This window comes from Ceratotherium simum, chromosome 8 (assembly GCF_057802395.1).
Source record: "Ceratotherium simum simum isolate JZ-2026a chromosome 8, ASM5780239v1, whole genome shotgun sequence".
Classification (NCBI taxonomy): domain Eukaryota; kingdom Metazoa; phylum Chordata; class Mammalia; order Perissodactyla; family Rhinocerotidae; genus Ceratotherium; species Ceratotherium simum.
The window spans coordinates 70,968,808-71,257,165 of record NC_141907.1 but is presented as its reverse complement, the minus strand read 5'-3'; the positions used below and the strand labels follow the sequence as shown (position 1 = coordinate 71,257,165).

The 288,358-nt window shown below is 37.8% G+C and overlaps 3 protein-coding genes across 16 annotated transcripts; 2 read left to right on the top strand and 1 right to left on the bottom strand.

The window, feature by feature from the left end:
• The first annotated feature begins 12,586 nt into the window (after positions 1 to 12,586).
• Positions 12,587 to 16,717, top strand: C8H4orf36 (chromosome 8 C4orf36 homolog). The gene is made up of 3 exons (XM_004431020.3): positions 12,587 to 12,707; positions 15,962 to 16,116; positions 16,354 to 16,717. Exons 1-3 carry the CDS (start codon positions 12,643 to 12,645, stop codon positions 16,485 to 16,487), a joined length of 354 nt encoding a protein of 117 aa, XP_004431077.1. The 5' UTR covers positions 12,587 to 12,642; the 3' UTR covers positions 16,488 to 16,717.
• A 29,025-nt stretch (positions 16,718 to 45,742) lies between these two features.
• On the top strand, positions 45,743 to 68,321 carry SLC10A6 (solute carrier family 10 member 6). Its single transcript, XM_004430923.3, has 6 exons — positions 45,743 to 46,143; positions 58,429 to 58,547; positions 60,445 to 60,533; positions 63,182 to 63,357; positions 65,965 to 66,122; positions 67,373 to 68,321. Exons 1-6 carry the CDS (start codon positions 45,767 to 45,769, stop codon positions 67,582 to 67,584), a joined length of 1,131 nt encoding a protein of 376 aa, XP_004430980.1. The 5' UTR covers positions 45,743 to 45,766; the 3' UTR covers positions 67,585 to 68,321.
• A 6,071-nt stretch (positions 68,322 to 74,392) lies between these two features.
• Positions 74,393 to 284,788, bottom strand: PTPN13 (protein tyrosine phosphatase non-receptor type 13). Of its 14 annotated transcripts, none has more exons than XM_014787858.2 (48): positions 284,310 to 284,788; positions 229,159 to 229,278; positions 204,795 to 204,973; positions 191,883 to 191,948; positions 189,604 to 189,789; positions 185,296 to 185,383; positions 173,835 to 174,401; positions 158,969 to 159,064; positions 158,485 to 158,578; positions 152,734 to 152,956; positions 149,317 to 149,391; positions 149,019 to 149,193; positions 146,553 to 146,706; positions 146,173 to 146,311; positions 145,073 to 145,225; positions 141,928 to 142,110; positions 138,787 to 138,949; positions 133,694 to 134,111; positions 133,453 to 133,550; positions 131,604 to 131,660; positions 124,099 to 124,188; positions 123,659 to 123,766; positions 123,351 to 123,482; positions 119,053 to 119,516; positions 117,730 to 117,876; positions 116,387 to 116,480; positions 115,690 to 115,775; positions 114,833 to 114,995; positions 113,229 to 113,443; positions 113,013 to 113,111; positions 111,267 to 111,631; positions 110,180 to 110,363; positions 108,711 to 108,869; positions 108,003 to 108,174; positions 107,692 to 107,902; positions 104,049 to 104,119; positions 101,052 to 101,113; positions 98,648 to 98,792; positions 97,869 to 98,006; positions 97,682 to 97,770; positions 89,808 to 89,863; positions 86,722 to 86,822; positions 85,011 to 85,159; positions 83,003 to 83,093; positions 80,866 to 81,203; positions 78,899 to 79,114; positions 77,768 to 77,830; positions 74,393 to 75,094 (listed from the first exon to the last, which is right to left on the bottom strand). In XM_014787858.2, exons 2-48 carry the CDS (start codon positions 229,271 to 229,273, stop codon positions 74,999 to 75,001), a joined length of 7,533 nt encoding a protein of 2,510 aa, XP_014643344.1. In that variant the 5' UTR covers positions 229,274 to 229,278; positions 284,310 to 284,788; the 3' UTR covers positions 74,393 to 74,998. The 14 variants fall into 14 exon arrangements, with proteins under 14 accessions (XP_014643344.1, XP_087290673.1, XP_014643345.1 ...); XM_087434547.1 differs by having other exon boundaries at positions 97,869 to 98,003; XM_014787859.2 differs by having other exon boundaries at positions 117,745 to 117,876.
• Between the last annotated feature and the right edge of the window lie 3,570 nt (positions 284,789 to 288,358).

The following is a 288,358-nucleotide window of genomic DNA, read 5'->3' as shown; positions in this document are numbered from 1 at the left end:
CAGAATCCTCTTCCTTGTGTGATTTGTGTTAGAGCTGGAACAAAAGAAGCTGGCATGAGATTTGGGAGGTAGAAGTGAAACAGCAGCCATGCTCTGGGAGAAGCACGCAGAGAGGTTGGCACACCCCAGCTTGTCCCCACTCTTCACCAAACCGGCGGCAGGTTCTGTATGTCCTTGCTCTCCCCTGCTTTACACCCAGCTCTTCTCTCAAGACAGGCGCTGCTGGCCAACAGCAGCTCCAGGCTGGGCGGCTGCACTCTGACAGCCGAGCGTCTGGAGTCCCAGGTGACTTTGCGAGCTTCATCTTGCCCACCTGTGCCAGCACTACAGGAAGGCGAGTTAGTGACTTTTCTCTGATCCTTCAGCTTGTGCTTTAGGACACTTAATTCTCTAGCTGCTCCAACAACAGTGGGTAGTAACTATGTCTTGTTTGCTATCCCAGAAGTCTTCACAGCTTCTAGCATATAATGAATCCTCAATAAACACGAAAGGAACGACCTTTAGTTTATAGAAAGAAGGAAGCAGAGAGAAAAAAAGAAAATTCACTTCTTCCATTGAACTGGCCCAGATGGTGGAGATTCTCTTCCGCACAATTTTGGAGGAAAAGGTGCTTTCCAATCTCTTACTACTTACATCTTAAAATAATTCCACAAGGCATATTCCTTAAAGAAAGGAAAAAAAAAAAAAAAAAGGCCGTTTGAAATAGAGAAATGAAAGTAGCTTGCTTAAGATCCCAGGGCAAGAGAGGAAGTAAACCAAAACTAGAACTTGTAGTTATGTTTCGCCCGCTACAACTTAAGTCTGCCCAGCAACTCGCTGACTCTTCCCTCCCTTCCTTTATCAAACCCGGTTTTGTTCACCACCACCGCTTCTGCCGCTTGCCCATATATACACATATGCTTGTCCAAATACCATCAGCAAAAAATATATCAAAGTACTTTTTGAAAGTATGTCACTCCAAAGGGGAATACATTCAAGTCAATTTAACGGGTATTTATTGAGCATCTATATGTAAGAAAACTTGTGCTGCAGGCAAAGGAAGGATGGTAGAGGGTAAATGTGTTGTGGTGTTCCTACTGGAGAAACTTTATAAAAATTCTTCGATGTGGAACCACTGTTGGTTATTACTTAATTCCTATTCTCAGTACCCTGTCTTCTCATTTCTCACTTGAGTCTTGGGGTTGTGGTTTCCTCATGAACATACACCCAAAATAGCTTAATAAGATTCAGCAGAAATAGGTCCTCCAGGCCATGGCCCATCTAAGAGAACATTTTGCTATTCCCTAGGCAGGTGGTTCTTAAAATTTACTAGTAAACCTTCACCCGGTAAGCCTCTTTAAAATGCAGAATCCTGGGCTTCTTTCCTCATTTCCTCCCCTCCCCCAACTCCACCCCCGCAGATTAAAATTCAGGACATCCATGGAATTTGTATTTTTCACAAGACTCCAGGTGTTCATCTGATGCAATGGTCTTCTGGCCACTCTTGGAGAAATGTCCAAAAACACCTGAAAAAGAATCACCTGGGCACTTATTTTTTAAAAGCTGGTTCTTTTTTTTTTTTTTTTGAGGAAGATCAGCCCTGAGCTAACATCTGCCAATCCTCCTCTTTTTGCTGAGGAAGACTGGCCCTGGGCTAACATCCATGCCCATCTTCCTCCACTTTATATGGGACACCGCCACAGCATTGTTTGCCAAGTGGTGCATTGGTGCACGCCCGGGATCCGAACCGGCGAACCCCAGGCCACCACAGCAGAGCGCACACACTTAACCGCTTGCGCCACCAGGCCTGCCCCTAAAAGCTGATTCTTGATCTGACTCTCAGACTATTTGAATTAGAATTTGGTGGCAGGGCCTGGGAATATGCATTTTATTTATTTATTTATTTATATTTTTATTTTATTTTTTGTGAGGAAGATCAGCCCTGAGCTAACATCCATGCCAATCCTCCTCCTTTTTTTGCTGAGGAAGACTGGCCCTGGACTAACATCTGTGCCTATCGTCCTCCACTTTATATGGGACGCTGCCACAGCATGGCCTGACAAACTGCGCCTCGTGCGTGACCGGGGTCTGAACCCCCGCCGCCAGCAGCGGAGCACACGCACTTAACCGCTACGCCACAGGGCCTGCCCTAGGAATATGCATTTTAAACTCATTCTCCATTTGATTCTTATGAATCCACAGATCCCCCTTTGAGAAGTATTGTTAGAACTCCTACTCTACATTTAAAGCCCAGTTTAGAACCAAGACCTCTGGAGAGAGAAATGGAAAAAAGGGAAGGCCCTCCTCTCTAACGAGCATTGATTTTAGAATCATCCCCTCCTAACTCTTAGAATCTGTTCCCGGCTTATTGCTGATCTGAGCATTTCCTTGGAAATGGCTGGGTTCCCAAGGTCAGGCAACCCTCACCCCCTCTGAGTGGTCAGCACTGCTGAAGGGCCCGTCTGAGCCAGCCCCGATGGCAGACCAAACTTTATCTGCAGGCCCATCAAACAGTGAGGGGAACCTCAGAAGCCTAGCGGGTGTTGGGAACCGTCTTCCTTGGTAATGGTGGCCCTGATCTTTCTGGGGCCAATGTCAGGTCACCTGTCTGCTTCCCCACCCCACCCGCTAATACCCCCCATTCTCAAAGCCGTGTCTAACAGGTCAGACCAGATACTGGTTTTGTACAAAATAACTGTCATTCAGATCATTTGAAAAGGGCACGATGCAGCTATGTGGAAGGAAACAAGCATCCTGAGACAGTGTGGGTTGACTCTTGGCCTCGCCCCTTGCTAGGTCTGAGTTTGGACCAGCCGCTGAGCCCCAAGGCTACCTACGTGCAGAGCCTGGAGCGGCTGTGCCAAGTCAGGAGAGCGAGCGTGCGAGAGCACTGACGACGGGCGCAAGACGTGATACTTTTCTCCCGGACTCCACACTTCCTTTCAACCTCATTCCTTCCTCCTCACTCCGCGCCTCACCCTTCCTGCTCCCGACACCCCGACTCTTTGTAAATTTGAGGAGGCTTTCTTCAGGCACGCGCCCCCTGCCCCGCGCCCCCACTGTGTGGGGGACTCTGTCCCTGAGGCACTACTTTCTCTCACCAGCCTCCGCTAAGCAGGGCCGCCACTCCGTCATCTTTACGGCTGTAAAACCTGCTTCTGGGACTGAAAGGGAATCTTTGCTGAGCACCGGGTAAGCGCCAAGTGCCAAAGACTAAAGATACTGCGGGAGAAGTGCTTGCGGCAGTGCCGGCTCCTTTAGTAAATTACAGATATTACTCACCATTGTTTTGCTGTTTATTTCTCAAGATGACCCTGGAGAGTGGGTCCTGACTGCTGATCTGCTCCTCTTCGCAGGTGAAAAAACTGGGGCTTAGAAAAAGTAACCTGCTCCTGATCACATAGTGAGGAAGTGGTGAAACTGAAATTGCAACCCAGTCTATAGACGCCTCCCGAACCCATGCTTTTCAACTGCAATTTTTAAGACCTCAGTCTAAAGTCTTACATTCAGAATAAATATAGGAAATTTTTTTTAAAATTTACTAGTTCTGGAGATATACACACATATTTAAATTTTTTGGTGAAATTAAAGTGACTTACCTATGACTTCAAAAAAGTTACACACGGGGGCGGCAGGATGGTGTAGTGGTGAAGTTCGCAGGCTCCACTTAGGAAGCCCAGGGTTCACAGGGTCAGATCCCAGGCACGGACATACACACTGCTCATCAAGTCATGCTGTGGGGGCGTCCCACATACAAAATAGAGGAAGATGGGCACAGATATTAGCTCAGAGACTATCTTAGCGAAAAAGAGGAGGATCGGCAACAGATGTTAGCTCAGGGCCAATCTTCCTCACCAAAAAAAAAACAAAAAAAAAAAAAAGAAAAAAAAGTTAGTTACCCAGTGTTTATGGGGAAAGTGACAGATCAAACAAGATTGGAAACGTGTGGATAGTTGCTGACATTGGGTGACAGGTAGATAGAGATTCAGTATATAAATCTCTTTTGTATCTGTTTGAAATTTTCTTCACTGAAGAGTTAAAAACCAAATTCATTCCACATCTGTCCAATCTGTTAAGTAGCAATTTATCTGTGGGCCCTAAATTGCTAGTTGATAGACTTCACATTTTGTGAGCATTCTACTGTTTTTGAAGATTTTGAAGAAAAGTTTTTACTTTTTAAATTCTCAAAATAACAAGAATTTATATGTATGTTATAATACATGCAAGGCATTCTTTTAAGTACTTAATATGCGTTCTCAACTAATGGCCATGATAGCCTTATGATGAAAACATAATCATCTCCATCTTGCAGATGAAAAACCAAGGCATGGAGGTAACTCCCTGGCTGGGGGGCTCCTAGCTGGGGTGGAGGGGGAATCTGAATCAGGCAGTCTGTCTCAGGTCCACTCATACTATATTGCCCCACTTGAGGGTGTGACCTTTAAGCTAATATTCATCTTAAGTATCAGTTAGGAACAGTTTTACCACAAATAACAGAAAACTGTACTAATCGTAGCTTAAGTGGCTTAAGCAATAAAGAATGTTAATACCATTATTACCTAATGAGAAGATTGGAAGGAGGCAATCCAGGTTTGATGCATCTGCTCAGTCATGTCTGCAAGGTTCCAGGTGTTTCTATCCTTATGCTCAGCCACCCTCTGCTTGATACCTTTCCATCTTTCAGCTTGTCTTGTCATTGGCACAGGACGGTGGCCTCACGCAACCTTTCAAGACACTTTTAAGACACGAAGAAAGGACAGGGGCAGTGCTAGCGAATTCTTTTTTTTTTTTAATCTTTTTTCCCCAGTAACTTTATTGAGATCATAATGGTTTATAACATTGTGTAATTTTGAGTGTACATTATTGTTTATCAATTTCTGAGTAGGCTTCATCGTGATCACCCCAAGTAGTCTAATTATTGTCAGTCATCGTACATATGTGTCCTTTTACCCCTTTCACCCATCCTCCCACCCCCCTTCCCCTCTGGTAACCACTAATCTGTTCTCTTTATCCATGTATTTGTTATATTCCACATATGAGTGAAATCATGCAGTATTTGTCTTTCTCTGTCTGGCTTATTTCACTTAACATCATACCCTCCAGGTCCATCCATGTTGTTGCAAATGGGATGATTTTGTCTTTTTTTATGGCTGAGTAGTATTCCATTGTGTATATATACCACATCTTCTTTATCCAATCATCGGCTGATGGGCACTTGGGTTGCTTCCATGTCTTGGCTATTGTGAATAATGCTGCAATGAACATAGGGGTGTATGAATCTCTTTGGATCATTGATTTCAAGTTCTTTGGATAAATACCCAGTAGTGGGATAGCTGGATCGTATGGTATTTCTATTTTTAATTTTTTTTCTAATTGTTTTTGTGTGTGTGTGTGTGTGTGTGTGTGAGAAAGATCGGCCCTGAGCTAACATCTGCCAATCCTCCTCTTTTTTGCTGAAGAAGACTGGCCCTGGGCTAACATCCATGCCCATCTTCCTCTACTTTATATGGGACGCCACCACAGCATGGCTTGACAAGCAGTGCGTTGGTGCGCGCCCGGGATCCGAACCAGTGAACCCCGGGCCGCCACAGCCGAGCAAGAGCACTTAACGGCTTGCACTACCAGGCCCACCCCTCTATTTTTAAAAGAAATTATTGCCTCTCTTTCTGTCAGTTGTGAAAGTTGTCTTGAAAGAACTAAGATTCCTTTTTTAAGCCCAAATATAAAACTGGAATGCATCTGAGCCACCATAGGCAATTAATATCAATCTACTTAAATTCAAGATTTAAAAAAGAAAGGAATTATTTTTCATTTTCATTTCATGCAGTGCCTACTAATGAACTGCAGAGGGTGTCCTTTGATTTATTATTGGTACCTCGAAAAAAGAAATGGAAGCTGACAAACAATTAAGAATTCATCTTAGAGAATTGAGCAGACAAAAAAGAATTAAGGAGTAAAATCCATAGGTTTATCATTAGAAAGTCAGTGCTTGAGCAAGTACAAGAAGTTCTGCACTCAGAAAAGAGAGCTTTTCTTACATATGCAGGGGGGACGGGGGTGGGGACAAATGTTAGACTGCAGGGGCCGATCAGAGTCTTGCATACAGAAAGTGCTCAATAGATGTGTGTTAAATTGACTTGAATCTAATTGAATTAAAGCTTAAGATGAAATATGAATCACTGAAATGCATAAAAATTTAAAAGTATATGGACGCAGTAAACCTGGGATATAAGTCTGCAAGAGAGGAAGTTTTAGGATAAATAAAATTTATATCCTTTTATACCCTAAATTTAATGAATTCTTTACATAAATATAGCAAAATATAAAACAGGTAAAATTAAAAGTCATTTACTAACTTATTAAAGACAGCAATTTTATGTGAAAGATTTAGACAAATTCATGGAATCAATCATAAACATATTTTTGAGAGCTATCTATTAGGTTTCATAAATGATACAAAGGCTTAGAAGCTTTTCACATTTATGGAAAGAGCTTGCAGCCCAGGTGTTTTGGATTCCTAGTTAGACTCCTTGTGTTTGCGCACACTGCCTCTTCATCTGGTCTTATCTCCTCAGGAAAAGAATTCAGTTGATGTGATTTACAATATATTTGAAAATTCAATAAATGAGACTTATTTTAAAAATATTTACTAAGTAACTAGAGATCTAATCTTAATTTTCTAATTCCTCCTACTTTCCTAGTTACTCTTAAAGTAACATTATAAATTAGCATGAAATTGAAATGCTCATTGGATTGAAGCAGATAAATCCTTTGTTTTAATTAGTACTTTACAGGGTAACATTGTAACACCCCAAAGCTCTCACACATTAAGATGTGTAAAGAAGGACCTTTCTTCCTGTTCTTACGACGCATGCTTTTTGCTTGCACAACAGAGGAATTCACGTGTAGTTGTGCGGGGCTGAGCTCTCCTGATATAAACCGCTCCATAGCAGATGCAGCTTCGGTGGTTCTCACCTGAGAGCCAGCCAGGGATCCTCTCTGCTCCACATTTTGTCCTGGGGAGAACCCTAGGCTGTAAACGACATACCATAGTCTTGGATCAGGATAATGGATCCTGACCTGCTTTGCCTCCCAAAGATAGGAGTTTATCAACTGGGCACCCTCAAGATTGTAACTTCTGCCTCTCAGGAGAGCAGAGGAGCCCGGATGCTCGCTGTGGTTATCATTTTCTGTTCTGGTCCAGCAACAATGTGTTTAAGGTATAGAAACCTATTCTGTCGACCTCAAATAGAATGGGTGGGTAGGTGAATGTTATTGTGAGGATGCAATGGAAATCTCATGAACAGAGGGATATATAGTCCAGCCAGGGGATCCAGAGATCTCAAAGGAGGTAGGTCAGGAGTGAAACTGACCTGGGTTAAATTTGGCTCTGCAACTTACTAGTTGTGTAATTGTCAGCAAGTCATTTTTCAGCCCTATAAACTCTTTTTTTCCTTAACTGTACTAGGGAAACGATTATCTTCTTCCTTCCTAAGCTGAGAGTATCAGATGTCATGTGAGGTGACCAAGAATGATGGCTGGCATGGAGTAGGTGCCCAACAATATGCTTTAAAAATGGCTCAGTGCTCTAAGCCTGACTCATGGAAGACTCATGGGGTCATCCCCAGAAATAGGAACAGAAGAGATGGTTTGTTTAGGGAGTAGGTTATGAATTACATTTTGGATACGTCAAAATTTCCATCTGAACAGGATAGTCAGGTAGGAAGGTCCCCAAAACCGATGGAAGTGCAGGATATGTATTTGGGAAAGAAGGCAAGGCTGGCGAGAGAATCACATTTGGGGCCCATCCAAAGAGAAGTTGATATTACATTAGTGAGAGCAGAGGCGCTGAGAGGACTGGGTAGAACGAACAGTCCAAGAAAGGACACACACAACTACGGGCATACACAAACTCCACGGAGGGAAGAAAGAGGGAAACAGGCAGAGTGGCTTTTGAAGTGAGAGAATTAGGAAGGTGCTAGTACAGAAGGGTTAAGAATATTTAGGGCTTTCAGTGATATTCTTTGGTGGTTTTAAAGTTTTTGCAGATGAATTGTTCTATCATTATCTAGAATTGGTGTCATTACTAGAGCAGTTTTGGATGTAGCCATGAACAACTGTAAGCTGCATCTGTGATTTACATAATAAGTTAAAAGAAATGAAACATCGCTCTTTGAAATTAGAATGAATATATACGTGTGTGTATAGATATGTACGTATATAATGAGAAATTAACAGAATATTTGAAAAGGGCAGTTGCAAAAATATTTACAAGTATATACTCTAAAATCTTGCCCTAATTAGAATCCCGGGAGAATGTACAGTGTGGTGGAGAGAGCAAAAAATCAGAATCAGATAGTTTTGGGTTCAAATCCTGTGGCCTTGGAAAAGTTATTCACGCTTGAGGTGCCTCAGTTTTTTCTTCTCTAATATCCCGAAAATCACATCACTAAATTAATAATAGAATCTATTGTTGTGATAATTAAATGAGACAATGTATATTAAATACCTTGATCAATGCCCAAAACATAGTAAATGTCATTATACTAGTATTGTTTTTGTGTTATGAGTTATGATTATTATTATCATGTTAAGTCTTTTGCATTTTGTATTCCTCCTTGTACCTTAGTTTTAACACTAGGTGGCAGCAATACTCAACCAATTTAAATGAAAATTGCCAACTTTCTGCAATGGATGTGATCAGTGAAGGCTTACCCAATAGGTAGATGTGTGTAGGGCACCAGAAAGGCAGGTGGAGAGAGAGCACAGACAGAGATAGAGACAGAGAAAAGAGAGAGAGAGACAGGGAGAGAGAGAGAGAAATGTTGAGAATTTGATATTTCAACAGAAAATATTGAAATAGTCATTATGAGGGGGAAACTGAATCTTTATTGGATATCCGTCCACCTTCTATAGGATTCTATAGGATTTTTGTTTTTAAATACATGTAAGGGAGGGTGGTTACCATATATTTAGGTGGTTAAGATGTTAACTGGTCCTGGATGAGATTTAGCAAAATCAGCTGCCCAGTAGATGGTAAAGCATAACGTGTTTTACTCTTCATTTTTATCAAACTATTAATCTCAATTATAAAAACATGGCTATTTTCCTCTATATAAAATATTCCCTATACAATAAGACATTTAATGGTATATTAGTTATCAATTGCTATGTAATAATTACCCCAAAGGTTGGTAGCTTAAAATGACAAACATTATCTTGTACTGTCTCAGGCCCAGGAATCCTGGGGCAACTTAGCTAGGTGGTTTTGGCTCGGGTCTCCCATGAAGTTTCAGTCAAGATATCAGCTGGCGCTGTAGTCATCTGAAGGCTTGACTGAGCCTTGGAAGATCTGCTTCCAAGATGGCTCACTCACATGGTTGGTAGCAAGAGGCCACCTCACCAGTTGTTGGCTAGAGGCCTCAATTCCTTTGCATGTGAATTTCTCCATAAGGTGACTTAGGTGTCCTTCCAGCATGGCAGCTGGTCTCTTCTAGCGTGAGTGATCCAAGAGAGATGGCAAGAAGGAAGCCACAATACTTTTTATGACCTAGTCTCATAAGTTATACACCATAACTTCCACCATATTTGTTCAAAGTCAGTCACATAGGAAATAACTGAATACAATTGTCAGGAATTATCTACACATACAAGAAATGGAGTTCCCACATGGAGAAATCACAGGCTGTCTAATCTCTCTCAGTGCGGCGCTGGACCCATCACATCCTCTCCCTGGGTCTTGATTTCTTCTTCTGTATAAAAAGAACAGGCCACGGAGCTATGTGGCACTTCAACTCTAAGGTGGCCCCATCTGGGTGTGACCTCAGTTAACTCTTTGGTCTTTGTTTTTTCATCTCTAAAATGAAATGATCTTAGACAGTGGCTTTCGAACTTTCTAGACCCACTGTAAGAACTATATTTTATATTGAAACTGTACAGGGCCAGCCCCGTGGCTTAGCGGTTAAGTGCGCGTGCTCCGCTACTGGCGGCCCCGTTTGGATCCCGGGCGCGCACCGACGCGCCCCGCTTCTCCAGCCATGCTGAGGCAGAGTCCCACATACAGCAACTAGAAGAATGTGCAACTATGACATATAACTATCTACTGGGGCTTTGAGGGAAAAAAAAAGGAGGAGGATTGGCAATAGATGTTAGCTCAGAGCTGGTCTTCTTCAGCAAAAAAAAAAAGAGGAGGATTAGCATGGATGTTAGCTCAGGGTTGATCTTCCTCACAAAAAAAAAAAAGAAAAGAAACTGTACACACACAGGCATGTGTATGTGTGCATGTGTGTAACAGAAATGAAAGTTCCATAAAACAATACTTATTTGCGTGCTGTACTCTCATTATCCCCCATTCTATACTAATTCAATAAAAAAAATTCAGGTCAAAATCTACTAGGCTGATTTCACATTCCACTAAGGCTTCACCATTCTTGATGTTAAATCCTAACACCCACTTTTACTCCTCGCTGCTCCTTTTCCATCAGTACTAGAACAGAAACGTTAAAGAGCGAGTGAGTCCTCATCTTCCAGTTTCCGGGAGGCACAAAGCACCTTCGAAAGGTGGGTCAACCCTGCAATCCTATTCTAATTAGGCAGGAGCTAGAATCAGAGGTAGCTTGTCAGGATGGAAAGGGTACTTGTGTTTAGCTTCAAAAGTTGGCCCTGCAACTCACTAGCTATGTGACCTTGGGCAGTCCTTTAACCTCTCAGCTCATTCCTCCTCTCTACAATTGGAATTGCCTATCTCATAAAGTTGTCACTACGCTCAAAATTGGATAATTAGGCACTTACCTAAATGTGGCAGAGAATGTACAGACGTGATTGTTAATCTTCACAACAACTCTGTAGAATATAGAGTATTATAGTTGTTTTATAAAGAAATTAAGGCTTAGAGAAGTTATGTAGGCCAGATCTTAGTTAGCAAGAGGCAGAACTAGAATTCCAAACCAGTTCCGACTCCAAAACCCTCACGCAAAATGGAAAGGCAATCTATTTTCATCTGACGTTAAGTGGTGACCATCTGATGTCTTAAAATAACAGATTCATTCTGAATCACCACAGTGTAATGACTTCAGAAACTGGTCCATCAGGCCACGTCTTTTGATCCTGTCTTGCTCTTCACACGAACACATAACGTATCACATGGGTTTCGAGCTTTCGCGTTTAAAACCGCCTTGACCCCCTAGAGCGTGTGAACAGTAAATAACACTTCTGCTCACGCGCCACCAGTGAGACTCGCTCACAGCGGACACGTCAGAATGGAGCACATTTCTTTAAGTGGCGCCCCAAATGGTCCCCAAAACGAAGTCCCCAAGTCGCTTCAACACAACCCCTTTACGTTTAACAGTGTCGTTTTCAGGGAGAGGCCTAGCTTACAGCCCTCTCTTTGGCTCGTGGCCTGCGTTCTGCCAAGCGTGGGCCGGTCCTCGGCTGTGACACCCGGAGGCCTCTGCCCGAGGACCTCGCGGGGCCGGCCCCACAAAGCCCTTTATTGAGGCCGCGACGTGACGCGGGCGCGCCCGCAGCTCCGGCGCGAGCAGGCAGGAGGCGTGTGCCCGCGGTGCGGGCCCGCGGCGTGTGCGCGGCCTTGTGCGCCTAGTCGGGCGCGCGCTCTGCCCTTGGTCGGCGGGGTACCGCGACCCTCAGAGGCCTCCAGCGACGGTAATCAGCGCCGGCGCCCCCTCCGCGGGAGCTGTCTCCCGAGGCCCCGGCGGACCGGGCGGGCTGGGCGCGCGCTGCGTGCGGGTGCGGGGCCGTGGGGCGCCGGCGTGGGAAGGCGCGGACCGAGGGGAAGGCCCGCTCCTTGGTCCCCGGCTCTGCGGCTGCCCGAGGCCCCACCGCTTCCCGGGAGCCGCTGCGTGCCGGGAAGAGTACGTCTGCCGGGGAGGAGAGTCGCTGCGAAGAATGGTGCAGGGGAGGGGAGGTGGGAGTGGTGCTTCAAGTTGACCTTTTTTTTAAATATAATTTTATTTATTTATTTTTTCCCCCAAAGCCCCAGTGGATAGTTGTGTGCCATAGCTGTACATCCTTCTAGTTGCTGTATGTGGGACGCGGCCTCAGCATGGCCGGAGAAGCAGCGCATCGGAGCGTGCCCGGGATCCGAACCCCGGGCCCCCAGCAGCAGAGCGCGCGCACTTAGCCGCTAAGCCACGGGGCCGGCCCGAGTTGGCCATTTTTTAAGTTCAGATTTTTGAATAAGGGAAAATCTGGGAAGGTTGGTATCCTCTAAAAGGCTCAGCCGAGGGACTGGAAGTTCCTGTGCCCGCAGAGCCATTTGTCGCTTAACATTGCCACAGTCAGACACAGTTTGGGGATGAGTTGTTTGAGCCAGTTTGGCAGGTTTAGACAATGACAAAATTCCATGACAGCATACCCAGGCTGTTAACCTGGCATTTTCTCCTTACATGGCAAGGAATGACAGAATGAGTTCATGGAAAATAGAGAACACAGTTCTACATTAGTTCAGCTTCAATGAACACTTGTTAGGGATGTTTTGACATTCAGAAATGCTTTTTCTGAATCTTTTTATTATTTGAGTATTAAAAAATATTCAAGTGAAAGCCGTTGATTAGGTGTGTTGCAATCATTTCAGGCGAAGTGAACAGAGTATCAGAGTCATTCGTCAGGCACCTATGTTAGGAAATTGAACTGTAAAAATTCACCATGGCTTATGGCTTGCCAAGAAAGAACACAGTGAAAACCATTTTGCGGAGCGGTTGTTATACAGTGTAAGTATTTATATCATGGTAAGCATTGACTGGGGGTGGGGAGTGTCCTTGTTAAAATAAAAGCACCAGACACCCTTATGTTCCCCTGAGATGCTGGACTATATGAGCCATTTTCAGGTGTCTGGATAGTGATTTTTTTTTTTTTTAAAGAAAAACGTTTTTATAAGAATTTATAAATTATATTACTTGGTCCTTACAACAAAACCACGTTTTCAGATGTGAAAACAGAGGTTGGGAGAAGTGGTTTGATCAAAGTCACACAGTCGTGAAGTAAAGAAGCCACGGGGTTAGAAGTCTGAGCCTTCTTACTCCAAAGCAACACTTTCTACCACGGCCAGCTGTGTTGAAATACCTCTGTAGATAGCACAAGTCTACCTATACATGCCTTGGTGTCTGATATGTCTTAACAGAGTACTTAATTAGCTGGTACAGAGTTAGTTTTGCATTCTGTACGCTTTGGCAGGAGATGTAGGGACAACTTGGGCTTTGCAATGAAGAAGACCTGGGCTCAAAGCCTGGCCCTGCCCCTGGCTCACTATGTGACCTTGAGTAAATTACTTAATTTCTCTGCGTTTTGGCCTCCACATCTGTAAAATGGACATATCAGTTCCTATCTATATGGTGTGGAATACAAATGAAGTAATCTATGTAAAGTCCTTGCACGTTGCCTGCCATATAGGAAACCTATAATGAACGTGGACTGCTGCCACATGGTAGTTTTACTCTGTAGTATTGTAGTGCTACCTTGTTTTTAATTTTTGAACTTTTATTGTTTTAACCTTTCTGCCACAGAAATATGACATATTTAGAATTATGAGTCAATGAATTTTTCTTTTTAACAGTATTCTAAGAAGTAAATGGAGACAACCTATGGGGTTATAAAACCAAAGCTATAGGAAAACTAGAGAAAACTCACCATTGCATTTTATTGTTTTGTCAGTTCAGTATGTGTTTAGACTTTGAACTATAGGCAAGTACCATTATAGTCAATATTATTATGAACATTTTTTGTTGTTGTTGTTGAGGAAGATTCACCCTGCCCTAACATCTGTGCCAATCTTCCTCTATTTTGTGTGGGGTCACTGCCACAGCATGGCTGCTGATGAGTGGTATAGGTCTGCACCCAGGAACCGAACCCAGGCTGCTGAAGCGGAACGCAGCGAACTTAACCACCAGGCCATGGGGTTGGCCCCAAAAATAATTTTTATAATGAAGATATTCCTATATCTGGAGAATGATTTAAAGCACTGATTCTGCAGTTTTGGTTATGCAGAATTTTATATCATGAATAATCGCTGCAAAACCAGTGCCTTCTCTGTCATTCTCACAAGAAAGTGAGATCATACTATTTATAAGAGCAGCTAAATTAAGAGGAACAGAATGCTAGTAGCACGCTTTGGAGTTCATTTACTAAGGCAGCTCCTCACCTTGGGCTTTTTTTGGTTAAGTATTTTTGGAAGATTATTTAAAAAAAAAATAAAAACATTCAAACTGTATAGAGGCATTTGAAAGGAAGATAAAAATGCTATTTCTCATATCCCCATCTCTCCCTGCAGTCCCCTTCAGAGGTAAAATGTTTTCTGTTTTTCTAGAATTTCTGTCTGCTATACAAGATAGATGCACATACACATACACACATATGTATACACACACATACATGTTTTTACACATGGGATTATATTGAACTTTGCTCCTTCTACTATATCTTGTACAGCCTAGTGGTGAAAAGCACAGATTCTAGAGTCTGACTTTCTGGGTTCAAATTCTGAACCCGTGACCAACGGCCTTGTGACCTTGGGCAAGTTGTTCTCTGTTCTTGTTTCCTAATCTGTACAATGAGCATAATAATAGCACCTGCTTACTTCATGGGGTTAATGTGGCAATTAAATGTGTTCATATGTATAAATTGATTAAAACAGTGCCTAGCATATAGTAAATGCTAGATAAACATTAGCTGTTTTATTGCTCGTGTTTTGAAATCAACATATAAGGATGAACCTCATTCTTTCATTACATTTATGTTTGTTTAACCAAGCTCTTCATAAAAGACGTTAAGGCTATTTTGTGCATTTTTTTGGACAAACAGTGCTTCAGTGAACATTCTTATAAACACATCTTTTTTTTTTTTTTTTTGGTGAGGAGATCAGCCCTGTGCTAACATCTGCCAATCCTCCTCTTTTTTTTTTTTTTTTTTTTTTTTTTGCTGAGGAAGACTGGCCCTGGACTAACATCCATGCCCATCTTCTTCCACTTTATATGTGGGATGCCGCCACAGCATGGCCTGCCAAGCAGTGCGTCGTGCGTGCCCGGGATCCGAACCAGTGAACCCTGGGTCGCAGCAGCAGAGCACGCACACTTAACTGCCTGCGCCACCGGGCCGGCCCTAAACACATCTTTGTGTACTTGTTCAAGTACATCTATAATAATTACAGATTTCAAGTCACTCCTTAAAGTTAGATGCTAGAGTAGCAAGGAAGCTAGAAGAGGAAAACAAACAGGTGGCATGTGTGTGACACCCTCACTTCCCACACTCGTACCAGAGCAGGTCTCCCGTTCCTCGTGCATATGGACTCACAAGACTGTAGATGAGAAACATGTAGTTGATACTTTAAATTTCTGAATTAGGATACATAAAACAATTCATTTAAAGTCCGTAGTGATTATTTTTAATATTGTAGTTTGGGATTTCATCCCTTTCTCCAGTTTCCTAACGATTCTTTTGGTACTAGTGCTTCTAAATAAATATACTTGGACTGAGTATCAGCTTAAATAATTAACTTCTGAGTCTCAGTTTCTGTCCACCTACATAGTGGTTGTAATGATTAAAATAAGATCACACACTCAAAGCCTTAGAGGATGCCAAGTACCCTGCTCAATGCATGATTATTCCCTTTGTTCCTTCCCTAATGTGACCATATTTTTGATCAGCCGTAAAAGATTTAGAGCTTACAGTTCTTAACTACGTCCTCTTAAAGGATATGGAAAGATTGGATTGACTCCAGGGAGGCTGTATTGTGAACAACAGTTCCTGTCATTATAATTTATGGTAATTTCTCAATATATCTCTACATTAAGTAATATAAAGCTGCTTCTCCTGGCTAAATTTGCAACTCTGGAAAATCCTGAATACCCCCCTGTCAACCAAATGTCTAGTGGAAAATGGAATGGAGAAATTTAATAAGATGCCTTCTGTATATCCCACAGTAGATACTTAATAAATATTTATTGAATGAATTAATGTATTTTTGCCCCAGGCAGGAACCTTGGGATCTTGCGCTGCTTACGAAGACCTGGTATACGAACCTAGCCAACATCAAATTGCCTTTCTTGGAAGAAATTACATTTGGTAGTCCTTTACACCCCCAAAAATGTGAAACCATTAAGGATGGTCTGCTCCCTTCTGCAGAATGTAAGTTCCATAAAAACTACTTTAATAAATTGCAAATTGTGTGTGTGTTATTTTGCTTATTATCAGAGAAATGTTTAAATATGCTCATTCATACCCATACTCCCTATCTATGTAGCCCTGTCTTCTTGTTTAGTATTCAAGAATGTGAATTTCTCTGTGTGATAAATATTCAGTTCTGACTAAATTATGCCTGGTAAAAAATGTCAGTTGGATTGCTTTGTGTATGTTATTTTTCAGCCATCAAACTTGAAAGGGACTCTGAAATGAAGCGCCTGAATAACCTGAAACGTCAGGAAAATGCAGCTGAGGAAATTCAGATTTCCCTAAGAGAAAGGCCAGTTGGTTTGAGAAGACCTCTTCCACCTAAGTGACAGTCATCTCATAGTGGAATCTGAACTCTGTGCTTTCCACATCCGAAGGAATGAAGGGCTCCCACCTTCCACTGTGTCAAGTTCGGTGCAGACATCTGAATGCCCACTGGTGGATGAGCCAGCTCCCGTGAGTTAGTGGACAGCTCTGACGGATCTTCTGGGTCCCTGCCACAGGCTTGTTCCTTTGTATCACAAGCAACAGCTCTGTAAGTAGATGAAAATGCAGCTGGAATTGAGTCATTTGTGCTATTCATTTTTTTTAAAATAATTTTTATTTTTATTTATTTTTTTCCCCCCAAAGCCCCAGGAGATAGTTGTATGTCATAGCTGCACATCCTTCTAGTTGCTGCGTGTGGGACGCGGCCTCAGCATGGCCGGAGAAGCCGTGCCTCGGTGCGTGCCTGGGATCCGAACCCGGGCCGCCAGCAGCGGAGCGCACGCACTTAACCGCTAAGCCATGGGGCCAGCCCCTATTCATTTTGATTTTTGTAAAATTCACCAAGGGAAGAGGAAACTCCTTGTCAGAGACGTTATTTTGAAGAACATTTTGAATTTGCGTCTTTGAGATCCCAAGGAGACACCAAAAAGAAGGAGACAGAGAACTTCTTTAAGAAAATTTTTTTTAATTAAATTTAATTTTTTTATTGAGGTCATATTGATTCTAACATTATATAAATTTCAGGTGTATGTCATTATATTTTGACTTCTGTGTAGACTGCATCATGTTCACCCCCAAAAGTCTAGTTGCCATCTGAGAGAAATTCTTTTAAAAATGATAAACTGTGAAAATTTTTGTTAGGTTAAGAAAAATTGTAGTTTCATTTTAGTAACTCTCCAGTTTCCAATTTTCAGTGAAATATCATTTATTATTCTCATGTGGTACTTTAAAGTAGAAAGTAGAACTTATTTTGGTCTTGTTCTCCTAAAAAGTCATCTGTCTTTTTCCTTCTGCCTAATTTCATATTGTCTCTCTGGGATGCCTCTGGATCATGTGGAACACACATACATATGTGAAAGTGACGTGAAAACACGAAGACCTTATTATGAGGGAAACTCTTATTTGCACAGGATGGCTGGAGAATGGAGAATTGATTAACTGGAAAGTATTGGATTTGCAGGAACCAATTTTCCTAGAATTTGAATCCAATAAAGCACACTTGGATATGAAAGTTATATTTAAGCACAATTAAGTGTTTGTTAGAGGATTCAGTAGGCATTTCAGGATCTTCTGGTATCTTAGCCTCATTATGAAAGGCATTATGGCATAGTGTTTAAGAGTACATATTTTTGGGGGTTGGCCACATGGCGTAGTGATCAAGTTCAGTGCGCTCTGCTATGGTGGCCCGGTTCAAGGGTTTGGATCCCGGGCGCAGACCTACACCACTCGTCAGCCATGCTATGGCAGCCACCCACATACAAAATGGAGGAAGATTGGCACAGATGTTAGATCAGGGCAAATCTTCCTCAAGCAAAAAAGAGGAAGATTGACAGCAGATGTTAGCTCAGTGTGAATCTTCCTCAACAAAACAAAACAAAAGAGTACACACTTTAGACCTTGCTGGCTTCTTCAAATCTGAGCGTGGCTGCTTATAGTGGGAGGAACTGGGGTAGGTTACATTATGTCTCTGAGCTTCAGTTTTCTTAAACGTAAAATAGAGGTAATACTGATACCTCTTTTATAGAGGTGTCATGAGGATTAAATGAAAACTGCCTGGCATGCAGTGAGAACTACTCTAGTATTAGCTATTACTGTGAACATCACTACACTTATACCACTATAATATCAATTTAGAAGATGTATTATATTGGTCTGACTCTGTTGACTTTGTGTAGGCCAGAAGTTTTGAATTTGCAAAAATTTGGTTTTGTTCCTGTCAGTGTGTATGTCCTCACCAGACCATATGACCTGATGTTTCAGTGCAAAATCTGGCCACTTTACCTATGGCATATCCTGATAATTTCTGTTTAAAACAATAATCTCTGATAATCAGCCATCACTTATGTCTTTCTATTAAAAGAAGCATGGAAAATTTGTGTGTGAAAAAGCCATGTTCTAATGTTTCCATTGTGTAACCCAGGAACATAGATGTCACTTTATGGTCTGCTCTCAGGAACCACCAAGGAACCTTAGGCGTCTTACTCCTCACCTCAGAGCCTTACACGCATAGTTAGTGATGTTAATTGGAAGTTAATTGGAAGCCTTCTTCAGAGCTGTTGTGAAAATGAATGATATATGTATCTGTTTGCAGAAAGCTTTCCAGAATAAAACATTTAATATTCCTTGAGAAAAGGTGGGATTTGAGGAAGCTTTAGTTTCCCATCATTCTCTTGAGAGAAAAATGCCTGCTTGCGGCTTTAAGATTCTTTTTTTTTTTTTTAAGATTTTATTTATTTATTTATTTTTCCCCCAAAGCCCCAGTAGATAGTTGTACGTCATAGTTACACGTCCTTCTAGTTGCTGTATGTGGGATGCGGCCTCAGCATGGCCGGGCAAGCGGTGCGTTGGTGCGCGCCTGGGATCCGAACCCGGGCCGCCAGCAGCGGAGCGCGCACACTTAACCGCTAAGCCATGGGGCCGGCCCAAGATTCTTCTAATTATGCTATGTTTTTAGGCAGATATTTCTGAACCTGCTTAAAACTGCACATAGTGAAATAAAATTACATTGCAAAATAAATTTGAGTAATATGTGTTTATGTATCTCTTTCTTGAAATGACATAAGAGCAGGAATATTTTCTTACTTATGTTAGTACTGCCGGGCCTAGCTCAATGCCTAACTTATGTAGGCACTCATTATACATTTGTTGATTATTGACTGAAAATTTCCATGTGGTCAAATGTCCATAATAGAAAGTACTTCATAGTTGTACCCTTAACTTTTTGTGGTATGATAACTTTTAGGAGAGGTAGCCATGATGTGATTGAACATGGGGCTCAAACAGTTCAAGACAAAGATAAAATGAACAAATACACAATTTTTACGTAAAATGTCTTAAAGTTATAAAAACCTATTTTAAAGTGATACCAATTTTCTTTGCATACAAAAATTTTATTCCTTTACATCTCTGACCCCCTCCACTTTGTTATTGATGTCACAAATTACATCTTTTCATATTTGTATCCATTAATAGAGATTTATAGTTATATTTTATGCTTTTGTCTTTTAAATTCTATATCAGAATTAAAAGTGTGCCACCATTACAGTACTACAGTATTCTGTATTTGTGTGTATATTTACCTTTACCAGTGACATTTATACTTTTATATGCTTTTGTGTTACTGTCTAGTGTCATTTTGTTTCATCTTGAAAGACTCCTTTTAGCATTTCTTGTAGGACAAGTCTGGTCGTGATGAACTCCCTCAGTTTTTTTATCTAGGAAAGTCTTAATTTCTCCTTCATTTTTTAAGGTCAGTTTTGCTAGGTATAGTCTTCCTGGTTGGCAGTTTTTTCTTTTCAGCACTTTGAATATATCATCCTACTCCCTTCTGGCCTGCAAAGTTTCTGCTGAGAAATCTGCTGATAATCTAATAGTAGCTCCCTTGTACATGACAAGTTGCCTCTTTCTCTCTTCTCCTTCTGGGACTCCCGTAATGAATATGTTGCTGGTCTTGATGGTACCCCACAAGTCTCTTAGGCTCTTTTCACTTTTTTTTTTTTTTTTAGATTTTATTTATTCATTTTTTTTCCCCCAAAGCCCCAGTAGATAGTTGTATGTCATAGGTTCACATCCTTCTAGTTGCTGTACGTGGGACTCGGCCTCGGGTTGGACGGAGAAGTGGTGCCTTGGGGCGTGCCTGGGATCCGAACCCGGGCCGCCAGCATCAGAGCGCGCGCACTTAACCGCTAAGCCACGGAGCCGGCCCACTTTTCACTTTTCTTCATTCTTTTTTTTTGCTCTTATGACTCAGTAATTTCAAATGATCTGTCTTCAGATTCACTGATTCTTATGCTTGATCAAGTGTGCTGTTGAATCCTTCTAGTGAGTTTTTCAATTAAGTTATTGTATTCATCAGCTTCAGAATTTGTTTTTTTCTTTTTTATAATTTCTATCTCTTTGTTGATATTCTCATTTTCTTCATGATTGTTTTCCTAATTTTGTTTGTCTATCTGTTCTCTTTTAGTGTGTTGAGCATCTTTAAGATGGCTATTTTGGATTCTTTGTCAGGTAATTCATATATCTGCATTTTTTTTATTGATGTCTTAATAGTTTATAACATTGTGAAATTTTGGTTGTACATTATTGTGTGTCCGTCACCATATACATGCCTCCCTTCACCCCTTGTGTCCAGCCCCCAACCCCCTTGCCCCTGGTAACTACCATACAGTTCTCTCTGTCTGTGTGTTGGTTTATATTCCACATATGAGTGAAATCATACTGTGTTTGTCTTTCTCTTTCTGGCTTATTTCACTTAACATAATACTCTCTAGGTCCCTCCATGTTGTTGGAAGTGGGACGATTTTGTCTTTTTTTTAATGGCTGAGTAGTATTCCATTGTATATGTATACCACATCTTCTTGATCCAATCATCAGTCGAGGGACACTAGGGTTGCTTCCACTTCTTGGCTGTAGTGAATAATGCTGCAATGAACATAGGGGTGCATAAGCCTCTTTGGATTGTTGATTTCAGGTTTGTTGGATAGATTCCCAGTAGTGGGATAGCTGGATCATAGGGTATTTCTATTTTTAATTTTTTGAGGAATCTCCATACCGTTTTCCATAGAGGCCGCACCAGTTTGCATTCCCACCAGCTGTGTATGAGGGTTCCCGTTTCTTCACATCCTCTCCAACATTTGTTGTGTTTTGTCTTGATGATTATAGCCATTCTAACGGGCATGAGGTGATATGTTAGTGTTGTTTTGATTTGCATTTTCCTGATGATTAGTGATGTTGAACATCTTTTCATGTGCCTCTTGGCCATCTGTATATCTTCTTTGGAGAAGTGTCTGTTCATTTCCTCTGCCCATTTTTTGATCAGGTTGTTTGTTTTTTTATTGTTCAGTTGTGTGAGTTCTTTATATATTATGGAGATTAACCCCTTGTCAGATGTATGTTTTTTTGCTGAGGAAGACCAGCCCTGAGCTAACATCTATTGCCAATCCTCCTCCTTTTTTTTTTCCCCCCTTTTTCTCCCCAAAGCCCCAGTAGATAGTTGTATGTCATAGTTGCACATCCTGCTAGCTGCTGTATGTGGGACACCATCTCAGCATGGCCGGACAAGCGGTGCGTCAGTGCGCGCCCGGGATCCGAACTCGGGTCGCCAGTAGCAGAGCGTGCACACTTAACTGCTAAGCCACGGGGCTGGCCCCGTCAGATGTATGTTTTGCAGATATTTTCTCCCAGCTGGTCGGTTATCTATTCATTTTGATCCTGGTTGCATTTGCCGTGTAGAAGCTCTTTAATAGATCTGCATTTTTTTAGGGTTGGTTTTTGGAGATTCATTTTGTTCCTTTGATTGGGCCGTGTTTACTTGTTTCTTTGTAGGTCTTGTGATCTTTGGTGAGATTTGGGCATTTGAAAAAACAGCCCCCTTTCCCAGTTTTTATGGACTGGCTTTGTTCAGGGGAAGACCTTCACCAATCAGCCTGACTAGAGATTCTGGGGGCCTTTCAAGCCTTTCTTGAGATGCGTCTTCTCTGGGTTTGTATGTGCAATTTCCCAGTTGAAGGTTGGTCACTTCTTCACTGGAGCCCATGATATCTTGCAAGCACTGTTGTCTGTCTGTGATACTGCAGTGTCTCTGGTGCTGTAACAAGCTACAATGCTTGTGTTTGGTCTCAGCAGCCCCCAATCTGGCATCCCAACTGCTATTCTCATCAGTGTTCTGAGTCAGGCAAGACAGAAACCAGTCCCTTGAGCAGCCCCCAAAAAGAATGTTGGATGCACAGCTTACTATTCTCTTTCCTTCTTGAAGGAGGAGCTGGGAGTTGGAAATTTTTCTTTTGATTGAACCATGCTGTGCCAGGGAGAGGGAGTGGCTAGAATGGGTACATGTTACAAATTTTCCTGCCTGCTTTGATGCATCTCTTCTTGGCTTTGAACTCACCTGGATGCCGCGACCTCTTAACTGGTTTCTAAAGTTCTCACAAGGGCAATTTAGTCTGTATATTGTTAAGTCAGTGTCTTCCTAATGTAACAAGAGCCCGGGCCTTTCTGTTCCACCTGGGCCTTTCTGTTCCACCATCTTGCTGACATCACTCCACAAATATACAATTTCTTATATGTTGATATCACCCTGGGATTTTAGGGTTATGGATAAGGCTGAGGTAGCAAACCCATGCATCCCAATATCAAGTAGGCAGCATAAATGAACAGAATGGGCCAGTGAACCCATAAAGGGAATGCAGAGACGGGAGAAGTAGAGAGCACGTACTTCCTTCAAAGTGGCAACAGCTTCTTAGCTCAAGCCACTCCATGCTAGAGGGGCATCAGGGGGAAAAAATCTTTCAATTCAATTTTCCTCACAGGATAAATCTTCCAATTGTTCAAGAGAAGATGAAGATAAAGATGAAAAAGAACACAACTTGTTATTTTGGAAATTTCAAACATAGAAAAATAGTGAGAATAAGAAAATGAACTTCTGGGCTGGCCTGGTGGCTTAACGGTTAAGTGTGCACGCTCCGCTACTGGCGGCCTGGGTTTGGATCCCGGGCGCACACCGACGCATCGCTTCTCTGGCCATGCTGAGGCTGCGTCCCACATACAGCAACTATAAGGATGTGTAACTATGACATACAACTATCTACTGGGGCTTTGGGGAAGAAAAAAAGGAGGATTGGCAATAGATGTTAGCTCAGTGCCAGTCTTCCTCTGCAAAAAGAGGAGGATTAGCATGGATGTTAGCTCAGGGCTAATCTCCCTCACAAAAAGAAAAAAAAAAGAAAATGAACTTCTGTGTCTCTATCACCCAACAGCACTTATCAACTCATGGCCAATTTTATTTCACTTATGCTCACTCACTTTCCACACCCTCCAAGTCCCTGCCGCTGGATTATTTTGAAATAAATTCTAGATATCATATCAGTTCATCTGTAGTTACAGAAATGCAGATTTTATAAATATGAACATTTCCCATTTTGTAAAGGATGGATCCATCAAAACGTACCTAGGGGACCATAATCCACCTGTGGGCTCATAGTTGGACCTCTGATCAGGGAGTTGTGTCTGGTAGTTGCTGCTTTAAAATATTTAGAAGCTATTGTCTGAATTATTTTCAGTCACTTTCCTCTACCTGTGACATGATGGTTCATAGAGATTGTTTGCTCTTAGGAGTTTTCATGTGAGTGACCCATTTGATTTAGTGATCCTCAGACTTGAAAAACGTTGTCAGGAACCCGGGGTTTGTATGTAGCCCTGGTTGCAATACTTTGAGGAGGTGGAGCTTCCATATTCCTGATTCAAATTTGCTTCGTAAAATTCAAATGTGCTTTGTGTTAAGATGCTGATCTGCCGACCAGAGCTGCTCCCCAAGCTTCTTGACTGAAGGTCTGGGAGTTGGACTTTCACTGTGTTACCCAGTTCTACCACTTCTTTCCACTTCCTCCATATGTCTGTCCTCTCCAATTGCTCTTTCTTCTGTTTGACTAGTGTTTTCTTCTACCTAGGCTATTATCATAAATAAGACAGCTGGGTTGTTAACTGCTTAAAATGTAGAAAATACCGTTTTATGGTTATACAACCAGATATCAGTCTTCAGCAAAAATTCAATGTGTTGCTATTTCTTTAGAAATCAAAACCAATTCACTGTTTACTTTAAAAAAAAATAATCACATCTGGCTGTGTCAACATATGTTTTGGACAGTAATGGGATTAATTACGTGTTTATTTTTGTAGTTCACATCCCACTGAGTAGCTTGTACTCTTTCCTTTTGGGGTCATTGTCACTAATCCATCTAGTCCCAAGGATAACACTTGCAATAGTTTCTTTGAAAACTGTACATATTTCCTAATCTACAGTCTATGAATCTACTGCACAATGTATCTAACATTGATTTTATTAGTAAGTTTTAACTTCTTAAAAATCAAATTTGTGTAAGACAGTAGTAGGAAGAAAACTCTAGGTTTTAGTTAATGGTTCTGAGTTCTAGTCCCCTCCCACCCTTTCCCTGATTCATTGTGTATCCTTGAGAAAATCTCTTAATTTCAATGGAACTCAGTTTGTTTCTCTTTAAAAATATTATCAGTTACAAATGTATTTTAAAGGGTAAAATAAAGATTTGTTTTTAAAAATAGTAGTTCTGGAGGCAGCCCTGATGGCCTAGCGGTTCAAGTTCAGCACACTCCGCTTTGGCGGCCCGGGTTCGGTTCCCAGGCACAGAACCACACCACTCGTCTGTCAGTAGCCATGTTGTGGTGGCGGCTCACACAGAAGAACCAGAAGAACTCACAACTATACACAACTTTGTACTGGGGCTTTGGGAGGGGGAAAGAAGAAAGGAAGGAGGAAGATTGGCAACAGACGTTAGTTTAGGGCGAAACTTCCCCTTCAATAAAAGAAAAAAAAGTGCAAAAATAATAGTTTCGTGTACCCCCGCCACTCATTTCCACCTCTAGAGAGGCTATTAATTTCATCTCTTTCACCTATTTTGTTATTTACCTCCATGTCTCTAAATCACACTTTGGTATTGCTGCTTCTTGGTTTTTCCTTTTTAGGCATAAATCTATTGATGTCCAGTGTAGAAGTAGCATTTTGTTTCTTTTCTTTCCTCCATCCTCACCACTCATCATTTCCATCTCCTACTAAATGTAGATCATATTATAATTTTGCTTAGATCAATATTAAATGTTAACATTATTATGACTTTATTGTGTGTAAACACTTCACAGCTGAGCCATGAAGTGGCAAAGTGATTACTTTTCCTTTCTTGCCACTTTTTTTTGCAGTGTTTAGTAATTGGAGTTAGCAGTTGTGTAGTTTTCATTGTATTTATCACTAAGTTAACCCCAAGCTCTTTGCCAGTTGTCAGTCTTCTCAAAAAATTCTTATATCTTCTATCATTTCATCTTCCTGGGAGGTCCTCTGTCAGGTCTTGACTTGCTCTAACCTGAACCATTTATTTCCACACTCACAACTAGCTCGCCTGTGATCTCTACATTATATCCTGGGGATTCACTTCACACTATTCAGTGTAGGTACTCCTGTTTCCTGTGTGTCTGATCATCCTCTTTCTTGGTTTATTCCTTTATTTTAATGGAGCATATCCTCCAATAGTTACCTGAGAAAGGGTGCATGGGAGGAATTTTTTTTTTTTTTTTTTTTTAAGATTCGTCCTTTGCTAACATCTGTTGCCAAACTCCCACCTTTTTTCTTCCTCCCCCTGCCCCAAAGCCCCAGTACATAGTTGTGTATAGTTGTTAGTTCTTCTGGTTCTTCTGTGTGAGCCACCACCACAGCCTGGCTACTGACAAACATGTAGTCTGGTTCTGCACCCGGGAACTGAATCTGGGCCGCTGAAGTGGAGCGTGCCAAACTAACCGCTAGGCCATCAGGGATGGCTCAAGAGGAAAATTTTTTGGGATCATATTGTCCAAAGTCTTTATTTTACTCTCAGACTTCACTGATAGATTGGCTGGGTCTAGAATTCTAGGTTGCAAATAATGTTCCTCTAAAATTTTGAAGGTTTGTAGAATTTCCTTTTAGTTTGTAGTATTGTTAGTGAGCATTCCGAAGCCATTTTTACTCTGGATCCTTCCATTGGGACCTGCTTTTTTTCCTCTCTGGAAGCTATGGCATCTTCTCCTGCATCCCAGTATTCTGATAGGAACTATGGTATAAGATTATTTACACCCGCTATAGAATAGTGATTTGGAGCATTGGGTGTAGAGCATGGGCCACCTAGAATTGAATGCCCGTTCCATCACTTGTTAGCTGTGTCATCTCCGACAAGTTGTTTAACTTCTCTGTGCCTTAGTTTCTACTTCTGTAAAAAGTGGATAGTGATAATTGTGACAAGTAAATGAGTTATATATGTGAAGCACTTAGAATAGTGCCTGGCACAGAGTAAGCACTAACACTGACAGCGTTAGCCACTCTTGCCATTACCCATTGTGCTTGGTACTCCAGAGGCCCTGGCGGTCTGGAAATTTATGTCTCTCAGTTCTGGGAAATTAAATTATTTCATGGATATGTCCATCTTTTCATTTTCTTTATACTTTCTAGAAGTACTGTTATTCATATACTGCATCTTCTGTACTGGCCTTCTAATTTTTTATCTTTTCTCTCCTGTTTTCCATCCCTTTGTCTTTTGCTCCAATTTTTGGGAGAATCTTTCAGTTTTATCTTCTAACCATTATAAGTTTTTCATTTCTGCTATCATATTTTATTTTTTTCCTCAGAAGGCTTGCCCCTCTCCTTTTAGAAAGGTAACATTTTATTCATAATTGCGTACCTTCTCTTGTCTCTCTCAGGACGTGAAATAGATTTCTTCTCCCTGCATTGTGTTTCCTCAACACAGTTCTTCTGCTTATTTTTATTTCTATCTTTCATGTTAAAAGCTCTCACAGTAATCCAGGTGTGACAAAGTGCATAACTTAAGGAAGTAATGGTGGGATAGATGATACGGGTCCAACTCAGGAGTCATGGAAGAAGTAAAAACCGTAGGATAGCATCATTGATTGGATGCAGCTGAGTGAAAGGATGTGGGTGAGTGAAAGGGAGGAATTTAGGATGACTTCCAGATTGTGGACTTGGGAAAGGAAGAATTGTCTTGGCCGTGTAGGAGATACATTTAGTTTTAGATATGTTGGTGTCTGAAGTTCTTGAGTGGAGATCTGCAGGAGCAGTGGGCTTTCCAGGTGTGCTGCTCAGGAAGGAGAGAGTATAGAGATGAATGGTGAAATCACAAGTGTCTGTGAGCTCATCTGGGGGAATTCACAGAATGAAAGAGGAGAGACAGTGAACATTCTAAAGCTTTGGTTGGCAGTGTAGAAAAGGCAGACCTTTAGGAAAAGATGTACTAGATACCTAAATCCCAGGTGAATTGCACGCTGTATTTTATTTTATATTTTATTTTATTTATCTTATTTTATAATTTTTTTGTGAGCAAGACTAGCCCAGAGCTAACATCTGATGCCAATCCTCCTCTTTTTTGCTGAGGAAGATTGGCCCTGGGCTAACATCCGTGCCCATCTTCCTCTACTTTTTTAAATGGGACGGCACCACAGCATGGCTTAACAAGCGGTGCATCGATGCACACCTGGGATCCAAACCTGTGAACCCCGGGCCGCCACAGCGGAGCGTGCGTACTTAACCACTGTGCCACCGGGCTGGCCCCTGTATTTTATTTTATTATATTTTATTTTTGTGAGGAAGACCGGCCCTGAGCTAACATCTATTGCCAATCCCCCTACTTTTTTATTCCCCCCAAAGCCCCAATAGACAGTTGTATGTCATAGTTGCACATCCTTCTAGTTGCTGTATGTGGGACGCTGCCTCAGCGTGGCCAGAGAAGCGGTGAGTCGGTGCACACCCGGGATCCGAACCCAGGCCACCAGTAGCGGAGTGCGCACACTTAACCGCTAAGCCCCCTGTATTTTATTTTTAATGAAAAATATTTTGGCATAGAAATTTAGTAGTAAATAATTGAAATTTTTGGATAGAATCTTCGTTTTTTTCTGTTGGCAAAGTGTATCAAAAATTTCCTCAAGGCAAACATTTTATCAAGGGTCAGAGAAGGGAAGAGAAGAAATAAAAAAAAATTAATAAGAACTTAGATGCTAGAAACTCTTTTAGGTGCTCTATTTGTATCCTGTAGTCCTCACAATGACCTTGCAAGGAAGAAAGGGCAAGGGCAGAGTTCTAGCTTCAGGGTAAGAAAGTTTGGGGACAGGGCTGGGCCAGGGTCTTGATGTGGCAGAGCTTATGCCAACAGTTGACAGGGCAGCAAGCATGGAGGGGAGACAAAGTCTTCTCCCTTTGCTCACTGTCTCTAAGTACCTCAGGGTCTTGCTTTCACTTGGTTCCCTCACCTGTGTCTTAAGAACAGTTATCTTCTTTTCTGTTCCAGTAACTGGCATCATTTCCATTCTATAGTGTAGGCCAGAAAACTATGGGTCACCTATGATTCCTCTGTGTCCCTCATCTCCTCTTCCCTCCCAGTCCAATCCATCAGCAACTCTCGTTGGCTCTACCTTCAGAAACTGTATCAGTTTCTTTCTCTGCTTCTATCACCCTTGTCCAGGCCTCCATCATCTCTTGTTTGGAATATGGAGAAAGCCTCTTAACTGACCTCCTTGCTTCCATTCTTGCTTTCCTGTAGTCTATCCTCAGCAGCCAGAGAGATCTTATAAAAATAGCAATCATGTCATTGCTAAAAAGATCACGTCACTCCCCTGAATAACACCCTTTCCCACAGCCTATAAAGCCCTGCCTTCACTGACGCTGGCCTTCCTCTTTGAACTCATTCCTCCCACACATCACCCAGCCCTACGGGGCGCAAGCACATTACCTTACTTTCTATTCTCTGACATATCAGACTTGTCTCTGCCTTGGAAACTTTGCAATTCCTATTTGTTTTTCCCAAGATTCTCTTCCCTTAGATTTTCACAGGAACGTCTTGTAATTATTTAGGACTTGGCTTAAATGACATCTCCCGAGGGAGGCCTCCTGTGACCACCCTAGATAAATTGGCCTTTCCTTTTACCCAGTCACTTTCAGTGACAGCACTCTGTTTTAATTCCTTTACAGCAGTCATATCACTATCTGCAATTATTTATTTGCTTACTTGTTTATTTGTCTATATTATTTTTCTTTGGTGTCTCTACTGTCTAAAGTGGTACCTACCCACAGTAGCCACTCTATCAGTGTTGAATGAATGAACGTATTACCTAAAAATTGTTGAAAAGGTACCACTTTTGAAGAGAGTGATCAGGGGATTTGATTCCCACTGTATCCTCTCTCTATATGCTTTGAGACACATATTTTTTCAGCTTTATTGGGGAATAATTCGCTATACATGAACTGTGCATATTTAAAGTACAATTTGATGAGTTTTGACACCTGGGGGATCATCATCACAATCAAGATAATGGACATATCCATCTCCCCAAGAGTTTTCTTGTGCCCCTTGTATTCCATCCTTTCTCTTTGCTCTTCTCCCATCCCCAGCCTCCCCCAGACAACCACTGATCTAGCTGCTTTCTGGCACTATATAGATTAGTTTGTGTTTTTGAGAATTTTATATAAGTGGAATTTTTTTTCTTTTTAAAGATTTTATTTATTTTATTTTTTCCCCCCAAAGCCCCAGTAGATAGTTGTATGTCATAGCTGCACATCCTTCTAGTTGCTGTATGTGGGACTCGGCCTCAGGATGGACGGAGAAGTGGTGCCTCGATGCGCACCCGGGATTCGAACCCGGGCCACCAGCATTGCAGCGCGCGCACTTAACCACCAAGCCACAGGGCCGGCCCTATATAAGTGGAATTATATAGTATGTACTATTTTGTTGGTCTGGCTTCTTTTGCCCAGCATAATTATTTTGTGGTTCATCCATGTTGTTGTGTACATGTTCCTTTTTATTACTGAATAGTATTCTATTGTGTAAATATACCATACTTTGTTTATCCAGGAACTTGTTGCTAAACGTGTGGGTTGTTTCCAGTTCTGAGTGCTCACAAATAAAGCTGCCGTGAGCATTGTGTGGGCACGTGCTTTCATTTCTCTTGGTGAATACCTCAAGGAGAGGAATGGCTGGGTTATATGGTAGGTACATGTTTAAACTGTATCATTTTCAAACCTCTATTTTAGTTCTGAAGGAATTGGAGGGCTAGGTGAAGGATTTTTAACTTCCCCAAAGTGACACAGCTTTTAAAGGAGTGGAACTAAGATTCAATTCTAGATCTGTGTGAATTCAAAGTCCAACATTTTCTGGAGACCTATTTTGTTAAGCCACGTGCTTGGTCCACCTTTGGCCTGGTTGCCGTATGGCCTATTGCGAAGCTAATATTGGAGGATATGGCTGATATGGGCTAAGTAGGCCCTATACTAAAATTTGGAATGAGACAGATTTCCACATCCAATCACTGGCAGCCCCGGGCTGCAGCAGGCCTTTTGGGCAGCAGGGTGATTTCCAGTAAGTGTACTGTGTGATGAGTTAAGAGTACATGGTCTCTGTAGGAGCTGAAAAGCCACATTCTTGCTCTGCCTGATTCCAAAAGCCTGGGCACAAGCATGTTGCCAAAGTGTGCCATCTGGATGCTTCCTCTTAGGACTTTGAATGTGGAGTGAAAGAGACTCAGAAGGCAACTGGCTTGAAATTTATTCTGGTGATAGTGCCCATGGCATCCAGTGCCCAGTGGCAGAGGTGGAAGTAGCATTAACAGTGGTGTCAAGTGCATCTTAACAGACCCTTCCCATGCAAGATTTTAGCTGGGATTCCGGGTTTCCTGGAGTCCCTGGGCCTACCAGTTTTCTGAAACTTATTCACTAGTCTTCTGATTCATATAGTTCATACTGTGAGCTCTCCAGTAGCCTTCCAATGAATTCCAGTTCTCCTATTAGAATTCAGTATAGTGCACTGTTTTCATACTGTCAATCACAATACATTGGAGGATTGTGAAGTCCATTTAATGGATATGACCAACATTTAAAATGAAATAGTATAGAATAGAAATATCAAAGTTCATTGACTGTAGTAAGGGTAAGGATTGTTTCATGAACCATATGCAGGTATAAACATACACAGATAACATATGTGTGCTAGGTTGCTAGGTAAAATGCTTCTCTTATTTTAGGTTATGGTTCAAAGCATTTGAAAAGTAGCAATACGGTGTTTAAAAGCATGGGCTCTGGAATTAGACTGCTTACATTCCAGTCCCACCTCCCAGTCTACAATCTTGGGCAAGTTTCTTTAGCTCTTTCCTCATTTGTAACGTGGTGATATGTGGAGACTATTAGTTTTCTACCAAAATTTTTTCCCCTTCTTTCATAGCTATGATGTTTGTCTTAGTCAGTTCAGACTGCTATAATAGAATACCAAAGACTGAGTGGTTTAAACGACAAACATTTTTGTCACAGTCCTGGAGGCTAGATGTCCAAGATCAGGGTGCCAGCATGGTCAGGTTCTTGGTGAGTGCCCACTTCCTGGTTTATAGATGGCCACCTTCTTGCTGTATCCTCACAAGGCAGAGAGAGAGATCATCTCTCGTGTGTCTCTTCTTATAAGGGCACTAATCCCATTCATGAGGGCTCCACCCCCATGACCTAATTACCTCTCAAAGGTCCCACTTTCAAATACCATTAAATTGGGAATTAAGGCTTCAACATGAATTTTGGGGGAACACAACTATTCAGTCCACAGTAGAGTTGTAGCTGAGCACATAACTGTGCAGCTAGGCCACATTCACTGCTTGACTTGTAATTAAGTGTGGATATGTGGCTAAGTTCTTGCCAGTGGAATGTGTAGCAGTGATGTGCACCACTTCAAATCTGAACCTTAAAAGGCATTGTGTATACCTCTTCAATTACCTTTCCCCCTTCTTGGTGGTTGGAATCCTGATGTGGTGGTCATCCAGCTTTGACCACACCAACAATGATAATGTAGACATTGATGGTGGAATAAGATGGAAGGGGCCTGGGTCCTTGAATGACTGCATGGAGTCCCACCAACCTAGTCTACTCACATCAAGACTGTTGAATATGAGACAATTGTTTTTGTTCTCTAAGCCACTACATTTTGGGATCTCTTTGTTATATAAATCTCATCTTTAACTAATACACTACCTCATGGCGCTGTTGAGGATTTTCGGAGCAATTCCTGTTGTATAACAAGTACTAAATAAGGTATACCTGTTATTAGTTTTTTTGAAATGAAAAACCCTGACTAGTAAAATGAGGGGTGAATTTAGCTCAGTGGTTCTCTATAAGTGGTGATTTGCCTCCACTCCCCCTCTGGGGACATTTGGCAATGCCTGGAAACAATTTTGGTTATCTTAACTGTGGGGTATCATAAAGGCATCTAGTGGGTAGAGTCCAGGGCTGCTGTTAAATATTCTGCAATACACAGGACAGCCCCCCACAGCAAAGAGTTTTCCAGCCTCAAATGTTAATAGTACCAAGATTGAGAAACTCTGATTTAGCTGATTGGTTTAAGCTGCTCAGGACACATTGCTGAAACAGGAGTTTGGGTCAAAGTGCATGGCTGAGAATCATGAGGTGGGGTATTTCCTCAAAAGAAATGCAGACTATTTTTACCATGACAGGAGGAGAGTAAATTCTGGGCAGCAATCAACAGATGTCTCCAGTATCATTTTGGCTACTCACATTCACTCATACCTTTATATGTATATAAAACCCACTCACTTATTCTTCAAAATTGTATCCAGTTACTGCATCAGCTCCAAGTCCAAGATTTCAGGGTGATACACAGTCCTTGTCTTTAGTCTGGATCTTACAACCAATGGCTAAATAATATGCCATTACCCCTAACACAATTGATATACCATGATGGAGAGAGAACAGGACAGATACATACAACGGAAAGGTTGGGCTCTTTAGTCTTGCAGATGGTCTTGGGCGACAGAGTTGATATTTCTTCCTTGGTGTTTGGGGGCAGATAGCAGAGGGGTTGCTGAATCTGTTCAGACTTCACTGAGCCACCAATCCACCATTATAGAGCCCACGGTGAAATCCAATTACACTTTTCTTTTGCTTCATTTGGGAGACAAAGTGGGTGGGAACAAGGCAACAGTGGCATTCAGGGAGGTTTAGAAATGTTTTCATTGTCCTTCAGAACAGATATAACCTGTGAAAACCTATGAAAACTTTGGCTTACTTTATTTGTAATTATGGGCATAATATATTAGTCTTCATTGATCCCTAGAGAAGGAAAAAGTTGCCAATATACCAGGAGTCTCAAGCTGTATTTTGCAATTTTCTGCGAATAGGCTCCTTTCTTCCATTCATGTGCTCCTTTCAGTTTCAGTCTCTCTCCTTCTCTTCAACTCATCCAGCTCCACTCTAAAGACTTGTTTTGCACTCTGAAATGTTCATAGCATTGGAATGTAGGTATAGTATCGTTCATGGACTTCAATTGCAGGTGCCATTTTTTCCGACATCAAACCAACTCTCTATCAAAGCAACTTCTTTCAAGTGCCAGAAGCAAACTCCCTCTCCCATTGTTTTAGAAATTGCTCACCACACGGCTATTTCCTGTTGAAATTTAGTCTCCTGCTCTCACCAAGTATGTAGCGAGGGTAAGATAAGTATAACCTGAACCCAACAAACGACTAAACGTTTCCTGGGCTACATTACCAGCACCACCTCCTTCCCCAGGAGCTCTGTTGCATCAAAGCTCAGGTGTTCCCAGCAGAGTGACTGTCAGAATTCTAGCACTGCAGTTTAACAAGATTGAAATTACTTTACATAGGTAGTGGAAACAGCTGACGTAATTTCCTTCACGATAAGGAGAGGGTTATTTCCTTTTTTTTGAACAGGACGGGGAGATTTTAATATATATCTTAAGAGATCAGGTAGACAAAAAATAAGTACAGATAGTGAAAATTTAAATAAAAAATTAAACAGCTTAATTACATACATTATACAAAATATACTGTATAATAGTATAGTCTGGTATCATGATACATAATTATGTAATCTATTATATATGATAGATTATATGTATGTGTATCTTTTTTTTTTTTTTTTGTGAGGAAGATCAGCCCTGAGCTAATATCCATGCTAATCCTCCTCTTTTTGCTGAGGAAGACTGGCTCTGAGCTAACATCTATTGCCAATCCTCCTCCTTTTTTTTTTTTCCCCAAAGCCCCAGTGGATAGTTGTACGTTAGTTGTACATCCTTCTAGTTGCTATATGTGGGACTCGGCCTTAGCATGGCCGGAGAAGCGGTGCGTCAGTGCCCGCCCGGGATCCGAACCTGGGCCGCCAGCAGCAGAGTGTGTGCACTCAACTGCTAAGCCGCGGGGCCGGCCCTGTATGTGTATCTTTATATACAACTTTGTAGCCAGAAAAAACAATATTACACATTCTTTTCAAGCATATATCGAACATCACTAAAAATCATCAAGTATTAGGCCACAAGGAAATTTTCAACAAATTACAAAAAGCAGAAATCCCATTGTCTTAGTTTGTTTGAGTTGCTATAACAAAATACCATAGACTGGGAGGATTATAAACAACAAATTTATTTCTCGAAATTCTGGAGGCTAAGTCCAAGATCAAGGGCACGGGCAGATTTAGTGTCTGGTGAGAGCCCACTTCCTAATTCATAGAGGGTTGTCTTTTTACTGTGTCCTCATCTGACCAGGGTTATTTCCTAGCGGTGGTCTCCTTTCTTTATGGAATCACATGACAAGTATATACGTTTTTTGTTGTCTCATGACTCTTTTAGTATTTGAAAGAAATTTCTAAGTTTTACTAACAAAAGGCTTAGAAAAACAAATCAGAAAATTGAAAGCAGGAGCAAAGAAGAATTTATTTATTTATTATGATACTGACATTGGTATTTTTCTGGGTTAGATGCAACAGATGTTATTAATAATAACAACCAATAGTAGTTAGAAGTGGTCAGATCAGAAAGCTGGAATTTTGTATGGGATGCTTAGGGTTGATCCCTGGTTTTCCTATGAAATACTTGAGCTTAGCAGCACCCTTTTTTTTTTTTTTTTTAAAGATTTTTTATTTATTTTTTGCCCCCAAAGCCCCAGTAGATAGTTGTATGTCACAGCTGCACACCCTTCTAGTTGCTGTATGTGAGACTCGGCCTCAGGATGGACAGAGAAGTGGTGCCTCGATGCGCACCCGGGATCCAAACCCGGGCCGCCAGCATCGCAGCGCGCGCACTTAACCACCAAGCCACAGGGCCGGCCCAGCAGCACCCTTTATTTTGATTAACTTTGGCTGGAGTACTAGGTGCATGTCCTCCTGGCCTAGCAATTGAGGGTGGAGAGAAAACACTTCTGACTCTTTCTAGCCGTAGCTTTAGAGTTTAACCTCTGTTGAAAGTATATAAGGAAGGGATGAATGGCCACTTTCATCTTTACTGTAAAATGTCTGACTTGTCCTGGTTCCTCCCATTTTTGGTAGATGTGGTCAAGGATCTGTTTTGCTTATGTATTTTTGGGGGGAGGCCATTATAAAGTAGCTTACAACCTACAGTGAGTGTTAGGAAGTATTCTTTGTATTTAAGATCATGAATGTCTGAACAGTGATTACTTCAAAACAAGAGTTATTCAGATATGTAAATTAGGATATTACCCTTTTCAGCATGGCTATTATTCTTTCATAATGTGAGTTAACACATATTTGCTGTGCACCTGTATTCAGCACCTGGTAAAGCACATGAGTTCAAGGTTTAGCGTGTGATATTTAGTCTGAGTAGCAAGAATAGTATTTTATACAAGTGAAACTCGTAAACTTTTATTATTTTATTTATTTTTCATATGTAGTATAGAGTCTGGAGTTGACTCCCATCATCTTGCCTTGTCATTTACTAGCTTAGCCCATGGCAAATTGTTTAACCTCCATAACCCTCTCTTCACTCATGGGTAAATGAGGATAATAATGGTACCTGCATGATAGGGTTGTTGAGAGGATTAAATGAGATATGTATAGGGGAGGAAAAGAAAATCTTTTTCCTCTACTCATCTTGGGTTATCTACCTGGTGCCCTGTAAAGTAGACTAAAAACCAAATTAACAAGAGAAAAACAAACAGAAGTTTGTTAATATGTGCATTGCACATATACAGGGGAGCACTCAGAGATGAGTAACTCAAAGAGGTGGTTAGAACTTGGGCTTATATAGCATCCTAACAAAAGAACAACACAGTCGTGCACTGCATAACATCATTTTGGTCAATGATGGACTGCGTATACAACAGCGGTTCCATAATAGTATAGTAAAGCTGAAAAATTCCTATTGCCCTGTGATGTCGTAGCTGTGATAACGTCGTAGCACATCACATTACTCACGTGATTGTTGTGATGCTGGTGTAAGCAAGTCTACTGCACTGCCAGTCGTATAAAAGTATAGCACATACAATTATGTACAATCCGTAATATTTGATAATGATAATAAATGACTATGTTACCAGTTTATGTATTTACTATACTATACTTTTTATCATTATTTTCTACTTATAAAAATGAAGTTTACTGTAAAACAGTATGCCTTTTTATGCCAGGAGCAGCCTCATATATCTCGTGTTTACCACATCTCTTGATTGCATCAGTCTCTCTTGTGCTTGATTTAATCTCGTGTTGTTTTGTTCATCATGGCCCCTAAGTGCACAAAATCAATGGCTAATGCTGCCAGTAAGAGGCCATGTCAAGTGATTGCTCTGGAAACAAAATTAAAAGTGATTAAGGACTACGAAGGTGGAAAACCAGTGATGGTCATTGCTCGCCGGTTAGGCATGTCCCATTCCACTATACCTACGATCTTTATTTATTTATTTTTTTTGTGAGGGATATCAGCCCTGAGCTAACATCCATGCCAATCCTCCTCTTCTTTTTTTTTGCTGAGGAAGACTGGCCCTGAGCTAACATCCGTGCCCATCTTCCTCCACTTTATGTGGGACGCTGCCACAGCATGGCCCGACAAGCAGTGCATCGGTGCGCACCGGGGATCCAAACCCAGGCCGCCAGCAGCGGAGCACGTGCACTTAACCATTGTGCCATGGGGCCGGCCCCTATAGCTATGATCTTGAAGAACAAGAACAAAGTGACAGAAGCTGTTAAAGGATCTGCTTCATTGAAGGCAATGAGACTAACAAAAATTCAAGAAGGGCCTTTATCAGACATGGAAAAACTTCTAATGACCTGGACTGAAGACCAGACACAGAAGCATATCCCTCTCAGCACCATAATGATCACAGCCAAAGCAAAAAGTTTGTGATGTTGAAAGAAAAGGCTGGACCCCACTAGGTGTTGAATTGACTACTAGCTCTGGGTGGTGTAAGTGGTTCAATAAACATTATTCATTACGTAAGGTGGGAGTGAGTGGTGAGTCTGCAAGAGCTGATGTGAAGGCAGCTGGAGAATTTTTGAAAACTGTAGGTAAGCTGATTGTGGAGGAAAATTCCTGCCAGAGGAAATATTCAATATAGATGAAAACTTTCTATTCTGGAAACAGATGCCTGAAAGGACTTTCATCCATAAGGCAACCAAGTCAATGCCAGGTTTTAAGGCTCTTAAGGAGAGGATAACAGTCTTGCTTGGGGGTAACGTTGCAGGCTACAAGTCGAAACCCTTTATGATTTGGCACAGTCATGGATGACCCAGGTCCTCTTCTAAGATGCCCTCCTGAATTGTTATGCTAGCACAATGGAGAAGTTCTTTTTGGAGAATAACATACTTTTCAAGATTTTGCTTCCTGTTGATAATGCTCTGGACATCCTCCTTTCATTGGTGATCTTCATCCCAATGTCAAAGGGATGTTTCTCCCCCATCACCACCTCTTTAATCCAGCCAATGGATCAGGGAGTTATGGCAGCTTTTAAGTCCTCCTACCTGAGGAGGACCTTTGCCCAGGCTATTGCTGCAACCGAGGAAGACGCTGAGAAGACACTGATGCAATTCTGGAAGGATTACAACATCTATTATTGCATCAAGAACCTTGCTTGGGTTTAGGGTGATGTCACCAAGGAGTGTAGGAATGGCATCTGGAAGAAGACATTTAAGAGGTTCGTCTATGACTTCAAAGGATTTGCCAAGGATGAGGAGGCTGCAAAAATCAGCAAGGCTGTGGTTGAGATGCAAACAACTTTAACCTGGGTGTGGATGAGGATGACACTGAGGAGCTCCTGGAGGTGGTTCCTGAGGAATTGACTACTGAGGAGTTGTTGGAACTGGAACAGGAACGTATAGCCGAAGAAGAGGCAGGAGAAAAGGGAACTGCAGGAGAAGAAAAAGAAGAACCCCCAAGAAAATTCACAGTGAAGCATTTAGCAGAAGATTTTGCAAACCTCAATCAGCTCCTTAAAAAGTTGGAAAACATGGACCCCAACTGAAAGGCTTTTGTTAATAGACAGAAATGTTCATGGTGCATTATCTGCTTACAGGCAAATGTATGATGGAGAAAGGAACAAACCAAGCAACCCACCATGGACATGTTCCTGGAAAGAGTGATGCTTCCTCAAGAAGAGCCTCAGGCAGGTCCTTCAGGAGGTATTCCAGAAGAAGAAATTGTTATCATACGAAATGACAGCTCCATGCATGTTATTGCCCCTGAAGACCTTCCAGTGGGACAAGATGTGGAGGTGGAAGACAGTGATATTGAAGATCTTGATCCTGTGTAGGCCTAGGCTAATGTGTGTGTTTGTGTCTTAGTTTTTTTGTGTGTGTGTGTGAGGAAGATTAGCTCTGAGCTAACATCCAATGCCAGTCCTCCTCTTTTTTCCTGAGAAGATTGGCCCTGGGCTAACATCCGTGCCCATCTTCCTCTACTTTATACGGGACACCACCACAGCATGGCTTGACAAGCGGTGCTTTAGTGCACACCCGGGATCCGAACCTGCGAACCCTGGGCCACCGAAGCTGAGCGTGCGCACTTAACCACTGTGCACCAGGCCGGCCCCTGTGTCTTAGTTTTTCACAAAAAAGTTTAAAAAGTAAAAAAAAAATAAAAAATTTTAAAAATAGAAAAAAGCTTATAGAATAAGGGCATGAAGAAAAAATATTTTTGTACAGCTGTACAATGTGTTTGTGTTTTAAGCTAAGTGTTACTACAAAAGAGTCAAAAAGTTAAAAAAATTAAAAAACTTACAAAGTAAAAAAGTCACAGTAAGCTAAGGTTAATTTATTATTGAAGAAAGAAAAGTATTTTTTTTATAAATTTAATCTAACCTAAGTATACAGTGTCGATAAAGTCTACAGTAGTGTCTGATTATGTCCTAGGCCTTCACGTTCACTCACCACTCACTGACTCACCCAGAGCAACTTCCAGTCCTGCAAGCTCCATTCATGTAAGTGCCCTATGCAAGTGTACCATTTTTTACTTTTTATACCGTATATTTACTGTACCTTTTCTATGTTTAGGACTGTTTAGATAGACAAATACTTACCATTGTGTTACAATTGCCTACAGTATTCAGTACAGTAACATGCTGTACAGGTTTGTAGCCTAGGGGCAATAGAGTATACCTTATAGCCTGGGTGTGTAGTAGGCTGTACCATCTAGGTTTGTGTAAGTACACTCTGTGAAGTTTGCATGACTACAAAAGCACCTAACAACACATTTCTCAGAATATATCCCCGTCATTAAGTGACGCATGACTACATTTTTAGAGAACTGACAAGACAAAGGAAAAGGACTCAGAGCTTCTAGGGGTGGCAAATTGTGGGAAGGCAAATATGTGGGGAAACGAATGGTAGATAAGGACTAGTTTTAGCAGAGTTTGTGGTGTAGATTCCTCTGGTGTGGTTTCTGGGCTGATAAGGGTCTGGAGTTGTCTCCAGTGACTAACTTCTATTCTTTCTGGTGGAGACAGGAGAGGAGACACCTTTACAAAGTTATGTCCTGCTTTTAGGCAAATAGGGGGAGGACAGGGAGCTAGCTGTTCTTGTATCTGCTTCTTCTTAATTGCCTTCCACACAAAATAATCCTTATGCCAAACTGGCATATTTGGAGTGGTGTATTCTACTAACCTTCATACGTAAGGGGCTCTCACAGGGCCTAGTACATGGGAAGGACTCAGTAAACGGTAGTTGTTCTTACTGTTATTATCACAGAAAATCAGTATCAGTAATTTGCTCTCATGGCTGACAAATGCTATTAATCTCATTTATTACAGCTTGTGGATTTTCTTCTCATAACTCTGGGATTTAAACAGGCTCTGAGAATTTATGATTACTATATATGTATATATACAGTATATACATATATAAAACCATAGTATATATACAGTATAATATATACATATATTATAACCATAACCATACTGTATACATATATACAGTATAATATATATATATTATAACCATAACCATCTTAATAACTTCTGATCTGATGAGCTGAGGCCAGAAAAGGTTGTTGGGAAAAGGACCAAAAATACCATTATAAATAGCATGCCACAGTGCAGGAGAGACAGGTCTTTCCAGTTGGTTTTGTTGACAAGGTGCTTCATTTTCCCTTCTGGTTATTTTATCCTGAAGGTGGACTTTCAGGCTAAACATTTTATAACCCCATTTACCACCCTTCTCTAGCTCCTGACTTGGCCCATCAGTCCTTCTCACGCCCTTGCATTCCATTTTCACACGTATCTCTTACTTGGAAGCTTCGGTATGTGTTAGCCTCCCTTATAAAAACCTAAGGATGAAGACAATGAGTGAGTCATCTCAACAGTCTGGCTCCTCATGGAGTCATCAAGTTGTTATCAACTTCTAGGGAGCTGTTTGAAATAACCACAACTTCCTCTCTCTTTTTTCCTTTTCCTTCAGTTTTCTTTTTCTTGATTATAAAAATAGTAATTCACAGCCATTTCGAAGACATTAGATAGTACAAAAAATGTAAAGAAGAAAAAATCATCCATAGTCCTACATGTGATTAGAAGCAATCACTGTGAAAATTTTTGGAGTCTTTCCATTTAGTCTTTTTCTGTGTTTATTATTTTAATACGCTGGGAACATTCTGTCTATACCATTTGATCTTGATTTGTTTTTTTTTGGCTTAACTTTCTAACATAAACATATCTCCTTGTTAAAATGTTTGCGTATTAGATAGCTCCATAATATCTCATTGTGTGATTATACCGTAATTTACTTAAATCAGTCTTACTTTGGACATTTAAGTTGTTCCCAGTTTTTTGCTTTTATAGATAACAGTGCCATTATAAATAAGAATGTGTTTATAGATAAAAATGCCTTTATAAATAGGAACATCTGCCCCAAATAAATAATACATTTTTGCCAGTATTGCAGCTTGTTTATTAAGACTTCTTCTTAGACTTATACTGACAAAGGGTTTAGTACATATTGCCAGACTTTTTCCAGAAAGGTTATGTGAACTTTCAATCCTACCTGCAGTATACAAGAATGTCTCTTTCATTCAACTCTTACCAACAAGAGAAATTCACCTTAAAATCTTTTTTTCTTATTGATAGGCAACATATGTTATCTTATTTTACTGTACTTGAAAAAATTGTTAGTGATGTTGATTCCTATGTTGGTTAACTGTTTTGTGAATTTTCTTTTCAATTATTGGGCTCTTTTTTTCTGTGAGATGATAGTGTGTTTATTTTTGAGGTTTGAATTTTTTTTTAAATATAGAATTAGGTTTTTTATTTTGTGTCATGCCTGAGTAAACAGTCTTTAGCAATTTCCTTTCAACTTGTTTTGGGTCTATCTCTTACGGGTTTACCTAAACTCTTTTGGAACCTATAGGATTTTTTATGCCCTTCAAGCTTCTAGAAGTTTCCCCGGCTCTAATTTTCGGAGTTTGGTGGACAATTCCATAAGCATGTTTAATTACCTTTCCTTTGGGCACTTTCCTTTTAGCCCTTACATTCCCAGGCTGAAGAGCACAGGCTTTTCAGTTGCTTTTCCTGAAGAATAGCTTTCACTCCTAATTCTATTTGCAGAGAGTAGAAGTACATGAAATACTTCCTGTGATTTGTACAGCTGGATTTCAAAATTAAGATGTGCGTATGTTGAATATATTCAGGTGCCTTTAAGCTTGTGAACATACAAGATAAAATGAGAGATTAGGGATTATTGGTTTATTTCTCCATCTTTATGCCAATTAGTGTTTTATTCCTGAGCTGTGCCTAAGTGGTGTAGGGGAAGAGGGAGAATCCCCCTCTGCCCTTTCCCTTAAGGTTCTTATGGCTGGCCAAATAATTAACAAGACAGGTTAGCAGGAAAAAATAATACCAAGTTTAATAACATGTATACATGGGAGAAAGCAGGGACACTGCGTTTCTCAACACAATAGCAGAAATTCTCGTCTTAAATACCATGTTCAGCTGAAGACAAAGGAGGATGCTGGGGGTGGGGGGAGACAGTTACAGGAGATTACCACTAAAGCACAGTAAACAAGAGTAAGGTTATTATGCAGATTTAAGGCCTCACTTTCCACATTGATAAGTTTCTAGAAATGAGGTCATCCGGCCTCTTGCCAATACAGAGAGGGAGATACCTTTACAAATGGAGATTTCCCTTATAAATGTAAATGTTTGTCTGGCAACTCCTCGCAGGGCCATCCAGAGAATGTGGCCAGAGAGACAGAACTTCCCATAAGATGGGCTTGTTGGTGCCTTTTCTATTGTAACATCTATTTTACATTATATTACAGCCATCAGATAGAAGATCTGTTCCAGGAAGGAGTTACTATGTCAAATTCTTTAGGCAGTTAGTGGGGGAGGTCAAATGTCCGTCAGAGAAAGCAATCAAGGTAAAGAGATATATTTCAGGGTGGCCAAATCATGATCTCCCACAGTGGTGTCTTTTTTTTTGTGAGGAAGATTGGCCCTGAGCTAACATCTGTGTCCATCTTCCTCTATTTTATATGTGGGATGCCTGCCACAGCATGGCTTGATAAGCAGTCCGTAGGTCCACGCCGGGGATCTGAACCTGCGAACTCTGGGCTGCTAAAGTGGAGTGCACAAATTTAACCACTACAGCAGCTGGCTGGCCCCTGGTGTCTGTCTCTTCAGCATGATCAGGCTGTAGACTACTTGCCACTGCTTCCACTTCAGTGTGCTCCATGGAAATGAGGACAGGCTGAGAATTAGACTGGAATTTAAATTCCAATGTTACAGTTTACTTGCTTAATGACCTTGGACAAGTCACATAGCCCCACTAGGCCTTTGTTTCCTTATCTGTGAAGTGGGGACTGACAGTACTTACCTCATAAAATGGATGTGAAGATTAAATGGGATCTCATGACCCGCCTCACTAGCTTGGGGTATAAATTTGATCATGCCTTTTAAATTTTTCTGATTGATCATTGAATCCCTACCTGCCAATAAGTTTAGGATCTCCTATTTAAAATCTCATTTACAAATGAACGAAAAACTCCAGGGGCTTACTCTTCCAAAGGAGTCTCCTTCCCAACTCCAGGCGGAGAGAAACTCAGAAAAGCCTGACCAGTCCACTAGTAGGCCCTGGTTTCAGCTGCTGTTGTTTTTGTTGGGACCTTTTGAATGAATTGGTCCCACGCAATCCAGTGGGCCCTTACCACTCTGCCTTCTGGTCCAGATGCTTACACACAACATGGCCATGCCCAAGCTTGGCCTCTCAAGTTTACTTCTCTTCAGATTACATCCACATACTCAGTCATTGTGTCCTATATAGCCCTGTGACAACCATGCCAAGGTGACTGGATCCAGTGGAACTTGTCACCAGTGCAGTTACCCCTTTCTTTCATGGTGGGTTATTGGACCTTGGTATCTTTTTCTGCCAGTGGATGTCAGTTGGAACCATCCTAATTCATTTGAGAAATTCTGATAACAATGACTTTCAGAAGGGTAGTGGCCAAGGTGATCTTCCCCTCTAGGAGGCTCCTTAAGTCCACTGTGCAAATTTAGCCCCCTCCTCCCAGCTGTCAGTGCTGAGTACCAAGCAGATCACAAAAGCTCCTATCATATCTGCTCTATCAGGAATGGGGTGCTTATTAAAATTAAAGTTACATAACTAAGAGGGGCCATTCAAGTGACTCTTCAGGAAGAAAGAAGGTGTGCCAAGGAACTTTTTAACATTATCCAGACAGAAATATCTGATACTTTCTCCTACTAAGTAAATAAAAAAAAAAAGTTCTGCATCATCAGACACAGCCACATATGCATAAAGCACCTAGCATGCCCTCATCACCCAGTAGGTGCTAAAAGAAAATGTTAGTTCTTCTCCTCCTCCCTTCCTCCTCAGCTCGACCACAACTCTGCATCATTTAAGCTGAGAACATGTAGCTTTCCAGAGGCCTAACCCATTCCTAAGCATCCAGTTCTCTGCTTGGCTCTGTGTAAACACACTACAGACAGTTCTGGGTTGCCTCCGGACAGGCTTGCCAAGCTTGGTGTAAACACTGGCTTATTCTGCAGCATAAAACCACAGTTGGTGGCAGCAAGTCCTCATGCTGACTTCTGATGGCCTCCAGCAGGATTCTACCTTCAGAGCTGCTTTTAGGGTGTGTTTCCTAAGGCAGTTTATACTTTCTTCAAATAGATGTTATTTTACATTTGGATTTGACTTGTATTTATACAGTGAACATGTCCAGAGCATTTTGTCATGGAAGAAAATTTGCTACTCTGAAAATAAACAACATATAGCTAGGATCCTTATTAAGATAGGTAGAGGTGTTTATAAAACGTGCCTTGTCACCAACCCTTGTCCCACAGACTTTCTACTCTCTGTGAGAAAGGGTGTGTCATCTGCTCTTTTGGAGGTTTAGTTTCACAGAACCATATTTTCCGAGTCTGGTTTTGCTAACGGTGCCTTGTTAGGGTGAACAGAGGGCCCCCCAGGCCACTGCGTTGGGGGGCTGACCTCAGACCCTGCCTCCAGACTCCAGACAAGCTCTTTCCTACATTCCCTTGCACAATTCAACATGAGGCCCTGAGGTGTGGCATCTCAAAGCTAACTCTATTCTCTGAAAGAAAGTGACAGCTCCCTTGAATTATTTTGGGTATAGAAATGAGTTTCCACATGTTTCATGAGACATAATCAGGTGCTTAATACCATATTATTCTTACGAATGTATAATTATTGGCTTTAGACACAAATTCGAATAGAAATAGAAAGAAGAAAAGCAGACTAATAATTCCAAAGATCTCTTGAAATTATCCTTAGTCCCTCCCAATATTTCCTTAACTGGTCTTCTTTTGCTTTGATATTTTCAACGAAAATGTTTTGCTAATGCTTTGAGATGTGGCTTTGGCTTAGCTGCCTTTGTTTTTTCCGGAGTTAGCCTTTCTTTCTACAAACATTGCATCCTGGATCTTTGAAATCCCCACTGAATTTGGAGAAATTATGTGTTGGCATCCACCCTACTTTCCTGGAACACAATGTGATGCTGACGACATAGCCCAGTCACTCCACTTGACAATAAGTTTGCTTGTCTCATTTCACTTGGATATTCAGTGGTGAGTAAGAACAGAAGTGGAGAGCCTTACTTACCACAGTTTATTATATGTTTCATGCCAATGATAATTACTTTTGTAATGCCTCTCATGAATTAATTGATCAGATTAGGATGAATCTCCTGTCTGGCCAATAGCTATTGGAATGATTCTCCACGTGTGACTTGGTTGCATTATTACAAAACGTGGCAGGATAGACCTGCCCTGCCATCGCGGCAGATATTCATTTGTAATGCTGCCTTAAGGAGATGAGGAGATGAGAGCAAATTGTTCCAGCAGTTCAGCATGCCCTGCCAACAGGTCGGAAGAGGAGTTGCCAGTGGGGCTGGAGGCACATGGGAACCTGGAACTTGTTTTCACAGTGGTGTCAGCCGTGATGATGGGCCTGCTTATGTTCTCCTTGGGATGCTCTGTGGAGATCCGGAATCTATGGCTGCACATCAGGAGACCCTGGGGCATTGCTGTGGGACTGCTCTGCCAGTTTGGGCTCATGCCTCTTCTAGCCTATCTCCTGGTCATCAGCTTCTCTCTGAAGCCAGTTCAAGCTATTGCTGTTCTCATCATGGGGTGCTGCCCAGGGGGAACCATCTCTAACATTTTCACCTTCTGGGTTGATGGAGACATGGATCTCAGGTAAGTTACACTAGGGAAGCTCAGCAATCTTCCCCTGGTAGTGCTTGGCCTGGGGGGATAACTGACAATTTCATGTTAAAAACTACCAGTCTTTAGGTAGCGATTCTAGAGGGAATCATTTTACAGAGACTTGTTCAGCCTGGAAGGATTTTCCTTTCTGAGATTAAAATTTACTTTGCTGGGATGGTCCTTTGTTTTACTGACAACTCTTTTCCGAGTAGGGGGGCTTGGTTCATAGGTGATGAGGCAGGTCTCCTCCTCCCCCAGTGGCCCTTCCTAGGCATGAACTCATTCTCACCCACACTGGCAGCTAGAACAAAGTCCCGGCTTCATAATCTCCCAGGACATAGGCTGAGAATCCCAGGAAGCTAATGATAGTGGTTTGGTAGCTGGCGTAGGGTGGTGGTGGTGGTGGCATAGCCAGAATGAGGTCCTTGTACCTCTAATCGGCATGTGTTCCTGAGCACGTACTTTATGAAATCAGTACTTTGGGGGACTGGATAAAGGAGCTCACGGGGTATGTGATAGATATATCCTGTTTTAAGTGCTGGTGGTGGGCTATTGAGTTGACTTGGGGAGCAACATAAAGACTTTTATGACTAAAAATGTTCTTTCTTGCTACTTTGCAGATGCTTAACATTCATCGCTAGAATCTCATTCCTTTCATTTAAGCCAGTGACCTTATTCCAATTATGGTGTAGCTAAATACCCATGGGAGACATTAGGCTTTATCATTCATTTACAATTTAATGAGGATGAAGTAATCACATATTTTTTGGAGTAGATGTTTTGATGGGGAAAAAAAGAGCATTTGAGGAAAGAATAGAGGAGTCACATTGGAAAAATGAAAGAGCTAAAAACAGTGGTTTTTCTAGAGTCTTTGCTTACTTATGAACAAATTGTTTCACCTCCTGCCCAGGGACAGAACTACTTAAAAATTGAAATCTTTGTTCATGTGTATGTCGTTTAGTTGAAATTTATTATACGACGAGTGAATGGATCAGAGGTGCTGACTGTGCTGGGAGTGAACACGTGAGTCAGCTGCAGGTATGGGTTTCTAGTTTCCCGAATGTGCTGAATGTTTAGCATATGGAACATATTTCCCCTATAAATTTTAATGGTTTCATGCCATGCAGACCAATCATTAATTTTCATATGGCAATGTTTTTAGCTACCCGCTTATCAGAGATTTGAAAGGAATCACTTGATGCATTGCTAAATCGAAAAAGCAGTAATATGCATTGCTAATTCAAATTCAGTAAAGTTAATCATTAACATAATAATCGAGAAATGATAAGTATTCTTTACATAAAGTCCATATAACAGTGATAAATTCCAGGACCTGAAAGTTTTTGGAAAGAAAAAGAAAACATGTTTATTCAATGCCCTGCTAGGTTGGGGTAGATGCTTGCATGTATTCCTTTTCTCTTCTTTCCTGGATCTCATAATGACCTTGTAAATGACCTTTTATTATTCTGAATTTTACAGCTGAGAAAATTGTGACTCAGATTGGCTAAATAGGTTGCCAAATGCTACAAACAAGTATGGCAGAACTCAGATTTGAATTCACATCTGTTTCTCATCAGTCTGCAATATGGGCACTTTCTTCCATGCCGTCTATTAACACGACCAGATCTTCTGTTCTGAGTAGGAGCATAAATCTTTAAACAGTGTTCTCAAACACTGCTGTTCTGGGAAACAGAACACATTACCTTCGTCTCTTATTAGCTAACCTTGTCATAAAAACACCAATTAATAGGAAATCCTATAAAAGATGAAGCTCATTTTACTTTAGTTAGCTTTTAACTTTGGTCAAATTACTTAACCTGTAAGCCTCATCTCCTCATTTGTAAAATGGGGTTAAAATTGCCTATTCCTCCCAAGACTATATTTTAAGGAGGAAATATATATATGCAGGATGCAAGGCACATAGTAGGTATGCAATAAATACTAGCTACATTTTCTTTTTTCTTTTACAATTTTGATTTGAGTCTCAGAAACAAAACAAAAAAACAAGGAAAAAAGTAAACTGTAAGAAATGAAATTTTAAAATGGGGACGAAGTATTAGATTTTCAAAAGCTTATAGATACAAGAGTAACAAAATCTTAATTCTCAATAAAAATTGCAAACAGGAGAAAATCCAGTATTCTTGAGTGAAACAATATCCAAGTTCATTACATTTATTCCCATTTAACTTTTAAGCAAAATTCAGTAGATAGTCATTATAGGAATTCTGGTTTTCATGCTGGGTAAAATCCAAGAGGATTCAGTACAACATCTCCATGTTACAAATGAGGAAATGGGTATTGAGCTCTCTGCAGATGACCCCAAACAGGCTTCTCATGCCTTAACTCTGTGCTTCATTCAATCTACATGCAGTTCTCCACGTATTCACTCCAAAGAGGGCATTTCAGAATCAACATGTTGAACCGGTTTCTGCATTCTGAGTATCTGATGATGACACCAATCATTCACTAGTGAGTCACCTGGGCTCATCATCTTAGCTTTCCCTGTGACTCCCTCATTCTTCACCTTGGTCACTCAATCCACTGTCTAGTCCTATAGCCCATGCTCTTGCATGTCACCAATAGCTATTGCGTCCTAGCTATCCCTACTGCCATGACCTCAGGTCAGGCCCTCACAATGTCTTTCTTGGCCAATTGCCGTATCTTCACAGTGTTCTCTCCACCTTCAATCTCTCCTTCGTAGTTTTGTAGTATGTGGATAAGGCACATGTTGGGGGACTGATTAAACATAGACTGGTCTTGGATGGCCTCAGTGGAGAAAACTGGGCTCTCCTCCATGTGGTCTCTCATTCTCCAGCAGGCTAGCCTAGACCTAATCTCATGTCAGTGGCAGGGTTCTGAAAAAGAGGAAGCATACAAGGTCTCTTGAGGCTTAGGCTTGAAACTAGTTGGTCATCACTTCCACCATATTTCGTTGGCCAATGCAAATTGCAAGTCCAGCCCAGATTCAAGGAGTGGAGAAGTAGATTCTGCCTCTTGATGGGGTGAGCTACAAAGTCATGTTGCAGAGGGCGTGGATAAGAGAGGTGTGAAGAATTGGGGACATTTTTGCAATCTATTGTCCTAAGGATGGACAGAATTCTGCCTTTGAGAGCAGGACATGAAAACTAAGATCTGGCAGTGCAGTGTAGTAGTTAGGTGCATGACTCTGTTGCCAGTAAGTAGATCTGTCACTTACTAACTGGGTCATTTGGCAGATTATGTAAATTCTGTATGCTTCACTTTCCTACTTCTAAAATAGGGAGAAACAAAACCTACCTCATGGGTTGTTGCGAGGATTGAATGAGTCAATGTATATAAAGCGCTTAGAATCTCACCTGGCACAAAATGCCGTATGAATTATTATCATCATATGCAGCAGGCAGAAGAGCGCTGTGTCAGGGGTCTGTATTTTACTCTCTGCTCAAGGAGCTGTGTGCCTTTGAGCAATTTGCCTCGGACCTGTTTCCTCATTTGTAAAATCAATGAGTTAGACTGAGGTCCTTTTTTCTATTTTGGTAAAATATACATGACATAAAATTTACCATTTTAGCCATTTCTAAGTATACAGTTTAGTGGCATTAAATACATTCACATTGTTGTGCAATCATCACCACCATCCATCTCTAGAACTTTTTCATCTTCCTGAACTGAAACTCTGTATCTACTAACCAAAATCTCCTCCTTCCCTCCAGGCCCTGGCAACCACCATTCTACTTGCCGTCTTTATGAATTTGATTACTCTAGGTACCTCACATAAGTGAAATCGTAAAATATTTGTCCTTTTGTGTCTGGCTTATTTCACTCAGCATCATGTCTTCAAAGTGCATCCTTGTTGTAGCATGTGTCAAAATTTCCTTTCTTTTTAAGGCTCAATAATACTCCATTGTATGTATATGTCACATTTTTTTTATCCATTCATCTGTTGATGGACACTGGGGTTGTTTCCACCTTTTGGCCATTGTGAATAATTCTGTGTGACGGATGTGCAAATATCTTTTGGAGTCCCTGCTTCCAATTCTTTTAGGTATAAACCAGAAATAGATCTGAGATCCTTTTAAGTATTTTGTGACAATAGGAAAAGAAAAGCAAATTATAACATCTAAGTGTCCCCCTCTCCCCACCCCAGATTTTAATGTTTTTCCTAAAACTGTTCAACAGAGATGCCTCTCCTCTCTGTCCCCCTAGTGCCAAATATGTTATGCTTTCTTGTCATCTGTTGGAGGGCATTGCAATAGCTGGGCTATGTATCTGCCTCACCCACTAGGTCTGTAAGCTCCTTGAAGTCTTGTTCATCTTTGCATGCTCAGTGCCAGCCTCATGGTGGTGGGCACCCGATAAACATTAAGTGATTGACTGAAGGGAAGTTTCTGATTGTCTGTGTGTGTTACAAAAACTACTCTTCAAATGCAATCAGTTTGTTGGTGCAACTCAGAGCAGCTCTCACTGTCGTTAGTCTGACAACTTTTGATATACAAGGTCCATTCTTCCCTGAGGATGTATTTGTGTTCTCAGCTACAGAGAAAAGATTCTGACTGCCGGTGGTGGTGGAGTCTGAGGGGTTCAGTGGCCAGTTTTGAACTTTGAACTTTAAAGCAGCTCTTGGTCCTTCAGCAGAGACCCCAGAAATAGGACTTCAGATTCTTCAGGTCTGTCTGACATGGCCTGGTGGAGAACTGAAGATCATCTTAAGAGACAGAACTTAGAATCCATGTGACTTTGTGTAAGTTTCTATAGCTCTCTGTAACTTAGTTTCCTTGTCTATAAAATGGAAATAATACCTACTCATAGGGTCATTGTACAGATGAAAAGAGAAATGTCTCTGAAAACATGAGGTATAATACTTAGGAGGTAGTGCTCAGTAAATGCTAGTTATTGTTGTTGAGGGGCAGCAGACAGGAGTAACATTTATACTTGGAGACGGAAAACCTGGCCTTGGACTCTTTTCTAGGGCCAAGTCTGTTGACCTGATCTTGTAGCATTCTCCATGTCCACCTGGCTAGCCAGATAATTCTTTATTTATTTTCAGTGGGGAAGCAAGTATATACTTCCATAGTTTTGAGTGTCAGAGTTTCTGATTTTATTGGTTTGAAACTAAAACAACATTTGAGTAATTTAAACCCCAATTGCAAAATGGTATACTTATTGACACTATGTTTTAATATAACGTGTATACATGTAATTCCCCTATTTTAAAAGAGGTTCAGGATTTACCTGTTTGTCCAGACTTGCTGAATCTTTCTCATTCTTCTCTGTAATAGTTTGGGGATGGTGATGCCATTCATCTTAGTGCAAGTGGAATCTTGTTATATTGAAGTTAGATTTTGCCAACAATTTTCCTATATGTGAGCAGCCAAGAGACCCAGTCAGGCACATCCTCTGTTTATGCTACATTGGAATTTCATGGCAGTAAAACAAAAGGTGCAACTTTCCACTGCACTCGCACACGTTCACTGTGTGCTTTTCCAGATTTATTGGTATTTATGACAGTTGGCAGAGCATAAGGATCTCTATTGCCATTCTGGACCATTAGCATGAGCATCATGGGTTTGAACAATTGTATAAAGGATGGAAGCAGTAACATATGTAATCAAGGATATAGAATCAGTCTGATAGAAATCTCACACTTTGCTTCCCACAGTCGTGAATCTTACCTTTCTGCTGTTTGAGCCAAAGCCATCCAGGGGGAAAATGCCATGCTAGTTCTCCAGAAGTTCAAGTGATGTAATATGGAATTCCTTTCAGGACTTGGCAATATGAAGAGCCAAAGAACGTAACACTATCACAGACTAAGAATTTGGAAAAATGTCCTAGACACACTCCTCATGGATACAGAGGTTTAAGAGCTGTGGCCAACTGCCTTTCTTCCTTTATCTGCTCTCTAGTGAGGAGAAGTCTTTGCTCAAAGTAAGCATTCTTAATAGGATAAATTAATTTCAAATTTCATATGGAATAAAATATATACAAGAACTGCTAAGAAAAGCCTGGAAAGAAAAACTTATGTAGGAGTATCTGCTCTATCATATATGAAAACAGACAATGAAAACACTGTAATGAAAAGTCTGGTATTTGCTTAGGAAAAAAGAACACTTTGAATACAGTTGGACATTTAACATATAATGAAGTTGGCACTTCAATTTAGTGGAAAATTTTTATTCAGTAAATAGTGTTGACACACTTGCCTCTCAACATAGAAGACAATAGATTAGTTTCATACCTTGCACCATATAAAATATGTTTTAGATGAGTTAAAAGTATAAATATAAAATATCGCCCTATAAAAAAGTAAAAAGTAGGGGCAATATTGGAATAACCTCACGATAGGGAGAAATCTTTAACAAGACAAGAAACTCAGAAGCCATAAAAAAATGGACAGATTTGACTGTCTCAGTGTTAGTTATTTATTATGGCAAAAGCCATAAGCATAGTCAAAAATATACAACAAGCCTGGCAAAGATATTTGTATTACACGTGATGATATGTACTCTGACTTTAAAAGAGCGCCTACGAGTTGAGAAAAGAAAAGTCAGACAAGCCAGTCTGTTTAGAGAGGACGTCCTAGAGGCCAATAAACGCGAAAGAAAGCACAGCCTTCTAGAGAGTCGGGTCTACAACAGAATAACAGTCAGGCGCATTTCCAATGTTCTCGTGAGGAAAGGGATTGATCACACCCAGTGTAGGCAAGATTGTTGAAATGCAGCCATCTTTTTGGAAAATAATCTGGTAGTATCTTTTAAAATTAAAAACACAGACTTTGACATAGCAATTCCACTTTGGGGAATCTATCCTATAGAAATAAAAGAATTATTTCAATTGAAATATGTATAAGAATGTTTATTATAACATTGTTTATAATGGAAAAGAACTCAAAGCAATTTATCATTAACAAAGTAATTGAAGAAATTATGGCCTATTTAGATTATGGTGTACTCTGCAGTTCTTTAAAAAAATGAGTTTAAGTTACATGTCTTGTCCTGAGGATGATATTAAGTGGAGGAAAAAAAAGAACAAACAGGTGGAAATGTAAACTGGTGCAGCCACTATGGAAAACAGTATGGAGGTTCCTCAAAGAATTAAAACTAGAAATACCATGTGATTTAGCTATTTCACTTCTGGGTATTTATCCGAAGAAAATGAAAACACTAATTCGAAAAGATATATGCACTCCTTTGTTCATTACAGCATTATTCACAATAGCCAAGACTTGGAAACAACCAAGTAGATGGAAACAACTTGGTAGATGAATGGATAAAGAAGATGTGGTATATATATACAAGGGAATACTACTCAGCCATAAAAAGATGAAATCTTGCCATTTGTGACGATATGGATGGACCTTGAGGGTATTATGCTAAGCAAAATAAGTCAGATGGAGAAAGATAGTTACCATGTGACTTCACTCATATGTGGAAGATAAAACAACAACAACAACAAACAAACACATAGATACAGAGAACAGATTGGTGGTTACCAGAGGGGAAGGAGGGTGGGGGAGAGCAAAAGGGGTAAAGGGGGTCATTTGTACGGTGCTGAATGGTAACTAGACTTTAGGTGGTGAACACAATGCAGTCTATGTAGAAGTCGAAATATAATGACGTGCACCTGAAATTTATATAATGTTATAAACCAATGTTACCTCAATAAAAAATAAAATAAAATAAAAAAACAAGTTGAAAAGTAAGGCGCATTGTGTGATTGCTTTAAAAAGAAAAAACCAAGAATAAACCTCTATTGATTGAATAAGCAAGTATGAAACAGGATTGCTTAATAGAAAAAAAAAGAAGAAGGGATGTGCACAAATACTTGTGAATTACCTAAGTCTGGGTTTCTGAAAGGGGCATCAATCAGCTAAATATTTGTTCTTAAAATGTTACATTTGTAGCTGGAAGAGCATGATTTTAGCTATGTTTTACTAGAAAGTCGCTGTTCCTTTGAATTGCTATTGGAGGTGTCTGTCATTTGAAGTCAGTGTAAAGAGGTCATTTCCCTAAGATTTTCAAGGTTCACCCTCAGACACATGACACATGAGTAAGGCAGAGAGAACATTTTTCTAGCACCAGTGTACTGACACATTGGCTCATTCTTTGATTCATACAGTTATTCAATAAGTATTTAATGAGCTCCTCCAATGTGCTGGAGCATGAGGCTGTGCCAGGTCCTAGGGAGGGGGAGGTAAATAAGGGCCTTGCCCTAACAGCTGACAGTCTGCCAAACAGGGACAAGCTCTCACGTAAGGTACAGTGTGTGTGCAGCAGTAAGGTGATGCCAGTAAAAGTGTGCCCAGAGGGCGACGGGAGCCGTTCCCCAGGGATGAACACTCGGAGGGCAGAGAGGTGGTACACAGCAGTGTTGAGGAAGGACAAGCCCAAGGCCAGCCAGCGCGGGGCGGGAGATGCTGTGGATCCCCCAGGCCAGCACATTCATAATACCAGATTTGGGCCCAAGCTCATCAAGATAAATATGATAGAGAAAACCTCAGTTAACCAGATTGGTAGCAATGCTGTACAGTCCCTCATAAAGATGGACATTTATTTGTTTATTTTTTATTGTAGAAAATTTCAAATGCATGTAAAAGTAGACAGAATAGTATAGTGAATGCCTAGGATACTTCATGCAGCTTCAGCGATTATCAACACATGATCTATTTCATTTTGTCTCTACTCTCCCAATGGATTATTTTGAGGCAAACTCTAGGCATTATTTTATCTGTAAGTATTTCAGGATTTGTTTGTGATAGATTGCAAAGTACAGCCACAAATTCCTTCCATTCTTGAATGTACCTTTCTTTCCAATGTGATAAGGCTGGTCCTCCCATCCAGAGGGGGGGAATATTTCCCTACCACTTGAATCTGGGCTGGGCTGGGCTGGTGACTTGCTTTGACCAATAGAATGTGGCAGAAGTGACACCATGTGATTTCCAAATTGAAGCTTCAAGGGGCCTTGCCCTTTCTGCTTCCACTCCTCTGGAATGCTGCTGCACAGACACTGCCAGGTGACAGGATGCATTGAATACATATCTAATAACCTCGGTGCATGTCTTTTCCTAGTTTTGATAGTGCACCTTTGGGTTAGATGCCCACAAGTTGGATTGCTGGGTCAAAGGGTAAATGCATGTGTAATCTTGCTAGACCTTGCCAAACTGCCTCTGGGAGGGTGCCATTTTGCATTTTCACCAGCGATGAGTGAGAGTGCAGAAGAACTTTTTTTTTTGGCAGGAAAAAATTTGCCCTGAGCTAATATCTGTTGCCAGTCTTCCTCTTTTTTTTTTCCCTCCCCAAAGCTCCAGTGCATGGTTCTATATTCTAGTTGTAAGTGCTTCTAGTTCTTTTATGTGAGCTGCCGCCACAGCATGGCAACTGACAGATGAGTGGTGTGGTTCTGTGACTGGGAAGTGAACCCAGGCCACCGAAGCAGTGAGAGTGCCAAACTTTAACCACTAGGCCCATCAGGGCTGGCTCCAGAAGGACTATTTTTTAATATCATTGAAGTAAAATGGTTGCTGCTTTGGCGAGAGTATAAACATTCTTCTGATAGAAAATGTCAAAGTAATCACAGACAGATGGTTTTATGGGCAGGGTAATTAGATGGAAACGCTGATGATACATATTATGAGGAAGAACAATGGGTGACTTGGAGGATGCTTGTTATCTCTGCAGCAGACTGTAGCCCCATGAAGGGTCTCTACCTCTCAGTCTCTCAGCCATTTGTGCCATGGATATGGTTTGGGCATATATTATGAGCAAAGCAGTCTGATGTGAGAACTTAAACAATGAGTATTAAAAAGTTCCCAGACTCTCTGGGCCTAGTGTTGAGGTGAATAAACTCTTGCTATACCCCTGGGTTGTGTTGTGATGTTCCATTTGCCTTACTTCATCCGGTAGAGCAGCATTAATTGAGTCTATAAACAATTTGTACATGCTTAAACAGATCGTATAATTTTTTCCAGCAATTTAAAGATAAAATATCTTGTTGGCCTGAAGGATATCTCATCTCCTTTTACCTTCTTTCCCCTAAGTGTACTGTTTCATTCTTTCCCTGGTTCTGTTACCCACATAGGGACAAAAGACAGCCTGAGCTTGGGAGTTTGGGGTGGAAGTGGGAGATGGAAAGGATAGATTTGGGGTGGAGGTACAAAACACTGGGGGACGGTGGGTCGGTACTGAATCAGCTTCTTGGGTTCTCATCCTCTCTGATCTCTTACTGGCATTTTCTTTTCTTAGCTTTCATGAAATGTAGCCTCCTGGCTCTCCACCCACTTCTCTGTCTGCTCTTGCCCTGCATGCATTGTGGCCCTTCCAAGGCCCTGCTCCCCAGTCCCTGGTCTCTCAGTACACATGCTTTTTTCCCTTGCGCCAAAGTTTTGTATTTTAATGTGTAATTAAGTGCTTTTCTCCAATTAGGAAATGTAAAGACTTACAAAATAAGACCTTATATATTTGTAAAAAATAAAAACAAAATATTACAAATTTGTGAGCAATGACATTTCATACAATGCAATGAAGGCACAGTAACCAAGATACATAGGCTTTGAAGGTTCTAAACGGAAGGACTTTTTTCCTCCTAGATATTATGTACTTGCAAATCCTTAGGATCCATGGCACAAAATCTGTTAGCCTTTTTATTTAGAGATAATCTCAATAATGACAAAGATAAACCAACCAATTATCTATTAGAAACCATTCCAGCTTTGTTCAACAAGACGCAGACTCCGTTCTGATATTCTCATTTCTTTTCCTGGTAAAGCTGTGTTGCACAGCTGTTGGCCAGACTGTTTGGATTTGATTCATTCAGCTCACTTGCCTACATTCTACTCTCATGAAAGCCAGATCTGTGTCTCGTGGTAACAGCAGCTGTGGTCCTGAGTCTTCATTGCCTACCCAGGATATTTCCAGCGGATGTCTCATTATCACCTTTAACTTAACATGTCCCCTCGGATTGATGCTAAGTGACCTAGTTCTTCAATCACAGCATCGTTTTGAAGTCTAGAAATCTACTTTTTACTCTAACTCATCTCTCTACTTCATTTCCTATTTCTAATCATGAATCACACAATATCAGAATTGGAAGAGAACTTTCAATGTAGTCTAGCATCCTATATCAAGTCTTTTTTGTTATGGTTCTGTACCTTCTCTGGCTCTGCCCAGTTTGCTCTGTCTGTGGATCAGCGTGTGGGGTCTCTTCTCTAGTCAATGGGAACCTTATAACATGTGGTATTTCGGTGACTTCCTCCTGACAGATATCTAATAACACTTCCTACTAGGCAAACAGTCAGCTTTGAGGCAAACCAACGACATCACAAGAAAAGAAAACTCAGACTAATATTCCTTATGAATATATATGCAAAAATCTTTAACAAAAAATTTTCATATATTGATAGCAGGAGTGTAAAATGGTGCAACCACTTTGGAAAACAGTTTGGCATTTCCTCAAAAACTAAACATAGAGTTACCATATGATCCAGCAATTCCACTCCTGGTGTATACCCAAGAGAATTGAACACATATGTCTGCACAAAAAATTGTACATAAATATTCATAGCAGTATTATTCATAATGGCCAAAAAGTGGAAACACCTCAAATATCCATCAATTAATGAGTGGAAAGAAATAATGTGACATATCCATGCGATGGAATATTATTCAGTCATAAAAAGGAATGAAGTACTGATACATGCTAAAACATGGATGAACCTTGAAAACATTATGCTAAGTGGAAGAAGCCAGACACACAAAAAAGCCACATACTGTATGACTGTATTGATATGAAATATCCAGAATAGGCAATCCTATAAAGACAGAAAGTAGATTACTGGTTGCCAGGGGCTGGGGGAAGAAGGGAATGGGGAGTGACTTCTAATGGGGTGGAGTTTCTTTTTGGGGTCATGAAAATATTCTGGCACTAGATGGTGCTGTTGTTACGCAATCTTGTGAACACACTAAAAAACACTTTAAAATAATGAATTTTGTGGTCTATGAATTATATCTCAATAAAAAAGAACTGTGTATGGAATAAAAAAAGAACCCTTATAGTGACTAGCAGAAAGTTTCGGACAAGTGGATGCTCAAATAAATATGAGTTAAGGGGTGGATGGCAAGAACTGCTGGAAATCTTGTTCTAGACCTCAGATACAGCCATCATTTGTTGAAATAAGACAGGAGCTTCAAGTAACTTACCCCATGTAATCTCCAAGAAGTTGTGTCCCAGAAGTTGCTTTCCGTTAGGACTAAATTCTTCCTTTCAAACTCTCCCTCTTAAGCATCACTTTAATTTTACTTTCAGCATCAGTATGACAGCCTGTTCCACAGTGGCTGCCCTGGGGATGATGCCGCTCTGCCTTTATCTCTACACCTCGTCCTGGAATCTTGAGCAGAATCTCACCATTCCGTATCAGAACATAGGTCTGTATTGTGCTCGTGAAGTGGAATAGTAACAGTGATGGTGATGGTAACAATAACAGCTATTGTTTACTATGTGTCTCCTTTATGCAGGGGTTTTTATATATTATCTAATTTAATTCTCTAAATAACCCTAAGGTGTAGACTCTATTACTAGTTTCATTTCCTAGTTTTTCAGGATTAGAGAGGTTAAGTAACTTGACCCAGGTCATGCCACTGGTAAGTGCGGAACTGGAATTCTCACTCGGGAATCTGACTGCAAAGTCCAAGCTCTTTACCCCTACAAGAGTTCACTTTTGAAAATAAAGCCCGAAAACTTGCTTATTTAAAGAAAAAAAAACAACCCTTATACAATTCACTATAAAGCAATTGGCCTCATTATGACCCAAAGGTTAACTGGATCCCAGTGGCTCCGGTGAGACCTTAGTTCCCATAACCCACCTTTCGCGTTGCCTGTAAGCCTTGACTTCTTTACTGATCCACATAAATGATTCCCATTGATATTGAAGCGTATCCGTGTGTCACAACCACATCCACATCTTTCATTATCTCCTTTCCTAATGTTATTTCTCATTAAACTGCCCTTTTTCTAGAGATCTCTGTGGACTTACTAGGCTAGGAAGAAAAACTTGGTGAAATGATCTGCCTGTTCTAGTTTGGTCAGAGTCTGTAGAGAATTGGTAGAAACATGATTCTTAAAACTCTGAAATGTCAATCTGGGGAATCAAACCAGGCCCTGGAGGCCTTACAACCCGTGGCCCATAGTTCAAAACCACGAATAGAGCCGTCTCCTGATAACAGTTGGAGCCCATTGAATTTGTAAAATTTGAGTGAAATCTTGATTTAGAAATCATGATTTTGTAAGCAAATTTTTCTGATCAGTAGGTTATTTAATATATTCTGTTTTGATAATATATTCTGTTTTGATAATATATTCTGAAAGGCTCTTGTAAACAATTAAACCCCAAAATGTTATCAGCAACACATATAACTTTGGAGCCAGTATTGCAGGCATTTGGCCAGATTTGAAAAGTGGCATTGGAAAATGTCAGTGTATGGATCCTACCAGTGAGTTGACCTCTGCTCTCTTGAACCTGCCTTCAACGCCTTTATTCACTTGTGTTAATTAAAGGCATTTTTTTCTACCTACCTTTGGGTTATCTGGCTACACTTGGAGAATATGAGAAATTGCTTTGGTATGTGTAACAAATGCTATTTTTATGTCTGTAATAGGTATTCTTTACCTTGTGAAGCAAATGACCATTGGCTTCAAACAGGGAAAAAATAGCTGTGGCTATAGAGTGGTGACCCCAACCGTAGAAATCAAAGAATTTCACAGACATAGAAGGGTCCTCCTGTTCTATAATCTGTACATTTCCCATTGTGTCTGAAATACCATGTGACTGCCAGGGGGATTCAGAGAAAATGATGGACCAGGTTGGTAGCATTCAGTGGTATCATATGCCCTTCCATGACTCTCTTCCAAAGATTATTTTTCTTAATTTTTGGAGGTGGATGCAGAAATAAAGTGCAGCTTTAATTAAAGCTTTTATCTAATTGAAATAGAAATTGTTGGGGGCGACCTAGTGGCATAGTGGTTAAGTTCATGTGCTTCGCTATGGCGGCCCAGGGTTTGCAGGTTCGAATCCTGGGCATGGACCAAGGCATCATTCATCAAACCATGCTGTGGCGGCATCCCACATACGAAATGGAGGAAGATGGGCACAGATATTAGCTCAGAGCCAATATTCCTCAGCAAAAAAAAGAGGAAGATTGGCAATAGATGTTAGCTCAGGGCCAGTATTCCTCACACACACAGACAAAAAGAAATAGAAGTTGTTGAGGACTGGGCAGTTAGGGTGAGAGGGAATACTGTCTGACAGGTTTTTCTTCTCTTCAGGAATTACCCTTGTGTGCCTGACCATTCCTGTGGCCTTTGGTGTCTGTGTGAATTATAGGTGGCCAAAACAGTCCAAAGTCATCCTAAAGGTAAGCAGCTCCACGTGGCAGGTAGCACATTCTTAGACTCAGAGATTTGACAGACAGACGTAGGCAATGACTGGAACAAAGGGGCCAGTTGCACACAGCCCTACAGGCAGCAGTTTTCCTTATGTGTCCTGCGTTTCTGGATTTAACCTCCATATTTCCTTCCTTTCTAAGCCTTGCTCCGTCGCTCCCATTGGTCCATACACTGAGGCTTATCACACCCTGGAAAGTATGGGACTCTTGCTTTAGATACAGAGAAGCCAAAGCCTGTGTGTGGCCCGAGAGAGCCCATTCGTTCACAAGGCTTCAAATAGGTCGCTCTCAAGGTGAAAGGTGTGTGTGAAATGGAGTTTCAGGATTTAGGCGTATGGCTGGTTTCATGGAAAAGTAGGATGAAGAGCTGTCTTCCAGAAGCATTCCTAGGGGAGCTTCTAAAATTGTAGTTTGTACACACGAGCAAGGGCTGCGGACCACATGAATAACTGTCCAAATGAATATTTGAACAGAACAGCACTGAGGAGTCTGGCCATGGAATGACAGGAACTAGAACCTCCTACCTCCTCTCGCCTTTCCAGGGTTGTCTTTTTTCTGCTGGAGACACAAGCACACGTCCTTGTTGAATGGCTTTTAAAAATATCTGGCTGGAGAGGAGGCATTCTCAACAATGATGTCAGTCTCCTAGGGGGTTTTCTATTTTTCCAATTATGTGTTTTTTAAGAACATCTAAGATTGTATTTTGTACTGCTTCATGAAGACTTTAAAAATGTTTTAGTTATATTTTACATTTATGAAGAAATAAACATTTGGGGCTAATTGGAGGTTCAGCAAATACATCTCAGTTATTTTAGTTAGGGGTTTGTGGTTTGGTTCAGTTAAGCTCTCAGTGTTTGGCTCTACCTGACAGAACACCTCCACTCCATTTGCCTGCACAAATGGATGCTGCTTTCCTAGTTTGGCACAAGACTGAACAACTCACACCATTCCTCCAATGAGGGGAAGAGTGAGAGAAGAGGGACTGACAAGCAGACGGATCAGCTGGGCACAGAGAGCTGGAGGAGGGCTCACATGTGCTTTTGGATTGTGTTTGGGTAGCTTTAACATCAGTAGTGCCCACTTGATTCCACTGTCTTTTCCAGTTATACTCACGGAATAAAGTCCCTTCTTTTCCACATTCATTATTTATTATTTTGGTAGGAGAAAATTTCCAACGTGGCAGTGTACAATTAAAATTTTGTTTCCAAAACAAGAGGAGAGAGGATGATCATGGGAACCTCTTACTTTTCAAGTACCCTATCTTTGATTACTTTTCTTAAAAGGCCATCTAACAACAACAAAAAAAAATCATGATTTCAGTGTTTCCAGATTCTCTATTAGTCTATCAGTGTCAATGGAGAAACTAGATAAATTTTCTGCATGTCAGTTTTATTATTGGTAGAGAGCAGATTTAAAACTCCTTCCCTTTGGCTATTCCATAGGATTTGCAACTGAAAATATTTAACAATATGCATAAATATTCTAGAGCACCTTAGTAAATAAGTAGGATAATTTAATCATTATTTTGGTATGTTTTAATTCTTTGTTCTTAGTCATCTTTTAGTTTTAGATCTGATACATTTTCTGAACAAATTGCTTTCGGTGAATTTTAAACTTGGACATCACTTTTTGGTAGAAAGATCAAGAGGGATTTTTACAATCAGAGGCCTTCTTTGTGTGTTCCAGCATCTTCCTGTCAGGCAGGGGCCCAGTCTGTCCCTGTATTTGAGCAGTAAAAATGACCCCCAGAGCACATTTATGGTGCGTTGGGTGGTTTTTGTTTTGTTTTGGTTCCCCATGACCACCTTCCTCCACACCTTGAATCATTTCAAATCAAGGTTGATGCTGTAACTAGGTGCATGGTTTGCTGTCTACATGGTGTGAGTGGGAGCTTGCCAAGATCCTGAGTTTCCCCAAATATTCTGCGTCTCACTTCCTCCCTATCTGATCTAAAACTCAAACCATTGGAAATTTTTTTTGTTGATTTTTTGTTTCTGTTAAACAACAAAAGTAACAGACAGTATTCATTTGGGAGAGGAAAGAGGTATCTGTCAGTAGTTCTCATATTACATTAATATTAGCTCAAATTGTCCAATGAAGACTGGGTATATTTCATTTGGAGGAGAGAAGGGCAGGGATCAAAGCAGTAAGAAGCTGTTGGTGGTTGAAAGGGTGATGGGAAGAGAGTGGCGGATGGTCAGGCAGGGCAGATCTCAGACAAGAGGTTACCAGCGAGGGGTCTCAGAGGTGTGTGTGGGGGTGTTGGATGCTTATTGTCAGATTTCACTTGTTTCACAAATTTATCCTATCCATGAAAAACTCCACTATCCAGTCCTTCTGGCCAAATCCTCTACTTGAAGGGAACAGATTCTGATCATAAAATAAGAAGACTTAGATTTGTGTTCAGACTCACCAGTTTCTGGCTTAGCCAAGTCACTTGACCACTTTGGACCTCAAGTTTCTTCTCTGTAAAATGAGGTTGGATTTGGTAGTCTCTAAGTCCTCTCTTTGTTCTGAAACTTCTAGGTTTCAAGCCTGTTAGATCACTGATGGACTTTGCATCACAGAGCAAAAAGACCATGATGCTGACGTGCACTTATTTCATTGTTTTGCTTTAGATTGGGGCCATTCTTGGTGGGGTCCTCATTGTGGTGGTCGCAGTTGCTGGTGTGGTACTGGCGAAAGGAACTTCGAATTCAGACATCACTCTTCTGACCATCAGTTTCATCTTTCCTTTGATTGGCCATGTCACGGGCTTTCTGCTGGCGCTTCTTACCCACCAGTCTTGGCAGAGGTATAGTTAAATTATCCATAAACTTTTTTGAGGAGGATAAAGTAAACACACTGCCACCGGCAGGCTTTGCTGCCAGGCAGGCTGTGTCAGGAGACGTTATGAGTTTTGACTTACAAGGTGGATGGAACAGGACAACTCATCATAAAGAGAGTGAGAAGACCACAGTACTTCTTTATGTAAATGAAAGCAAAGACCAAATTGATGGGAAGTTGTAATTTGTGAAATTAGGATTGGCGTGCTGATCCACTTGTTGAAATCTGGACACATTTCTCATCTTAGTCTAGTAACTAAATAGGAGAGGTGAGATGGCTTCACTAAATATATAGATCATTCTAGGGCATGAGCAAGATGCAAGAGATTAAGCATTTATCCATTGTTGGTGCCAAATTTTTTTAAAGCACTAGTTATAAGAGGCATGAGGAGAAAGGACAAACTTGAGAAATAAGATAGGAATTTATCTTAAATATTATCCTTACAAGTTGGGGCATACAATTTATAAATACTGTGAAATATTGAAGATGATAATACTTCATGTCGATATGCCTGTAGATGAGATGAGCATTATCATACAATGTTGGAGGGAACATTAATTGGCATAAACTCTCTGGAAGGCAATTTAGTCATATCAATAGCCTTATAAATATTTATAGCTGTTAACTCAGTGATTTTACTTCTAAAATTCTGTGTGAAGCTAGCACTATCAGATAAGCACATGAATATTGATGTACATGGATTTTAATTGCAGTGTTATTTATAAGTATGAAAAATAGAAACAATTTAAATATCTAACAACAGAGAGATTTAATTCATGATGTGTCTATGTGATAGAATATGATGTATCAACTTTAATGATTTTGGAAAATACTTGAGATAAATTTAAGTTAAAAAAGAATAGAAAATGGTATGCAATTTGATTTCTATTTTGTAGAAGAAAGCAAAAGAATTTTATCCATGGAAAAATGCTGGAAGAAATACACTTTATGCTAATAGTGTTTAACTTTGAGTAGTGGGATTAAGAGTAATTTTAGTTTCTTAATATTTCGTTGGTATATTTTCTAAGTTCTTCAGTGAGTATGTACTACTTTTAAAATTAGAGAATTATCAAAGAAAAGTAAACTATGTAGTTGAATTCCAAAGGTGGAGTTTGGGAAAATTTTAATTGGCTTTATGCTATTTCTAGTCCACTTGGGGAACATTTAGGACTGTACCAAGTACTGGGTAAGGCTCCACCAAGTGTATCTCATTTGCTTCTTACTATAAGACCCAGAGGTAGATACTATCAGTACCCTCATCTACAGATGAATAAACCCTTCAGAGAAGGTAACTTGACCAAGTCTATAGAGCCAGAATGTGGTGGTGTTAGGATTTGGACCTGGGTTTCTTTCCAAAGTCAGTAATTAGGAATACAGACTGTTGAGTGGTTGAAATATAATTGGATCTGGAGAGAGAGTATTCCAATGGCAAAGTGTAGTCAACAATCTTGTTTTTTACCTGATGGCTTGAGAAAGATCAGGATTGAGGTATGGCATTTGCCTTGTGAATGGTCCAGGTGTGAGGTTCAGCTTTGTAGCTTAATCATATCAAGTTATTGACAGGGATCTGGAAGAAGTGAGGGTAGCCTGAAGCAAGCGTAGGAAGCAATAGGGTAAGAAGCAATAAAATAAGAGCCACAGAACTTGCCTTGTATCAGTGACAATATTCTCACTCCCACATTACACACTCTTGTTACCTCTACATTCCAATCCAGCTTGCGTAGAGATGCTGGTTTATCTGCTGAAACACCTCTTTGCTCTCTTCTTCCATTTATAAAAACCTGAAGACGCCCTTTATAAATTGGGGACAGATGAAACTGCTTAATCCAGACCCCAAGGTCCTGCCTATGTCTTCCTTTTTCTCCCTCCTGCTTTTTCTTTCTCAAGTGAGGTTTATTTCATTTTTTGCAATTAGAAAACCAATAAAATATAGAGAAATAGAAAGTAGAAAAAACATATTACTAAACTCTTTCACCCAAGAAATCATTTTGACATTTGGTTTTCATTTAGGGTTTTTATGTTGATTTTCAAGTGTTTAGTTTACACTGTTTCATGTCTCTGGTTCAACTTTCCATTCTCAACTTTCCATTCTCATCTCTTCCATTCTTCCATTCCACATAAATTGGCTTATAGCGTGTGCAATGCCTCCTGAATAGCCAAGCTCATACCTGTTAATTTCAGTCATTTTCCCCGCATTAAATTCCTCTTCCACTCTTTCCGTCCTTTAACTCTTCCTCTGTGAAGCCTTCTCCAACCACTTACACCTCTTTTCTGACTTTCTATGGCATCTCCCTGGCCCTCGATCGTACTTTGTGTTCTGTTGTTACCGAACCTTTCCTGCATGTGTATCTTGTCTTTTCACCCAGATTCCTAGGACAGGGTTGATAGGGCCTTCCTCAGAAGGGCCTCTCAGGAGACCACCTACAGGGTAGGCCCTCAGTAAATAATTACCGAATGAGTAAACGTTTTTAACGGCCTAAGCTCATAGCTTACATTCATTGCTGTACATAAGAGAAAATGTAAGAATAGTCCCTATTGCTAGTACGTAACTCTTAAAAAATTTTTTTATTGATAGGTGCAGGACTATTTCTTTAGAAACTGGAGCTCAGAATATTCAGATGTGCGTCACCATGCTCCAGCTATCTTTCACTGCCAAGGATTTGGTCCAGATGCTTAGCTTCCCATTGGCCTATGGACTCTTCCAACTGTTGGATGGATTTCTCATTGTTGCAGGTGGGTAGAGCCCCTATTGGGTAGACTTGATTGAAAATTGTCGACCTAACTCACCAACCCCTTTTTCAAACCGAACATACGTGTGCTGCCCTTGTGATACATTTTTAGCCTGCCATTTCGGAGGAAAATAAAGTGCATAAACAAGCTCCTTTGCCACAGTGGAGGTTTCACAGGAAAATATAAATAACCATGTGAAAGTGAGCTTATAGTTATAAACAAATATGCTTCACAAAAAACAATCACTATCAGAGCTTAGATTCCAGTACTTGGTAAGTCTCCATGAGCAATCAGTTATTTCAAAAATGATATTTGTTATGTTTCATCAAAAGCCTTGAGGTGATCCAAATGCCAAGTTATTTCACAGTGCTTCTGTGACTAAGAATTGTGCTGAATGGCTGTGAAATATTTTTCAACTGTGTGTGTATATATATGCTTACCTATTCATACAGCCAAATATATATCATTTTGGAGTCAGTCATTATGTAGGTTCACAGAAAGCAAATTAAAAAATAGATATATAGGTATGAATACACACATATATATATTTTAATCTTGGGCCATTGTAAATTTTTACTACTCTCAGGGAACAGGTTCTGAGTAAGGCTCAATGATTACTGATATACCTGACTTTATACTGATTACTGATTATTATGTATATACTGATTGCTGACATAACAATCAGTATAAGTAATATGGGGGGTTTAATTTTCCCATAAGATAAGAGAAATTGTAGCAGAATAAAACTCCTGGTCTTAGATCCAAGTTTTAATTCCTTCTCATGGTGAGACTGTGAGGGACAGAACATGTCTGACTCACTCCCAGCTATCTCCAGCACCCAGGAACAGTAAACACTTTAGAAGGAGTTGTAGTAACTCCTAGTAAGAGTAACTTAACAGTAGTAATGACTGTACTGTTACTGTAGCAACGACTGATAGTAAGCGCTTTAGAAGGAGTCGCTGACTGACTGACTGACTGATTGAATGAATGAATGAATGGATGGATGAGCCGTCAGCAATCTGACAAGTCTCAATCACAAACGGTCCATTCCAGACACAGATAGATAGCTGTTTTGATACACTGAATTATTTTGTTCCACAGTTTTCTCTCTTTTTCTCTCTTCTTTTTTCCTGTGTGTTTACACATATGTGACCTAAAGCAAACAAACCCCAAAGTACTGACAAGTATACACTGTCACCAAATCACAGTCTTTGCTAAAGTGAATTTTAATACTTGTGTGTTTTAACACCTAGCATATAAGATGTACAAGACGAGATTGAAGAGCAAAGACAGAAGAAAGAGTCCGGGTCGTGCACAAGTCTGCCATAAGAAGTCCACTTCTCCCAAAGAGACCAGCGCTTTCTTGGAGGTGAATGAAGAAGCCGCCGTGACTCCCGGGCCGTCAGGGCCGGTGGAGCTCCACACAGCTCTTGGGCCGACCGGCTGCCTCTCTTCTCGTGCATAGTGGGGTGCTGGCCTGACTGGTCCCCGGCTTCCTCAGCGGCCAGTAAACACTGTGCAGAGCTGACGAGTGAACCTTGTTGGCAGGGCCTGTGGGAGTATTTGACTGTCAGATGTTAGAATATTTATATTTTTATGTGGATTGTGAATTGTCATAGGATCTCTTTTCCCAGATGTGTTCCGCCTATTTCAGGGAATGCTTTCAGGGTTTTACACAACATATTTACTAGCTGCTCTGTGTGTTCCTCTCTTCGCATGCGGTGAAGAGTCATGCCCATTGTCAGGTGAAGTCGTCCTCACATTGTGAATTTTAATTTCTCAAGAGTTAGGACTCTTTTGTAGAGGAGATGTTACCCCACACTGCAGGGCAAGGACAGAGTCTGGACCCACTTGACTTCTTGACTTTGGGCAAGTCCTTTGGTGCATCGAGAAGGAAGCAAACAGCTCTTATAAAAAATGGGCTCTTTTCTCAAATGATTGATTTTTTTAGGGGCTTGAAAATCTTTTTGGATTATAGATGTAATACAAGTTTAGAGAGAATTTAATGAACACTTGAGGTTAAAAAGTGAATGCCCCGTATTTTTACTCCCCAGAGATAAGCACATGTATATTCTTCTGCTGTGTGTTTATATGTTATATTGGTTTCTTATTTTAAATTTTATTTATTTATTTTTTCCCCCAAAGCCCCAGTAGATAGTTGTATGTCATAGCTGCACATCCTTCCAGCTGCTGTACGTGGGACGCGCCCCCAGCATGGCTGGAGAAGCGGTGTGTTGGTGCGCGCCCGGGATCTGAACCCGGGCCACCAGCAGCGGACGCACGCACTCAACTGCTAAGCCACGGGGCTGGCCCTTTTATATTGTTTTAAAAACACTGAGATCATTCCACATACGCTGTTTAGTAAGTCACTTAATGACATATTAGGGAGCATCTTTACGTGTCAGTCTGTGTTGACCTACCTCATTCTTAGAACAAGGGCTTTGTAGAAGTATTCCATTGCATGGAAGGACTGTAATTTATTTAACCATTCCTTATTCACGAACGATTAGATAGCTTTCAACTTATTGATATTACAATGCTGCTACAAACACCCATGCCCTTGTGCAAGTATTTCTGTAGGATCACTTCCTAGACTTGAATTGCCAGGCCAATTGCACATTAAAATGTTGGACAGATTGCTCTCAGTAATGTTGTATAGCAGTGCCCGAGAGGGCTGGCTTCCCAGTTGCACCAGGCTGAAAAATGATCAGTTCTGATTTGTGAAATATCTCATTTAAAATTGCATTTTTTTAAAAAACTATGAGTAGGGGCTGGCCCAGCAGCGTAGCAGTTAGGTTCGCGTGCTCCGCTTCGGTGGCCCAGGGTTTGCAGATTTGGATGCCAGGTGCGGACCCCATGCACCACTTGGCAAGCCATGCTGTGGCAGCGTCCCATATAAAGTAGAGGAAGATGGGCACGGATGTTAGCCCAGGGCCAGTCTTCCTCAGCAAAAAGAGGAGGATTGGCAACGAATGTTAGCTCAGGGCTAACAATCTTCCTCACACACACACAAAAAAAATTATGTGTGAAGTAGAGTATTTTTCATAATCACTTGCCTTTTCATATCCTTTGCCTGCCTTTCTATTGGTTTTTTCCCTTTTCAATTGATAAGTTTTAATACGTTATGGATAGTGACCCTTTGTCCTATGTTTTGTCAAGATTTGACCTACTCTTTTATCTTTTGTTTTTCTATAATGTCTTTTGCTGTACAGAAGTTTTATATTTTTTACATATTCAGCTTTATTAGTCCTTTTAACAACGTTTTTTGACCTTGATATCTGTCAAATGTTAGAATATTTATGTTTTTGTGAGTTGTGAAAGGATCCCTTTTTGAGAATGTATTTGGCCCGTATTCAGAGAGTTCCTTGGGGGTTTACACAGCATATTTACTAGCTGCTGTGTGTACTGCCTGACAGTAGGTAAAACCCATCCTTCTCTATTCTTACATTACTAAAAAGATTTCCCATATATTTTTCTATTACTTGATGGACTAAATATCTACATGTTTATTCCATTTTGAATTTATTTTTCTGTATAATGTGTTAAGAATCTAATTTTTTATGGTTAATTGTCTCAACATCGTATATTGAATCAGTCATCTTTTCTCAACTGATTTGAAAGGCCACCTTTATCACATAACTTCCGATATAATGTGTTTTTCTTGGGACTCTATTTGGTTTCATTTTTTGTTTATTCGTATTTGTAAGTTTTCAAATGTGTGAGGAAGTGTATCATCTGAGATTTGGTGCTTTACAATTTTATTTTGTAAGTATTCCCCAGAACTTGTGGGTTAATATCATGACGACTATTATGGTATTTTTCCAACAATTATGAACGCCTTTGTGGTAGTACAGAAAGAGCCCCATTAGGGGTCACAAGTAAATTTATATGGAAAAGAACTATGCAGACTTGTGACATGATTGTTAATTCTCAACTGCTGCTTTATTTTTGGGGATTCCTATTTATTCACCTGGTAAGTGTGTATGGATTGAGAAGCTGGTCTGTGCCATGTGCAGACACACGGGACGTGCAGCAGTAACAAGGCAGGAACGGTTCCGCCCTCACAGTTCTAGTGGGGAATAGATCACTGCAATGAACACAGTAGAGTTGTGTGTTAACAGAGATTCCAGTTCTAAAATGAGCGTTACCACGAGTTTTAAAGAAACCACAAAAAATGAATTTCTAAATTGATTCTCTACATAGGCACCTAACAAAAAATGGTCAAATCCAATGCTCTGTTCTGAAAGCATTAACTAGGGGCCGGCCCGGTGGCGCAAGTGGTTAAGTGTGTGCGCTCCGCTGCGGCGGCCCGGGGTTCGCCAGTTCAGATCCTGCGCGCACCGACACACCGCTTGGCAAGCCATGCTGTGGCAGCGTCCCATGTAAAGTGGAGGAGGATGGGCACGGATGTTAGCCCAGGTCCAGTCTTCCTCAGGAAAAAAAGAGGAGGATTGGCAGATGTTAGCACAGGGCTGATCTCCTCACACACACACACACACACACACACACACACACACACACACAAAATAAATAAATAAATAAAAAAGAAAGCATTAACTGCATGGTCAGTATTTATCACAGTCAGGACAAGTCTGGGAACAGGGCTACCAAGAGCCATCCTTTAAGCCAGAAACCATACAAATTCAAGGTAAGAGTTTGAAAGTAGTCGTGTCAGAGGACTGACATCTCCAGAGACAGTTCCTAAATGTGTTACTGAGAAGAACTGGAAATAATCAAGTTGTCCAGGAGGCCACACGTTATCTTTAGGATGAAGAATGTAACTAAAAAAAAAAGCTCTAACTGAATTGTATTCTAACTGATCTAAATAATCATGAATTCATAAAAGCCAGGGCCTATGTGATGCTCAGAAGAAATGAGGCCAGAGAATTAACATTAAGCAGAATGAGTCCAGCTATATCTGGAAAAGAGCCAGCTAGAGCGTTGAGGCAGTATAGTGTAGTGGAAAGAGTACGGTCTTTGCAGGGCTCCCTGTATCCCACTTAATGAGCTAGGACACCTGGGGAGTTGTGGGTTGAAGTCAGGCAGACCTGGAATTGAGTCCCAGTTCTGTTATTTGGGCAACCTTGGGCAAGTGATAATCTCTCTGGACCTCAGTTTCCTCTCTTAAAAACGATAATGGCATTCAATCCTAAACACCCTGAAAAGTGGGCAATATGAAAACATCTGATACGATGCATGCATGCATATGAAAGTGATCATAGTGTTCTGTCCCCTTCTCTTTCCTTTCGCAGTCACAATTGGGCCTCTTGTAGAAAGGGTAATTCAGCCTCACCCGGTTTAATGAATCACATCTTAGCAACCTTCTGACCAGCATTTATGTGTACTGTACCCACCTGGAGGAGCCCTGCCTGGACATCCAGCTTACTCATTCTGCTAGACACAGCTAAGCTAAAAAATTGGCAACATGGTTTATCAGCAAGTGTCCCGAGAGTCTGCTTAGCTTGACCTTTAAAATATAGCTAATTTTGGGTGAATGAATAAAATTATGTTTCTAAACTTGCAAAGCTGAAGACTACTTTCAAATCTGTGACTCTCTTTTCAACAGTTACGAATTCAGATACTTCTGGGGTCAGGAAAATCTTGAAATATTGACACAGTGTTAGCTAATAAGGAATGGTGGAAACTGGCAGAAATGGAAAGGCACACACGGCTTGCTGCTACCCAATGTCCATTGTTTCCTTTGACCTTATTAACAGAACTAAGATTTTGTTCAGGACAGCAATATGCCTAGCTAAAAATAACTTCATTGGAGATAGAGAGGGATATGTGACACAATTGTTGCTAATAAGATATAAGTGGAAGTCTGCTTGTGATTTCTGGAAAATTTTGCTTTCTTGCCCTAGGCACTGACTGATCCTTTCTCCTTGTCAAGTCCTCCTAGTTCCTTTCTGGACTGTGGATGTAATAGCTGGAACTGCAGCAGCCATTTCCAGACCATGAAAGGAAGGCCAGGATAATCAGACATCTGTTGACATTCTTGAACTGCAGAATAAGTCCCAGCAACTGCTTACTTCTGAACTTGTGTTCTTAATGAAAGAAAAGAAATCTCTAATGTGTGTAAGTCTGTTTGGTTGGTTTTTGGTTACTTGCAGTCAAATGCAATGCCAAATTGATATGTTAAAATTTAAATTGGCTTTAAAATACTATGCAGGTCAATGCATAATTAGTTATGTTTATCTCCACCATAACAAGGTACCTTGAGTATTTCTGAATTATGTAAAAGGGGAACATGTTCTCACACTGTCAAGGTATTTATGACCGGAAGATAGTTTCAGTGAGCTGTTCTTTTTAATTTCTTCAATTTATCACATTGCATTTAGATAACTAGTCATTTTAAAACCAAGAGATCTAGCAAGCTACCTGGAACCACAGGTGTGAATACCTGATCTTTTCTCAACAGCCATTTCTCTCCTTTTTATCATGATAATTCAGAACTATTTCTACCAATGACATCTACAAAAGTTTTGATTTGGGGACAAAATGATGTTTCTAATCCTGCAATGTTCAGGACTTTACTAAGATACCATTCTTTTAGCATATACAACTTTAGTTCAGTTGTATAAATAGATTCCATCACGATTTATGCTTCCCTTTCTATAGCACAGAGCTGTCTGTCAGGGAAAACAGCTGCTCAGCCAGCTCATTCCCAGCTTCCTTGTTCTCAGGGGCACGGTTTGGCCGGTTCTGGCAGATGGAATGAGTGGCAATGTGCTTTGCTTCCAGGCCTGCCCAGCTCATAAAATCTCCTCATGGGTGGCCCTCCATCCTCTTTCCTTTTTCTGCCTGGGGGAATGGAGACGATTCCTAGGATGACCTTGGAAGCTACGTGTTGATTACAGAACCTCCATCAGCCTGGGTTCCTAAAAACTGGAGGAAGGAGAGCTGCCCGCTGAGCTGTTCACCTGAGCAGGTGAATGGAACTGTTAGGTAAACTAGAAATAAGCTTCTATTATGTTTGAGCCATTATATGTTCAGATGTATATTTTATAGGACTTAACTATCTGATGTGTGTTAAGAGCCGAGTTGTATTTATTCATTCTCTTGATATTTGAGTGCCTCCATGCGCCCCCTGGCTCTGTGGCCTTGCCACGCTTTCTAACCAGAGTGGCCAGAACAAATGGCTCATCCCATTCCATGGCAGTGGAGCCGGGACCCAGATGAGGGCAGTAACATGTTTACTATAATGAAGTTTCCATTCTGGGGTTGTAAACCGAAACCCACATTTTCTTCCCAGTTTCCATTTCCTAGCTACATTCTTTCCAGAAAAAGGATCCTTCAGCTTTCCCTTCCCGCATCTCTGTTGACTTCAGATGGTAGCTAATCACCTCCAGCTGTCCTGGCTCCTGGAGCCCTGCTGGCCTGGTTTCCTGTGCTCATGACATGAAAACAAGGCCTCATGATTCCAACTCATGCAGAACAGGGGTTTCCAAATAGCTCTTAAAACAATAGAAACCTTTTTTTCAAATGAAATCTTCAGCTACAACCCAATCGATAAACACTGTTGATTGAAGTGGAAATGGTGGTGATGCTCCTCCTGCTGGATCTGGAGCTGCTTCTGACCTGGTGGGGAGCCAAACAATCACTGTGGGGCTCCCTGCGTTCCCTGCTAGATCGTCTCCCGCCCTCCAATAGCCTCAGATGCTCAGCACTAGGTCCCAGCAAATCGCTGTACTTGGGTAAGGTCAGCAATTCAAGTGAACTAGCTCAGAACTGGTCCATCCCGTGAGGAAGAACGGAGCAGTTGCCCGGGGCCTTGTGACGGCATCCCTCACGGCTGAGCGGAGGAATGCTGTGGGAACTGGGAGGCAGAGAAACACACTCAGTCCTGAGACTCAAAAGCAGGCTCTTGGAGACTGATCTCCTTCCCTTCAGGCAGAACCAAACAGAAACACCCAGGGAGTGTGATACTGCTTTCTGTGATTACCTTGTCAGCCGAGATATTCTGAGGTTTACCACAAGGACTGGAAAATACTCTGATTTATGTATCAGTGAGGCTGGCCCCCCTCACAGGGAGGCAGAGGGAGGAGGGACTGAATTTCTTAGCTACTGTTAGCCAGTACCTGACCCTCACGTCAGACCTTGAAGAAGATCTACCAGGGTTTCTGACCACACTCCCAGTCCTTGTGGGGTGCCCGACAGGGACAAAGTGGGGAGATGGGAAGTTGGGATCCAGAAGTTCCTGCCTTCTCAGGAACCTGGATGTTTTTAAAAAATAACACTGAAAATGTTTAATTTGCACACACTTGGGCGTGTTCATGTGTTAAGGTGTATTTTTATTTACAAAGTGAGATGATGCATAACAAACAGATGATGCAGTTACAAACATCTGATAACTCCATTTTCATGAAAAAGTATATAAATACATTACAGAAAATTCTATATAGTAAAAATTAGAAATCGATACAGTAAACATTTACTACTTTTTTCTATGCCAATATCACTGTCATTTAAAGCTTAAATACTGGTTTCAAGTATCCCCTATAAAATAACTCTATTAAAATACTGGAAAAGAATTTTGCTATAAACAAGATTGGTGCATTAAAAATAGACTCGGTGTGTCTTTATAACAATGTCAACTATAATCAAATGTTGCTTAATCATCCCTAAGATCTGCATTATTCAGTTAGTGTTAAAAATTTTTTAATAATTATCACAGGTTACAGTAGCTGTAAAAATACAGCATTTCAACATTATTTATTGTTATGAAGAATGCCCCTCTAAGGTAGAGGGAATACACAGAATGATCTTTATTGCATGGACTTGCAGCCCTATGACCTTTATTTTAAATAGAGAGCAGGAGCCTCTGTTGGAGGTTAGGAGAGAAACGGAAAGGCATCCAGAAGGCTGTTGTTTTCATGTCACTTCAGAGGCTGGGGCTGTTCTCTTTGCTCTTCTTCAGCTTGAAGACGTGTCAGGACATAAAGGATGACTTGATAGCAGAAAATATATTGATCCTACGGCCAAAAAAGAAGAGACAGGGAAGGAGAGGATGTTAGATGTATAATGTGAATATATTATACATATATATAGCTTCACCACGATTGGATGTGATGTTTGAATAATTTTGAAAATATGGAAAAATTTTGTTGTAATGTGGAATGTAAGAAGCAGGATACAGAATTCTGCAGTGTCATAAAAATTATAAAAAACAGAAACCAGATTGACAAATGAGGTAGGAAAAAGCCTTGGGGAGGGGTGGGTGGGTAGAAATATCCCAGAGTGCTAACTGAACTTGTCTTTGATTGGCGGGCCATTTCTATTTTTTGTGCTTTGGTAATATTTATGATTTTCTTTTATAATGGAAAAATAAACTGCCTACAAAATTTCTTCTAGATTTATTGAACTTATTTTGACATTTTGAAATGTCAAGAAATTAACATCCAAGAATCTACACAAAAGAATTTTCTTTAAATATTTTGGAACAAAAGAATATAGAAATCAAAGTTTTTTGAAAATTAACTTTGTTGAAATTACTCTCTACTAAGTTGATGGTGCAGGCATCTGAGTTTTCTTGTTATTTGGCAAAGAATTAAAGAGTCTGAAAATAAATAGAAAAAATTCACAATATACCACATGGAAAGTAATATAACAAACTACAGGTGAATCTCGTTTGAAATGGCTGCATGTGTCAGCATGCACACCTGTGCACTTGTGCTTAGACTAAAGGATGTAAGAATGGTGCCTAAAACATTAACAACTCTGCAGAGTAGGAATACAAGTAACCCTGTATTTTGGCTTCCTCACATTGTCTACACCTTCACTCTTGACTTTCTCTCACGCCACAAACAATCCATTAGCAAACCCACTTCACACAACATCCTCTACTCCCTATACCCACAGCCACCACTCCAGTCTGGGCCACCACTGCTTACCGTCTAACTGACCTCCCAGCTTCTAACCCTCCACCGACCTCTCAAATCAGGTCTTGTTGTAACGTAGCAGCCAGAGTGGTCTTTTAAAATGTGAGCCAGAACACGTCATTCCACACTGACAATCCAGCGATGGCTCCGTTTCACTCAGAGGAAAGCCCTAGCCCTGGCCCCGTCCCCACCCCTCTCACCCATCCCCTCTTTCCCCTTCCACCTCAGCCACAGTGGCCATGACTGTCCCTAAATACACCAGACCCCCTTCTGCCTTGGACCTCCACACAGGTGGTTCTGTCTGCCCCAGAGGCTCTTACTCCCAGATATCTACATGACCCCTCCTTCAAATCTTTGCCCATGTGTCACTTTCTTGGTGGTGCCACCCTGTTTAACATTGCATCCCCAACCTGCCATGACTTTCCCTCTAAAGCACTTATCACTTTCAAAGACCCTACATAATTTACTTACCAAATGTGTTTATTATCTGCCTTCTTCCTCACTAACCCCACAGGAAGATCTTTGTTATTCTAGCAAGGATCTTCACTCTATTCACTGATGAGCTCCAAGCACCTAGATGAGCTCCTGGTGTGTAGTAGGCAGTCAATAAATATCTGCTGAACGAGTGAACCTCCTGGGTCTAAAGAACTGCTTATACAAATCAACATGTTTTCTTTACCTAAAAAATGTGACTTAGAATTTAGGAGATTTAATTTTAATTAAAAAGGCATATGAAGGGAAGGTAGGCAAATTCTAATTTTATTTTTTATTTTTATTTTTTTGCAGTTTTCTTATTTTTATTTATTTTTTTGTGAGGAGATCAGCCCTGTGCTAACATCCGCCAATCCTCCTCTTTTTTTTTTCTGCTGAGGAAGACTGGCCCTGGGCTAACATCCATGCCCATCTTCCTCCACTTTATGTGGGATGCCGCCACAGCATGGCTTGCCAAGCAGTGCATCAGTGTGCACCAGGGATCCAAACCGCACTTAACCGCTTGAGCCACCGGGCCAGCCCCAAGCAAATTCTAATGTTAAAGACAGTAAACTTCTATATTCTTCATGAGGTAGAGAAATGTGACTTTATCGATACATGAAAATAGCATTCACATTCCTCCACCCAAAAGAAACAAAAAGGATAGCAGAAATACTGAGAGTAGACACTCTCAGCAGTGTCTCAGTCCTCACGAAGGACACAGTCTGTAGGTCAGGGGGTGATACAACCCATGGTTTGATTTCAGGTAAGAGAAACGAAAATGATCAAAACGGAGGATAAATGGACCCACCCATTCACTCTCCCCCAAGAGTGCCTTCTCCAAGCTCAGCAACTCCAGCCTGCCTTCCTGCCTTCTAGTCAATGCTGCTGAATCTATTCCCTCTTGGGCACTTTCTGTAGCAAGAATGTTACCTTCCTTCTCTTTTTTAGGGTGGGAATGGGGAAGGAATGCCACTAATTACATGCTATTTTGTACCACCCCAAATTTTTGCTCCCAACATGTCACCCCATTCTCTGTAATCTATTCAGTGCAGATACTGCATTTTCTCATTTTTTTAAATTAAAAGGCAACATTTTAAAAAAGATAGCCTAGAAATATTTTCATTTTTTTTCTGAATTAGTCCTCATGCTTAAAAGAGTTCCTCACTACCATAAATCTTTGGTTTTATGCAATAATGTGGGAACCCTCAAAAAAGAGAAATGGTTTAACCGGAACTTTTAAAATATCAGAACCTTCACAAAAATCCACATTAGAAAACACCAACCAAGACTCACCTCCGTCTGAACCATTCCATGCCTTTGTAGTCGCATGCAGCGCACTAAATCAGAGATGTCAAACTGCCGAAGGAAACAAGAGTCTACATGTTAGATAAAATGGGCGACCAAATTTGAACCCCAAAGATTCACAGAGGAGTGGCTTATATAAATTACTGTACCCCAGTTTCCCTCCTCTTCAAACAGTCTTGAGAAACTATTCTGAACAAAATAAGTTGGTGAGCTGACTCTGCCATCATTTGATGATTTTATTTATGATCTTTCTAAGAATTAGGGAACATTATTCTTTTTGAAAATCCCCCACAGAAATTCTCTTCTCTTTGAAATTTGACTAATTTCTAATTTCATCATTTAAAAAAAAGGTAAACTATTTTTCCTACATTTTGCTTTTCAGAATAAAATTCCTGATCTTTTTATTTTCAACAATATTTGACAGTTGCAAACAAAGGAGAAACAGACTTATCCTACTTAAATTATTATGGTGGATAGACTGTGAAGAGCAAGACTGAGCTGTTTTTAACTAAAGTTAAGAGATGATTATTTTAATTACATATTATGTATAGTAAGATATTATAACATTTTAAGTAAGGTTTATACTAATTTAGGTTTTAAGTACGATTATACTCTTATTAGCTTTATTTAAGCAATAATTTTTTAAATTGAGAGTAATTTTTAGAGATAGACTATTTAGCATCAACTTAACAAAATATACATTTCCCACCTGTTGGTAACCATAACAAAAAAAGAATATAAGTTTTTTCACTTCAAAAATATACTTTCTTTTGTGCTTCAATATTTCTATCCCTAAAAGGGTGATAACACGCTGACTTTATCTTACACAAGCCTAAAGACCACAAAGATTAAAACTTGATACTGCATGAGGGGCTTTTAGCACATGGTTAAAAAAACCCAGTTAAACAAATATAAATTTGAAGTATTATTTCTTCTTGACTACAGTCTATGCAGTTCTGAATAATGCTTACTAAAATACAATTTTATATGGTAAGAAAATTAAGGCATTCATCTGAACCGATAAATAAAAAAAAAATCCCCAGACCAGAACACATTAAAAAATTAGATTCCATTGTTATTTCTGGTCAAATGTTTGTTCAGCCTATATCTTGTACTCACTTCAAGATCTTGACTGATTAATCCTAGAACCACATCTATGCATATCAGGGTCCCCGAACGTCCAATGCCAGCGCTGCAGTGTGTGATGATGGGGCCCGATCTATGAATGTGTCTCATGTAAGAGATAAAAGTGAGCAAGTCGTCTGGCTGAGAAGGTGTATCGTGGTCGGGCCAGGCGGTGAAATTCAGATGAGAAATATGTCGCAATTCTGCTGTCTGAAATTGTACAATAGAATAAGTACATAAAGGCATACTACACTGTTCACACATCATTAGCTCTTAATATTATTTTGTCCTTTCAAATTATGACTTGTCCAGTGGATCAGATCAAAGGAAAAGTGGAAGAGACAGAAAGACTTCATCAAACAACATGTGGAGGGCCTTCATCAAGGAGGTTGCTAGATCCACATTTTAATTATCGGTAAAAAACTACTTTTTGGAAAACCTAAAAGCAAATTACATTTTGATATGAATAACAACCTTTTTTCACGACCCCATTTCAAATTCACCCCAGATAAAAGCCACAGTCATTGCAATAGCTTAAAATTAAGCCCTATATAATCTGGCCCAGCTACCTCTCAGACCTAACCTCCTCCTCCTGGCCACTTCGCTCCAGCCATAGGGACCTCTCTGTGGCTCTTTAAAAACACTAGGCACAGTTCAGACACAGGGCCTATGCACTTCTGCTGTCTGACTGAAATGCTTCTCCCCCAGATATCCTTGTGGCTCACTCAATGCCAGTTTTTTCCACAGCACCATCAACATCAGTATCTCCTCAATAGAAAGTAAGCTCCATGAGGGCAGGGATTTCTTTTTGCTTGTGTTTTAACTGCTGAAACCCTAGATTCCATAACAGGGCCTGAGCTCTACAAACGTGTTGATTAAATAAACAAATCATTGAAGCAATACTGAACAACTGTGCTTGCATAAGGAATGGATAGGCTGGTGTAAATGAATAAGGAAGTACAATCTTTAATTCTTTGTAAAATAACAAATCAAAAATCATGAAGGGCCTTCTCAGGCTATGTTTACTTGCCACCAATAGAACTGAGTCAATATGGTTTGTTTCTATGACAGTAGAATTACTCTCTCTGGTTCTTTAAGAAAGCTAAAACTCCAACAGGAAACACATTACTCACACCTAGCTAGTATTACTGGGAGAAGAGTGAAATAAAGGGAAGGGGCGAGGAAACAGCAGCAGCTTTACTTAAGGTAAACTCACTTATTCTAATTCAAGCTAAATTTACTCAGTGGTTAGGTGGCTGCCATAGGAATTACCTGAATGACAAACGTTCATGCTACAACCGTCCATGTATTACCAAATATGTTAAGCTGTCTTTAAGGGGGAAAATTTTCTACTTAGAGATATCTTAAAACAGTTTTATTGAATTTACTTAGAGGTTTGACCTTAAAAAAAAAATCACTTTCTAGCTCATAGCTTCTGAGCCATTCTGTGCTATCACTAAGCAAAGGATGATGGATGATCACATTAAAAGTCCTGTATTCTCAGGGCTGGCCCAGTGGCGTAGTGGTTGAGTTCGTGTGCTCTGCTTCGGCAGCCTGAGGTTCGCGGGTTTGGATCCTGGGTGTGGACCTACACACCGCTCATCAAGCCATGGTGTGGCAGGCGTCACATATGAAGTAGAGGAAGATGGGCACAGATGTTAGTTCAGGGCCAATCTTCCTCACCAAAAAAAAAAAAAAAAAAAGGAAAAAGTCCTGTATTCTCATTTTCATTTTCATACAGTACATACTGGAGGAAACAGTTTGGCAGAATTCCGGGAGAGGGTCACAGTTAAGCTTATATTAGATAAAAATTAATAGATGGCATTAGTTCTATGGAAATGGGAATGAAGAAGTCACTGGCTTTTATTTAGAAATACACTGATGCGATCATAGAAAGAGTCCAGGCCTGCATTGCAACTAGGAGATAAGCCTTAGTTAGTGAAAAGACTTAATTCACTTACCTGAATGTCTTCTAGGGCCATCACCCTTACTACAAAGCCCTTCAGCTGCTGCATTCTCACAAGAGCCAGCCGAAGCCTGTCATTGACCATTGTAGTTTTGCCTACGATGTTAGGCCAATAGCGCTGGCACTTGATTTTTTCCCCTTCTACTTCTTGGGTCATCATGGCGATCACTGTGGATTTTTGTTCCCAAATCATCTGCCAGAAATCTCCAACAGTTGTAGGGAGAGGTCCTTGGCAGGCAATGTAAACGAACTCTTCTTTCCCCACTGGTATCTTAATGAAGCTCGCATTGATATATCCTCCTTCATCTCCAAGAGGCACTCTTGTAGCATCATCTGTGAATTTCCCACCACAAAAGAGAGGCATCTATATCATGCATTTTTAAACAAGAGCCTTATAAACAAAGTGAGTCAAAGATTAGGAGAAATTCCTCATAACCACAGACGAAATCACAAACACATTTTAATAAAGGTGTATTTGCAAATTGTAATAGAGTCAAATCATGTTATACTCATTTCACTCATTACAGGTATCCAAGACGTCAACTCAGTGAGTTTCTGACAGAAAACTCAATATTATTTACACAGATTTGGTTGAAGAAATTAAAACTAATAAATTAATAAATGCATTTACAACTTCTTAATAAGTACCTAGAAAAACAAACACCATTTTGCTACTCTTCTCCACCTTTAACGATAATGACAGTAATGAATTTAATAATGAATGACAATGCTAAAAAATTATTTCATAAAACAAAAATTAGTATTACAGTGAAACTGTTAAAGAACTTACTACAAATATAATTGGCATAATTAACTGTTGCTCATCCAATTAAATGAGATTCTTCTTAATAAGCAGCCAAAATAATAAACTAACAATCAACAAAAAGGTAGCTCACTTGATTCTCCAGGCATACAGGCTCTTGTCTTTGTCTAACAGTAATTTCATATAGTCAAAATATACATTTTCAAACCCGGCTGCCCCAATGAAAAGTATATATAAGCCATCTTATCCAAGAGAATTAATTTGTATGTACTTATACATTGGAAGTCATTTTTACTTCAAATATTTATAAATTTAACTGGTAATTTCCGTGATTATCAAATTAGGATTTTTAGGAATAGCTTTCAAAATCCTCCATCAATTACCCTTCTCTTACTTGACTTCTATCTCATTAGTCCACAAAAACATATCCACTCAGCAGTTTTGGATTTATGGCTTATCCCATTTTGACTTTGAGGTACCAGTCTGGCCATTTTTCTTGCCTCAAAAAATTCTCACCTACTTTATGACAAACCATGATCTATTCTATCTTCAAAAAGCTAAGATTCACTTCTTACAGGAAGTTTCCCAAAATGAATTTTGTGTCTTCCATCTTGATGAAAAAAATTCAATTGTATTATTATTTATTGCATGATTTGTCACTATTGGTTCTGTTATTTATGACTTCTTGGCAAAGATAGGGTCAGTGTGTCATATGGTGTAATTCAGTGTGCTAATATATATAAATGTGGCTGATGATTACTATAAGAAGTTGCTAGATGTTAATATTTGGCTGTATACATATATTCATACATAATTTAAAAAAAATCACATGCTCATTGGCGAAATGGGTAAAACATGAGTAAAAAGAATTGCCTTTTTTTCCTTCTGGTATCTGAAACAGTTCCAAGTATAATGCAACCTGGTGGTACCACAGGAGCCACATGCATGTACATAGCTATTATGTGCCACAGACATTTCTCTAAACTTAAAACAAGTGGAATAAATAGATGCTGGTTGTGATGCACGAACCGAGAAATTGCTCATCTAGAGGCCAATTCATATTTTTTAAAAAAGACTTTAAAATGACTGATTTGGCATCACTGATTAATTTCTAATACTATGCTAGTAAAAATTCATGAATGTCTGAAGAAATAGTCAAAATTCCTCTGCGGGATTTTCAAAATACACAGATAATTTACAAAAGAATTCTCATTGTACATCTACATTTACTTGCTACTGATGTAAATCTCCAAGTGTGTGTGTGTGTACACACACTTATGTGAGAGACAGGATAAACTAGCATAAAAGTTTTAAATCAGTTCAAATTATATTAAATATACATTTGATTTGAAGCCAAATCGGAACTTACAAGGAAGTATATTTTTATATCGGTTCTTCCTTCTGTTTTCCTTAGTTTGCCCAATTAAACACTGATCCAAAGGTTTTAACTCTTGAAGATTCTGTAAGCAAAAATGGAAATAAAGTTAAATTTGTTGATAAGCAGTAATTCAGTAATAACTGCAAATGCTTTAAATGTGCAGGGTGTTAAATTGGCTATTGATCAGGGTAGACTTTTTGTGCTAAGAAATAGATACGTCCTGTAGGGGCCAGCCAGGTGGCATAGTGGTTAAGTTCACGCGCTCCGCTTTGGGGGCCCAGGGGTTGCGGGTTTCGGATCGCTGGCGCAGACCTACATACTGCTCATCAAGCCATGCTGTGGTGGCATCCCACATAGAAAATAGAGGAAGATGGGCACAGATGTTAGCTCAGGGACAATCTTCCTCACCACAAAAAAAAAGAAATAGGTAAGTCCTGTCAAGATAAATAAGACTAAAATTCCGATACTAATTTTATACACCACTTGTTGAAATGTATTGTTGCAAATATCTTTAATTTAACATGCTGTAGCCAACTAACTTTGTGAGGCAGCACTCTGTACCTTAATTTTAAATCTCAGTTTAAAGATGTCTAATTATATTTTAGAAAAAAAATACAACTTGTAAAAACAACTTTGGCTTAAAGTAATAAGCTGGAGCAGAATTTCTTTTTTTTTTTAGGCATCTACTATCTTTTTTTAATTGATTTATTTTTTCCCCCCAAAGCCCCAGTACGTCATAGCTGCACATCCTTCTAGCTGCTGTATGTGGGACGTCGCCTCAGCATGGCCAGAGAAGCGGTGCATCGGTGCGCGCCCGGGATCAGAACCTGAGCTGCCAGCAGCAGAGCACGCACACTTAACCGCTAAGCCACGGGGCCGGCCCTGGAGCAGAATTTCTGGACAACACTGTCTGTGGGGTCATAGACTATTCCATGTGGTTAGATACTCCTATGTTCTAAAGTGAACTCTTTCTCACTTTTAATTCATTCGCTGATTAACCAATCAACCCATCCATCCATCCACTCAACAAACGTATATTGAAAATGCCTACTATGCAAGGCACTGTAGTAAGTGCTGGGAATACAGTGGTGAGGAAGAAAATAGGATTCTGGCTCTCCTGGAGCTTATAGTCTATTGGGAGAAAGAGGCAGTAACAAAGTAAACAAACAAATATTGTGATATATGCTTTGAAGAAATTAAGAAGCTGCTGTGATAGAGAAAAATAAAGATCTACTTTATATAGAGTTGTGATAGAAGGTCACTGAGATAGTGACATTAAACTTTAAGACCTTAAAGAAGAATCATTTCCACAAAATGGAAAGAAGAGTGTACTTTAACTATTGTGAACTTGTTTCCAAATCTATATGATGGGATTTATATTTTGAGCATTAAATACGAAGCACCTAGCACATTGCAGAAGCTCTCAGTCAAAGTTCGCTCCTTTCACTCCAGTGGCTGCCAAAGGCTCAGGAAGTTGGCAAGTAAGCAGAGGGACTGAGGGAGATGGGCGAGGAAAACCCTCCAACTACAGCGGTGACACGTTTCTCTTTTGCCTAGTGGCAAATACGGATGGTGCCCCAGGATCACAGGAGTGAGGGCTCGAACCACTGCTGCTCTGAACTGAGGGGCACATTCTTGGAGCTGTATTAAATTAGAAACTGTTGCTAATTATGAACCACATCTACAGTGTATTAATTATGAAGATTAGTGAACGATTGGAATTGATACTTGATTTTTAAAAAAAATCTCTTTGTCCCTATGTACGAGGCAGGGAGGATAATCTTCAGGGAGATTTATCTAGCTCCAAAGTGGCTAAAGAGATCCCTTTAGATCAATACTATTAGCATCCTAATTAAAAAAATTAATTTACTGCTAGATACGACAAGATGGTGCTTTTATAGTTGGAAGTAAAGTTGTAAGGCAACAGACATTTTCAAAATTTCTCCTAACTTTGCATATAACTTTGTTTGGAAAAGAACCATTGGCAGAAGCCACTTACCTCCAGCTCCTTAGAAGGGATTCCTTGATCTAGTAAACCCCGCAACATTCGAATGACTGACTTCAACTTGGTGCCAGTGTATCTCCCAGAGGGAAGCACTCTGACGATGGGGAGTGCAGCGAGCCCCTCATTGGTCAGAAAGGGATGATCTAACATGAAGACAGCAGTTAATTTTTTTTAAAAAAATTTCTCTCGGAACTGATTTAGCCAATAAGGGAACTAATTTGAACCTACTGTCACCTCGTCTATTTTTACAAAAGTGAGAATCTTTAGAATTAATAAGGCAATAGAATTAATAGGCAGGCAGATAACTACAACCAACATAGGAAAGTCTTGGCCACAGCAAGGCCCTTGTACCCAACTTTTAAGGAAACACCTCACCGACTGTTCAGAAGTTCTTATGGCTTTTGGCTCTCATTTACTTACAGTTTCTAAAGGAGTTTAATTGTTTCTTTTTGCTTCTCTTGACTCAAATGGCACTCTTTTCTTGACAAAAATGTGTCTAGTCCTGTTATTACTTTGCATTTAAATTAGCTTCCAAGCACACGGGGAAAAGACGAAGGGAGATGCTTCAGAGATTCCTTATAATGCGACATTGCACTAGATGTCTCCTTTCTCTACTCACCCCTGGTACTCAGTGCCAGTATCTCTGGGATGTGATAGCTTTCTTCATGCAAATGAAACCCTTGGGGTCTTCAGGAGTTTATCAAACAAGTGCTATCAGTGTCTTAGAAGAGATATGTGTCTAATTTAGTACCTGCCCTATGGAAACTGTTATATCCTAGAAAAAAGTAGAAGAGACTTCTTGCTATAGTCTGCACAAGTGTAGCTTTAATTATGTCAATCAGTTGATTAAAGCATTTTGATGATGCAGGGACCATGTAAGCAACAATAATGCTACGTACTGTGTGGGATGTGAAGCTGTACAAAATACCTCAAGAAGCTTAACATCTAGCTGGAGCGAAGGCTAGTTATGAATACAAAATTCATTCATGAAATAACTGTAAACTTTTACAGAACTAAGTGGAATGCAACAGGAGCTCAGAGGCTAGAGAGAGAAGCACGGGCTACAGGAGTTGGCAGGAGCATTGTCATTGACACTAACAGTCTACCCAAATCAAAAAAGTATTAATTCAGCTTCTTTAATTTCTTTTAACAACTAAGACTTCAAATTACAAAACCATATTCTTTCACTGCATTAGTATAACATTTCCTTATATGACAAAAGAGACATGAAACACTGGATAGAACTTTATTTCTCCTCTGGCTCAGTTATAAAATGAGAGAGGCAGTAGTAGTGAGGAGAGATCAATTGACTCTTGCTCTAAAAAAATGAGGTTGCGATTCAAGGGTAATAATTTCCTATCTTGGAGCTATTCTACCCACTTTACTATAAATAAAGTGTGCTCCTTGACTTCTCATTCCAGAATGGCTAAATGGCAAAATTGTGACTTTGTGTTTCCATTTAAAGTCTTTATATGTTTATTTACATGTTTTACTCCAAGCCACTGAGAATTTTAGCCTATAACTGTGCAAATATCTGGTTATGTAAATGAATGTTGATGTTTCTCTATGTGATTTAACTTTTGTATAGAACCACAAAATGTACACACAAAATGTAACATATCCATATATTCTGAAAATTGTAATTTTCAAACACGGTTTGTCGATCCATTGTTTCTGATGAAAAAATTGCTAATAAAATTCTTGCCTTTCTCGGAATCTTCATGGTTTGTTGTTTCTATTGGCAATTCGTCACTTCCCCATGTTATTTCATCATCAGTCTTCTTTTCTTGTGACTTTTGAATTAAGCTATGACAACAAAACATATTTGTAATATTTTCTTCAGTTTTGTCCCCAAAATAAATTTAAATATTATGTCCTCAAACCATTTATTTCCTCTACAATTATTATGGCATTTTAAATTAGATTATCTGATTAAAAAAACCCAAGTCCACAATTCTCAAAATTTATTGGTAGATGTAAATTAAACTGTTTAATATAGTTTAAAATTTATCCTCAAACAAATTCCAAGTGTTTGAAACTTAGATTGAAGGATTCCTTTTGGGAATGTAGAAGGTGGTGGTTTGTTTCCACCCTTCAACATGGATGATTGATTACAGTTGTGTCAGTACAGCTCTCTCGTTTTTTTGACAGCTGCCTACTATTGTACTGTATGAATGTATCTTAATTTATTTACAGAAGTCCCTATTGATGGACATAAGTCTTTTGCTATAATTGAGGGCTAGGAGAATACTCCTGTCTTTGGGCACTCACAATGTAATAAAACTCAGTACAAGTTCTATTGTTCTAGGGGTGCATAGCATATGCCAACTCCCTGGTAAGGTGGGTGGCTAGAAAACAGAAACGAGGTAGGAGAATAATGTTTAGTGCTAAGATGAGATGCAAAAGGAAGCTGTAAAAGCCTGAATACACCTTTTCACTTTCTGATATTCAGGAGAACAGAGCAGAGTCCATTCCTCTGATGACATTAGTACACACTCTTAAAGCAGGACATGTACTAGTGCTCCCAAAATGTCAAAAACAGGGCAATTATGCTGCTTTTATGGTGGATGGTTTCCTCTGCTTCAACTAATTGTGGGTCGTAATTAACATTTAATTGGAAAATTCTGCATCCATGAGGTTGTTTTTGTCTTCTAGTAAGTATACTTTGTCTGCAAGGATGTATTTTCGAAATCCTTCCATCAGGCATTCCCTTCTTTCTCATTCTTTTGAACAGCTGCTTAGTATTTCATTGTATGAGTATAGTACACTCTAATTTGTTTTGTGTCTATTATGGTTTTTTACTACTATAAACAATGTTGCAATGAATATTCTTGTAGAAATATCTTTGCACACATATGGTAGTGGGACCAATTCTTAAAAATAAAATTGGTTGGTCAAAGGGTATGTACCACAGTTCTTTGAATCTATGACACTCATGATTGTAAGCTATACTATTATTTTGTTTACATTAAGAAAGAAATAATATCGATGATTGGAATTTTAAGACTCTTCATGATTTCAGAGATATTAAAATTAAAAAAAAAGTATATCCAAGAAATAGTAACATGCAAACAAATTTTTTTTTGAGGAAGATTGGCCCTGAGCTAACATCTGTTGCCAATCTTCCTCTTTTCTTCTTTTTTCTCCCCAAAGCCCTCAGTACGTAGTTGTAGGTCATTCTAGTTTTTTTATGTGGGATGCTGCCTCGGCATGGCTTGATGAGCAGTGACTAGGTCCGTGCCCAGGATCCGAATCGGCGAACCCTGGGCCACCGAAGAGGAGCTCATGAACTTAACTGCTGCACCACTGGGCTGGCCCCCATGCAAATAAAATTTATATGTTAATAGTGTTTGTAATTGCCACTCGAAGAAATTAACACTAACTTACCTTTCCTTCCTTCCACCCCTTCCTCTCCTCAACAGGGCAAAGCCTATATCTTTACATTTATTGGCAGCTGGCCCAGATATCTGCTAATCTTTTAAGTATAAAACTGTATGCATTTCTACATTAACATATGTACCCCCTTGTCTAACTCTACCTAATGAAAAATTCTTTGTCAATTTGCTTTTCTAGGAAAATGCAAATAGCTCCCTTTGACTGTTTGGTTATCATCTAACATGAGGCAAAATTTATGTATAACCACTTTCTTAGCCAACACTATATAAATAACTTTTCCTGATATATTGTTTAGTGTTACAAGAAAATCTTATTTTATATTATAAACTGTTTTCAAAAAGAAAAAAATGGGGTCGGCCTGGTGGTTAAATTTGCACGCTCTGCTTTAGTGGCCTGGGGTTTGTGGGTTTGGCTCCTGGGAGCCGACCTATGTGCTGCTTATCAAGCCATGCTGTGGCTGCGTCCCATACAACGTAGAGGAAGATGGCATGGATGTTAGCCCAGGGCCAGTCTCCCTCAGCAAAAAGAGGAGGATTGACAACAGATGTTAGCTCAGGGCTAATCTTCCTCACAAAAAAAAAAAAAGAAAAAAAGAAACTAAAGAAAAAAATTTCTGGAGTTTAGAAATGTTTCTTATCTTCTTTGGTTTTATTTTCTTATTAGAGAAAAAAATTCGTAAAGTATAGAAAAATAGAGAAACAGAAAAATAAGTTACCTATAATCCTACCAGGAAAAGACAATTACTAACTATTATCATTATTGGCACATTTCCTTTTAGATCTTTCTTCCATTTTTTTCCCATGGTCAAGAGAATACTGCTTTTCTGGAGCAATGTTATAACAAACACATTGTCACATGTCACTAGAACCTTCTTGTAACAATATTTTAAAAACATTCTTAATATTCAACTATAGTTCCATAATTTACTCAACAATTCTCATTTTATTAGAAAAGAACAATTTAATTTTATTTTTTTTATTTATTATTTTTTTTTGAGGAAGATCAGCCCTGAGCTAACATCCGTGCTAATCCTCCTCTTTTTTTTGCTGAGGAAGACCGGCTCTGAGCTAACATCTATTGCCAATCCTCCTCCTTTTTTTTCCCCAAAGCCCCAGTAGATAGTTGTATGTCATAGTTGCACATCCTTCTAGTTGCTGTATGTGGGACACGGCCTCAGCATGGCCAGAGAAGCGGTGCATCGGTGCACGCCCAGGATCTGAACCTGGGCCGCCAGTAGCGCACCGCGTGCACTTAACCGCTAAGCCATGGGGCTGGCCCACAAATTAATTTTAAAATCAACATCTAAATGGAAATCTTCAGAGCACTTCTAAAAAAGAATGGAATTGTTATAAATACTTTAAAAAATTATTTTCTTAAAAAAACTTATATTCATACCTTTCAGTTTTTACTTTTTCTTCACTATATTCTTCACAGCCATTCATTTTGGTAGACTACAATGAAGACAAATCAAAATCAAATTAACCCATTGTAAAAAAAAAAATCAATCTCATAATATTCAATTTTTTCCTATTAATTATTTCCTGTATTTACTGTTATTGTTCATCCTAATATTACAAAGACACATGTGACATTGAATTAATACATGTCAAACTTTGGCTTAGGCATCTTCAGTGGCCCAAGAGTTTCTGCAGGTTCCACTGATTCACCTTCACATTCATCTTGGCTTTTACCTTCTTATATAAGGGATATTAATAGTAAAGAGGTAAGGAGAAAGCAAGATGAAAATCTAAATTAAAGGTTATTTAGATATGCATATTTGGCATGTTTTTACACTACTTCAATTTTAAAATCTGTAAATGTGCACTCTAGAAAAATCTTAGTAATTTCCAATATGTTAAATTATCTTCCCTTTTTATTATTAAAGTGAGGGGTCTCTCCACAGGGAACACAGATCAATCAGCCCACACTTTAACTGAGTGTGGTGCTCAGAGACCCAAATACTGTAGGAGCAGTTAGCTACAATTAGAAGGAGAAGCCGAGCCAGCCCTGAGGGCCTAGCATTAAAGTTCGGTGCACTCTGCTTCAGTTGCCTGGGTTTGGTTCCCGGACACGGAACCACACCACTCGTATGTCAGTAGCCATGCCACGACGGTGCCTCACGTGGAAGAACTAGAGGGACTTACAACTAGAATATACAACTATGTACTGGGGCTTTGGGGAGGGAAAAAGAAGAGAGGAAGATGGGCAATAGATGTTAGCTCAGGGTGAATCTTTAGCAGGAAAAAAAAAAAAAAAGGAAGGAGATGCCAAGTTGCATTCTTACATGGTTAATAAATCTTACATTTCAGTCTTTATCAGGATAAATTATTTTAACAAATGGGAAATTCTTTTCATTTCAAGACCCTGAATTATCTGGCCTCTATCTACCTCTATTAGAAATCCATATCCATCTAGTTTTACTCTCCCATTCACTTAATAGGCTTCAAACCCACAGGTCTGTCCTTTAGTTCTCCAAAATCACTCATCTCTTTTCACAGCAAAGCTCTTCCTATGGAAGATACTTTTTCTTCATTCACTGTAAGTGTCTTTTTCTTCTGAGGACGTTCCCTAATCACCCAGTCTAAAGTAGGTGTCCTTGGTTATTCTTTTTCATCGCACTTTTTTTTTAAAACTTCATGGACCTTATGACAACTTGTAATTTCATGTTTATTTGTGTGTTTATTGGGTCCTTCCTTTTTCCCTTCGATTAGAGTGTAAGCTCTCTGGGGGCAGGAATTATGCCTGTTTACCACTGAATGCCCGCATATGCTTATGCCTGAGCTATAGAAGGTTGTCTCCTTTATTTAATAAAAATATTAACAACCTTTAATATGGCCTTTTAATTATAGCCTTTGTAGAGTTAAAACGTCTACAAGTAAGTTATTCTGATAGCAATTTCAATTTATTTGAGGGAAATGCAGAACTTCTATGGAGGAAGAAAAAAGGTAGGTTATTTTTACCCACTAACAACTAAAAGGAAGCTTCTTAGACCTTATCTGTTTTTAGAAGTGGATGTTTTTGGTCTGGGTTAAATTTTTTTCCCCAAGTAAAGTCATTTGGATTTCTTATTCCTCATCATAATCCTGGCCTAAGAATCTACTATGTGTGCAATGATTTTGAAAAGTATAAAGGCTTTTATAACAGTCAAATGCTATTATTAACATTAAAATGGTAAGAAAAAGCCTAACTAGATATAACTATAGTGATACTTGTATTAACTGATTTCCAACTATTTTTGCAGAGTTCACCTGTGTATGGGGGAAGGTAGGGTTAAGGAGATTGGCCTTCAGTCTCCTCATTCTAGATTGTAGGCTCTCTGGAAGAGGATACAGCTGTGGTACTGTATCCAGGAAAAGATTTAAAATTTTTATCACGGCCAGCCTATTTGAAGGTTAGTTTGTAAGCCTATTGCTCAAAAAATCTAGACCCAGCAACTTGAAGAGCAGAGAAGACATCTCCTGGATCCAGGACCAGCTACATAATTCGTTACGCCCAGTGCCAAATGAAAATATGGGATCTCTTGCTAAAAAATTATTAAGAATTTCAAGACAGTGATGGCACAGCATTATTTTATAAATAAGCACGGAGCTCTTCCAAGCACTGGGCTCTGTCTGCTGGACTGCTTGACCGCTCATAAAGCCAGCCTTGCCTGGATCCTACAGTCAAGCAGGATTATCTTACAGGTGATGGGAAGCCAGTGAAAGTTTTGTATTGTTTTTTGATTAAAAAATTAAAAACACTTTTTTTAGAATAACCACAATCAGAAATAACATAGGAAGCATACTGATGAATTTCAGCACACTGATGCCATGTCTTTGGAGGACATGCCTTTCTCCTCTTCTCTTCATCCTAGCTCTTTTGACTTCATGGGGAAGTGTTTCTACCTCTCTCAGGAAAGACACTTGTCCAGAGATGTGGAAAGACCAAATTCCTTGGCATGGCATCTAAGTCACTTCATGAACTCGTCCCTGCCTATCTCTTCAGCCGTAGCTTTCAAGACACCAGGTGATACCCTACTTGCAATGATTTAGTTCCCTGAATGGTCCAGGCAGATTCAGATCTTCATGCCTTTCTTAAGCAGCATCTCAGTATGGAATGCTCTTTCCCTCATCTTCTCTTATCTCACCTATCAAATATATTTAAAATGCTAATTCTCTAGGAAGTTTTAATAACTATATCCACTACTGTGTAGTCCCCATCATTCCCCAATTTTATAACCCTCTCTGAAGTCCATAGAAACATTTGTCAGGACATGTTTTTACTATAGTTTTTTAACATTACATTTACTTATTTACATATGTACATGTCCCAAATTGACTACAAGATGGTATAACCAAATTTAGGACAGAAACCCTGACGCCCCTTCTTACCCTGTATCCCCACCATAAACAGAGTCAAACAAGTTCAGCAATAGCTAAGTGAATGGTTTTGAAACTTTAGGCAATAATTCACAATAATGTGTATGACTGGCATTCATTCCTTCATTCATAAATAAGACACAGACATTGGTCTAAAGTACTTCACTAAGACGAAGTCAAGCACAGAGACAATTTCAATAAAGTGACAAATTTGATGACTGTGCTATCAGAGGGATAATCTTTCTTTTTAAAAAAGACATTTCTATACTCTGTATAATACCAATGGTTAGTAGCTTAACTCTTGGCGCACGATAAAACTTTCAGAGTTGTAGAATATACTGTTAAGAACTAATTCAGTAAGTAATCTACAATTTGTTTATGGTGATCCCAATGTGGTGCACTTACCAAAAACTGAGTGTTTTCAGAAGTTCTAAGGAACTCTTAAAACTACTCAAATGTAGGCAATATTCTAGAAATATAAGATGAAACAGAAACCTTTTCCAGAATACTGGCTCAGTCTTCCTTTCAGCTATGGAGATTAGTCATATTTGTCTCTTCTGAATTTGTCTGCTTATAATTTCCATAGTGATTTTAACACATTTAGAGTTTGACACAAATGAAACTTTTTCATGTTTTTATCTCAGTACCTTGTTTTCCTTTTTCCTAGATTTGTTTTTTTACTTTCTTTGTTTTGTTTACCATTAGTCAAAACCTCTTCTAAAGCAGAAGTCTCATCTATTCAAGTTGCCAATTTATTATTTTTAAGAATGGACTGGACCAAAATATTTGGTCTTAAACATCTTGAATTCTCAAGGCACAAATTTGTGGGTTCCATCTGTAATTTGGTGGCAGGACAACTTACATTTCTTAATAACTGGTAGAATATTCTCCCTCCACAAACCCTAATTTTTAGATTCGTCCTGGATAGTTTTACTTCTTAATTCTTCCATGTGAACTTCAGAATCATTTTACCAAGCCACCTTGTCCTCATTAAAAAAAAAAGTCAGGGGCCAGCCCGGTGGCGCAAGCGGTTAAGTGCACATGCTCCACTGCAGAGGGCCGGGGTTCGCTGGTTGGGATCCTGGGCGCACACCGTCACACCGCGTGTCGAGCCATGCTGTGGTGGCGTCCCATATAAAGTAGAGGAAGATGGGCACAGATGTTAGCCCAGGGCCAGTCTTCCTCAGCAAAAAGAGGAGGATTGGCAGATGTTAGCTCAGGGCTGATCTTCCTCACGCACACAGAAAAAAAAAGTCAAAATATTTTATGAGACCATATTTAATTTATGTGTGAATCTGGGGAGGATTTAAATTTTAGGTTTTTCTAACAAAGAACAAGAAATGTTTTTCTTTAATATTTCTTTTATGCTTCTTTGTAGAGTTTTAAAGTTTTCATAATATAGATCTTGTACATTTTTGGTTGAATTTATGCTTAGGGCTTTTATTTGTTTTGTCACTATTGTGAATGAAATTTTATTTAATAATATTTTATAACTCGTTAAAGTAAAGACTGTGTTATGGACTGAATTGTATCCCCCCCAAAATTCATAGGTTGAAGTCCCAATCGTCAATGTGACTGTATTTGGAGATGAGGTCTTATGGAGGTAATTAAGGCTAAATGAGGTCATAAGGATGGGGCTTTAATTCAATAAGACTAGTGCCCTTAAAAGAGAAAACACCAGGAGTGCACAAACAGAAAGGAAGGCCATATAAGGATATAGGGAGAAAGTGGCCATCTGCAAGCCAAGGAGAGACGTCTCACCAGAAACCAATCCTAATCTTGGACTGCCAGCCTCCATAACTGTGAGAAAACAAATTTCTGGGGTTTTTTTTTTTTTTGTCTTTTTTGTGAGGAAGATTAGCCCTGAGCTAACACCCGTTGCCAATCCTCCTCTTTTTGCTGAGGAAGACTGGCCCTGGGCTAACATCTGTGCCCGTCTTCCTCTACTTTACATGGGACGCCGCCACAGCACGGCTTGACAAGTGGTGCGTCAGTCCGAGCCCGGGATCCGAACCCACAAACCCCGGGCTGCCCAAGTGGAGCACACGAACTTAACTGCTATACCACTGGGCTGGCCCCAAATTTCTGTTTTTTAAGCCACTCAGTTTTTGGTATTTTGTTATGGCAGCCCAAGCAGACTAGGACAGGTTGCAAACTCAAATGACTGCAGGAACTATACAAATAATATAAACCTTTGAAATGCTGGGGTTGGGGGTGGGAGCAAGCAGGGCTGGAAAACAACAAATGAAGTAAAAATAGGAAACAGGAAGTGGAGTTTGCAGAGAAGTGGTCATAGCATACAAGTCATTTAAATTTTATAACATTAATTCTGTCTTGTGAGACCTGCGAGTTTACAGTATAAAGAAATAGGGATCGTGGTTGCATTGTTGTTTATAGTAAATAAGGAATTTAAAGTTCATCAACAGATAGCCAGTTTAATAAATTATGGTATATCCATGCAATGGAACAATAGGAAAGCATTAAAAATTATGAGGCACATTTTTATGTACTCATGTGGAAAGAGGATAATAATAATTTAGAACCACATGATAAAATTTATATTAAAAAAAAATTATGTATGTACCGCCATGCATCCCTTAATCACAGGGATACGTTCCGAGAAATGTGTCATAAGGCGATTTTGTTGTTGTGTGAACATCATAGAGTGTACTGGCACAGACCCTGATAATGCAGCCTACTACACCTCTAGGCCACACGATACTAATCTTACAGGACCACCATTGTATATGTGGTCCATCATTGACCAAAATGCCCTTATGTGGTGCATGGCTGTATATAAATATCTATGTTTTCATATGCATAACGGAAGGGTAAAAGCTAAAATTTTAACGATAGCTACCTCACATGAAGGTGAGGAATGGGTAAAAAAAGGGACTTGCATTTTTAGATGATTCTGTTTGAAATACATATATTATTTTTTTCGATGGGGAAGAATCGCCCTGAGCTAACATCCACTGCCAATCTTCCTCTTTTTGTATGTGAGCTGCTGCCACAGCATGGCCACTCAGAGATGAGTGGTGTAGGTCCACACCTGAGAGCCAAACCTGGGCTGCCGAAGTGGAGCACGCCCAACTTAACCCCTAGCCCACTGGGGTTGGCCCCTGAAATATTTTTTTACAATGAGGATGTAACATTTTCATAACCAAAACAACAAAAAAGCAACTTGAATGAAGTTTTCTGCTATAAACTTTTGTTATTATAGCTTAGTATAAATGAGAATCTATATTATGTTAACAAGCTGTTTTTTTAAAGAAAAGGTATTGGATATGACATTTTAAAAATGGAGATTAAAGATTTTTATCTTCTTAGTTAAAAGAGACTTCAGAACATACATTTTAAGAGGCACTTTAAATATTATTATTAAGAAAAATATAATTAAAGTTAGTATGATTTAAAATGTTCAGAAAATCTCTTTCAAAGAGCTTATCGTTATCATGATTAATATTCTGATAGCACAAAAGAACGTCTTAAGCAAAACCACCACAGTATGATACATTTTGAGATATTCAATATTTGTGTATTCACTTTTTAGACTATGAAATACATAGTCAATGGATATGTTTCCTTCTATTTATCCACATTATTTTAAAATGTTTAATGAACATAATCATGTGTATATGAGACTGTGTGCGGGTATGTGCATGGTAACTACTGTAAGAATCCAAATCAGCTTAGTTTTGACAATTTTGAAGATGCTCAGTAGGAAGAGTAAGAAGAATAGTGAGGGAAATTATCCTAGAATACTGAGCAAGATCAGATTTATATAAATAGGATGACACCTAGTTTGAGCAGCCTTACATCTAATGCTTTTTCTTAGCTCAATGTTCCAGAAGATCTGAAATCTTAAAGTCTTAAATAAGAATTTGAAAAGTCTATCAATACATTTAAAAAATTTTTTATTTCCTTTTTTATTTGAGGAAACTTGAATAATAATTCTTTACTAGGATAAAATGACTTTTTAATTGTAACAAATGAAATTAACCTTTTCACTCTAAATGTAATTTTTCAGTAAAACAGGCAATCATCTCAGCTGATTCCAACTTCTGGGTTTTGTTTTGTTTTTAAGATTTCAACAAATTTATATAATATATACTGAGCACTAGTTCCTGTACACTTTATTCTTACTAGTTTGAATCCAACTATTCCAAAGTATTATGAATCAGTCAGCTGTCCAAGTCTTTTATTTTTTTATTTTTATTTTATTTATTTATTTTTTAAAGATTTTATTTATTTTATTTTTTCCCCCCAAAGCCCCAGTAGATAGTTGTGTGTCGTAGCTGCACATCCTTCTAGTTGCTGTATATGGGACTCGGCCTCAGGATGAACGGAGAAGTGGTGCCTCGATGCGCACCCGGGATCCGAACCCGGGCCGCCAGCATCGCAGCACGCGCACTTAACCGCCAAGCCACAGGGCCGGCCCATGTCCAAGTCTTTTAAAACAAGTCTCAACTAAAATCTCGGAGCAATCACAGCAAAAGCCAAGAAATAACTGGAAAAATTACATGTTTCCATGATAATTAAGACCAAGGTTCCATGAGGGGCAGGAGGGAGCATTCAAGGATGAAAATGAAGTTTTCTACCCAGATTAGGTATTAACTGGAATGGGATCTTGGAATTCTCAACTTTTGATTATCATTTTTCCTAAATGGAAACCTTCACCAAAAGAGATGTAAAGTTGAGTTCTTTCTCTAAAATGAGTAAATGACATCAGTTCTAATTCTCATTGAGGTTAATAACCAGCATCGGGATATTATTTTTACCTCATGTCTAGGAGGGAAATTGGGAGGTAGGGAGAGGTAAGGCCTCAGCAGAGAAAGCAAGTTTTAAGTAAGGAGATATACAACTCTAACAAGATACAGCATCCTAGAGTGTTTATCTAGCGACCCTTACCTCCGTAAAATCTTCAGGTAAAGGTGAACCATCACAATCTGTATCTTCTGCTCTCTCTTCAGAGAACTTCCCATTGGCTTTCAGTGCACCTGGGAGAGAAATAAATAGGCCAAGAGAAATGAAAACACTCCCTAGAGGCCTTCCTGTACTCCTCAGTGTACCAACTTATTCATTCTGCTTCATCTACCTTGAACACAGGCATCTCCCGCTGCATTATTTTGGTTTAAAAGATTCTGGGCTTCCTCATCCACAACATCCAACAGAGACTGGATAACTTCAGCTTCCTGAGGATCATCATAAATATCACCTTCTTGTACATCAGCTTCTTGAAAAACAGTAATTTACATGGGTCTTATTTTTAAAACATTGATATGAGAAAGAGACAACGTGTCAAATAGAATATAGCAGGCCTTTCAAATTTTAAGCATCCACTTTGAAAAGTAGCCATGACTGGAAAAGTAGACTACACTGACAGGGACTAGGCGTTTTTAGTTCTAGAACTCCTCTGGCTGCTATGACAAAAGACCACACAAATAATACAGCAAAATCAACGTCTGTGATACACTTTTGCACAAGACAATAATTTAATCCTTATTTTCCTAAATTAATCCCAAATTATGAATTCATCAAAGAAATTCAACGAAAGAAGTTATGTTACAAAGATTAAGGATATAATAGAGGAGTCCAAACATCCCCAAGAAAAATTTTCTAAACTATTTGGTAGCCTTGAATTGCTGCTTCAAAGAACACAAGAACACTATCAAACAAAACAGCCATCTTTTCAATTATTTAAAAATAATTTTAAACTTAGAGATGAGAATGAACACTAGACATTTGTACAGTAATGCAGCTAACAATAATTAATATTACATTGTTCTTTTATTTCTTTGAACAATAATCTTTCCTTTTAAAGCTATAGGAACATATGAGGCAAATAAGAGAGGATACCTAATATTTCTTTATTACCTGAATTATCAGGGCATTTAGAGTAACTGGATGACTGATTTGGAAAATTATCTTTGGATAGAATCAAATTTGCTGATCCCTTCATCTGATAAGTAGAGCATTTTCCTTCATGGTACAAGACTTCAATTATTTCTTCCCCATTAGCCTAAAGTATAAAATCAAAGCAAATCATTAGTTTACTATCTTACTAACTTCCAGGATTAGGGAGGGAATGCACATTGCCCCTCCACGTCCTTCTCCCCTTCCTTCTTAGTACAAAATCCATTTCATATCTCCCCACCTTAGATCAGTGTTTCTAGGAAATACCAGTGCAATGAAGTGTGCAAAGGGGATGAAACTTTCCGTCATCAAATACGTCTGGAAACACTAGATTAAACAACATTAAATCAATATTTTTATTCCAAGAATTCTCACAATGCTTACTAATATAAATTTTGAGTTGCCAAAAGAGAAATCTGTTATTTTCTGTATACATACATATATATATATATCTCTCTGCAATATTTTCTAAACTTATTTGACTGTAGAAATCTCTTTTTTGAGGCATATTTTACGTGACTTGTCTTCATAGTACTTTTTCAGAAAAGTTTAACGGGACTACTAAACTTAGAAGTTGAGGCAAAAGGAAAAAAAATCAATCTTTTAAGTATTTGTGAAGCTGTTACATGGACATAGATTCCAGTTTAGTGACCTGATCAACTGTTAGGTATAAAGATTTTCAAATCTAGTCTAAATCTCATCTCAATTTAAGAAAAATAACAATGGGTTCATAACTATAAAGTAATTAGTGACTAGAGTGCAACTTTCTAATTCAATGGTAAATTATGAAGCACTTCATGATGCATAGCCTATTAAAAGATAAATGATTTGGGCAAAAATGCAAAATTAAATGATTAGAATGAATTAAAATAATTTTATACAAATATACGGCAATTTACTCTGAAGATTTTTACTCTTTTTATTAAGATAAAAAGTAGAGACGGTAGATGCAATAGAACTATTTCTCCAAAAAGAGCGGTTACACAATGTCAAAAAGTTTCACCAGATTGTGAAAACTCCAATCTTCACGAGAAATTCATAGTGCAGACATCAGGATTCAAGGACAAGATATTGTTTGAGAGACTTCCTGGAAGATTTTAATTCCAACAAAAAATGTTCGCAACCATGAATAACAAAGTCCTAGTTTCTATGGTTTTATGTTAATTTAAACAGAAACTCTACCCTTCTCCCTTTCAACAACATGCTGATTTTTAAAAAGAAAATAAGCACTATACAGCATGACTAACACTAGAATACATGAAAATTCAGTTGCTTCAGCTCTCTGAAATTGGAGAACTTCTAAATAGAGAATAGTGAGTGCTGCTGTATCTCAATCCACAAACACACAAATACCAAGAAATTTTTATTTTTGTGCCCGAATCATTTCTGCCTTATAATTCTTCTGCTGCAATATCTTTTTGGGACTTGCGAAACCATGTCACAAGTTTGAAATAACCAAGTGAGATGAAAGGCAGAGAACTTTGTGCTTCTGGTCACTACCTTCATCTTCTCCTCCTACACTAAATCCAGCTCACGTCCAGAAACCTTGTAGAGATGGTAAGATTTTCAGATTACTAGGACAGCAACGCCTCAGCTCTGGATTTTACGTGGAAAGACATTCAAATAGTGAGGTTCAGAACAGACTGTATGGGATGTGTGGGGGATGAAACAATTCCACAAAATGAAGATCCAGCTGTGATCATTTTAGAATGTACATTACTTGCCAAAAGAAAATCATAAAAAGAGATATCAGCCAAACAAATGGGCACACATGTAGCCTTAAAGAGAGAGCTTGAAGTGGAATTTAGTTATGCATTAAAATAGTTTTGTTAAATCACACCTAGATTTCTCTGTACTAATCTTAAATGATTTAGGTTCTTTCATTTTATTATGTGATAAAGCATTTTCTACGTCTTTCAAAAAGCAAGTAAGCCTATTTCTTTTGCCACTTCTGTTTTTCCTCACTAGTAGCAAAGATTTGTTATTTGAAAGTCACTGCTGGTCAACATCAACCCAAAGGACCAATTTCACTTTTAATTATGTTCTTGTCTTCTGGGTATCTAAGAGACAACCAAAAGAACTGTGCACATTAATAAAAAATCCCAGCACTAAACTATTTACTTGAGTAATTAGCTTATTTAAGAGCTGAGTATGTGCCAAATTATGCAGGGTGACTCGTGTGCAGGCTTTATGTTGGGTGTTTTACTTAGCCAGGCCTATTAGTTCACTAAGATATATTCCTACTATCAATACGTCTATCTAAAAAGGCAAATATTTAAACGTGAAAGCAGTTTGGTTCAAGACACAAACAAGCTGGTTATTTAGATAAGGAAGTCTGACATGAAGCAGGAGGCCTTTTATTTACCTTGGAGAACGAATTATTAGGAGTGAGGGCAGGCTGGAAACAAGGCTCCACAGCATGACGAGCTGAAAGGAACAACACAGGAAGTGAGGGATGAGCCACTCAGAGCCACAAGAGGGACATCAAAATAATGAAAGAAATCCACGTTTCTGTGCACCTTCTTATTTTTACTAGTACACTAAAAAAGGTTGTATCATAAAGTGATTTAAAACCGACTAGATGGAACCAAATGTCAGAGAAGGGTTTACCCCAAGGAAAAAGCCAGTTTCTTAAAATAGTTTGCATAAAAGCTGAGTTTGGGCTGAATGGTTCTAGTGTGGGATATTGAATATAAATTATCCCAACCGAATGGGAGAGACGTCACAGGTGCCGAACTATATTCACTTTACTATTTAAGTGAAGATAGCGAGACTTTTATCTCATTGCATAAAGGCTATCAATTTAACACAGTAAAGTAAGTTATGGACACAACTGGAAAGGACTTTTAATACATGTCTAAACCAAATGTTAATTTTAAGTCTTAGCCATTAGTACAAAAATTCAATACATACATTAAAGTGAGATTATGTTTCTCTTACAGTTAAAAAGTCATATTTGAAAATAATTTGATTTATTAAACTATGTTTTCAAGAGATTTGACAGATCTGGTAGAGTTTAGAAAAGTTAAAAAGAAAGAAATGAAAAGAAGAAAAAAAGAAATACAGGTAAGTGTATTCAAGGACCTCTATTTGAGAATGATCTAAAAATAATTCCATTTAGAAAGATGAAGGTTGAGGGCCGGCCCCGTGGCTTAGCAGTTAAGTGCGCGCGCTCTGCTAGCGGCAGCCTGGGTTCGATCCCGGGCGCGCACCGACGCACCGCTTCTCCCGCCATGCTGAGGCCGCGTCCCACATACAGCAACTAGAAGGATGTGCAGCTATAACATACAACTATCTACTGGGGCTTTGGAGGGAAAAAATAAATAAATAAAATTATTAAAAAAAAAAAAAAAAAGAAAGATGAAGGTTGAAATGGCATTTTTAGGGATAAATTTCTATAATTAAGTGGATGATGTTATAAAAAGCCCAAGAATGCCATTTGATATTGCTTCCAGGAAATACAATTCATTATTAAACTCTTAAGAAAAATAATGAAAAACTATACCAATAACAAAGCACTGGTTCAAAAATATCATATTGCAATAGTATAAAACACAATAGTTTATTATTTGTAATCTCTCCTGCCTGCTCCCCTAACCGCCCCTCCCCCTCTGTCTCCAGGCATCCACTGATCTGCTTTCATCACTATAGATTAATTTGCATTTTCTATAATTTTGAATAAATGGGATAACACAGTATGAACTCTTTTTTGTCTGGCTTCTTTCACTCAGCAGACTCATTTTGAGGTTATTTTAATTATGATGTTGCATGTACCATTCATTTTTATTGCTGAGTAGTATTCTGTTGTTTGGTTATATTACAATGGGTTCATTCATTCAATAGGTTTTGGACACTTGAGTGGTTTCCGATTTTGGCTATTATTACAAAGAAACCTGCTAAAAATATTATTGTACAAGTTTTTGTGTATGGATATATGCTTTCTTTTCTCTTGAGTAAATAAATAGGAGCAGAGTGGCTGGATCATATGGTAGGCATATGTTTAAATTTTCAAGAAATTGTCAAATTGTTTTTCAAAATGGTTGTACCATTTTATATTTCCATCACTATAAGAGAGTTCCTATTATTGACACTACATGATTTTCAGAATTCATAAAGAAATTAGTTCTACGGGAGTCAAGTCCAAGAATCCCATAAAGACAGATCACTAGGCAGTTTCTACACAGGGGCAAGGCACAGCTACTCTCTGGAGCTTTGAAAGTTACAAACAGGAGTTTTCCCAGAAGTCACTAGAAACATGCTCTCCTGATTGTTCTGTGACACGGTGTGTGACTCTAATGTGAACTGGAACTATTAGGGAGCAGCAAGAAGGATGCCTAAGGAACTCAAGACAACAGAGGAGGAGAGCAACAGACGTGCTGTAGCTTTTAGAAGATAATCAAACTACAGCTACAATAGTGAGATTTCTTTCAGTTACTTTTGATATTTAGATACCACTGCCTGATAACCTAAAAGTTTGGTTATGTATGAAGTACTGAATTCACATGTCAAATACACCAATTTCAACCACATTCCCCTGTGCCCAATATTCTTATTATTATATTAATATTATCATTAAAAGCTACATTTACTGAGCCTGATTACGTAAATGAGAGCATGGAGTCAGACATCCTAGGGTTAAATTCTGGCTCTACCATTTATTAACTCTGTGAGCTTGGGCAAGTAATCAAACTTCTCTGTGCCTCAGTTTCCCCCTCTGTAAAAGGAGGATAATAGTAACACTAGTCTCACAGGGTTGTTGTTGTGAGGACTAAAGCACTTAGAAGAATGCTTAGTGCAGAATAAGCATTAAATTAATGTTAACAGCTGCCACAACTAATACTACAATTTCTACTCTTATGCTAGAATGTAAGACAGATACTTTGTTTACTCATTGCCATATTCACAATGCCCAGAACAGTGCCTGCCAGAGAAGAAATTCAATGACTGTCTGAATAAATTATTATATGACAATCACTGTGATGAGTGTTTCACATATATTAATTTGTATTTATGCCTCATTATAACCTTACAAAGTAGATATTAATAATATTCTTACTTTACTGGTAGGAAATAGAGGCTTAGATATGGATCAACTAACTTGTTAAGGTCACACAGGACTTATAAACTCAGGTCTACCTGGCTCTAAATCCCACGGTCCATGCTGCTCTACTATTTCCTATCATACACTGAATTTTAGAGATGCTTTTATTTAAATGTAATTTTTTCACTTAGAGACACCTTGCAAAACACTCTGATAGGGCAATAAAAACAGTTTAGTGATAGTTTCCAAACTTGCTTTTGGGGAAAAAAAAATAATTACTTCTCCATAACTACTGTTGTCATAAAATGAATGTTTTCATACCATTGGCTTTGGTTGACTTTGGAGTTGAAACAGCAGACCTCTTGGAACTAGGGAACACTGGATGACCATCTCTGTGTTGAACAGAAAGAGAAGGCAAGTGTAAATTATTTAAGATGTTTGTTTAAATATCCTTTTAGGGCCAGCCCTGTAGCTTAGCGGTTAAGTGCGAGCGCTCCACTACTGGTGGCCCAGGTTCGGATCCCAGGTGCGCACCCACGCACCGCTTCTCTAGCCATGCTGAGGCCTCGTCCCACATACAGCAACTAGAAGGATGTGCAACTATGACATACAACTATCTACTGGGGCTTTGGGGAAAAAAAAAAAAAGGAGGAGGATTGGCAATAGATGTTAGCTCAGAGCCAGTCTTCCTCAGCAAAAAGAGGAGGATTGGCACGGATGTTAGCTCAGGGCTGATCTTCCTCACAAAAAAATAAAAATAAAAAATAAATAAATAAATAAATATCCTTTGAACCATCTGTTAACTATTTAGTCTCAGGAGTTTTATTTTGGGTGGGCACCCCCTGAAACTACAGACAACATTTTAGCAGTCTTTATGTTTTTTCTGGAGGGAGATAGTCTTTTTGTGTGTGTGTGTGTGTGTGTGTGAGGAAGATCAGCCCTGAGCTAATATCCACGCCAATCCTCCTCTTTTTGCTGAGGAAGACTGGCCCTGAGCTAACATCCGTGCCCATCTTCTGGAGGGAGATATTCTTGACCCAAAAAAGATTAAGAATCACTTCTTTACTTAATCTTTCTTTGGGTTTCAGTTGAACACATCACCGTATTTTCCTTGTCATTTTAAATTCTGGTATTACTCATGATGTAATAACTTAGTTCACTGTCACTCAGGGGACAGTTCAAAGATAACATAACTTAGAAATCATCGATTACTAAGTTTTATATATCTAAAACCCTTTTTCTTTTAAATTATTTAAAGTGAAAATTTATTTTTTAAGTGAAAATTTAGACAAAATACATACAGTCATGCATCCCCTAACAATGGAGATATGTTCTAAGAAACGCGTCCTTAGGCAATTTCGTTGTTGTGCGAACATCGTAGAGTGTACTTACACAAACCTAGATGGTATAGCCTGCTACACACCTAGGCTATATGTTGCTAATCTTATGGGACCACCATCATATAAGCGGTCCATCGTTGACTGAAACATCGTCATGTAGCGCATGACTGTATATTCAGAGGATTATAAGAAGAATAGTACCACCCAATGTGAAAAATAGCCAAAAGGACAGCACCTTGGAAACAGAGGATTAGTAAGCAATCTTACTGTTGCTGCTATCTGAGAGAAAAGGGAGGTGGCCTAAAGTATATGGTGTTGGGAGAAGCAATTTGCCACAGGCCCTAAGCATCCCTGTATAGTCTTCCTGGGTACCCGAGAAATGCAAGGCCCTGACCACTTTTTATCTGGGCCAATTCTCAAGGCTATGTTTGCCGTGACCAAGCTTGAGGGATGACGCAACCTTTCTTCCCAAACAGAAAGCAGGCTTCTTACAGGCTGCCGTAAAGGGGCAGGTTCCCAGGCTCTTCTTATAGTATTCTTCTCTTATAATACAACCCACTGTGTGTGCAAGAACCCATTAGGCCCACAGGTGTCATCTCCACTGGACGCAGAGGACGTGTGGAAGTGACACCAATACCAGGTCACGCTGCTTTCGGTGTCATTAGTAATTAAGTATTTTGTCTCTGATCTAGGAGTTTTATATCTTCTACCAGAATCCATGAAACAATAACTGGCTAGCTTATTAGCCTGCAAGTAGGGTAAAATCACAGACTCTTTACAGTTCTTGACGTATATATAATTACAACAAACATACACGCCTCCATTATTGCTACCCTGCGGACTGTAAAGAGGGCAGATAGACACAACAGCGGAGAGAGAGTTGGAAGAAGAATGAAGGGGAAAGTAATTGTGACTACCACTACTATAACTTTAGTGACCACAGCCAAGATAAAAGTAGAAAGACAAAAGAAAGTGATTTCAGGGCTAGGGTATAGTGTGCTCTACTGATTTTGAGGCAAAAATTCAGCTAGATCTGTGATTAGCAGAGATGTTAATTTTCACAAAAATATATTCCAGGTTGTTTGAACACTTTCCTCCCCCATTAATTAACACTCAGCTACACCTATGAAAATAACTGTATGCCAATTCACTTTTTACATTCAAGGAAAAAAGCACACAATCTAACTTAAAGGTTTAGAAGGAACAAATAAGTTTATAATCAAATGATTTAATTAATAGTTCCTATATTTTGAAAGACACCTATGTAAAGCTCACCATGTATCATAGATACAAATGTATATAACGTAAGTGTGTAAGCTAGAAAGCCTGGATTTATATACATTGTGGTAGGTACAATAATGGTCCCCCATAGACGTCTACATTCTAAACCTCAGAACCTGTGAATATGTTACCTTACATGGCAAAAGAGATTTTGCAGATGTGAGTAAATTAAGGATCTGGAGATGAGGAGATTATCCTGGATAATCTGGCTGGGCCCAATGTAATCAGAGGGGTTCTTATAAGTGAAAGAGGGAGGCAGGAAAGTCAGAGTCAGAGAAAGATACGATGACAGAAGTAGCGAGTTCTGTGATTGCTGGCTTTGAAGAAGCAAGGGGGCCATGGGCCAAGGAATATAGGCAACCTCTAGAAGGTGGAAAAGGCAAGGAGACGAATTTTCTCCCAGAGCCTACAGAAGGAATGCAGCCCTGCCAACACCTGGACTTTTAGCCCACTGAGACCTGTTTTGTATTTCTGACCTCCAGAACTATTAAGATAATAAACTAGTGTTGTTTTAAGCCACTCTATTTGTAGTAATTTGAAACTAATACATATTTTCAATTTATTTCTATTATTAAGTGAAAGAAAAGTTACTATTAGCATTTCTTATAATGTAAAATTGTAATAAGGTATAGTGGATGTGGTAAGTCCATGCCTCATTGGTTGCAGACATGAGGTTTGGGTAGGACTGATTCTGTCCCAGCTCTGGGAATGGGCCAGGACTGGCCGAGGCCAATCAATATATTCTTACCCCTTTGTATCAGTTTGGGGACTGGCCTTAACTTAGGTCTAAGATAATCAGCATACAGTCCTTGCTTTCCCATGGTTAACTGGTGAGACTTTGGTTTGAAGACTGCTCTGGGTGGTGTGGTATGCAGGTGTGAGGCATGAAACTGATATAGCCATCTGACTACCATGAAGGAAACACATACACAGAGGAGAGAATAACTGAAAACAGCAAAGTAATGGACACAGAGCCCCAATCAAATTTTACCTGATGACTACCTTATCTTTGGACTTTTTTAATCATATAAGCCAGTAAATTCCCTTTCTTATGTAAACCAAGCTGAGTTGTATTTTCTGTTATTTGTAACTGAAAACCTCCTAACTGACAAACGTGGTAACCACCCCTATTAATAACTGCAAACATGTATCCAAACAATTCAGGTAAAGTGCTCTCAGAATCTCTTGTCCATCAGGAAATCCGTTCTAACTTTATTAACTCCTGCCAGTTTAGTCTGTGAATTACTAATTCAGGAATATCTTTTTAAGAGAACATAAGCATCATCAACAGCCTGAAATGCATGCGTGCACACAAACAAAACCCACAAATAATTGCAGAGTACCTTGTTGCTTTCAGCACCACTGAAGGAAGTGACATGTCTAATGTTCTCTTAGCTTCTTCCAAGGTCAATCCTTGTGTGCTGACTCCATTCACATAGTGGATGATGTCTAACAGCTGGAGATTACCCTCCACGGCTGCCACTGACCGAGGATTGATATCGCTAATATATACCACCTGATGAAGGCTGTCGTGACCTCCAGATAAGGAAAAACCTGCAGGGAATAGAAAATATTTGTTTCCTTAGTCCTAAGAGTATTTACTTTTAATCTAGCCTAGAAAATCACACTGCATAAAGCTTGAATTTGCATTTACCCAACTCCTCTTTGTTGCACATTAATGTAATGTCAGGTAGCAAATGAGGCAGCACTGGCATTCGGGGTAATTCTAGAACTCGTCCAAGAACTAATCTGACTGTCTTAGGTGCAGCTCGAAGCAGATTCACTGCATCTGTGTGAGTCATGTTTGTAACATCTGTATCATTAACCTACAAAAATGAGAAAGGGGCAAAGTAGGATTACAATTTTTGGAACTAGAGAAGTTGCCAAGAAAATACAGTAATCTCCCTAACTTTTTACATAATATATATTAGTCATTAAGAGATTCACAAAAAAGTGGTCTCTAATTTATTGGTATTCCTTTCACTGTGGAAATCATGAGCACAATGATCAAGTATTTATAAGTGAAATAATAATGTAAGATACCTAACAAATGCATCATTATTTTGCTAATAGAGGAAATTTATCTTCATAGTAATTTAAGAAACTTTCTGTCTCTGAGACCCAAGATAGCTTGTTTAATGTTTTAACTGAGATTAGAGGGACTTCCAAATTAAAAAGGGAACTTGAAGCATTTCCCAAACTGTTAACTATATAAAGGCCTTTCCTTTTAAGAGGTGAAGAAAAACACAAACCAAACAGAGAAATGGAGTGTTACATTAACTCAACCTTCTTTCTCCTCCTTCTCCAGCCTGGCTTGCTCTTTGGCCACATGTGCACAAATCCACTCCACTTCAAGTCTCACCTTTATGAGCCGGTCCCCAGGTTTTAGCCTTCCATCACTTTTGGCTGGATCCTGAATGACATCGTGAACATAACAACCAATACTCTGATTGCCTTTGGTTACTGTAAAACCCAGGCTTCCTTTTTCTGATTTAATTAGGGTAATGAGGAGTTCTACCTCCTAAGGGAAGAAAACAGTGATTCCTTTAGGTTGTCTATCTTGCCCTACAGACAAACAAAAAGACGACTATTATCTTCATTAAATAACAGACGAAGAAACCAAACCTGAAAAGGTTACTTATCTCGCTTAAGTGAAGAAGCCAGGTCTATCCAACTCTACACAGCCCCCACATAAAAGCTGGGTGTAAATACGACATTATGTGTCTGTCTAGAGACAGCTGAGAGAGAACTTAGTCATGCTTCAATTCTTGTAATTTCAGGATAAACAAGGACATATTAGTTGTTATACTTTGATGATCAAAGAATACTTTTTGAGGGGAAGGTTCAGAAAAATTCCTCATAAATTTCTAAACCATCTTGGTGCCAAGAGCCACAAAAGAAAGTCTTTTGTAGGGGTGTCTTTGGTTGATTAAATATCACAACTTCATGTATTTAGTTGTGTAAAAAAAAATTTTTTTAAGACTTCAACTGAGACATAAAGGTTGCTTACAGCTTATAGGAGTGATGACAGATTTCTAAGGAAGTCATTCAAAGACTATATTCACACTACTGCTGAGAATGAAACTGGAGATATAGATGCTACACACACACACACACAATTACAGGCAAACAAAGTATCTGGAAAGATTAACTCCAAAAAGTTTATGGTTTTTGGGTGGTGAGATTATAGGTGGTTTTAATCTTCTTTTTCTTCATTTTCTAATTTTCCTACAGTAAATATTTATTACTTGGATAATAAAACCAGTATTGAAAAAGGCTGACTTGCAATCAATGTAAAGGAGATTATTCCTGGAAATTCAGCTTCCAAACTGAATTTGTAGGTTTAGAAGTTCTAGGGCTATTAGTAAAACGTAAAGGATTCCATTTGGGCACAAAGAAAACATGGAGGAGAAAAAATTACATTCAAACTTGATTAAAAATTAAACAGGTAACTTTCAGAATTTGGGAAATAACAGGTACTGTATTAGGTGCTCTACATATGTTATTGCACTTAATCTTCACCACAATTCTATGAGGTTACTAGCCCCATTTTACAGCCAAAACTACTAAGACTCAGAAGAATTAAGTAATTTGTCCACAGGCATCAGCCAAATTGCAGCAAGCCAGTGGTAGGGTCAGGATTTGTACCCGGGTTTTTTCGGCTTTTTCCTCAATTCTCAGCAGACAAACATACCAGATTTATTACCTATTTACTGGACACGGATATGAAGCTCCTCTAAAAGACAGCCTTCTCCCTAAAGGGAAACTGTGTGCAACTACATCTTACTTGAGAAAATATGGAATTTTCTTAATATAGAGGAAACAACTCACCAGCTCGAAGTCTTCAAGGTGGTTTTCCAAGTCATTTTTCAAAGATGTCAAGCTTTCTTGTCTAGCTGGCTCAGAAATGTGATGTATATGATATTTATCCACTGAATTAGTGGAAGCAGATTCTGATTGGTGTTGACAACTCTGTCCAGGGGTCACATCCAGTGGTAATGGGGAAGGAGGATTACTACAGAGACACAGAAGCAAGACTATTTTCAAATACATTTCAATGTCAATATAGTAAGTTTGTGCCACAAACAGAAAATGCTTAACAAATATTCACGTCTGCTTTTGACTGAGATCCTAGCTACTTTCTGATTCTGGGCTATAAATTTATTTCACATCTGTTATAGCTAACATTACCAATTTTTATTCTCTGTCCAGGTTCTATTATAAAGCTCTTTAAGCTGCATAAATCAGTAAGACTGGTTGAATAAATATACTTTTGATTCCTAGTTGTTACATCAAGGTTGACAATTCAAGTTATCACAGAAGCCTAATGTGCGTTTCAACATAATAAGAAAAAAAAATAGGAAAAGAATAAAAGTTTTACTCCTGTGGTTATTTTGGCTGATACGATGGGAAAAAAAAAAAAACTTATACAAATATGGTTGGACCTGGATATACACAAAGACGTAACCAAACAGTAAAATCTATGAATAACTGTTAGGGGTATAGATGGAGTCTATCTCTTTTTACACCTCTATGCTTTCAATCATTTCTTCTTTCCCCATCTTCTGTACTCTTTTGTGTCTTACGTTTTGCAAACTCTCTACTACCTTCCTCCCCACCACTTTTTATTTCTATTCTCTTCTCTCCCATCCCATCAATATCTAAATAGGTCTCTTCTCTTTCTGTTAAGTAATATGAATGATGGTGAAGTACAAACAACTTTCTTAATTACTGGTAGATATGCTCAAGAGAGCAGTGTGTCAGTCACAATAGCTAAATATTCAATAGACTCATCATCTGCCTAATCATCATGAAGTTCATACATAGACATATTTCATTCTCAGAGAAATGTAGGTTGCTGCTCAGGTTACTAACAACAGCCAGTTGCTTTGAGTGCTACACATAATATTGACAATACCTGTCCTCCAGTTCTGGTTTATTGGGTATTTTCTGAGGATAGTAAAACATGGTACAAATGGTATCTTCCTGACTCTTTGGTGCTTCGTGTGGACTTTCTGCCTGTGACACCATGTTGTTTAGTGTCTGATGCAAAGCTGAACTCCAACTCATATTTGGTATCTTTGCTGGAGCTTTCTCTAAGTCTTCTTCTCCACTCTCACTGCTGTCACTATAACTGTCTCTCCTGGATGGGGACATGCGTTGTTTCTTGCTTTTATCAGCCATTTCATTTTCATCTGAGCTGGTGCCTTGCTCCACACTTGCTGGTTGAGAAGGGTCTTTACTGTTGTTGGGAAGTACTTGTGCTGGAGAGTGCAGTGGGGTCTGTAATGGACACATTTAAAGAGATCAGAGTGTGACAACTTATATCAACTTTAGAACACTTAATTAAAAATGAACATGTTGAACAACAGCACTATTAAAATATTCAATTAATTTTTTGATAGAAAATTTATGTTCATTAGAGAAAAAAATCATACATAAATATATATAATAACTGTTAATATTGTATGACTTGTGCTTTAAATCAGAATTAGCGTTACAGTACACATTGTACTTTGTCTCCTATTTTCAAAATTTAGATTTCTATCATGCGTATTTTCTGAGGCCCTTAAATATGCTTTGAAAACAACTGCACAAAACTGTATAAAAATCCTACAGATGGCTATACCTTTAATATATTTCAGAATTCTCCTTTTATTGGGTACAGAGTTATTTCTAGCTTTTCACTATTAATAGAAATCTAGGAGAACTTCTTTGTATATAGATTTTCTCATTATTTCCTGTAGTTTTCTACATAATAGAAATAGAATTTTCTATAATCAGCACATAGGATGTTTTTAAAGGCCTTGTATACTTGCAGGTGCTTTCCAGAAAGATTGTAGCAATTTATATACTCATCAAGAGATTTCCACTCAGTTCTTTCCATCTGGTGTCCAAGATCAACGTAGTCTCTTAAAATGCTATTTATAATGCAACTTATGGAAATGTTACTTTCCTATTAATGTCGTTCCAATACTCCCCCTCTCCTCAATATAAGAGTTAAAGTTTCTGGGGCCAGACACTCCTGCTTCCATACCCAGGGGTCGTGTTCACTGGCAATGGAACACTATAGTAAATAGACAGGCCAAAGGCTGTCCTTCTTCAATTATATTATTATTCATCTATGTACAGATTCCCACCTATCAGTATGCATTTTATAAACAACTACCAAAATAGATTTCGGATCCTTTAGCTATTCCTCGGCATAAGAAAGGGAAATGGACAAACATCTTTGCGTACTCTGTGATTTCTAGTGTTAAAAAATAAAGGCAAAAAGTCTTAAATAATTTTCATTTTTATCTAAACTAGCTCAGAATGAGAATTACATTTTCTAGTTTGGTTCAATGAAGGAATGAACAAAAAGTTTTTGTAACCACTATTTTATGTCTTTTTCTATTTATGCTTAGAAACAAATTCCTAAAATCCTAGAATCCTAGAATTCTGGAATTGGAAGGGAGAGAAGAGAAAGTGAATTGAATTACGGTACTTTACATTACAAATACAGAACGCACTCAGAGGCTAAGTGACACACACGATAATACTCCTAGGTAAAGAAGCAACTAGGATGAAACCCAGGAGAGCAATCAATGATGAACCCACTACAGCTGAATTATCACTCAATTGATACTCTATAAAAATATAAATTACTTTTCAAAGGTCTCACCAAAAGGGCAGGGTCGATTTCCGGTAGCACACCAGGTGGAGGTCTACAGAGAAGCAAGGATACTTCTGGAGATGTTCCCCTGAGAACAGATATAACTTCCTGGGGGTACCAGAAATGAGAAATGAAGATACAGTTAAACCAGCATTATGAAAATATTCTGAAAGGCCAATCCATCTCATCATTAAAAATGCTACACTCCACATGCCAGGGGCTCACCTGCTGAGACAGTCCTTTCAAAGAGGCTCCATTCACTTTCAAGATAACATCTCCCACATCAATTTTCCCACTTTCTGCTGCTGGCTGTCCAGGAAAGAGCTTTTTAACCCTTACTATGCTGGTATTCATTTGCTCAGGTATAAGATTATCTTCTCGAGAAAAACTGAATCCTAGGCCTGAGCTATTTTTAAACAACTTTACCTCAAATGTATTCTCTGCAGAAAAAAGATATAAAAAAATTTAAATATTCTTAACATGCTGTGTATATATATGAACACACATATATACTTTTAGACACACTTTAAAAAGCCCATTTCCCCACAATATTTACAGATTTATATGCACTATTGCACTCTTATTCTATACTCAAATCCTATTTCATACTCTCTTTCTATCATTATGAAAACTTACCTTAATGAACTATGCTGCATGAATAAGCTGCTTGAACAGAAAAGAGGGTTCTGAAAATGAAATTATGCCTTAATTCCATGTGTTTTAAGACTGTAGAATAATAGAGAAAAAGATGGAAAAATCCAAGGGAGAAGAATGAGAGAAATTTAGGTATACGATGGGAGAGAGATGGTAAGAAGAGCAAATCAAATGTTAGAGAGGGTATGGGGAAGTAAGTTGACATTCTAACGTTTTGGTGAGGTATAATTTAATCCAGTAAATTGCAATGACATTATGATAAACTTCTCATCAACAAAAGAAATTAAAAGAACAATGGTTACTAAAGAATGAAACAACATATTTAAAGAAAGAGTGATGGGAGAAATAAAGAATACAGGACAGTGAGATAAAGTTGGTATGCTAATTTTATTTTCATAATCAGGAAAAATAATATAGGCTGGGCTATTTTTTTTTTTCCTTATTTTTGGGACTAATTCAGAATTGCTAACATTTGTGCAATCAAATAAGGATTTAAAATAAAGATGAAACAATGACCATATACCATTATCATTTATAAAATAAAGGACATTTATGCCCCTTAAAAGGATAATAGATGGAATCTCAGAATAAAGGGTATTTCTGCATTATGAACACATTTAGCCTTATGAAAAATCCACTATTACATCATTCTTAGTTTTCTTATTTTACTACCAATTAGTGGTATGTCCAAGGGCTGGCAATGTTTGTAAGAAAGATCAGTATCTGGGAACTACTAGGTGAATTTCTGCCCAGGGTTAGCTTGACAAGTCCATAAAATTAAATAGAAATATAAAAAATATATTTTATATATACATAAAGAATATAAAAAATAAGAGGCAAAGTTTCATATGGGTTTTAAGCCACTCTCAGCCATTATTTATATTTATTTTTTCCCTTACAAATTTCACTTTGAATTTTACAACTATTTAAGGCCCTATTAAGTGACCATAATCTGTTTCATGCATGACTTCATTATTCAAAGTCTTATAGACTCTTAAGAGCTGCAAACATATTTTTTTTAAAAATCAGTGCAATGCTGCATCGGACTATTATTTACACTTGACTAGAATAATTAAAGAGACTCGGGCATAAATTATGATTAAGTATGCAAAAATCAAATTTTGAATAAGCCAGGAATAAGTTAAAGGTGAGAGGACAGTCTCCCAAGGACTGACCTTCAGTGACAAAGCTGTAGTCTTTGACATGAGCCATTTTCTTCATCATTTTTTCCGGAGCTTGACCTTGGGCATCTGGATCGAGAAGGGTGCACTGTGGGGTTATGGGGACATGCTCTTTGGATGCTGGAGGCTGTCCCTTTTCTAACAACAGATGAACCACCTGGACATACGGAATAGGACTTCATTAATTAAAAGGAATTATAAGAAAGTAGATAAATTTTCAGGACTTTGTATAGTTGATGGTATAAAAATCATTTAAAGTAACAACTTGGTCCACCAAAATGCAGGTAAAGGGAGAAAAAAAATAGAGGGATAAAAGCAAGGGATTGAAAATTTCAAAACCAAGTTTTTATTATTTTCTGTATAAAAAGATAAATGATTTAAAAAAATTCTATTATAAAAATAACATAAACATGCTATATAAAATTCAGGTATTAGAATAAAATCACCACTATATTATAATATAAAGACCACTCAATAATTTGGCAAACTCCCTGACTCAAAATGTATTAGAGCAAAATGAGTCTAGCCTTTGGGCTGAAGAATGACTAGAAGTGAAAATCACTAGATATTTATGAAAAATTTAGAAAATGCAATCTCCACTCTTCCTCCTGGTCAGATCTTTGGTAATATTAGGGCTAAATGTGATATAGAAAGCCAGTTTCCTCAGTAAAAAAACCTCTTGTCATAATACTTGCTTCCCAATTTGGAAGAAAAAAAATACCAGAATGTTTACAGGAATCAAGCTTGGTTTCTGGATTAACAAATTTGGAGATCTCAATGAGACTGATACCATTCACACATTATTATGTTCTTGTAAGGTATCTTAAAATGTTGGCAAAATGATCTACTACCTGTCCTGTATTTCTCAGCATCTCCACAGCTTGCTTGTGGGTAGCTCCTTCCAGACTAACTCCGTTGACAGCTAGGACGCGATCACCTACAAATTAGGCAGTAATTTTGAAAGAAGCAAGTCATAAAATAAAGATTCTGCACACTCTTTAATATCTTGTGGTCTTGTTTTCTATTTGTTTGAGGAGAGACTCAGACAAATTCTGGACAAAATTGTGTCAGAATTTCTTTTAATATGTATTTAATTTCTTCCCCAATTTGGCTAATCTGAGGTACATTTTACAGCAAGATATTGTATATATTATAAAATCAATTTAAGTCATGGAAAAAGATAAACTGAACTACAAATATAGAGAGATTGGAGGGAACTAACCTAGTTAGTTCTTATTAGAAATGTAGATAGTGTTTTCACAACGGCACTATCCCTTTCCCATTCTCCGGCAATTTGCTTCTTAGAAAGTACAAAACATGAACTAAGACACTGTTAAGATATTTCCTGATACTAGAGAATAAGCTGGAAAGAAGAGTCTTTGGAATGACATCAAGGAGTTTTTTAATGTTGCAGTCTTATAATAATTGTGTATGTTCTTATTTTATATTAAAAACAGTTTGAAGGTCTATATCAACTTTCGAGTTTCTGATTTATTTGTTGAAGTGATAATCCTATATACAATTCCCATACACATACAAACACTCTACCTTTGTGAATTCTACCATCTGACTCTGCTGCTCCCTTGGGAATAACAGCTTTCACATAAATGCCACCATGTCTGACAGTGGTATTCACACCTCCCTAAGTGGAAAAAGGCAAAAAAATAACATTTGGTAATATGAAAAATTTTGTACTCCATCTTTCAAATCTGAGACCTAGAAAGCATTCAGTTCATCAGCCAAAGCAGCAGCACCACGTCAGCATGCGCAATTACTTCAACACCCAAGAATATTTCTGGCTGCTTTCCAAATGTTAAAGCAGGTACTTTTTAGAGAAACTCTTTATTCAGAAAATAACAACATGCCAGATTTGACTATATGAGGAATTGCTCTTCCTTTGTAAGTCTACACCACGCATTATGAGCAAGCAGAAAGCAAAATCCATCTATGCAAAATTAGTGTGAGAACATAACTGTCAGAAAAAATGGCAAATGGAATAATATACTTTAGATGATATTTGCTAGTCTGAAAGCAAGTCTCATGAATCAAGGAAAAAATTTTTTTTCATTTTAAAAGGCTTTGGTAGAGAAGTTTTGTTATAGCATAGATGATATAGTGTAGAAGAGACCTAATGGGTAGATTCTCCATCTCTTGTGACTATTCAGCTTTTATTTCCCTTCACAATAGGAAGATAATAAAATTCTAAAGAAGTTAAGGTGAAAGAGGAAAAGGGTTACAATATTTTTAAAAGTGCTGGAAAATTAGGTTTTCTATTTGATCTCTATGTTAATATTATTTCAAGCATGTTTCTAAATGGTTTTTCATAACTAACAATATCCTTCAAATGTTATAAATGATAATATTACAATTTGGGGTATAGTATATTCATTAATAGAATTCTAAAGTAATTTCATCAAATAGCTTATGCTCATATTTTAACTACCTTAAAAGTGCATATATTCCTTGGGAACTTCTAATTTTAAGATACTAATCATGTTTACAAGTTAAGATATATTATGGAGAGAAAGGACATACAAATATACATTAGACTTTAATTATTTATGATGTGGGTTAAAATGCATTATTCCATGCTCATGCAGAAGTTGACAAATGTACACAAAGCATACTTATTAATTTTATATTTTTGAAGTCTTGCATTCAGATTAAGCAAGTATGAAATCTATGGGGGAAAAGGTAGCATTTGCTAATTTCTTTTAAACCACAGGAAAAAGTGACCAGCACACTCACAATTTTTTAAAAAATTTAAGATATGATTCAATTTTTAATTTTGGAAATATTTGACAAGTTTCCCTTTTGAAGCAAAATAATTCAATTAATAAATTGGCATACAATAGGCTGCTGGAAATGGAGAAGAGAAAACATTTGAAAACCTTGTCAAACAGTACCGTGACACTTATCCCCAAGCTGTTATCATTTTTAGCCAGTTCAACCTCAAAGATATCTCCAGGTTTAGGAGGTGATGAAGGAAAATTTTTAAAATTCATTTTGTTGGATGTATTCATTGAGGAGGAAGATTCCTTAACAAAGAAAAACAAAAAAAAAGGATTTCTTGTTAGAGTCAAAATGAATTATTACTGGAAGATCAATACGTGTTTTTTTGGGGAAAATTAAGAAAAAGCAAGATATTAAGGGACAGAGTGGATTCAAAGATCACGAGGGTTGGAAGAGATCTTAGAGACCCTCTAATCCAATGCCTTCATATTTTATGGTTGAGGAAATTGAGGTCTAGAGATTAAAGGACTTGCTTCAGGTCAAACAGCTAGATATGGCAGAGGGAAGCCCATAATCCAGTTCAAACCTGGCTTTTACATAATCCTTGTCCAATGCTTTTTATACTCCCAAATTTGGAAAGTATTTCCATTTCCTTTAAAAATCAATATATATCAAGCAGTAGCTTTTAACTTGGGCCTTTAACATGAGTAGGCTTCATGTTTACTCTGCATATGTTTACAAATCCAGTATAAATACAGGCACAGCAGCTGAGCCCTGTTTATAAGGACATAACCCTCTTATGAAGAATGTTGGTTTTTCAGGGAACAAAGGGTTTAAAGTTCTTTTCTGAATCCGCTTGTGAATGTGAGTTTAAATTTATCTTATTTCTAGGAAATGAGCAATTTTCTATGTTGCTGTTGTTCTTACTATTATCATGCATTTAAAACTTCAGAAGAATTTAGACTATCAATAGTAAAGTCAACTGTCCATTATGTGAACTATTTAGGAACAATTTTTTCAGATATTAAACTCTCTTATTAATATAAACATGAAGTATGAAAGAGAAGAACAACTTGTAGAAAACAATCACAATCTGATTATTCATTCCTTTGTGTTATCAGGTACAAAGTTCCCAGAATAACAGCCATTTTAGAGTTAGTATTCAAAGCTGCTAATTTCTCTGAAAGTCAGCATCAAAAGCAGCAGCAGTTAGTAGCATAATATAAAAACTAATCCTCCTATACAGGATAACGTAAGCAGTTTATACACTATTCTGCTCTGTAATATATTTGCTGTTGTTTGCTTTGTTAAATGAAAAAAACAAAGATTCAAATTAAACTATGCCCAGATGGTTCTAGACTTATCGTGGTGATCACTTCGTAATGCATATAAATGTCGAATCACTATGTTGTACACTGATTGTATGTCAACTACACTTCAATAAAAAACAAACAAACGAAAACAAACAAATTGAACTGTGCCTTTTTTGGTGTTTGATGATCCTGACTGCTGGGATAAGTGGCTTCATCCATGTCTGAATCTCCACGGTCAGAATAATCTGTTGCATTGGAAATGCCTGGTTTTTTAGCTTTGCTCTGATTACTGTCAGTAGAGGTCCTCTTTTTCTCAGTGGCTTTGGATGTCACAGATGGGGAGGGGCTGCCGTGCTGTGATTCCTGCCAGGTTCGGTCACCTACATGGCTGGCAAAGAAACCGTTGACCTGGCTCTGGGACAAGCTGGCACTCTCAGTCCTGGAATCTTGAGAACTCAGGCTTCCCTCTCGCAGGCCCCCAGACATCCCAAAAGAGCTCTCTGAGATGTGCCTTGGGGTACCATGTGGCCAGCAGTGACCCTCAGAGGAATCGAGAGCACCGTCTTGCAGGGAGGAAGGCTTCTTCACATAGTTTTTCATGCCATTGGCAATGTGCACAGGAGTAGAAGGCACTAAAAGTCAAAATCCATCAATGAGAATAACAGGTTAGTGACACACATGCTTAAATACATCCACAGTGTTCGCTGATGACTGTTGGGAGTATTTTACACAGGACAACACATGCACACCATCTGACCTGCCATGACAAAGACTCAACAAATGTAGTAGAGGCTATCCGTTTCCTTTACTGCCTCCTTAGGTCATTCTTGGCAACAACTTCTATTGAAATGCATACCCCCTTCACCCTAACTGCCCATTTCCATTCTCCAAGACATATTTCAAAGGAGTCACCTCTGTGAAGACTTTCCTGATCCCTTAACTAGAGATAACTTGAGTCTCCTAAAATCCTTGATCCTTATTTAATGTTTATATACTTGTTTTACATTGTCCTATCAGACATTGCATTTTTTGGACTCTAAGTAATTATCAAAGAAGGCAACTCCAAATTCCTTATATATAATTCTTATCAAAAGTCACTTAAGAGGGGCCGGCCCGGCAGCGCAAGCGGTTAGGTGCGCGCGCTCCGCTGCAGTGGCCCAGGGTTCACAGGTTCAGATACTGGGCGCGCACCGATGCACTGCTTGTTAAGCCATGCTGTGGCGGCGTCCCATATAAAGTAGAGAAAGATGGGCATGGACGTTAGCCCAGGGCCAGTCTTCCTCAGCAAAAAAAAAAAGGATTGGAACGGATGTTAGTTCAGGGCTGGTCTTCCTCAGGAAAAAAAAAAGAAAAAAGTCACTTAAGAGTTTCTAAAAGTCACTAAGAAAGAGATTTAAAACTCCTATGGAACAACGGTATGATATGTAGACTGGAAATTCAGAGTAAAATACAAATAACTAATAAATATATGAAAAGATATCCTCACTGTTGCTTTTGGATATGCAATTTAATGCAGTTTTCTACCTCTTTGGCTGACAAAAATGAGAATGACTGATAATTTCTCATACCACTGATGGTGTGAGGAGAAGAGCACTGTCCTATCTACTTGGTTGACTGTAAATTGATAAAATTTGGGCAAATCGGTAGCACTTGCCAAAAATTTAAATGTGCAGACTCCTTAATCTACTTCTAGATATCTAACCTCTAGAAATATATACATTTTCAATAGTGTGTAAACAAGTGTATTTGTTAGAGCAACACTTTTAATAGAACTATAGCTAACCCGGATGCACAACAACAGAAAAAAATTTTGACACACCCATAATATGAAATATAACGCCACGTTAAAAGGGTATATTTTCATGGATGTCCAGAATATTGTGAGAAAATTACAGATTGATATTTAGAGTACAAAAAAAAATTGTAACTGAACAACTATTGGGTCAACGAAGAAATCAAAGGAGAAATCAAAAAATACCTGAAGACAAACGAAAACGAAAACACAACATACCAACATCTATGGGAGGCAGCAAAAGCAGTACTAAAGGGAAAGTATACAGCAATACAGGGCTACCTCAAAAAACAAGAAAAATCTCAAATAAATAATCTAACATGACACATAAAAGAACCAGAAAAAGAAGAACAAATGAAGCCCAAAGTCAGTGGGAAGGAAATAAAAAAATAATTGTATTTTTAGGGAAAAAAAAAAAGCATGTCTATATGTATGTATAAGTAAACATGCATGCACTATTTTTTAAAATTTATCTGTAATATACATAAGGCTACATATACACTGAAGAGTTTCCCTAGGAAATCAGGTAGGGGGACTTTTAGTTTTTACTTCATGGGTTTCTGTATAAACTGAATTCATTTTAAGCAACGAGTATGCATTCTATAACTTTTAAAAAATTAGCAAACACAAAGAAAAATAAAATCCTTCCTCTTTGGTGATTGATAATTGAGATGGATAGCCTGAAGTACATACTGGCAACGTTCTAGGTTGAGTTTTATCTCTTTCCAAGTTACACTACAGTACAGCTATACACCATGATAAGATTAATCTAGCTTTCTGAAGAAACAATTTCACAGAACTATACTTCAACATTATACTTTTAACTTTTATTGAGGATGGATAGTAAAAAATAAAATAACCACATGAAAGTCTGCTGAAAAGAAAAGCTTTATTCATCCCCATACTAGGTAAAGTTCCTCTGTTAAACTCTCTCTTGGTACCTTGGGCTTCTTCCTAACACTTATCATAGTTACACTTAAACATTTATTTGTTAGTTACTTGTCTCCCTTGATATAGTATAAGTTCCATGAGGGTAGAGACTCTGTCTTGTACATCACCGGCACTCAACAAAAATCTGCTGAACAAATGAATAAATTTTCCATAAATCATCTATTGAAAAACAAAATTAAGATAGGAGTACCTTAGAGCTTTATTCAGGGGGAAAATGAGTTTCTTCTGAATTCTATGCTTCTTTTGCCAAAATCATGGTGAGTAATGGAACCCAATGTTCTACTTTTTGTTTTTGTTTTTTGGTTTTGGGCTTGGCTGCTTGAAACTCAGAAATACGCTACCAAATTTGCAACTGCAGCTGTCTTCCTTTGCCTAAGGGACTAGACTACAATTAGATTATGAGGCCATTTGGGCAGTGGTGGTGTTTTCTATCTGTTGCGTTTGTTCACAGTAACAAGTGCTGAAAATATTTATATATGTATATATTTTATATATACATATACATACAACATATATATAATATTTAGTAAATAAAAGAAAAAACTAGTCAAAATGACTCATCTGTATAAAATGTAAGAAATTTTTACACGTCCTATGATTCATCTGTGTACAATTTAAGAAATTTTTATGTCACAGCATATTGTATGAAATGTTTATGTTCTTTGTTTCTATTTTATCATAACTGTCTAAAGTTATGCCTAAAATTTACTATCTAAACTTGGTTTTCAGCCAATATTTTACTAATTCTTTTACACATATATTTCCCAGTATCTTTGGGATGAAAATAACTTAAGAATGACAGCTATAATTCACATTTAAGTGCCTAATATGTAGCATAGAATGTGGTAATTCTTTCATGCATTATCTCATTTAATTTTCACAATTTACAAGATAAGCACTTTCATATTTACCATTTGATATATGAGCACAGCGAGGCTTAGCAAGTGATTTATTCAAGGTATACAGTACAGTGCTAATTGGTGGAGACAGAATCTGACCCTAGACTCTGGAGCCCTTCCCCTTGCCCAGTGTACTGCATGTGCCACGTGTGCTTCTTTCACAAACACTGTCCCTCCACTTGATCCTCATAACAGCTCTGTGCAAGACAGACAAGGCAGAGCCAAGATCAGTGTCTCCTCTTTAAAGAAAGAAAAACAACCACGGATCAAGAAGACTTAAGTCATACAGCTACTAAGTGGCCCAAGTATGGCTCAAACTCCAGTCAACTGATCTTCATCAAGCCTTTTCTCCCACAACATGCTAGTGGGAGGGATTATGAGACAAAATGATATGGTCTTGTTTTTAACTTTCTGGTATATCATCCTTTCCTTTCCTCCCTTTTTATAATCTGGTTCAGGACAGAACTTCACAGATAACTATTATATAACTATATTAATTAGACAATGATAAAGAATTTTATTTCTGATTTGGCCTAAGAAGTGATGAAACACACGAAGTACTCAGAATTTATTTATGTGATATCAATTTTGCACAACAAATCCATTTTTATGCCTATATTGCTAAAGACGAATGATACGGAAAATCTTGAAAGTGATGAATGAAAAAGTTATAATGATGTATAAAATCAAAACAATCAGAACTACACATATCGAATTTCCAGAAAGGAAATAAGGGGCTTAAATCCAATTTATTCGACCAAGGTATTGAAGTTCTTGTGAAAAGTGAAACAGAACACATAGCTAAGAGACATTCACAACATTACCTTTGGATATCTTTTCTTTTGGCTGAGAGATAACAAGTGTCACGTCTTCGGGTGCATTTTGCAAAATTTCAATTGCAGCATGGTGGCTGACCCCCTCCAGACTTACACTATTCACAGATATCAAACGATCTCCTATAAAAATAGACAATCCAGTATTTTCAACAACAAAGAGAAATTTACGCTAAATCTTAGAAATGTCAACCCGCCCCCCCCTCGTTATTTTTGTTTTGCCCAAATTTCACTTTTGCCATCTGTGCAAATGTATGCCTGTCAGTGAGTACTCAGGATATTACCTAAATGTAAAGTACCTGGCTTTACGCATCCATCCAAGTCAGCTGGTCCTCCAGGGGTAACTGAACTAATAAAGACACCTAGATCCAGTCTTCCCATCTTCTCCCCACCAATAATTTGAAATCCTGTGAAACAGCACATTTTAAAAAGATCTTCATGATACTGGTGCTTTCAATAACTAATGATTAGCCTGCCTGACACACAGAAGTGTGGATACTCTCATATCAAATATGATTTATAGGTAACACATGTGAAATGAGACTTAAATTTGGTGGGAACATTGCTTGTAAGCATTTCATCTTTGGCATTTCCTGACTGGGCGGGTAGGGTAAGGGGCCGTGGGTGGGCAGGAAGTATCTTGATCAGAAGTGGGCTGGTGCCTCAACGCCAAGGCTATGCTATAGATTTTTTTCTCTTTCAATGTTCTCAGATGTTTACGAATCTCATAGTGACTTACCTAAGCCATACTTTGCATCTTTTTTCAGGTTCACCAAGGTGATCTCCCTTTCTGGTGAAGATACTATACTCCATCTTTTGTGTAGCACATCTATCGGAAATGTATAATTTTAAGATGAAACAAACATAACATGCTCAGGCATTAAGACTGTCTGTTCTAATTTAAATGTTAAAGCTCATTAATAGATTGCTTGGTTACTTTAAAATTATATTTTAAATAATATAATGCCATCATCTCATATTTTGATAGTGATTTAACTTTACAAAATGACTATAGGTTATCACGTTTATTTCTAATAAGTATTTTTCAGTTACAAATGAGTAAATAAATCTCCAGCGGTTAAATGATTTGAACAGGTTTACTCAGCTAGCACAGTCAAGGCCTGAACCTTAAACTTAGGTTTTCTGACTCCATGTCCTTCTGTTACATCACAGTTGATGTCCTGAATTTGACAACGCTCAATATGCTAAGAATTTCCCACTAATACGTGGTTGACACTTTTATTTATAACGAGTAAAATATTCATGGTAAGTTCCAGAGTAAAACAGCAACAAGAAGAAACTGGATTTATTTTTTAAAATCCCATTAATAATGACTTGGCTAGCATATTTTCATTCTCAAAGGACTATCATTTATTTCTCATTTTATTTGTGGAACAATCTCATGAGGTAGGTAAAGAGATTTCTAATCATTGTTTGGTAGATGAGGAATAAAAATCTGGGACTTGCTCAACATTACAGCTAGTATCACTGCCCAGTAAAATGCCTGAAGTCAGTACTTAATAAATGCTCGTTAAATAAGATGAGTGAAGGTTAGCATTAGAACTAGAATTTACTTTTTCTTATTTCCACTTATGGTCTTTTTTTTAAGTAGACAGATCATTCACAAATATCTCCTAAGTTAAACCATTAATATGTCACTTAATTGTCATGTTAATAAAATTACTTAGCAATCTGAGCATTTGAACACACACTCTTCTTGTTACGGGCTGAACTGTGTCCCTTTCCCTTTACGCCAAATGTATATGTTGAAGCCCTAACTCAAAGTATCTTAAAATTTAACCATATCTGGAGATAGGTTTTTAAAGAGAGAATTAAGTTAACATGAGGTGTTTAGGGTAGGTCCTAATTTAATAAGACTGGTATCCTTATAAGAAAAGGGAATTTGGATACAAACGTGCACATGTCTACTGGTGCCAAGAAGAAACCAATGCTGCCAACACTTTGATCTCAGACTCCTAGCCTTTAGAACTGTGAGAAAATAAATCTCTGTCGTTTAAGCCACCCAATCTGTGGGACCTTGTTATGGCAGCTCTAGAAAATTAATACATTTCTTAACGTCAATTACAATTTGATAGTTCAAACTCGTCTGTGTGAGGTGGTGGTAGTGGTGATAAATGAGTTCAATACACTCAGAAAGATATTTTAACTAAATCTTCAAATTTATCTCTACATAGTTCTCAAGCATATTGAAAATTACAGATTATCTGCCAACGTATGACTACCATGGATTTAAAGTTGTATTAATGTTATATACAAGTAGTAACTTTGTTATACAATATGTATTAATGCTTAAATGATGCAAATGTGATACTTATTCTAGAAATAAACTCCTTTAATTTCAGAAAACAATAACAATAATTATTGCTCTTCAGTGTGAATTAACCTTGTTCCTTAAACACCAAGTATTAGTGCCAGTTTGCTAGCTCCCTGTAGCATACATGTCCCTATCCTGTTGTTTCTTTTTGACCAAAACTTAGTTATAAACTTAGTTACAATCAATAAGAGTAGTAATAATTTGGTATTTCTAATTAATTAATGAGATTCCAAAAAAGAAAAATCACTGGACAATGGTGTGACGAGCCTTATATATTAAGTATATATATAAGCATAAAGTCCATGAATTAGTTAACACCTAGCTTAATACTATCTTCGAAGTATCCAAAGTACTTTTTTCCTAAAATAGACAATAAGCTCTAATTTTCAGCTGGAACTAAATACAAAATACAACAGAATAAAACGCATAAAATGCAACAAATAAAGGAGGTTATGTTAGCTATTAAATGTAAACTTTTGTCACCATTATGAAGACAAAGTCCGTTTGGTTTATACAGTGTTTCTGCCTTCAACTATAAAACTAATCAATATTCTTAATGTTCCTGAGGAGTGTCTGCTAGAAGTCAAAGGCATTGAGTCAAAGAATAAAAATGCCATTTTCTTTATTTTCATTTCTAGCACATGTACTAACATTTATATTATTTGGCTAATAAGTATATGTGTATGTGTGTATGTATGTATATGTGTGTGTGTATATATATTTCCCAGGTAAACATTATCGGGATATATATACACACACAAATAAATATGCAACATTTTTGTGTATTTATTTCCCTAACTTGAAGCAACAGATTAAGCTCTCTATATTCAAGGATTCACCAGTGACATTTGAGCATTCATTCATTCAATTATTCTTTCATCCCTTAAATGTTAACTGAACAACTTTGCTGTTCAAGTCCCTCACTAGGCAATTCAGGAGAATAAAATGAAATAATGTATATGAAAGCTACCAGTACAGTAAATGTGAGCTGAGTCAGACAGACTAGAAGAGCAAAGATCCAGTCTGACTGATAAATAGAGTGTTGCTAAGACTGTCAGTGAAATAGCAGCATGAGAAAGGCATGAGTCAGACCTATAAGAGTGGAGAGGCTTCTTCCCACCAGAAAGAAAGATAACTTCAAGTAAACTGAGTAGGATTTTAATAGGTGGATTATGGAGATGATTATACTGCAATAAGGCGTTAGCAAAAGCTGAGATGGAAAGAAGGCAGAAAGGGTTCTGGGGAAATGTCATAGATCAGTTTGGCTAGAGCAAAAGATTGAGTAGGGCAAAGAAGAATATTCTTTTGGAGAGGGAAGCTTTGCTAATCCACTCTTTTTAAAGAGGGATTTTCTCTCTTCCTTCTCCCAATATAAAGTGACGTGTGTGTGTGTGTGTGTGTGTGTGTGTGTGTGTGTGTGTGTGTGAGGAAGACTGGCTCTGAGCTAACATCCGTTGCCAATCCTCCTCTTTTTGCTGAGGAAGATTAGCTCTGGGCTAACATCAGTGCCCATCTTCCTCTGCTTTATATGGGACGCCGCCACAGCATGGCTTGATGAGTGGTGCGTGGGTCCACGCCCAGGATCCCAACCTGCGAACCCTGGGCTGCTGAAGCAGAGTGCATGAACTTAACCACTACGCCACCAGTCCGGCCCCATAGAGTGACTTATTAATGTGAGGACAGAGGGAAGGAAGGATGGCTGTTGGTGTGCAGTTACATGTTACTAGACAGTACTGTGCAGATGTCGAGTTTATCTTTGTATTCTATTCACACAGATGTTCAAAATACTTTTCCATTGGTTTAAAAAAAGAGGAAGGAGGAAGTATCTAAGGGTATTATATAGTACATGATGACGCAAGTAAACTTAAAAATATTTATAGAATTCAATGAGGATTATATAGAATTTATGAATCTCTGAAAGTGAGGCAGCTAGATATTTCAAGTACCAGGGCATTTTTGAGTTATTTTAATTACTATAGGGAAACAAGCATTAATATTCATGGAGTACACATTTTTAATTTTCTTTTCCTATTAGTATACTCTATGACCGCAGCAAATTCTGCAAATACTTTCAAGTGAAAAGAGCCTCAACTTGAAATTTTCACTTCTTCAAGTAATACATACTGGTGTCGTTCCCAATACTGTTTCCCTGGGAAATATCTTAAGCATAATTGATAAATGTATAATTTAGAAATTAAATGTATACCCTGTCTGCCTTAGAAACTGTTGTTCCAATGTTGCCTTTCTCATCTCTCATAAGGTTCATATGGACATACACAGTCCCCAACTAGAATAATTGTAGATACCAATAATAGATATATCCGTGAGTAAACTAATTGAATTTCAGAGTAAGAACATATTTCTGATAAGGCCAAAGCCATATAATCAATGTAAGAATGTAAGAATGAATCCACAACTTTTTTGCAAAAAAAACTAATTTTCTTGGTTACAGATTCCTCTGCTTTATATGGGACATTTGTCAACTATAAGGCAGCTCCACGCCACTGATTCTAAGAGAAACTGGACTACAGGTAGAGGAGGCTCTGGATAAATCTATCGCTCACTCTAAGGAAAAAGAATCATTTCAAATCCAGGGGACAATGGGTCAGTAGCACCATATTGGTATAAAAACAAAGAGAGGTATTTTTCTTTGTTACACTGCCTAATATACTAACTGCTCCGGTAGTTGGTTAGGGGGATCATAACGGAAACTTCGGTGTTTTTTTCCTGTGTCAGCACTAATTAGCTGAGTGAATTAGGGACACATAACATCTCTGGGACTCATTTAACTCATACATAGAATGAAAAGGCTTGGTTTGGATAAACTTTTAAGTTCCTTTCAGTTCTCAATTTAGTTGACTCTATCTTTTGCTTCTGGTTAATTCCTGTATCTGTTTGGACTTTCATTTTTATTATAATTTTTAACCTTGTAGGTATTCTAATTAAACCTTAGATGGAAAAAACTAGCATTTAAATTTACATTGGTCATTGATACCTGACTAAACAAAGTGTGTTTTAAAATCTTACTTCTGTTTGTACAATATTTTATTACTTGTAATTAAGATTGCTCATAAAGCTTATTTCAGTGTCTGTACCAAGTTACTCTACATCAGAATAACCTATTTTACATGAATTTTTTGTTAAGAGTCTGGTGTTTGACCCCATTTTTTGTGGTTTGGACAGGAAGAAAGGTGACAAATCTAGCTAAAAGTTATTTTTCAATTGCATAGTAATCCTGAATTACAGTAAAACAAGAAACATTGAAAACCAATTTTATATAATTCTTGCATAAGTTCTAGATATTTTCTGGTTTTTACTCTCTTAGGAAGGAATATTATTAGAAGCAGGGTTTTTTGAAAGGTTAAGCAACATTTTTTTTGGAAATCACAGTCAAAAGACTAGAATCCTTTCCATATCTCTGTTTCATAAGATTAGAAGATTGATGCGTTTTTTCTTTTCTCTTTCAAGTTTCACATTCTTTAAGCATCTCTCAAAGTCGTAAAAGGTTAAGATCGAATTTTATTCATTGGTCCTTGTATTAAGTAATGAATAATTCAATATTAACTGATGCTCATTTCTAATTTTCTTCTAATAATCTTGACCAGCAAAGAAGAACACTGAAATTAGAATAAGAAGTCTCATGGGCAAGTAATTTAACTTGTTGATCCTTAGTTACCTCATTTGGAAAAACATGTTTGCCACACTCTATTATGTGAAAACTCAATTCTCAACAGAGCACTAATTCAGGGTTACTTGGGCAGATTGAAGAGAATTTTGAAGAAAACATAGACTTGTCTGCAAGCCAACTGGGGCACACCTCCACAGGAAGGTGGATTGGCCTTTCCTCTGTAGAGGACAGGTGGGAAGATGAGGTTTCTAAAAGTTTAAACAGAGACACTATCCTGCGCATGCTGCTCATTTGGTATCCAATGTAAATCCATCTTCTTTCCCCTCAGAACCTAGGTTAAAACACACTTCAAGTTCTCATCTTTGAAGAGATTATTATCCAGGTTCTTTCAAAAGCTGAGCTGGGAGAAATAATACCTACAAATAACCAGGCATTGTTACGCTGGTAAAGAATCTGAAGAGCGGATTAGAGTGTAGGTTCTGGAAACACACTTCCTGCGTATAAACCATGGCTCAAGCACTTGCCAGCTCCACAACCTTCTGTAGAACTCAACCTCTCTATGCTTCAGTCTCTCATTCGAGAAAAGGAAATAACATTAGCACCTGCCTTACAGGATTGCTGTGGGGCTTAAATGAGAGATAAATATAAAGTGTTTAGAACCGTGTCTGGCACATAATAAGCACTCAGTGACTGTTGGTCAACAATTATTACCATGATGGACATGTTAATAACTGAGCTATTTTAGGTACAGAGGTATTCTAAACAGTCCATGTAAGACATTTGATCAGCATATATCTATACACCAGGGTCTTAGTAACTTAGGCCCAAGTAGTATATAAGTTCACTAACTTTTTCTTTAATGATACACCCTCAGATGTTTTGAGGACTGATACATTAAAAAAAACTAAGATGAAAAATACCCTTCATTTGCTATGAGTATTTAAGATATTGCATGTACTTTCACTTTTTGACACAATTTTAGTTCCAAGAAAAATTTTCCTCTCTTGAAGAGTTGGTACGTGTATTTCTATTTTAGAATGAGAATTATACAAAATAGCACTCATGTTTGACAGTTCTGACCCACAAAAACAGCAGTTTCATGTAGTTCAACCTCTCTCCTGCCTTCATTTTTGCCTTGGCTCTCAGGAAAATTAGAACTAAACTTAAGGTTTCATCAAGTTTAACTATATCTACACTTTTGATTAGCATATTTGCTTCTTTCTTATCAGGCTTCTTCTTATTTCAACTTTTAAGAGTTTGAGGATAAAACAAATATTTTTGGAGGAAAGTAGAGTATAAATAGTAATAAAACATTTTTTCTACACATGAAAGTTGTTAGAAAGATCAAATAAGATAATGTATGTACATGAAAGTATTTTGTAACCTCAATTCTAAAAATTTTGAATCCACTGACTTCCAAGTCACTGCAAAAAGCTTCTTCCTACAATTAGACTCCTTCTAAACTATAAATCTCAACATTTAAAGTCTTCAAATTCTCCCCATAATATTTAGGATAAGACTCAAAGCTAGTAGTCCCTATTACTAAAGTTCCCGAGCTTCATTTTGGCCCCCACATGCCTCCGTACTGAGACTCTTGCAGTTCGCTGAATCTATCTTCTCAATGTCTCCATGTCTCTGACCACACTACACCCTTGGTCTGGGATGCTGAGCCCCACCATTCTGCCTGAATGAAGTCTCCTTTTGTTTCTTTTTTTTGTTTGTTTGTTTTTTGTTTTTTATAATTATTTATTTATTTTTCCCCCAAAGCCCCAGTATGTTATAGTTGTACAACCTTCTAGTTGCTGTATGTGGGACGCGGCCTCAGCATGGCCGGAGAAGCGGTGCGTTGGTGCGTACCCGGGGTTCCGAACCCGGGCCGCCAGCAGCGGAGTGCGTGCACTTAACCACTAAGCCACGGGGCCAGCCCTCCTTTTATTTCAAGATTCAGCTCAAGCATCCCTTTAAAATTACTGCCTTAGTTAAAACTCTTTTTCATCAAAATTATCTTCCACCTGAACTACTATCTTAGCTTCCCAATTAGTGGCCTTATCTCTCATTTGTCATTTCCCTAGTTCATCAACATTAGCCTAAATTACAGGTCCCATCATATCACGATGATGCTGAAAAGTACAACTCTCCTTTGACTCCACTGTGAGGCCTAAAATCCTTGGCATGGATTGACTGGCAACGAAGACTCTTCATTACTAGGTCTAAGGCTATCTATAAGGTACAAAAGAAAAGACATGATGGAAATGAGTGGAAAAACATTTTGTAAACCTACCATTTTCTTTTAAAGGTACTTGGGATGAAGAATTTCCAGAACTATGCAAAGTCATTCCTGTGGTATAAATTAAATTATTAGACAGTTTATAAAATGGTCATATACTAGATATAGAAGTAACTTTTTCTGAAAAATTCATAAAAATCAATAAAATATTAAGGCAGCAACATTTTCTTTTATTTACACTCAGAAAAATATGTCTTCCCACAATGGGTTTAGGGACTATTTTTAATGTCCGAGTTAAGCATATCAACTTGTTTTGCAGAATAAATTTAAACACAAATGTATTGTTTCTGATGACATTTTGATATGTCAAATATGAAATGATGAAACTGAAATGGGTTTTAAAAGCATTTGTTCAAATGCTAAAAGAAAATTCAATATTCAATAAGAATGAATAATCTTAATCAAAAAACAAATGCAGAAAATAAATTTTCTTTCATTGGTGACTTTTATTTTATCTGTGTTCTTCTATGGAATGTTTACTACTCTACATCTGATATGTGATAAATTTTTATATAGACCAAAGCCTCCCTAATAAAAATAGCTTAGAATCTATAAAAGATCTCATTTTATGTGAATATACTTTGAAAAGTATTTTCTAAAAGATTGAATCAGTGTCTTATTAGGCTATTTTCAACACACAGGGTGACCTATAGGATAAAATCTTGCCTTTTATCTGTTTAAATTTTTTTTTTGCTGGGGAAGATTGTCCTTGAGCTAACATCTGTGCCAATCTTTCTCTATTTTGTATGTGGGTCGCTGCCACAGCATGGCTTGAGGAGTGGTGTCTAGGTACATGCCCAGGATCCGCACCTGTAAACCCCGGGCCGCTGAAGTGGAGCACATGAACTTAACCACTACGCCACCAGGCCGGACCGATTTAAAGTTTTTTTTTAACCAATTCAATTTAAATTGATGATAATATAATCTCCGAAAGTTGTGGAAGCTACATTAATAATGTTGCTTTCCATTAATTTTATCAACTATAGTGTAGAGTTCTCTTTTGACTTCATTTACTCTACATATCCCCAATCCAATTACAGGATGAGAAAATACTTTTCAACTTTGTGAGTCAGGGTTAAATGATCAAACTTTGGTCTAAGGCAGAGTTAATTAGTATTATTTGGTAAAACAACGGCCTAAATTTTGTTTCCCTCCTGTCTCTCCAGCTGTTTCCTATTTTGAATAGTCGTTCAGACCTCTGTGCTTAAATATCCATTCTTCTGAAAGATTGATTCCCGTGTGTTTCCCTTTTAAGACGCATAAAGCAACAGGAAACCTGAACTATTTATCTTATAAGGTAGTGTGTGTTTATAAAGGCACACAACTTCTATACTTAAATAATTAACAGGCCCTAGCTACCTGGGAGAATTTGAAAAAACTTAAACCAACTAAGAATTTCTACCTACCAACCACAATACATTTCATAAAATTATCTGTCTTTGGAGACAATTCCATTCTGCTAAGCTGAAAGTACTCTAAACAAACCTTTCTTCAAAAAATATAGCATTAGTGGAGTCCACTCTCACAGGCTTCTAAGGAAAACCCAAAGAAACCCTATCCAAAGCCATGGTATCAGACCATCTGGGTTCTCTTAGTAAGATGGTTGTGGCTTTTAACTGCCACAAAGAGAAAGCTAAGTTAATAGTCTGTGCCATGAAGCAACCATGGGTTAAATCAATTCTTGATTTGACTTGATGCATTTTAAGTAGCCTAAACTTTTATATTCACAGTTTTAGCAATTAGAACATAGAACCGAAGACAATTTCTTGGTAATTAAGACGATCTGGTTCACTTCACTAAGAGCACGACATGGGAGAAAGAAGGCAAGCTTGTTTCTGCTGACCTATAACATAGGCTTGGCCAGGGTCTTCAAAGGATGAGGAGTCTGATTCACGTTTCCTCCTTTCAGGACTTCTATTTAAACTTGCAACAGACTTTGAACTAAAGAGGGAAAAGGAAGGTGGGAGGGGGAAGTGTCAATGTAAAAACATATGGTGAAAATAATAAAACGTCAAAAGAAAAATAAATGTATGAAATGTAGAATTTACAAATACGTAGTTTGGGTTAGTTAATTATGTTCTTACTTATTAAGTTTTGTGAATCCTGCCAAAGACTCTGTATCAGATCTTGCCATCTGGTGAGCTGGTTTTCCCACCAACTCCGCAACGGATTGTGGTGGGGATTCCATGTTAACAATGACATTTTTCCGATGAGGAAAGAGAGAGACCTGACTGAGATCGTGGTATGATTTACTCATCCCTCTAGGCTTGTCCTCCCATGAAGCTTTGTCACTCTTCTCTTTTGCACTGTTTTGCAGTGGCTGGTAAAGCGACAGCTCTGAGCAGGATAGCCTCTTCAGAATCTCAGCTTGAACTGACAGAGGTCGAACGGCAAGTTTGTTCAGGGTGCTGCTGGCCAGACTGCCAGTGCTGATTGCTCGTCCCATATTAAAGCCTCTAACGGACTCTGCTTGGAGATTCAGGCTCCTAAACGAAGCTCTCTCTACAAGGAAATAGGATTGCTTTACATGATGGAAACACCCATAGTACCTTTATGAGAAGAGTTATTTTAATAAATAAAATACAGCATGCAGTTCTGAATCATTTTGATTGCCAGCATAAGTAGGTAGCTTTCAAAGTGTGGCCATCAAGGATTTTCAAAAGGAGGTTGGAAGGTCCTGGTTTTCACACCATCTCTCCATCCTTGTAGCTTTCTCACAGCCAGGGCCTCGTCAGCATTTCCTACTTCCTCTAACGATTCTCTTGGATCTAATAATGTTTGGGCTTTAGGTTTGCTGACTCCAAATTTCCAATTACGGGTTTCAGTGAGAAATGAGAATGAGATTTGACAGGAAAATTTTCAACCCTAGTAGTGTCTCTGCTAAAATACCAGCAAACCAAGGATGGGGAGAGGGAGAGACGAAAGCTGGATAGGCCGACACGGTAAGATCATGCCTGAAAAAGAAGCTGTGCAGAGAGAGTTTTGCCCAGAGAAAAAGGTCTTGATCATTATATTTTTAAAAGCTTAAGGCAGATTGTGGTGACGGTTGCACAACTCTGTGAATATACTAAAACCCACTGAATTGTATACTTTAAGTGGGCAAACTGTACGGCATGTGAATTATATCTCAATAAAACTGTTACAAAAAAAAGGCACCTTCATGGCAAATTATTTCTTTGTTATTTTATTACTATGCCAATCCCACTTTCCCACCTTGTTGACTTTTCATGATTTAACTAAGGCACAGGAGCCATGGGAGAACCAATATTACTTGTCTTCTCTCTTTTTTTGGTTTCTGTTAATTAACATGATTAAGAAGCTGGGGTTCTCTTTCTGTTCAAATTCCTTTCACTCCTAAATACACATCCAAAATCTTCGTTTAGAGGCTAAATTCACAGATACTTTATAACAAGTGCATGGCTACTCTATTTTTTGAGAGCCCATGTCATGGCAGTATTTGAACATTTGAGGCTATAATCAAAAGCATTCTATCACAGAATTTTAGCATCAAAATCCGTTCATGTAAACAAAGGGCCAAGAGCACAGAATTTCAGATGCTTTAGTTGTTCATGCATTAGTAATCCACACCACAAGGCACCCCATTTGGTCCCCCATGGAAAGTACCAACCCTCTGTTGCACTCTATAAGGAATACAGCTTGATCGTTATGTAAAACAGCTGTGAAAACTTCCTTTTAAAAAGAAAATGTCAAATGTTGCTGACTTAGATCTTTAGATTCTGTTTCATTTATCTCCTAATTCCTAGGAAGATTAATAATCAATATTTCATCTCAGGCATAAACAGATAGGAAAACATTGAAAGTTTTTAATATTCATGCATCAGAATGAAGTTTAAGTAAACATGTCTCATTGTCACCAGGAAAATTCAATGACTTTCTCTGAAGTAGAGGTGGACACCAAGTTAAAACACAATAATGAAAAAAAGACTTTGCTTTAAAAATTCCCAGAATGATCTTTAACTTAAAATACAGAGTTTTTATTAGAGCAAATAACATTATTTCTGTGTTCTTTTACTTTGAGAGCAGACTTTAATCAAAGATGCAGAATTGAGTCTTAAACACAGATTCAATGACCAGGAAACGCCTTTACACCCAATAGATTTCCTCACCCTTAAAGAAAATGTAGGGGCCGGCCCGGTGGCGCAAGCAGTTAAGTTCACACGCTCCGCTGCGGCGGCCCAGGGTTCGCCAGTTCGGATCCCGGGCGCGCACCGACTCACCGCTTGGCAAGCCATGCTGTGGCGGCGTCCCATATAAAGTGGAGGAAGATGGGCATGGATGTTAGCCCAGGGCCAGTCTTCCTCAGCAAAAAAAAGGGGAAAGATTGGCAGATGTTAGCTCAGGGCCCATCTTCCTCACAAAAAAAAAAAAAAAAAAAAAAGAAAATGTAGACCAAACTTTGGCAGGAATAGAGACAGCCAGTTCAGTTTAGGTTATATCTGTTTTGTAAACATATCAAGGATTATGCTATTCAAATCCATTCATAGCCTACTTCTGGGTAGGAGTTAAAATACTGCATATATTTATGGAATGGGATCATAAACCATCCACTTCTCTGGTCTGTCCTACTGCTCTTCATCTGGAAAGAATTCCAAAATGGACCGCCAGGATGGGAAAGGACATTAGAATTAGCCTATATCCCAATACTAATGTTTCAAATTTGAACTCAGAGGCTTGCTAATTTCACACTCAGTCTGCAGCCCACACTTCCTAATCTCTGTTTGTGCTACTGTTCAGTCCCTTATACTGTTTTGTATTTTCTTAATTTATTTCTTTATATTGTCAACTTAATTGTATGCTCTTTTGAGGAGAGAGACTTCATTTGCTTTTGTTATCCCACGGCACCTACCATGGTGTCTTACAAGGAGTAAGTGCTCAATAAATGATTATTAATCGTAATTTAATTCCATTCAAATTATTTTTTTGGAAACTCATCAAATAGAACGAGTATTAGATTAGGAATTAAGAGATCAGGGTTCCAGCCTTGTTTGACCTCTAACTATGAGGTTAGGTGAGAGACACTATCTTCTCTGAATCTGTTTCCACATCAGAAAATTTTGGACTTAATGGCCTCTAAGTTCTTTCTAGCACCAATATTCTATGACTCTAAAGAAATAACATACATTCGTTAGCCCATCAACCTCCTACAGATAACACTAGTTATTTTCACATGTCTAGTACAGACAGTTAAGTAGGCAGGTAGTTACTTCTAAGCCAATTCTAAGCAAAAAAATAATTCCTTTGAAGATTTAACCAAACCTGGGAAAAGATGTAGATAATACCATCTTAAAGTGCTTTCACATATGAGTTCAAGGATACACAGCTGTTGTGTTCCTAGGGGCAAACCTGCGAGATATGTAGAGCATTCTCACTTCATTGATGAAGAAAATGAGACTCCCAAGAGACAGTTATTTTCCTAAGGTCATCCTAGTACAGCCTACTACTACAACAATGACCATTATTACGAGCGGTAATAGTGGTAAAACAATGTTGATGATGGTGACGATGACCATAATAATGAATATTTATTCAACACTTACTCTGTGCCAGACACTTTTCAAGTGCTTTACATGTATGAATTCATTTCATCTTCACAACAACCTCATGATGTAGGTATTATCATTATAATAATCATTTTACAGTCAGGGAACTAAGAGAGTTTAAGTGGCCTGCCCAAGGTTTCAGAGCTTGTAAATAATAGAGCAAGGTTTGAACACTGGCTGTCTGGCTGCATAGTTCATGCTCTTCACTACTACACTCTATTGTTTCTCAGTATAAGAAATGTTGAGTGGAAGGCTGGCTTCATAGTTTTGTCTTCTGACTCTTTCAAGCTAGCACATCATACTACATCTATAACTGTTCAATTCTGCTCTGTAATGAATAGAGTATTAGTCCAGTAGGAATTCTGATAGCTCTAATAAGTTTGATATTTCACTATACTTTGAAAATATATAAGAGCATACAAATTTTTTAGCAGAGCAAAGCAAGGAAAGAAAAGAAATAATGAGAGTACTTTACAGCAGTAGTTATATTTTAGCATGCATAAAAATCATTACTGAGGAAAGCGTGTTAAAATGCAGATTCCAGGGACCCAATGCCCAAAGATTGCAATTCACCAAGTTTCAGGTAGGTTTCTGGAATCTTCATTTTTAATAAGCATACAGCCCCTACCGTCTTGATTCTGAAAGGCTGAGAAACATCTATTCATAGGTTGCCATCACCCCAGTCTGATCCTACAGGGAACATATTCTCCATAAGATTTCAAGATGTGTGAAAGGTTAGGTAAAGAATTCATAAGGTTCTGCTGCACAAGGTCATCAATGCGACTTGAATCTCTACACGTGGTCTTGCAGAGTAAGTTTCAAATATTTCAGTTTTGACTGAGATTTTTTTCAGAGCTGAATTAGTTTCTTCTGCTGGTTCATTTTCAAAAGGAAGTGAAACTACTCTTCTGACCACTTATATAGGGTACTGTGGTTATTTATCTCAGTTACAGAACAGGGACACACTCAAGCAAAACTAACAGGTGGGAAATCTGTTCCCTCCCTAACCCCCAAACTGTGATGGTGTGTAACTTCACCGTCCTGGGTGCACACTCTCCCTACCCCTTGTCTTATTTCCCATGTTCTTTCCTTCATTGGGAAAGCCTTTCTATTTATCTTCAACATACTTAACTATTTTTGTCCTTCAAATTCCAATTCAAGTGCCACCACTCAAGTACTCTAGCCTCTCATCTCTCTCTGCTCTTGTGATGTAGATCATAGAGTCTGTATGATATAATCTGTTATTAAAACCTTGACCTTCTATTACGTATTATTGTTTCATGCATGTTGGTCTTACCTTCCCAAATAGTGTATAAGTTGACTATAGGTAGAGAATATGACACAAACTTTTACAATATTTACATCAGCCAGCATAATGATAAGAACAAAATAGACATTTCAACAGATACTCCTTGACTGATCTAGGGTGCTGTTTTCAAAATGAACACAAGGTTGGAATCTCAGCTGCATTTGTGACATCTTTATAAACCTGATTTAGGTATTTAATATCTATATACCTTGTTATTTTCATCCTAAACGTGAAAGTTCTTTCAAAATTTGTGGCAAAAATCATGCATATGTCCTGGAGCCACGTGACATAGTTTGTTTCTCCTTACCAATATCTTGGGCATCTTGGTTGCTCTGTCTTGCTCTCATCTGCAGCTGGAACTTATGCTGGGAAGAGCAGAGGTGCAGCAGGTACTGGCATACCTTACTGTTGTCTGTCTGAAAGGCGTGTTTTATTCCATCTGACGTATTTTGCAATGTGATTTTCTTTTTCTACAATAGTAATCAGGGGTATTAATAATTAGGATGTTTTCCTATCACTTCATTACATGATCAAATTCTGTAAACAATAATTAACGAGTAGAGATATTTTTATTTCACATTATTAGGCATGAATATTCCTTGACCTATATCTAATATAAAAAATATAACCCTGTATTATTACAACTTCAGGAAATAAATGAAATTAATATTATTTGCCACTTTCAGAAATTATAGCCTAAATCAGACTGTATACCAGCCACCAGCAAGGGAAAGATAGTTTCCTTTAATGAGATTATTGATGTTTTGAGTTTACTGCAATGTTTACAAAAAACTGTTTAAAAAAAAAATTACAAGATATATATGTTCTACTTCCTTGGGTAAAGAAGATGAAGTTCAATAAAAATTGATTATTAATGTATAATAATAAGAGTTGTGATTTAGTCAAGAAGAATCTTATTGGTATGAAGGCTGGGATGGAAGTTGTGGGAAGTTAAAAAAAAAACTGGGAATGGAGAGGCACTGGATAACATAACTGCTGGGCTGAGTGATGAAACACATCAATATTTAGAGACAGTGATTCTTGCCAAATTCAGGGAAAGGAAGAGAACTATAAATCAGTTTTATCTCTTTGATGTTTCTTGAAAAACAAAATATTGCCACCTATGTGGTGAGGTTTGTAGGTGATCCATACGCCTTAAAAGATAAGCATTCAACACGTCTGGGATCGAAGACTAATGTCTCTGGACAATTGCTTAAGTCCAGTTAGATTCTACTCTAGCTCTTGGCTTCTTCTACTGTGCAAACTAGTCCCTCTACTTCATGTCCCTTGACTTTACTTCAAATGCAGAAATAGGAATAGAAAAGTCAAATTTGGTAGGCTCACAAAAGATACAATAACAAAGTATTACTCAAACTTCAGTCATGCAGGTGCCATCTTCATAATTTCTAGTCTTGCTTATTTATACGTTTTAATTGACTTTGCTTACTTACATAAATTCACTTAAAGAAACTTTATATCACAACTGTAAATAGAAAACTAGTACCACTTGCCATAAATAGAGTCCAGCTATAAAAATATGTAATCAATGCAATAAAAACAAAATAAGATTATTAAATTCTAGCTACATGTTGTTGCCAATGAAATCTCTGGGACCCTGTTCTCTCTTTGTTAAAAAAACGAAATCAGGGCCGGCCCCGTGGCTTAGTGGTTAAGTGCGCGCGCTCCGCTGCTGGCGGCCCGGGTTTGGATCCCGGGCGCGCACCGACGCACCGCTTCTCCGGCCATGCTGAGGCCGCGTCCCACATACAGCAACTAGAAGGATGTGCAACTATGACATGCAACTATCTACTGGGGCTTTGGGGGAAAAATAAATAAAATTATAAAAAAAAAAAGAAATCAGTAGGTATTAGAGAGGAGTTAGAGATACAGTAGCATCAAACTAGTATCTTGACTATCAGCAATATACCGAGTAACTCCTCATGTAGTTGGGGAATTTTTTTTCCTAACAAACAATTCACTTAACCACTGTCAAGTAACTCCCAAAGATGTTGAAACTCTACAGTTGTAAAGCTACAGAGGTTTGAAACAAATTATAACAATAATTGATTCTCTCTACATGTTAACTGATGAACTGGACAAGAAACGTGCCCAAGGGCATTCAGTTGTGAGAGATGAGAAGGGCAAAAGGTGACTTTTCCATCTCCCTAGAGGCTAGTGGAAGAAAAAAAGAAGGGTTAAAAAAGAGAGCTCTGTGTTAGAAAAAGAACTTCAGGAAAAACAAGTGCTGTTAAACACAGGAATAGTTTGCATGGAAATGTGGTCTATTCTCTACTCCTGGAGATCTTTAAAAATAAGCTAATCACAGCTAGTCTTATATACGGCAGGGCTAATGTGATAGCTTGGCAAATGACAGCGAGCTGAATGCTGGATGATTATTTGACTGCTGCCTTTTGAAAACTGATCCAAATTAGACTTGCATTTAATTAACCTAAGGTTTCCTCCAGACACCTGCTCTGCCAGCACTTCCATTGGGGAAGGTAAATTAAAACCAGGTAATTTGTTGGTCTTGACAATCTTGGGAAGATGAGGATGGTCTGGGCTTTCATAAGAGAACATACTATTATCTGGTAATCTTAGTGGTACCTCTGGGTTTCATAGGAAAGCAACCAACTAATCATCAGGTCTAGAACTGATTTCAAAGGTCTCTAGGTTGAAGATTAACCAGAGGCAGGTGGGACCTTGATATTGAAATCCTTATGTTTCCGGTGGGAACATATTTCAGCCCAGATATGAACTAAAGATGTCAGTAGTCCCCGAACACCATTAGGAAAACAAATACCTGAACATATCTTTGATTCACCTCTGGGGTTTGCCAATTGCATTTCAACATTCAGATACTCCAACTATGTCCAAAATCAAAATATGCCTTTGTAGCTCATTATCTTTCATAAACATGATTTTCTAAAAATCACTTTTCTAACTTTATCTCCACAGAGAGTATACACTAAAACTTAAAACTGCAGAAAGTCCTGGGACTAGTTCATAAAATCCAGTAAATCTCTGGACCACTGAGATTCAAATACAGTGCTGTGAGGGACCTATTATTGAGCTAGACAAAGTTCACTGGGTTTAGATAATTATCTATCTTAAAAACATCAGAGGGGTTCTCCATGTGAGAAGGTAGTAACCTAGAGTAAGTTCTGAATTAACAGAGAAGTCAACTTGCTTATAATTTAACTAAAATTAACTGAGCATATAACCAGCTAGAAATGTATAATATTCACCTCCTGAGAAAACCAAAAACAAATAAAATCTCAAAAATACTTTCTACAACTAAGAAAGAAGAGTTAAATAGTATTAAGACATATTAGCCCTACTGACTGGTATGGTCTCAAGTTTATTTAAGGAAGGTCAATCAATATGTAACACTGAAATTGAACTTGACAACATCTACTTTAAAATATAAAAGAGGTTAAAATGGACGTACGGAAAAAGAGATCTTCTTGGTTTCCCTCCAAGGAAAGCGAAGGACCAAGGTGCGAACTCCATTGTGAACCTCAAACACAAGAACACCTTTAGGACAGACTCCAAGCAATATTCCCGTTTGTGACTTTTTCTCAGGGTGCACCCGGTGGAAATGAACTCCATATTCTGTCAGTCTTTGGCAGACCTGTTGGAACAATAGCAATGCACCTTGGTAAAATGTGACATGAAGATATAGAAGTTGCACCAATGTAGTTTAATTTGGAAAGAATAGTCTTTTCAACAAATGTTGCTGGAACAATTGCATATTCACATGCCAAAAAAAATGAATCTCAACCTTACTTCACCCAGTATATGAAAATTAACCCAAAATGGATTACAGACCTAAATACAGGAGCTAGAACTGTAAAACTTAGGAAATCTTTGTGACTGCGGGTTAGCCAAAGATTTTTTAGATGAGACATCAAAAGTACGAATCATAGAAGAAAAAATTGGTAAACAAACTTCATTAACATTAGAAACTTTTGCTCTTCAAAAGTCAATGATAAGAAAATGCAAAGGCAAGCCACAGACTGGGAGATAAATATATATTAAAAATATATATAATAAAGGAATTGTATCCACAATATGTACTTCTCAATAATAATGAGATACATAATCAGATACAAAAATGGAGAAAAAATTTTATTAGACGTTTCAACAAAGAAGATATATGAATGGCAAATGAAGACATGAAAAGATGCTCAACATAAAGGAAATACAAATTAGAACTAAAATGATATACCACTACTTACCTATTTCAATAGCTAAAGTGAAAATGACCGAATATACCAAGTGTTGTTGAGGATGTGGAGCAAATGGAAATCTCATACACTACTGGTATACTGTAAAATTATACCACCACTTTGGAACAATTTGGCATGTTCTCATAAAGTTAAACATATGCTTACCAGAGATCCCAGCAACCCTACTGCTAGGTATTTATTCCAGAGAAATAAAAACAGTATGTTCACACAAAAATGTATATTTGAATGTTTATAGCAGCTTTATATCCACCAACTAATAAAAAAATAAACAAATCATTGTATATCCGTACAAAGGAAAACTACTTGGCCATAAAAAAAAGAAACAAATTACTGATACACACACCGTGGATGAACCTCAGAAGTATTATTTTAAGTAAAAAGAGGCAGACACAGACGATTACCTAATATATTATTCTTAATGTGAAATTCTAGAAAAGAAAAAACTATGGTGATAGAAAGCAGATCAGTAGTTGCCAGGGGTTAGAGGTGGAGGAGGGAACACATTGCAAAGGGACGTGAGAGGAGTTCTGGTGTTGGAAATGTGCTACACCAGGGGTTGGCAAACTTGCCCTTTAAAGAACTAGAGAGTAAATGTTTGAGGCTTTGTGGATCATATGATCTCTGCTGTAACTATTTTACCCTGCTGTTGTACTGTAAAAGCAGATACAGACAATCTGGAAACAAATGAGCATGGCCAAGTTCCAATAAAACTTTATTTACAAACAAGCAGGGCACAGTTTGCTAACCCTTGTTCTTTATCATAATCATGGAAGTGGTTGCTCAATTGTATATATTTTTCAAAACTCATTGAATCAAACATTTAAAAGTGGTGAGTTTTATTGTAGGTAAATATTACCTCAATAAAGTAGATTTACAGAAAGATATAAAAGTTGTTCAAAAGCAATATGAAATATAGTGGAAGTGTAACATTAGAAGGGTATATTAATGAAATTAAAAACAAAAACTTCTTAGTTTAGAAGATGCCAAAGTTAAAGAAAAAAGAGTAACAGGATACATTATTAGAAGTAGTAGGGCAACCCACTATGTCTTAAGCACGCTACTTACAGGGGAAAACTGAAGCTCAGAGAGACTGAGTACATTGCCCAAGTTTCCCAGTGGGAAACAGAATTCAGATGCAAAACTGTCTGACTACAAATCCCCATGCAATTCTTTCCACTGTGCTAATTTGTCTTCTACTTTTATTAATGAAAATATAATTTTATATTTACTTCCTACAGGTACAGAAACATAATAACTGAGGAAAAACATAAATACATAATTTAACTTCTTTAAACATAGACAACTTAAACAAAACAAACTACCTTGCCTTTCTTACCATGAATCCTAGATTACAGGTGGTGTAAGTCTGTGAATGAAACACCTTTATAGATATAGGGCTGAGAAACTTGACTCCCTTCAATATGGAGCAGCAAATGGAAAGCATATTGTTACATCCTAGGGAGCTGAAACAGGAGAATGTTCTGAAAGTTTCTCTTTAATTTTATTTATTTATTTTTTCCCCCAAAGCCCCAGTAGATAGTTGTATGTCATAGCTGCACATCCTTCTGGTTGCTGTATGTGGGACGCGGCCTCAGCATGGCCTGAGAAGCGGTGCGTCGGTGTGCGCCCGGGGTTCTGAACCCCGAACCCCGGGCTGCCAGCAGTGGAGCGCGCGCACTTAACCGCTAAGCCACGGGGCCGGCCCATGAAAGTTTCTCTTTTCAATAGAATAATATCTTATATTTGCTATTCACACAGAAATTTATACTGTATTATCTTTCCTGATTATAAATGCACTACTATTTATCTGATGTCTCATAGGAAGCTGGTGATGGAACTGAAACCATAAGTCAATTTTCCTGACCCCCTTTCCCTATATGAATTAGTTGGCATTAGTGGAAAGACCATTTTTAGAGAATGTAACTGAATTTTAAGACTTTTAAGAAAAAACAAAGCAGAACAATTCCAGAATCAGTATGAACTTGCCTCTCATATCCAGCCAGTCACAAAATTATTTCTTCTTTATAACGTACCTTGATTCTGAGTATGGAAAAGTATTAAAGCACAGAATCCATAGCCAGATAGATATGGGTTCAAATCTGTTTTGCCCCACATACCAGCCATTGACTTTGGAAACATTATGTTTCCTCTTTGAGCCTCAGTTCCCTCTTTTACAAAATGAGAATTAAAATACCATGGTTTTAGTCAAGAATACATGAGATGAGATAATGCATAGTATCAGTTATTTGATACTATTGGCACCTTTTAGATGTATGTCCTCTAACACTTCTTGCTTACTTTGAAAAAGACACAAAGTTTATCATTGTAATCTTGCAAGCTTACCTTTAAAAATTCTAACTCTGTCTCTTTTTCAGAAGCTCCCACATAGGTATTATGTAATTTGGGTAACTCTTCTTTAACATAGGATAAGTCAAGTTTCTCCATCACTCTGGGAGGCAAATAATGCTCCAGTCTAAAATAAGACACACCATGAACCTAGAAAGAGAATGTTTTTGTAAGCAATTCTGTTTGCCCTCTTCCCCCTATCTCAAAGTTCTTGCCTCGACTAAGAGATAAGATACTTCTATTTTTTTTTTAAAGATTTTATTTATTTATTTATTTCTTCCCCCCAAAGCCCCAGTAGACAGTTGTGTGTCATAGCTGCACATCCTTCTAGTTGCTGTATGTGGGACACGGCCTCAGCATGGCCGGAGAAGGGGTGCGTCGGTGCGCACCCGGGATCCGAACCCGGGCCGCCAGCAGCGGAGCGCGCGCACTTAACCACTAAGGCACGGGGCCGGCCCAAGATACTTCTCTTTATACTTCTCTCTGAGGAGTGAGTTTAGAGAAAATGCATCGTCCCTCTCTTTTATTCAGGGAGGCAGAATGGCTGAACTGACTGGCAAGCTTGAGGAGAGACTGACAACGTAGGGTCAAATGTCACTAGAGTTAACGGTTAATGTAAAGGATGCTGCTTGAGTGGCAGTCTCTTGCCCGTTGTTTCCTCTTAGATCCACCTATATTCCAGACAATTAGGCCTTGAACATCTGTTCTCCATACAGTGAGCTCTGCTAGGTTCTCAGCCCGTCACTGCAGGAGCCACGTGGAAGGTAGAAGACCCCTTTGATCCAGATTTGGCTGATAACCCTTGTATCTAGTATCTGTGAGTTTGACATTGGGAGGAGCAAGAGTAAGTGTTAGATATCCCAAAACTCTGAAACAGAATAATTTTAAACAAAAAACAACAGCAAAAAAGAAATCCCACACTGTATGATTTTATATAACCAATGTACAGGGGGAACGTGGTCATTTTGAGGCACCAAATCAGCCTCCAAGATATCCAGATCTTAACAGCAAATACCTCAACCAGGTTTAGTCTTTAATTACGCTGAGGATAAGAACACCAATGCAAAAGTGGTCCTGGAGAAAAAAGTAAATCCCACCTCTGGTTGATAATCTCCATACTCAGCCTGGAGAGCCAAGGATGCCAGCAATAAAGAAGTCTCATCATCACAGTGCATCCTCTCCTCTAAGACATCTTTTCTCAGCTGAAGATAATACTGATGACAGGTCAGAGTATGTCTGGAAAGATAAACACATACACAAAACATCTAGGCTTTTGATCTTGAATCTTGGGGTGATTTCTATTATTGGCATATAAGTTTAGTTTCCAAGATGTTTTATTATTAAGCTTATTATTAATCTTTTTAAGGAACAAGAATTTAGTAAACTATATTTAAGGAAATATTTCTTTTATGATAAAAAAGACATTGTCATTGATCAGAATCAAAAAAGAGAAAAATAGAAACTCTTGTGTACTCACTGTATTAGACTAACATCATCCATGAAAAATTTAATTCGGAAAAACAAAGTAAAATTAACAGTGGCTTTGCTCTTTTTCTTTGGTTCTTCTTTCCATCCCTCTGGGGCCACTTTGGTTAACTTTAAATCAGGATCAACAAAGAAATATTCATTATCTAAAACACAATGAGAAAACATTCAGATAAAATAAAAATACTTTAACATTTTCTTCTTTCTTCATTGTTTTGTAAGACTTGCACAAGATAGTTTCACGTGAAAATAAAACAAGATTGTTAACAACCCGATCAAAAAATGGGCAGAGGAAATGAACAGACACTTCTCCAAAGAAGATATACGGATGGCCAACAGGCATATGAAAAGATGTTCAACATCACTAATCATCAGGCAAATGCAAATCAAAACTACACTAAGATATCACCTTACAGCCGTTAGAATGGCTATAATCACCAAGACAAAAAAACAACAAATGTTGGCGAGGTTGTGGAGAAAAGGGAACCTTCATTCACTGCTGGTGGGAATGCAAACTCGTGCAGCCTCTATGGAAAACAGTATGGAGATTCCTCCCCAAAACTAAAAATAGCAATACTCCATGATCCAGCTATCCTACTACTGGGAATCTATCCAACGAACCTGAAATCAACAATCCAAAGAGGCTTATGCACCCCTATGTTCATTGCAGCATTATTCACTATAGCCAAGAAGAGGAAGCAACCCAAGTGTCCCTTGACTGATGATTGGATCAAGAAGATGTGGTGTATATATATACAATGGAATACTACTCAGCCATAATAAAAAGACAAAATCATCCCATTTGCAACAACATGGATGGGCCTGGAGAGTATTATGTTAAGCGAAATAAGCCCGAGAGAGAAAGACAAACACTGTATGACTTCACTCATATGTGGAATATAAACTAACACACGGACAGAGAGAACTGTATGGTGGTTACCAGGGGCAAGGGGGCTAGGGGGTGGGGACAAGGGGTGAAGCAAGGTATTTATATGGTGAGTGACAAACAATAATGTACAACCAAAATTTCACAACGTTATAAACTATTAAGACATCAATAAAAAAAACAAAAAACAAGATTGTTGAGAAGTATGGCAGGTAGCTCTGAGGCACTGCATACAGATGGGCAGCAACATGGCTCAGTCTTTTAAGAATGAGGGCTCTGAAGACAGACAGACCCAGATTCAGCTCCTGGCCACATCATTAACTGTCTGCGGACAATGAATAAATTTTTTAACCTCTCTAGACATCAATTTTCTTGTCTGTAAAATCAGGATAGTGCTAATTTCTGCTTTATAGGGTTGTTGTCGGGATCAAATGACATAATAGAAATAAAACACTTGGAACGCACGTGGCACACGGTAAGCATTCAATAAATACTAGCTATTATTTCTTATTTTTGAGCTACCAGCTGAAATCTAGAAGGGACAATAGTTATCATTTTTTTAATATCATCATTTAAATACTATTGTCTTCAAATAAAAGATTATTTAGTAAAATCTGACTTATCCATAATGTTTAAGAAATTAAGTGTATTATAAATAGAAATTATGATTAATTGAATATCTTCACATAGACAGTATTACTTGATTAGTCTAAAATTGTAATTAGTAAAGTGACAGAACATCAGTGGGCACTAATTGAATATTTACTGGATGACTCTAAAAAATGAATTATTAGTTTTTAAGGAACAAGAATTCAATAAACTAAGTTCAAAGAAATATTTCTTTTATGACAAAGAAGACATTATGCTGATCTTGTAGGGTTTCAGGATGATTTGATCCTTCAATTCTAAGTTCAATTTTGAGGTAAAAAGGAATCTGAAGTATTGAAGAGTAATTTATAAATATAATGATTTATTAAAGCCCAACTCCAAAGGGCTTCTTATTGCCATGGCAATTCTAATTGATAAATAGGAGTGGCTTTTACTGAAGCTGTACTCTGAGACCACTGTGGTTGTGAACATCACCGAGTTCAGTGGACGTGATGCTTAGAAAATATGTGAAATAACTTCTATTTTCAGTCATCAACTGACAACATTTAAAAAAGACACTGTATGTATCTAGGATAGTAGGCTAAAGAAGTTGATGTGGCAATTCAGAAATAGGGTTCTGCTATATATTCAAATTCATATTAGCAGGACACTAATTTCTAGAGTACATATGTAGGCAATTGATATACATAATGGTCTCCAAAATATAACAATTAAAATCTATTTTTATATAGCCAAAGCCAAAGAAAAATCTTCATGGTCAGGTGCAGAAGATGCTAAAAGATACAGCTATTAAAACAATGTACCTAGTTAGGACAAGAAAGGGAGTTACTAACTCCTACTTCTCAATGCTGACAGGTACATGTAGTCAATATTTCCCAAAACAAGGTCAGGCATGACAGGTATAGGGAGTCAGCTTGTTGCCAAGTTTCCATACTGTATCCTGAATTTAAAATGTCTTCATACCTTTGAGGGTAGCTAAAGCAAACAAATGATGTTCCACTAAGCCAATATGGGCCACAACCATATCAAATACATCTTTACATATAGTTTTGGTATCACAAGTCAGTTCCAGTCTCTGCCCGCTCAGAAGCATTATGTTTACTTTTCTTCGGTTATCCTCATTCTTCCCTTTCTTGGTCTACAATTGAAAAACATAAATGGCATCTATTAAAGTAAATACTATAAGAATTTTAACTGTTTTTTAAAAAAATCATTACTGAAATTATTTCTAAGGGTGACATAAATTGGTTTTATTACTTACAAGGATAGACCGTGGCAAATCCAAAGATATAAATGGTTCAATCGTCATTTTCACAAACTCAGGGCCAAAGAAATTCTGCAAATCACATAAGCAAAATCAATATATTTTACCATTTATTCTAGTTCTTTCCTTGAAAGTAAAATAATGTAGTAATCATAAATATGTAAAGCCACCACATTAGAACTAGGTGATCCGAAACAAATGCAGAAACTTCCAATGAAGAAGTGTGGTGGAATTTACCAAGAACAGGAATGGAATATGCCTTACACTAAGTGTGAACAAAGTTTCTCCTCAGCTTTGTTTTCTACCAGTGACGTCAAGTGTAAAGACTTGCTTTATACTGTTTTACAAGTTTTTCATTTGTTGGCCTCCAGATAGACTCCCCCCCAGAAAAATACTGCTCTTAATTACTGAAGTGATGGAGAGTTATCAAGCTCATATAAGGATTTGGTTTAGTATTACTAATGTGTAAAGTGATTGAACAGAATCTCTTTGTTTTAGAGAGTGATATTCAATTTGTCCTAAAACAAGTCATAGTTAAAGGACACCTACTTTGCTATTACAAAATATACATACCCATCTGTAATCATGTTCTTGGAACACTGTGACACTGTACTTTCTTGTTCTAAATAGTGACAACCAGGGATAGTATAGGTATCACAGTCTCTGTTCCCCATTGCTGCCTCTTGTAAGAAAATACTATCTCAGAAGCAAGGGGGACTCAGGAGCTGGGTAAAGTGGTGTCTGCACACCGCATTTACTGCTTCTCAATTTACTATTTCCTTTTACCTCTTGTATATCCTGAGGTTTCTGCCAAAAGGGAGTCTGGTAGAGGAGATAACTTAAAACAAGTTAGATAGATTTCAGGTGGAAGCAGGATTCAGAACAGACTGAAAGATTACGTTGAAATGGGCAAAAAGTAGAATGAAAGCACGGCTAACCTTGAGAGGTGTGTGTGTGTGTGTGTGTGTGTGTGTGTGTGTGTGTGTGTGTGTGTGTGTGTGTGTGTGTGTGTGTGTGTGTGTGTGTGTGTGTGTGTGTGTGTGTGTGTGTTCGCGCATGCGCGCGAGCGCATGCATGTGTTTGAACTAACAGAGGTTACTGGAGTTTTATTTTTGTTGGTTTCTTCTTTGCATTTGGCTGTACAGCTCATTTGGTTGCTTGATGTGGGAATTCTATCCAATTAACTGAGTGTGGAACATGTGACAGATACCATTTAAGTAAAAGTTTAACATTAAGGGTTTGTTAATACTCAACGAACCAACAGGACACATTTTAAATGAGAATAGAAATAGAGTAGAAAATAGGAAATGGTCTGCCATGGGAAACATAGAATCTAATATAGATCAACTAAGGCAACAGGATATGAACAAATTAAAACATGTTTGCATCAAAAGTAATATTAGAAAAAAAATTAACTAAAAATTTATGTTTTGGGAAAGAACATTAATTCAGTTGTGAAATTGTTCCTCCTAACAGTAGTACTCTTTTTTAGCCTCAAGAACATTTTCAGCCTTCCTGCTTTTTTCAGAAAAAATACTATAGGGTCCTTTAATGACAAGTAGTTCAAATTCTCTATTCGTTCATGTAGCGTGTCTCTGAGGAAGAAATGTTTGTTTCTGAAACAGCCAGAAACTGATTGTCTAAAAGGAAACACGGGTTTTTAGTGAGATGACACATAACAGTGGCATACTATAAAGGTACAGACTACTATTTACGAATCTCTAATGAGCTAATTCTGCATTAGCTCTCTGAAACAATGATTTAGGAAAAAGATGTGTACACCTGTGTGCCCTTTATGCTTTACGTGTGCCTTTAATTACTGGAAGCCCATGCTATTTTGTATGACATCCTGCCTATTGCTTAATTTTGACAAAGGTATTATTAATAATGATAAATTGATGAAGCCCTATTGAGAGTCTTACTTTTAGCTTGAAATAAATTCAGTTATATTTTATTGAAATCTAATAACTTTAAAATTGGACAGTGTTTTACAAATTACGACCAATTCCACATTTTAAAAATTAGCACAATGAGGCACAAAGAGGTTTAAAAATTTACATAAAGTCATATAACAGCATTATTAGCAGTAGAATCTAAATCGAATTTTTGGTCCAATGTAATTTTCACCACCGAATACTGTTTCTTTTCCTTAGAAAACTATGAGGAAAATTTGAATTCTATCAACTTCAGGGCATACAAATATACCTTTAAGATAATTCTTTGAAAGAAGCAACAAAAAACCAAAACAGAATAGGGCAATATACTTTCTTAGTGCAGAACTAATAGGAAAAAATTCATTCTAGATTTTATCACTTTTACTAATATTTATTTTGACTTTGAAGAATTACTTATAAAGGAACCAATACAAATGAGACGTTGCCTCATCTCATGATAAAAAAAGAATGATAATATCCAGAGTAGGTAAGAATATGGTGAAATAGGCAGAATCATAGGAAGCATAATTGGTACAAACTTTTCTGAAGGGCAATTTGACAATATGTATCAAATGTCTTAAAAGGTGCTTGCCTTTGAGTTGGCTATTCTATTTGGAGGAAGTTATCTGCAAAGATTTAGTTGTGGGGATGTTCATCAGAGCACCATTTGCAATAGCAACAAACAACAACAAATTAGAAACATTGTAAATGTCCAACAATTGGAAACTGATTACAGAAATTACCGTATGTGGTAAATTCACATAACTTTTATAAAGTATAAAATACTTTATAGCCCTTAACAATAATATGAAATAAGTTGTAAAATGTTCAAGATATTTTACATGAGAAAAGAAGACTACATTCATTTGAGCCTGTTTATAAAAATATACGACATATGTTGAAAGAAAAATAAACCAACTAAACACATAAAAAAAATTCCCCACAGATATAAGACGTAGATTTGTTCCTTCTTGCCTTTGGATACTGTAACGTGAGGATATGATGCTTGGAGCTAATGGCCACCACCTTTTGACTATAAAGTCAAAATTCTGAGAACGGCAGAGCAGAAAGATGGAATGTACTTGATAACATTCTTGAGCTTCTGAATCAACATTGAACTCTCTCTGATCTTCTTGGTTTGTGGGATAATAAATTTCTTAATATTAAAAAATAATCCCCTATAATACTGAATAAAGCCAATTGACTTTAAGGATCATGAATATACTTTTAAAATATATAGTTAGAATACTCTAAATCCATCTAATGTTATTTTAAAAATGAAATCGTGAGATGATTTCAAACAGCTAAATACTTATTTTAATATCAACCAGCAAGATATTTAACACCAATGGAAATTAATATGGGATTCCAACTTCATCTACAGGCAATTTAGGATACCTATAGAGTTTTAAAAAGTACTTTGCATAATATTTCCCTGTGAGACAAAATTTAGATGCGGTAACCTGAGAAATCAACTTACCCTCAGTTTTCTTTGGGTCATGGCTGTTTCTAGAGCCATTTCTCTTAAGGGATCCCTGGCGATGTCAAGCATGGAAGCTTTGATTGTGTCTCCTGGATACAGGCTCAACCGAGACTGTCTAAGGGCCATTCTGGCTTGTAGCTGCATCATTTCTTCTTCTTGCCGTTTTAGCATGATCTCTTGATTAATTAAGTTGCCTTCAAGGGGTGTTTCATATTGTCTACTATATAAGAAAGAGGAGAAAAGTAAGGATTGGGACGATAATTATTTTAAGTCTAATCAAGAAAACATCATGTTAAGTAAGGTATTAAGAATTTAAGCAATTTCAATTTTTTCATCTCAGAAGAACTCTTGCAGTAACATTTCAGTCCTACTTTTAAGATAATGATATAGCATGCTGTTCCACTTCAGTGGTTAGATCTATATCCTCCACCCCTTCTCTGAACATTCCAGCATCCTCTGAAAACTGCTTCCCCCGCAGTTCTCTCAGATAGGGGCTGTTTTATTCTTATGGTCCTATACCACTGAGCCTGGAGATGGGACAGAGATTCCCCTTAATTCATATTTCAGCTTCCAGACCACTGTTGACCCCTCAACCAACAGCCCCCAGCTCCCCTGAAGTACATGCTATGAAATTACACTATCCACTGCTCTGCTTTGCTCCAGACATTTAATGTCCTATTGGTCGACTCCCCCTTATTCATTAAGATTTAAATGCCTCATTCAGTCTTTTTCTCCACAACTCCTGTCATCGTTCATGCTGGTGTTACATAGACTGAGTCCTCCTCTAATACTCTGGCCTCCTCCTCCTCAGCCAGCAGTTTACTCCCATGGTCATGCTGGCCATTAACAATAACCACACCACCTCTAAAATTTCCTATTTCTATCCTCAAGTACCCTCTCTATAGTTCCTTATTTTTTCTAACTCACTTCCTCTAAGAATCTTCTTCAAATAATTCATTGACTCTTATCAGAATTTTAATCCATTGACTCCACCACTTTCTCTCTGGCTATGATCTCTGTCTTGCCCTTATATTAATTAAATCCTCAAGTCCATTATTAAAATTACTCTTTTGCATACAACCTCAACTCGCATGAAACTGCAGAACCATGCTGACTGATCTCACCAGGCTCTCAGCGCTGCCTGGTGACTCATTTTCTTAGAGAACTATTTTCTATCTTCCTTCTCCTTTCTTTTCAAAGCTCCCAAAGCTCTCTCCCTCTTCTTCTCTCAACTGATGACTTTTCCAGAGTTTTCTTGGTGAAATAAGGTGCAATCAGGAAATAACTTCCTCATCTGTCTACCACCAAACTTTCCAAATCTATGTCCGCATGTTCTGCCTTCTCTTCTGTTACAATGGATCTCTGCAGACTTATATAGGCCCCAAACCTCTACTGTGCGTGGGAGTCAACCCCTCTTCCCTACTCAAAGACTTTGCTCCCGTAAGTATCTTCTCACACGTATCAATAACCTCATACACTAGGTTATTCTCATTAGCATACAAACATGCTGTACTATTTCCTACTCAGAAGAAAAAAATCCTCCTTTCGTTCCACATCTCCTTTTAGACTCTATCCCCTTTTTCTTCTGCCTTTTAGAGTAAATCTCTTCAAAACTGTCATTTAAATTTTATCTCCACTTTATCTCCCACTCTCTCTTGGACTCAGACCAATACTCTTACTTCCTATTATTCCACCAAGACTGGTCACAAAAATGATTGACGTCTATGTTATCAAAGCCAAAGGATAATTCTAAATTTCCATTTTACTTGAGCTCTAAGCATCATACGATATAGTTGCTCAATCCTTCCTCTTCCTGAAACATTTGACTCCTGGAAACCATGCTCTTTTTATTTTCCTAGCTCCTCTTTCTTAGTCTCTTTTGCTGGATCCTCCTTCATTTCTAATCTCTTAATGTTAGACTATGACAGTGCTCATCAGACCTCCAGATTTTTCTAGTCTCCATACCTACATGATCTCATTTAGTTACATGGACTTAGTTACCTTATAGAGTCCTATAACGCCAGTCTCTCTCCCCTGAATTCTAATTCTATTCACCTGCCTAGGTGGGTGCTCTCCTTGGATGTTAATATGCATCTTTAACCTAAAACATCTAAAACCAAATTCGTGATACTTTTTCTCCACATCCAACCTTCTCTCAATCATTCACCAGTTGCTTAGGACACAACCTGGAGTCATTCTTGATTCCTCTTTCTTGCAAATCCCATATCCAATCGAGCAGCAAATCCTGAAGGTACAATCTTGAAGATATCTATATCCAACTCTTCTCTATCACTAACAACCTAGTAGTCTGTGCTGTATCCATCTCAAATGGAGTACTGTAATTGCCTCCTAACTGGTCTTTTATTCCTGCAATCTGTTCTGCACAGAACAGATCAGAGTAATCCCATTAAAATGTAAATTACATCATGGCTCTCTATGCTTTCAACCATCCAATGGCTTCCCACTATACTTAGAACATCCAAAGTGCTCACAGTAGCTTCTGACGTCTGACATGATTTTGGTCCTTGTTACCATCCACTCTGCCCTTTGTCCATTCTGCTGCAGCCACACTGCCCTTCTTGCCATTCTTCTAACGTGCAACACATCTCCCACACCTCAGGGCCTCTGCTCTTGTTCCTTTTGTCTGGAATGCTCTTCTTCCTGATATCTGCATGGTCTGCTCCCTCATTCAAATCGTCTTCTGTTCAAAGTCACCCCTTGGGAGAGGCCTCCTCTGATCATCCTACCCATGTAAAATAGAACTTGAGCATCGCACCCCTGTACTCTATCCTTTTAGCCTGCTTTATTTTTCTTCAAAGCACCATCATATGTGATGGTGCATTATTTACTTGTTTTTCAATTGTTTATTGGCCATCTCTTCACCCTAGGAAGGGACTTTTTTGTCTTGTGCATGATTCTATCTCCAGTACGTAGTACATGGGTATCTCATGTACCCAGTACATGGTAAGTGCTCAATAATCATTTGTTGAGCAAATGATTGAATATAATTTTATGGCTCACTCTCACTTAATAGGGGTCAAGGACAATAACAAGAATTTGAATCTATACATTTTAACTCACACGTGTTATTTTCATCAAATATATTAACTTTCTTATGCAAATTATTTTATACCAGAGCTAAAAACAGGTAACAAAAATGACCGATTTATCATTTTAGCTCTCCCAATACAATATCTGGTAGAAGTTCCTATAAAGACTGAAAACTTTGAGGGGAAAAAAAAAACAAAGATAAAACAAATAAATGGAACAGAAAAATTAATAAAATCTGGACCATTTAGGAATGAATATATAGGTTGTTTTGAGTCAGAAAAAAAGGTTATCCTGTCAAGCAGACAGGAGCAGAAGCAGTGGGAATGGTACTATGTATAAATTGTACTTCAAAAGTTAACAGAGGAAAGAGCCTGTAGAGATGCTCTTTGGAAAATAGCTTTGAATATCCTTTTTGGTCACTGAAAGACACTTTTGATAGCTCAGAATCCAAAAATTACTCATTCTGCTGCATCTGACTCATAATTTCCTGTTAATCTTCCCCACCCCCTATGTTACAAATCAATAGCACTGACTGGATCTGTTTTTCCATTTCATCCTAGCTAAAAGGAATGGAAATTTTTATAAAGAAGTATGCAACATGTCTAAACACAGCACTATTTATAGATCCCACAAATATGTGATCTAAAGAACAAAACTTTCTGATTGCGTACCAGCAAGTTAAGGATATTATCAGAAACCTTTGTACACATTCAGAAAATTCTGTACTTGAATAAGGAATTTAAAGAGTATTTTAGTTAATGTGTTTTTCTGTGGGGAGTAAAAGGAAATAGGACTAGTCTAAAAGAAGTAGAGTTTAGCATCTTACATTAAATATAACATATGCACAGACCTAACAATCTATTTCTCCTTGAAATATTTTTCTTTCACCTATACCTTTATCTACCACAGATGCTATGAACAACACATAGGAATTTTTCCCTCTTAAAGTATGAAAGATAGTTTATCACTAAAACATGATTTGATGAGTTAGGGTGGCCTTAATCTTTCCTAAAATAAAACCCAGAAGATTGGGTTGAGAGAAGATTCACTCATAATCTTGACACTTTTGAAGTACCTTATCAAGAAAATGGAAATAAGACTCACAAAACAACTTAATTTTGTTTGGAGGAATACGTTTTTAAATAACTAACCAACTGACTATAATCAATCAATTTTTAACACATAATCCCAGTAATTCTTCCCGTTGTTACCTCTACTCCTGGTCTTGATCCAAACTAAAAGGGCATCATATTAACTATTTATAAGTTTTCTCCAAATTAAAAAATACATAAAGAGTGACTTCTTCAATTAAACATGGAGCTTAGTGCAATTCAATATTTATTTCTTATTGCTGTTCATCCCCAAACACTTTTGTTTAAGAAAACTGTGTAATATCAAGCATGGATCTGTCTTTGTCACTTACCTCTTTGCTCAAAATTACCAAAATGGGGTCATCACAATCACTATTACTACAATGGGGTCATAGTAATGTAACATGCTATTATGCAAATATAACATCGGTTTAGGTAAATGTGTACTTATTAGAGCTTTCCTCAAAAAAAAAGTATCATGGACTATTTTAAAAGGCACAAGAGAGAAGAAAAAAAGACATAAATTTAATAAAAACTGGAACATTAAGGAAAATTTGTACTCCAATGTATTTAATTACTTGGAGTTTAAACCCTGGATAAATTGTCTGCTTTACTCACATGGCTAGGGTTACCTGGTCTGTTAATAGTTTACAGGTATAAAACAGTGTCTGCCAGAATTAATTAGCTAAGGAGCAAATTTTTGCTAATTTCCAAATGATTCTTTTGTATATGGTGGCACTTGAATTAATCAGACAGATATCGAATTTAAAAGGATTCCCATAGTTTGGGAGTAAATTCTGAAACAACCTCTGGTTCTCTAATTTCACATTACAAACTTCAAATTAATGCTTAACATTAATTAACAACATGCTTTTGTTCATGTAAGGGACGTGTGCATACATGAAAAGGATACATATCAACATATTCACGATTGACTTGACACTTTTCAGTTTAAACAAAGTAAATCGATACACAGCTATAATACCACCACCCTGAACCGAGTACAAGAATAATACCTAACACCTTATAAGACAGCTGAATATTTTAGTATGAAACAGAACTCCAGATAGCCCAAATTAGGCTTTAAAAAAAACACAGGATAACCTCTTTTAAGCCAGGAAAGATGTAGGAATAATTAACTTTTTACAGAATAGGTTACTTAGTAGTAACCTATTCATTATTCATTCAACAAATAATACTCACTGAAAGCCTGCTTGTTGAGCCTGTTCCACCTTTCAAAAGAGGTGCTACTCTCTTAGAAATCAAGGTTTACTATTGTTTCACAGATGTTTAAAGCCATGCCTTCAGAACTTCCTAACTGCTAATAAATTATTTTATATTCATGTTAACAATTTAAAAACATCAAGCACAAACCAAAAATAATCGGGGCCAACTCTAATTTTAAAAGATTCCAATAATTCAAACTCAAACTACAACGTCTTTCACATAATTGAATGAATTTGCTTAAAAGAGGAGGGAAAGGAAAAGGAAAATGGAGAGAATAGGGGAAAGAGGAAAATTTTTTTAAATTCTCCTTGATTCTAATAAAGAAAAAAAAACACCCATCACTGGAAATGTGTTATTACTATTTTTTCGTATCACACACCTTGGTCTCTGTGACTGGCTGTGACTTGGAGTTTCATCTACCCCTGGAAGACCACTGTTGGATTCAAATCTCTTTGAAGCTTCACTTTTTCTCACTAATTGTGAAGAAAAAAGAATAGTACAGGTGATAAAAATTTGAAGTAATCTTATTTAAAACTCATGCATTTAGCAGACATATGAGATAATTCTTACAAATCATAGCCATATAGCCAAATTAATGACATATATTAAACTCTTTAGAGGTAAGTCATGTTATCTTTAAAGACAATGAATTATTTCCTCTATTATAAAACTGACTACATTGTTGTTTGATGAAAACTGCTATCAAGCTCCTATAATACTGTTAAAATGAGTAACTGGCAGCTTTTCATAATTGTTAAATTTTTAATAGAATTATTCTTTGACACTTTATATCTCAACACTACTGAAAAAGAAGAACAATCACGGTTTCTTAAAAATATTTTGCTTGTTCAGACGCTTCTTACCTTGTCTGAAATCTGATTCAGAGGAAATAACAGATGGACTTTCACTGGAGGTACTAAAGATATCACTGTGGTAAGTTTTGTATCTTCGAATTGGTTCTAAAAGGATTAAAACAAAAATATTATAAGGCAAACAGCTGTTCCACACAAATCAAATAAAATATTATTTTACTCCTGTGAGACTGGAACATTTTACATATTGCTTTAATTTTACCAATTGCTGGATGGTATTCAAACAATGTGATTCCAGTTTTGAGGCTGTTTGGCCTACTGGTTAAGAGCCTGGACTCTGATGCCAGACTGCCTGGGTTTGAATGTCAGCTCCATCACTTGCTAGGTGCGTGACCTCAGGAAGGTAATTTAACCTTCCTGTGACTCATCTTCTTCAGCTGAAAAGGGGGTATAATAATAGCACACCCCTCAAAGGGTTGTTGTGAGCATTAAATGAATTCATATACACAAAGCTCTTAAAGCAGAGTGGATGCTATAGAAACATCATGATTAACCAGCAGTCTTTGAATTCTTACTATGTGTAATTCTGTGTTACGTGCTATAAGGGATAGAAAATCCAAAGACACAATCCCAAGCTCAATTTAAAATGCAGAAGTACAAAATACTTAATTCAAGACAGGATGTTTAGTTCCACCAGAATGAGATAAACAAGCATGGGAGGCAGCGGCGGGGGGGGGTGGTGGTGGTGGAAGCGTGGGGGCGACTATGTAGGGTTGTGCAGTGTGTGCCCTCTATGAGGGGGGCAGGGCCCCACTAAACTCTAAATTCTACCTTCTAAATGTTTCCGACTCATCCCCTCTTCATACTCACGATCATGATCGTAGATCACTATTAATCTCATGCCTGGAATACTTCATGTGTCCTAGATCCCACTTTCTGCAGTCTTGCTCATCTCACACTATAATTCACATTACAGACAGTGAACTTTCCAGGAACAAAAATCTGAGCATATGGCTATATTTCTTAAAGTTCTTCAAACTAGAATCTTCAAGATACAGTTTAAAAACTCCTTAGCTTGGTATTCAAAGCCTTGCACAACCTGGTCCCTGACTATATTTATAGCAGTGGCTCTTCATTTTGTGAAGTCACAGATCACTTGTTGGAATCAGATGAAAAGTATAGACCTCTCTCCTTCCACTCTCCAAACACATATACACACAAATATTTAAATAGAACTTTAAACACTCGATCCAGGCAAAACCCTTGTTCCATGGCCTCATTGCCATCCACTTCCCCAGACAAATTCTGCACTCATGTTACTGAATTTGCAGATAACCAAAAGCACATAAACTTTTAGGTTCCTTCCTGAAAGATACGCTCTCTGTTAGGAATGCTGTTTCCCTCCCACCCCCTTTTCTTTACCAGAATACTTTTTCTTTTTTCTTTAAGAGAAGCCTCACTTTCTACACAAAAGCTTTCATGACCACCTACAGGCCGTTAGACATTGCTTCTCTTACTTTAATATTGCCATGTGCAAAACTAATTGCAACTCTTCCACTGCCTAACAGTTCCCTCTCTACTTGTTTCCTCTACCTAAATTATAAACTCTCTGACAAAAAGGATTGTGCCTTTTTTAGATGTATCTCTAGTACCTAGCAAGTGTCTGGTGCATAGCAAGCACAAAAGAAATATTTTCTGAGTGAATATGAATGAATGGATGAATGAATAGGTGAATATAAGTATTACACAAAAGTCACAGGTGACCTTTAAGAGGACCATTTCCATTGCACAGACCAGTCAGAGGCCAAATCAGAAAGGGTTAAAGAAGGACTAGATGGTAAGAAATTGAGAAAACAAGTACACACTATTCTTTCAGGTTTGAGGGTTTGAGAAAAGAAAAAGATTTAAAAAAAAAAAAAAATAGACTGAATGAGTTATCAGGGTCTTTTTGGCAAAGTGGAATGTCTCAGCATGATTTTAGGCAGTGGATAATAAGCCTGTATACTGGAGGGGATTGAAGTTGCAAATGATGGTAGGGAAAATTGATGAAAAAATGTGAAGCAAACACGAGGAGATGGAAAAAAAAACAACAACACATATGGGATGGTTAGTTTGGCAAGAAGGAAGAACCTTTTCTTCTTAAAGAAATTACGGACAGGGAAAGAGTCAAAATACAGAGGGAATCCAAGATACTCTTTTCAGAAAGTTGCCTTGCTCCTAGCAATTTAAAAAAGTGAATCACTTCCGGGGAGCCAGTTTGGCTGAGATTTTGGGAAGAGTAAAGAAATTCTGCTGTAACAATGCGAAAAGTCAGCAAAAACCACATGAAAGCTTTTACGTGGCCATGAGCTTTAGATTAGGCTAGAATGCAGAAATTACATTGGGACAAATCAGAATGGTTTTGTGGCTTTTTCTTGGCATTAGAGAAAGCAGACCACGGGAAATATGCAGAACTGAAGAGTGACATGGGATACAATGGCAGCAGATAATAAGTTATGTGAGGGATTCTTTCTCACTAGTTTGCAAACTTGAGGACAGAGACTTCATAAAATGAATTATTCCTTGTGTTAGAAGGTGTTCAATAGAGATTGTTAAAAGAAAAAGAATGAATGCATGAATAAAATAGCTAAATAGCACCATAGGAACCAGGCTTGTAGAACCAGGATAGAGAGGACGGGCTGGAAGAATCAGTAAGTCATGCTGAGACAAAGGATCGGAGTCTTGCCGAGACAAAACTATAAATAAATGAGAGGACTAGAAGGATAAATGAGTGGCCAAGGACTTGATGGGGAGGAAGTTGTGCATTGTTCCTATGACAATGTTCACCTGGAGAAGGAGGCAGAATAGAAGGAGACTCCTACTTTGTCCAGCTTTGTATACAGTGAACATGAGTATCAAACAATACGATAATTAATGGAAAGAGTTTTGGAATTGAAAATTCAAGTATTTACCAGTACTTCTTACAAATGATTCCATTCTATCACAGGGCAGTCTCATGGTAAAATAAATAAGTTTTTAAAAATTCCTCTGGTTTAAGATGAATGTGATTTGAAAAGACTGTAGAGACTTCAAACAATAGTTTTATCTAATATTATTTAAATTTAATGAACATAGTTAAATGGTTATTTAAGAAGGACTGTTATTTTCAAGAGGCACTAGAAACAACTTCTTTGTTACAGAACACACATGCAAAATTTTTGTGGGCTTTTTCCAAGGAAACTTGACCAAATTACAAACCCAGCATCGCAACGTACAAGACAATGAAACCATCAAGGCCAAGGAGGGGACCTGAATGTACAGAGGCAGTGTGGTTTTACCTTATGAAGAAAAGTAGGAAGTCACAATAAGTCTATTCAGTAGACAGAGTAGAGAATTTCGGTCACTCGGATACTACACCATGCAATAACAATTTTACACCCCATATTAAATGAATTTACTACTTCCTAACTATTTCTGCAAAGTAGCTGTAAGATAGTATAATAAATTTGAATTTGAATTTCCATTCTTGGATGGTGCTTTATAATTGTTCTTATATTATTTCATGTGTCCACATTCCCTCTTTCTTGCTAGCCTATGTTTTGTTTCTTTTTTCTTCAGTTTACTCTGACAACACTAGTAAATTTTTTTCAATTCTTAAGTTCCTTCTGCAAGACAAATTAATGTAATTTTTGACAAACCTCTCTGAAAAATATAACAATAAATCATCTTCCCTTGATGAACTATTGGTCTGTAAATGTTCTCAGTACCACACCTGGAGGAGGGAGGGCACTGCCTATGACACTTTACTGCTTTATGGTAACAGGGCACTAGCACTCCAGAGACATGAAGTGGCTGACTAGCTTGGCAGGACTATTAGAGGGTAGGAAGATTTTTTTTTTCCTTCTAAGACTGGGGTAGGAGTGGTTATTAATTAAATTAAAGTGGTAGGAATCTTTTTTGTGAGCTTCTTGTAGTCTGGAATGTATCTTTTAAAATGTTGTTAGCCATGTTCCTTTCATGTAATGACATGGCAGATATAACCAGATTAAAGTTCTTAGGCAATATTTACTACTCAGTCATGCTTATTAGAAGGTTATAATCAGATTAAAGTTCTCAGCCAAAATTTACTACTCAGCGATGCTTACAAGAAAGGTTAGCCCCTGTTAAGTATGAGCTTTCCATTTCTGAATTAAATCATAAATTTAACTGTTTCAGGTTATAAAATTACATGTCCTTTACCAAGAGATTCTTGCATTTGTGTATACGGAGAGGCACATTTTCCATGCTTACAGATCATTTGGGCTTCATTCATTCTTGGCTTTCTGAGATGACCTACACAAAGGCATCCGGTAGACACTAAGTAGGCAGAGAGCAGCTTTCTTCCTCTGTTCTAGTCTGCAGAAGAAGGGTAATCCCTAATCTTCCATGAGGTGTCCTAACACTATTAATGACTTGTCTTTTTGGAGGATCCAGACACCACAAATATGCTTTCTATCTATATTTGAATATATAATCCTAGCACTTTAGATTTGTTCCAGATTCCAGGGATGTGCTATTAACTGGGTTATTAAAAAAAAAAAAAACTTTTTATTATCAAAACTTCTAAACACACAAAAACAAGAGAGTACAATAAGTCTTCATGTACCCATCTCCCAGTATCAACGAAACCTAGCAATCGTTATTTTACATAGAAAAGTGTCAGACTACTTTTTTTAAAACAAAGAGACGCTCCGTGGGCCGGCCCCGTGGCTTAGCGGTTGGGTGCGTGCGCTCCACTGCTGGCGGCCTGGGGTTTGGATCCCGGGCGTGCATCAACGCACCGCTTCTCCGGCCATGCTGAGGCCGCGTCCCACATACAGCAACTAGAAGGATGTGCAGCTATGACATACAACTATCTACTGGGGCTTTGGGGGGAAAAAAATAAATAAAATAAAATAAAAAAAAACAAAGAGATGCTCCTAAGTATTTATAGAATATTGCAAAGTCTTCTGAATGCCAAAATTCTGAATCATGTGCAATGGACCTCTTAAGAATATTCAAATACACATTTTATAAAATGCACATGGCCATTTTCATTGCAATGTTAAAACTGTAATAGCAAAATTTTAAGCTTTCACCATTACAATTGAATTTATTTGCCTTTTGTAAAATAAAATAAGACTCAATATCTAATTTGTTGCTTTGCAGATTTATTTTCTCAGCTGGTAGACATTTAAATGAAGCCTATACGGTACAAATCAGTGTACTAGGGTCCATTTAGGGTCATGATTATTTCTCATTTCACTAGACAATTTCCTTCTCTTTGACTTACTGTGAGTACTTAGTTTTCAGATGTGGAAAATGAAGTTGTAAGAAAGAATCTTGGGGGGGCCGGCCCCGTGGCTTAGCGGTTAAGTGCTCTCGCTCCACTACTGGCGGCCCGGGTTCGCATCCTGGGCGAGCACCGATGCACCGCTTCTCCGGCCATGTTGCGGCTGCGTCCCACATACAGCAACTAGAATGATGTGCAACTATGACATGCAACCATTTACTGGGGCTTTGGGGAGAAAAAGGGAAAAAAAGGAGGAGGATTGGCAATAGATGTTAGCTCAGGGCTGGTCTTCCTCACAAGAAACAAAACAAAACAAAAAACAAAAAAAAAGACAGAATCTTGTGTTAGAGATAATAATGAGTGCAAAAGAACAAATGGGGGAGTAAAATCAGCCTGGACACATGTCACCAAAAAGAAGCACCAAATTGGGTGTGTGAATATATGTACAAAACACATAAAACACATAGAAATATCTTCTCTCCAAAAAACATTTTGTGGAATAGTGGTGAGAGAATGAGGAAAATAAGGACTACAAAAGAAGGGCTCAAAGAATTAACATTTGGATAGAAATCTAGTTAAAGAGATTCTGTAATCATACATATTCTGACAGTTGAAGATATCTTTTAATTTCCAGTACTATTTTACCATAATTAAGACTATACTATTTTTTGTCAGAGTACAAGGTACAAAAATCTGACAAATATTTTATTATCATTTAACTTTAATCTAATCCTCTAAACAAAATTCACTCCAACTCTAATATCATATTGATTCCACTTAAGAAGTAACAATAAAAAGCAGCTTTTCAATAGGCTAAAGTGTTTTGTCGTAAGTTCCAGACAAGTAAGAGTCACAATTTTCACCACCACTTAACACTTCAAACACATAAAGTTGTGGCATCTGATCACAAACACTGCACCTGTAATGTTTAGGAGATTATGAAGACTTGCATGATATTCTAAGTTTACATAAAGCTACTTAAGATGAAATATTCAAATCTACAATCCTCACATTCAAATGAATCTAAGCCAGCACAAACTGTAATCTAAAAACACCGTTTACAAGTGACACATATTCAAGCTCAGACAAGTAACAAGCAGAAAATGAGACTCAGCCAATTGCAACATCAGGAATTAAATAACCACTTTACCTTGGCATTTCTTTACCTTTAATGCATGACTCAAATTACAGATACAAGTTTCAAAGAGAAATGCACTAAAATGACTGGTTTTGTAGCTCAGAACTATAAAAAAATTTTAAAACCCTGCATTTTTAAGGTGATGGGCCCTAACAAATAAAATATTTCACTTTTCCAATAAAGCAGAGAAACACAAGTAGTAACATTATGTATTCAAGTATGAAGTGTTTTTCTCTATGCTTTCTTTTCAGGGGATTAATATCTAGAGATTAGAGATTATACCTCTTACATGATCACTAGAGTCCACCGGTATTCTATATCACACCACGCTGCCTGATATACAAACAGAATATATTCTAAAATCCCTTGAGAGCTAGACGTGCTCAATAAAATTTTTAACCGGGAGGAACAGAACGCATGCAAGTGTGAATATATACAAATGAGGAAAGATATAAGGAGAAATGCTCTGTGAACTGTAAATTTCCGTATATGTGTAAAATTAGCACAGAATAGGAATGGCAAAAAGAATGAATAGTCTCCAAGTTCCTCTAGGGAGGTCTTATGTAATGCAGTAGCCATAAATCTGCACCGTGACTTGCATCTGGGCTGGCTGTACCTCTTCTTCTAGCATCCTCAAGGCTCCTCCGTTGTTAGGACTTCACTGCCCCCTCTTAAGCTTTCAAACAGCACAGATTTCTAAAGAAAACTGATTGCATTTGCTGTTGGTAAGTCAGGCTATGACTGACAAGTATGTGCTTTTCTCTTAGAGTTGCACAAAACAGAGGAGAAGTAAGTGGGATTTCTCCTCACTATATGTATAATTCATCGGAGAATATTGTTGTTTCCAATATCTGAAATAGCACCACTAAATACATTAAAATTCTTTAATAGCCACATTGCAATACTCAGTTTGGAGTAACAAACACTTATTGAGTATCTATTATATGTCAGGTGCAGTGATAGATGCTACTTTGATAGCATCTATCAGTGATAGCAGTGATAGATGCAGCTTTGAATTAGACCAGGCAAAATTTCTGATTGTACAGGAGGAGAAGCAAGCTCCTCAAAACAAATAATTTCAATAAACATAGGCCATCATCCTAAAGTGGGAAGGTGAGAGAAAGCTTCCTGAGCTAGGCAATGCCTGCAAGCTTTGACAGTCTTAAGGCAGGAAGCTGTAAGAATAAAGGCATGGAAATATAAAATGGTCTGCATGGAGGGAGGGGAGGGAGGAAGAGAAGAAGTGGGGGTGGTAAGGGGGAGAGGGGAGGAGAGAGGGAAGGAGGGGGAGAGGGACAGAGGTTGAGAGAGAGAGAGAGAGAATGTGTACATGGAGTTGGTGTGAGGTGTGAAATGGGAAATGCTAAAGGATGAGACTAGAGATACAGTCATGAAGAGCCTTTTTTACCATGATCTAAGGAGCCAGAATTTTATCCTGCTTAGATGATGGAAAGTTATCAAATGGCTGAAGGCAGAGAAGAAATGTATTCAGATTTGCAGGGAAATGGAGGACAAATTGTAGCTGAGAGATCAATTTAGAAAGCTATTTCCACAGTCCATGAGCAACAGAGAAATTGAGAGAAAAATCAGTATTATGCTATTATGAATATAGATACTGGAAAGTTTGTATTGGTTTCACCTTTAACTTTCCTTAGTGTTTAAAAACGCAATTTCATTTTTTCCACTTGGATAAATCAAAAGAAGGGAAGTAAATATTCATTCTCAGCTGTATTTAAACTAAAGAACAACCTACTGTACACCCCTTTTCAACTGCTTCTCCAGCCAATCTTTCCCCAATTGAACACTGATATTTTATATGGACTAACCTTACATGAGAAAGGTATGAAGCTACACTATTCTAATTTGGTAGCCACTAGCCACATGTAGCTACGTGAACTTAAATATAACATTCACCTCCTCAGTTGCACCAGCCACAACAAGTGCTCAACAGTCACATGTGACTTGTAACTACTGAATTGGACTTTGCAGATAACAGAACATTTCCTCCGCTGAAGAAGTTCTATTGGACGATGCTGATCCAAAATACAAATCTCTTTAAAATTCAGCCCTGGAAACACAGTAGGCACTTGATTCTTTTTGGCTAAGATGTTGAATCCATCTATAATAGCGTACTCTTCAGAGATATAAAATATATTTGCATCTTAGTATAATGATTGAGTTACTAATATCTGAAATGCATATGATATTTGACCAATATCACATAAAATTCCTTCTTATTTGTATTTACTTCCTTGGAACCGACATGAATGAAATAGAAACTGAATATTAATATTATTTATTTCAGTTCATGGAGTAATCCTAATAATAACTCAATTATATATATATATATACACATACTTTTTTTCTATTCAAAGGGAAATAAGGTGATAAATAAAAACTGAACAGTTCATCTTTACCAGTTTTGGATTTTAGAAAAGAGAGACAAGCTTTGAAAAAAAATTTCTCTCTCCATAAAATATCTCTAGAAGTATCCTACACGATGAACTGTAACATTTACGAATCTATCTTCTTGCTTTCCTGAAATATAACTATAAAAATGTATGAACTTTCAAATTCAATTTTCTCATGGAAATGAAACATTAAGGTGCCTCAATAACGAGAACAGGCTCACATACTTGACTGTTTACATATTCTAGTTGCACAACACAGAGTTTCAGCTGTATTCACAGGGCTGTCACAGAACAGCAAGACCAGGCTAGACCAGAGGTCATAGCATTGAAAGAGAGGAAACAATATTTAATTTTGATGTTGAGTAGATTGACTTAAAACTCCTTAAATAAGTAATATTTAACCATAGTGATTTTTATAGGATGTAATTATATCTGTTCTTCATACTTTCCCTCCTAGTATTAGAATGCAGAGGAGTTTTAACTGCTAGAAACAAAATGCTACTCATGGTCCCACCCAGGGTGTGGAGTGCTGTTCACACTATACTCACAGTACTGGTTCCAAGTCAATTTCTCATAATCAGGAATGTGCTGCCAACCCACAGAGCAAGGGATAGGGAGTGTGTGGTAACTACATCACAAGAGAGATGGTGACAGATACTCCTATTACAAAACAGACAATTTCTCAGATCTTGAGAAAATTCTTGAGAGAGGTGGAAAAGAAAATACTGGGAACAAGGAAGAAAGAAAAAGAGTAGACTAAGACAGTCCTATGCTGAGGTGAATAAAAGCGAAATGAAAAGAATAAAGTAAAAAAAGAGAGTGACATCAAATTTCAAAAATTAGTTTCTACGAGAGAAACCTGTTATGTTTCTTCCCACCCTTTCCCGATTGCTTTATGTATGTAGAGAACTATCTGAAAGGTTGTTAACTTAATAATCATAATAATAATCTTATAATTTTAAAACTTAACTACAATTTCTTTCTCAGGATCTTTTTTGTTCTTTTCTTATTTTGTTCCCAAAGAAATCAGAGCACTCAATGCCAACCTCTGCTTTTTTTTTTTTTTTTTGTGAGGAAGATCAGCCCTGAGCTAACATCCACGTTAATCCTCCTCTTTTTGCTGAGGAAGACCAGCTCTGAGCTAACATCTATTGCCAATCCTCCTTTTTTTTTTTCCCCCCAAAGCCCCAGTAGATAGTTGTATATCATAGTTGCACATCCTTCTAGTTGCTGTATGTGGGACGCGGCCTCAGCATGGCTGGAGAAGCGGTGCGTCGGTGCGCGTCCGGGATCCGAACCCAGGCCGCCAGGAGCAGAGCGCGCGCACTTAACCGCTAAGCCACAGGGCCGGCCTGCCAACCACTGCGTGTGTGTGTGTGTGTGTGTGTGTGTGTGTTTTGAGGAAGATCAGCCCTGGGCTAACATCCGTGCCCATCTTCCTCCACTTTATATGGGATGCCGCCACAGCATGGCTTGCCAAGCGGTGCATCGGTGCATGCCCAGGATCCGAACCCACGAACCCCGGGCTGCCCAGCGGAGCACGTACACCTAACTGCTTGTGCCACGGGGCCGGCCCCCAACCACTGCTTTTTGCTAGTTTACTCCCTTATCTCGTCAGCTACAGGATGACCCTCTTACAGATCCTATGGTAGTAAAGCCCCATCAAAACACTATCTACCACAATAGAGCATGCAACACAACAGAGCTCCATCTTAACACCCATCCAGTGTGGTTTACTGCAGAAAGAACAAAAGTGCCTCATTTTGAGCCTTTCTTTCATTATACTATCTTGTTTTACTGTATTAAAAATTATATAATTTTATTAGGAAGAGACTTAAGCAGTTTGCTAGGCAGTTAGTTGAATGTCTAACTTTCCAGGCAGTAATCAAGTTTTCCCAACAATGTATCTGAAATGTATCTTGTTTCTGCTTGAAATCCCAACGGCAGAGCAGAAGAAATCTTATTCTGGAGCTCAAGAGACCTAGATTCTAAATACAGCTCTATTAGGAATTATGCATCTCCTTTGCACACTATCTATTCTAGGCCTCTGAAAATGAGATGTTTGGTTTAAATGATATCTAGATTCCTTCCAGTACCAAACTCCATGATGTTAAGGTCTGTCTGGTCTCCTCTGTGCTAGCTGGCTGGTGGATGTCAGCTGAGGAGATGCTGTGGAGGTGATTAAGGTAAAGGCTCCTTTCAAGGGGATGGGGCCTGGGCTAAGGAAAAGTTACATATCTGAGCCTGAAGGAGACAACAGACTTTCCTATTATTAGTTCAATGAGCCTCCTCGCATGCGGGAAAGGACAAACTGAAATTTAGCAACTTCTTTTCTTACAATTGTTACATTGACCCATGAACACTGGAACACTTTTTTTCTTTTAAATTAGGAACTCAGTGTAGTGGGAAATCATTACCTGGAACTCTGAAATCTGTGTGAGAAATCCCAATCTCCCATAATGATGAAAACTCGAGCAGTAACTAGTTAGGCGATCCTGGGGATGTTGTTAAATCTTCACAAGCCTAGGAATGTGCTACACGCCCTCTTCTAATTCTAAAGTTACTGATACCCAGTAGCAACTGCCAAATTTAAAGATCACAAAAATTGTACAGAACATTATTAAAATTTTAAAATGCTTTAAAACAAGAATATTTAAAAACAATGTGTACAAGAAAAGGTGTACATTAGTGATATCCCTTGTTCTGCTTGATTTATCACACACAAAAGGGACCTGTGGACTCTACTTTTCATGAGAATTAAATGAGATAAATGGGATTTACATTATTTTCTGTTCTTTTTTCTTCTTTGAATACTAGCTAAAATCTTCATATTAGCAATCTGCACTTTTGTTTGCACAGCTAACATAAATTATCTCATTTTTAGAAAAAGACGACAGGGCATAAACCAGCAAGTTACACAACTATATAACTAACAAGAATGATTGCTTTTGAATTCCAAAATAAAACATTCCTTTCGAATAATGCTTTTAGTCTAAGCAAATATAATTTATTACTACTTACAAGTTACTATATAATAATGGAGTTTATTGAAGGGGGCATAAGCATTTCCATAATAAATCAGCATTTTCAAGATATTTTGTTTAACTTGGTTATAAAATATACTCTGGGGGAAAATGGGCAGGTTCTTTCTGTGAGCACATGCTTTTGAAAACTCTGCAATAGCAAAGAAAGATTTCAGGATGGAAACTGTCCTGTATCAAACAATTCAAAGCATATTTTAAAAAGAAATCTTTTCTTGTATCTCTTGTAATGAATTTAAACCTTCTAAATCTGGAAATTTTGTTTCATAACAAGTTATCATTTTAAACAAATAAGGGTCTACAAAGATTATACATCATCTTTGCAGGGGCCAGCCTGGTGGTGCAAGCGGTTAAGTGCACGCACTCCGCTGCGGCTGCCCGGGGTTCGCCAGTTTGGATCCCGGGTGTGCACCCACACACTGCTTGGCAAGCCATGCTGTGGCGGCGTCCCATGTGAAGCGGAGGAAGATGGGCACGGATGTTAGCCCAGGGCCAGTCTCTCTCAGCAAAAAAAAAAAAAGGAGGATTAGCAGATGTTAGCACAGGGCTGATCGCCTCACACACACACAAAAAAAGATTATACACCATCTTTGCAGATATATATTCATATTTGGAAGCAAGCTGGTCTATGTGCACACGTGTGCACGCACACACTACCTGAGAAGATAAAAGACTCATGCAAACTAGAACATAATTTGGCTTAATACTTACAGGTAATCAAAAAAATCACCTATTCAAAGTATATTAAACAGACTATCACAGCAATATTTAACAGATTAAATATATTTTCATTAATGTTTGATTTCTTCACTGTTTAATTCTCAAACCCAGGTTCATGTGTAAAAAACACTTTCCTCAAGCTTCACTAATCCGCAGTACTATTAATTTACCAACTATTAAGTCAAGTAATCTTCTGAAACACCCACATGAGAACATTAGAAATTATGATTTTATTTTTAATATCACATGTTAAGAAAAGATATTACTTAACCTCTTAAATGTTAGAAATAGTCATCTAGATTGGTATGTATCTTCACTATTTATATTCTGAGACTATCATGGTTTTATCTATTTGAATTATTGAGGGTTTTTTCCCCCCCACAATGGGCAAGGTTTCTTTACATAAATGTCTCGGTGAGGGCATCCTCATAAAAAGGTCAGGCTAAACTACTATTCATATGCTAGCTGTTGTGCAACACTAAATAGTCATAAAATACAACTTCTGAAAGGGGAGACTTTATTTTAAAGCTACGGGAAGTGCCTACTCTTTGCTGTCAACTCTAAAGGTTTACTGATCAGAGTTAAACAGTGAAATCATGCATAAAATAAAGTTCTAAATTTTTATTTTCTGTCTTAATTAAAAGTTTTCAGATCAACATTATATATGACCATCTCATCAAGTTGGCTAATGTTTTTAAAAAATGCATGTATATACAACACCATAATATCAATTAAGTGTTTAATAATTTCCTCCATGATTTCGAATTCTTTACTAATTTGCAATTCCTGAATGCAAAGCTTCTTTTACTAGAAGTAAAGCACAATGTGGAGAGTATGTTCAGTTCTAGAACTATGCTTAAAACTTAAGTAACAGAACAAACTTTTAGCAGGGTACTTTAAAGGCAATCTATGAATCAAAAATATTCTACTGGATGGGCCAGCCTGATGGCGTAGTGGTTAGGTTCGCATGTTCTGCTTTGGCGGCCCACGGTTCACTGGTTCAGATCCCGGGCACGGACCTACTCACTGCTCATCAGGCCATGCTGAGGCTGTGTCCCACATAGAAGAGCCACAACTCTACAACTATGATACACAACTATGTACTGGGGCTTTGGGGAGAAAAAAGAAAAAGAGGAAGATTGGCAACAGATGTTAAAGCAGGGCCAATCTTCCACAAAAAAAAAAAAAAAATTCTACTGGAACAATGACCTTAAAAATGAATATGACCTCTGATTATGTGACTTCTCTCACTGAACGAGAAAGCACCTTACAGTTCACTTTAATCAGCTGTGTCCCAGGGTTTGTCTAGGAGGCAAGGGATGTTATAAAACCTTAATCCTCAAAAATGTAGAGAATTAGATGGAAAACTCTCTCTTATTTTGTTTTCCATCTCTCTATATTAAAAATAGCCTCTATCCATATGTCTAGAACATAATTTTATTCCATTCAGTAGTTTGAGTTTTATGTGTGAATCAGGTATTTTTGAAACAGAGCTTTGCCCTGCAAATAATAAGAATTTATCATTTATAAAGTTATTTTTATGCCTCATACTAATAATGTAATAATTTGATTTATTAATCACTTTACATTCATTACCCAATTAACCTATTTTTGTGAAGCACATTTTACAGATGGGGTAACTTGGAGTGATTAAGCCTAATTGCTGATTAAACCTAATTGCTGAAGTAAAGATCATATAGCTACTGAATGGAGTAATTCAAACCTAGGCTGACTCTAAATCTATAAACGTAAATACTATGATTTTAAAACTATTAATTTAAAACTTTATTCTAGACCAAACAAATTATAACCTCCAGGAGTCGTGTCCCAAAATTTGTTTTTTGAAGCTGGTGGTTTGGGAACCACTGCACCACCACCACGCTACTCTGCCTCCCTAGGATGGCTGATTTTGATGAACTGGGTCTATTTCCCTGAACCAGGCCTTTATGGAAGCCTCCCACGAGGTAGTGTGTGACAGACGGTACTGTGGAGGACTAAAAACAAGTAGAAAACATGGCTCTTGCCCATGACAAGCTTACAATATAAAACTATACTGCCCAAAATATTGAGACTATAAAGCGACAGGACTGGGCATGCACAGTAGGGATGACTTTGTGGAAGCAGTGTGTACTTTGATTAGGGTTTTGGTGGAAGGGAGAATAGAAACCAACAGAGAAGTAAGAGACTAACTTGGGTACAAAGGTTTGCCAGGGTAAATAAGACTTGTAGAATGGTTTAATAACCCTTCTTTATTTCAAAACACAATTTTAAATATTTCAATTCAATTTGCTCTCAAACATAACCCAAAATTACTAACCTTCTACATTCATGGCTTCTCTCAGAACCTGAAGTTTCTTCTGTCTCTCTCGGATTCGGTCCAAAGCACTTAATATTGCTGAGGAGGTAGGCAATTCTCGTGTGTGAAACATTGGATCTATTTTCTGAGGGCCAAATATATCCAAGGCTATGCTTCCATCTGAGTATCTTGCCTCCTTTTTTCTGGGAGTAGTTGAAGTCCGCACTGTTACTCCCTGAGGGAGAAAGTGTCCGTATCTGCCAGTCTCCCCAGAAGAGAAGTCTCTGTCAGCTGTGCAAAGCAAGTCCATGGATGAAGCCCAAATCTTCTTCTTGGGAAGCACATCAATGTCAGAGGTAGCTTTTTTTTCTGCGTCACTAGTTTTGAACTGGTAAGGGGAGCAGGTATTTTCAGAATCTTTGTGTCCAGAATTATTATCTGATGAAATGTCCTTGAAATAATCTTGCTCATCTTGTGTGTCTCTGATGGACAGAACTCCCATTGATTTACTAAGCCCTTTGTTAAGAAAGGTCTGATGAGAGAATGGAGACTTGTGTATGTCTAGTACATCAGAAGTAGAGCTTCTTCCTGGAATGATAAGAATCTATCATGTATGCACAGAATTTTTAGAAAATAACTGGAGTGTAACCTTACTATTGACAATGAAAGCGGTGGCAATTTTCTAAATTCTTTAAGTGGAGGATCAGAGATGAAATGGAATGGTGGTGCTTGTGATAGTGGAAATGGAAATAGATCCCACGTTTGTATAACTTTTCGTAGTCCATTGTTTCTCATCTAATGAAATCAACGATATATGGAGCTTACTTTTTTGAGTAGTAGTAGTTTACATTCAACAAAGGTGAATTATTTGGTTCTAAAACATAGATAAAAGTTTCTGATACTATTCAGTTTGGTAGAATATTAATGATCCATGAAATGATTTGGGGTAATAATAGAACATACAGTGTACTCGTTTAACTTCTAAAGGTATAATTCAAATATGTATTACTTCAATATAATGCCCTGCTCTTTTCTGGTCATTGAAATAAATATGTTTAAGGAAGAAACAAAGAATTCTGGATAAAAATGATTATGGCATTTGGAATTCTTAAATGTCCAAGTTTTATTATGATTAGATATGTTTTCATAAAATTTGATTGTGTTTAAAATCCAGATAATCTGTGTCTAAATTATGCAAGAAATTTAATTTTTCCATGGCCGACCATCATGTACTAAAATAGCTTTTGCTCTCAAACACAATACATCAATATTTGGCCACTGGAATCAAGTACCAATTCTTATTTATTCTTTAGTTTTTGATGTAGTTAAAACCAGTAAGCCTTCTAATTTTTGTAAGGCAGCAGTCTGTAAATGAATTGAGACAGCAAAAATGCCCAACCAGAACTTAATTTTTTGAATACATAGATTCAACAACAAAAAAAATCATAAATATATGGCTCCACTATTGAAAAAAGAAATGTACAGAAATATTTTATAGTTTCTAACCCAATAGCCCATAAACACTGAAGATTCCCTGTGTGACCTTCTGTGATCCCTCTTTGATAACCTATTTGCTATGTATACATATAAAATAAAGACTAAAACCTTCCTAGTAATAATAAATCGCTTATTAATTCATTTAAAGTAGTCAATTGCCTCTCCAGAGTAACAACTATAAGCTTTAATTCCCCAACAACAAATTTTACCTTAAAAATCTTAGAAAAGTGAACTCATTTTAGAATGGCAACAAATAGTCGCTTACTTGAGAATTAGATTCAAGCATTTTGCTTTTCTTTCAACTCATCTTCCCCTAAATATGGATCCACTTAAGTGCAAATAAGGATAACATCAATTTGGGGCACATCATAAAGAACACTGAGAAATATACCACACCACATGCAGACACATAGATTGTCACAGACTCTAGCTCCAATGTAAGATAATTTAAAACTGATAAACATATGTCTATGTTACAGGATTTTAGGGGTAAATTACATTCTTAAACAAACCACATATTGAAACTCAATTTAAAATTTTATTAATAAATAGAGAACAGAGATATTCTTGAAAATTGATAGAATATATTAGATAAAAAATAAGAATGGAAAGGATTTAATAATCATACAACCATAGATGAACTCAACAATCTGCCTTCTTTTACTACCTTGACTACGAACAAGCAGTCAAAACTTGAAGAAAATCAAACAAGTAGGTATTTTGGCAACACCATCAATTCTTGGTCAACCACTTTGGGCACTCAACACCATGTGTTAACAGTACGTTCACTCACTTTCCACAATGACTGCTTCACTTTTCCTCATTCTTCAAATTTCCCACCTTCACTCTCTCCTCTCTTTTATCTGATGATCTTATCTCTTATTCCATCCAGAAAATAGAAGCTGTCACAAGAGAGCTTTCTCATTTTTCCATGACTAATTCTACACATCTACTCATGTCTGCAAACCTTTTCCCTATTATCTCAAAGGATGAAATTTCCTACTAGTTGAAGGCCAATTCCCAATGTGTTCAACTCCTCCCTCCTTTGACTTTATCATAGTTTTTACTCTTTTTGTGTGTGTGTGAGGAAGATTAGCCCTGAGCTAACATCTGTTGCCAATCCTCCTCTTTTTGCTGAGGAAGATTGGCCCTGGGCTAACATGCATGTCCATCTTCCTTTACTTTATATGTGGGACGCCCGCCACAGCATGGCTTGATAAGCAGTGTGCAGGTCCGCACCCGGGATCCGAACCTGCAAACCCCACGCCACTGAAGAGGAACACGCAAACTTAACCACTACACCACTGGGCCAGCCCTGGATTTTACTTGTTTGGTTAACTTCTCCCCACTCTGCTTCCATTTTCATCACTCCCCCTTTCTATTGAGTCATTTCCATCAGTATACAAACATGCTCCTAATATGTCCATAATAAAAACAAACTTCTCCCCTGTTACCACATTTCCCTCTAGCTACTGCTGTCTCCAATTTCTCCCTTCCCATTCATTATTCTACCCACATTGGTCAAGTTCCAACTCCTCCACACCTTGGCAACTCTCATCATGTATCACTAATGACCTCTACATTGCCAAATCCAATGGACGCTTTTGTATCCACATCTTACTTATTTCTCAACAACAACTGATAAGGATGTTGTTAGTGCCCTTGACCTGATTCCACTCTTGGCGACCCTGTGTACAGCAGAGCAGAACCCTCCCTGGTCTTTTTGCACCATCCTCTCATCTTCCAGCACTGTATCAGACAATGCTCTGCTGCTATTCATATAGTTTTCATGGCCAATTTTTTGGGAAATGGGTGGCCAGTTCCTTCTTCCTAATCTGTCTTAGTCTGGAAGCTCCGCCGAAACCTGCCCACCATAGGTGACCCTGCTGGTATTTGAAATACCAGTGGTGGTGGTGAGAGTGCTGAATCTTAACCACTAGACCACCAGGGCTGGCTGAGAGTGATGACAATCCCTTAAAGAACCACTTTCCTCTCTTTACAAGGCTGGTTTCCTCCTACTTCTCAGACTGCTCATTCTTAGTCTTTCCTTTTTCCTCCTCTACTGGATATCCAAATGCTGGATTTCCTTAAGTATCAGTTTTAGAACCCTATCTTTTCACTCTTTCCTTATACAATTTCATCTATTACCAAGGCTTTAAATATTATCTGCATACTGACAACTCCCCAATTTATATTCTTGGCACTGATCGCTTCTGAGAGCTCCAATCTTATATAATTGGAACTTCTACTAGTATATCTCAGAAGCACCTCAAACTGAACATGCTTAAAACTAATCTTTTACTTTGCACATCCAGAGATGTTCATTCTACCCCAGTCTTTCCAATTTCAATCAGTGGCACCATTATCCAAGTGATTGCTCAAAACAGAGATATGGGCACCATCCTGAAATTCTTCATCTTCTTTATTCCCCAAATCAAATCCATCAGAAAGTGCTGGCTATTAAAATGCTCAAAGATATCTTACCCCATGTGATTATTTCCAATTCCACTGGCCTGGCCCGATTCCTAATTAACATTATCACTTGGCTAGATAACGGCAATGCCTTCCAGATAGGCCTGCTGCTGCTGCTTCTTTCTTCATCCAACTACCCTCCACTCAGCAGCCAGAATGACCTTCTCAAGTATAAGTTCCACAATGCTACACCCTGTTTAATAAGTCTCAAAGGCATACTATTACACTCTACATCAAATCTAGACTCCTTGCAGGTCTGCCACTTGAATCATTCTTAGTCTCATCTCCACTTCTCTTATTCTATCCAGGCCACTGTTTTTATTTGTTAAGCTCTCTTGTTATGTTAGGGTCTTTGTACATACTGTTTTCTCTACCCTGAATAGTCTACTCCCGACCTTTCTTATGGTTAGTTGTTTTTTATCCTATAGTTTTACTTTAAATATGACTTCTTCAGTGAAGCTTACCCTGAGCACTATTGAAATAGATCACTTTCCAAATGTATCATGAGTCCATTGCATTTGTAACAGGTAAATTTATCATTCTCTCTTGGGTCATTAGTATTTACTAACAATATATTAATGGGCCACGGTGTCCCAGGAGAGCCATGTCTTCTCACTAGCCATATGAGGCTTAAAACTAATTGCTAATAAGGTGGCTCTTGGACAACTACTGCTTTATAAATGCTAGGTTTTTATTGTCTTTAAGCAAATAAGTAGATATAAAAATGTTTCAGTTCATATTTATTAAAAGTCCAGAAAGTTATCATTTTAAATTCTGTAAGGCAGTACAAAATTATAATGAAAATAATTCATTTACAAGTTTGCACTAACTTCCTACTCTGTTTCTACAAAATACGCCAAATTTAACTATGGCTCAATTTGCTCTATATGTTTGAAAATCACATTATGATAACTAACTTAAAATCTCATGACTATTCCTTATAAAAGATGATTTTGATCCATAATTAAGGTCTCCTCTGGTAGCCAATATGACAAAGAAAGGAAGGGTGAAATAGGAAGAGGAGAGGGACAGGAAGGAGGGGAGGGGGAAGGATAATACTGAGGAAAATAGGCAAAACCTGTGGGGTGTGAAACAAGATTCAAAGTGATACGTACATACTTGTTAGAGATGGTCTCAAGTAAAATTGTAAGAGCTCTGAGCCACACAAGCATTAAAGTGAGAAACTGAGTCTGCATGACCCTTTTGAAGGAAGAGAAAGGAAGTGGTAGGAAAGAGATGTTTTGAGCTAAATGGTTTCTCCAGTGGATCTATTAGCCTAGGACTGCTTTTGTTTGTTTTTTGGAGGAAAAAGGAGACACATCTTTAGGTAGGTACACAGAGAGGTAGATTTCAGCTGGTACCAACACATCCTTCTTAAATCACATATTTCTAAGTGGCAGGAGTCTCAATGCATTTTGTCATGTGAATGATGCTCACTATCTTCAACTACACAACTAAATATGTAATTGCCTGATTAACACTTCACAGGTGGATAAAACATACATAGCATCACATATAGCAATATAGTGTCGTGGTTGCTTTATGCCGCTAAAGCACTAGAGAGAAAATTTCACTAATCTGGGAACTCAAAATGACAGTTCAGGGCCGGCCCCGTGGCTTAGCGGTTAAGTGCTCGCGCTCCGCTACTGGCAGCCCGGGTTCGGATCCCGGGCGCGCACCGACGCACCGCTTCTCCGGCCATGCTGAGGCCACGTCCCACATACAGCAACTAGAAGGATGTGCAACTATGACATACAACTATCTACTGGGGCTTTGGGGAAAAAAAGGAGGATTGGCAATAGATGCTAGCTCAGAGCCGGTCTTCCTCAGCAAAAAGAGGAGGATTAGCATGGATGTTAGCTCAGGGTTGATCTTCCTCACAAAAAAAAAAAAAAAAAAAAAAAGACAGTTCAAACATAGAATCTGGCCACATAAGTGAGGAGAAACATGGAATTCTCGGCTCATTTATTAAGTCTGTTAGACCAGTGAAAACCAAGTACTGTTGTTAACACCAGTGCCACTTACTTAATAACTGTGTTTGAGACTAGATAAAATGCACTTTCTTCAACTGCTTTCCAGATCTTTCTAAACATGTGCTCAAACTATTATAATTATTTTCTCTAACAGGCAATAAACAGCACCAAAATCATTAAGTAAGTACACTTAATAGCCGTGCTCACTACCCATTTTGATCACAGGAAATTAAACTCATGTTATTTCTGAAAACAATGCCATTGGAGCTACTCTTAAAAGATTTCAGGTGGAACCTTCCTTGATATTTCCTCATCTTGGCAGAGCTAGTAGTTCCTTCCACTATACTCACAGAGCATGCTGGACCTCTATTAGGACATTTCTTTCACTGCATTAAAATTATCCATTATATTATATATCTGTCATCACTCCCAGTCATTTTCCCACCCCCAACCCCAACTAGAATAATAATACAATATAAGGGACCACGTCTTGGTTTTCTATTTTCAATTCCTGATAAAAGAGATTCCAAAACAATGCTTGTAGAATGGATTGATTACGTAACTTTTTGAAACCTTTTTAAGCCAATTTAGGTAGCATAATCTACCAGAAAGATTACTGTCAAAAGACATAGGTTTTAATTCTAGCTTTACCATTCAACCCATGAGCTTGGACAAGGCACCTAATTTCCATGTTTCTCATTCTCACTTCCTTCATCTACAAAAATGTGGATACAATTTGTTATGCCTTCTTCTGAGAGATGATAGGATAAATGAACTAATCCATATGAGCTATTATGAGCTCTTCTGAACAAGGGCAACACAAAATTCTAAATTTTTGTCTCCCTTTTGTTTCTGTTTTATTTTTCTCAGAATATAATTATCTACTGAGGGGGTATTTAAGAGCTCTTTTGATAGTAAATCATGGAACCAGAAATCAAAAGATCTCCTACAAAAGTCTTAGATTCTGTAATAAAAAAATCAAATTATTCAAAATAGGATAAGTAGTGACTCTAGGTGGACTTTCCATCTCTTGAGGGGGCTCTGAGTCCAAAGGAGTTTACAGACAATGTTAGATTACATAAATATTAAGCATCCAAATTTAAACATTTTCCTTTTGGAGAGTACATTTTTTGCTAAAAACTAAATGGGGAACAATAAACAAAACTTTGAAAAGCTAAGAATAAAAAAAGAACATAAAAAGTCTTCATAATAAAACACATTCCATTTATTTTAGTTAAATTGAAAAAATCTTCCTTGTAAAGTACGTTGTGTGTTAACTATTTTTGTCATATATGATTAACATTATCCTTAATTGGATGTCATCATTTACCTGTCCTCTCACACACAGACTTAAAAAATTCACAGCATCTCGTAGAAGCTAACTTGAAAATGACATTTCAGCATTAAAAGAGGCTCTCGATTCCTCATCTGTCCTCACAAATGTGTTCAAGTACATAAAAAAAGAAACAAGATATTATCAATATGTCCAAGTTCTGGAGCACTATCATGCTGATCTGATCATGGTGTAGATTTCCACCTTAAGCTTGGCAGGAAATGTTTGATTTCTTTCTGCTTAGTGAAGCCATTTTATCAGCACTAGAAGCATTAAATAACAAAGTGGGGGCAGACAGCCCACTAGTTTAGGCTTAGCTTCTGTAAGAGATCTCAAGGTAAAATATAAGGAGAGAACTTTTAAGGTCATTTACTCATAGATAAAAAATTTTATTAAGTTTTAGTTGGACAATCAAATCACTTGGACACAAGGCACTATTCCTAAAATTGCTTACTTCTTTTATCTAATTCTGTATCTCACTGCCCATCATGACCTCTTCTTGACTGAAAACTGTGGTCAGGAGCCTAATAAACTAAAGCTATCACTACATAAAGGTGTTAGGTTGGTTCGCATCAAAGAGAACGCTTTACTACTAATGTAGTATGACAAGGTTGCTTTGCTGCAAGGGACCATTGATAGTTAAGAACTGGCACTGCCCAAAAATAACCCCAGTGTCCTAGAAGAATATTTCTTCACAAAGTAATCTTGCTTAATCTTAAAGTTTTTCTATTATATTAGTATATGCCATTGACTACTAGCTGCTAATTGCTCCTGTCTGGTAACGGTTATAATTAGTATATTATGTTGATTCTGTCCTTGGGATGTGGATTTATAAATTAGTTAAAAAACCCTTGAGCAGTACTATTGCTAAAATGGGCTGAGGAATCTCTTCCATTACACTTGATTCCAAAAAGGCTATTGTTTCTTTAAGTATAAGGACCTGTAATTCTACCCAAAATAGAAACATAAACAAAATTTGGTTTATCCTGAGTGACAAATTGTAATTCCTTACAAATTCTCTTAGTTTAGATACAGAGGAGATTTTATTCTCCAATAAAGAGATATGACTACTGAAGAATAAAATCAATGGACAGTCTATTCAAAGATTTCTCAGTTAATTTTTTCAAGTCACTACAGTCAATCCTAGATGATCTGCATTTGGATAGTCTATTAGCCATAAGAATTCTAAAGAGCTATTAGACAATAATACTAAATCTGTCTTAATATAAAAACAAAGTCACAAATAAAAGGCATTAATACTTGGGTTTTAGACTTCTATTTGTTGTTATAATAAGAAAATAGTCTAATAATATGAGCCAACTACGGTTAGTGAATTACAGATTTTCTTTTCACTTTGCACACAACTTAACGTTTAAAATAGGTTATCTAAAAAAAAAAAGAATCATGGAGTCTCATATTTCTTTATGAAACCACTAAAAATTGTATTAAAAATGTATTATTATATCTAATATTTTTATAAAACTTTTTCTCATAATCAATCAATAAATATTCATTTAATACCTATAAAAACTAATGTGCTTAATACAGTAGGTTTTCCCTGTCCTTAGCATCTACATGTCCAGAAAGCTTTACTTTCGTATACGGATTTTATTTGAAAATATATGTATGTATGTAAATGACAAGTAAATAACCTGCTATTTAAGGTATGTTATAGAGTAGGTACAGACTCAGTTCAATCTCTAATTGCTACCTCTAGAATATTATGTAATAATTAATGTCTGTTACAATAAGACTCTGAATCATTCAAAGTAATTTAATCTAAACTATGTTAATACTTGACAGTCTTTATAATTTGATAAACTAAATATGGCAGGTGATCTTTTTTCTTTTCTATAGATTCATGACAGATAGGGATAGAATGGAGGTCTTGATAGATATAGGAACATTTTTTTCCTCTTAGGAAAAAACACAAACTGTTTAAAAATTAATAATTAATAATGTAACATTATATTTACTAAGTGAACAAGTAACAAGCAAATCAACTTCAGTTCCACAACACGGCCACTTAATGATAGTAGGAGATGACAGAAAGGAACTCCAGAGATTAGAGAGAGAACAGAAAAGAGAAATAAGGAAGTGAGGAGGAAGGGAGAGAGAAAGGCAGAAGGAGATTGAGAGGGAGGGAAGAAGGGAGACTGGGGGGGGGTAGGGGGGAGACAGAGAGGCAGAAACGAGAAAGACAATAGGGCCGGCCCCGTGGCTTAGGGGTTAAGTGCGTGTGCTCTGCTGCTGGCGGCCCGGGGTTCGGATCCCCGGCGCGCATGGACACACAGCTTCTCTGGCCATGCTGAGGCCGCGTCCCACATACAGCAACTAGAAGGATGTGCAGTTATGACATACAACTATCTACTGGGGCTTTGGGGGAAAAAATAAATAAATAAAATTATTAGAAAGACGATAAATAAGAGAAACAGAAATCATTTCTCTTGAATGTAACGTTCACTTATTAAAATGTTCATTATGTCTCCTTGAAAAAGACTCTTCTGGCTTTCTATTGACATTCATCTATAATTTTCTATTATTATTCAGTTCTAAAACAGGAGACTGACTGACAATTTGATGGATTAACAAAGTACTGCTATTCTTAGCACCAAGGTTCATACTATATCATATCTCCAATCCTGATACAGTTCTAAATCTCAAGTCCTAGTATAGTTTTAATCTCAAATCCTAGTATTGTTTTAAAATAAAGGGAAACAGATTTTTACCTATAAGAGGAAAGTGTGTCTATATACATGGGGACGTAAGTACAATAAGGAAACACTTACAAGAAAGGGCTAAAAATACTTTTTAAATTGCCATTAAAGCATCGTAAAAACTAAGTTAAACAAAGTCTGCCTTCTGATTTTTTTTCTTGACCCTCACATAAACTAATAATATATGTATTAGAAAAGGAATCTGATGTAACCAGAAATAAATTGATTATATTGATGACATGAAAGCTAAATGTTCAGAAAAATAGTCCTTATTCACAAGAAGCAAAAGGGAAGTACCAAAATAGACACTTAAGTGACTGCACCAGTACAGAATCACTCCTTTAGAAACGATTTTATTACTTTTCTTGACTTCTCAAGCAATACACTTCTTAGGGCACATTCTTCCCTCTCAGATATGATTTCTGAATTCTGCAAAACATTTGATCCAGACAAGCAAGTGTCTATATTTAGTTTTCACAATGAGAGCTTCTCATAGGTTTTAAATAAGACAGCTGTGCTCTGATTATCTGACTAAATTAAAAAGTTAGCTTTTTAGTCTGGCTATATCAATTAGAATGTTTCATCAGAATATGTTTAAGCAATATTTAATTTACTTCTTCCCAGCTCTAAGATTTAAGACAATAAAATATTTCACCCACAAAATATTTTTGTTAATGTTTAGATTATCATAATTATCAATATTGCTTGATGAGAAGTAAACAGAACAAAGATAATCATCAAAAGCAAAAGTTCATCTTATAAATAAGACAAGCTTGAAACTTAACACTGAAAAATAAATCTTCATGAAAAAATTATTTTTTTTACTTTCATTTCTCATGTTTAGAAATTCTATTTGTTCCTTAAAAGATCAATTTAAAAATTACTATAGGATACATAATTATCTAATGCTATTGGCAAATAGCAAAACCACTCTTCATCAATTTTTATTTACTGAACATCACATAACCTAAGATAGTATTTGATAACTGCAAGTAATGAAATTAGTTGCTCATGAAATCATTTTAGTGGGTTGTGACTAGCAGTAAAAAAAAGAAACAGAAGAGAAAATAACAGTGCAGTAAGAATAAAATGTTGCTTCCTGAAACATTTGTTTCAGTAGCATTCATGTTCATAAACATGTATGTGTTTGTTTTGTCTTGCTTTAAAAAGTATTTTTAATATAAAATACCATGATAAAGCAAATAAATGATTTAACGCTATAACAACAATATTGGAAAGGAAATGATTTACTGTGGGAGTTTTGACTCTACTAATAACATTTTCTGCACAACGTTAAAGGATTTATATATTAATAGAGCTAGTGTTCCTGTCTGTTCCCTGCTTCCAACTCTTCCCTGCTTCCAACTCTGGACACTTATGTTCTAATTATGGTCACAATTATCAGATTTCAAAGCCAGGTAAATAAGATTTCATAAAGGAAACAATGCAATAAGGTTAAAACCTAAAATTTCCTATTAATGAACTCTTACCTGTTGGTAATCCTTTTCCTCTTAATCGGTCTCGAATAGCCTGGCTTCGATCAGGCTTTTGTTCACTGTTACAGGAAAGCTGATCCGTCTGTACACAGGTAATCAAAAATCAAGATTGACAAAAGAATCTCCCTTTTGTTTTCACGATAAAGGTCTACAGAATGACACTAGTTAGACAATTTTTGGAGTATAGCATTAAGTAAAGACGCTCCACATTTGCTATTGTTAATTTGTATTCCTTGGATAAAATTTACGTAGCTCAGTTCTGGCCAATTCATCTTCAGGAAATAAAAGGCAAGAAACAGTTATCAAACAGTCATCTGCTAACTGGGGAACAAAGTTAGCCTAATTAAAGTAGTTAAAATGAGTTCCATTTGAAAACAGCAAACTTGAAGTATTCTTTTTTTCTAAACTGATAACTACTTTCATCTCTCAAATTAGATTACAATTTTACAACCATATTAATTCTGGTATAATAAAGCTTTCTTCTGATTATAACTATGCATTGAGGGTACTAATTTAAATTATTTTCAAAAATAATTCTCTAGATTTTACCTGCCAGAAAACACATCTGAGAAATGCTTTAAACTAAATGGACATATTGAGGGATGATGGTTAAATTTAAGTCAATGCTCTTTTCAGTCCCCTTTGTAAGAATATGTTTAAGTAGTCTTAAAGTTTAATAACTTTACCCTTTAATCGAGGATACTTGTTTAAAATAAAGTATGTCAAATTAGATCAAATTCCACATTGCAAGGGATAAAAAGTTAGAACACTGGGTTTATTCAGATGATCAATTAGAATAGAAACACCAAGAATAAATAGAAGGAAAGAGAACGGTGAACAGAAACTACTTAAATCTGGCACCAAGAGCATGCACACATATCTGTTAACATACACCCACACGTTTTAATATTCCTCCATTAGTGAAACTTGTTTGAGTATGGATTAAATAAATATTCATTTAAGGTAGTATCTTCAAGGCATATGTTTCCTACCTATAAGACTTACATGTAAATATTTCTGAAATGAAATCATTTAAATTATGAAAATGATATTAGTCCACTTTGCACTATATTGTCAGTAACTGAAGAGATAAACAGCATCCTGCAAGTTTGGGAATCCCTGCATTGACACTACTATTAATAATAGGTGTCACTTATTTAGTAATTACTATAAGGCAGGCACTACTTTAAGTGCTTTACATACTTTGTTATTTAATCCTCAAAAAAGCTTCATGTGGTAGATATTATTATCATCCTCATATTACAGATAAAGGGAGAAACAGAAAGAAAACTTCTAAGGACCTTGAAGCAGCTCATCGACATTGAAATAATTATCTTCACAGCTGTTCAATAATATAGGTGGATGGTATGTACGATTATTCCTATTTTACAGATAAGCAAAATTGAGGTCAAAGATGTTATAACATTAAATCAGTGGAAGAACCAGGACAAGTCAGCTGGCCTGCTGACTTACTCTACACTAGTTGATTTAAAATTTTTTTTTTTTAATTTTTTATTTATTTATTTTCCCCCAAAGCCCCAGTAGATAGTTGTATGTCATAGCTGCACATCCTTCTAGTTGCTGTATGTGGGATGCGGCCTCAGCATGGCCGGAGAAGCGGTGCGTCGGCGCACGCCCGGGATCCGAACCCCGGCCGCCAGTAGCGGAGCGCGTGCACTTAACCACTAAGCCACGGGGCCGGCCCCATACTAGTTAATTTTAAGTAAGTGAGAATTATAGTCACTTAGAATGAATCTCACACTGAAAGACTAACTCATTCTATCAGCTACTGGCAGCAACAACAGCTTCAGAGGAGCATAACGGCTACCAGCATGGGCCTTGGGGTCTCAGAGATCCAGGTTCCAATTGTGTCTCTGTCATTGACCATGTGTGTGGCCATGGGCAACTTATTTAATCTTTCTGAGTCTTAGTTTCATTACCTCTGAAACAAAGGTGAAATCATCTCTTGTAACCTGGGGTTGTTATGATGAATAACTGCGAAAAAGCACATAAGCCATTTAGCACAGTGCCTGGCACAATGTAAATACTTAAAAGCTGGTAGCTGTTGGAGTTACTTCTGTCCAGTGATGTGTAGGAGAACAGCAAGAGCCATAAGAAGTGAGGGGAGCATTATTGCTTCTACTTGGTAGAAATGTGCCTCTGGAAAGGCAGGCTCTCTATCTCTATGTGCCGATTCCAACTGACCCTTCCATTCTTCTCTCCCACCAAACAACCCCACAACACACCCTACATCTGTTTCTCCAACATACCCTGATCTTTCCTATTTCACAGGATTTACTCAAGTTTACTTCCTGCTGCCTAGATTACTGCTAGATCTAGTCTATAGGATCTAGTTTGAAGTGCTCTTTTTCAATGCAGTCATAACTTGTATCCTTTCCTCTCAAACTCTCGTAGCTTTTAAAATTTTTACTATGTTACTTTTCATACTTTTCCTTGCATTTCATAGTTAAGCAAATGGTTGTAGAACTTTAAGGGAGAGCTCTTAGAAGGTAGGGCAAATATTTTATTCAAATTTGTATCTCCTATAGTACCTAGCACAGGTTTTATATGTAGATGAGCAACATACAGCTATTGTAATAAATTGAACTAAATACTAAACTTAAAGGGATGGAGATCTTTTATCTAATAGAGGCAATTATTGGATGGATAATAGAATTTTATGGAGGAATATTTCTTCATGGAATGACAGAAGAAAAATATATTTCCAGCCATTTTACTACAGGAGTAAAATCAGCAAACAGGACAAAAGTCTTAGAGAAGGCATGGTGTAATAGCAAGATCCCTGGATAGACTAATAGGACATGTAAGTCCTGTAAGCTATGTGAGTCTCAATTTCCTTATTTATAAAGGGAGGAGTTAGTACAGATCAACATTTCTCAAAGGGAGTTTTATAAAACATTAGTATTATGAGAAGATCTCTGAAAAAAGACCGAAATTAGTTTGGGAAATGTTTCACCTATATGTCTATCCCTCTTGAAGGTTAGTAATATGGTCTAGTGTATTAAAGACTCTGAGAAGTTCTGCAGTCAAACTATATTTAACTTCCCTTAAAGAGTTTTTCTTCAAGCTTATTTGATCATAGAGGAATTTTTTTAAACAAAAATATATTGGAAAATATGTAGGAAACTTTTGTCTGGATAGAGGCCTTTCATAGATTTTTAATAGCTTTAACTTTGTTTAAAAAAAAAAAAATCACATGCAGGAATATAAACAAATCAAATCAAACTGGAGTAACTCTAGTTGAGGGGAAATGAGCCAAGAACCGCACTCACTTAGCCTCTCTACCTTCATTCCTCTCACTATAGGACCACAAGGGCTCCGAGGGGTACAGCTTACAAACCATTTGTCTAGAAGAATCTATAAGTGTGTTCCTTACCAACTGGCAAAGTGCGTGGAATTTGGATATACCCCTGCCAGCCACACAACATCCTGGTTAAGACGGCAGAACTAAACCCCTATAGGGGAGGAATTAAGAGGAAGTCATCAAGAACACTGTGTGGCAGTGGCAAATTTGTAGTCCACACAAAGGAGAGGGACTACTACTCAGGTACCATAACTCTAAAGGGTAAGAGCAGATAAAGTTTAGATCTAGATCAGATATTTAAAACCAAGGAGTATCCAAAATGGACAAATAGGATAGAATATAGCTTAAGAAATGCAGAGGTAGGACTATTAGATATAGAGTTTGTTATTCTTGGGATTCTTCATATCAAAGACAAGAGAGAAAACTAAAGAGTCCAGGTTTTGGGGCATCTAGCAGAGATTCCAGCATGCATCCCCTCTACACACCAGGTGCCAGTGTCCGGAGAAGGTGGGAAGGGTTTTGCGAATACCTAAGGGGTCCAGACAAATAAGTAGCCAAGAACACGTATAAAGCAACAAAAAGTGCATTTAAATAATTCTAAAACCATATTTTGCATGTCAATGCATTTTTTACAATAGATAGAACCATTTGCTAAAAGCTCCTTAGGAAAAGATGTAAGAAAGGAGGCAAGAGTAGATATATTCAACTCTAACATGCTGTGATTCTGTGATACTCACTGGAAGAAAGTTCTAAAAAAAGACTAATTCTCATAAAATCTAGGAGACTCAGGTATTGTACTGGGCTTCTAAATTTTAACTATTGTTTCAAATAAACAACATTAGAACAAGAAATTCGATCTCCTGTTCCTGGTCTTCATTGAGAAAATGCTACCTATATAGTATCTTTAAAGAAAATTTTGTGATATGCTGCTAAATTTTAAAATATGACTCTATATACCAATAGGAGCTGTAGCTTACCCCAGACAGATTTCCCAGAACCAGTTTTACCAACTGTTTCACATAGGAAAATGAAGGTGCACAATTGCTGTTCCTAATGTGAGCACTGCAAGCATCCAGGACAGTCCGAACAGAAACCCGAGCGTAAATAACATCCTCACACATTCCAAGCAGGATGCTGTTGAGATGATCTCCAAGCTTGATAGGCTGAATATAAAGGAAGGAAAAGCCATGTTTATAAGTGTGAGTAAATCTTATCTAACAGGAGACAAGCTATCCCAGGAGTCAGAGGAACCACACCAAACACACTTTAAATACTTAGAAGAAATGAATTCTTCATCTAGTGGCATATATATTTTACTGCATTTTACCTTTTCATAATCCAAAAAAATTCTTAGCAGAAGATGACTAACATACATCTCCCAAGATAGAAAGTATTATAGAAACACTCTGGGGGTTTTTCGTATGATAAAGAAATGAGATTCTTTGGTTATTCAAATATTTTGGTAAGCAGTTACTACATATATACCATTTTGGGGGAATAAACAATTTACTAACATTCAATGAAATGTAATATATTCAATATATATTAAATATAATTTGACACTCTCAAGAAAACTTAGAACAGACTTCAAATATTGCAATGACTCGAGATCTTTAAATGTAAGTTCTCATTAGGCTGGTGAAACAGAGAAGCCAGAATGTGAGATTTTTTTGGTAATTAGCTGACATAATTTGTAGAATATTAAATCCAAATGTCCAATAAGCATACCAAGAAATGCAAATTAAAACTGCAAAAAAGAAGCCACCACACACTCAACAGAATGGTGAAAAATAAAAAGACTGATAACACAAAGCATTGGGGAGGAGTGGAGCACGGCTGTTGGGAGTTGAAACTGGTACATCCACTTCAAGTTTCAACATACACTTTCCCTATGACCCTTCTCTTCTATTTTCATTCATGTGGGTATTATGTCATCCTTTAGATCTCAGCTTAGACGCAATGTCCTCTAATAAGTCTATCCCAACCCTCCAAGTCTAGTTAGAGGCTCCAACTCAGGTTTTCTACAGCAACCTCCATTTTCCCTAACACAGCATTCATTGGATTGTGTTGTAATTGGTTATTTAGTTGTCTGTACCCACGAATGGACTCCACAGGAATGAGTCATCATATTCCTAGTGTCTAGTACAGCATCTAACACAAGGTAGGTGCTTAATAAATACTTATGAATTAATATTAAATATTTCCAAAATGATTATGATTTCTGATAGCTAACCAATTTATACATTATTGATATTGACTTTATTTTCAGTTACCAGAAAAGAATATGAAGTGTTAATTACAGGCTGTGATCACATTTTACATGTAAGTTAGGTTGTATAACATATGACACCAATATTTCCAGTAAGAATTTAACTTTCTCATTTATATTTATAGAATTTAAACTGAGGAGAGAAAGTAAATACACAGTATATTTCATGATGTAAAATTAGACCAAACCAAGTTGAAGACTATCATTCAGCTTGCATGGATCTTAAGACATTTGAATTCTATAATAAAAGCCTAAAATGCTTGTTACTTCTCAATTTGATTAAAAAACACACCTATTTTTGTTTTTAACTTCTAAATGCCTAAAATAAAACCTAATTCTATATGCTATTTCTTTGCTTTGATGAAATATAGTTATTTTTAAATCTTTGATTAGTATTTACCACTATGCTTATATTGGGTCTTCAGGAATCAGAGTTATTTAGAAAATAAAGACTAGAAACAGCTCAATGGTCATCAGAACCTAAGGCCTCAGAAAGTGTTACTGTAATATCTGTGTCTGCGGCTGCAGGGGTAGTGAAGTACGATTCTGAAGTGAAAAGAGAAAAAGTAATGAAGCATAAACTTGAGACATAGTTAGAGCTACTAGTCTTACAGTTTTTGCATCAAAAAGTTATCATTTCAGTTCAAGAATGAATCAAAAACACTTACAATCCCTGTTATCAGTCATTAAATTAGAAGAAATGAAGTGGACTCCCATCTCTCTGGCTTTAATTTTTGAAGAGGTCACTGCATTTCACAGACTGAATTGTTGAAACCTGGGTAGTGACTGCTATAATTCTAAGCACATTTTAAGAAAAATAATTTTTTTAGTACTTTGTTATTATTTTATTTGGAGAGTGTGACATTACTAATGTGAACACCAGCACAGGAATGCTGGTGGGCCTGACATATGCTGTAGAACACATGAATATGTGGAAGAGCTTTTTAAAAAAGTGTGAAGTTGTATAAATGTGACAACTTGACTTACTTGGCTCTGAGGTACTTCATGATCAGCCCCCCAATACAATGTCATTCCAAGAGAATAAATATGGATCTAGGAATAGAATTTTTTAAAGAAAGTCATTTTATGGTAAAATAGAATTTAAAAATTTAGCAAATACTATATATTCATGACTTTTCATTCCAAAGAAAGTATAACACAAATTGAGAAAATCATCATTTCATATTTTGCATAAAAGTGAGAGCTTAAAACAGAAAATAAGACTAGAAATGATCAGAAATGACTTTGTTTCCCAATTCCCCAGCCCACCCTCTATGAGTAATCATTTTTATTAGTTCTTATTTAAAGTTTCTTTATATAAACTCAAGCAAATATGAATATATATTCTTATTTTCCCCTTCTTTTACAAAAGGTCAGAAACTTCAAACATTACTCAGCAACTTGCTTTTTTTTTTTTTTTTTTGTGAGGAAGATCAGCCCTGAGCTAACATCCACGCTAATCCTCCTCTTTTTGCTGAGGAAGACCGGCTCTGAGCTAACATCTATTGCCAATCCTCCTCTTTTTTTTTTTTTCCGCCCAAAGCCCCAGTAGATAGTTGTATGTCATAGTTGCACATCCTTCTAGTTGCTGTATGTGGGATGCGGCCTCAGCATGGCTGGAGAAGCGGTGCATCGGTGCGCACCCGAGATCCGAACCCGGGCCGCCGGCAGAAGAGCGCGCACACTTAACCACTAAGCCGTGGGGCCGGCCCAGCACCTTGCATTTTTAACTTAACAAGAGAGATGTTTCCATATCAGTGCTTAGAGATCATCTCATCTTTTTTCACTGCTGCACAGAACTCCATTTTGTGGCTGTAGCACTGTTTATTTTACCAATTGGTTATTAAAGGGGAATTAGGATTTTCCCAACCTTTTGCTATTATTTCTTTTGAATTGATTCTCTGAGATTATGGATAACAGGGTAGATCATCTGTAGTTTTGATACATATTGCCAGATTCCCTTGCATGGAAGTTGTATCATTTTGCATTTCTACCAGCAACAGGTAAGAGGTTTGTTCACAAGCCTTATCCATAGAATGTGTCACCAAGATTTGGAATTTTGCAAATTTGAAAAGAGAAAACATCTCATTGCAGTTTTGATTAGCATTTTTCTTACTAAGAATAGATGTGGTAGTAGACGGAAAAAGAAGCTGGGTCAAAAAAGATTTCTTTTCATTGTTTGCTTCCTAAAGATTGGAAAACTAACAACATATTTTTATGCTGATAGGAATGATTCAACAGGGAAAACTGGAACTGCAGGAGAGAGTGGAGATTGTGGGGAGAAGACTGTTGAGTAAGTGGGAGGAGGTGGGAGCTAATGCACAAATGAAGGGGTTAGCTTTACAGAGGAGCACTGACAGTTCATCTGTAGTACGGAGGCGGAGAATACGGGAATTTATGTGGGTAATCTGGTAGTGGGATCCTGGGGGAAAGTCTCTCCTGATTGCTTTTACTTTTTCCTGTGAAACAGGAAGCAAGATTATCAGCTGAAAGTGTGAAAAGTTAGTAAGTAATCATTTTCCATGTTCCCTCCCATTAAGAGATTCAGAGCTAAACTTCTAGCCCATCTCTATCAATATTGCATAGTCTCACTATGTGCATTTTTTTTGCACTAATCTTACTCGAGTGTCATCTTATTTTCCTGCCTTTCTTTTCACTTATTTCACATATTCTCACTTTTATTTTTTAATTCTATAAACTGTCTCAAATCCTCTTTAGAAATAGGTGAAGAATATACATATAAAACTGGGTATCCTTACAATCTCACAGCACTTTGATCTACTCCTCATATAGCCTCCTAAATTATTCCTAAATTACAGATTAGAAAAGTTGTTCCTTGTTTCAAATATTTTCATGGCTCTTGAGTTTAAAGAAATCCAAATTCTTTATAATGATATGCGAGGCTAACTGTGACCTGCCTGCACCTCCATTTTCCAGACAGATTTTTAAGTTTTCCTTCTGTTATCACTCCTTTCCTATCACAGCCTAAACACTTCAGCACTACTAGATAATTGTTGGCAAAATAAATCTTTCTTTTTCCCAACTTTCCTTGAGCAGTTCTTTCTACCAAGAATTTCTTTCTTCATCCGTCAATAAAAGTCCTACCCATTACTGATAGTCCAGAGACGACGTTATCTATTAGGTATGCCATATAATTCTTCTCAGACAAGGTAAAGCATTCTGTCTTACATGATACACTTATATTTCATTTGTATCTAGCAAAAACAGTTAACAATACTACCGGTAATACCGTTCAGATGTGTCCTTGTCTGTCTTCCTTGAAGGAGTCTTTTTTACACATCTTAGTATTCCTCTCAGCAACTAACAAAGAATTTGTATGTAGTAGATATTCAATATATGCCTGCTGAATTCAGTTAAATATTCATGAATTCAAGACAGCATAGTGCAGGCTATTTCTATCATATTTCTGTTTAGACTTCTTCTGAAAGAACCTCATATGTGAACACTTTTTCAAAGAACCTCATATATGAAAAACATTTTTCATAGCTTTACCATAAAGTACTAATTGCATACTCAAATATTTTTCTTTTAATATATTAACTTTGATTTGTGATTCTTTGAGATATTGGCAGTGCTTTAAGATTCTTTATTATATTTACTTCACAATATGCTGAGTTACTATATATTAATAATTTTTATACAGGACTATATAAAATTAGTAACATAATTCTTAAAACTAGGTTATAAAATTGTACACTTGCTGATCATCTATGTATACAGTGTAATGATTAATTCTATGTGCCAACTTGACTGGACCATGGGATGCCTAGATATTTGGTCAAACATTATTCTGGGTGTTTCTGGGAGAGTGTTTTTAAATGAAATTAACATTTAAGTCAGTAGACTGAGTAAAGCAGATTGCTCTCCCTAATGTGGGTGGGCCTCATCCAATCAGTTGAAGGCCTGAATAGAACAAAATGGCTTACCTGCCCCTGAGTAAGAGAGAATTCTTTCTGCCTGACTGCCTTCAAACTAGGACATCAGCTTTTTCTTGCCTTTAGATGTGAACTGAACCATCAGCTCTTTCTGGGTCTTGAGGCTGCTGGCCTTCAGACTGGAACTACACCATCAGTTCTGGTTCTCGGGCCTTCAGACTTAGGCTAGAACTATACTACTGGCCCTCCTGGGTCTCCAGCTTGCCAACTCACCTTGCAGATCTTGGGACTTGTCAGCCTCCATAATTGCATAAGCCAATTTCTTATAATAAATCTCTTTAAATATATACACACACACATACATACACATCCTATTGATCCTGTTTTCCCTAGAGAACCCTGCTTAATACATATAGATATGAAATATCTACATACAGAAAACACATACAAAAATGGTAATTGCTACTTTATTAGGATAGTGCTTTATGGATTTGAAACTTTTAATAATATTTTTAAATCATTTAAAATTTTGTTAAAGAAATAACTCCAGGTATGTCAGATCGTTGTTAAAATAATGTATAATAATACCATCTGGTACCTAAGATTAGAGAAACATTATTAATATTAGAGAAATATTTCTTAGAACACAAAGAAAAATGCTTTACTTTTATATTTATTTCAAAATCACCTATAGACTAAAAGTGGATAATACTTCCATACACGTTACTCATAAGCTAAGCGTTTCTACTGTTGGTGAAGCCTGAAAATACACAGGCATAAACACCAGTGACACGAGGGTGTAGTTAAAGTAATACAATAACGCTGCCATGTCACTGAGAGCGCTTAGTTCATCTGGACGATAAAGAGCAATAGACGGGCTGTCGTCTACTTATAGACATTGATAGAAAGGAGAAAGGTCATGCAAGGAAGGGTTATTCAAAAACAGGTAAGTATTTGGTTTTCATATTTTCCATTTAATTAGAAAAAAAGGAGAATACGATGGCTCACACCAAAGTCCAACTAACAAATTAATACTTTCTATTAAAGAGATCAACAAGCCCAAGGCCTGAAAGAAATCAGGCAGCAGAAGTTAAAAAAATGTTTTGATCTGCCTCTCACTTCTACTGCTTATTTATTTAGCTTCCCAGGGAATTTCTGGTTTTGTGATCTTTGATTAGGCCCTATCATATCAAAGCCCTCGGTACCTATCTGTACCTGATGGACAGCACAGAGATGAACTTTTCCCCTCCCTTAGTGCAGTAGTATAGCAGGCCAGGATGGTTTCCTGTAGAGGTGGGTGCTTTTGATAATGATGATTCATACATAGGGTTCTATGAAAAGATAAAGGAGCTAGTTCTAGAAAATATGCATTTATAGAAGAGCTAGTTAACTATCCATTTAGTCATTCAACATTCTTTCTGAAAGTCACTAAGTTAGGGATTTTGGTAAGATACAAATATGTCATCCTGGTATCAACAATACTACTATCATATACTAATATATATTATTACATATTAGAATATTAATAGATAGCATGTACATAATGGGTACTGTGTGTCAAGCTTACATCATGTGCTTTAGCTCATTCAGTACTACAGAAAGGGGAGGTAACACGCCCAAGGTCACACAGCTTGTTAAGTGGCGGAGGCAGGATTCAAAGTCTAGCTCCAGAGCTATGCTCTTATCCTCTAAGACAGGGCTTCTCACCCTCAGAACTATTGACATTTGGGGTCTTTGCTATGGGGAGCTGTCCTGTGCACATTTATCCTGTGTGGATGTTTAGCAGCATCCGTGACCTCCACTCACTAGACACCAGTAGCATTACCTACCCACCCTCTCTCGGTTAACGACAACTAAAAATGTCTCCAGACATTGCCAGATGTCCCGAGAGGCAAAACTGCCTCTGATTAAAAACCACTGCTTTAATCTATATTACCTTTCCCAGAATTAGAAGTCTAACAGAAAAAATATATTAATATATATGTATGCATCTACTAAACAAAGTAGAAGTGGTAAATTTATGGTAAGGAAATTCAATGACACAAAAAAAGATTACTTCTGATTATAGAGGAATCAGAAGAAATTTGAAGCAGGGAGAGGTAAGCTGAAGCTTGAATGTAGGTTATGTGTCCCCTCTCTGTGCTCTTTTAATAATCTGTACAGATCTGCTATTGTTGTATGTATTTCCTGCATTATTATTATTGTTATTATTTATTTATTTATTATTGTCTGCCTCTCCATTAGCTTGCTGGCCCTTTGAGGGTAAGGACTATTTCTTATTCATCTTTGTTCTCAGTGGCCTAATACAGTGTTGGATATATAAGTCCTCAATAGATGCTCACTGAAAGAATGATTGGTACATAGGATGTGGACATGTAGAAATGGGGAAGGGCATTGTTACAGAAAGGAGTCAAGTCAGAAAGCACAGGACTTGTTACAACCTGTGCATCTGAACGAGGAGTTAGAAGGTAGTTGGGATCAGACTCTGGAGAACTTTCTAGGTTTTGTTAAGGAATTTGTACTTCATTGGGTGAAAAAAAGCAGGAGGTTTTTGAAGAGAAAAATGCTCAGAGGGATTAATCTGACACTTGTAGGGAGAACAGTCCAGAAGCAGAAATAAAAGTTAGGAGGAGATTATGACAAAAGTTCAAGAAAAAGGAAATGAGGACCCAACCATAGCCCTGGCAATAAGGCTGAAGAGGAAAGGACAAGAACGTCTCAACTTGGGAAGTAGACTTGAGATTCAGGGAAACTGAATACGAGGAAATGGAGGAGTCTGAGATAAAGGCACAAAGAAAATGTGACATGGAAAGAAAGAAGGAGTTATAATATAACTAATATAACTAGTTATAATATAACTAATATAACTCCCGGGGAACAAAAATATGTTTTTGTCTTTATAGTTATAATGGGCTGGAATGTAAACTCCAGGAGTGGAAGGCCTTTGTCCCATTCACCACTCTATCCCAGGACCTAGGAGACAGCACTTGACATATAGCAGTAATAGAAAATATTTAGTGGGTGCTTACTCTATGCTGGATACTGTTCTAAGCACTTTACAAATATTATCTTTTTTAACTTTCTAAAAACCCATGAGGGAAGTACTATCATTGTCCCTTTACAGATAAGTCACCTAAGGCATAAAAAGGTAAGCAAGTTGCCTGAGGTCACATACATTTTAAGTGACAAAGCCAGAAATTCTACCCAGAACCCACACTTGATAAATATTTGTTGAAAAATAAAATGGGATAATAATAAAATAGTCATCACTGAGAAGACTCACATAATATTTTCTACCTCTACATCCATTCTCCAGAGAAGAGACAGAAAGCCTTCAAAGATTTGGCTCATTGACCATCAGACACAGGCTGGGTAAGACACTGCAGTCTCATATGCAGATACCTCACACCCAGGGATCTCTGTGAAGAAGTAAAAGCTGCTTTATGTGTGATACATAGCTCCTTTTAGCAACATCCTTTGAGATTGTGTGGCTATGCATTTAATAGCAACAACGCATAAATATCTGTGGGTAAAAAAAATCCTGAATTATTTTTACTCACTCAACAAATGTCGAGAGCCTCCTAAGTGGCAAATTTGGCATAGAGCAATGGTTCTCAAACGTTATTATGCACCAGAATCACCTCAAAGGTTTGATAAAACACAGATCGCAGGGTCCCACCTCCAGGGTCTCTGATTCAGCAGGTTTGGGGAGGGGTCTGAGAACTTGCTTTTCTAACAAGTTCCCAGATGACGCTGATGCTGCTGGTTGGGGGACAACACCATGAGAATCACTGGTATAGAGTAGAGGAGATACAATAGAGAGTAGGATAGTCGGGTTCCCTTCCATTTCAAACCTTCTAGAGTAAACAAGACAAGATAACGTGACACGTAAGAGTGTAGGTAGAGAGTACAACAGAGTGTAAGGGAAAGCTTTAGATGTTCTGTTAACAGTCAGCCAGGCAATGAGGGGTGAGGTAAGAGCTGAGATGGCTGAGTGTGTGTAGAAAGAGTATGTGAGGCTAGAGGAAGAGAACGCACAAAGGCTAAGAAGAAAGAAAGCACTTGGCACATCCAAGACATTGAAGGATATCAAGAATAGCCAAAACACAGAGCTTGAGATGAAGACTGCTCAGACAAGGGTGGGCGCAGTATGCCCTCAAAGGCCACGGTAAGGAGGCTGTAGTTTCTTCAAGGGGAACGGAGAAGCTGAATAATTTTAAGCAGCAAAGGGACTAGATCAGATATGGGTTTTCAAAAATGCACTGACTATAGTTTAAAGAATGAACTGGGCAGGGGCGAGACTGGAGGCACAGTGATTATTAGAAAGTGTTTGAGGCACTGGTCGTTCATGATGGACTGAGGAGGGGGAGGCAGTGAAGACTAACTGATATAGACAGATGTGAGAGATACTAAAGAGGTAGAATCAATAGGAATTAATCACTGACTGGATTTAGGAAAGAGGACCTGAGGTGAATGAAAAATTAAGAATAACACCTTAGAGTATTCCTTGCAAACTGGGGAAATAATGGCCCATTCATTTACAGGGAGCACAGAGAAGAGGAGGAAAGTTTCAGGTGTGAGAAGAAATACTGAGTTTAGTTTCAGATCTATTGAGTCTGAGATGCTTGTGGGACGTCCCAGTGAAGATATCTAATAAGTGGCTATATATTTAAGTCAAGAGCTTTGTGTTAAATCTATATAATTTGGGAGCTGGCAGCATACAGTCACTGATTTTTAGCTTTTTAAAAAGATCTGATAAGAACTATGACCCCTCATATACACACATTTTTTAATGTAATTTTTGAATTTTTAATGGCTTTCTGAATCCATTCGTTTGACCTCTAAGGGTACTTTGGAACTTGGGTTAAGATCCCCTGATATATAAAGCAATTGTACAAATTTACTTGGTCATAACTCTTCTTTTCTCTCAGAATTTCCTAGTGGGGGGGGACCTCCCCTAGAATTATATTAAAAGCTCAAATCAGCAGGATGTCATCTTTTAGTTTTAAAATTAACCTTTTCCCCTCACCCATTACTTTCTATATTTCATCACACTTTACATATCTGAGAAGTACTCTCGGCTAGTTTCTGATATACCCAAATATCTTAACACATCTGACAACTTATTTAACTCTAAGCTACTGTAGAGCTCGGAACACTAGTTTACATACACTACAAACCAAAATGTGCTTTCATGCTCTGAAGGAGACCCACTCATTGTACAGTGGCCCCAGCTCGGCTCAAGTGGGATGTTTTAGGGTCCATTCTATCCCCCTATGTTTCTCTCTCTCCCACAGGGCTAAGTTTTCATCATAAAAATTATTTCCTTGAGTTAAGATCTTATGTATTTAAAGACTGATATGATGAAAATATGTTACCTGACAAGAGTAACACATTATACCATTAGCTCTCAATAACATATTACCAGAAACTAGTTTAGTAGCTAGTGGAACACAGTATGTTGAAGTGATGATACTTTAAAAAGAGCTAAATTCCTATATCTATATTTGTACCTATACAATTATACCATTTTTTTTTCTTAATTGTGGTAAAAAATATAACATTGAATTTACCATCTTAACTATTTTTAAGCATACAGTTTGGTAGTATTAGTATATTCACATTGTTGTGCACCAGATCTCTAAAATTTTTCATCTTGCAAAACTGAAACTCTATACCCATTAAACACTACTTCCTCCTTCCTCCTCCCACCAGACCTGGGTAACCACCTTTCTACTTTCTGTTTCCACAATTTTGACTACTTTAGATACTTCATGTGAGTGTAGTCATACAGTATTTGTCTTTTTGCGATTGGCTTATTTGCTTAGCATAATGCCCTTGAGGGTCATCCATGTCGTAGCATGTGACAAAATTTCCTTCTTTTTTAAGGCTGCATAATGTTCCATTGGATGTATAAGCCACATTTTCTTTATCCATTCACCTACCAACAGACATGTGGGTTGCCTCCACCTCTTGGGTATTAAGAATAATGCTGCAATGAACACGGGTGTGCAAATATCTCTTCAAGATCTTGCTTTGAATTCTTCTGGATGTATACCCAGAAGTAAGATTGCTAGATCACATAGTAATTCCATTTTTAACTTTTTTGAGGAAATTTCATACTGTTTTCCATAATGGTTGCACCATTTTACATTCTCAAAAACGGTGCACAAAAGTTCCATATCTCTGCACCCTCGCCAACACTTGCCATTTTCTCTTCTTTTGATAGTGGCCATCCTAGAGGGTGTAAGGTGATATTTCCACAACCCCAGCATGTAAAATTTTCAACTGAATTATGTTATTACATGTTGGATTCTGGTAGAGACAAGCCTCAAGTTTCTTCTTCAGTGACTCACAGAGTGCCTGGCATATAACAAGTATACTTGTCAAATTTATGGATGTGATAAACAAATAGGAAGGAGGGGAGAAAGAATGGATTAATAAGATTTAACATAGAGTAAGTATAGTATAGTGTGGTTAAGAGCATTTGGTTTTTTTTTTTTTGACAAGTTCAGTTGAGATTTCTCTAAGGTTGGGGAAGTGGATTTACTAGTATTGTTCTTCTAAAGATGACCTTTGATTTTCAAGAAGCACAGAGATGGTAGGAGCCACAATTCCTGATATTTAGACTGAAAATTAGTGGCAATAAACACTTAAACTAAGATTCCTTTAGTTTATCAGGAATATAGTACAAATCCCTGATGCATATCAATATTCTTGAAGAGAAATCACAATGAGAATTTGATCCAAGTTCCAATCCCATCAAACTGATTTCAAAACGGCCAAATTAAGCACATTGTCTGCCAAGCAGGTAGGAAACAAACAATTATGCAGTAAAAGGGAAAAGCCAGAGGATCAAAAAGCTTAGTGTGACCTGTATAAACCTGTCTAGTTATTTAAAGTTATCTTGAAAAGTAAAATTCTAAGGCAAATAAATGGAAGTGCTTATTTATATAGCTGGTAGTAAGGTAAATTTTTTCATACAACTGTACATGTACAGTTTATAAAACAAGTTCCATTGAATGAAGGGAACACTTTCACAGGTCAAGATCTCACTAAGTACTTACTAGTATTCACAATACTGTGCTAGGCATTGAGTATTATAAAAAAAAACTTTTATATATTATCAATAGCAAGCATTTCTTGAGTATTAGTTAATAGCATATCCTTAACTCATCAAAGTCATGAAATACAGTTACTATCTTTTTCAAAATGTCCTTGCCCCCATTAAAATCAGAATATTAGAATATATAGCTATTCCTCTGACCTTCGCTTTATGTTTATATTGCCAACAGTAATGGGATCAAAAAACTTGCCTTGATTTTCTTTGTATTTAGAACTGCGCTGAAGCTTTTGAGGCATGAGGTAAGCTACAAGTTCCAATTAGACTCACAGGGAAATCAACTTGAACACAGTAATGGCAACAATCCCACAGCAATCCCACCCCCAACACTTGCTCCTCAACACTTGGCCTAATACTGGGGAGGCTTCAATCACTTTCCCAAACATGTGGTCTAACAGCTGTACCAACACAGGGCCGTTTACTTGTTTGGGTATCTTGACGTCTCAGGGCAAAGTGGGGAAGCCCTCAGCAAACCAGAAGAGCACTTGGGCACCTGAAATTACTACTAAGCAATTTTTTCCTTTTATTGTTGATTTTAAATGCCTTATGGAAAGAATCCATAAACAGTTGTGCAAATATTTCACAATTAAAGAAAACTTTCCTGTAATTCAGTACAAGTTTTTAAAATTAAGAAATCCATGGCTTTACTCTGCTGCAGTTGTTCTGAGTTTTCTGAGGGCACCGGATGCTCTTGAGAGACTGATAAAGTTATGGACACACTTCCCCAAAAGTGCTCAGACACACAAAACTTAGCATGCTGTTTCATTGGTTCATAGACCTCCTGAAGCTCAATTAAGATCCAGAAATCTCAAGAGTTAACTAACCTGCACACACACCATGCCTATTTCCAATGTTCTAATTACCCTCTATCTTCTAAAAAGTTTACTATTAAATGAATCATACACAGAGTGCACAGAATGAATGCCTACTATTTAAATAACAAAAACAGGTAACTATATATATGTTATCCAGCTTAATAAAACACTACCAGTACATTTGAATATCTTCATGATATATATAACAATGACCAGCAATGTATACACTCTATAGTATAAAAAGTCCCTTTCAAATACCTCATTTCATGCAATGGGAAACTTCTTAGGGCTAATGCTTTAAGAATTACCTTTACCTCATAGCTATTGTCTCCTTTCACTGGTTGCTTAGCTTGTACCTCCCCTAATTCTTAAGCAGCTCATGGAATATAAAAGGTACATAAACTTAAACCTGGATTCTCTCCCAATACTTGTCAGTCTTTTTTCAGATACACAATCAATGGCTCAAGTCAAGATGCCTTTTTCTAGCTTAACCAACACACACACACAAACATACACATACTCTCTCTGCCTCTCTCACCTTCTCTCTCCTTCTCCCTCTCTGAAAAGGGAAATATTGTTATTCATTGCCAGTAGGAGGATAAATTAGTACAATTCCTTTAGGTGGCAATTAGGCAATGTATACCAAAATTTAAAACGCACATACTTTTTGATTTGACAATTTTACTATTAGCAAATTATTAGGCTAATTTTCACACTTATGTAGAATGATATATGGGAAATGACATTCATAGCCAATTCTGAATTCTCCGAAGTTATTATTATTAACATTATTAACATATCTAAATTATCACAGCCTGCTACACACACCATGTATATTTGTCCAAAAAATATTTTTCATAGCCTTGATAATGAAATTAGATCTTATTCTGATGTCAATGTCATCGCCATCCTCAGACTAGATATTTCTATCATAAATTTTTCCTTCTTCATTGTTCCATCAAATGAATTGTTACACTCTGTCAGCTTGGCTTCCACTATATCTCCTTCATCCAAGCCCTTATATTCCCAGGCATTACACAATTTTCAGTTCTTTTCCCCCCAGATTATTAAAATTCCCCAGTTAGATTTCTATACAATCTTTCATCTCACCTAGTTATTCACTTCTGTCAAACTTACCTTCCAAAATCACAAAGCATGTCATACCACCCTCCTACAAATGTGCCTCAGAAGCAAGTCTCAAGTTCTGGTAAGGTCTTCTTCATTCTGACCCACAGCCTCCCGTTCTTTAACCACAGCCTTCCAGTAGCTAATGCTCTAGCCTAACTGGTCTGACCAAACATTCCCTTCTCACAGTGGACAACTTCTTACCTCTTATCATTGCACATACTAACAACCCTGGGTGGAATGCCCATTTCTACCCACTTTCACTTTTCTAAACTCTACTCATTCTTCATAACCCAACACAAATGGTACCTTCTCTGTGATATCATTCTAAATTATAAATTAACTGCTCCTCCTGTGGACGCCTAAAATACTTTATCCTTCTAGATAGCATTTATTTTAATCTGCCACGTATTATAGATTGTTCTATACATGATGATCAGGATCAATTATCAAATTATTTTTGTATCTTCCTCATGAGCACAGTGTTTTATACATAGTAGGCTTTTAATAAGTTGTGTTTTTCTGGTGAGGAAGATTCGCCCTGAGCTAACATCTGTGCCAATCTTCCTCTATTTTGTACGTGGGTCGCCGTCACAGCATGGCCTCCGACCAGCAGCGTAGGTCGGCGCCTGGGAACTGAACCCAGGCCACCAAAGCGGAGCACGGCAAACTTAACCACTTGGCCGTGCGGCCAGCCCCAATAAGCATTTTTAAACATGAATAATGGCTCACATTTTTTTCATATTTTTTTTAGACCCATAAATCTTTATAAAACTATTTTAAATTCTTAAATAAAATAAATATAACTTCTTGGAATACATGATCATTTTAAATTCAATGGATTTTTCTCAGAGGTTGAGGCAGGGTAGCCCAGTGTTTGTACTTTTCCTACCCCCATAAAACAAAAAACAAAATCAAGCAAAAAAGACTTAACAGTTACCTTTTCAACATCTGAGAGAGAAGTTAGTGATTGATTTTGAAGAACCTCTGGTGCAGTGAATGCTCGAAGATCCTGATTGCAAATATTTTCATCTGTAAATGACACACTGCCAGATGGCAGCAACAGCAGAGACCACGGAGAAATGATGAAGCCAAGGGCTGCAGGATCAGCTATGCTTACTGAATAAAGAATAAAAAGAAAAAAGAAAGATAACTGCTTAAAACTATAGTCAGAGGAACTACAGATCACTTAAAAAAACATCCCAGCCTATTCATATATATATATGTAAATATGCAGTTACATACACCAAATCAACATGCTACAAAAAGAAAGTGGGTTTCATATACCTACTACTGCTAGCATCGTTAACAACAATGCCTTGATTTGGCTTAATCTTTCAAAACATAGATGGTATATCTTAGAAAATAAAAATAGAGAACTTGCATTGTCCATCACAAGAATTAAACCTGGTTCAAATACTTTATCACAGTGATATGGAGATATGGATAAGGATCAGCAGTTCTTAAACTTTTTTGGGATCACGGATTCCTTTGAGGATCTGGTGAAAACCATGGTCTCTCTTTCAAGGAAATTGCCCATAAACATAAAACTCTATATACAAAAGAGGTTCATGGATCTCCTTATAGCCCATTTATGGACCCAGGTTAAAATTCCCTGATCTAGGTCTGGAACTGACAGAAAATAATTCCTTTGATAATTCATCAGATTTGTAATTAGTAAAGTTTCCAACTACAACGAAAATTTCTTCTTTGCATCAAAATACATACATATGAATTTGGATTTTGTCTTGTTTGTATTTGTTCACTATTTCACTAGAAGTTCAGGCAGCTTCTATACTACCAAATGTGATCAATGGGGTCTCTAGTTTTTTTGCTTTAATGTTTGCCTGTATGGGTGCCTAAGAACTCACGTTTAAGAGGATTAAAAAAAATTCCACAGATTTCAGCAGGCCTCCTCCCAAAAGTAAAGCTATACATTAGGTTCAACAAAACAGACTTATTAGAGGGAACTCTATTTTGTCCTCCTATTTCAAAAGGAAGTTAATACAGGTTTTAAGGTAACTACTAAGTGAATTGGGTTATAGACTCAAGAACCTGCTATAGGAAAGTCACAAAAGGCCCACGACTGACAATGCCATTATTATTCAATCCGAATGGGTTTTACTGATATCTCTCTAAGTCAAATCACAAGAAATTGACAGAAGTCTATGGAACAGTTTACCAAACACACAGTATCTATGCTTTCCTGAAAACAACTGGATCATCCATCCTTTCTGACTTATTAACCTCTACTTATGGTCAAGATTCTGATCATCAGAATTTGACTTATGTTAATGAAAAAGTACACTATTAAAATTCATTCCTCCTTTGAAGATTAAAAAGCCAACTATATGCTCTCCTGCATTTTTATAAATCTGAAACATGTCTTGAATAACTGGGTCAAAAGAGAACAATGTGTTTAAATGCATCTTTTAATCAGTCAGCACATCTTATATTGCACTGAAGCTGAGTTACCAACCTGTGGTCCTCATAGATCTACCCAACCACACATCAGGCTGCTAAAAACATGGCTCACAATTCTTATGGCAGAATATACGAGTCATCACAGCTGGTAAGCCTAGGTATATTATTGCCTTTCACAGCCACTTTACACATTTTCTATTAAAAGCTTTTCGGATATTTCATGCACAAAAACTACACAATGCAGCTAGAGAAGAACTCAAACAAGGCAGAACAATATTTTCTTTGCCAAAGGATGCTATTCAAAATATTGAGATTTCACACATCACAGACATTATAAAACAGTCTACAATCAATTCCTTTCAAATTAGCAACTTAAGGGAACAAACACTAGGAGACCAATGAGGAAAGCAATGCAATGATATATGGTACAAGATGATGATGCCCTGGAACTACAGCGGTAGCAGTAGAGGCAGTGAGAACCTGTTGGAACTTGAATGTGTTTCCGAGGTAGTGACAAGAGAATTTCCCAACAGACTGGGTGTGGAACGAGAGAAAGAGGAATCAGGATGAAGCCAAGATTTTGGTCTCAGAATAGGGAAGGATGGATAAAGAAGACTCAGGATACCACAGGTTGCTGAAGTAGGGGTTGGAAGATGGTGTTAGAAATTAGAACTTCACTTTTGGACCTATTAAGTTTAAGATACCTGTTAGATATTCAAACAGGGGTGTCAGGTAGGCAGTCGGATCTAGAGATTGGGAGAAAATTCTGAACTAGAGATACAGTATTTGGAGACTCACTGGCCTAATAGATGGTATTAAAAGCCTTGTGACTGGATATCACTAAAAAGTGAGCTAAGAAAGAAATCAAGTACAAGGACTGTGCCCTAGGGTACTCCAACGTTAAGACTGACTCCTCCTTCTCAGTCTTTTCTTCCAGGATGTTCTTCTCTTGAGTATCCACGCAAGTATAGTGCTGTAATCTCCCTCTCACACTTCTCATTTCACTCGTTACGGCCAATCTCCCCCCGCCTATTTTAAGTACTAATTTTTTTTTTAGCCTTTCTATCTGGTTCCCCAGTATCCAATCCTGAACCCAAGAGAGGAGGCTGGGATATTAACCCTCATGCTTAATTCCTGTCAGCCTTATTTGGGGAGAGAATTATGATTTCTGGTATACCTGTTATCATTCGAATTTATAAATTATTGGGGATCACAGCTAACACAGAGGCATGGATGACACACAGAAGTCTAACTGCTATGTCTGGGCCGGCCCCACGGCTTAGGGGTTAAGTGCTTGCGCTCCACTGCTGGCAGCCCGGGTTCGGATCCCGGGCGCACACCGACCGTACCGCTTCTCCGGCCATGCTGAGGCCGTGTCCCACATACAGCAACTAGAAGGATGTGCAACTATGACATACAACTATCTACTGGGGCTTTGGGGGAAAAAATAAATAAATAAAATTAAAAATAAATAAATGCTATGTCTTGGGCCGGCCCCATGGCTTAGCGGTTATGTGCGCGTGCTCCACTGCTGGCAGCCCAGTTCGGATCCCAGGCGCGCACCGACGCACCGCTTCTCCGGCCATGCTGAGGCCGCGTCCCACATACAGCAACTAGAAGGATGTGCAACTATGACATACAACTATCTACTGGGGCTTTGGGGGAAAAAAATAAATAAATAAAAAATTTGAAAAAAAATAAAAAATAAATAAATGATATGTCTTGTGCTGCCGTCCGGATGTTGGTGTCCACTTAGAGCAGAAAAGAGCTTGCTACACTCCTCCTCATCCCAGGCCACAGACTGACCCTACCTCCTCCTTGACAGGGTAGCACAGAACAGTAACTGTTGAAGGTGAAAGCAACCCGTAATTGCTTATCACGCTGAAATTAAGAGATTTATTCACTTTACCAGCACAACCAGGGTCAGCAAAATTACTATTATTCTAGCAAGAACTGTATCTTTCAACTTTTGCTTTACACAACAGGTTTTTGTTTGTTTGTTTTTACTGAACATCTCAAGTACACCATTATTTTAAGCACTATACATATTTAAACATAATCTTCCCAACATTACAAGTCATTTGCTCATGGAGTCCCTAGTACTACTGGGGAGATAAAATGTATTCATAAATAAATACAAGATAGAAAGTATAAAGGTATCTAAGAGAGAAAAAGATAATACAAAAGGGAGTTTAGAGGACAGCAAAATTACTTCAACTACAATGAAGAGAGAATTAATTTCCTTTTTTATATGTGGCCTTTTAAGATGAGTAAGATTTGACCATGGTTAAGGGAGGGATTCCAAAGAGAAGAAAGAGCCAAACAAAGGCATGCAGGCAGGAAATAATTAAGTTTGTACAGGGAACAGCAAGAATCTTGGGCAGAGGAATGGTGGAGAGCAGTGAGAAACAGAATTGCCAAGGTGGGTCATATTTTGCTTGTTAAAAAACACACATACACAAAGATGATGCAAATATTTTCATTATATTTCATTCAAATATGATTTTTAAATGTCTTATAATAAAGTTAAAGCAGCTGTAACAACAAACTACATTGCTGTAAAATCCCCAAAACACACAGACACACACACACACACGACATTTTCAGTACTGGATTCTTTAGAGAACAGTCAAACCACAAAATACATTTTTCAATAGTTGTAAAGGGTTATGCAAACCTACAAGTGAGGATATTCAGAGTTGTGACTAAAAGCAGTTTAATTCACCCTCCTTGTCTAACCAAAAGGAAGGCATTTAAAGCAAATGTATTCAAAATCCTTCAAAGAATGCTAACCAAAGATTTAAAAATGGAATTTCAGAAGCTTGTAATTTGAAGTCCTATAATGTTTTAGTTGTGTGATGACTGTCCTCAAGAATGCTATTATTATGAAAGAGTAAATTTGATGTAAACTGATTCCAGTCGGTAAATTATTCTATTTATAGACTTTTACCAACATTCCACAGAAAAAGTTGCTTAAACAGAATTTCAAGCAGCTAGAGGCAAAGTGAGAAATAAGAAGAAATTTGATATGCAAAGAAACATCTTAGAGCTTCTTTCTGATGTTCCCTTAAACTAAGACCCATATCCACGCATTTTTTTTCTGAGGGATCCTACCATTTCCTTTAGATTGTCCTTTTCATTTTATTTTTTGGACTTCCAATCATGGTATAAAAATTAGGGAAATGATCACAACTGGGTAACAAATATGATAAGGTAACACTAACCAAAGGTATCAGGAAATCATATAAAGACTTAGAACAACAATAACACCATTTTGACCTGAAAAATCCCTTTGCCTATTTAAGCACACATAGAGAAACTGTAGTCCTCCTATTCTATACGTTCTATCAGAGTGCTTGGCAAAAATCTACGCAAAGGCCAGTGTTCCAAACTCTAAAGGATCTGATGAAGTTACTCTATAATACAGAAGTCTCTCAAAAATTCAGTTCATATGTGCATAAAAATATATACATTGTTAAGGGGCTGGCCTGGTGATGTCGCAGTTAAGTTTGTGCGCTCCACTTTGATGGCCCAGGGTTTGTGGGTTCGGATGCCGGGCATAGAACTACACCTCCCAGACCAAGCTATGCTGTGACAGTGTTCCATATACAAAACAGAGGAAGACTGGCACAGATGTTAGCTCAGGGACAATCTTCCTCACCAAAAAAAAAAAAAAAAAAAAAAATGTATGTATATATATATATATATATATATATATATATACACACACACACACACACATACATATATACACACACACACACTGTTAAATCAATCATTTGGTAAAACAATGTACAAACAGAAAAAAATAAATGGTTTAGAATATCTGCTCTATATTTTAACATTTTCTTGATAATAAAGCTTGGTGATAGATTTCTTCACTAGAATAGAAGAGGAAAGACATTATTACTTTTTGATGACATTTACTCACACAAACACACATATTATGTTTCTTTTTTTTTAAACACTAAACACATGCAAGCCACCCATCCAAACCACAACCACTGGAATTTTGGTATGGCTTCTGATCAATTAGGCTTCTAGTAGTTTTGTTTTGTTACGTACTTGCAAGATTCTCGAGGTAATTCCAAACCATGCATCTTCGTAACAAAACACTAAGAGATCTGAGTTTAACAAAAGTGATACACAGGCAATCTATATTAGTAAAACTAAATTGGTTATGATTATTAAAAGCAACAGGGCTTAAACGGCTGGACAATTTCGGTAGAAGGAAGCAGGTCTCTAAGAATCTGCTCTCTTCTTCAGCAAACCTCCTTGGCCACCTGATGCAAGCAGCATGAAGAAACAGCAGCAGTTCCTTTCATTATATTCTGAGGAAACCGCCCCCTTTATTCCTTTGATATGTTAAGATCCTCCTCTTTGATTTTCCTTTGGTGTTCACCTTTCTTATTCACCTTCTTTATCCTCATCAATAAAAACTGCACACCCAAAAATTATATGCCAAAATCCTGGACAATATGCTCTTGTAACTCTGTTTTCACACATTTTTTCTGTTAATATAAGTGGTTTAAAGATAGGAACTGTGAACTTCCTAAAGATCAGGTACAATGCCATTACAATAATGTTATTGCAATGCCTGAAAAAAATGAATTTGTTTACAATTCCAACTCTATACACAGGTCCACAGCCTTTGAAAGGTGTCCTTCCGCCCTGCTTGCTGTGATTATAACTTAGCAATTTACATTTTGCTGGTCACAAAAAAAAATGGTTATTTTGGAGCTCCATTATGAAGAAAAACAAAGTTTTCTTTCAACTTTCAAACACCACAAACTCTAAATTATTCACCAGAAAAATACCCTGGATCTTTAGTTTCTTCTCCCGTCTTGATTACTTTTGGTTATTTTTTCAAGTATGACTAAAAGAAGTGTCAGCTGTGTTAATCGGAATATTGAAACAAACTTATTTACAAAGTATCTGACTTTTGCGGCTTGGGAATAATTAGGAAAGCACACAGGCCTCCTGTCTCCTAAATCACAGGATTTTGTGTCAACTCTGGAGACCGGGCACAGGACTCTACACAGTATTTTCTAAAAGCTTCCTGGGGATTCAGATGTGCATACCAATCCACCCAACACACAAATAAGAACTACTAGCCTTATTAGGGGCAATAAAGTGGTATCACAGCTTAATTAAGTTGCTGCTTGACCTGATACTTGCTCCATTTCTACATCAATTAACTGATACTAAAAACTTCACGAGATGGAGTATGTATAACTTTATATCCTTCCCTAATACTTTAAAAAAAATTTTGTTTCAGTTTATAAAGCCACCAGGGAGGCATTTTTTACAAGAGATATGGCAAGCCAGAAAGTGTTACGAGTAACTATTTTACCCAAATTACAATAAAGTCATTTTCTATTAGAAAGGCAAAATGACTATCAGAAATAACTTTAGACTAGAAATGAGACACTAACAACTCTTCTCTATTTATAAGGAGGAAGCTGAATAAATGGCACCAAACTTTTATGGTAAAGGCCCTTTATAAATAGCACTAGGTTTTGTTTCTTATCCCCCAGTACAAAGTTTTGAGTTAAAGGAGAGCCTCTTCCACCCCTGCTATCTGCATAATGCCAGGGGAAAAAAGAGTACAAAATTTATTTGTATTTATTTATTTTTTTGTGTGAGGAAGATTAGCCCTAACATCTGTTGCCAATTCTTTTTTTTTTTTTTTTTTTTTTTTAAACTCAAGTTTTATTTTTTTATTGCAGTAACATTGGTTTATAACATTGCAAAAATTTCAGGTGTACATCATTGTACTTCTATTTCTGCATGGACTACATCATGTTCACCACCAAAATACTAATTACAACCCATCACCACACACATGTACCGAATTATCCCTTTCACCCTCCACCCTCCCCTTCCCCTCTGGTAACCACCAATCCAATCTCTGTCCCTATGTGTTTGTTTATTGTTGTTATTATCTACTACTTAATGAAGGAAATCATACGGTATTTGACCTTCTCCCTCTGACTTATTTCACTTTGCATTATACCCTCAATGTCCATCCATGTTGTCACAAATGGCTGGATTTCGTCGTTTCTTATGGCTGAGTAGTATTCCATTGTGTATATATACCACAGCTTCTTTATCCATTCGTCCCTTGATGGGCACTTAGGTTGCTTCCAAGTCTTGGCTATCGTGAATAAGGCTGCAATGAACACAGGGGTGCATGTACCTTTGCAAATTGGTGTTTTCAAGTTCTTTGGATAAATACCCAACAGTGGAATAGCTGGATCATATGGTAGTTCTATCCTTGATGTTTTGAGGAATCTCCATACTGTTTTCCATAGTGGCTGCACCAGTTTGCACTCCCACCAGCAGTGTATGAGAGTTCCCTTCTCTCCACAACCTCTCCAACACATGTTGTTTCCTGTCTTGTTAATTATAGCCATTCTGACAGGCGTGAGGTGATATCTCATTGTAGTTTTGATTTGCATTTCCCTGATAGTTAGTGATTTTGAACATCTTTTCATGTGTCTGTTGGCCATCTGTATATCTTCTTTGGAGAAATGTCTGTTCAGGTCTTTTGCCCATTTTTAATTGGGTTGGTAGTTTTTTGTTGTTGAGATGCATGAGTTCTCTATATATTTTGGAGATTAAGCCCTTATCAGATGTATGGTTTGCAAATATCTTCTCCCAATTGTTAGGTTGTCTTTTCGTTTTGTTGATGGTTTCCTTTGCTGCGCAGAAGCTTCTTAGTTTGATGTAGTCCCATTTGTTTATTTTTTCTATTGTTTCTCTTGCCCGGTCAGATGTGGTGTTTGAAAAGATGTTGCTAAGACCGATGTCGAAGAGCGTACTGCCTATGTTTTCTTCTAGAACTTTCACAGTTTCAGGTCTTACATTCAAGTCTTTAATCCATTTGGAGTTAATTTTTGTGTATGGTGTAAGGTAAGGATCTACTTTCATTTTTTTGCATATGGCTATCCAGTTTTCCCAACACCATTTGTTGAAGAGACTTTCTTTTCCCCATTGTATGTTCTTGGCTCCTTTGTCAAAGATTAGCTGTCCATAGATGTGTGGGTTTATTTCTGGGCTTTCGATTCTATTCCATTGATCTGTGTGTCTGTTTTTGTGCCAGTACCATGCTGTTTTGGTTACTATAGCTTTGTAGTATATTTTGATATCAGGGAGTGTGATACCTCCAGCTTTGTTCTTTTTCTCAGGATTCCTTTAGCTATTCGGGGTCTTTTGTTGTTCCATATGAATTTTAGGATTCTTTGTTCTATTTCTGTGAAAAATGTTGTTGGAACTTTGATAGGGATTGCATTGAATCTATAGATGGCTTTAGGAAGTATGGACATCTTAACTATGTTAATTCTTCCAATCCAAGAGCACGGAATATCTTTCCATTTCTTTGCGTCTTCTTCAATTTCTTTCAGAAATGTTTTATAGTTTTCGGTGTACAGATCTTTCACCTCTTTGGTTAAGTTTATTCCTAGGTATTTTATTCTTTTGTTGCAATTGTAAATGGGATGGTATTCTTAATTTCTCTTTCTGCTACTTCGTTGTTAGTGTACAGAAATGCAACTGATTTTTGTATGTTGATTTTGTATCCTGCAACTTTACCATATTCATTTATTACTTCTAAAAGTTTTCTGGTGGATTCTTTAGGGTTTTCTATATATAAAATCATGTCATCTGCAAATAGTGACAGTTTCACTTCTTCCTTTCCAATTTGGATCCCTTTTATTTCTTTCTCTTGCCTGATTGCTCTGGCTAGGACTTCCAATACTATGTTAAATAGGAGTGGTGACAGTGGGCATCCTTGTCTGGTTCCTGTTCTTAGAGGGATAGCTTTCAGTTTTTCACCATTGAGGATGATATTAGCTGTGGGTTTCTCATATATGGTCTTTATTATGTTGAGGTACTTTCCTTCTATACCCATTTTATTCAGAGTTTTTATCATAAATGGATGCTGTATCTTGTCAAATGCTTTCTCTGCATCTATTGAGATGATCATGTGATTTTTGTTCTTCATTTTATTAATGTGGTGTATTACGTTGATTGATTTGCGAATGTTAAACCATCCCTGCATCCCTGGAATAAATCCCACTTGATCACGGTGTATAATCTTTTTAACGTATTGTTGTATGCGATTTGCTAGTATTTTGTTGAGGATTTTCGCATCGATGTTCATCAGTGATATTGGCCTGTAATTTTCTTTTTTTGTGTTGTCCTTGTCTGGTTTTGGTATCAGGGTAATGTCAGCTTGGTAGAATGAGTTAGGGAGCTTCCCCCCCTCCTCAATTTTTTGGAAGAGTCTGAGAAGGATAGGTATTAAGTTTTCTTTGAATGTTTGGTAGAATTCCCCAGGGAAGCCGTCTGGTCCTGGACTTTTATTTTTGGGGAGGTTTTTGATTACTGTTTCGATCTCCTTACTGGTGATTGGTCTATTCAAATTCTCCACTTCTTCTTGATCCAGTTTTGGAAGGTTGTATGATTCTAAGAATTTATCCATTTCTTCCAGATTGTCGAATTGGTTGGCATATAGTTTTTCATAGTATTCTCTTATAATCTTTTGTATTTCTGAGGTGTCTGTTGTAACCTCTCCTCTTTCATTTCTGACTTTACTTATTTGTGCCTTCTCTCTTTTTTTCTTGGTGAGTCTAGCTAAAGGTTTGTCTATTTTGTTGATCTTTTCAAAGAACCAGCTCTTGGTTTTATTAATTTTTTCTATTGTTTTTTTGGTCTCTATTTCATTTATTTCTGCTCTGATTTTTATTATTTCCCTTCTTCTACTGATTTTGGGCTTTGTTTGTTCTTCTTTTTCCAGTTCCTTTAGGTGCATTTTTAGATTGTTTATTTGAGATTTTTCTTGTTTGTTGAGATAGGCCTGTATCGCTATAAACTTCCCTCTTAGAACCGCTTTTGCTGTATCCCATAAATTCTGGCATGTCGTATTTTCATTTTCATTTGTCTCCAGGTATTTTTTGATTTCTTCTTTGATTTCTTGGTTAACCCAGTCGTTGTTCAGTAGCATTTTGTTTAATCTCCACGTATTTGTGGGTTTTCTGATTTTCTCTCCTATTGTGAGGAGGACCAGCCCTGAGCTAACATCCAATGCCAATCCTCCTCTTTTTTGCTGAGGAAGACTGGCCCTGGGCTAACATCCGTGCCCATCTTCCTCTACTTTATATGGGACGCCGCCACAGCATGGCTTAACAAGCGGTGCGTCGGTGCGCACCCGGGATCCGAACCGGCGAACCCCGGGCCGCTGCAGCGGAACGTGCGCACTTAACCGCTTGCGCCACCGGGCTGGCCCCCAATTCCCCTCCTTTTGCTGAAGAAGATTGGCCCTGGGCTAACATCTGTGCCCATCTTCCTCTACTTTATAGGTGGGGTGCTGCCACAGCATGGCTTTATAAGTGGTGCGTAGGTCTGTGCCTGGGATCCGAACCCGTGAACCCTGGGCCTCCCAAGCAGAGCACGCGAACTTAACCACTATGCCACCACGCCGGTCCCAAGACTACAAAATTTAAAGAATGAACTTGGCAACTTCTTTTTACTTTCAAGGATCTAGAATTTATACAAAGATTGAAAAATCAATAATATCATGAGTGACTGGCATTTATTTCATTTTTGGATAAGTGGATGAAAAGGTCAGTGAAGATTAGTGTATATTTTCAGTTTCCAGAGGAAGGAAATACATAGTTTTCCAGAGAGGAACTGGCTTTATTTATGATGACATGATTCCACATAACCATGATGTGTAGCAACTTATGAAAAATATTTTTGTGATCACTAATGTCATTCTCTGCTCCTCTTCAGATATCACCACTCCTCATTCACATTTTAAAAATCTTTTCCTTCTCAAAGAGAAAAAAAGACAAGGAGGCTTATTTGAATGATAGACTACTCCATTTTCCAAAAAGAAATATTAGGATACATTTCTTGTAAAAATGTTAACCATGACTGATACACGTCACCTCAAGAAAGTAAAAATCTCAACCTGTTACCAATACAAGGCATATATGATAAATGATACAAAGCAGAGAGCCCCTTTCAATTTGTATGTTTGAGAAAAGCAAAAGAGAATTTTCTCTAAAAAGTTTAGTTACATATTGTGGATAAATCTCAGTCAGAACATTGAGTAAAAGAAGTCAGACACAAAAGAGTTCAAATCCTATGATTCTATTTATATGATGTTTAAAATCAGGCAAGACTTATCCAGGCAATATATCATAACAATAATTACCTTTGCTAACCAAGAACTGACTAGAAAGGAGCCTTCCCAGGTGCTTGAAATGTTCTATACCTTGATCTGGGTGGAGGTTATATGGATGTGTACATTGATAAAATTCATCAGGCTGTCCAATTAAGAATAATGCTCTTGGGCCGGCCCCGTGGCTTAGCGGTTAGGTGCGCGCGCTCCGCTGCTGGAGGCCTGGGTTCGGATCCCGGGCGCGCACCGAGGCACTGCTTCTCCGGCCATGCTGAGGCCGCGTCCCACATACAGCAACTGGAGGGATGTGCAGCTATGACATGCAACTATCTACTGGGGCTTTGGGGGGAAAAAAATAAATAAATAAAATCTTAAAAAAAAAAAAAAGAATAATGCTCTTTGCTATATACATTATACCTCAATATTTTTAAAAATCCCTGTAAGTATAAAATTAAAGCAATAAATATAGTAAGTAAAATTACATTTAGCAGCAAGGATGGAACTAGAGAGCATGACCTGTAGCAACTTTCCCCTCTAAATGTATGACTTTTTAAATTTATAAAACGGTCCATGTTGTCACATCTAGAGCCAAAAGAATTTCAAATCAAAACACAGTGTATTGACTGTATTTGTGGGGGAGGGGTAGTTTACTACAAGTGCCTCATACACTTGTTAAACAACACACATTATTCATTTTAAGAATGCTGATATTAAATTAATTTAATGCTTTATAGTTTGTTTCCAGGGAACAAATAGGGTAATTTTATCCGGTTCAAACACATTTAACTTGAAGGACCTGTTAATTCTGGTCTTATGAAGGCAAGGCAAGACGCAGCATGTCAAAGACAACTGATACACCCTGTTGATCAAGAGAATTATGATTGTAGATACTTAGGAATGTAGTATAAAGAGACTAATTAGGATTTGGTCTTTTAAAAGCTGCATAGACTATACAAAGATATACTCAAAAGCTTTTAACTCATAAAAACTTGCTTTATTTCCTAAAGGCTTAACAAAACAAATAAACCAGGAAGTCAATCTGAAGTTCAGAGCTTTGTTTCCCTTCTGATGCATTAATTGAGTCACTTACTCTCCTTTGATTCTACCAGATGGAAAGTTTTTATGTTTTCTTTTTGTTTTGTGATTATCCTTACAAACTTTAAAGATATTTGACTATGTAAACTCTAAAGTCAATAAACCTACATTTCTCATGAACAGAATCAAACCCTTAAACTGTTTTAACTTCTATCATCTACTCCAGTCTAAAGGTTATTTTCTGAAAAATTTTAAATTTGACATCATTATTACTGATTTTTTTTTATACAGCCAACGCTTATTTGGATTTACCATCAAATTGAATAATTCTTTTGCTCATCATTCCTTCTTGAAGGCTTCTTCTTCCCTCTGGGTTAAATTTTCTTCTTCCTGAAGTACGTCTTTTAGTAATTTCCTCAATGAAGGTTTGTTGATGGTAAATACTCTGTTTTCGTACAAAAATGCTTTTGTTTTGACCTTTTTCTTGAACTACAGTTTAGAAGGACATTAAATTTTACTTACCCACTCCAGTAGAGTAGCCATTAGCTACATATGGCTTTTCAGAACTTGAAATGTGGCCTAGTGAGGAACTGAATTTTAAATTTAATTTAAATTTTAAAATGAATACTCAGTTATTGGAAATTTTTTTAAAGTATGCTTGGAGCAACTATGTAAATACGTTTTGTAACATATGTAAATCTACTTTTTCATCAGTATATTTTATGAAATCTAAGTATTTTTGATGAAATTTAGAGTCTGCAGATGTGCTGTGAGTGTAAACATCTGTTTATATTTTTGACAGTATAAAAAATATACATCTTATTAATACTTTTTATATTGATTACATATTGAAATGTTATTTTTAATATATTGGATTAAATATATTATTAAAATTAATGTCATCTATCTCTTTTTTAACCTTTTTTAATGTGGCTCCTGGGTAATTTTAAATTATATATATGACATATATTTCCATTAGACATCATTTTTCTAAGTTGAATTACATTTTTTTTTTTTTGTGAGGGAGATCAGCCCTGAGCTAACATCCATGCTAATCCTCCTCCTTTTGCTGAGGAAGACAGGCTCTGAGCTAACATCTACTGCCAATCTTCCTCCTTTTTTCCCCCAAGGCCCCAGTAGATAGTTGTATGTCATAGTTGCATGTCCTTCTAGTTGCTGTATGTGGGACGCGGCCTCAGCACGGCGGCAGAAGTGGTGCGTCGGTGCGCGCCCGGGATCCGAACCCGGACCACCAGCAGCGGAGCGGGAGCGTGAGCACTTAACCGCTAAGTCACAGGGCCGGCTCCTGAATTACATTCTTTAATAACTTTTTCTTTTTTCTTTTTTCTTTTTTTTTTTTTGCTGAGGAAGATTTGCCCTGAGCTAACATCCATTGCCAATCTTCCTCTATTTTGTACGTGGGTTGCTGCCACAGCATGGCTGCTGCCAAGTGGTGTAGGTCCACACCCAGAAACTGAACCTGGGCCGCCAAAGCAGAGCACACCAAACTTAACCACTAGGCCACCAGGCTGGCCCCTTCTTTTTTCTTTTAAAAATAATTACGGAGTACTCTCATAGCAGTTTTAACATGATATTCTATCAAATTCTGATTCTATTGTTGCCGTTAAGAAGTCCGCTATTAGCCTAATTGTCTGTTCTTTGTAAGTAATCCATCTTTCTTTTTCTGATTGCTTTAAAGATCTTCTCTTTATCTATAGTGTTCTGTACTTCCAATCCCATGAATCTCAGTATGGATATATTTTTATTTATTTTGACTATGACTTAAGCTTCTAGAATATGAGGATCTATATACTTTATCAATTCTCAAAAATTTTCTACTATTATATTTTCCATTCTCTCATCCTGTTTCCCATTCTCTCAACTTTTCCTTCTGCAACTCATGTAAGGGATACGTTAGACCTTCTCATTCAATCTTCCATGAACCTAAACTCCCTTACATTTTTAATATCCAGGTGATCTCCTCAGCACTACTGTCCAGTTTACTAACTTTAACTTTAACTTTAAAAAGAAAAGATTTGTGTAATCAGTTGTTTAAGATCTCAACTGAAGTTGTGAACTTAGTCACCACATATTTCATTTCTAGATATTTTATTTTTTTCATTCTGCCTGTATTAATTTGCTAGGGATGCCATTACAAATACCACAGACCAGGTAGCTTCAACAACAGAATTTTGGTTCTCAGACTTCTGGAGTTTAGAAGTCTAAGAGGAAGGTGCCACTAGGGTTGGTTTCTTCTAAGGCCTCCTTCTCTCCTTGGCTTGTAGGTGGCCATTTTCTCCCCATGTCTTCACATGGTCTTCCTTCTGTGTGTCTGTCCTAATTTACTCTTCTTATAAGGACACCAGTCATAATGGATTAGGGCCAACTCTAATAATCTCACTTTTACTTAATTACCTTTTTAAAAACTCTGTCTCCAAATACAGTCACATTCTGAGGCACTGGGAGTTAGGACTTTAACATAAGACTTTTGGGAAAACAAAATGCAGCCCATAACACTGCCTACGGATACCCAATTGTTACAGCATCATTCTTGGAGAAGATCATCCTTTATATCTTTGTCAGAAAATAATTGACCATATAACTATGGGTCTCTTTCTAGACTCTATAATGTTCCATTAATCTGTCTATTTTGATTACTGTAGCTTTATAATAAGTCTTGAAATCAGGTAGCATGAATCCCCCAACTTTGTTCTTTTTCAATGTTGTTTTGGCTATTCTAAGTCCACTGAATTTCTACACGGATTTTAGAAACAACTCATCAATTTCTTAAAAAAAAAGCCTGCTGGGACTGGATTGAATCTACAGACCAATTTAGAGAATACTTACAACAGTATTAAGTCTTTTGATCCAGGAACACAGCATAGTTCTCCATTTATTTACACACTCTCTCATTTGTCTCAGCGTTGTTTTTTAGTTTTCATTAAATAGGTCTTCACATCTTTTGTCAGATTTGCTCCTAATTATTTCATGTTTTTTATTCACAGTTCATACTGCAGATATTTTTTATCACTTTTAAATGGTATTTTTAAAATTTCAATGTCTGATTGTTCATTGCTACTATGTAAAGATATAATTGGTTTTCGTATATTGATATTGTATCCTGCAACTTGTTAAACTCACTTATTAGTTCTAGTGGCTTTTTTGGTAGATTCTATCAAATTTTCCATGTAGATAGTTACATCATTTTCAAATAAATACAGTTTTACCTCTTTCTTTCTAATCTGGATGACTTTAATTTCTTTTTATTGCCTTACTGCACTGGTTAGAACATTGAGTACAATGTTGAATATAAGTAATGAGAGCAGACATTCTTGATTTATTCCTGATTTTAGGGGGAAATATCCAATGTTTCACCATTAAGTATGATGTTAGCTACTGGTTTTTTATAGATGCCCTTTATCAGGTTGAGATAGTTCCTTTCCATTCCTAGTTGGCAGAGAGTTTTCATCAGAATGGATGTTAGATTTTATCAAAATTTTTTTTGCATCTACTGAGATGAACATATGATTTTGCTTCTTTAGTTTGTAAATTCAGTGAATTACACTGATTGATTTGTGAATGGTAAATCAATCTTGTATTCCTGGGATCTAATTGATCATGATGTATTACCATCTTTGTATATTGCTGGATTAAATTTGTTAAGAATTTTTGTATCTATGTTTATAAGGTATATTGCTCTATAATTTTATTTTCACTAATGTTTTTTGTTTTAATATTAATGTTGGCCACATAGAATGAGTTGGGAAGTATTTCTTTCTCTTCAATTTTCTTCAAGTGTTTGATATAGAATTGCTATTCCTTCTTCCTTAAATTTTTAGAATTCCCTAGTGAAGCAATATGGGCCTGGAGTTTTCTTTGTGTATATTAAATCATCTTAATATATATAGGGCAATTCAGGTTGTCTACTTTTTCTTGAAGGAGCTTTCGTAGTTTGTTTCTTTTAAGGTGTCCATTTCATGTAAGTTGTTTAATTTTTTTCAAGAACTTTGTTCATAATTTTCCCTTATTCTTTTAACATCTCTAGAATCTGAAGTGATGTCACTTTTGTCACCTATCAATTTTGGAAACATCCTGTTGCCATGCTTCCTATTGCCATGCTCATATGAGAGCTATTAATTTTAAAACTTGATTGTCATGTATACATGAAGTGCTTTTACAGCTTTAAGTAGGTTTTCTCATAAAGACTTACTTTAAAATACCTATATTATTTCTGCTCTGCCAATATTAATTCTTTTAAGTCATTTAAACCAGGCCTTGTTTCCTTATCTCTAAAAATAATTAGGTGAAATGGATAAAGATCTTTCCGGTTTGAAGAGTTTGATTCCATAAATAAAAGTATATATGTATGTGTGGTTCTGAGTTTATATATTTCTTACACATTTTTTTCCTTTCAGTAGCAAGGGAATTAATTTCCCTGAAAGTATTTATTCAATGAAAGCAATTCTACAAAACAACAAAAGGGAGAACTTAACATGTCACTTAATTTTGTTGATAAAATAATAGATCATTCATTCTCTAGTAAGAGTTTCTTTAAATAGGTACCTACAAATTCTAATTTTTAAACACTTTTCAAGGAGTGAAGAGCAGAGAAGTTTATTTGATATTTGTTTCAGCTATCTGTAGTAATTTGTTGTTTTCATTCATGCATATAGTAAGCAAATGTTTACAACAAAATACAGTCTAAGGATTCTATATGCCCTGCTCTCTGCAACCTTATCCAAATTTGTTTTCCATAAACAGTGAGAAATGCAATATGGTCTTCTCAATTTTTCAAGGACACGGGCTGGCAACTCTTTGAATTTTTTTATTTAGACAATAAACCTTGCTTGTTTTTTAGCACTTCTCTTTATCAAAATGCTTTATTGTATTATTTTTAACTGTTTATTTAATTTACTAATTTAATTTATTAATTTATTTATTAAACAGAAAACCAGAAATGATTACACATAAAGGGATTTATATGAGATTTACATCTTTGCCTAAGCAAGAAGGATTGGGTCTTTTCCTCTGATAGTTATGAAGCGGCAATTTTAGCAACAACCAATCAACCACTCTCCCGGAAGCCCATAGATTCAAAAGATCTGTTTTCTGCAAAGATGAACAGTTCTATAACTTAAAACAACAACAAAGAACACCACTGTTTTTGGCAACTAATATAACTGTAAGCTAATTTTTCCAAGACAGCAATAATTTCAGTTCTAAAGATTATCCAGAATGTGTATGAGAATGGCATTGTTTTTTATCATCTAGGACCACTTAGCCACTGCAGGAGTTCATCTATGATGTAAAAGGTAATACTTAAATGTGTACATAAACTATGCTTCCCAATCAGTTAATAAGGTGGACTGATATTAGCAAACCGAATTCAATAATATGTCAAAAGTAGCATACACCATGATCAAGTAGGATTTATTCCTGGGATGCAGGGATGGTTTAATGTTTACAAAATAAACATGATAAACCACATTAACAAACCAAAGAATAAAAATCACATGATCATTTTGATAGATGCAGAAAAAGCATTTGACAAAATTCAACATCCATTTATGCTAAAAACCCTTAACAAAGTGGGTACAGAGGGAACATACCTCAACATAATAAAGGCCATATCTGACAAACCCACAGCTAACATCACACTCAATGGTGAAAAGCTGAAAGCTCTTTCAAGGAGAGATGGATGTCAACAAGACAAGGATGCCCACTCTTACCACTCTTATTCAATATAGCATTGGAAGTTCTAGCTACAGCAATCAGACAAGAAAAAGAAATAAATCATCCAAATTGGAAAGGAAAAAGTAAAACTGTCATTATTTGCAGATGACATGATACTATATATATATACACACACATATATGTGTGTGTATATATATATAGAAAACCCTAAAGATTCCACCAGAAAACTATTAGAACTAATAAATAAATTCAGTAAATATGCAGGATACAAAATAAATACACAGACATCAGTTGTATTCCTATATACTAACAAACTATCAGAAAGAGAAATTAAAACAATCCCATTTACAATTATATCAAAAAGGATAAAATACCTAGGAATAAATTTAACAGAGATGAAAGATCTGTACACTGAAAACTATAGGACACTGATGAAAGAAATTGAAGACAACACAAATAAATGCAAAGATACACCATGCTCATGGATTGAAAGAATTAATATTGTTAAAATGTTCATACTACCCAAAGCAATCTACAGATTCAATGCAGTCCCCATTAAAATACCCATGGCATTTTTCACAGAACTAGAACAAATAATCCTAAAATTTGTATGGAACCACAAAAGACCCTGAATAGCCAGAGCAATCTTGAAAAAGAAGAACAAAGCTGGGGTAATGATACCTCTATGCTCCCTGATTTCAAACTATACTACAAAGCTATAGTAAACAAAAGAGTATAGTACTGGCACAAAAACAGACACATAGATCAACGGAACAGAATCAAGAGCCCAGAAATAAACCCACACCTATATGGTCAATTAATCTATGACAAAGGAGACAAGAATATATAATGAGAAAGACAGTCTCTTCAATAGATGGTGCCTGGAAAACTGGACAGGTACAGGCAAAAGAATGAAACAGGACCACTTTCTTATACCGTATACAAAAATAAACTCAAAATGGATCAAAGACCTAAAAAATAAAGAGTGGAAACCATAAAACCTCTGGAAGTAAACATAGGCAGTAAACTCTTTGACTTCATTCTTAATACTTTTTTGGATATGTATCCTCAGGCAAGGGCAACAAAGCAAAAATAAACAAATGGACTACACCAAACTAAAAAGCTTTTGCATAGCAAAGGAAACCATCAATAAAACAAAAAAGCAACCTACTGAATGGGAGAAGATATTTGCAAATGATATATCCAATAAGGGGTTAATATCCAAACAATATAAAGAACTCATACAACTCAATATAAAAAAAAACAACAAATAATCCAATTAAAAAATGGGCAGAGGACCTAAACAGACATTTTTTCAAAGAAGACATACAGATGGCCAACAGTTCATGAAAAGGTGCTCAACATCGTTAATCATCAGGGAATGCAAATCAAAACCACAATGAGATATCATCTCACCCTGTCAGAATGGCTATTATCAAAAAGACAACAAATAACAAGTGTTGGAGAGGATGTGAAGGAAAGGGAACCCTCGTGCACTGTTGGTGGGAAGGTAAATTAGTGCAACCACTATGGAAAACAGTATGGAGGTTCCTCAAAAAATTAAAAATAGAACTACCATATGATCCAGCAATACCATTGCTGGGTATTTATCCAAAGAAAATGACAACACTAATTCAAAAAGATATAAGCACCCCTATGCTCATAGCAGCGTTATTTACAATAACCAAGATATGGGAGCAATTTAAGTGTCCATCGGCAGATGAACGGATAAAGAAGATGAAGTATATATATACAACGGAACATTATTCAGCCATAAAAAGAATGAAATCCTCCCATTTGTGACAACATGGATGGATCTAGAGGGTATTATGCTAAGTGAAATAAGCCAGAGAAAGAACACTGTATGGTGTCACTCACACGTGGAATCCAAAAAACAAAACAAAACAAAACAAATGAACAAATAAAACCGAAACAGACTCACAGATACAGAGAACAAACTGATGGTTACCAGAGGGGACGGAGGTGGGAGGAAGGGTAAAATAGGTAAATGGAATAAGAGGTACAAATTTCCAGTCAAAAAATAAGTAAGTCATGGGGATGTAATATACAGCATAGGGAATACAGTAAATGACATTGTAATAACTTTGTATGATGACAGATGGTAACTAGTCTTATCAGCATGATCATTTTGTAATGTAAATAAATGTCAAATCACTATGTTGTACACCAGAAATGAAGACAATATTGTATGTCAACTATACTTCAATTAAAAAAAAAAAAAAAGATGGACTGAAAAGTATATAACTAGGAAGTCATAATATGAGAGGATCCTTAATGAAACTCCTTCAGAACTTTTATTTCAATGGTTATATTTAATTTCCTTATTAAAGAATAGCATCTCCTTAGCTAGGCAAAAAGTAAAATTCAGCTATCTACTATTTACAAGATACACCAAAATTACCATACAGATGATTTGAAAATTAAGGAAGGAGGAAAGATATGCTAGGTAAATGGCAAGGAAAAAAAGCAGAGCTAGCATTATAAAGAGCAGACTAGATAGAATTTAAGGCAATGAGTAGTAAAAAGGAAAAAAAAAAAGGCTTACTTTACATTGATAAAAGATCCAGCCCATTTAAACTAGTCATTAGTCATTATATGTATCATACAAAATAGCATGAAAACACATAATGACAGTAGGAAGAAGACGGGCAAAAACATAATTATAGTGGGAGATTTTTTTGTGTGTGTGTGAGGAAGATTAGCCCTGAGCTAACATCTGTTGCTAATCATCATCTTTTTGCTGAGGAAGATTGGCTCCAGGCTAACATCCGCACCCGTCTTCCTCTAGTTTTTTATACGTGGGATGCCTGCCACAGCATGGCTTGATAGGTGGTGCGTAGGTCCCGCCCAGGATCTGAACCTGTGAATCCTGGGCTGCGAAATCAGAGAGCGCAAAGTTAACCACTACACCACCAGGCCAGCCCCTATAGTGGGAGATTTTAACTAAACCTAAGAATTTGACAATCAAGTATACAGAGTAATACATAAGGATATAGAACATTTTAAAAGCACAAACATTAACAAGCTTAAGTTATACCCGAGAAACAGAAAATACACACTCTTCAAATTCCAACAGAATATTTACAAAAAGAGACCAAATGCAAGGCCACAACAAAATCTCAAAAAATTCTAAAAAGTAATCACAAAGATTGCACATTTTAGTAATAATTGTAAGACAATAAAACTAAGAAACTTATAACAAAAAGAGAACAAATCATCATCATCATCATCATCATCTAAATGCTTGAAATTACATGTTTTTAAAAAGTTTTACATTTTCCCTCCTCTGAAGAGAAACTCATTTGAATATGGTGTCTTTCAGTAAGGTATCAATAGATATCATTAGATATCATTATTCTACAAATAATAACCATAATAATTTTGGTTTTAAAATGGCTAAAGTGTTAAATTGCTAGGAGGCCCAAAAAGATGAAGAAACATCATTTTCTTGACCTGTGTTCAATAATCCCCCATTGGAAACGCTTACTTCTAGCATTCTATTCATAGGAACATCAACTTGTACTCATACACTGAAGAAGACACAGGAGCAACATACAAGTTCAAGAAGAGAGGGGAAAAAAGCCATCCATCCAAACCAAAACCAACATTTATGTAACACATAGAAAGATAAAGAAAACCAAGAGAGGAAAACACATTTTAGAAAAACAAACTTCTTAGAGACCACTGTATTTTACCTACGTTTTCCCCTCTAACATTCCTAGTGTTATTCATAAAGGTGTTTACTAGAGAACTAAGACCAACACCATTCATCCACAAAATAAGCAAACTTATAATTATTTTACTTCAGTTTGCTATAACAGGAGAAGAACTTGCGGCAAAAAGACATTGTGTTATCAAATACAAGGAATGAAAAACCTTAGATTTCAGATAAACTAAATCAAATAAGCATGAGTTTCCTCCAAATAAACAGAAATTTCCAATTGTCAATCATAATAGTTGGTAATCTCTAGACTGCCAAAGAAGCCAAATTTAATTTCTCTACATCACTGATGGCACTCTGTGAATTGGACTGAAGACCTTATGGTAACCAGCTCCCAGTGGACTGTGTTTGAGCTATAGCTGCCTCACAATTAATTTTATAACACATCCAGTAAGTCTCTTTATTGTAATGTGCTAATATGTATGCAACAATTGCATCTCAATGACAAGTACTTCACCTTCAGACTTTCAATCTCTATTAACATTACGAAATTTGAAAGAAGGAAAATCCTTAGGTACTCACAGTGTGCAAAATGCTTTATATTCTATGAGTCATGGCCAGGGCAGTGATCCTGCCATTAGTATAATAAAAAGAGGTATTATCTCTCCCTCCTCTGAACATCTGTAGTATTTATTGTCTCAATCACTCATTTGGCACACTATTTTCAAGTAGTAAACTTTTCACATGCATCTGTCTGATCTGAATGAATCCCTTAAGGGCAACAGTGACACCTTCTACTTATTGGGATCTTCCACACAATATCTCACAAGTAGGAGATGTTTCTTAAATATTAATTGACTATTGCTACTTAACTGAGTAAAGCCGCCAACATACCCTTCCTTCAACAACATCTTTGGAGTATATGGCTCTCTGCTCTATACTCTGGAATGCCTATACTTTCAAATTTTCTGAAAACTTTCTGAAAAATTAAAATGAAGCAAAGCAACAAGCTCTACTTAAAATAGCTAGATTTTAGGTAAGTAGCATCAGATAAAATGAATAAATTTTCTTTAGATTAATCTGAACTCTAATCAGAGATCTTCAAACATCTAGGTAACAGCAGAATCAAGTGGGCCCTAACACTGTTTTAAGTTTCTGTCCCTAGACTAGAAAACAACAAAGCCTTACCATCTGTCCCCAAATACTCTTCCCCTGTGCTCTAAACTTTCCTGTACTCAATCAGTCACCCCTATACCTTCCAAAAGATTCCCATGGCTCCTGGTCTTCAGCAATTCAATCGTATAATGATTCTCAAACTTGAACATGCAGCAGAATATCCTTAAGGACTTGTTAAAACACAAACTGCTGGGCTTCACCCTTAGGGTTTCTTATTCAGTAGGTCTAGTATGGGCCTAAGTATCTGCATTTCTAACAAGTCTTCAAGTGATGCTGATGTTACTCATCCAGGGACCACACTTTGAGAACTATTACCACCCTCATATCCACCCTTATTTCTGTCACATTTATTGTACCTGATTAATTCATTCAAATCAATTTTAAAGATGAATTCTTCCTTTACACAAAGCTTGATTTCTTCGCCTACTGTTCCAAACAGGTGTTACCCATGTAGTGTGAACGGCAAACACCATCTTCATGTGGAGCTTTTCAGCATGGTATCAAATGTTTTTGGACAACCAAAGGGTGACTCCCCAACTTTCCAGCTCCAAAATGCCACACAACCATTTGGCCAGGTGACCACCTCTATAGGGAAGCACCAAACTGGTTATTCCATCCACATTATCCCAATTTAGAGTTACAATGATGCACGTATTATTTTCTCTGCCAGGAATGTTTTTCTTCTACTCTTCTTTCAGGTTTTAGCTCAGGGGTGACTTGTGCAGGGAAGCCTTCCTTTTCTTCTCCATAACCAGGTCAAATCCTCCTATTATGGGTTCCCATAGAATCAATGAATCACCTCCTTTGTAGTCCTTATCCTGGTTGCATTTTTTACATTTGTTTATACAAATATTTTATTAATAGCTATTTTCCATACTGGACTGTGAGCTCCAGACAGACAGAGAATGTTTTTGGTTTTGATCACCATTACATTTTCAGTGCCTAGCACAATATCAGGCACATAGAAGATGTTCAAATGAAGGTAGACAAGATCTGAGCTTATTTAGCCCTAAGAGAGATATAAGGAAGTATTCCTTTCTACCACCCTCTTATCTGTTTCTCAGCTACCCGACACTCAAAAAAAATTTTTTTTTAAAAACTTACCTTTTCTGAATAATTCTTGGAGACTTTCGGCACTTTGATTTAATACAGCCCATATTTCTTCCTCCTGCAGTGGTCCACCCCGAACCTCCAGGGCCTCTGCTAGTGACACGTGCATATTACCTAGGAAACAAAGGTAACAGATGGTCTACACATCAGCAACTTCATTGCACTTGCAGTAGTGAAAGTTCTGCATCAGCAATGAGACACTATGAGGTCCCTGTCTATCTAATTTCACAAGATGGGCTTCAATCTAAATATAATCCTACAGCCTAAACCCATAGAGGGTAAAGGAATTGGAGGAAAAAATCTTCATAACAATCACTTACCCTAGCCCAAGAGGGTCTACCTCAGAGACAGAACTGAAGAATAGTGGTGGCGACTACTTTGCGGGAGAAGACAGACATCATGATACCAGGAGGCACCAAAGTGCAGATGATTAAACCAAACAGCCAGATGGAACTGAAAGCCTTTCGGATTACAGTTCCAGGTTTCATCCTATCCATCCCAGGTAAAAAGAGTAGACAAAAACAGAGAGGAAACCCTACAGTCATGGTGGGGGAATTTGGGAATAAGATGGAACACATTTCTTCCATTCATTAATTGATTTCTATATCTATAATATATATACTATAACTGTAAATTTTGCACTGAATGGACTTAACTATTTTTGGAGTCAGTTTTGCTCCCAACTCACCATTTGCCCCTCAGAAAGTCATTTCATCTCTAAATCTCCGTTTCCCACCTGTTACATGGGAATAATAATAATGATGATGCCATTTTGGGGTGGCTATGACGAGGCAAAAAGTTACATGTGTAAACATGCTTTGTAACCTAAAGACTCTACAGAAGTTGAAAGATCAGAAAGGTGCCTCTGTGGTGACGTTTTTGTGGGGTCAATTTTTTCAACAGCAATCAATTAAGTAGGTAATATACGGGTAAAATTTAAGGTTTTCTGTGGGGCTCAATAATCCTGTTTTCATTGTGGAATGGGGAAATGAAATGCAGCTAGTCAAAATCCTCCTACATAAATTTTCCTGAATTGATACTCCTTGAAAAGAAAATTGCTCTTTACAATGATCACTAAGATTTCTACCCAAACCAAACCCATTTAAACATAATGTGCAGGGCTGGCCCCGTGGCTTAGCGGTTAAGTGTGCGTGCTCCGCTGCTGGCGGCCTGGGGTTCGATCCCAGGCGCGCACCGATGCACCGCTTGTCTGGCCATGCTGAGGCCGCATCCCACATATAGCAACTAGAAGGATGTGCAGCTATGACATACAACTATCTACTAGAGCTTTGGGGGGAAAAAAATAAATAAATAAAATTATAATAAATAAATAAATAAACAAACATAATGTGCAATGTACGTCTGTTGGTAGGCAGAAGAAGGTGGGTTTGAAAAAGAAGCTAGAGGGAGTGGAAAGTGTTGAACACTTATTTTCTGTAATTATATCCTTCATTAAATTTTAAAATTAACCTATAAAAAAACACATCTGTTTTAGATAACAGTTGACTTGGTTTACTCAACTAACAAGAAAAACTAGTATTTTCTAATTTACATTTATGATACTTTGAGACTGAAAAAAAGCTACTCCAGCTACAAATGAGGCCAGACTTGTCCTGTCACTTTCTTTTTCAAGTGTTTACTATAGCATTTTATGCTTGGAGTCTGCCTTGAGGGGTGTCTACTTAAATGCACCACGTGGTAGTCAAAAGGGAAGATAGACGATTTTGCTTTGAAAAAGCCAAAAGAGTTTTTATTTAGCTTGTACAAGAAGTGTGATTACTTATTCAGACCCCTTCCCCCACCATCAAAATTCTCTAGATTTCTCTTCTACTTTATTATATGATAGCAGGTTTATCAAAGGGGAAAAAATAGAAGCTTCATTCCTTTTTAAGAGATATCTGAGTTATCGTCTACCTAAAAAACTATACTAAATTGGAAGTTTCAAAAGAGGCATGAAGATACTATTAGCAAACAGATACCAACATGACTTGTGAGAAAGACTACACTGTAGCAAATTTCCCAAGTAATATGTCTGAGAACCGGTTAGATCAGCTCTAAAGCCTACACACAAGGTAAAGAGCAAAGAGAAAATTGCGTAAGGAGAATTTCTTTGAAGGGAGTTGTGCTGATTTTCATGCCTCCCCCAAAGCAGGAATGGTGTAGGAAGGTGCCTTTGTTTAACTTCAAACCCTTGAAGCCATGAAAGAGGCTTCAACGGGACCCTTGGAGTGCTTGATACCTGTTCCCTGGAGTTAGGGAGGACGCCACACAGACTTGTGCCTGATACTTTAGGAATCCAAAGGCTTTGGCTATCACTCTGAGGCAGCAGCCAGAGGGAAGAGAGGGCACACAAGAGAGTCGGAGTGAGGAAACACGCCCTATTGGGAGCTAACTACTCATAAAGCTGTTAAAAAAACATTCCTACCTAGGGTACCACCTGAGGTTGCCAGAGTACCACCAGAAGGAGGAAGAGGGTGAGGAGGAGGAAAGAAGAGGAAGGAAGACTGAGGAGGGAGGGGAGGAAGAGGAGGAGAAAGAGGAAGAAGAATAATTAAGCATTGGCTAGTAGGAGGAAAAATTTTTTAAAGTGTCACAGGAAGGACTCTGAAGAACCCACAAAAGTACACATAAGGATCAGCCTTAAGCATATATCAAGTTTAAAAAGAGTGAAGCCATTTTACAACAGGAGTCAGGTAAAAAATTGATTTCTTCTCTACCTTTCTTCCTTCCCCCAGTTTAAATCTTGGTGGAATTAGATATAGCAACTTGTGAGTGAGGACAAGCAACAAAAAGAAAAGCCTATCACACTTCCTCCCACCTATAGCTAACCCCTGCTAGGGGAAGGAACAGTTTTAGCTTTGAATGAAGATTGAAATATTGATTAATACACTGACTAGGCACTTTTAATTACTGAATTGACATTGTGTTTTCAACTTAAGTGAATGTAGTTATTATTATCAAAGAGCAAGGAGAGAATTGTGGACCAGAGGTTTTTTTGTTGTTGTTTTTTTTTTAGTGAGGAAAATTAGCCCTGAACTAACATCTGTTGCCAATCCTCCTCTTTTTGCTGAGGAAGATTGGCCCTGGGCTACATCCATGCCCATCTTCCTCTACTTCATATGTGAGACACCTGCCACAGCATGGCTTGATAAGCGGTGCACAGGTCCTCGCCCAGGATCTGAACCTATGAAGCCCAGGCCGCCAAAGTGGAGCGCACAAACTTAACCACTACACCAGCGGGCTGGCCCCTGGACCAGAGTTTTTATACAGAGGCAAGGGAAGAACTTCCTCTCAGGAGGGAAAGAAGGAGGGAGGGAAGGGAGGAAAAGAAAGAACAGTAATGGACAACATAAGTTGCTTATGATTACACCTTATGTGTGCCATTGTAAAGCTCATGATAAATACATCACACACAAGAGCTTTAAATCTTAAGATACTGGTTTTTACTTATTTTTAAAGAAATTGGTTTTTAAAATATAATTATTTCCTCTAAACAAAAAAATAAAAAAGTAAAAGTAACTTCTCAATACAACAGAATTTCTTCAGTGCTTGATTTTTTTATCTACAAAGATTACTAATTATACCTCTGTTGCTTGATTCAATCAAGTCTGAACTGTATTTTATTAATTCTCTGTTAATTTTAAAGAATCTCTTACATCACAAAGTTTCTTTAACAGATGGCCAAGAGGCACATAAAAAGTGTTTATCAGGGCCTATTCAAAGGATTCTGTTAATTTTTATTTTTTAAAATTTTTTGTCTATTCAGTGTAGGATCTCTATGCATCTCTGGCTGGAAGTTGTTGGTACTTCAAAACATAGAAGGAACATGTTTTTTAAAGCAATACCATCTAGCTAACAAAATAGATTTGACAGTTTTAATTTATAGCTTTGCTAGAAAAGAGGTTTAAGATTTTTAAAAATTGCCTCACCCCCGTAATCACTCAATCTCAAGACTTTAGTAATATTAAAGCAGTTTTCTAAAAATCAACAATCAAACAACAAAACTATAACTTATAAATTGTCTACCATCACCAAGTTTGGCAATTGTCTACCATCATCATCTCTCTCTCAGTTATTTTTATTTATCTTTACTAAAGCTTTCCAGATCATTAGCTCTGAAAGAAAAGAGAAGATAGGAAATAAAAGAAAGACAGAAGTGTAAGAGGGATCAAAAAAAAAAAGGAAGTGGAGAAAAAAAAGCTTGGAGTCAACAAATAGACGAGAGAAACAATTAGTTATGAAAATTCTTAAGAGTTTATTACCTCAATTGTTTCCTTTAGACACAGTACTAGATAACTTGGGGTGCAGATAATGACCAGCATTATTTTACTACCAAGAAGGTGCTTTATAATAAACGTAACCATATTATTCATTTTTATTTCCTTGAAAGTGGTAGGCTACTTAATAACTGAATTTTCAGAAAGACTTTCAAATAAGAAAAATTAACTATATTACAAACCAGAATCATTATTATGTTTTTGGTTATAACATAAGTATTATTGTCATGACCTTAAAACTGTGTCCACAAAGTCAGACAAAGCCACGAAGGGATTCTAACAGATGTCATTTTAATCCTGCAGGATTTGTGGCACTCACAAATGGGAAGCACATACAAGTGATTCCAAACAGAATGAAACAGTAAATAGATTAACTGAAGCCAATCAAGAGATAAAACAACCTGTCTGGGGGTAGACTAATGAATTAGGAATGTTTAAATTGATTCTAAGGAAGTAGGGCTGTAAGAGTACTGTGTTTCAAGAAGAAAGCAACTATAAAATAGAGGTCTATGTGTGCCACTAGTTTTGGGCAAAGATCCACTCAGCATCCTGGCTAAGGACTTCTTTGGTTATTAAGAAACTATAGTGAGTTGAGAAGACAACTGCCAAAATTGTAAGCATCTTTTAACCCAAGAAGATTCACAATTACGTTCATAAAATTTTAAGAGAAGAAAGTCCATCTATTAATATTTTCTTAAAGAATCTGTACATATTTGGTATTTCAGCTGTTTATAACATTTAAGAGAAATAGGTCAGTTAGAATAACAGATTAGCCTTGAGATTCCAATTTAAATAACGTAATTGAGAAAATGACTTGTATTTTAAAATGTATAAAATACCACTGGGACATACAAGAGACTTAAGTGTTAACATACTTATGTTTTAATTCACTAGAAGATTTATTGAAGTACCTAGGAAGCTTTTTTGTCAGTCAGACAACTGAAACACTTAAAAAATCGGCTTTTAATTGTATGAATGCAGTTTAAAATATTTAAGGGAGTTCAATTAACAAATTTTGAAAATGAAATTATACACTTAGTCAAAGGGCCCCTGAAAAATGACTATTAAAATTTTTTACATCTACAACTACAATAAAATAGTTAAACTGATCTTAGAAGCTTAAGAACTAGGTTTTAGAATCTTTCATTTAATAAGAATATTAATTAAAAATTAATTTTCAATAAGCTTTTCTGTGTACAGTAATACCTTGGAGGCCATTTTCAAAAGTTAGGAGAGGAGCCGGCCAGGTGGCATAGTGGTTAAGTTCGCGCGCTCCGCTTCGGCAGCCTCGGGTTTGCGGGTTTGGATCCCAGGCGCAGACCTACACTACTCATCAAGCCATGCTGTGGTGGCATCCCACATACAAAAAGAGAGAGGAAGACTGGCACAGATGTTAACTCAGGGCCAATCTTCCTGAGGTGAAAAGAGGAAGAGTGGCAACAGATGTTAACTCAGGGCCAATCAAAAAAAAAAAAAGTTAGGAGAAAATCATTGTGATCCTGGGTTAGACAAAGTTTTCTTAGATACAACATCAAATGTGTGATCTACAAAGAAAAAAATGATAAATCAGACTTCATCAAAATTAAAATCTCCACTCTTTGAAAAGAACTGTTAAAAGAATAAAAAGAAAAGCCACAAATTAAAGAAAAATATTTGCTGATCACATAACTGATAAAGGATTTGTATCCAGAATATATAAAGAACTATTAAAACACAATAATAGGAAAACAATCAAATTTTTTTTTAAATGGGCAAAAGATTTCAAGACACTTCATCAAAGAATATATATGGATGGCAAATGAGCACATGAAAAGATGCTCAATATCATTAGTCATTAGGGAAATGAAAATTAAAACAAGACATCAGTACATAGCTATCAGAATGACTAAAATGAAAAAGACTGACCATGCTAAGTGTTGACAAGGATGTGGAGGAAGTGGAACTCGCATACATTGCTAGTGGGGATGTAAAATGTACCCTTTGGGAAACTGTTTGTTAAAACAGTTTTTTAAAAAGTTAAATATATGCCTACCATATGATCTAGCCGTTCCACTCCAAGGTATTTACCCAATAGAAATTAAAGCAAATATCCATACGAAGATTTATACACAAATGTTCATAGCAGCTTTATTTGTAACAGCCAAAAACCAGAAACAGGTAAATGTTCAACAGGTGAACAGATAAACAGATTTTAGTATGTTCCCACAATGGAATATTAATCAGCAATAAAGAGGAATGAACTATTATTGATACATGCAACAATATGGATCTCAAAATAATTATGCTGAGTAAAGGAAGCTAGATTATAAAAATAAAAAGAGTACATGCTTTATGATTACTTTTGTACAAAATACAAACCAATTTACAGTTACAGAAAGCAGATCAGTTGCCTGAGGCTGGCACTGCCCTATGGAGAGGCATCTGAGAGTGACGGTGTACAAAAGGGCATGATGAGAAAATGTTTGAAGATGATGGACATGTTCATTATCTTGAGCGTGATGATAGTTTCACAGGTGCATACATATGTCAAAATTTATCAAATTGTATACTTTAAATATGTATAGTTTATTACATGTCAATTATGCCTCAATAAAGCTGTTAAAAAGAGAAAAAACTAAACCTGACCACAGCCAGGACTCGGTTTTTGTGTTTTTTTTGTCAGAAGAAACCAAGCCCTAACTTCAGGTAACACATGCTATAAAAAAAAAAGAAAGAAAGAAAGAGAAGAAAAAAAGATTTGTTTTCTAAAAGTTAACTTCTCCTATTTAAAAAAAAATCTATAAAACTAAAGAAACCAAAATCCATGGCTAAAGCCGGAGATCTTCCCTCCTCAAATAGCCAAAGCACATCTAAGACGCCATGTAACTGACATGTTATTAAAGTTAGAATTTGTGGATTGATAACACAATCACTTTTTTTTTGGTGAGGAAGATTAGCCCTGAGCTAACATCCGTTGCCAATCCTCCTCTCTTTGCTGAGGAAGACTGGCCCTGGGCTAACATCTGTGCCCATCTCTCTCTACTTTACATGGGATGCCACCACAGCATGGCTTGACAAGCAGTGCGTCAATCCACACTCAGGATCCAAACCCACGAATCCGTGGCTGCCAAAGCGGAGTGCACGAACTTAACCGCTATGCCACCGGGCTGGCCCCCACAATCACTTTTTTACGAATCCATTAATAAAGGTAGTAATCTTTTGTTTTTCTCTCAACTTTCCATTTCCTAAAGAATTTAGAGCTGAAATGATAATTACAATAATTACAGGACACTTTAAATAATGTGAAATTATTTCTACCTTTCAACTGATAATCCAGAATGGTCAATGCCAAGACAGACGTATACAGAGTAGAAACAATAAAAGCACTATTAGAGCTTAGAAGACTAAAAGCTAATCTCCCTAATAAAATAAATACAGGAATATTTATTTCCGTTAGGGTTATGTATAGATGAGGTAGTACAGAAAAAATATTAGTGCCTAATATAGTTAGTAAAGGGCCGGCCCTGTGGCTTAGTGGTTAAGTGCGCACGCTCCGCTGCTGGCGGCCCGGGTTCGGATCCAGGGCGCGCACCGACGCACCGCTTCTCCAGCCATGCTCAGGCCACGTCCCACATACAGCAACTAGAAGGATGTGCAACTATGACATACAACTATCTACTGGGGCTTTGGGGGAAAAATAAATAAATAAAATTATTAAAAAAAAGTATAGTTAGTAAAAACTAAGAAAGAATTAGGGTTTTTAAAGAGAAAAAGAGATGAAATTCAGTGAAGGTTTAATTGGATGTTGCCTCAAGGTAGAAAGCAGCCTATGTCTAAACATTTTTATTGAAGTTGGAGTAATGCTCAACATTTGTCAACTTTTCCATTATACTTTCCCAATGAGAGAGGAGAAATGAAAACAAACACAAGTCTAAATTGCCTTTCTGGACCTCTGGCTCACGTCAATACTTATCTAAATAGAAATCATCTATGCCTGGTCCCTGCTTTCAAAGGACAGCTTCAAAAAACCAGAAGAAAAACTCTGGAATTCTTCAATCCCTCTCTGTATCATTTAAATTCAGGAGAAAAGTAAAATGGAAGGGGAAATTCCTAATTTCACATGTGTTATATTTCTTCTCACCAGCTGAGAGGTACTAACAGAAAACAATGTACTGAGAGAATTTTGGTCTTGAGTATTGTCTTTCTATATCACTCCTCCTCCCCACCCAGTGACTTTTGTTAAGTTCATTGCTTTAGGATACTTGCTGGTCTTCCTTAAGAAATGTAGACTTAAAATATCTCAGAGTGGACAGCCACTAAAGAAAAAAAATATGTATAAAGCAGAAAAGACCAAGTAAAAAATTCATATTTGCCCTTTATACTGTAGTAAACAAATTAACATGGCAGGCAGAATTCCGAGATTGCCCTCAAGATTCCTTCCACGTTGTGAACTGCCTAGGTAGGGGGCACACGGCAGGACCTGAGGGTGGCCTCTAGGAGCTGACAGCATACACCCCAGCCAACCACCAGCAAGAAAATGGTTCTATAACCACAAAAGAAACTCAATTCTACCAACAACCAGTGAGCCTGACATAGGACTCTGAGCCTCAGATGGCACTGAAGTCCCAGCTGACACCTTGATTCCAGTCTGGTGAGATCCCGAAAAGGTGAACCAGCCAATCTGTACTCAGACTCCTGAGCAACAAGAAGTGTGAGATGATAAATTTGTGTTGCTTTAAGCCACTAAATTTGTGGTAATTTGTTACACAGCAAGAGAAAACTAATACAGATTTTGGTACCTAAAAGTGGGATGCTGCTGTAACAATAAGGAAAAATGTGGGAGTGACTTTAGAATCGGACAGTGATGGGCCGGCCCTGTGGCTTGGTGGTTGAGTGCGCGCGCTGCGATGCTGGTGGCCCGGGTTCGGATCCCGGGTGCGCATCGAGGCACCGCTTCTCCGTTCATCCTGAGGCCGAGTCCCGCATGCAGCAGCTGGAAGGATGTGCAGCTACTACATACAACTATCCACTGGGGCTTTGGGGGGAAAAATAAAATAAATAAAATCTTAAAAAAAAAAAAAAAAAAAAAGAATCGGACAGTGAGCAGACGCTGGAAGAATTTTGAGAAGCATGATAGAGAATACCTAACTTGCCTTGAACAGATTTTTAACAGACATCTGGACATTGCTGGTGAGGGCTCAGAAGGAAATAAGAGACATGTTACTGGAAAGTGAAGGAAGGGGGATCCTTGCTACGTAGTGGCAGAAAGCCTGGAGACGTTGTGCCCTGCAGTGATACGGAAAGCAGAACTTATAAGTGACAAAGCTCGATAGCTGAGGAGATTTCCAAGCGAAGTGTTAAAGGTCTTGTCTGGCTTCCTCTTGCTTCTTACAGTTAAATGCAAGAAGAGAGAGATAAATTAAGGAAAGAGCTGTTAAAAGGAATCAGGACTAGATGAATTTGAAAATGCCCAGACTCTTCAGATAGCAAATGATGTGAAAAACTGGAGATGGCTGCCAAAAACACAATAGAGAAAAAGATGACCTTCTGCAAATAATTTCATACAGATCAAATGGTCAGAGGATTCAGTCACACAAAGGACCCTTTCAATATTTTAAGGGCTTTAGACTTGACCCTTAGCCATCTCAACAGGAGATGAAGACAGAAAAAGTATTCTCTTCAAAAAATTTGTAGGTGTAGCTTTTGTCAGTACAATGAATCCTAGCGAAATCCACATAAAACTCAGAGATCTTGAGAAAATTGTTTCAGCATAAACACTTCTAGCTTGGTCTAAAAGGAAAGAGAAAGAACACAAAATGGAAAGAGGCTGTTGGACTCCCCCAAACTCTACTGGCAGGAAGAAGGCTGATAAAACTCCTCAGCTGCAAACATGTGCTACCTTCCTTGAAAAAGAATGATTCAGAAGGCAGAAGCAAGACTCAGAGGGCAGAGTTGAGAGCCATAAGGGATTACTCCCAGGCCTTGAAACCTAATCGAAAACTCCAGTTGGAGTGTGCCAACCTAGATTTCAGAACTGTTATGGACCAATGACTCCTTTTTTACTTTCCATTCTTCCCTTCCTCCTTTGGAACCAGAATGTCTACAATAGTTAACCCATGCCTGTCCCACCATTTTATGCTGGGAATGTTGGGAAAGTCTCTTTAGTTTTACAGGTTCACAGACAGATGACATACATTTAATTTAGATGACTTGGATGAGATTTTTAACTTTAAGCTGATGTTTTAGTGGGATGAGAACTCTGGGAACTGTGGAGGGAGTGTATTTTTGCTTAGGGGAAGGGGTGAATAATTGGGGGCCAAAGGGCAGACTGTGGTAGGCAGAATTCTGAGATGGCCCTCTTCCTGCCCCCTGGTATACCAGCCCTGTATAATTTCCTCCCCTTGAGTGTGGGTGGGACCTATGATTATCAAAGGATAGTCCCTCACTTGATTAGATTGTTATAGAAGATTCTGTTGGAGCTGACTGGAAAGAGACAAACACACGGAGATTTCTCCTGCTGTCCTTGAAGAAGCAAACAACCACGTTGTGAACTACCACATGGCAAGGACCTGATGATAGGAGCAGAGCCAGCTGACAGCCAGCAAGAAAATGGGGACTTCAGACCTATAGCTGCAAGGAACTGAATCCTGCCAACAACCAGTGAGCTTGGAAGAAGACCCCAAGGCTCAGATGAGATTTCAGCTCTGGCAAATATCTTGACTTCAGCCTGGAGTGACCAGAGGACCCAGTAAACCTATACCGGGACTGTTCCTGACCCACAGGAACTGTAAGATAATAAATTTGTTTTGTTTTAAATTACTAACTTTGTGATAATTTGTTATACAGCAATAGAAAACTAATACAACCAGAGTATAGGTTTTGAAGAAAATACAGTCATGTGTCACTTAACAACGAGTATACATTCTGATAAATGCGTTAAAGTGATTTCGTTGTTGTGCGAACATCATAAAGTGTACTTACACAAACCTAGATGGTATAGCCTGCTACACACCTAGACCATACGGTAATAATCTTATGGGACTACTGTCACGTATGTGGTCTGTAGTCATTATGTGTATGTAGTCATTACGCAATGCACTGACTGTATAACAAAGTAAACCTCCTTATTTACACTTCCACTCTTAGGTTTTCTGGATAGTACTTCCAAACCATTAAAAAGGATCTCATAAAATTCTGCATAAATTAATCATTGTCTTTCTAGACCTCAAGCTTCTTACCAACCTATCACTTCATATTTTAATTAACAGAGCAATTTGCACTGAGGTGCCTTTTATCATATTCTGTTTGGGATGTAATGTTAGATGGTCCACAAAGGTTAACCAAAACTTGCTCCACTCCAAAGTGAAGTAACTAATATAAGCAAGACAAATAGTGACAGCCAGTTAAAGAGGTTCCTGCCACTTTTCTGATTTTCCACCATTTAGCATTCCAAAGATTAGACAATACTTCTGCAGTTATGAGCTAACTGATAAGCAAAAAGCCAGCTATTAGAGGTGTTAGAAGGCAGAAGGCAACAAACTATCTACTAAGCAAATACCAGAAGCTGAAAATAGAAGCTGAAGGTGATGTCTGTCTTACCTTCTTGTCCTTTCTTACAAGTCTACTAAATCTGAAAAGTCTGGGGTAAACTTATACTGTGGTAAAATAAGGTACAGGTGTCATTCTATATTAATGTGGAGCAAAATCAACTTTGATTCTACAGAAAATAAAAGAAAAGAGTAAGCCCAAATAACTTCACAAGTCACAGACAAAGCATAATAAATCTAGGCATACTCCAGTAATTGCAACAACAGTTTCAACTTAATATTTGGAGACAGTCAAAATTTCTACTCAAATCATTCTCTTCTAAGAACGATTTGATATTACCAATTTCCACTTTGAAATATTTTTTTTTTTCCCCCAAAGCCCCAGTAGATAGTTGTGTGTCATAGCTGCACATCCTTTCTAGTTGCTGCACGTGGGACGCGGCCTCAGCATGGCCGGAGAAGCGGTGCGTCGGTGCGCGCCTGGGATCCGAACCCGGGCCGCCAGCAGCGGAGCGCACGCACTCAACCCTAAGCCACGGGGCCGGCCCCACTTTGAAATATTTTATACCTTTCAATTTTTAAAATATCTAATTCTTGTATCTAAGCAGTGACACAAGAGATATTCATATTGAACACTGTTGTTCGTTATGCCATTTTCACATGATTTCACATAATTGTGACAACTAAATTAGATTATTGCTTGTAATTTAAATAATGACATGACTTGCAAGAACTAATGAATTTAATCTCAAACCATGTGGTTTGCGCTACTCTTTTATTTTGTGACAATGCAACTAACTTCATAAAGATGTGTTTCTCAACGTGTAGTTTTTATACCTACAGTTTTCATTTTAATTAACTACACAGTACTCTTGTGCAACCGTCATAAATAAGAACGACAAATATGTAAAAGTAATGGAGCCTTATTTACATGAGAAGATAAAGGAGTTCTGGCTTATAGACAACATTTTGGATAAGTTATTCAAATTTAATATTAATGTATTACAGATTAGAACAACTGGAATAATGTACTCCTCTACAATTCACTTGTCAAAATTATTTCTTTAATTTCTGATTATATCACATCACCTCCTTTAACTCTAATCTATGCCACTGAGATGTCAAAATTAATTTTTACTCATACCATCTCTGTCCATTCTCATAAAGCTAGTGCTCTTTATACCCAGTTCCTATGGGAGAATGCATCTGCTGCCAAGACTTTACATAATCACCTTAGGGCAGATTATTCCTAAATATATCTCCAGCCTTGAGATAGCCTTGTTCCAAATTCTAGATTTTCAATTGTAAATACATACCGCACATTTTTGCCTGGATAAATAGTGTTCTCTCGTATCAAATTCAGTAAGTCTAAAAAACAATCTTTTTCTCGAAATTAGCCACTCTCACTATTCCAAACAGATTAATGGGACCACTATTCCTTTAACTACCAGGCTCAAAGTCCCTCTTCTTTGACTTCTTTTTCCCCCCTTTCCCCTTGCTTATTCATTCTTAATCTCTTCTCAAATTAATCTTTCTTTCAAATCTCACTTTATTTGCCATCCATTCTTTCCCCTCCTTTTGTACGTATACATGTTTTTGAGTTTTTTAAAAAATAGTAATTATTCCATAAATATGCTTCTATGACTTGCTTTCTTCACTCCAAATTATATTGTGAGATTCATCCACATTCATTTGCGTTGCTTATTCACTTTCACTACTGACTAGGATTCCATTGTTGGAATTTGGCTTGTTTCTAGTTTTTTGCTAATAAAAATAATGTTACTATGAACATTTTTGTACCTCAATGCATGATAATTGAATAGAAATTCTGGGTCACAGTATGCATATCTTTGACATTTGGATAAAGCCAAGTTGCTTTCCAAAGTGATTATACCCATTTATACTCCAACAAGTAGCATAAGAGACTTTGTTATATCAAATCCCAGTACTAAGTACTGACAGAGTTTTTGGTACCAAACTGGTGCATATGAAATGGTATCACATTGTAGTTTTAATTTATATTTTGTAATTATTAATGAGGTTTAACATTAAGTTTCTACGTTTAGTTACTGTATTAGTTTGCTAGGGCTGCCATAACAAATTCCACAGACTGAGTGGGTTAAACAACAGAAATTAATTTTCTCACAGTTCTGGAGGCTAGAAGTCCAAAATCAACGTGTTGGCAGGGTTGATTTCTTCTGAGGCCTCTCTCCTTGGCTTGTAGACGGCCATCTTCTCCCTCTGTCTTCACATGGTCTCTTCCCTATCTGTGTTGTCTACATCCTAATCTTCTCTTCTTATAAGGACACCAGTCATACTGGATTAGGGCCTACCCTGAACCCAGTTTTAACTTAATTATCTCTTTAAAGGCCCTATCTCCAAATGCAGTCACAATCTGAGGTACAGACGGTTAGGGATTCAACATACGAATTTTGGGGGGACACAATTTAGCCTATAACAGTGACCATTAGAACTGTAACATATTTATGCCTTGGTTTCTTAATTTATCTACTAAAGTCTCAGTAAAAAGATTAATTTCGTATAAACTACATCCCATCTGCTTCACATTTCTAAATTAGCAATTCTAAAGCAGAGCTGCCATCAGATCATCATTCTCTTCATAAACCTCCATTAAAGCCATAGTGATTATCAAATAAACTCCAAATTTATCTGTTAAGTTCATTAACTCACTACTTAAATATTCATTGACTACCTCTTATATAGTGAGTTTTATACTGAGTCCTGGGATAAAAAACTGAATAAGGCGTGGTGCCTGACATCAAAAAACAACTAATCATCTAGTGGGTAAGAGAACAAATCAACGACTATAATACTTTGTGTTAAATGTTATAATGGACAAAGTGCCATGGGATTTCTGATTGCCAATGGGCATTTAATCAGAAAGAAAGACTCTAGAAATGATTCACCTTCTGAGGGAAGGTGACTTCTGAGTTAACATGGAGGGATAAATAGGAGGAAGGTAGATGAAGAGGACAAAAGGGTTATAGTTAAGGTGTTCCAGGCAGAGGAGATAACGCATACAAAGAAAGAGATATGAAGTAGTAGGTGGTGTTCAAATTCTGTAGATTGTCTAGAAAAGGGGGAAGAAAGACAAGAGATGAGGCTATAGCAGTAAACAGGAGACAGATCATGAAAGCTAATTTTGTGATTTGCTAAGTAGTTTGAATTTTATATTGAAACCTATGGGGAAGCATTGACAAATATCAGGTTGAGGCATAAAACGATGAAATTTCAATTTTTAAAGGATCATTTCAATTACAGAGTGGAACTAACAGAGGTCTTAAACTATAGATTTGGAAATGATCAGTATGTAAATGATGGATGAAATCATGAGTTTGGATAAACTTACTTCGAAAGAGCATATAAAGAAAAAAAGCCGAATATAGAGATTTAGAGGACACTAGATTAAAAAGTTAGCGGAGGGGCCAGCCCGGTGGCATAGTGGTTAAGATTGTGCACTCTGCTTCAGCAGCCTGGGGTTTGCAGGTTCGGATCCCAGGCATGGACCTACGCATCGCTTATCAAGCCATGCTGTGGCAGGCGTTCCACATATAAAGTAGGGGGAAAATGGGCACTGATATTAGATCAGGGCCAATCTTCCTCATACACACAAAAAAAGTTAGAGGAGAAAAAAGAGCCTGCAAAGGTAACTGCAAAGAAATAGCCAGAGACATAAGAAGAAAACCAAAAGACTGTTATGTTAGAGAGGATGAAAGAGAAGTTTCAAACAGGAGATTGGTAAACAGAAGATTAAGAATGTGGATTTTTGTGCCAGGTTGTCTGCGTTCAAATCACTAGGTCTGTAACTTCTGGCAAATTATTTAATATCTCTAGGCTCAAGTTTTCTTCTCAAAACAAGTTTTTAACAGTTCCTATGTCACAGGATATGGCCAAAATTAAAGAAGATGCATACAAAGTCCTTGGTTCAGGGCCTGATGTAGAATAACAAATCAATAATTGCTATTCATCATCATCATTCTCAAACAACAAAGAGAAGTCATGTAATATCAGAACATATGGATTTGGCTATTTGGATGTCCCAGGGAACTTTATCAAAAGAAGTTTTAGTCAAGTAGGAGAGAATGCAAATTGATGTAGAATAGGAAGCAAACAGAATCTTAAGTGTTGACTAATTTCTAGAAGCTTGGTTGGTAATAGAAGGAGTAAAGTTAGGATGACAAATCTGAAGGTGAAGGTTGGATGATGTTTGCTTTGATTCTAAATATGTAAAGGACTTTGTGTTTATATGCTGAGGGAAAGAGCTAGTAAAGAGGATGAAGATACAGGAAGACGTAAGCAACTAACAGGCAAGGTCACAAAAGTTGGTAGAGTGAATACCCTTCAGGTGCTTCATCAAGTCCACTGAAGTCAAAGGGAAAAAAGCATGTGTGCAGACGAAAATAACTTAGGTGGAGAACTTCTTGCCTAACAGCCTCATTGGCTGAGTGAGGCAGTCCTCATGACCTATTTCAAAATGCTTAGTACACATGTCCATTTGCTTACATACTCCCAAAATTAACTTTCTTTCAGGTTGTATTTAGGAATCTGCAGCTCCCCAGGTAATTCCCATATACAATAACATTAAAGAATCATTTCACTCAACATCTTTGGATAAAGCTTTAACTCTCAATTCCAATAACTCCTATTATCATCTTGATACCAATTCTAAAAGGAGAGAAGTCAATATCAGACTTTCCCTGTGACTCAGAGATCGGCCAGTTGAGTACTTCCTTACCATACTCATCCTTGATTTCTAGCAGTTGGAGGCTCCTGAACTAACTAATGAATAAAGGGCTATTTTAAGTGGTATCCTTTCAGTGTAGAAAACCAGAAAACCAACCAAAGCACAGGGACTGCTGGAGCAGCACATAGCTCTAGAATCATACATCATCTCATAATGAGAATACTGGTCCCCAGGTGTTCTCTTTCTTGGCTGTCCCTAGAGCCAGAGGTCAGATCCTCAGCTTTTTCCTGGTTGCATTTAGCAACCAATGAATAAGAACAGAAGCCAAAGGTTTGTTTGGTGGATATGACAGAATAGCAAGAATTGAGAGTTGTACCAGGAGTTATTGAAGGACTAGACCATGGGGTCTAGGATGGATAAAAAAAGAAAATAAAGCTAGAAGAAAGTCAAATAGATTAAGAGAGAAAGGGATGAGCCATCGACTGGATTATTTAACCATTCATTCAAATATTTATTATTGTGTGCTAGGCATTGGTAGGTACTAGGTTATTATTCATTCAATCAACAAATATTTATTGAGTACTCACTATAAGCCAGACCCTCTTTTAGACACTGAAGATACAGCAGTGAACAAACCAGACAAAAACACCTGGCCCCATGGAGTTTACATTCTATCGGAAAAGAGAAACAGGGGCCGGCCCTGTGGCATAGCAGTGAAGTGCGTGTGCTCCGCTGCTGGCGGCCGGGTTCGGATCCCGGGCGCACACTGACGCACCACTTGTCATGCTGTGGCGGCGTCCCATATAAAGTGGAGGAAGGTGGGCACGGATGTTAGCCCAGGGCCAATCTTGCTCAGCAAAAAAAAGGGGAGGATTGGCATGGATGTTAACTTAGGGCTGATCTTCCTCACCAAAAAAAAAAAAAGAAAGAAAAGAGAGACAATAAGTAAATAAGTAAATAGAATATCATATGGTGACAAATGCTACAGAAGAAAATAACTCAAGGAGGGCTAGTGAATAGCAGGGAGGTAAGAGGGCACACATCTAAAATAAAATAGTCAAGGAAGTCCTTGCTGAGAATTCATCATTTGAGCAAAGATCTGAAGGAGGTGAGAGAGTAAGCTATACAGGTATCTGGGAAAGAACATTCTGGGCAGAAAGTGAAAAAGCCCGCAGGCAGGAGGATGTTCCAGGAATAGCAAGGAGAAACACAATGAGTGAGAGAGAGAAAAAATAGAAGGCAACTATATAGGATCTTCTAGACCACTGAAAAAACTCTGGCATGTACACTGAGATGGAAAGCTCACTGGAAGGTTTCGAGGAGAGTGGTAATCTGACCTGTTTTAAAAGGATCACTCTGGCTGCTGTTTTGAGAATAGATGACACAAGGGCAAGGGGAGAAGCAAGGAGATAATTAGGAGGCCACAGCAACAATGCAGGCAAGAAATGATCGTAGCTTGGCCCAAGATGGTAGCCGAGGGACAGGTAGGAAGTGATCGGATTCTGGAAATATTCTGAGGGAAAGAAAAAAAGGATTTGCTGATATGAAAGCTCTTTGCCCTCAGAAACTGGCACCATGGAGTTACCATTAACTAAGATGGAGAAGACTGTGAGGAGTTGGTTTGGAAGAAAAGTTTCAGAGTTCAACTTTGTACATGTCAAGTTTGTGATGCTGATTAGACATTCCAGTGAAGATGCCAAGTAGATAGCTGGATATAGAAGTTTGGAGTTTATGGGAGAAGTCTGGTATGGAGATTATATATCTAGATATTGTCAGCATATAGATGGTAATTTAAAGCTTTGAAATTTCATGAGATCTCTAAGGCAGAACATGCAGATGGAAGAGATATCCAAGGACAGAGGAAAGAGGACTAAAAAGAGAAGGAGACTGAGTAGGAGTGGCTTTGCCCTGAACCCATCTTTTCCCGAGATCCTTGCTTGTCTCAGCATAGGTTTGGTTTAAATTTTATTTGTTCAAATTAGGATCCAAACAAGGTCCCCACATTGTGCGTATCTTTTAATCTAAAACAGTAATCCCTTCATTATTTTATGCCATTGATTTGTTGAACGCAAATTGGTTATACTTTTAAAGTTCCATTTTTTTCTCTCATTTTAAGCTCTAGAGTCCCATCACTAGAAATTGATAAATTAAATTCATAGCAAATAAGTAAGATTTTTCTAGCCTTTAAAAAGGATTTTATGTGTTTAGTTATTACCAGACTCTTTATAAGCCTGCATTCTGTATTCTCTATCTCTCTCAAAACTACAGTGCCTGCTTTTGAAAAATCAGCCTTTATTAACATTATCAGAAAAATCAAAGCTAAAGTAAATGATAAAAAGTAAAACTTAAATTTATGTTCAGAGTGGTCCATTGGGCATGGAATAGGGCAATGGCCCTATTTTCCATATTGTACCGGTTTGAAGATAAATTCAACAGAATTTTACTCTATGGTAATTACCCAATGCATAATTCAGAAGGAAGAAAATAAAATGACCAATGACAAAGTTGCAATATTAACTCAAATGACATTTTGAAGACACAAAGCAGAGAAGATTTTAAGAAAGAATAGTGTGTATTTAAGGTTCTGCCTGTTATGGATTCCATTATAAACAATGAATTATAGAACTTATTAAGGTCAAGCAACATGTATTAAAGACAGAACTCAGCATATTTGATATCACTAGTTGGGTTATAGCTACTGACTGTGTATTAGGAAGGAGGAGGAAGAGAAGGGGGAGGGGGGAGAAGAAGAATATGCGCCACCAAGGAGCAGCAGCAAAAGAATGAGAAAGAAAAAGAAAAAAGAAAAAAAAAAAATCTATCTTCACTTGACGGCTTATGTATACTCTTGTTACGTCCAGGTTCCCAACCACTCATGAGAAACTCTGGACCAGCTGCGTTTTAGTGGTGGGAGCTTCTCAGATCCTAGAAGAGTAATGCAGTGCTTATATTGTATGTTACAAAATACCTCCTGCAAAGGTCTAGGGCAGCATCCGGTAATCCAACACGTTAACATTTCTGCAGCAAACCTATGAATATTCACACTAAGTGAGATAAATAAAAACTATAAATAGCCTCATGTCAGTTCAAGTCAGGTTTTGTCACCAAAAAAGCTCAGGTCAGGTTTGCCTTCAAATGGGTTGCAAAAACTCTTGTGCTTTTTTAGACATTTTTGGATTCTAGAATTGCAGATAAGGGACTGTGAACACACAGTTCATAAAAGAGGTACACTAGCTTTATAAAAAAAAAAATTTTTTGTTGTTGTTGTTGTGTGAGGAAGATTAGCCCTGAGCTAGCATCTGTTGCCAATCCTCCTCTTTCTGCTGAGGAAGACTGGCCCCAAGGCAACATGCGTGCCACCTTCCTCCATTCTATACGTGGGACGCCTATCACAGCATGGACTGATAAGCAATGCGCAGATCCGCGCCGGGGGTCCAAACCCGCAAAACCCAGGTCACCAAAGCAGAGCGCGCAAACTTTAACCACTACACCACCAGGCCGGCCCCAAAGTTCTATTATTTTTGGGAGCACTTCGGCATAATTCTAGGGACTTGAGGGTAGAACTGAACAATTAAAAATCATATGGTAAAGTCAAGATTATATTTAAGGGCTATCTTTTTAAAAATGGAAATTAAAATTTAAAAAAACATTATACCAGGGTAGGCCGGTGGCGTAGTGGTTAAGTGCGTGCATTCCGCTGCGGTGGCCTGGGCTTCAGATCCTGGGCACCCACCGACGCACTGCTTGTCAGGCCATGCTGTAGCGGCGTCCCATATAAAGTAGAGAAAGATGGGCACGGATGTTAGCCCAGGGCCAGTCTTCCTCAGCAAAAAGAGGAGGACTGGCAGATGTTAGCTCAGGGCTGATCTTCCTCACACACACAAAAAAAATTATTCCGTTGCTTATTGTGACTATAAGAGTTTTGACCCTCTAATTGTTAAAGTGATCACACCCCCACAAAGGACTTTCTGTCCACATTCACCGCCTGCAGTGTAAATCCCGCAGTACCCCCACCCAGGCTTTGTCTGCCTTCCGAGTGTAAGGAATTCAATAAGCCATGAGAAACGGGATGCACTGCCAGTCAGAGGCAGTGGGTAGCCTACATGACAGGGGGTTACGTTGTAAATCTGTGTTTTAGGGCAAGACAGGGGAGGCTTCAAGAGAAACAGAGGAGAGACTTCCAGGGACAACAGATAGGTAAACAAAGAGGGAAATCTTCAGCCGTCATCAACTAGTTGTAAACACTTGGGTAATTAGAGGGAAACAGAGCTAGGGTTGCAAAGCAGTAATAGTTATTTGACATTTATTTCTAAAATCACCTCCAGAGCAGTGCCTTTATCTATTTGAGAATATCTAAGCGTGTATGAAGATGACTAGGGCTCCAGTAATCTGGATTGTACAAACAAGACTTAAACACTGGCATTTGATTAATGAGTACAGTGGTGAGTTAATTATGTTGTGCTCATTACTCAAGAAGTGACCCATATATGGGGTCACTTCATATGTTCATATATGAACATTATGATTCAAAGAATATGATGCTTAACATCTTCTGTTTTCTGGTATTTGTATTATATTATATGGTATGTAATGTTAGTGACATCAGCGCCTAAATGGATGGAACACCCTCAAACACACCTCTGTTGTACTCATGTAAACAAAAGATTTCATCTATCTAGATGGATGAAATGTCTGGTCATGTTCTCAACTTTCAGTACCCTCCTGGAACAGTTCCATTTTCATTTTTAAAGAAAGCTAACTTGTAAATTAGGGACACTACACAAATACCATAAAAGATCATTCTACTACAGGGCTCAAAAAGTATAGTTTTCTTTTTAAAGTTCTTCATTTCCCAACTACTCATTTGAAACTGGGTTTTGGTTAAAGAGACTTAATTTTGTGAAATGGTTTATCTAAAAATACACATTCAATTACTGACACTGTTTAAATAGCTCAAATATCTATATATCAGGTCAAATATTATATACTCAGAAGAAAACCATCATTAAATTTTGGTTCTTTATTCTCCTAACTTGATAGAATAAGAAACTTGTCAAAATTGCCAGTAGGGAAGCTTTTTCCAGTATCTCCAAAATAGGGAAGAGAAGTGTCTCTACTCCCTTTAGTCCTGTTGTAAGAACTTTACAAGTTATAGAATATATTTTTCTCTCTAATGCCAAACTGCAAGAAAAACCAAAAACAAAAACAAGAAAGCTTTGTCTTTTGAATTGAGCTAATGGGCAGACTGAGTATATTCAGCATGAGACATTTAGCTTTTTAACAGTGCTGTTGGGTAGCACAGGCAGTTACTGTATTATCTCAACAATCCCAGGAGGTAGGTACTATGATTATCCCTTGTTACAAATGAGGAGCTGAGGCACCGAGATTAAATAACTTGCCCAAGATTATACAGCTACTAAATTGTGAAGTTGGGATGTGAACTCAAGCACTATGAATTTCTTCATCTGAAAAATGGGGATTGCTGAATTAATAGGTACAAGTCTTTGAACACGTGCCTGGCACAAAATAACTGTTTAATATATGTTAGCTATTATTATTAAAAATTAGATTAATAAGAGACCTCAATGAAGAAATACAAAAAAAAAACCCCGAATTTTTCAGTCTTTTTGCAGTGCACAGAGGGAAATTTGACAAAGAAAAGAACACAGGCTGTATTTGCAAGCACACCCGCCTGAGATGGGCGTAACCTACAGATGAAGAAAGAAAATTCAAGCTCTTTGATCTTTTAAATATTTAATACAAAGGAAAATTTTAACTTAAAGAAGAAAAAGGCATTGCTTGCTGTTATTTACTAAGCAAACACTGAAACTGCATTAAAACACAGATAGGGAAGAGAGACAATTCTGGAAGGCTTCCATATCCTGAGGCCTTTCATTTCTTAGGAGGAGTGGAAACGGGGAAAAGGAGAAGTGACCCAAATTCAACTCCTATCACCATATCATATTTCCATACTTCTACATATTTTCTAACATCTCTGGTTTACATTTGGCTTAAAGCAGAACTTTTCTAAGAGTAATACTAGCGGTGAGAGAGAATTTCTGAAGCTACATTTTAGAGAATTGAATTCCACAATAAGCAAGATGCTCTGTTTTTAATTCTCTTTGAATACTTCTGATTAGGTCATGGAGAAAATCCCAGTTTAGTGCTAGTTTGTTTTGCTTGCTAATCTCCCTTTTTAACAAAAAGAGACCCGTCCTAAGCTTGGAGCACAGGCAGGCCACCCTATCATAGCTTGTATTTAATAACATTATTATGTTTTCATGTATCAAAATGGTATTGATTTTTACGCTTACCTTCTACTTATGGGACATTTTACTGATTTTCCACTTAAGGAAATAATATTGATCTAAATTTCCTTTTTAGATAAATTCAAACATAAACATGAGATATTGTAAAAATATTAAGTAAATGGCATTAGGATACGGCAAAGATTATGATGGTAGCACTTGAATGAATAAAGGAATTAGGGGAAATATACGCTGAAGGAAATTCTATTCTTAAAGGAAAATGGATGACTTAGCAACAAGGTTCATTAATGGGCTCATTAACACTTATGAGCTATTTGTGTAGGGGACCAGAGCAAAAACATTCTAGAACCTCTTTCTCCAAATTTCATGACAAAACTATTTATCAGAACCTCATGTGTAAATAGCCAACATTGCTGATATAATGAAACATATACTACACCTCAATTAAATTTAATATTCTGATTAGATCATAAAATGTGTTTATTTATATACATTTTATATTTCCCTATTTAACAAAAGAAACAATATTTTTATAAGACGCTTTTCCCTAAATCAGTGCATAACTCCCTCCTCTTTCTAATGGGTCTGATATCAGGCTAGCCAGTTTCACCTTTGGGAATTACACAGAGAAACAGAGAATTGGAGGATGCGGGGTGGGGGCGCAAAAGGGTGAGGTGGTAGACTCAACTGTACTGAATTTGCCCTATCATGTAGCTGAAAGGTAATTCTTCCTAATTCCCTCTGTGTCTGAGGCAAAGGGTCAGAAATGGGAGAGGAAGAACTTGAAAATGACTCTTTCATATTTAATAATCCACTCTAATTTCCTCCACCCCTTTCTAATTATGCCACGTGAGACATGTATCTGGGTTTTCCTCCCTCCACCAATTAAAGATAAATAGGGATTCAGCATACAATGAGTACATGGTCAAGGCATGCAATGTCTTTAATTTTTGTCTACTGCTCTGAAAAATATAAACATAAAAAATGATATAGTGTAGATACTTTGAATCTTCATTGATTGATGTTAAATATTCCTTAAAATACTAATATTTTAATAGGATTTAGGAAAGTAAAAACTGAAGCACTAATAAACTTAATACATATTAAATCTTTCAATTCACATCCTTGTTTACAGTAGCACATCCCATTCCTGCTCCCCTTGATACTCAAGGTTTCTAAATCCTAGGCCTCTCCAGGGTTCTGTGGGACAAAATGGGTTCACTCTTTTCTGTTCATTTTCTGCACTTAATTTCCTCCACTTTGCTTCCTCAGGTCCTTTGCTTTCTATGATTACTTAAAAAATTCTGAAATTTCTAGAAACAGGTGGTCCCTCATCTGTTCACTTTTTTATTGTGAGTTTGTAACATTTTAATTTCTTTATCATTTAAGCAGAGATTCAGGAAATTAAGTTGATAAATCTGTTCAATCCTCTTAAGTTGGAAGTCTGAACACTTTTCTCATGTGATTTACACCCTAAACAACTGTACCCTCATTTATAGGAAAAGTACAGAGTATACAGACCTGATAATTATAGGGCAAATAACAAATAGAAAATTAGTAATTTGAAAAATTTTTAAAGAACAGTAAGCTCCATATTGCCAAATCCAATGATCCTCATCTTATACTCAATCTCTCTAACAGGCATATCATTTATCAAATCCAAAAGTGAATTCTTGATTTCAACTACTAAACCTCTCCTTCAGTGTTCCCCATTGTGAAATGGAACTGAGCCATTTATTCAGGCCGTAACATATAGAGTCACCTGACTTCTATTTTTCCTTCATATCCCACATCCAATCTGTTGGAAAATCCTGTTCCTCTTCTTTCAAAATATATCTTGAATATATCTGAGAAGTCATGACCTCTATTGCTCCTCTACAATCTTGACCACTCTATATTGTCTAGAAGAGTGCTGTCCAATGGAACTTTCTGTGATAGTGGAAATGTCCTATATTTGTGCTGTCCAATATAGTAAAGTCAACAGTCACACGTGGCTATTGAGGCCTTGAAATGTGGCTAGTGCAAGAGAGGAACTGAATTTATTTTACGTATTTAATTTTAATTAATTAAAGTGGCCACATGTGACTTGTGGTTACCATGTTGGACAGTGAATGTCTAGAAAACTGTGACAATAGGGTTATAACGGGTCCGTTTGCTTCCTCTTTTGCCCCCTTGTAGTCTATTCCCAATATAGTAGCTACACTGATCCTTTTTAAATGGAGATCTAATCACGTCACTCTTCTGCTTCATGGTTTCCCAGCTTGCTTCGAATAAAATTTCAAATCCCGACTCAGGCTACCAGCTTCCTACATAATTTTTCCTCAGGCTACCTCTTCAACTCAGCTACTCACTCTCCCCTTCAGTTCCGACACATTCAACTCCAGCCACAGTACTCAAGCCCTTGCATTTTCCACAACACTCCTGCCTCAAATATCGACATGGCTAAGCCTCCTCACTCTATTCAGCTCTTGATCAATTATTACCTAGCAGAAAGGCTTTCCTTGACCAGACAATCTAAAATAAGAGCATCACTTACTCCTTTTCTCTTATACTCTTAATGAATTATATAATACTTCACAGCATTTACAATACCTGACAATGTAATTTAGATTTAATCTTAATTGAATGTCTCTTACATCAAAATGTAAAACTCACGAGGACAGAGATTTTGTCTCTTTTATTAACTGGTGTATCCTCAAATGTTTAGGGCAGTGCCTGGCACACAGCAGATTCTCAATAAATATTGATTGAATGCCTGAATAAACTTAAACCTCATTTACCCTCTTTCTGTCTCTCATTTATATAACCAATACTTATTCAGTGCTCATTATTTATAAGGTGCTGCATCAGACGTGGGGAATTCACACTGACAGCAGCCTAGACCTTGTAAATCACCTTGTAGATCACAACTGGAATAACCCTTAAAATTCCTTAAATCCTAAAACTTGGTTGGAAATAGTTGAGACTGTTTCTTTTGGAGATGAGAGTAGGAGTATAGCGTATGCCTATCTTTGTCGTCTAGAAGGAGTAGTCTTTTATGGTATTCCTAACAAAATGCAGAATTGAGATGAATGAGTTAAAATTAGGCAGTTTTCGGTTCAATATACAGACTTTGTAACAATACAGAAAAACTACTGAGGCAGTGCCCTAAAGTAGTCAAGCAGAGAGGTCTTCCTATAGTTAGGTGAGTGTGGTGGCCTTAGCTGACCTCTAACATGTTTTCCAAGTCTAACACTATATTGTCTGTAAAATGCTATAATGAATGCAAGTTAATACATCATTTTCTGACAAGTTGCTTCCTGCTTATTACAAGTAATAACTCTCAAGGTTGACAGACAGCAGGCAAAAAAAATGAGAAACAAAACAGAGTTAACTAACAAATATCCTACTGAATAATTAAGAACACTCTGTACCTGTATTGTAGAAATATACCCAACTATTAGGTTGAAGTATATGAAATTGACAATATTTTTAAGTTGAACCATAAAAATGGTTCAACTTAATGACTTGAAAATGACTTGCCAGATATTATTAGCATAGTATGTAATTAGCATAATATGTAATTTCTGCATCTGCACTATTAGAGAGTCAGTCATAACTTAAAAATATTCAGTTAAGGAAAACAAGATCAATTCAATAGCATATGCCTTCTTCTAAAATTTCACTTAGGCTAACAAAACATAAGTACCTAGTTCCAATCAGTAGACCCTGAGAGAGTCAGTCTTAAAACCTACAATGAACAGATCCATTAATTCCTAGGATCTTGAAAAAACAGCTAAAAACAAATTGTGTACTAAAATACATGTTGGGGGCCGGCCCCGTGGCTTGGCGGTTGGGTGCGGGCACTCCGCTGCTGGCGGCCCGCGTTCGGATCCTGGGCGCGCACCAGCGCACCGCTTCTCCGGCCATGCTGAGGCCGCGTCCCACATACAGCAACTAGAAGGATGTGCAGCTATGACATACAACTATCTACTGGGGCTTTGGGGGAAAAAATAAAAAAAAAAAATAAAAAAAAAAAATTAAAATACATGTTGGTACTAACCACATAGCTCAGTAGCAGATTCAAACTTGCTAGTAAGTAATTGGAACCTGGATGACACTCTCGTACTTCCATTAGTAATTGCACGTTAGGTAATCAGTGCAATTATATTCCTATCAGGTTTTTTCTTAATTCAAAAGCCAAGCATAATTTTTAAGCCTGCTGTTTTACAAAGGGCATTTCAGCTTTCTTAACCTAAATCTACATCTTGGCAGTCTAAGGTTAGAAGTATTTCCAAAATCAACAATACCTTACTGGAATTGGTAGCATTCTTCTAATACTGAGATTTCTGGATAAGTAAGTTTTACACAGGACTGTTCTGTTTTAACTCATGGCCAACACAGCACAACTTTCATCTCAGGAAATGAATTCTGATGGCTTTTGTTTCACTGTAAAAGGTGAGAGTGATTATATTTATCTGATAATTCCAACTCGTTTTTGACTTGAGTTGACGTTTAATTGACCATGGCAAAAGTATTCTATCAAAGGTAAAGGAAATTCTTACAAGTCAAACCAAGAAATAATAACTACACTAAAGAATGATGAAAGTTCTTATAGTAAACAAGGTGATCTTGTTTGAAGAACATATCTCATCAATTTGGGAAATCAACCATATAATAGTGTAGACAAAAATTCTTATGTGAAAATAAAATTTCAATATTACAATAAAGAGCACTTCCTTTAGGGGCCGGCCCCGTGGCGCAAGTGGTTAAGTGCGCACGCTCTGCTGTGGCAGCCCGGGGTTCGCCAGTTTGGATCCCCCGCGCACACGGACGCACGGCTTGGCAAGCCATGCTGTGGCGGCGTCCCATATAAAGTGGAGGAAGATGGGCACGGATGTTAGCCCAGGGCCAGTCTTCCTCAGCAAAAAAAAGAGAAAGATTGGCAGATGTTAGCTCAGGGCTGATCTTCCTCACATACACACAAAAAAAATACTAGGATTGACAGTTATGTGTCAGAAAGATACGCAACTTCGTAACAGACCTTCTTCCCCCCACTTCCAGTGCTCTTCTTCCTTGGCAGAATCTGTCTTCTTCTACAGAGGCCGCCAGATATTTAACTTTCCAGCCTCACTGCAGTTAGAATATAGGCAACCACCCAACCTAGCTAATGGTACTAAGATAGAATCTAGTGAGAGGCGAACCAGGAAAGATTTTCCTTCCTAATAAAAAGATACATGTGAGGAGGGGGCCGGCCCTGCGGCGTAGCAGTTAAGTGCGTGCGCTGGGCTGCTGGCAGCCCGGGCTTCGGATCCCAGGCGCGCACTGACACACCGCTTGTCAGGCCATGCTGTGGCGGCCTCTCACATAAAGTGGAGGAAGATCGGGCACGGATGTTAGCTCAGGGCCAGTCTTCCTCAGCAAAAAGAGGAAGATTGGCATGGATGTTAGCTCGGGGCTGATCTTCCTCACACACACACAAAAAAAGATACATGAGAGGAAATGCCTTTATCCTTTGTCTAGTTATGCAGAAGAGTTAACATAGGCCTGCTGGCAAAGTTAGCCTTTGGCTGGAGTCTGGAAACTTAGATTTGGAGGGGTCCCCACCATTCCCAGAACTCAAAAGTGAATCACTATATCTAAATTGTCTGTGTACACAACGCAGTTTATGCTGAACACATGCTTTTTTCTGGGAGTCTGGAATTTTGGTACGTGCTAGGCAGAAGGTACATGAGGAGCCCCCAATGAGCTTCCTCAGTAGAAAACATTTCACATATGTTGTAACAACTTGTTGCTGAAGGAATTTAGCACATCCTATGCGACTCCACTGACAAGGGACTCTTGGAAATTTGTGCCTGGTTTCCTCCAGGCTTCAGCCCATTGCCTTTTTCCCTTTGTCGATTTTGCTTTGTACCCTTTTGTTATAATAGACCTATTGTGCTGAGACCTGTGAGTCCTCCTAACAAGTCACAAAAGCTGCATTAGTCTTGGGGACCCCTGAACACTAGCCAGTGGGCTATCTATAGGCAATCTCAGAACTGTGGCAGCCTTATTTCTTGCAACTGCTAGAGGATAAGCCTTAAAGATTCAGGATAATATTCAGACGAGGGGTAGGAAGAAAAAAGTAAGCAAGAGCAAGCTAGGACCCTCATGAAATGCATGAGCCACCGAACAAATCTTTGCACCTCCTACTTCCAGATTTATGTTCAATATTTTAAAATAAGATATTTTATCTTTTGCAATGAAAAGAATCCTTACAAGCACTTCTCCAAGCATTCTAAAAATTGATCATGTAAAAGTAAAATAGGGTTATCTGAACACAATACTCTTGAGGATTTTTTTATTTTCAATTAATTTCTCCAGAAAAGCAAGAAAATAAAAGAAATATGGTCAAAAGATTTTTCATTTCATTACATCTCTTTAACTAGTAATATCTAAGGTTGGAGAGTGCCAGTATTTCAGAAGATTATTCAAAGCATTGTCCATTTCATCTAAGTTGTCAAATTCATTGGCATAAAATGACTGATAATATTCAATTATTCTTTTAATAAGTGCAGAATCTGTAGGGATGTCACCTCTGTCATTCCTGATACGGGTAATTAGTGTCTTCTTGTTCCTGACCAGTCTGCCCAGAGATTTAAACATTTAATTGCTCTTCTCAAAGGACCACCTTTAGGTTTCAGTGATTTTCTCTCTCTCCCTTTTTTTTCTATTTGATTTCTCCTCTGATCTCTATTCTTCCTATTCTTCTACTTACTTTTCTACTACTTGCTTTGCTCTTTTTCCAGGTGAAAACTGAGGTCATTGGTTTGAAACATTTTTTCTTTTCTACTATCAGTATTTAGTGCCATAAATTTTCCCATAAGTCTTGCATCCCACACATCCTGATATATTCTTTTCATTTGTATCCCAAACAATATACTTTCTCATTTCCTCTCTGAGCCATGTGTGAATTAGGAATGTGTTATTTAGTTTTCAAATATTTGAGGATTTCCCAGAGATGCTTCGTATGACTTGAATAGATGTAAATGTATTAAAACTTGTTTTACAGTCCAGAATGTTCATGAACTATGTTGGTAAACATTCGATGTGCACTAGAAAAGAATGTGCATTCTTCTGTTGTTGGGTGGAGTGTTCTATAAATGTCAGATCAAGTGAATTGATTGTGTTGTTAAAATCTTACATATCTTATTGATTTTCTACTTATTCTATTAACTATTGAGAAAGAGATATTAAAATCTCTGACTACATTTGTGGATTTGAAAATTTCTCCTCACAGTTCTGCTTTTGCTTGTGTATTGTGAAGCTGTTATTAGTATGTTTATAATTGTTACATTTTGATGTAACTCTACTGTCATTATGAAATGATATTTTTTCACCCTAGTCACATTCTTTGTCCTGAGATACTTTGTCTGATACTAATATAGCCAGTTTTCTTTTAGCGTTAACATGGTATATCTTTTCCATCCTTTTACTTTTAATCAAGATTGCATATAGTTGGATCTTGATTTTTTTAATCCAATCTGACAAGCTCTACCACTTAATTGTGGCGCTTAAGCCATTTACATTAAATGTAATTATTGACATAACTGGGTTTATCATTTTGCTATTTTTTTCATTTGTACCACCTTAATTTTTCCCCCATTTTTTCTTTTTCTGCCTTTGGATTAACAGTTTTTATGATTCCATTTATCTCCTTTGTTGGCTGTTAGCTATAATTCTTTGTTTTGTTATTTTAGTCATTGCTATAGGATTTATGGTACTCATCTTTAACTTATCAGTCTACCTTCACGTGATATCATATCACTTCATGTAAGAACCTACAATTGTATACTTCCATTTCTCCCCTCCCAACCTTTGTGCTATTGCCATGCATTTTATTTTCACATGGGTTATAACTCCCATACTGCAGTGTTTTTTGTTTGAAGTCCACTATCTTAAAAAAAAATTATTGCACATAAGAAAATATAAGCACATTAAAAAGTACCAATCTTTAGCCACACATGTTTTTTAACCCATTCCTATTATTAGTAGTATAAGTCAGATTACCCAAACTTAAACTTTTTCTTCCAGTTAGCTGATCTTGTAAGTCAAGTCATAAAATGTTACAACTGTTACTAAAAAGGAAAATTGTTAAATAACTTAGGTCTGCAGTCCAACCAATTGGTGAGAGACCTGAGTGAGGTAAGAGACCTGACTGAGGTGCAAGGGCTGGCTCCCTAGAGAAAGGGTTCATTGCCTCCCTGGGACAGGGGAAGATCTGTTTTTCCCCCTTCCATAACTCCAGAGGGCATATTCTGAAATATATTAAGCTAGAAATAGAGAACTGAATTCACTGGCTCCCACGTCTGCGTAAATTTTGAATTTAAAAAAATATTAGAGTTAAAAGTGCCCCACTTGAGTGGATGGTCATAGCCTTGACTAACTAATCTGTGATACATGTATGAGGAACTGATGACATCTACCAAGCCATCTGCCAACTTCTCTTCATTCCTTCTTCCTTGACTCTTTACTTGATCCTCTTTGACCTACCAACTGTTCTATATTATTTCCTACTTCCCTGATGGCAGTGAAAAAAAAGGGTCAAGTATCCAAGTTTTAGAGTCAGGCGGAATGAGTTTAAGTCCCAGGTCATTCATTTAATAGCTGTGTAATCTTGGACTAGTTATTTCAACTTCCTATAGCTTACTCTCCTCATTTGTAATAGAGAAACAACAATGGTACTTAATTGTAGATCCATTTGGTATCATTTCCCTTCTGCTTGAAGGACTTCCACATTTCTTGTAGTACAGGTCTGCTGGTGATGAATTCTTTCAGCTATTGTATCTCTGAAGAAGTCTTTATTTCACTTCATTTTTGAAAGATATTTTCATTGGGTAGAGAATTCTAAGTTGACAGGTTCAGTACTTTAAGATGTTGCTGCACTGTCGTCTTGTTTACATCGTTTCTAATAAGAAATATAGTGTCATCTTTATCTCTGTTCCTCTGTACAGAATATGTCTTCTCTTTGGTTGCCTTTAAGATTTTTTTCTTTACCACAGGTTTTGAACAGTTTGAATATGATGTGCCTCAGTGTAATTTTATTCATGTTTCTTATGCTTGGAGTTCATTGAGATTCTGAATCTGTGGGTTTATAGTTTTCATCAGATTTGGAAAAGTTTCAGCCATTATTTATTCAAATATTTTTTCCATTATGCCTTCTTTCCCCTCTCCTTTAGGGACTCAAATTTCTTATATATTAGGCCATGCAAAGTTATCCCAAAATCCACTGATGCACTACTCATTTTTAAAAGCATTTTCTCTATTAGTTTCATTTTGAATAATTTATATTGTTATGTCTTCAAGTTTACTAATCTTTTCTTCTTTAATGTTTAATCTGCCATTAATCCCACTGAGTATAATTTTCATCTCATTCATTATAGTTTTCATCTTTAGAAGTGCAATGTGTTCCTATTTAACTTTCGAACATATGCACAATAGTTATAAAAACTATTTAAACCTATTTATCTGCTAATTCTAACCTCTGTGTTAGCTCTGAGTCAGTCTGATTGATTTTTATCTTCTCATCATAGGTCACATTTTCCCACTTTGCTGCATGCCTGGAAACTTTTGATTGGATGCCATATATCACAAATTTTATCTTATTGGCTGCTCAGTATATTTTCTTGAGTTTTGCTAGGGAACGAAGTTAAAGTATTTGAAAACTTGGAAGTTTGATCCTTTGGGGTCTAACTTCTAAGATTTATTAGGTTGGTCAGGGCAACGCAGACTAGGGTAATTATTCTTCACTACTGGGGCTTTAAATTCTTCTGTGTACTCTACCTTGTGCCTCATGAATATTGAGGTTTTCCAGTCTGGTTTGGGGAACAGGTACTATTTCTGGTCCCGCATACACAAGTACTGTTCCCTCTAATCCTTCTGTGTGGTTCTTTCCCAGCAGAGGAAGTTTCCTCATATACTCAGCTGAATACTCAAAGGGGATCCTCTGTAGATCTCTGGGGTTCTCTGTGCAGTTCTCACCTCTCTAGTACTCTGTCCTGTTAACTCTAGCTGCCTGAGTCTCCCTAGACTTGAAGCAACATCTCCTGAATTCAGGAAGTCCACCATTCTCCACCTGGTTTCCCACACCTTGCCCCACAGCCTAGAAACTCCCTCTCAACATAGTAAGCTGGGCAATCATTCAAGTTTATCTTGTTTCCATCTCTGAGGGATATCACCATCTTTCACTGCCTGATGTCCAGTGTCTTGAAAACTGTTGTGTCCCATATTTTGTCCATATTTAAGCTGTTGTGGGCAGGAGGGTAAATTTTGTCCCTGTTACTCCATCTTGGCTAGAAGCGGAAGTTTCACTAGCTTATCATGTTTATTTTTCTGTACTGAACCACTGTAAATGGCATCTCAGTTCAATCACCCCTGATGAATTGGGGTCAGATCTTACGTGGTTATGAGGCTGCCCCTCTAGATTGTTTCTGTGTGGGCCTTTTCACTAACTGCCTTAAAGGCAGTCATTCTTCTGTTTAAAAAGCACATTTGAAAGAAATAGTATTAAGACTAAGGAATTTTAATGCTATGGGGAAGAATGTCTAGAAGTTTGTGCAGCTAAGTAAGTCACAAAGTGATTTTCATGCTATAGAGTTTCTATAAGAAGGATTTTTCTTTTATAATTCTTGCACATGAAAAGAACATTTATGGGAGAAGCAAGGAGATACTGAATGTTGAGACAGGAAAAAGGAAGAATGGCAGACCTCAAGAAGGAAAGGGGTTGAGAATAAAATTTTTCTAAGAAAAATCACAGACACCAAATCTCTGACACATTTACACACCAGACATTGTCTTCTATATACTTTAGGAAATGGTCTTTTATTCTTTTCTTTCTTCCTATACAAAAATACAATGTTTATTTAAGAAATATGCTAAGGTGAAATATTAATCAAAGCAGACAGCTGGAAGCATTACTATCATTATTATCCCTTAATAAATGTCAAAACAAAATATGGCAAGTTCAGGCAAGTGTAAGGTAGATAAGGCAATATAGGGCATAGTTTGCATACTGGTGGCCCATGGGCTTTATTTGGCCTGCAGACATGCTGTGTTTGTACTACACGGCGATGGGCCACACCATATTTTACAAAAGTGTAAATTCATGACCATATTTATAAATTGGAAGATTTCATATATTGGAGATTTCATACAAAAACCTTGGGGAAAAGATGTGGCAGCACTCAAGGAAGGTAGAAGAGGTCCACTTGAGCTAGAGTCTGAGCCCTTTAGTTCACTACGGTGTCCATCATTCACTATCGTTCCCTCACCACCCCCCGCCCCCACTTCCCCACCTCTGGCTCTTCTTGCTCCTACAGGTATTTAAGCTAGTCACACCTGATCGAGGGTATGTATAATAATATCCCAACAAATAAACCACTATTTTTAAACTTAGGAAAAAAACATATAAAAACATAACACAAATATCTATTTTTTTTTTTAAGGGGAAATAGGATTCCTAAAACGATATATTGAAAAGAATACTTCTTTTCTACCAATTTTAGGGAAGTTGTATCTGGGGCACCATTTTTAAACTATAGCTTCCTGGGAGTCTAAGAAATATCCCAAAATGTTTATTTCTAACAAATTAATAGGTAATTCAAATATAGCTCACATTTGGAAACCATAATCTACCCTACCTTTTGCCTTTTCTGTGTACACAAAAGGGAGCATAATTAGAAAGAACTGAAATAATGTTACTAGAAAATTATGCTCTGGCACACTTTTCCTCCCAGTGCACTCTATTTAAGCAAGAAAAAAAAAAATCTGAACTTTAGGTACACAATAAGAGTAACTCCATATGTAGTCTTCAGTATTCATGTTTCAACCAAGAAAAGAAAACCAGAAGAACAAGCATGTTTTTTTAAAGAAAAATGCTGTACACTAAATTTCTATACACCAAATATTTATATATTGGGGTTTCTCTGCACCTCAGTGCTCTATAAAATAAGAGAACTGAAATAGATTAAGTTCCCCTTCCAGCTGTAAAATGATCCAACTTCAGCCGTACCCAATATTTGTCAACCTCAGTTAAAAGAAAATTTTCAACTTAAACAAAACAGTATAATTGGTGGTAAGACATCCAAGTTTGCTTTTTACTGCTAACAGATTTTGTGTGTGTGTGTGTGTGTGAGGAAGATCAGCCCTGAGCTAACATCCATGCTAATCCTCCTCTTTTTGCTGAGGAAGACGGGCTCTGAGCTAACATCTATTGCCAATCCTCCTCCTTTTTTTTTTTCCCCCAAAGCCCGGGTAGATAGTCGTATGTCATAGTTGCACATCCTTCTAGTTGCTGTATGTGGGACGCGGCCTCAGCGTGGCCGGAGAAGCGGTGCGTCGGTGTGCGCCAGGGATCCGAACCGGGGCCGCCAGTAGCGGAGCGCGTGCACTTAACCGCTGAACTCCGGGGCCGGCCCAGATTTTTAACCGCTAATCAGAGAGTGGAGGGGCCGGCCCGTGGCTTAGCGGTTAAGTGCGCGCGCTCCGCTACTGGCGGCCCCGGTTCGGATCCCTGGCGCACACCGACGCACCGCTTCTCCGGCCACGCTGAGGCCGCGTCCCACATACAGCAACTAGAAGGATGTGCAACTATGACATACGACTATCTACCCGGGCTTTGGGGGAAAAAAAAAAAGGAGGAGGATTAGCAATAGATGTTAGCTCAGAGCCCGTCTTCCTCAGCAAAAAGAGGAGGATTAGCATGGATGTTAGCTCAGGGCTGATCTTCCTCACACACACACACACAAAGAGTGGAGACTAACAGGTCAAAAGTGTGAGAAATGTTTGATTAATGAGGTAATTTGAGGGGGAAAAAAAAGAAAACCAGAAAAATGAAGATGTACTATTTAATATATAAAATAGGAAAACTTTATTTGTATAAATTTTTTTCAAAAGCAAAGAACTTTTTAACGTACAAAGAGGGTACATACATGTAAAGTTTCACATTAAGGAAGACTAAACATCAGTTTGGCACATCATTCATTAATGTTTCCTTCTGGCTTTAGTGACATCATGGAAAGTGAAGGATACAGAAGACGACCCCAGGGAGGGGACATGGAGATAGAATAGAAAGATGACTTACTTTTCAATCTTTGTACAATATAATGTTTTACCTATTCTAAAAAATAAGATACTTAAAAATAACAATCAAATTTTGTCTACTATAACAATTAAAGTCTGCACAACTCATCCCCTTCATAGGGCAACAAAACCATTTACTTAATAAAAGAACTGCATGATCATCTAAACTATTTGCATGAGAATAGTATACAACTCAAGTGCAAAAAAAGGACATGAAGACATCTTTAACCGGAAAGGGTTAATAGTGATTTTAATTTTACATCTCAAAAAACTCTAGGATACAAATTCCACTTCTCCAAATAAAAGCAAATGTCAACCAATTATACTGTGAACGAATTTTAAAACTGTATGATAAACTAAAATTTAGAAACTTTTGTAGTTCTCCTATCAGACACTTTTTATACCACCACATACAAAGCATCCAAGCCAACTGAAAGAGTTGATTCACAGGAGAAGAAAAGAAACTTTGTTAGCAGTCACCAACAGTTGGGGGCTCTGTAAATAACAGCTGTCAAACAAACCAAAGGACAATTTTTAAATGCCCTAAGAATGGAATGGAGAGCTGGTCATGAACTATTAACAATTACACCTTAATAAGACCATTACTTCTGACCCTGAACTAAAAGTTATAAATGATTTTCACTATTAAAAATCTAGTGTGTAGTGATTAAGTACACAGGTTCTGGGACCAGACAGCCTAGATTCAAAATGCTGGCTCTCCCACTATCTATATTATTTGGGCAAATTAATCTAACTCTTCTTCAATTTCCTTATCTGTAAAAATGGAGAAAGTAGTATCTACCATAACGATGTTTTGAGGAATTAAATTTTTAGATTAAATACTACATATCATAAGTGTGTATTATCATTATTATTATCTAAGCATCCTTGTAAAACAGTAACCCAGCCTCAGGTACATCTTCTAGTTTGTCTAAAGCATTGGCTAAGATAATTTGATGCATTGCAATCAGTAAGCCTCTTCCATTTAAAAAAGAATCTTCAGGCAAAACATCATACTCTGCTTGTCAGCTCAGCAGAACAGATTCTATATGTCATGAATTCTTCACAATCTAATCTTTGTACTCCTAAAACAGGTTGGTTTTCCCTTTATATCACCATTTGGGGCATTTTTGTTTTTTCTGGCCTTTGTTAAAAGGTAAGTGTTCATAAAAAACAAGAACTATGGTTATAATCATGCTTTATTTACTAAGTTTTATCCTTTCTATTTAATGCTGTATTTCCATGTTAAAAAACTTCTTGGGGCCAGCCCCGTGGCCTAGTGGTTAAGTTTGGCACACTCCGCTTTGGCGGCCCAGGTTTGGTTCCTGGGCACAGACCTACACCTCTCATCAGCAGCAATAATGTGGTGGCAACCCACATACAAAATAGAGGAAGACTGGCACCGATGTTAGCTCAGGGCGAATCTTCCTCAAGCAAAAAGAGGATGATTGGCAACAGATGTTAGCTTAGGCCAAATCAAAAAAAACCCCCAAAGCAAAAAACGTCTTATCAACCTAATTTTTGATGATCACAAAACTCCATTGTAAGGATTTAGAATACTTTAAACCATTCCTCCTCTGTAAGCTACATGTTGTTTCTAATTTTATACCATTACAAATAATGCTGTGATGAGCATTTAAACATTTTTTTAAGATTTTCAAAAGGACACTTCGCTATCTTTACTCTACTCAACAGTTTATAGAAACCTGATACTATGAAGACCACAAGTTAGCTGAGGGAGACCTTGGGGGAAAAAAAGCTGACAGAAACATATACCACCATTGCAAGAATAATTGTTTAAGAGCTCATGAACAACTTCATAAATTTAGATTTTAACATAGACTGTGGAGTTCTCTTTCGTATTTCCTATGTAAATTAAGGTAATTTTTTGCCCCTCCCTGGTACTGATCATTTTAAAAGATACTCTTCACATGAGAAGTTATAGTTAATAACTGACCCTGGAGTCAGAGAGACATGGATTCAAAATCCCTGCTCCACTAGCTGTGTGACCTATGGCAACTCATTAAGCCTCTCTCAGCCTCAGTCTTCTCATCTGTACAGTAAGAATAATAGCATCTATCACACAGGATTGTTGTAAAGATAAAGAATACCCTGTGTGTCAAATTCTTAAAATAGTGCCTAGCACACAGTAAATACACAAATAGTTACTTGTCACTGTAACCATTTTCAGTGTTCATTTAGGGGGTTTGAAAGACATCGTAAATATATATCTGTGTGGTCTGTGTATAAATTAATTGGCTTAATTTACAGATTATGATGGCACAGATACATATTTACCAACTGCTACATCATAGTTTTTAAAATATTGTTCAGTCTAAAAAGCTAATTGTTAGAATATAGCTGGGATTTGAAAATCTTTATAATGTCCCTCATTAGGGTTGTAAAAGAAGATTTAAATAATTTTTAACAGATTAAATAATAGGGGGCCGGCCCTGTGGCGTAGTGGCTAAGTTCGGCATGCTCTGCTTCAGTGGCCCGGGTTGGGTTCCTGGGCGTGGACCTAGACCACTCGTCAGTGGCCATGCTATGGCAGCAACCCACACACAAAATAGAGGAAGACTGGCACAGATGTTAGCTCAGGGCGAATCTTTCTCAGCAAAAAAAAAAAAAACAGATTGAATAATAGTTATAAAGGAATCATAAACATGAATTTTGCTATTTATAGCATATACCATTGAAACCATTTCTCTTCAGACAGAATAAGAAATTCTTAAGTCTTTTTCACATGATTAAGAAGTCAAATACATCTAATGGCATGCTAAGTGAACGAGGAGTAATTTAGAAGCTAGAGTAACATTATTTCCACTAGATTTTTTTTGCTTAGAAATATTTGGTAATATAAAAAGCAGCAGAAAAGGGAAATGCACCAGCCACCATTATGTACACTTTATTAATCATGGCAATGACAATTAATCCTTTAGATGATTTGGCCAGCTAAGACACTGTTTTTAGAAGACGACGCTGAATTTTGCTGTTGCTTAACAATCAACTAAGTGACTTTAGGCAATCAACCAAGTATTGGTAGACAGTCAAGAAGCTTTTGACTGTCTAACAGCAATATGCTGTTGCAGGAATTAAAAAATAAATCAAAGAAATCCTAAAGAAAAAGAACAAAGCAGGAGGCATCACAACCCCTGACTTCAAAACATACTACAAAGCAATAGTAATCAAAACAGCATGGTACTGGTACAAAAACAGACACACAGATCAATGGAACAGAATTGAAAGCCCAGAAATAAAACCACACATATACGGACAGCTAATTTTCGACAAAGGTGCTAAGAACATGCAATGGAGAAAGGAAAGTCTCTTCAATAAATGGTGTTGGGAAAACTGGACAGCCACGTGCAAAAGAATGAAAGTGGACCATGTGCTATCGCCATTCACAAAAATTAACTCAAAATGGATCAAAGACCTGAAGGTGAGACCTGAAACTATAAAACTCATAGAAGAAAATATAGGCAACACACTATTTGACATTGGTTTTAAAGGAATCTTTTCGGATGACATGCCTACCCAGACTAGGGAAACTAAAGAAAAAATAAACAAGTGGGACTTTATCAGATTAAAGAGCTTTTACAAGACAAATGAAACCAGAATCAAAATGAACAGACAACCAACCAGCTGGGAGAGAATATTTGCAAAACATACATCTGACAAGGGGTTGATCTCCATAATACATAAAGAACTCACACAATTGAACAACAAAAAAACAAACAACCCGATCAAAAAATGGGCAGAGGAAATGAACAGACACTTCTCCAAAGAAGATATACAGGTGGCCAATAGGCACATGAAAAGATGCTCAACATCACTAATCATCAGGGAAATGCAAATCAAAACAACACTAAGATACCACCTCACGCCTGTTAGAATGGCTATAATCACCAAGACAAAAAACAACAAATGTTGGAGAGGATGTGGAGAAAGAGGAACCCTCATACACAGCTGGTGGGAATGCAAATTGGTGCAGCCTCTATGGAAAACGGTATGGAGATTCCTCAAAGAATTAAAAATAGAGATGCCCTATGATCCAGCCATCCCACTACTGGGAATCTATCCAATGCACCTGAAATCAACAATCCGAAGAGGCTTATGCACCCCTATGTTCATTGCAGCATTATTCACCATAGCCAAGAAGTGGAAGCAACCTAAGTGTCCCTCGACTGACGACTGGATTAAGAAAATGTGGTATATATATACAATGGAATACTACTCAGCCATAAAAAAAGACAAAATCGTCCCATTTGCAACAACATGGATGGGCCTGGAGCGTATTATGTTAAGTGAAATAAGCCAGAAAGAGAAAGACAAACACTGTATGATCTCACTCATATGTGGAATATAAACCAACACATGGACAGAGAAAACTGGACTGTGGTTACCAGGGGCAGTGGGGGTGGGGGGGTGGGAACAAGGGGTGAAGGGAGTCATATATATGGTGATGGACAAACAAAAATGTACAACCCAAAATTTCACAATGTTAGAAACCATTAAAACATCAATAAAGAAAAAAATAAAATAAAATAAAATAAATAAATAAATCAAGTCTTGAGTTGGTAAAATACTAAATGTATTTTTGAATTGTACTTCTTACATCACACTTGTTAAAGCAGATAAAACATTTATCTGAATTAAAAATGGAAAGATGAGGTTCATTTCAAAACTTTTTAGGAATTGACATCTGCCAAGTATAATGCTAACTTCTAGGAGGATAAAAAATGCTTTTGTAGCCAAAGCAATTTGCAGGAAACATTTCCAATTAATTTTAAATTTTGAATCCTAGTGATAAATATTATAATAATAAATAAGTATAAAGGCTGACACTTAAGTCACACTAGTGGTAAATAAAATGCCTAACTACTATAGCAGAATATTAAATAACAGGATGAAATTTTCATTTAAACACTTTTCCTGAATTTACAGTCTAAATGGCTCATTTTAAATACAATCCTCAATCCCAGATTAAGTGAACCAAGCAGTAACTAATCCACACAGCATTTTCAATTGAACAAACATCACACACACTTTGCCTAGATTCAAGATCCTTTGACAGTTTATTGTAACAAAGTGGCAGACAGCAGCAAATAATAAATATCTTTGATTCAATCAACAGTTGGCTTATTGAGCAAATTCTGCAAGTGCTGAGTAAAATCACTTTCCATTTCACCCAGCCCTCCCAGCCTCAGGAGGTTTCCTCATCACTCTAGGCCTCATATTGTACTTGACCATCACCAAGTGCAATAATCTCTACACTTTACTCTTCATTTTCTGCAGATATGGATTTAGGCAATCACTGTTCAATTTATTCAACTTCAAACTTATAAGGCATATAAATCTTTTATCAATCTCCCCTTGACATTCCCAACAGTGATGATTTCTAACCTTTACCTCTCTCCTTAAACTTCCAATTCTTCACCACTGCCCAAACCATACTTAAAAGCAGACAATCTTGCCTCTTTGACAGGATTAAGTGTAAATTCTCTTAGAGAAGCTTATTTTCATTTCTATTCACCTAAAGGCCCAACTCTATCTCTGTAGCCTTCCCTTCAATCTCACAGACAAGAGCTGCTCTCCTCATGACTGAAGCCAACAACTCTACCTGGGGCTCATTCCTTCCCATCCCAACAGAGCTTCATAAAAGGAGATTATTCTTTTTCACTCTTTCTGGCATTTTAAGTCTCTTAATCTCATAGAATCTGTTCTTTTACCATCTTCAATCTTATAAAGAAATTTTTTTCTGATCTATGAAATCTCCTAGATCATCCAAATCTCATCTATTTGCTACCAAATATCATCCTCCATTTCAACTTCCTTCTTCTTCCCTTCCTCATCAGTATAGTAAAATGGTTCTTTTGAAGGTAATAATATTCAGCTGATCACACGGTTCTTTTCCTATTTTTTTTAGTCACCTTTCTTTGGTTCCCTGTGGCATCCGGCACTACTGGTCATGTACTCCTTCACAGACGCTCCTAATGCACTTGAACATCGCCCTTTCCTAGTTCGTTTACTCTGCTTCCTTCTGTCCCCCTACCTTTCTCACTTTCACATGCCATCTTCAGCACTTCTTTTTAAAAACGTCCTCTCTCCTGAATTCACTCACTCATATCCTTGTTCTGTGATACACCATGCTCGTTCCCAGACATCTAATAATGTCTTCAAGGCAGCGCAAGCTCTACCCCTCAGGTAAACCCTCTGATTAAACCAAGCCATGCTTTCTTCCTTAAAACTTTTATTGCACTTATTCATTGTTTTGTAATATCTAATGGTTTCATACTTCCCCGTGTTTTTTTTTTTTAACCTAGATTTTAAGTTTTTTGGTAGGAACCATTCTCCTTTTATTTTTCAGTATTTCTCAAAATACAGAAAACAATTCTAAACACAGAGCAGTCAAATACTTTACAGCTGTATAATTAGTTTAGACAAGAAACAAAAGACATTCAAAATAAAAATAAATGTATATTACTTGTAAAACATTTCTAATTGTTGCTATTTTAACTACAGTCAAACAATCTTGTATTTTTTTCTACCAATTTCTGTATTTTTCACATATTGAAGGGGACATGGCACATTTACCCATTTTCTTTCCTTTAAAATGTCAACCGTTTTAGACTTAAAGTGGCCTATATGTAGCTACGACATCTAAAAAGATCTTACATATAAAACAATCTGAAAACCAAAGCACAGTCAGGGACCTAATCAAAACAATGTACACGCGAGAAGCTGAAATCTGGGTGAGAAAGAGATAAGCCATGCTTTTGTCTCAGTATTATTAATCTTATTTCTTAGGTTGCTATTTCCCCAGCACATACAGCTGAAAGGGAAGTGAAAAGTAAAGAATTCTTGTAAACTGAATCAGTGGGCTGTGCTCAACCATTTCATATGTATAACGACACAGGAATAAAGCTTACAAAACCCTATGAAGTAGTTATCATTATTTCCATGTTACAGATCAGACACAAAGAGATTAAATTACTTATCCAAAATGACTCTAATTACTAAAAGAGCTAAATCGCAAACCAAGGACTATCTAAACTCAAAATCTGTGCTCTTTCTACCACACTATGCTTCCTAATTTATGTCTGAATGTGAACAAACCATGACATTGCCTAGATTTAGTTTTCACAAAAGCTAAACACTTAAGAATGGATATAAATACACTAATTTTGTCTTGTTAAAGATTAACAATAATTTAATATTTCAATGGTGGGTCAAATACTGAACTTTTAAATTGTATGAATGAGACATATCATTACAAGGAATTAAGTATTAAACAACGCAAAGTATAAAAGTATCAAATAATCTTAATGGTCGTGAACCAGCCTGCACAGAGAGTAATCCTGTTTCTTAAATAGCCTCTAGGCTATTAATTAGCATTATTTATGTGTTAGATATCAAGTGGTAAGTCAATAAAACCAAGCCCCCACCCACCATCTCCTCAAAAACCTAGCATATGGTCTATAATTTATCTACACATACTACAACCAAATTCCACTAAACTAGAAATAAATGGAGATCAGATGTTAGAAACTCTGGAGAGAACAATAATTGGATCCCCCAAATCCACTCTCTTCAATTAGTTTTGGAACAGCCAGTGCCCAGCAAAAAACTCCAATTCCCAGCTTCCCTTGCAAATAGGAGTGACCAACAGAAACAGAAGTCATTGCCTAAGCCTTTCCAGAAAATTATTCAAAAGGATCTGACTCAGCTGGAAGGCATACCCTTTTTGCCATTTTCCCCATTTCTTCTATATTCTATCTGCCTAGAAGGACAATATTTGAATAGAATGCTCGCAGCCATTTTGTGACCATAAGGCCATCTTGAGGATAAAAGCCACACACTAAGGAGGTGAAGAAGAAAAATAAAGGATGTCTGGCTTCACTGTCATGTCTTGAAACTGCCATACCAGCTCTGGAGTATTATGCGTGGACTTAATGATATGTTGAAGAAAAATAAATCCTTACCTTCAAGTCATTGTTATGCTTAGGTCTCTTGTACTAGCAACCCAATGCAATTTCAAACTGGAAGAAGCAGAACAAATAATTCATTGCAGTGGTCTTGGATAAGGCAAGCACCAAGAATATCTCAAGCAGCATTTCCCAAATTGGTGCTACTATTATGAGAGATGCTAAGAGATGTACTATGAATTCTGCAGTTAAATTGTCAAACAAATGAAAAATGATATACATGATATCATCTTGGAGATTCATAAGCTATTAGCATATTAAAGGTTCTAAAAGTGTGCACAATATCAGTTGAGAAATGTGCCCACAGATACTTTCTAAAGAATTTTAGGTTATGCTACACAACACTTACTCCCAGGAGCATAGCAGCAAAAGATTCACAAATATTAAGTAATAACTCTGTTTGTGAGACTCTGAATGTGTACATTTACATATACTAGAATTTATATATCTGAGAGTGTTGACTTTCAAAATAGACACTTCGGGGGGATATATACCCTTGTCCTCAAGTATAATGTTACCAGAAACATTTCTGAGACTCTCTTTTCTAACTATATTTAGAGCCTTATTTTAAAAATCACTCCTTTTTGGGCCAGCCGGGTGGCGTAGCGGTTAAGTGCGTGTGCTCTGTGCAGCGGCCCGGGGTTCACAGGTTTGGATCCAGGCATGCACCGAGGCACCACTTGTGAAGCCATGCTGTGGTGGCGACCCATATAAAGTAGAGGAAGGTGGGCAGGATGTTAGCCCAGGGCCAATCTTCCTCAGCAAAAAGAGGAGGATTGGCATTGGATGTTAGCTCAGGGTTAATCTTCCTCACAAAATAAAGAAAAAAAAAATCACTCCTTTTACTTTATAATCATTTTTCATTTTAATTCAAATTATACTCCTTAACCACTCAACTTTCTAAAACATGAATTATTATTTAATTGAATCAAACCTGCTCTCTAAGAGATGTGTCACTCAAAAGGATATTCAAAACAACATGCTCTAAAAGTAACTCCAAAACAGGAGATAATAGTGTTCTAAAAATGAGTAGTACAACATTTATTTTTACAGGTTCCGCTAAGTATGTGAAAATCCAGCACATGTTAATATATCTACAAGCCAAACAAATGAGTGGAAGAAACTTGTAGCCCAAGGAACAAAGAAGGGCCATAAACCTTGAAACAAGAAACCATATTTAAGTTCATATATTACCTTTACCCAGCATTTAAAAGAAACTTGTTATAAATCAAATATAAGTATACGAAAAATAATAACAGCTAATATTTATTAAATACTTAGTATGCATTAGGCACTGCTCTAAGTGCGTTACACGTATTGACTCATTTAGTCCTTATAACAATCCCTTAAAAGAGGCCTGGTTACTATTCTTACTTTGCAGATGAGGAAACTAAAGTACAGCAAGGTTAAGAAACTTGAACAAGGTCATAGAGCTAGTAAATCATAAAGTCAGAAGTCAAACCCCAGGCAGCCTGGCTCCAGATTCTCTGCTCTAAATGCCGTGCTGGGCCGGCCCTGTGGCTTGGTGGTTAAGTGCGCTCGCTGCGATGCTGGCGGCCCGGGTTCGGATCCCGGGTGCGCATCGAGGCACCACTTCTCTGTCCATCCTGAGGCCGAGTTCCACATACAGCAACTAGAAGGGTGTGCAGCTATGGCATACAACTATCTACTGGGGCTTTGGGGGCAAAAAATAAAATAAATAAAATCTTTAAAAAAAAAAAAAATAAATAAATGCCGTGCTATCCTGTTTCTAAATCAAACAGGAGAGGTTAACACCGTGCACTGCTGCATCTAAGGACAATTCACACATATTCAGACAGGTATCTACATGTTTGTCAAGTTTTACACGGCAGTTTTACATGTTATTTAACTTGATCTTTACAGCTGTTCTGTGTCATTATATCCTGTCAATCAATCAATTTACTTGGCATGAACTCAGATGATTAAGCTACGTGGCCACCGACTATTCCATTCATCTGCTGTCTTGGAAATGTGTCCTCTCTGTGTATCATCAGCACCTAGTAGAGTGCCTGGCAAAGAACGGGAATTCAATGTATATTTACTGAATAAAGAACAATTAAAAAGGAGCTGGGCATCAGAATGTGTTTAGATCAGTCCAGATTCATCATTACTGTTACTAGAAAAACTTAACTAGCTTGGCTCACAAAAAGTAATTGTCTAGTATCCCTTTAGGCAGAAGAATAGCACTATCCATTTTTCAATTAAATCTTAGTATCTCAATACAGACTTAAAACTCCTTTGAAGTTAGAAGTAGTCTTGATGTACTAACATAAACACTGAGAAAGATTCAGATGAAATCTTATTTAAAAAACATAGTTCAGTTTGGTCAGTTACACAGTGAGTATGATATATCATGTGGCCACATTAAAATATTCTTTTATTTACAAACTGCAGGATAAAGAATAAAATACATACTAACAAATTTAACCAAAGAGGTGAAATACCTGTACATTGAAAACTATAAAACATTGTTGAAAGAAATCAAAGAAGATACAAAGAAATGGAAAGATATTCCATGCTCTTGAATTGGAAGAATTAACATAATTAAAATGTCCATACTTCCTAAAGCAATCTATAGATTGAATGCAACCTCTATCAAAGTCCCAGTGACACTTTTCACAGAAACAAAACCAAGAATCCTAAAATTTATATAGAATAACAAAAGACCCCGAGTAGCCAAAGGCATCCTGAGAAAAAAGAACAAATCTGGAGGTATCACACTCCCTGATTTCAAAATATACTACAAAGCTATAGTAATCAAAACAGCATGGTACTGGCACAAAAACAGACACACAGATCAATGGAACAGAATCGAGAGCCCAGAAATAAACCCACACATCTATGGACAGCTAATTTTCGACAAGGGAGCCAAGAACATACAATGGAGAAAGGAAAGTCTCTTCTTCAATAAATAATGTTGGGAAAACTGAACAGTCACATGCAAAAGAATGAAAGTAGACCATTATTTTACACCACATACAAAAATTAATTCAAAATGGATTCAAGATTTGAATGTAAGACCTGAAACCATAAAACATCTAGAAGAAAACATAAGCAGTACACTCCTCGACATCAGTCTTAGCAGTATCTTTTTGAATACTATGTCCCACCAGGCAAGGGAAATAAAAGAAAAAATAAATAAATGGGACTACATATAACTAAAAAGCTTCTGCACAGCAAAGAAAACCATTAACAAAACGAAAAGAGAATCTAACAATTGGGAGAAAATATCTGCAAATCATATATCTGATAAGGGATTAGCACTCAAAATATATAAAGAATTCATACAACTCAACAACAAAAAAACAACCCAATTAAAAAATGGGCAAAGGAGGTTGGCCTGGTGGTGTAGTGGTTAAGTTCACACACTCCACTTTGGCGGCCCGGGGTTCACAGGTTCAGATCTCAGGTCAGACCTATGTACCACTTATCAAGTCATGCTGCGGCAGGCATCCCACATATAAAGTAGAGGAAGATGGGCATGGATGTTAGCCCAGGGCCAATCTTCCTCAGCAAAAAGAGGAGAATGGGCAACAGATGTTAGCTCAGGGCTAATCTTCCTCACCAAAAAAACCCAAATGGGCAAAGGATCTGAACATATATTTTTCCAAAGAAGATATACAGATGGCCAACAGGCACATGAGCAGATGTGCAACATCACTAATTATTAGGGAAATGCAAATCAAAACTTCAATGAGATATCACCTCATACCCATCAGAATGGCTTTAATTAACAAGACAAGAAATAACAAGTGTTGGAGAGGATGTGGAGAAAATGGAACCCTCATACACTGCTGGTAGGAATGTAAACTGGTGCAGCCTCTATGGAAAACAGTACAGAGATTCCTCAAAAAATTAAGAATAGAACTACCATATGATCCAGCTATTCTACTTTTGGGTATTTATCCAAAGAACACGAAAACATGAACGTGTAAAGATATTTGCACCCCTATGTTCACTGTAGCATTATTCACAACAGCCAAGACTTGGAAACAACCTAAGTGCCCATCAAGGGATGAATGGATAAAGAAGATGTGGTGTATAGACACAATGGAATATGACTCAGCCATGAAAAAAGATGAAATCTTGCCATTTGTGACAACATGGATGGACCTTGAGGGTATTAGGCTAAGCAAAATAAGTCAGACAGAAGAAGGTAAATACCGTATGATTTCACTCATAAGTAGAAGACAAAAGCAACAACAACAAACACATAGATAGAGATTAGATTGGTGGTTACTAGAGGGGAAGGGGAGAGGTAGGAGGACAAGAGGGGTGATTAGGCACATGTGTATGGCTACAGATGGTAATTAGTCTTTGGGTGGTGAACATGATGTAGTCTACACAGAAATCGAAATATAATGATGCACACCTGAAATTTACATAATGTTATAAAGCAATGTTACCTCAATAAAGAAAAGAAAAAAAAAATTGAAGGAAATTCTTACTAAATTTTAATAATGGAGAATAATATAGTCTAGATTTTTCATTGTAACTAAGAATTATATGATATAACTAAGAACATTGGAGGGTATGTTGACTTGAATTATAACTGAAGTAACAGTATTGCCAGATACTATATAATAACACATATCCTATTTGCTTTTCATTTCTATATACCTCAAAGCAGTGTTAGAATTTCAAGGTTCTGATTGAACTCAACTGAATGTTATATATCTACAATACAGTTTTATCTAGTTTAGATTTGATAATTGCACATTCCTGAACTAAAATTTCTATTGTATTGGTCATATATATATATATATATATTTTTTTTTTTTTTAATTATCAGGTTTAAAAATTTTTTTTAACAAAACACCTATTCCAGCTTTCATGAAGTACAGCTAAAAGGATACATTTTAGCTTTGGTAAATTTTCACACAGTACTTAGAAAACTGAGATATGTTACATATGTTATGTCTGAATCACTGCCTGAAGCTCATTCCTTAAACTAAGTATAGAAACTGGCATCAGAATAACATTAAAACAGATTATATCAAGAACAAATTTAATCAATATTATGTTCAAGTAATTCCATGAAATTACATCTTAACACAATTCAAGAATATGAAAGACAGGAGGAAATGAATCTATAATTCAAAACCTTACAATAAGAAAAATTCCTGTACCAAAGTATTTCTTTTCACTTCAAAAACTGAATTACATTATATTTTCTAGAAGAGATATTTGACTACACTAAGACCTAAAATAATTAATCATCCTTTAATAGTTTAAATGTTTATTTTAAAAATTACACTTTTATAGAAAAAGTGCTTAAGTAATACTTAAGCAGTACTAAGAGATACTAAATTCTTAAAAGTGTTCTCTTATTTAAAAAAATTCCCAGGCTAATTTTTCTTTCTTCCAAAAAAAAAAAAAACCCCACCAACTTTGAACACTTTTACCACATTTTCAGGTTACATAATCATTCTAATCTTAATTTAAATTATTCAACAAGAATATTTCATTTTTGTTCCACAGACTACATTAGAACTAAGTGAAAAAACCTTAAAACATGAAAATGATATTTTATACAAAGCATTCCCTCAGGTATCCTTTCCACAAATAACTTTCAATGGAGGTAAGAAAAAAAAAAAAAAGCATGTGTTTATGTAACATGTAAAAAGAAATGTTTGTTGTTTGTGCTGTGGATTTTTTTTTTTTTTTGTGAGGAAGATCAGCCCTGAGCTAACATCCATGCCAATCCTCCTCTTTTTGCTGAGGAAGACTGGCCCTGGGCTAACAACCATGCCCATCTTCCTCTACTTTATATGGGATGCTGCCACAGCATGGCCTGACAAGCGGTGCATCAGTGGGCGCCAGGGATCCAAACACGCCAGCAGCGGAGTGCACGTACTTAACCGCTAAGCCACGGGGCCGGCCCCTCTGCTGTAGATTTGATTGCGACTCCTAGCCACCCTGGGTACAGCAGAGCAGAACCCTGCCCGTTCTTTCTGAGCCATCCTCTCATCTTCTGGCGCTATATCAGACAACGCTCCGCTGCTGTTTCATAGGCCAATTTTTTTGGAAGTGGGTGGCCAGGTCGTTCTTCCTAGTCTGTCTTGGAGCCGAAGCTCTGCTGAAACCTGTCCACCATGGGTGACCCTGCTGGTTTGAAATACCGGTGGCATAGCTTTCAGCATCACAGCAACATGCAGACGCCACAGTATGAGAACTGACAGACAAGTGGTGTGGTTCCCTGACCGGGAAATGAAGTGGGGCCATCTTAACCACTAGACCACTAGGGCTGGAAAAAAAAGGGAAATGCACCATCTACCAATAAGGAAAAAAACAAAGAAAGAATACTTTTAAATGAAAATAATTTGTTTCTATTTCTACTCAGAACACACTAAACCAATAAAGAAAAATTTGATTATTTCAGGTGTGTTAAGGAGAGGGTGCAGGTGAGATGAACTCAGGATGCAGTTTCTTCTAACCTGTGCATCAGTGGTTAACAAGTGTCAAACACCATTAAAATTCATGACATAGTGTTAGCTTCCAACCATCTCAAGTTGTTTAGAAATCTTATTTTTGTTGAAGGGGATGACTTCCCTTGTGGGAAAAAATAAAGTCTTTCATGCATCTGAATGTTCAGTTAAAACTAATAAGATGGTTTTCTGCTGGAAAATTCAATCATATCACAGGACAATTAAGAGACTCCATATGGAAAAGAAAAAAACAGCCTTCACCAGATAGGAATACCTTGAACCAAATTCCAACACTTCAGTTGAAATGATGATTTTCTCTATTTCCAGACCTGAAACTGTTGTAGTACACAAGGGCAATCAAGCTGTTGGTTAGACTCAGAGCATACTGAGCACTTAAAATATGGCAAGTGGGAATGAGGAACTGAATTTTAAATTGTATCTAATTAAATTAATTTAAAATTCACCACATGTGGCTGGGAATACTACATTGACAGTGCAGCTTTAAGGAACTGAGGGAAATATGCGTACCTTCAGTTGATTCAAATAGGAAAAAGTCCTGTAGACAGGCATATATATAGACGCTTCCGAGACAGAGGTTTTTTTTTTTTTAATTCTTGTGATTTATATCTAAGAACGGACCATAATACATAAAATGTTGCTGCATTTGTGGGAATCAAATTTACTATACTCACCTTATAGAGAGGACTAGAATACTGGTTCATAAGTTGGCTCCATGTTGTAATTTCTTAGGGACCTTCCAAAAATATGGATGCCTGGGTCTCACCCCGCAAAGATTCTGGTTTAATTGGTCTGGGCTGAGTCTGGGCATAGAGATTTTTAAAAGCTACCCAGGTGATTCTAACATGCAGCCAGAGTTGAATACCACTAAACTAGAAAGACAATAAGAAACTGTTTATTAAACGTTGCTGCAGTATGCAACCAAAGACATTTCTTTGCTGGTAGGCAAAGAGGGCCTTTCGACAACACAGATTCAAATCAAAACCCCTGAGGGCTAAATATGAGTTACACGCTCTAAACATTCAGGAATGAATAGACAATCAGCAGTTTTCATTATTATTGAATGTTATTCACTTATGTAAAAGAGATTAGAAAGGAAGGAAATAAACCAAATATTGAGTGTCAACTTGCACTTGCCACTTCTGCATATTTATCCTCAAAATACCTTGGCAGGTAGATATTACTAAATTATTTACAGATGTGGAAAGTAAATTTAAAAATGCTCTCTAGGATTTGGACACATGTTTGTCAGAAAATAAAGTCCACACTCTCTATACTACAGCAGGATTCTCTCTGAGGGAGTTTGTTTCAGTAAACTTTCACACTGAAATCCAACAAAAAAGAAAAAGCAGGATTCAGTGGTGGAGCACAGGATAAGGCAAACACACTTAAAGAGGTGACTAAACCCATCCCTGTTCCTGTATTTCCTAAGCACCTGACAGCAACCCCTAGGAAAAGCATGTTCATCTAAGGTTCAAATCTATACCAGCCTCTATATCAGACCATTTAGGAGTTGCTGCCTTTTAATCCTAAGAAGTTAAACAATTGGTCTCCTACTGCCTCCCAAGTTATTAGCTATAGTCACACATTCTTTGGACAGGACAGAACACGATGGTCATTCACGGTGCCTGACACTAAACAGGAATAAGATAGGGGTCTTAAAGATGTTTTCATTTTGACCCCTAGACTCAAAGGACTACTAGAACTCCTTCCTCCCAGAGCGGTTTACAGACAACAGTTTTGATGTGACATATTTACAGTGAGTATGGAACTTTTACTTTAATTTAGGTCACTGAAAGTCCTATATTAATTTTCTCATTAAAAGCTATCTTTTTTAAATCCAGTTCCTGAGTTGTTCAACTCATCTTAATTTTCAAATTAAGAGAGACAGGTTCTCAGAGAAAAAATGAGAAATCTAGAGCAACAGATCCTCAGCCTTCCCATCAGCACTAACCCCTGTATCCTGAGACCCAATGTCTTTTTCTCCTTTTCTAGGCCCCTACCTTGTCAAGTGACATTAACTTAAATGAGTCACACTTGGTTACATCAGACGCAGGCTAGGAGAATACCTTCAACTCAGTCTTCTAATTGATGGCAGACTTCTCCCAAAGCATATTCCAATATAATATGTTGACAGGGCCGGCCCACGTGGCTTAGCCGCATGCTCTGCTACTGGCGGCCCAGGTTCGGATTCCGGGCGCACGACGCACCACTTCTCCGGCCATGCTGAGGCCACGTCCCACATACAGCAACTAGAAGGATGTGCAACTATGACATACAACTATCTACTGGTGCTTTGGGGAAAAAAAAAAAGGAGGAGGATTGGCAATAGATGTTAGCTCAGAGCCGGTCTTCCTCAGCAAAAAGAGGAGGATTAGCACGGATGTTAGCTCAGGGCTGATCTTCCTCACAAAAAAAAAATAAAATAAAAAATAAAGAATATGTTGACAGAGGTAACTCCTAAATGCACTGGCTTGGAGTATAGTAGTGTTTTTTTTCAATTTCAAATGGTATTAATTACAGTTAAATTATACCACAAAACATGTTTTGTAGTTTATTTAAAAATTACAAACTCTGTCAAAAAGAGGAAGCAGCATTGGGGCCGCCCAGTGGTGCAAGCAGTTAAGTGCATGCACTCGGCTGCGGCGGCCCAGGGTTCGCTGGTTTGGATCCGGGCGCGGACCTACGCACCGCTTGTAGAGCCATGCTATGGTGGCGTCCTATATAAAGTAGAGGAAGACGGGCACAGATGTTAGCCCAGGGCCAATCTTCCTCAGCAAAAAGAGGAGGATTGGCATCAGATACTAACTCAGTGCTGATCTTCCTCACAAAAAAAAAAAAAAAAAAAGAAAAGAGGAAGCAGCAGCAGCTTATCCCCAGTGGTCTTTTCTCCAGCCTGCTTGAGGCTGGGCAATAAGGTGACTTGAAAAAACATATACTACTCAATTGAGTGAAATGCTCCCCTATCCAATCCTTAACCTATTAAAAGCGGAATAAAGCAAAGATTTGACCTCTTTTTCTTAATAAAAAATACATAATTTCCATTCATTTGAAGATTGACACCTGTCATCTAACGAAAACCAACTGATTAGCCAATTCTCACATTCACTTCCTGCATTTAAGAGGCATGCCTCCAGCAAAGACAACGTAAGTTTTATAACTTTTGACTCCTGTCATAGTATCAAAATCTATCCTTTAAATTGATACTGGTTTTAATGGTTTGTGTATGTGTGTGTTACTTGTGACGTGAAAAGCTATTTATAAATATTTTTGACTGCTGGTAATCACCCTCCAAAAAATAAGTAGGCTTTACAAGCAAATAAAAATTTTGGTGGGACGAATGTAAATCCAAAAGACAAACCTACATAATGGTTAAGTCATAATTCTCTAATTCTAAAAGTGAAAGATGCTACAAATTAGTCCCTTTTCTCAGTAACACTAGATATTTTTCTATTTTTAATTCCCGCTACCATCCTACCCTCTCCCGGACACATACTCCCACAAAGCCCCTAGAACAACGTTAGAACACAACGTTATGAAAAAAGTATAATAAATTTAGAATTGGATGATAAAGCAGTCAATTTGCCTCTGTATGAATTTACTGAATATATGCATGAACTTAATAAAAAATGCTAATGATATTAAAACGAGAAATATTCATATCATAGCACCAACAGAAGCAACCAATGAGCACCAAGCAAGTTTTCACTTTGACCCTGCCAACCCAGTCATCAAGAATTTGGGAAAATACCAAGGCTTGTTTCATAATACAGCGACTTTTTTTTTCCTCATCCTTTAGTAAACTCTGTAGATAAAAAATTTTAAATCTTGCTAATTAGTTACCAGTGCCCTTCAACCCACAGATCAGGTGTCCTAGATTTTGTTTAGATCTCCGCCTTGAAAACAAACCCGATTGCCCCATTTTCTGAGAAGTAAACTCAGCTCCAGGCAGCTCCCTATGAAGTCACCGCGTTTGTTGTTTCAAAGATGCAATTAAACGAAAATGACACAAGGCTGGTAGAAGAGACTAGTTGGAAGGGTATGGAGGTGTCGATCACATACGCGTAAGGCCAATGAAACTGCACTGCTGTAAATCTATTTTAGTGGTAATATTTCTCCCCATTCCCCCTTTTCCAATATATTCACGACAGAGCGAAATTAAACTTCGTAAGAATTTTCTTGACTTGACCCAACTTGAGCTTTCCAGCTTTCTGTACTCCAGTACCATGAAATGAGCAAAGGGAGGGGCAGCGGTGAACTAGAGCATGGAGAAGAAAAGCAATCAAGAGCTCGCATCAGGCAGTGTCTCTCCCTCTGCCTCCCTTCCCCACCACCCCACCCGCGCTCCTCCGAGCCCTTACATATACACATTCTTCTGGGCGGCCTCTAACCACACCATGTCCACAATCATTTACAGAAATTAGAAACAGACTCCGGGAGCCCTTCCCTTAGCACACACAGAGCAGAGCTTACTAGCATGATGGGGCAATGTCACTTCATCTCTCCCGCAATCTCTTACTTCCCCTCTGGGGTTTCATTCCCAAGAATCCGGCTTTCCCCCGCGGGGAAGGTGGATCCACCTAATTCCCAATTAAACTTCATCTCATCCTTCTCCACCCCAGTCACCCCACCCCCCCTCCAACATACAAAAACACCCCACCACGAAAACCAAAGAAAAGTTCCTTCCGCCAGGACAACAGAAGAGTTGGTTTCAGGGGCTGGAGCAAGAGCGAAGAGGAAGAGAGCGAGCGCGGTGTACTTTGCTTTGCACTTCTGCACATGCAGTGCAGAGCCCGGGGCCGCGCTCGTCCTTACCGGCTCGTCCGAAGACGCGGTCCTGCTACAGGAGCGCCGGGCGAGGGCTGCGGGGACGCGGCGTCGGGGCGGGCCGCCGGCAGCCGCCGCGGGCGCCGAGAGCCACCACTTCTCCCCCAAGCGGCTGCGGGCGTGGGCCGAAGGAGCTGGAGAAGGAGCCTGGGGAGGGGGAGAAGAGGAGCAGCATCTCCTCCTCCTCCACGCCTCGGAAACGCCCCTCCAGCGGCGACCCCGGCCAGCCGACCGCCTGACCCCCGAGCGCTCGCGCACCTTCTCCGCCCTCCTGTGCTCTGCGCGCCTCCAAGAGCTTCGCCAAGACCCCCTGGCGCGGGGCGGCTCAGCTCCTGCAGCCCGCTCCGAGCGCTGCCCTGGAGGCTGAGGCGGGCCGGGGAGCCAGGGAGTGCTGCTCACCAACACGACGGTCTCCAGAGACCGTGACCATCGTGTGTCACCCTCGCCGCGCGGCGACTGCCGGAGCTCCTCGCACAACTCCGGCTCCACCTCAGGCGGCCGCGCCGGCCCCGCCCCCGTTCCTGTCACTCAACCCTTCCCGGGCTCCGGGAGGTTCGCGGAGCTCCGACGCTGCGCTCCTTTCGGCCTCATTGGTCCGCCGGGCCTCCAGCCCCGCCCCCTCCCTAGGGACGAGGTCGCCGGAGAGACTAGCGCCCCGGTTCCTATGACAACCGGTGCCTCGGGCCTGGCTTTTGCGTTCTTCTGGCCAGCCAGACTTTCTGGTTGATGGCCCGGCAGCAAAATTCTTAGCCCCTGTAGTGTGGACTCGTCATTTCAGGCCAAGTCGAAAATGCGGCCGACCGCCCCCACACTTCCAATTTCAGAAACAGAACTTTACGGCTCTGAGGAGTGCGAGGGAGAGTGAAGAATGCCTACTGCTTGCTCTTCCCCTCTCAATCTAAATAACCCCTCCTCCCCTGTCCCTCCCCTGCCTCCAGCCTTCTTTCCATATCCTCACCTGGCCGATTTGAGCTTTGAGAGGGTGAAGAGAAGAGGAGAGTGAGAGAGAGAAAGAGGGAGCAGGGCTGTACCAGCCCCCTGCAGCAAAGAGCAACTTGGAAATGGCGGGGTCAACGAAAACAGCTCGGTGAGTGTTCCCACAGCTGTAAAGTGATCTTCAGAGGTGTGGTGGCTGCACTTCATCAACCCCAAATGCCCTCGGGAAAACTCAGTTTCTCATATTTTTGAAAAAAGTATGCAAATTCTTGTCCTGTTATTTTCCCTCTGAAACTAAGCTAATCCTAAAGTTAAAAAATTTAAGTAAAAGGTTTAACATAATCAAATAAAATAAAAAACATCCATTGTTCTATATAGGACTACACATTACAACGTGGCAAAGGTATGCCCTAGCAGGTATTCCCATCCTGCAAGCTAAAAGATTTGGGTTTCACAATTTTCAAGGAAGTATTGCTGAATTCATGAGCAAATGGTATCTTGTCATTTATGTTTCAAAAGATTGGGTTTATGCTCAGAGGTACAAGATAACCTAGTCCACTCCAGGAAGGGGACCTGGGGGCAGATTTAGTCTTGAACACCTAGTGTTGAGCCCAGGGTAAATCTAAACTTCATGGCTGTCTCCAAAATGGAGAGCTCTGAGGCGAAGTTAAAGCTGCACACCTAAGTTCCCTAGCCCCTGAGGCTGCTGTACATGTGTGATGAATGAGGGAATTAATAGTAATGATTTACCTTTGGCGAGCTCTGAGTTTTTATTATCTCATTTACTAAATGAATAACTGTGATGGCTGTCTTCAGTCAAATATGCCTCGCAAGTGTGCATTGAATGAAATTACTCACAGTGCTAAACACAATGGAAAATGCACAGCAGAGGGCCGACCTGTGGCTTAGCGGTTAAGTGCTGGCGCTCCGCTACTGGCCGCCTGGGATCCGGGCGTGCACCCCACGCACCGCTTCTCCCGCCATGCTGAGGCCGCGTCCCACATACGGCAACTAGAAGGATGTGCAACTATGACATACAACTATCTACTGGGGCTTTGGGGAGAAAAAAAAAGGAGGAGGATTGGCAATAGATGTTAGCTCAGAGCCGGTCTTCCTCAGCGAAAAAAAAGAGGAGGATTAGCATGGATGTTAGCTCAGGGCTGATCTTCCTCACAAAAAAAAAAAGGAAAAAAAAAAAACGAAAATGCACAGCAGAATTTTAAGATAAGGTCCCTGCCAGTAGCTAACCACAGAGCCTAGGAAAGAAAACCAGCACTCTTGAAACAATTTCAGAACAATTGTAGCAAATGAGAGAAAGCCTCTGGTAGGTGGAATGGGCTGGGTTAGTCAGATTATGGAGGAGGGGAATTTAAACTGGGTTTTGAAGGTAGGTCATGAGATGAATGAAACAAAGATGAGGAATGACTGTTGAAAGACAACAGAAAACTAAAGAGCAGAGCAGGAATAGAGTGGGGAAGGTAAACAACAGGGAAAGGATCAGCCTGGTTGAACTGGAGACAGAAGTGGGCGGTGGGAGCCCTTTCTCCAGCCCTTCCCCTATTTTCAGAAATAGAAGTTTTTAAGTGTTCCGGTTCATGTTTCAGGGTAAGTGAGAGAGAGAAAGAGGTAGGTTTGTAAGAAGAAAAACCTTCATGGAACATCTGCCTGTTTGCCACTGAAAAAAATTCATATGTTTCTTGGAAAGAAAAGCAATGTCCTTAAGACTTGGAATAGCTTATGAATTCATGTCAGAAAGAAGGTATAAAGAGTAAAGTCTTGGAAATTTTCACAAATGTAGACAAACCACAGTGTTGTGAGCTTTTTTTTTTTTTTGCATTAAGGCCATTTCAGGTCGTTGGCCTCAAGGCATTTTCACCAGTAATCCTTCTGTTTTGTAGGAGCTGAAAGGCTGATTTTAAAACAAATAGCTATGATACCAAAACTTGATAAAGAGTACACAACAGAGAAATCTACAGGTTAATCTCCTTTTGGATATAATGTAAAATTAAAATACAATATTAACAAATAGAAGCCAGAACTGAATTACAGATGATATGCCCAATTTAAAAGGAATTATGCCAGGTGTAAAGAATGATTCAATAATAGAAAATTTATTCATATAGTTGACTATATTAATAAGTAAGTCAAAGGCAAAAAACTGTATGACATCAACTGATGTCAAAAAGGATTTTGTAAAATCCAGCATCATTCTTTTTTTATTTTTTATTTTTTATTTTTTCGGTGAGGAGGACCAGCCCTGAGCTAACATCCAATGCCAATCCTCCTCTTTTTTGCTGAGGAAGACTGGCCCTGGGCTAACATCCGTGCCCATCTTTCTCTACTTTATATGGGATGCCGCCACAGCATGGCTTAACAAGTGGTGCACCGGTGTACGCCGGGATCCGACCCGCTGAACCCGGGCCGCGGCGGCAGCGGAGCGCAGGCACTTAACCGCTAGCGCCACCGGGCCGGCCCCTCCAGCATCATTCTTAATAAAAACTTTTAAAGAATTTAGAATAGATAATTTTAAAATGTGTATTTTATACCAAAGGTAGAAACTTGCTTTATAATGAAATACTACAATTATTCCCATTGAAGTCAGGAACAAGGCAAGAATGCCCATCATCACACCATGTAAGAAAATGATAGCCAATGCATTTAGATATGGAATAAAAATAAGAAAGTAAATACTGAAAATAAGTCAGGATTGTCTTTTGTTTGCAGATGATATGAAAACCCCAAGGATTAATTGAAAAACTTTTAGAAGTAATAAAAGATGAGTTAAGGTAAGCAGTTATAAAAACTAAATACAAAAATCAAAAGCTTTCCTATGTGTAAATCATAACCAGTTAGAAAATACAATATAAAAAGAATCCTATTCACAATAACCACAAAAAATTAAATAGCTAAAAATAAATACTAAAAGAAATTAATAAAACTTTCTTAAAAATGATAAACTTATGAGACAAAAATATTTGACTAAAGAGCTATAGTTTTAGATTAAATACCAAGATTCAAACATTGTATAATTATATTTTTTTAAAGATTTTATTTATTTATTTTTCCCCCCAAAGCCCCAGCAGGTTGTTGTATGTCATAGC

Bases quoted from the DNA above. Each gene is read 5' to 3' on its own strand.
- C8H4orf36 (XM_004431020.3), top strand. From the start codon at position 12,643: ATGGCTTATGGCTTGCCAAGAAAGAACACAGTGAAAACCATTTTGCGG. The intron at 12,708-15,961 runs GTAAGTATTTAT...TTTTTGCCCCAG, and splicing joins CGGAGCGGTTGTTATACAGT to GCAGGAACCTTGGGATCTTG. The intron at 16,117-16,353 runs GTAAGTTCCATA...GTTATTTTTCAG, and splicing joins TCTGCTCCCTTCTGCAGAAT to CCATCAAACTTGAAAGGGAC.
- SLC10A6 (XM_004430923.3), top strand. From the start codon at position 45,767: ATGAGAGCAAATTGTTCCAGCAGTTCAGCATGCCCTGCCAACAGGTCG. The intron at 46,144-58,428 runs GTAAGTTACACT...TTTTACTTTCAG, and splicing joins GATGGAGACATGGATCTCAG to CATCAGTATGACAGCCTGTT. The intron at 66,123-67,372 runs GTGGGTAGAGCC...TTTAACACCTAG, and splicing joins TGGATTTCTCATTGTTGCAG to CATATAAGATGTACAAGACG.
- PTPN13 (XM_087434553.1), bottom strand. From the start codon at position 283,416: ATGGGGCAATCGGGTTTGTTTTCAAGGCGGAGATCTAAACAAAATCTA. The intron at 98,793-101,051 runs GTAAATAAAAGG...TTTATACTTTAG, and splicing joins CTAATAATTCGTTCTCCAAG to GCTAATGGGGAAGAAATAAT. The intron at 86,823-89,807 runs GTATGAATATAA...TTGTTGTCATAG, and splicing joins GAAAAAGTAAAAACTGAAAG to CTTAATTCAAAAGTCACAAG.